This window comes from Embiotoca jacksoni, unplaced genomic scaffold (genome assembly GCF_022577435.1).
Source record: "Embiotoca jacksoni isolate LCO1_2020_lvr unplaced genomic scaffold, fEmbJac1.0.p SCAF_13, whole genome shotgun sequence".
Classification (NCBI taxonomy): domain Eukaryota; kingdom Metazoa; phylum Chordata; class Actinopteri; family Embiotocidae; genus Embiotoca; species Embiotoca jacksoni.
In genome coordinates, this window is record NW_027185263.1 from 11348990 (window position 1) to 11630487 (window position 281498).

The 281498-nt window shown below is 39.9% G+C and overlaps 25 protein-coding genes across 43 annotated transcripts in view; 9 read left to right on the forward strand and 16 right to left on the reverse strand.

Moving 5' to 3' along the window:
• Window positions 1-1257: 1257 nt before the first annotated feature.
• Window positions 1258-5902, reverse strand: LOC138196442 (calphotin-like). The gene has a single exon (XM_069146474.1). The coding sequence runs from the start codon at window positions 5698-5700 to the stop codon at window positions 2239-2241; it is 3462 nt and encodes a 1153-aa protein (XP_069002575.1). The 5' UTR covers window positions 5701-5902; the 3' UTR covers window positions 1258-2238.
• A 2256-nt stretch (window positions 5903-8158) lies between these two features.
• Window positions 8159-12260, reverse strand: LOC138195942 (organic solute transporter subunit alpha-like). The gene is made up of 8 exons (XM_069145594.1): window positions 12070-12260; window positions 11462-11613; window positions 11176-11249; window positions 9300-9458; window positions 9006-9117; window positions 8769-8915; window positions 8482-8587; window positions 8159-8383 (listed from the first exon to the last, which is right to left on the reverse strand). Exons 1-8 carry the CDS (start codon window positions 12143-12145, stop codon window positions 8223-8225), a joined length of 987 nt encoding a protein of 328 aa, XP_069001695.1. The 5' UTR covers window positions 12146-12260; the 3' UTR covers window positions 8159-8222.
• Window positions 12261-13456: 1196 nt separating this feature from the next.
• LOC138196443 (palmitoyltransferase ZDHHC20-A-like) lies at window positions 13457-21682 on the reverse strand. Its single transcript, XM_069146475.1, has 13 exons — window positions 21559-21682; window positions 19870-19896; window positions 19622-19716; window positions 19352-19472; window positions 18606-18675; window positions 18059-18091; window positions 17720-17840; window positions 16892-17024; window positions 16689-16815; window positions 16383-16469; window positions 16216-16295; window positions 16076-16122; window positions 13457-15995 (listed from the first exon to the last, which is right to left on the reverse strand). The coding sequence occupies exons 1-12, from the start codon at window positions 21674-21676 to the stop codon at window positions 16079-16081; spliced, it is 1056 nt and encodes a 351-aa protein (XP_069002576.1). The 5' UTR covers window positions 21677-21682; the 3' UTR covers window positions 13457-15995; window positions 16076-16078.
• A 1068-nt stretch (window positions 21683-22750) lies between these two features.
• LOC138196445 (choline-phosphate cytidylyltransferase B-like) lies at window positions 22751-32789 on the reverse strand. Its single transcript, XM_069146477.1, has 9 exons — window positions 32769-32789; window positions 26269-26417; window positions 25290-25389; window positions 24787-24903; window positions 24457-24608; window positions 24266-24344; window positions 24021-24163; window positions 23731-23919; window positions 22751-23250 (listed from the first exon to the last, which is right to left on the reverse strand). The coding sequence occupies exons 2-9, from the start codon at window positions 26347-26349 to the stop codon at window positions 22984-22986; spliced, it is 1128 nt and encodes a 375-aa protein (XP_069002578.1). The 5' UTR covers window positions 26350-26417; window positions 32769-32789; the 3' UTR covers window positions 22751-22983.
• On the forward strand, window positions 28382-35688 carry LOC138196444 (lipase member H-like). The gene is made up of 11 exons (XM_069146476.1): window positions 28382-28416; window positions 28951-29035; window positions 31353-31723; window positions 31817-31925; window positions 32796-32897; window positions 33001-33090; window positions 33175-33348; window positions 33725-33814; window positions 34671-34782; window positions 34897-35070; window positions 35208-35688. Exons 2-11 carry the CDS (start codon window positions 28978-28980, stop codon window positions 35290-35292), a joined length of 1365 nt encoding a protein of 454 aa, XP_069002577.1. The 5' UTR covers window positions 28382-28416; window positions 28951-28977; the 3' UTR covers window positions 35293-35688.
• LOC138196446 (SH3 domain-containing kinase-binding protein 1) lies at window positions 33694-39376 on the reverse strand. Of its 4 annotated transcripts, none has more exons than XM_069146478.1 (7): window positions 39161-39376; window positions 38416-38468; window positions 38101-38169; window positions 37519-37629; window positions 37203-37417; window positions 36812-36875; window positions 33694-36669 (listed from the first exon to the last, which is right to left on the reverse strand). In XM_069146478.1, exons 1-7 carry the CDS (start codon window positions 39216-39218, stop codon window positions 36631-36633), a joined length of 609 nt encoding a protein of 202 aa, XP_069002579.1. In that variant the 5' UTR covers window positions 39219-39376; the 3' UTR covers window positions 33694-36630. The 4 variants fall into 4 exon arrangements, with proteins under 4 accessions (XP_069002579.1, XP_069002580.1, XP_069002582.1 ...); XM_069146479.1 differs by lacking the exon at window positions 38101-38169 and adding an exon at window positions 38715-38737; XM_069146481.1 differs by lacking the exon at window positions 38101-38169 and adding an exon at window positions 38715-38814 and having other exon boundaries at window positions 39161-39177.
• Window positions 39377-40444: 1068 nt separating this feature from the next.
• On the reverse strand, window positions 40445-49821 carry LOC138196448 (spermatogenesis-associated protein 31H1). Of its 2 annotated transcripts, none has more exons than XM_069146483.1 (10): window positions 49724-49821; window positions 47050-47111; window positions 46193-46867; window positions 45202-45840; window positions 42308-42423; window positions 42081-42192; window positions 41810-41912; window positions 41425-41496; window positions 41174-41323; window positions 40445-40983 (listed from the first exon to the last, which is right to left on the reverse strand). In XM_069146483.1, the coding sequence occupies exons 2-9, from the start codon at window positions 47088-47090 to the stop codon at window positions 41183-41185; spliced, it is 1899 nt and encodes a 632-aa protein (XP_069002584.1). In that variant the 5' UTR covers window positions 47091-47111; window positions 49724-49821; the 3' UTR covers window positions 40445-40983; window positions 41174-41182. The 2 variants fall into 2 exon arrangements, with proteins under 2 accessions (XP_069002584.1, XP_069002583.1); XM_069146482.1 differs by having other exon boundaries at window positions 46163-46867.
• Window positions 49822-50763: 942 nt separating this feature from the next.
• map7d2a (MAP7 domain containing 2a) lies at window positions 50764-63039 on the reverse strand. 4 transcript variants are annotated; one of them, XM_069146485.1, is made up of 17 exons: window positions 62348-63039; window positions 60686-60778; window positions 60114-60209; window positions 59933-60010; window positions 59143-59306; window positions 58794-58890; window positions 58120-58209; window positions 56353-56459; window positions 56132-56247; window positions 55636-56027; window positions 55390-55537; window positions 55121-55295; window positions 54849-54950; window positions 54697-54747; window positions 54429-54465; window positions 53009-53666; window positions 50764-52824 (listed from the first exon to the last, which is right to left on the reverse strand). In XM_069146485.1, the coding sequence occupies exons 1-17, from the start codon at window positions 62382-62384 to the stop codon at window positions 52566-52568; spliced, it is 2700 nt and encodes an 899-aa protein (XP_069002586.1). In that variant the 5' UTR covers window positions 62385-63039; the 3' UTR covers window positions 50764-52565. The 4 variants fall into 4 exon arrangements, with proteins under 4 accessions (XP_069002586.1, XP_069002585.1, XP_069002588.1 ...); XM_069146484.1 differs by having other exon boundaries at window positions 54429-54468; XM_069146488.1 differs by having other exon boundaries at window positions 52738-52824; window positions 52997-53666; window positions 54429-54468.
• Window positions 63040-63142: 103 nt separating this feature from the next.
• pdha1a (pyruvate dehydrogenase E1 subunit alpha 1a) lies at window positions 63143-70267 on the forward strand. Its single transcript, XM_069146489.1, has 11 exons — window positions 63143-63288; window positions 64084-64152; window positions 64243-64416; window positions 64598-64724; window positions 65337-65428; window positions 65935-66027; window positions 66332-66487; window positions 66621-66692; window positions 66779-66846; window positions 67385-67493; window positions 68135-70267. Exons 1-11 carry the CDS (start codon window positions 63241-63243, stop codon window positions 68297-68299), a joined length of 1173 nt encoding a protein of 390 aa, XP_069002590.1. The 5' UTR covers window positions 63143-63240; the 3' UTR covers window positions 68300-70267.
• A 1445-nt stretch (window positions 70268-71712) lies between these two features.
• prdx4 (peroxiredoxin 4) lies at window positions 71713-74904 on the forward strand. Its single transcript, XM_069146490.1, has 7 exons — window positions 71713-72011; window positions 73079-73196; window positions 73280-73396; window positions 73640-73762; window positions 74081-74211; window positions 74375-74409; window positions 74783-74904. Exons 1-7 carry the CDS (start codon window positions 71801-71803, stop codon window positions 74831-74833), a joined length of 786 nt encoding a protein of 261 aa, XP_069002591.1. The 5' UTR covers window positions 71713-71800; the 3' UTR covers window positions 74834-74904.
• Window positions 74905-75837: 933 nt separating this feature from the next.
• Window positions 75838-77768, forward strand: LOC138195943 (diamine acetyltransferase 1-like). The gene is made up of 6 exons (XM_069145595.1): window positions 75838-76491; window positions 76623-76674; window positions 76800-76880; window positions 76976-77077; window positions 77226-77266; window positions 77372-77768. Exons 1-6 carry the CDS (start codon window positions 76426-76428, stop codon window positions 77537-77539), a joined length of 510 nt encoding a protein of 169 aa, XP_069001696.1. The 5' UTR covers window positions 75838-76425; the 3' UTR covers window positions 77540-77768.
• A 1142-nt stretch (window positions 77769-78910) lies between these two features.
• On the forward strand, window positions 78911-87630 carry LOC138196452 (zinc finger Y-chromosomal protein 1). 7 transcript variants are annotated; one of them, XM_069146494.1, is made up of 10 exons: window positions 79294-79582; window positions 79686-79753; window positions 80818-80893; window positions 82045-82141; window positions 82455-82769; window positions 84060-84209; window positions 84304-84432; window positions 84525-84659; window positions 84809-84952; window positions 85796-87630. In XM_069146494.1, the coding sequence occupies exons 3-10, from the start codon at window positions 80879-80881 to the stop codon at window positions 87094-87096; spliced, it is 2286 nt and encodes a 761-aa protein (XP_069002595.1). In that variant the 5' UTR covers window positions 79294-79582; window positions 79686-79753; window positions 80818-80878; the 3' UTR covers window positions 87097-87630. The 7 variants fall into 7 exon arrangements, with proteins under 7 accessions (XP_069002593.1, XP_069002597.1, XP_069002595.1 ...); XM_069146492.1 differs by lacking the exons at window positions 79294-79582; window positions 79686-79753 and adding an exon at window positions 78911-79266; XM_069146491.1 differs by having other exon boundaries at window positions 79294-79753.
• An 831-nt stretch (window positions 87631-88461) lies between these two features.
• On the reverse strand, window positions 88462-90757 carry LOC138196454 (lipocalin). Of its 2 annotated transcripts, none has more exons than XM_069146498.1 (6): window positions 90589-90757; window positions 89661-89800; window positions 89458-89531; window positions 89235-89348; window positions 89042-89143; window positions 88462-88937 (listed from the first exon to the last, which is right to left on the reverse strand). In XM_069146498.1, the coding sequence occupies exons 1-6, from the start codon at window positions 90679-90681 to the stop codon at window positions 88918-88920; spliced, it is 543 nt and encodes a 180-aa protein (XP_069002599.1). In that variant the 5' UTR covers window positions 90682-90757; the 3' UTR covers window positions 88462-88917. The 2 variants fall into 2 exon arrangements, with proteins under 2 accessions (XP_069002599.1, XP_069002600.1); XM_069146499.1 differs by having other exon boundaries at window positions 89452-89531; window positions 90589-90755.
• Window positions 90758-93098: 2341 nt separating this feature from the next.
• On the reverse strand, window positions 93099-100851 carry zdhhc23a (zinc finger DHHC-type palmitoyltransferase 23a). Of its 2 annotated transcripts, none has more exons than XM_069146502.1 (5): window positions 100256-100851; window positions 99134-99272; window positions 97154-97789; window positions 96207-96374; window positions 93099-95555 (listed from the first exon to the last, which is right to left on the reverse strand). In XM_069146502.1, the coding sequence occupies exons 2-5, from the start codon at window positions 99250-99252 to the stop codon at window positions 95282-95284; spliced, it is 1197 nt and encodes a 398-aa protein (XP_069002603.1). In that variant the 5' UTR covers window positions 99253-99272; window positions 100256-100851; the 3' UTR covers window positions 93099-95281. The 2 variants fall into 2 exon arrangements, with proteins under 2 accessions (XP_069002603.1, XP_069002602.1); XM_069146501.1 differs by having other exon boundaries at window positions 96207-96383.
• A 2600-nt stretch (window positions 100852-103451) lies between these two features.
• On the reverse strand, window positions 103452-110003 carry LOC138196456 (V-type proton ATPase catalytic subunit A-like). The gene is made up of 15 exons (XM_069146503.1): window positions 109864-110003; window positions 109191-109299; window positions 108362-108490; window positions 107944-108158; window positions 107719-107856; window positions 107488-107639; window positions 107087-107249; window positions 106799-106907; window positions 106506-106628; window positions 106303-106417; window positions 105893-105956; window positions 105551-105754; window positions 104923-105017; window positions 104386-104557; window positions 103452-104229 (listed from the first exon to the last, which is right to left on the reverse strand). The coding sequence occupies exons 2-15, from the start codon at window positions 109270-109272 to the stop codon at window positions 104137-104139; spliced, it is 1854 nt and encodes a 617-aa protein (XP_069002604.1). The 5' UTR covers window positions 109273-109299; window positions 109864-110003; the 3' UTR covers window positions 103452-104136.
• Window positions 110004-111887: 1884 nt separating this feature from the next.
• Window positions 111888-115851, reverse strand: wasf3a (WASP family member 3a). The gene is made up of 8 exons (XM_069145596.1): window positions 115719-115851; window positions 114573-114707; window positions 114318-114471; window positions 114112-114229; window positions 113319-113503; window positions 112593-112798; window positions 112197-112472; window positions 111888-112045 (listed from the first exon to the last, which is right to left on the reverse strand). Exons 1-8 carry the CDS (start codon window positions 115849-115851, stop codon window positions 111888-111890), a joined length of 1365 nt encoding a protein of 454 aa, XP_069001697.1.
• A 9311-nt stretch (window positions 115852-125162) lies between these two features.
• LOC138196009 (cilia- and flagella-associated protein 100-like) lies at window positions 125163-130066 on the forward strand. Its single transcript, XM_069145666.1, has 11 exons — window positions 125163-125219; window positions 125664-125812; window positions 125899-125979; window positions 126182-126318; window positions 127479-127557; window positions 128210-128252; window positions 128387-128535; window positions 128739-128865; window positions 129041-129243; window positions 129595-129688; window positions 129950-130066. The coding sequence occupies exons 1-11, from the start codon at window positions 125163-125165 to the stop codon at window positions 130064-130066; spliced, it is 1236 nt and encodes a 411-aa protein (XP_069001767.1).
• Window positions 130067-166168: 36102 nt separating this feature from the next.
• gsx1 (GS homeobox 1) lies at window positions 166169-167566 on the forward strand. Its single transcript, XM_069145597.1, has 2 exons — window positions 166169-166638; window positions 166740-167566. Exons 1-2 carry the CDS (start codon window positions 166260-166262, stop codon window positions 167090-167092), a joined length of 732 nt encoding a protein of 243 aa, XP_069001698.1. The 5' UTR covers window positions 166169-166259; the 3' UTR covers window positions 167093-167566.
• A 4863-nt stretch (window positions 167567-172429) lies between these two features.
• arhgap31 (Rho GTPase activating protein 31) lies at window positions 172430-186115 on the reverse strand. Its single transcript, XM_069146508.1, has 12 exons — window positions 185722-186115; window positions 182869-182971; window positions 182309-182453; window positions 180695-180777; window positions 180461-180568; window positions 180151-180293; window positions 179850-180057; window positions 179552-179673; window positions 178424-178480; window positions 177608-178255; window positions 177341-177489; window positions 172430-177075 (listed from the first exon to the last, which is right to left on the reverse strand). Exons 1-12 carry the CDS (start codon window positions 185819-185821, stop codon window positions 175024-175026), a joined length of 3918 nt encoding a protein of 1305 aa, XP_069002609.1. The 5' UTR covers window positions 185822-186115; the 3' UTR covers window positions 172430-175023.
• A 4866-nt stretch (window positions 186116-190981) lies between these two features.
• On the reverse strand, window positions 190982-198258 carry b4galt4 (UDP-Gal:betaGlcNAc beta 1,4- galactosyltransferase, polypeptide 4). 4 transcript variants are annotated; one of them, XM_069146504.1, is made up of 7 exons: window positions 198015-198258; window positions 196176-196679; window positions 195252-195484; window positions 193926-194113; window positions 193629-193751; window positions 193434-193538; window positions 190982-193316 (listed from the first exon to the last, which is right to left on the reverse strand). In XM_069146504.1, the coding sequence occupies exons 2-7, from the start codon at window positions 196435-196437 to the stop codon at window positions 193187-193189; spliced, it is 1041 nt and encodes a 346-aa protein (XP_069002605.1). In that variant the 5' UTR covers window positions 196438-196679; window positions 198015-198258; the 3' UTR covers window positions 190982-193186. The 4 variants fall into 4 exon arrangements, with proteins under 4 accessions (XP_069002605.1, XP_069002607.1, XP_069002606.1 ...); XM_069146506.1 differs by having other exon boundaries at window positions 197885-198258; XM_069146505.1 differs by having other exon boundaries at window positions 197765-198258.
• Window positions 198259-201447: 3189 nt separating this feature from the next.
• Window positions 201448-205385, reverse strand: casr (calcium-sensing receptor). The gene is made up of 6 exons (XM_069145599.1): window positions 205201-205385; window positions 204802-205108; window positions 203805-204644; window positions 203487-203717; window positions 202671-202794; window positions 201448-202583 (listed from the first exon to the last, which is right to left on the reverse strand). The coding sequence occupies exons 1-6, from the start codon at window positions 205383-205385 to the stop codon at window positions 201448-201450; spliced, it is 2823 nt and encodes a 940-aa protein (XP_069001700.1).
• Window positions 205386-209308: 3923 nt separating this feature from the next.
• Window positions 209309-216464, forward strand: LOC138196010 (cationic amino acid transporter 2). The gene is made up of 10 exons (XM_069145667.1): window positions 209309-209678; window positions 209919-210074; window positions 210298-210418; window positions 210573-210679; window positions 210951-211173; window positions 211407-211543; window positions 211828-211930; window positions 212802-212935; window positions 213645-213783; window positions 216242-216464. Exons 1-10 carry the CDS (start codon window positions 209309-209311, stop codon window positions 216462-216464), a joined length of 1713 nt encoding a protein of 570 aa, XP_069001768.1.
• On the forward strand, window positions 215733-225239 carry kif20a (kinesin family member 20A). Its single transcript, XM_069146509.1, has 19 exons — window positions 215733-215854; window positions 216630-216800; window positions 217043-217153; window positions 217279-217398; window positions 217691-217829; window positions 217998-218173; window positions 218253-218352; window positions 218688-218900; window positions 219303-219414; window positions 219530-219604; window positions 219711-219854; window positions 220162-220330; window positions 220430-220582; window positions 220812-220951; window positions 221228-221330; window positions 222869-223067; window positions 223157-223248; window positions 223328-223465; window positions 224579-225239. The coding sequence occupies exons 2-19, from the start codon at window positions 216636-216638 to the stop codon at window positions 224954-224956; spliced, it is 2727 nt and encodes a 908-aa protein (XP_069002610.1). The 5' UTR covers window positions 215733-215854; window positions 216630-216635; the 3' UTR covers window positions 224957-225239.
• Window positions 225240-225361: 122 nt separating this feature from the next.
• On the reverse strand, window positions 225362-231004 carry cdc23 (CDC23 (cell division cycle 23, yeast, homolog)). Its single transcript, XM_069146510.1, has 16 exons — window positions 230892-231004; window positions 230417-230489; window positions 229755-229892; window positions 229586-229628; window positions 229385-229490; window positions 229150-229282; window positions 228571-228748; window positions 228382-228479; window positions 228055-228136; window positions 227386-227539; window positions 227158-227277; window positions 226967-227042; window positions 226821-226882; window positions 226580-226658; window positions 226129-226248; window positions 225362-226042 (listed from the first exon to the last, which is right to left on the reverse strand). The coding sequence occupies exons 1-16, from the start codon at window positions 231002-231004 to the stop codon at window positions 225890-225892; spliced, it is 1728 nt and encodes a 575-aa protein (XP_069002611.1). The 3' UTR covers window positions 225362-225889.
• A 40630-nt stretch (window positions 231005-271634) lies between these two features.
• The window catches only part of LOC138196462 (GDNF family receptor alpha-4-like), a 20198-nt gene continuing 10334 nt past the window's right edge, over window positions 271635-281498 (reverse strand). Inside the window, exons 2-8 of the mRNA XM_069146511.1 lie at window positions 280824-281090; window positions 280577-280669; window positions 280103-280472; window positions 279318-279427; window positions 278684-278818; window positions 276103-276239; window positions 271635-274333 (exon numbers count right to left, since the gene is read on the reverse strand). Of these exons, the coding sequence (XP_069002612.1) occupies window positions 274133-274333; window positions 276103-276239; window positions 278684-278818; window positions 279318-279427; window positions 280103-280472; window positions 280577-280669; window positions 280824-281090 (1313 nt within the window). The 3' untranslated portion in view covers window positions 271635-274132. The remainder of the gene's footprint in view (window positions 274334-276102; window positions 276240-278683; window positions 278819-279317; window positions 279428-280102; window positions 280473-280576; window positions 280670-280823; window positions 281091-281498) is intronic.

Genomic DNA, 281498 nt, shown 5'->3' on the forward strand with positions numbered 1-281498 from the left:
GGGGTTCGGTGGTTGTGCTGCACTTAAGGCTGTTATCACTATCACTTATAAGCATGAAAGCCACATTGGTGGGAAATCATGTGAATGGAGGATGACAAAAGGCAGCATTGACTGAATATATGTTTCAGTTTATTTTTTAAAGTGCAGGAATCCTATTCACACCAGCATTTTCCTCTCATGGAGAACATTCTGTAATTTATCACCTTGTGGCACAATGAGTCCTTATAACCAGCCTGATCTCTGCTCTAACAGGCATGAGTACAAGCTCTTTCAGCCCATTTTTAAATGCTTTAATCCCAAATTGCAGGTGTTACTAAGAAGCAGACATGTGTCAGAGCCTTGGGGGGGAACTGTTCTTTTCTCAGGGAGATGGTGTAGCCCTGAGTGGTCTGTATCAGCACCTGATGTGAAATCCTCGTGTTTTTCTCTGGCAAATGAAGGTCCTCTCTTCTCAGCTTGCAGCCCGTGGCTTCGTAAAGCAGACAGAGGTCTTTTTGTGTCACCTCTGCAGACCTTTTTCGTGAAGCAAAAAAAAAGACAACATTCCTCCTTTGTCCTTTCCTCCTTATTCCTAACACCAGACTCCTCTTAACATAAACCCATGATTCAAATCAGCTTCCCATATTTAACCTGAGGTTTTATGCTCATCCCTGGTAGCTATTAGTTGCCTTTTTTTCCCCCCACATTAACGTTCTTTGTGTAATATTGTAGATCATCTGTGTAGTTCACTCCAGTCTTTTCTGTTGAAATAATGATCTACTTTATCTTTTCTGGAGTGATATCGTCCAAAGAAAATGATCCACTAAGTCTGAGGGGAATTATTCAGCAGATCCTTTAGGTGCATTTTACACTAAGAATAGCAATGACACATTCCCCAACCCTTTTCCTGATAATAAGGTACGCATGTTAAGCGTTTTCCCTTGCATCTGATTGGCCAGGCTCTGCTGACATTCATGTGCTCACTATTCAGGTCAGTGAGCTTGGAGTGTGGATGAGGCTGGAATGATGTTACAGGGAGGACAAGCTGAGCCCACGACGTAGTAAGATGGTGAGCCACTGCGAGAATTAGTCAGTGAAAATATAAAACGTTTGTCAGTCTCTTTTCTTTTCCCTGGAAGACAGAGTTACATCATTTTCCTCCATATAATGATGCATTCATACATAAGCAGTAGATTATTTATGTGCTCATATTTCTTATCTGTTTGCATGCTGGACCAGTATAAAAAGACAGGATGTAACCCACAGCTTAAACAGATCTCATCTTGCTAAGTACTCATATTGTTTTATTGATTAAATAGGAAACAGAACAACATATACCAATCTCTACACAGAGATACTGCTCTCATCTGAGTATAACTGGGATAAGGATAAAGATGTGCCAGTGTACGAGCTGGAGATCTCATCTCACCAACCTCTCTGTCTTGCTTCAATGTCCACAATGCCATTCATAATGGCTGCTGTCCATTTTCAATGGAAGGAGATCTTTCCATTTCCTCCCTCAAGAACCACAGTCCTTCCCATAGTTCACAGTGAGATCTAATAATGTTACATATGAGCAGGCAGACACACAGGCGCTGTACAGTTCAACATCTTGTGCAAAAATTAATGGCATGTTTTCTGCTACATACATCCAGAGATAGATGTGGAATGTAAATTTGGTTCTTGCATTTATTTATAGAGCTCTTGCAGTTCATCTCCTGGCATAAATAAAAAGTAAAGGGATTGGTTATTATCAAAAAGACTTGCTGGAAAAGAAAGACAAAAAGACTCAGCGGTTCCTACAAAAAGTGGGAGTAACAAAAGTTAAAAGTTACTGTAGAAAAGACTGAAGAAATCGTGAGAGTCTGTTGGAAAAGCACCTTTAAAAAGGCACTCACCCATTTAGTGTGTCATGTGTCTGTGTTCCCAGACAACCTTTTATGTCGCTCATCCTTAGTTTCTGATGCTGCTGCTGTGTGTTCAGGTGTGACCCCGAACCTTTCCTGAGTGCATGTCCAGTTGGCTCAGCACCACAGAGCCAGGCTTGTTGCTGCGGCTCCCCGTGGAGATGTTTTGTGCTCGAGTGCTGTCAGCCTCCTTGACTCTGTTTCTGTTGCTTGTGGTGTAGTGTAGCCAAGAGATGACAGAGAGACAAACCAAATATTACAGTATAGAAATACGAATTTAAAAAGGGTGGTATCGGAAAAAAGTTGCAGTCAGAGCCTTGATCGGTGTTGTGAAATAATTCAGTCCATTGTTTTATTTTCTCATCTGCATGCTGCCACCTGTAGCTCCAGGTTTATTACCAGCCCTGCGGACAGGAACCTTGGAGACGGGTATCTTGGTGCGAGTGGCTTCTTTAGACTGAGGGATTTGGGAGGCAGTGTGAGCCTGTGCTCCATGCTTCACAGGGATCTTTGAATCACGCGCTGAACTGGTGAGGACTTTTGGTTGTTGCAGCTGCTGACTCTCCTCCTGGGTGTGTTTTGAGGTGGGCGCATTCGCCTCAACAGCACTGATTTTGTCTTTCCTCCCGGCATCATGTGAGTTGAAATGAGGCCTCTCTTCTTGCAGCACAGGAGTAGGTGGGTCCCTGCTTGGTTCATCATCAACATGTTGGCTGTCTCGGACAGGTAGCTTGCCCACTCTGCCTCCTCCAACTACAGGTATTTTGCTCAGGCCCGATGCTTTTACTTGTGGTGTCTTTTTTTCTCTGGAGAGCCCCCGGAGGCTTGTCTGTGACTCATCGTGGAATTCCTCTGTTTTGGATGCCACGGTGTGAACTCTCTGCGCACCTGTGCTATTTGGACCTGCCAGTTGCTGATCCACTGATACCAGTCCACTTCCCCTCGTCTTAGCAGAGGCTGGAGCTTCACTCGGCCAAGGTGCAGGGGGAGAAAGAGGAGAAGTGACGGGGCAAGGGGCAGTGACGGGTGCAGGATGGGCTTTAGATTGAGAAACTGGGATCTGAGCAGAAGCAGAAAAGTCTTTAGATACAGAAACTGTAAAAGAAACAGGGGCAGGAGGATTCGTAGATACAGAAACTGGGATCTGAGCAGGGCCAGGAGAGGTTTTAGATACAGAAACTGTGAAAGAAACAGGAGCAGGAGCAGTTTTAGGTACAGAAACTTGGATCTCAACAGGGGCAGGAGCAGTTTTAGGTACAGAAACTGGGATCTCAACAGGGGCAGGAGCAGTTTTAGGTACAGAAACTGGGATCTCAACAGGGGCAGGAGCAGTTTTAGGTACAGAAACTGGGATCTCAACAGGGGCAGGAGCAGTTTTAGGTACAGAAACTGGGATCTCAACAGGGGCAGGAGGGGCTTTAGATACAGAAACTGGGATCTCAACAGGGGCAGGAGGGGCTTTAGATACAGAAACTGGGATCTCAACAGGGGCAGGAGGGGCTTCAGATACAGAAACTGGGATCTCAACAGGGGCAGGAGGGGCTTTAGATACAGAAACTGGGATCTCAACAGGGGCAGGAGGGGCTTTAGATACAGAAACTGGAATCTGAGCAGGAAAAGGGGGGACTTTAGGTTGAGTAATTTGCATTTGAGCTGGAACAGGTGGATCTTTAAATATGGAAACTGGGACTTGAGCAGGGGTGGGAGGGGCTTTAGACTGAGACACTTGCGTTAGAACAGGAGCAGGCAAATCTTTAAATACAGAAACTGTGATTTGACCAGGAGCAGGAGGTGTTGGGGATGCCACAGCGTGAGTGGCGGGGGCTGGGATTGTTGCGGGGGCAGGGGGCATCTTATCTAAAGAGATTGGTGCAGAAGTGGGTTTAGTTGTGGGAGGAATCTTATCTAAAGAAGTTGAAAATGGAGTTGGGACAGATGCAGGGCTGGGTTGGGCTTTAGTTGTGACTAAAGTGGTGGTAGAAGGAGAAAAATCTGGGACAGTTACAAGCAAGGGAGGGGTTTTCTTTAGGTCCACAGGGGCAGAGGTTACTGAAGGTTTGGAAAGGGCCACATACGCCGTTGATGTGGGAGCGGTTTTCATCTTGGACTGAATAACCGGTGCAGGAGAGGGGGGTTTGGTTGTAACTGTACAGGCTGGTAAAACTGTCACTGGGGCTTTAGATTCTCCTGCACCTGAGCTTAGGGAGGGTTTGTAGAAAGTTTGAAAGTTCAAACTACTCGCTGAATCCAATTTAGCTGGTGGAGGTTGGGTAATGGAAATATGGATGGGAGGGCTATGGGTTACTGGTGGAGGTTTAGCTGACACGCGAGGTGAAGTAGCTACAGGACTAGGTTTACTTACGGAAGCAATCATTTGAGGAGGCGCAATCTCTGATGCCAGTTTGCTGGCCGTTGAGGTAAGAGTTGGGCTTATTGAGGGAGCCTTCACTACAGTAGCCGGGGTGTTCGGTGGAGCTGTGGTAGTTGCAGCGGTGGAGCTCGGTGTGGATTTAATCGTCACTGAAGGGGAAGACACTGGAGCTGAAAGGTTTGTTACTGTTACAGGAGTAGTTGAGGGTTTTGTTGCAGTGGGCACCGGAGTTGATTTCATTTTAACACTGGTAGAAGGCTCAGAGGCCGGAGTAGAGTCTGAGCTCAGTTTGACTGCGTGAGTCGTCAAAGTGGAAGATTTGGTCAAAGTCGTGATGATGGTGCTCGGCCTGGAAATGGGAGAAAAGGTTGGAGTTGTCTTTGTCAGAGGAGTAAAGGATTGGGGAGAAGCTATTGTGGTGATGGTTACAGGAGAGGGTTTTGCTGTAGCAGCAGTGCCAACAGTTGTAGTAGTCAGCGGAGAGGAAATGGTGGGTTTGAAGAAGAGAAATGTGGATGATGGCGAGACTTCAGTTACCGCTGTACTAATAGCACTGCTGGCTTTTCCCCACTCTGCCTCCACATCAGCCATAACGTCTCCTCCCCCTGAGATTGAGTCAAAGGTCAGGAGAGAGGAGATGTCGGCCAGCAAGGTGCTGAGGCTCTTATCCCCGGGGACCAGTGGTGGTTCAGAAGTGGGCCAAGGCGGAACATGCTCATTAGCTCTCCTCACACTGCCTGCTGTCAACTGGGGACTCATGGTCTCTGACGGGGTCGTGGCTGCACTGTCCTGAGTTGTTATGCTCGTAAGGGGCTCACAACTATCGGAGACAGGGCTGTTCAGAGAGCGAGGCTGGGATTTGGGTGTGAGAGTGAGGTCCTCTTTGATGATTTCCACACTGTTGGCACGGGATGACATGAGAAGTGGGCTCGGAGGGGCTTCCTCCTTGTCCTCTTTATCTTTTGATCGGAACTTCACATTGCCAAAGAGACCCTTCAGCCCTCGACGTTGCCGAGTCACTGGCTGGGACACAGTGTGGACTTGGCGGTCCCCCACTCCTCTTCGACCACCCCTCAGTAGTGACAGGAAGCCGAGGGACTTGGCTGAGCTGACCGAAGAAATAGAGGCGCGAGGAGGGGCGGCAGCCAGAATGCCATCTTCGCTAAGTGGCTCCTCCTCTGCCTGCTCCTCATCTCCTTGACTCACCTCCTGGTTCTTTTCCTTGTCTTGCTCCAGCTCAGAATCTGGAGCAGGAGTCTCTGATAATCCATCGAGGTTTTTGCTCTTGTTAACAGGTGACTTGTTGTTTCCATCCCCTTTGCTTCGAATAGAGAAGATGTTACCTGGCTTGCGTTTGCCGAACAGCTTGAATCCTTTTCTGATTTTTCCACTCGGCTGCGATTCACCAGGCGGGGGGTCCATGTTGTCCGTTTGTACATCCATCTTCTCTCTTTCTTTCTTTTTTTTTATCCCCGTCACTTGCTGCAGTTATTATTCCCCAGCCAGTGGATGGAGCATTTATATCCAGACCTTTATCTCCGTTTTTCGCCTTGCTCTACCTCTGCTGCTCTCAGCGTGTTTCTCTATCAGTTGTCTGTATCCCGCCCTCTGTCTATCTTTCCCATCCAGTCCTTTCTCCTCTATTTCTCCCTGTAAAGCCCCTCCCCTTTGCCTCGTTTTTTTTTTTTGTTTTTTTTTGTCTGGCTCCGCTCCCTGGTTGCCGTAGCAACTGAGGAGCTAAGCAGCTTTCGTCAGCAATGCAGAGCCAGGGGCTGTCATCAACCCACCCTGAACGCAGCTTTCTCTTCTTCCCTGTCTGATGACTCTGTTTACATAAACAGCAAAGACAAATGCTCCATTAATAGGGCCAAATTCTGAATGATCAGGCTTTATAGAAACATCTGATCCCGATTAATACATGGTACGTCTATATGCAGCCTAATAATCTGTTAATGGAATGGATTTGCTTTTATTATAAATAAATTGATCTAACTCACATCTACTGTTGTGCAACAACATATTGTAACTCCCTCCAATTTGTTAAAAAAAAATGCATATAAAGTTTAAATTCATAAATAGTTATTACAGTAAATTGCTATAACTTAATATATTTAGGTTTGAGTGATTAATAGCATATTGACCCATATATCTATAGGTATGGTATTTTCTTCTTTCTCTATCTATCGATCTATTGTGCTGCACATTACTTCCGAAAGCTAAATTTTGTATATCTTACTTTTTTTTTTTTTAAACTAGTGTTATGCTTTATTGGAAGTTTAATGTTGATGTTTCTATTGTAAAATCAAATTTCAAGAGCTCAGTCTTCTGGGTGTGACCTTTTGAACATCCAAACAGAATCAACAACAGTCCTGAAGAAAGTCAAGTCATTAAGAACGATGACATAATTGTATATTAATGAATAGACTTCATGTTGAAAGTAGAGAGAAGAGGAACTAAATGCAGTAAATTGTATAAAGCAACTGCCAGTATGAATCCTATTTATTGTTTGAAATATCTGTATGGGCTCCTTGAATTAAATGAGGGTGTGTGTTTTTAAAAAATGTACCACGTAAACTGAGGAGAGGGACTGGTTGTGTTTTAATTACCGTGTGATTGAATGAGGTTTTGGGGTGGAACGAGAGCGGCCTACTGTGGTTGTTTAAGACACAGCATGTGGCGCAGCTTCTTAAAATGCACCCAACTCGTCTGAAAATAAAGCTGCCGTCTCATCCACACGCATTTCCTGGCCCAAATAAGTCTGTAAGTGGGTCAGCAGTCTTTGAACAAATCTGGCTATTATTCCAGGCTGTGTTGAGACAGCAGGAGGAGGAGGTTTAAGGATGGAGTGATAGTGACTCATATCGTAATGTCTTAAAAATGTTTATAAAAATCCTGGTCTATTTTTACACAGGAACATGAAAGATTGCAGTGATGGAGGTACTAATGTGTAATGTGCAGTAATAATGGACTAAAACTATATTAAAATTGTACATGATTACAAATCTCCTTTCTAATAGCGAAAATAGACACTTTTTATTATATTTTATCACTGAAATCTCCATTGTAGGTTAATAATCTATAAATGCTGCTGTAGCAAAAAAAAAAATTCCCTTAATAAAGTAACTACCTACCTACCTACCCGGTTACTGTAATGAATACATGCAATAATAACAAACTGAATACTGTGTAAGTATTTATTTCCCACTTTACTATAATATAAAATACACCAGGTCATTGTAGATCACACTTCATCATTGGCATCTTTGTGTGTGTATGTTTACCTCTCTCTTTCTGACACATTAACAAAAATAATAGGTGTCTTGTCTTTAGGCAAATATAAACTTCTGTATGTTTGTCCCAGTATGATATGCTTACAATATGATGTTACAATTCTTTGTTTAAACTAAGCTTATTTTCCTTTTTTTGAGATCAAATAATTACAGCCTGAAATTGGTGAGCTTTTGAGGAGCTGGTTGGCAGATTTTGTTACCTTTAGACAGAGACAGACTCGCTATTTTAAGTGTTTTTGCCCAGCTATGCTAAGTTGCAATGTTTTTATATTTACTGTACATCTAGCTGTCTGTAAGCACAAAAATAAGCATTAAAAAAAAAAAATCCTCTCACTCCTATATACTGACCATCATTTAATATATATGTCGCTCACACTTCTGCCTCCACTTTAGTACAATTGAAGGGAATAAAGATTTATTTGGTACTCAAAACACTAAAAACAAACATGTAAACAAGTCAATAACAAACATTCTTGTCCAGAAACAATGTTCAAAGTTCAATTTTCAGAGGAAAGACTACCTCTTTGACAGAAAGATGCCATTTTGATGTTCTTTCCCTTTATACTTAAATGAGGTAAAATGTTATGTCAAAGTAAAGTTTGAGTTGGTGATCTCCTGACTTAGGCTGATACAGTTAAAGAGGAGTGTTGAGTTTCGCTGCTTCATTGGTTTTTTTTAGACATCATGCTCGACGAGACCAGCCTGCAGGGCAGCTCTGATGTTCTGGTCGTTGTCATTTGTCTCAGAGGGAAGTGTGTCATATGTGCGACGGTATAAAAAGCGATTGACCACAGTGATGATGAACATCTCCATGATCATCATCTGCTGACTTAGCACTGCAGGACAGAGACAGAGAAAGAAAAACAAACAGGGTTGGACTATTTTCCTTCACGAAGCAGCAGTGGATGCTGAAAGACACGGAAATGTTTCTTACTGGATCCACGAGCTTGAGAAGAGAAGGGAGGGGCACAGGCGATGGTTCCATCCAAGGACAGGATGTTAATGATTGACGTCTGTAGCTGACTCAACACAAGAATTAACTAAGGAGAGAATCAATAATTGATCAATTACACGGGGAACATTGACTGTACGATGTCCAAGTGTAAGAAACTTGTTAAAAGTGAAAGAGGGAAGATTAATTAAATTGCGTAATACGACAATACAGATTTCCGCAGGACAAGTGAAGCCCTGTAGCATCTGGTATTAGAAGTGTTGACTCACTTGGTATAAGGCATACTTTGGTATAATTCTGAGGCTGCGTAGAAAACTGTTAGTGTTCATGAACATGATGGCAACAGGCCAAAGAGAGATGATAGTGAGGATGCCAATGAATGGGTTAATCCAAATGGCCGTACCAGTGATCTCCAGCTGAAAGAAGAAGACATACTCACATTTCATGTTACGTTCATTTCATTTGGAGTGCAAATAGATTTGCAGAGAAGCACTTCAAACACTTACATCAGAGAGATCAAAGTTGCCGTTTGTCCACAGTATTATGGCAACTACAGAGAGCACTGTTTTTAGGATTGCATATTGAAGAGCGCCTAACTTCAGCAGGAACAACATCCGTCTGAATAATTCCAACCCCAAAAAAGACAAATGTTAGAAATGTATACAGATAGGTGCAGTCAATATAGAAAAATATAGAGTGCACATTGAATAGGGTGGAATTAGGAACAGGCTTTAGTTTTAATTTTAGAGGAGCAGGACAGTCATATACACAGACTGTAATTGTATGAAAGGTATAAATACCGTGACATGGGCACGTGGGGTAAACAGGGGCAGCAGCAGCAGCAGGGTCCCGTGCTGATCTTAAAGGTTTTACCAGAAAACCGCTTCAGAAAAGCATCTTTGCCCCCGAACTCCTCGATTATCAGAACCAAGATCTTGTACACCACCACTGAAAAATAACTACAAAAGAAAGACAGGTCATTTATGTAGAAAGAAAAAATACATCATAATTCTCAAAGATCCCTCTCTATGAGTATTGAACCAGGTTGTGGTGCTCTCTTTGCTATTGAAGTATGTAGTGTCATCAGGCCAAGATATAAATAACTGTTGAAGGCTTTCAGAACTTTGGGGTTGTCTATTTGTCTGGCAAGGGATTTGAAAAGATCTCCAATTATTTGAAATTAGTTATTGCACTTTAAAGAAAATCATCTATAAATGGCATAGATTAAAAAAATAAAAAATAAAAAAAATAAAAAAAAAGTGTCCAGGACTGTCTGTCTCTGCAAATTCAGCCCAAGACAACGCAGACCGTTTCATACAAAAAGACAACTCTAAGAACAGACAAATTTCATCACAGGATCTGCAGATAACTCGTACAGCTGTTAGTGTCAAAGTGCATGTGTAGTACAAAAGGGACAAAATTGACCTGGGTGGAAGATGTTCCAGGAAAAAGGCTTTTGCTTTCCAAAAAGAACATTAAAGCAAAACTACTGTTTTATACTGAACATAAGGGCAAATGTCAGGTCTTTTATGATACTCTGTTATGGACAGATGGATCATAGACAGAGTTGTTTGGCCACAGGAGCAGTAGACATGTTTGGCTCTGACCAAAACCAGTTTGTCAGAAGAAGATCCTAATTACAGCTACAAAGCACGTTAGTGGGAATGTTATGGCTTGGGGTTACTTCACTGCCTCGGTGTAGCTCGGAGTCATTGATTCAACTATGAATTCTGTATCATATCATCAAGTGCTTGAAGAAAATATGAGGCCATCAGCCCAAAAGTTGAATTTGAACCCAAAGAGGACCTTTAAACAAGATAATGATCCCTGAGCCCACCAGCAATCCATTAAGTAATGTCTCAAAATGAGGAAATGGAGGGTTATAAATAACCTCGTCAAAGTCCACATTTAAATACAACGAACCATTGAAAAGTTGGGGGTGGTGGCTGTTGCTTAAACTATTCAAAACAGAGCAGTGAGGGAATTTTGAGTGGTCAAAAATGTCACAGATAGACAATTATGCAAAACTCCTGCCAGAAGTTATTTCGGCAAAAGGGGGCAATTCCAGCTTGTGAAGCCAAACCTGGAGGCAGCTCACTTTTTCCAATGAAGAATATTACATCTTTTAAATTTGGTGGAATAAGTGATTAAAAAGGCAAGTTCTTTTCGTGGTTGTGTTCACGTATACCACCCTTATCTGTAGGGGATCAAAGTGGATCAAGCGTTTGCTTGTTAAAATTTGTGCAAACAAAGCCAACACTTTACATTACCCATGTGGGATGATCTTTGATCTCTGTGTGTAATGATTCATCATAGTGAAATTACAAAGTGATCTTTATGTTTTCATGGAGTTTTTTTTACATTACAATCTAAAACCTGAATACCTGTGGAGTTTTTTTTAAGCTATTTAACAAGCTGCAAGGTGGATTTAGTTCAGGCTTGTTTACAGCGATAGCATAACAACATGCATCTGTAGATTACATTTATTTTGTAAGTGGTATCTGCCTAAAATGTGAAAATTACACAATTTATTTCATTATTATTTATCCTAAAATATGGACACAAACCTCACTATTGTAATCCAGTTTTTTAGAACTATCAGGGATTAGGGATTTACCGTATGAGAAAATATTTTGCTCCGTGTACTAATTCAAGTGTATTTGAGAGGAAACGCACCAGTTAGAGGTCATGTCTGTGATCATGACTGCCCTTGGGATCCACATCCCAAAGCAAGCCATTGTGGCAATGACCTGAAACAGAGAAATATGCAGTAAACAAAAGAAATATGATTGCAGTATCAGGAGTACTTAAAGACCAAATTTAATGAACTTTGCTTTTTATTTTCCATCTTCTCTGTTTCATTCAGATCTTTTCTATTTCAAAGGGCCTTGTGACCAAATTCTTGAGACCTAATATTGATTATATTCCTTTTGATTAATCATCAGAGTATTATAATGCTTACAGGTGCTGCACCAGTTATCCAAATGATTGTCGTCTTCTTGGGGTATGACAGTTTTTTATAAATGTAGACACACTGTTCCAGGTACAGCAGCAGGGAGACGCAGGACATGACGGTGAGCATGGAGTACAGGCACAACCCAAACACATCCATCTCTGATTTAAAAAAAAGAAAAGAAAAAGAGTGGAGACAGGAAGAGAGAGAGGGGTCTGGGTTATATTAAAGTGTATCTGAAACATTTTATGTGACAAAATCACACACAAACAGCCTAAAATTATGTTTGTCAGAGTAAAGATTTTGTAAAAATAAACTAAGTGTGCCGCTTTTTAAAAAGCTTCATAAGTTTCTTGTGATCAGGGAACAGTGTAAACACTGCACAACACTGTTTATATAACACTATAGAAGACTCGTGGTTGTGTGCTGTCAAGTACTGTTTGGTTACCTATTTACACTTTGTTGGACATGATGTTGTATTTTAGAAGAGAGCCACATACATTCATTACATTCAAGGCTTTCAGACTCTGAGACGTACACAATACATTGATGAGCGAACTGTTGTTGTCATTAGCTCTAACAGGTTGATAAGGAAACATGATCAGCGGGTCACTTACGCTTTATCACGTCGCTGGCCAGAGGGGGCTCCTGTAAACAAGCTGGATCAATAGTGTGGTTGAGGGCTTCCTCCATTGTCTTCTTGAAAAATCCACAATAGGTTGAAAAAAAATTGTCCGTACAATTCAAATTAAAACAATCTGCTTCCCCTCACATTGCAGTGTCTGGCAGTCGAAAGATTCGCCGGAGAGTGTTCTTCACACTTTGGGTGACTTTGTGGGAGTAAGGACGGATGACAGGTAAAGCTGGCAGGTTCATGAGAACACACAGGTAACTGCAGCTCATTCATTCACAGACTTGAGTCATAGCAACTACAAAAAAACACAGAGGTCAGAGTTTTAGTTGAAAGTTAGAAACCTACTGAGCTTGTCAGGAGTGGTGAACTTTGACAGGGTGTGTTGTTTCCTTCCCAGTAAATAAAAAAGGGTATAAAAACATAAAGGACTTTTCTTCCAGCTCACGCTATGAGATGTATTTTATAATTTGCTTTCATTGCATTACACTGGTTTGGCAGAGAATTTGACCAAAACAACTTATAATGAGTGCATTCAAACCATGCAGGCCTACACGGGCAAGAACTAGTTTTTGTCCCTTTTAAACAAATGACTTCAAAAATGTTTTGTTTGTCACAAGTCACATGGCGTACATTTCAGTCAAATTACATTACAATCTATTATTATTAATCATGTTGGAGATTATTTGTACATTAGCTTATCATTATTTGTGTCAATGTGTCTTGGTGTTTTTCTTCAGAATTTGACTACCGCATTATGAAAATGTATTTCTATAAAGGGGTCAGACGTATAAGGTGAAGAGCAGTATATTCATGTGACCTCAATGAATTGTCCTTTCAACACATTCTTTTTTTTTCACAGTCCAGGAGTCAAATTAATACTAGCAATCAAAGTAATCCCCAAATAAAGTCAGCATTGAATCAAATAAGGAGGGGGGAAAAAAAAAAAAAAAAAAAAAAAAAAAATATATATATATATATATATATATATATATATTCTTTTTAAAGTTTGAGATTGATAATATTAAAATCCCGGAAAATCATTTCTAAGAAATTTATACTACACCCATTTTATATCCACTGAACCACAACAGGTTCAAAGCAAAAATGAGGGTTGAGACTCTTATGACTTTAACTGTTGCAGTTATTGCGAGATCAATGACACCAAGGTTGTTCAACTTCCCCTGGCTAATGATCATCTAATCTAGTTCCTAGCACATCATGTTTCCTCTGCCAGAGAAAATTCAGCTAAACTTCAGAGTCTTGAAAAAGTGAAGAACAGTTTCCTCAGTGAACACTGTACTTTATCACAGCACGGTTCTTGAACTTTTTCTTGTTATGTCTCCTGAAATGCCAAGTTAATGACAAAATGGTTTTCCTTGAAAGGTTTATTTTCATGCAGCTGTTGCGTCATAATCTCCCACCGCATCTCATACAATCATTTAAGAATGGTAGTTTATATCCACTGTTGAATTTGATTAACCAGAGCAAAAGTCACATGTAAAGAGACATGTTTTTCTTGGTGGTCACCCAACTCCAGTAACAACATTAGTTGTAAAAAAGAGAAGAGTCTCCTGCCATGTTTGTGGCTCGGTGGACCTGCTCATGGGCCCAGCTGTGTTTGGAGGTGAATGCTAATGTCAGTTTAACAGGCATAACATTTACCCTACCCAGCATAATTTACATACAAAAAAATTGATAATTAACACTAAACACAAACTATAGCTGAGATGATGGTGTTGAGGGACCACAACTATTGCAGCTCCTCCGCAGTGCAACATGAAATGGCCAAATTGTACCACATTATATGGGAAAATAACAAGAAGATATATTTAACTAAAAGAAAGAAAATGTCAATCCACTGATGGCGCGACAAGAAAAATTCAGTAAGAGGAATGAAGGTCAGTACAAAACATCATGGCAATCCAATACTTCAAAATATTTCAATCTGTACCAAAGTGGTGGATCAACAAACCAACTGACAGGCCATTATTATCACTCAAACACAAAAACATGAAAATAAACAGATTTGGTCACAAATCCATCTTTTTTTCTGATTTGTTATACAGATGTGACATAAAACACAATGGGAAAAAAAGTCTATATAACTTAAATTCTCATGATTTTAAAAGAGCCTGCGCTGCTTAGGCAGAATCATACAACTTAAATCATATCAAACCCATTTCATTTGACTGGAGTCTGGTTAAATCTCATTAGATGGTTATGATATATATCTAAAGAGGTACAGCTGAAATCCACAAACTCTGACCTGTGCAGAGTTGTTCCATGTGAAGTGAGAGTTTTACCTTCCTCTCATTTGTTACACGTGTTTAAGATGCACAATCACACCCAGTAGTTTCTTACATTTATTGTTAGAAAACAATCAGGGTCACCCTGCATGAACAATTTTCACAACAAAACAAAAAAAGCAGTTTTTTATGACATTAGCAGCTCAAGCTGCCTGGTGGTCAATTAAGCCAAGTTTAGTCACCGAAGTTAGTTCTTAAACTACCGTGAGTACGTTCACATAGGCTACCAGTAACATCTGCACAACTGTTATCTACTGATCACCCAGACAAAGCCCCACACTGCGCTGTGCAGCATTTCCACTGAAAGGAAGGTAATATAATGAAACCAGTGCACAGAGGAGCGTGTACAGTATAACGACTCTTTCATCTCCGGTATATAAAATCCTCCTTATCTATCCTGGTTTAAGCTCAAGGACACAGTGGAACAAATGCCCCTGACCTTTCTGGCAAGATCCTAAAAAAAAAAAAGAAAATAAAAAAAGTGTATATTGTAGTTTGATTTTGTGTTATATGCTTATTAAACTTTCAGATAAATCTCACTATCAAATAACAAATGGAAGGAAGACATAAATCAAGACTCAGTGTTGATTCATTATTGTAGCAGAAGACTGATGAGAGTAAAAAATATGTAAACTAGAATCTTTTAAAAAATTTGATAAATATAATGAAAATTTGGTATTATAAATAAATTACCATGTATGAAAAGACATTTTATAAAAGCTTGGAAACAAATCACAAATGTTTGTAGTGCAATAAAAAAAAATTTTATATCACTGACCATGTCGCTGCATATCTCTTGCTTATGTGTCTTAAATAATTATTTGGAATGAGATGACACCATTTTAACAGGAGTTAAACTGGATTTGGTCCTCACGTTTTAAGCTGATATCATCTGTATGTTCACCTATTGTATAAAATTTGAAATGCAAAAAATAAATACCTGAAAAGTGTAAACAGAAAGTTTTCATATATTTTCAAACATGTAAACTGTAAACTCAATTTGAGACCATTTGATAGTTGACTACTGGTCTTAATAATTGCACTGCACTTGGGAGTTTATAACTAAAAAAAAAAAAAATATATATATATATATATACATATATATAATATATATTGGACACGCATATTGACACATCTCACCATTTCGTCCCTGTGCACTACAAACAGAACCACATTCAAGGTTTAGTCATTAAAGGTTTGATTAACACTGACAAAGGATGAATCTCTGGTTCGAATAAAGGGATTAATGTGTAAATAAACACAGACAACATAGACAAACATTGGCTCCCAGAGAATTTCAGATGGAGTAATAAACATATTTGAATGACGGCTGATAACGAAGACAAATTCTCCTCTCCTAAATCACTTCCACTTCAGTCTATGAGGTCGCTGTAGAGTCTCTGTTGACATGACAACAGTGTTGCTGTGCGAGTGTAAAGCACGCTACACGAAGAATGGTCCATTGGAATAAATACATACATTAAAAACATGGTCTGAGGCTGCACTGAAACTCAAAATGAGGGTGGAGGATGGCTCCTGTGGAGGTGCTGATGCTCCTGGTTTAAGGCATCATAGTTGAGCTCATTACAGATGTGCCGGCGACCTGCAGTGACAGCCAACAAAGCAAAGATAAAGATAAGAGATGGACAAACCTGCGAAACTCAAAAGCACATGTCCACATACCCTCTATGGGTCACTCTCCATTGTCACGGAAACTATCTGTGCTCCATCTGAAAAAGGAAATAGTGAGGGCAACTTTTAATAACCGTTTTTTGAACAGAAATTTATTTACCAAAAAATACAAAAGTACAAATATGACACACCGATTTTCTCTTTGCCGGCATCCTCGGTGTGTTGCACATTGTTACCAACCAAAGGAGCGTTTGTCTCTCCATCAACAGGGCTGTTATTAAAATCATAGAGATTAACACACAGAAAACTAAAAATGAGAGAATTAACATTCAATATTTCAAAAGAAAAAAATACTAGCCTTTTGCCGTTCTGTTGGAGGATGCTGTTTGCTTGTTCAGGATCTATATGTACCAATCTGGTGACAAAAGAATGTCCATCTCCCAGACTGAAATAATAAGAGACAAAGACAGCATTAATAAACATGTCAGCACTGGATGGATTCAGGGCTAATTCAACTTTCAGGACTAAGCTTTCTTTTCTTGTATACTAATCAGCCTGTCTGTGTAGACATGCAGTCACACAGTTTATTAATTTGTTGGTATCATTTATTGTGATTGCTAAGGTGACAGATAGCTGCAGTTATATCCCATCTGAGTAGACTCACCCAGAGAAAACGGGAATAATCCAGTACTTCCCTTCGTCTCCAAACACCTCCGCTACATTTCGGCTAAAGCCCAAAGAAAACCCGTTCTTGTCTGCACCGTTTGAGAAGACAGGAGCTCTGAAAGCCTCTGAAAAGAATGTAAAAATGCAGTTAGTCAGTGGTTATCTTCAAAGAAATTAAATTACACATGTATCTATAGTTACCTATAGTGGTCCTGTTCTTTCCCACGAGCCATAGATGGTAGCTGAGGAGTGACACGATGCTGATGAAGAACAGAGCCGCCACGAAAAACAGAAACAAGATGTGGAACTTGGCGTGCGTGTCGGGAAGCTGTTTCTGCAAAAGGGAAAAAACACCAAAAAAATGTTTAGCTTGTCAGTGTGTACAAATATTTTATGTCAGGTCATCTTTCCCAACAACTGAATCCATTTTAAGTGGAAAAACTTCATTTTCGTTTTACTTTGTTGCCTTAGTGCAACATCTCCATCCAAATATAGCCTTTGTATGTTTTGTTATAACACTTTGTACTTCACTGCTGGACTATGTGACAGCATCCATTGTATGCAGATGAGAATCCTCTGATAAGTGATCACATGACGCACTCGTCACCACAGGGACACTTTTTTTAAGTAATTATTTGATATTTGACAAGGCCATCAGTAGTGGCTGATCAGATGCCTCACCATTGGCTGATCAGATGTCTCACCACTGCCTGATCAGATGTCTCACCACTGCCTGATCAGATGTCTCACCACTGACTGACTGCACTTCATCTCTAAATTTAACTTAATAGTTAATAAAGCTGTCCTTCCAAAGATGCAAGTGGTTTGATTTTTTTTTGGGCTAAGGTGACACATTTTTAAAGTTTAAAAGAAAGCATGTTAATGGTTTTAAACCCCAAAAGCTTCTGCTGATAATATGAGTAAACAGACCCAACACCCACATTTATAAACTGCAGCCACAGCCAGTGTGGACATGCAAGAAATGGTTGATTTGAAAATAAATATATAAGAGGAAGTTTCTTCACTTACAGTCCAGAATTTGATGAAATACTGGATGACTGTTGCACAAATGACGACGCAGTACAGTGAAGCGTAGGCCAAGAATAAGACAAAGTATTTGTAGTTTGAGAATCCGACACAGTTATTCACCCTGAAAGAAAACGAGGCAGAAACATGAGGACAAGAAGTGACATACGCTGTTCTCTCTGCATTTTACTAGAAACAAAACTGATTATTTTACAATTAAATGCAATTGGCATTACAGTAGGACATAAGATGAATAAACCTGTCAAGCGGATCAGCAAACAAACCTGCATCATCATGAAAAAACAAGCAGCCTAAATGCATAGTTCAATGAGAAAATCTCACCAGGGGCAGTGATGGTCCATCTTCAGCACACACCTTAAAGAATGGGAATAAAGAAAACACACAGATGCAATGAGTACCATATACCAGGCGTCCACATGTTCACCATTTTACTCATCTAGTTAGTCGAGAAGCTTACAACACGAGCTGCTGAAGATATCAGTATTAAATGATATGCACAATTCCATATTTAAGAGAAACAAAACAGCTAAATATGCCTCCGTTTACTACATGCATCAAAAAAATAGGTGAAGGCACCACTTTAAAAATCTAAAAAAAATCTAAATGAAAATTTGGTTTAAACAAACCATTTGCAGCAAAAATGAACACTCTAAAACTGCAAGACATTTGCATTTCTTCCTCATTTTAGAAGCTGCAGTTAATGTTTTTTGCAGTTCGAAATAACAACTTTCATGTCTGTGTTTGAGAACATAAAATCAAAATCACTTCAAACCTATCTTCTCTTTTGGGGGAAACAAAGTTTAAGAAAAAAAGGAAAGAAAAACCAATGAGCCTTAATTTTATACATGTTAATTTAGAAAACACTCACATTTCACAGGTCGTGCAGTGATGGCAGCGGTCAGGTTTGATCACCTGGCAGAAGTCGCAGTATCGGATGGCTATTTAGAGAAAATAAAAGCAGGATTTTTAACTGTATAATTATTGTTTATTTGGCAGCACCATCACAGTGTTGGCGAGGTAGCTGATATTTAGGCAAAATAAAAGTTTTAGGTGCATTCTGTATTTTTTTTTTAACAGTCTTTATAGTATTTCCCTTGTTTAGAAAATATCCCGCTCTTTTCAATGTTTAAACCAAAAAAATGACCCTCTAAATCTAAGAGTCTCTTAAACTCTAGCAGTTGAATAAAGGTTATTATCATTTAGACGTGTCTTTTCCAATATCTCTGTGAAACTAAGTAAGTTACATGGTGATTGCTGATTGGTGGAGGAGCCAGGTGCAGCCCGTAGAGAAAACAAGGTGCACCTGAGTCCAATTAACGCTCCTCATGCATCCTGTTCCATAAACACAAGACGGACAAGCCTGACGTTCATTAACAACAGCTTACAGTCTGCGTTATTCACACACTTATTCAAAAAGGGAAGATGTGGCAACACATTTTTGCAATTTCATTTGTTTTGCTCATGTAATGCGACAAACAAGAAGTGAATGTTGAGGGAAGTGTCTCTGTCCTTCCTCTATTTACAGTCAGCAGTTGTTTTTTTTGTTCCCTTGCGCTCTGCTTTAAAGCAACGACAGCCAGTTAAAGATGTGAGCCGCTGCTGTGAACACCTCACCTCCTCCAGCCGTGCGCGTGTACACGGGTAAATTCCTCCCCACTTTCTTCAGAATCTCTTGCTGCGTCTCGGCTCGCTCCTCCTTCTCATACAGTTCCTTCTCTGCTCGGGGAAGACCGAACTGACAAGAGGGAGGGAAACGTAGAGTCAGAGGAAGCCTCACAAATACTGTAAACTTGTACGTGTGATTTTTCCATCTGGCCAACCAAAACATATGAATGGTACGTGTTCAAGGGATTTTCCTTGAGTGAAGACGTGCTGTTAACTTACTGCTTTTGAGGGGCTGGTTGGTCTGGAACAGATGGTTTTCCAGTATGCCCATATGAACATGGCGAGGGAAATATGAAAGATGACCAAATAGCTGACTGTTGAGGGAAAGGAAAAGGTTGATTTGCAGTTACTCTGGCATCTCTGACGTAATCCCTGCTCTGAATCACCAGCATGAGAAGAATAACAGCATCAAACATAAATAATAAGGAATATGAATGACGTAAACAGCGTGTAGGGGCGTCACTTACTTCGTTCTGCATTATTTGGGATTGTATCTGCATAAAGCAAAAGGGAAATATATATTAGAGAGCAGCAATGAATGTCCAATGAATGCAAGACTACACACACCCCACCACCACCACCACCACCCCCTTTCTCACACCATGTGGCAGCAGCCTGGCACGGCCAGCAGTGGCCCACCCATAACAGGGAGCTTTGTTTAAGCAGCAGGGATGTCCCTGTCCTGACCAGGGCAGCCCAGTTACAGGCAGAACTACAGTACGGCCGCATGCTGACGTCCCTATCATCAGTTCCAGCCTGAAATAAACTATAAAAACACTAACTGTGAGTGTTGGGGGCTGCGCACGTCACAGCACACACAACTTATCAATAACTGCTGAGAAATGTGAATGACATTCATCCATGCCTGTTAAAACTTGGAACACCGACTCAGCTGTATAGTACTGTAAATTAATAATAAAATCTTGTATGGGGAAAAAGTAAGAATAAAATATATACTGTAATATAAATAGTCACACGTTTCTTCTGAATCGCCAGTTTGTCTGAATGTTTGCCACTAATTGATCTTAATCGCTGAAAAACACATTTTTGTGTTGCACTTAGAGCTGCAATGAAAAGTCAATTAGTTGATGACAGAAGATTAATCACAAACTAAAAACTATTAGTTGAAAAAATGCTCAAATTGTCTGATACCAACTTCTTCAATATGAATATTTTATGCTCCCATTAGTCCTTGACGGTAATAAACTGAATATCTCTTGGTTGTAGACTGAAGGTCGGGACAAAATAAAACACTTTAGGCTGCACCTTAGGCTTACAGGAAACAGTGGTCAACTTTTTTTTCACGATTTTCTGACATTTTACAGCTACCTCAATTAATCGATTAATCAAGAAAAATAATCAACAGATCAATTGATAATTAAAATAATCGTTGTTTAATTACCCTACAAATAAATTCACTTTGACAGCAACAAAAAGGCAAAAAGCTTTTATTTAATTACCTATTTATGCATTAAATTGTAACAGTATCATGTTTCCTCAAAACGTTTGCCAAAACTTTTGAAACCATTTTCCAATATTCCCCTGCCCTCATTGGGCTATGAAAAACTGACGATACATCAAATGGTTAAAACATTGGAATTTTAAAGCAGGTTCAAACAATAGTTTTTTGTAAATTGTCAATTTTGGTCAATTGATATTATTTTCTCAAATTAAGTGCATGTTATGAGTCATAATTGAAGCTGCATATCATAGAAACACTGAGAGACATATAAAAGACTAAAGTCTCTTAAAGAACTTTTTCACTTGGACCATTTATAATATGACTACGTTTTAAAAATTAAAAAAAAAAGACTGAAAACGTCAAATTAACTCTTAAATTAATTATTGTATTCATTCATTTAAAAAAAAAAAAAAAAAACTGCACACAAACAAGTGAGAAAGTTTGACACCTTCATTCCGGTTAACTGTCTTTATAAATATACAGATATTATATACACTGCTGTCATGAACAAACGCACTTATGTGACTGGTTTCCCAGTCAGTTAGATTATCCTGACGTTCAAACGCATGTGTGCTGCCTAATTTCAAATCTCACTTCAACGGGTTTATCAAAGTTGACAGCCCTGAAACTGTCAACACAAGCTGACATCCGCCCGTCCGACGGCTAAAATACTTCTAAAAGTGAGCGTACTTACACACGCAGAGCTCCACCACATAAGCGTAATAAGACCAGCCGACAACCAGGTTAATAAACAGGACCGGCACCCAGTTCAGAGCCCGTTTACAGCACCTCAACGCATGAGATGGGGCCATCTTTAATCCGTGTGGGACAGTAGCTGGCGGTGACGTCATGAGCATGGTTTTATATGAGGCAGCCAAAGATACAACAAGGTCGAGATAGTTCACTGCAACGCACACTTCCGGGAGCATGTGCAGATATGTTTATGCTCTGAAACGTTCACATTTTCCTATAAGTATATAATTAACGAAAATTAGATCGATAATACACATCGTTCCGCTTTAGTTTGATCAATATATATAACTCAATATATATGTAACTCAATATGTCACTATACAATATAACTCAAATACATGCCCTGCTACGAGTATTTTTAAACATGCCACACTATTATTGCACGGGCGATCACGATCTTGCATGCTAAAATATTTGCCTGCATAAATTATTTCTTTGAATTTCATATCCCCTCAAACATTTGTATTTTATGATTTAGGATATATTGAAGAGACCAAACCACTCCGTTTAGACATATACAAAAATGTAATTCGCTGGATTGAAGCAGTTAAAAGACACAAAGTCGGAGTTTAATTTAAAACTGCATGAGTTTATTATTTTGTCCTGTTGGGGGCAAAGAAACACAACAAGCTAGAAAATCTCTATAAAGTTATGACAAACAGGCAGCTGTCTATACCAGGGGGGGAAATATCTGTCTTTTGCTGCTAAATCCTCTATGTTCACCAACAACTCATTCATTTTGCCTGGCTGTTTTTGTAATGTCAAGAGAGTGATGAGAATGAAAAACCAATTTGGACCAAACTACTGAAAAAGATTTGCTGAAACTTGTTATAAAGTAGCCTACCATAAAAACGGAGCTACAGATGTACATGATTATTTTCTGATAATTTGTCACCAAGAGCGATTCCTTTACATTGTTTTCAAATTTGTTTAGCTTACATTGTCATAGAAAGTAAGGATTGCTTTAACGACTTATCTGATTTACAGCGTACAGCACTGCAAAACATGTATGTCCTTATCATGATTCAGACTTTATCTGTTAGTTCTGAGGAACTTTAAAACATATATTGCTTCTAAATATTAAAAAAATGTACACATATTGCAGAGGTGCAAATGACAAAAGACACATTACATCCAAGCAAAAATTTTATGTAATTTCCCTTAGGTTTTCTGTCAAGACACATTATGTACATTTTGAATCTCACTTGCACTTAAATATCCCCATAATAAATTAATTATCTTTGTTGTATTATATTGTATATATTATATATGTTATATTTGTTGTTTCGAACTAATAGCCTCTCTATGTACCAGATGAATTAGCAGGAATGAAGACCAACAGAGATGGCCAAACTCCACGAGGAGCTCATTGTACATGTCCGCTGTATGTAGAGGTAGCTTTGAGAGAGGAACGTGACCCCTTTTTGGGTGAGGAGGGTTTGGGTGATGAGGGGGAGGAGGCGGAGGAGGCAGAGGAGGATGGAGAGGAAGGTGGGGAGGCAGAGGCGGAGTAGTGTAAGGGGTCAGGAGAAACTGAACGTCTTCTGGTGGGACTGCTGCTGGGGGAACCACGGGGTGAAGAGTAGGGCGACAGAGCCTGGAGCATGCGGCCACTTCGCTCCTGAATCGCATGCTGAATAAGGACAGAGACAGAACAGAGTTTTACTGTGGTGCTTTTTTGCAGTGGTAAAATTGTTTTGTGATTAAATGTCCTGTGACCTTTTTAGTGTACTATCCTCTCTCCAACTGCTGTATTTATCTAAGCTTGACTGATTTCTTACATTCCTTTCTTGCATAAAGTCTACCTTGAGCTAATTCCAGGAATACGTCTGAGCTCAGACCTGACTGAATGAGAAAATCATCATCTGCCACTGTAAGCTTAATGTTACATTAATCTTAAACTTAATGCTTGACCTTTATTGTCACATTTATTGTAATTTTGTATTCTTTAAATGGCAAATAAAACTCAATTTAAGAAAGCAATAACAGAGCACGGCTTTATCTTGTTGAGAGTCTTGAACGCAGATATTAAATCTTCTATAGCTCTTATGTTTAAGGGGGATTTTCCCCTTCTGTTAGTGTGTCCTGAGGTTTAGTGTAAAAATATACATGCCCAGGCTCCATCTGGTCCAAAAAGCTCCAGGAAGCTACAAATGAATTCTCGCGACTTCTCTTCCCATTTGTGGATGAGGTCCTGGCTCTTCTCCTCCACTCTGTAAACAAAGTGTTTTGACTTTTCCTCCACTGTCCGGACCGTCTCTTTCATTTTGTCCACCTGGTTCTGGAGCCGGTACTTATTCTCCTGTCAGGAGAGACAAAGCAAATGTGTTCATTTTTCTATTTAGATATTGTTTCCCTTCTTCTTTTTTTTTTTTTTTTTCACGTTATTAAATATTTTCTTACATTAATGAACCCAACATTTAGCTCCCGGGCTGTGTAGCCTCTCTGCAGGTTGCGTCGAACATAGATGTCATAGTCTCTGACGATCCGAGTGATCAGATCCGATGTTGAGATGCCCTCTGTTCTCTCAGTGGCCACAAACATTCCTGCCATGAAAACACAAACATTGAAGTCACATGTAATTAATTCCTGTGATATAAGAAATGTCATAAATAGAAATTATTCTAATGGGTCATATGAATCTTTACCTGCTTCCTTGATGTGCTTGTAAACATCCTCTGATCCAGCAGAGGTGTAGGGGATATCATCATGGGCCACAAAGTCAATCTGTGAGTGCAACAGGACAGCGTTCAGACTGATGAAACACCACGTATGTTTGTTGTTGTCACCATATGGCACTGCAAGAAACTGTGTGTCCAGTTACTGCGTGATCCTTGACCTTGTGTTTCTGGAGGAACTCTGGGGTAAGGGTCCAGGGAGCGTCCTGCACCACCTCGTCAACGTAGCGACAGTGCCTGAGGGCTTCGTAGCGTTCATCCTCTGTCATCACCGTGTAGCCCTTAAACTTGTGGGTGAGTTCGTCACTGCACACTACAGGGACACAGAGATTAAATCCAAGAGTGAGACTTAACCTGACATTTACATGGAAAATGAACTGAAATGAATTTTTAAGATTTTGACTCTTTGAAGGCCAAAAAGGGTTAAACAGTCAAACTTTTCTGATGTGGTTTTAAGGTAGGTTTGTAAAAGAGGGAGATCCATATTTTACCTCCTACTATCAGGTGAGTGTTGGGGAACAAATTTTTGGCCTGCATCAGAGCTCGAGCATGACCCGAATGGAAAAGATCAAAGATCCCATCAGCATAGACTCGAACCGGACGATGAGCTACAGGATAGGAAGAAATGAATGAATGTCTTCAAAAACATGACATTACAAAACCAGTACTTTCTATTTTCTAGAGGTATTTACTGATCAACCGATGGTGATACTAATACTTAATACTAATGCTAATCTCTCTCATATGAAGTCACACATTCCTGGAGAAAGACCCTCCACCAGCCAAAGCAGTAAAACAATATTGTACTGATACCTAGATTACTTTTTAAAGCTGATATCAGCTGATACCAACATACTGAAACATCTTGAATTAACTCTTCTGTTCCTAATTGTCTTTCCTTGTTCAGTTCTACCACTAGCTATGATGAGACTCTCAGAGGAAGGTCAGTAATAAGCAACAACAGCAAAAACAACAACATGTTGACAGATGTTACCTGGTGTGCCCCTCCGTGCTTGAGCAAAAGTCAATTTGTCGTGGGGAGTCTCTGACTCACAACCTGTAGACTTGGCAAAAGCTGCTGGTTCCCGCAGAGCCTGAACACAGAGACATGAAGGAGAAAATAAAAATGTCTTGGGTTTGATCAAGTGGTGTGATTTAACTCCACTTATCCTGTTCAGGGTCTCAGCAGTCATCAGCTGACAGGACGAGTACAAACTGAAATATCTGTTATCACATGGAGACAAGCATATTATTATGTGCTTCCTTAAGTGCAGTTGTAAAGTTTCCAGTTTACGTAACCTGCATGTGTTTGGACTGTGGGAAGAAGAAGGTGTTACTGGCTGTCGTGCTGCATGAACACTCGGATTCAAAAACAAAAGAGCGACAGATGACAATATATAAGTGTTAATTAACAATGTTATTATAGACTGATTTTAATAAATGATGAGGGTATGGCAAATTTGCAGGCTGTAACCTCTCCAGATTTGACATTATAAAAAAATTGGATATCATTAGATAGATAAGAATCTCTAATATCTTCTGAACTCTAAGGTAATGGGCATCTAACTATATCATGGACTTTGTGCTGTGTGCAGATACATAAATACACCTTTATCTGCTGTGTTGTAACATATACTTTGAACTCTTGTTCTGCTTGAATTGTCTGTTTTGTCTTGAGTCGTTTTAAACTCTAAGATTGTTTAGTTTTAGAGTTATCCTCTGTAGGACTTTGTTTGTAATTGAAGATACATTCAAATAGGAAGTCAATACATGTTTACTGAAAAGTTTACTTCTGTGATATCCAAAGCCTGTCAGATACAATTCATTCACTACTGTGTTCTTGTTTCCAGTGTCCTCTCAAAAACAAAGGCGCAAAAACAAAAGTAACAGCCAGGATTTCCTCTCTGGGTCTCATTATTATTTGAAGTGCAGTGATCGGTGTCCACGTTTCATAATGAAAGAGCAGGACTCACCCTGTGAGGGCCTCTCCGTTGGTTGTGTGGGGCCTGTTGTTGCTGGACGTCTCTGCCACGGCCTCGTCTCTTTCCAGCCATCCCGGATGTTCTGCTGCCTTGTCCACTAACAACAGCACTGCACCCACCTGCCGCTCCTCTCAGCCGACCTAACCAGTGCACAGGGGTGATCTCTGAGCATATGTGTCTTTTTAAGTATATGTCCCATCAGCCCGCCTGACCCTGATGACGGGAGGGGCAAGTGAGCAAAGTTCAAGCCACTCTGTTAACAGTTATGCAGACATGTAGATTGCATTTGCAATCAATACTGAGCTGGTGAAGACTTTCCCCTCTTTTTTTTTCTTTTTTTTATTGTGACAACAACAGGATGTTGTCTGTGATGTAACTTCAGCTATTTTACAATTTGGTTCTTGAATGTAAAAAAAATTGTATGTTTCCAAACATTTCTCATATTTCCTGCCTGACTTAGACACTGCAAATAGTTTAACGTTATCTGCTGAGGGAAGCTGAATAAGATCAATTGTAAGATTTAGTGGTCAGAGCTCTCACACTGGCAGCCTTTGGAACCAAACACAAAAGTACAATGTCTCCCAACATTTCACAAAGCTGGTTACCCACATTGCCATGATGCAGTTTAGGTACAACTTAAAGTCAAGAACATATTCTGTCCTGCATACTCATCACATTAAGTTTCTGACACCTCTGGCTAATTACAGTTTGTTTACATTGGTACTAGTTTTACCTTGTTGTAAAATAGTAGATGATTTATATACCCAATTACCGCTTATTACACAAATGCATGCACAAAAATAGCCTTTGTTATATGTAGAAAAGAGTTTTTAGCCAAGCTAACAGCTAAAACTACATTGGTTAATCTGTCCACAACTCTTGTTCAAATATATATTTAAAAAAAAAAAAAAAAAAAGGTTGTAACAGTGGCAATTTCTTAACTTTTGATTTAATTTAATCATCAGGTCAAAATTCTAACTTTTTCTATGTAACATTTCCATCAGCCGCAGCTGTACTCTTTCTTTACCGCCATTTACCAAACAAGCTAACATGCATGCATATTTATTATGAATACGTTGAAAGTCGTGTAAAAATGATGAACTAAAATTAAATCATTTTGTGTATATTACATTCTTTTAAACAATAAGTCTCGAGGAGGAAAACTGAAATAAAATAAAAATCCAGATGAGGAAAAGTTAAAAGCATTTAGTTCTGCTGTGCTATTAAGTTGTTATCATTCTGGGTTTGTTTAACATGAGATACTACAGACAAATTGTCATTAATATCGTTATAATGTTGATGTAAATATAAGATCATCCTTTGGCAGAATGCCCTGTAGTAGGAATGATTATTTTCATTAACACACTATTTTACAAAAACAGAATGTGTGATTAAGGAAATTCAAATTTTTAGGACGTGCATAAGTATTTTCAAAGATAAACAAGAACTTGACTTTTACTGTATCTTTTTCTCATTTTGAAGAAGAAAACTTACACACTAATCAAGTCCCTGTTGGGTGGAGGTTGTTACAAAATACAGGAATGATTCACCCTAAAACACCCACAGTAACTGAAACTCATTACAGGTTTCTATGGAACCGCATGTTAGATTATTAACTTCCACTTCAGTCGTCTTCATCAGCTCTGAAATATTCAGGATGAATATAAATAATAAATAATAAATTCAGTAAAGATTTTCAGATTAAATTAATTTCTTACAAATATGAGTTGAGTCAGGTAGAAGGGGGGGACTTTTCCTTTTTGTGGAAGTGACAAGTTTTTGGAAAGGCCCATACCATATTTCACTTTCATTCTTATTTTCTTTACATGATTAAGAACGGGATCCATATACAAAGATTAAAGTTTGTTTTTTATAGTTTTGAGTCAGGTAACGGTTGCATAACCGGTTTGAGCACAGTGGAAACAGGATTGACTTTGAAGGAATTTCTCACCTGAACACCACTGACTCGGAGTGAGGGGTGTGGTTATCCTTGTGAGAGCATACAGGGCGGGAGTATTGCTCTGCTGTTCTACCTCTCACTTCCTGAAGTGAACAGTGCCCAAATATGTGGAGTTACAAACACTGAAACATTGTGGACCTTTGACACACCAGGGCAGGACATATTATCCTCCATTAAAGGTAAGACTCCAATAACAATGAAGACATGTTATACTCTCTCGTTGTTCACGATTGAACGTAAGGAAGACACTGGAAATATTTACTCATTAAACATACTAAGATGTTTACTGTAGCCAGTTAGTGACAGATAAACCAGGCTGTCCAAGCAGCACACACTGTAGTTTTCAGTTTCACTTGCAATCACAGTGTCACTGGTTGTGATTATTTACAGTGGGTGGTGGGAACTAATTTTCCGTCTTCATGTTATCTCACCAGTACCAGCATTGTAAATACTTTCATTACAACAGAAGGTAAGAAACTAACCTATTTTCTTTACTTTGGTCCGGTGAGGGCAGCAACCTTCTGAGAATATAAAACTAAATTAAGTGGGATAAAAATCCAAAAAGTGTGTGAAAGTGTCAGAGAAACATCTAAAAGGAAAAGATTGTGCTCTTTGAGAAATGTCTGTTGCGATGTGTGATTTCCTGCTAAATATATTACAACCCAGATAATGTTTAACCGATATATTTTTTATGGTGAAAACTGTGTCCACAGATTAATTGCACGTTGCTGGTGAAAAGCATGTTCCGGTGGCTATATCTGACGTCCCTTCTGCTGCTCACTGTTCAGATATGCAAAGGTTGGATTCAAAACACAACACTAACTGCTGTCTAACTGTACTGCGTGTACAATATTTGCACACACACGCATTACATTACATTTAGCTGACGCTTTTATTCAAAGCGACTTACAATAAGTGCATTTCAACCTTGACCGTGAGGGTACAAAACCCAGAACACACAAACCAACATAGTTACTTGTGACACTAAATGTATCACAAGTGTAATTATATTACAGGCAAACACCATTTGAGGAACTGAAGTTTCTCAGGAAAACCAACACATTTGAGCAAAAGGCCTTCACTGTGGTTACATAGACATAAACACGGCTCTCAACTGATACACTGAATTCAAGGGGATTTACGTAAATAAAGGTCACAGCCATTTTGCAACAGTTACCCAGAACTGTTGATGTGATTTCTAAACCTACGATTGCCACATTTCTGTGTTGTTTTTAATTAGTACATCAACATTCCTATATTGATCAAATATATATATACACAATGGCAGCGAGAAAACTACAGTTCATCCGGAAAGTATTCACAGCGCTTCACTTTTTCCACATTTTGTTATGTTACAGCCTTATTCCAAAATGGATTAAATTCATTTTTTCCCTCAAAATTCTACACACAATACCCCATAATGACAAAGTGAAAATAGTTTGTTTGAAATTTTTGCAAATCTATTAAAAATAAAGAACGAAAATATAACACGTACATAAGTATTCACAGCCTTTGCTCAATACTTTGTTGAAGCACCTTTGGCAGAAATTACAGCCTCAAGTCTTTTTGAGTATGATGCTACAAGCTTGGCACACCTATTCTTGGGCAGTTTCTCCCATTCTTCTTTGCAGGACCTCTCAAGCTCCATCAGGTTGGATGGGGAGCGTCGGTGCACAGCCATTTTCAGATCTCTCCAGAGATGTTCAATCGGGTTCAAGTCTGGGCTCTGGCTGGGACACTCAAAGACATTCACAGAGTTGTCCTGAAGACACTCCTTTGTTATCTTGGCTGTGTGCTTCGGGTCGTTGTCCTGTTGGAAGATGAACCTTCGCCCCAGTCTGAGGTCCAGAGCGCTCTGGAGAAGGTTTTCATCAAGGATGTCTCTGTACATTGCTGCATTCATCTTTCCCTCCATCCTGACTAGTCTCCCAGTTCCTGCCACTGAAAAACATCCCCACAGCATGATGCTGCCACCACCATGCTTCACCGTAGAGATGGTATTGGCCAGGTGATGAGCGGTGCCTGGTTTCCTCCAAACATGACGCTTGGCATTCAGGCCAAAGAGTTCAATCTTTGTTTCATCAGACCAGAGAATTTAGTTTCTCATGGTCTGAGAGTCCTTCAGGTGCTTTTTATCAAACTCCAGGTGGGCTGTCATGAGACTTTTACTGAGGAGTGTCTTCCGTCTGGCCACTCTACCATACAGGCCTGCTTGGTGGAGTGCTGCAGAGATGGTTGTCCTTCTGGAAGCTTCTCCTCTCTTCACAGAGCAACGCTGGAGCTCTGTCAGAGTGACCATCGGGTTCTTGGTCACCTCCCTGGCTAAGGCTCTTCTCCCCCGATTGCTCAGTTTGGCCGGGCGGCCAACTCTAGGAAGAGTCCTGGTGGTTCCAAACTTCTTCCATTTACGGATGATGGAGGCCACTGTGCTCATTGGGACCTTCAATGCTGCAGACATTTTTCTGTACCCTTCCCCAGATCTGTGCCTCGATACAATCCTGTCTCGGAGGTCTACAGACAATTCTTTGGACTTCATGGCTTGGTTTGTGCTCTGACATGCACTGTCAACTGTGGGACCTTATATAGACGGTGTGTGTCTTTCCAAATCATGTCCAATCAACTGAATTGACCACAGGTGGACTCCAATCAAGTTGTAGAAACATCTCAAGGATGATCAGTGGAAACAGGATGCACCTGAACTCAATTTTGAGTGTAATGGCAAAGGCTGTGAATACTTAGGTACACGTGATTTTTTTTCGTTTTTGATTTTTAATAGATTTGCAAAAATTTCAAAAAAAATTATTTCACGTTGTCATTATGGGGTATTGTGTGTAGAATTTTGAGGGAAAAAAATGAATTTAATCCATTTTGGAATAAGGCTGTAATATAACAAAATGTGGAAAAAGTGAAGCGCTGTGAATACTTTCCAGATGCACTGTATATTGCTTATCTTGCTATAAACATTGCATTTCCCTAACAGTAGAAACTGAGGTGGGTGAATGTCTTACTTGTTTTTGGTTGTTGTTTTTTTTAGCAACACTTGTTAAGATCAAAGAGTCTCATTTACCCAAATACATCTTTCTCTGTTTTCTTTTTTTCTTTCCATCTCTTGCAGCTCAGAGATGTGAAGAATTTACAGATTTAAACCTCGGACACTCAATCATTGGCACCAGCCTCAAAATTAGGTTGTTGCTGTACACCAGGGAAAATCCCACATGTGCTACACTCGTGTCCCACTCCGACCTGTCTGTCCACCCCCAGTTCAACCTGTCCAAAACCACCACCTTCATCATTCACGGCTACCGGCCCACTGGGTCTCCGCCTGTGTGGTTAAACAAGATGACGGAGCTGCTGCTGTCCAGGAAAGACAATAATGTTATAGTGGTGGACTGGAACTACGGGGCCGCTAATGTGAATTATTTTAAGGCAGTGGAGAACACACACAAGGCCGCGGACAACCTGACAGATTTCATTGAAATGATGCAGGTATTTGACACTCTGTGACCATCTCTGTTGTGTCCAGATCTCAATGTTACACACTATTTTGTGTATAACAAAACTCCTGGCTGATGTTTTCAGGCTTCTGGTGCCTCTCTGAGCTCCATCCACATGGTCGGAGTGAGTCTGGGAGCTCACATATCCGGCTTCGTGGGTGCTAACTTGAAAGGGAGACTTGGAAGAATTACAGGTAAGAAGGACACATGTTGCCACATAAATTCACATCACTTTCACTTCTTGATTCACAATGATAACATCTGAACTGGCATTCACTCTCATTTTAATTCCCTGTCAAACAGCACAATCATGAGATAAGTCTGATGAACCCTTCAAACCTCAAGAAAAACACGTCAAAATCAAAGTCAAAAGAGAACAGAACTTAGACGTTTCGATTGCACAACTTTTGGACACTCTAGAAAGCTTACCAAGGACATTTTTCATGATAGTTGTGAAACTCGAGTAAGCTTTAATTCCTAGATTGCTAACATAACACAGAGCGGCAAAGTCCTTGCTGGCAAAGGGTTTAACAAAAGTTTGCAGAATGTATGAAGAAGAGCAACTTATTGCACTTTAGGTCTTGCCTGCTTGAGAAGGAGTCTGACTGAAAAAATCAGCTGAGTTTTGATGAGGAGAGATTGTAAGATGAAGGATGAGTACCGGCCAGAACAAAGGTCTGTTTAGCTGCAAAGCAGTGTCAGGTTTAAAAACACCAAGAAAAGAACTCTCGACATCTATTGTGCTTCTACTGTATATCAGCAGAGATCAGTCACAAAAAAGCCAAACAGAAATGATAGCAACAAAATGCTTCCGTGCGAGTATAATAACACATTTCTGGGGAAATACAGCGACAGTGCAGAGAAGTAGGAATAACTTGTAAATGGAAAAAGGCAATAGGAGACAAGCAATATAGGTGCTTTACCTTAGTGATATATCTAAATGTATACAATAAAGTGAAAATCTCAGAGCCGATATGTCTGTTATTTCTAGCTCTTGAAAGCTAATATTGGCTTTGGGACTGAACGTAAAGCCTTACTGAGGTTTGCTGATGTGGTGTTTGCAGCTCTGGATCCTGCAGGACCTCAGTTCACTGGCAGTCCTCCGGAGGGCAGACTGGACCCCACAGATGCCCAGTTTGTGGATGTCCTGCACACAGACATAGATGGTCAGTTAGTGTTTTAAGTTGTTCTCCGAAACAAAGGCAAACATGTTATGTGTGAGCATAAAATTATTATTGCTATATAAAAGTGTGAACTGTGTGTTTACAGCGCTGGGCTTCAGAGCGCCTCTGGGTCACATAGATTTCTACGCTAATGGAGGAACAGACCAACCTGGCTGCCCGAAAACCATCTTTTCTGGTATGAGGTCATTAAGTTTAGCTTTCTTGAGCTATAAGGAAATAAAATGTACGGTAACAATGTTATTCTCTTGCTCCTGAATAGGAGGAGCCTATTTCAAATGCGACCACCAGAGGTCAGTGTTGCTCTTCCTTGACTCTGTGAATGCGAAGGGGACGTGTGCCGTCAGAGCTTTCCCCTGTTCATCCTACAAAGACTTTCTGAATGGAAACTGCTTAAACTGTGAGCAGTTTGGTGCAGCTGGATGTCCACAATTTGGTTGGTGATGACACTAACACTGATTCACTGACCCACTGACTTGTCACCCCCCCCCCACACACACACACACACATACACCCATCCACACCCACACCCCCCCACACACACACACCCATCCACACCCACAACCCCCCCCCCCCCACACACACACACACACACACACACTTTTATGTTAAATGTCACCGCCAGTCAAAAATAATAGGAACACAATGCTGTGCAATGTCGAAGCTATTTCAGATATTGATAGAATCTATAAAGTATTGATAGGTTATTTATTTTTAAATAAAATAATAATTTGGGTTTTGTATGCTGTCTCTGTGTGAGCATCTCAGTATATTACCTTTACACCTGACACAGCTGTTTTCCTCAAATCCAGGTTATGACGTCACAGAGTGGAAAGATGCCCTGCTGAATGTAGGCCCAAAAAAATATTACTTCACAACAAATGCACAATCTCCATTCTGCAGTAAGTAACAGCACACGAGTGATCACTATATTCATGAAAATCAGAAACAGAAACATTTCGCAAAACTCTTGAATATCAATGTGGCAACCATCGCGTGGTGGCGCCATGCTTCTTCCAACAGTTTCACACTGTTATACAATATGACCGTGTTTGGAGAAACGCATCAAAGGGAATATCAACATTTATGAATGATGCAAAAAAATTTATCAACATGCAAAAAGATTCCAGCACCTAAGATGAGATGATAAATATAAGCAAGACAGAGCAAAGGCTTTCTGGGAAAAAATAACTAGTAAAATCCAGAACAAGATATATGTGTATTAACATGAGAGATTAAACAATCAGACAAAACTGCACACAATATGTCCTCAGATATGGTTTTCTATCAGTGAAGCAATTGTGATATGAAATGTCAACATTTGCGATCCCAGTTTGTAGTCACTACTCTACATTATTGTCATTGTCTTGTCCTTTTCTTTACACCATCGTAATTGCAATTCAGCGAAAACATTCATTTTAGTTTTTTTTTTGTTTTTTTTATAGTTATTAATAGATAAACATGTTTTTGATCTTTCTTAGTATCACAGGTTGCAATTTGACATATTATATTCCAGTTCATCTTGGCACAAAAAAACAACAGTGTCTTTTCTAAATAACTACTGATCTGACGGCTGCATTATGCTGAATGTGGATAATGTGGGTTTTTACCAAATTTTTACTCAATTAAAAGCAACGCCACATAAATTCAAACTCTTATTTGTAGTTATTGAAGAGTATAAAAACAAAGGATCGAAATTCAACGTTAATTTGTTGATGAACATATTGTTGAATTAAAAAATGTAATGCTTTCTCACAGTGACAAACTACAGGGTGGATGTGATGATATGGAACAAGGAAACACAGTGGGGATACATGGCCATTAAACTCCACAGCAATGATAATAAAGAAGCAGTGGCAAACATTTACCAGTAAGTCCTCTCTCTCCCTATAGCTCTGTTTGAAGTATGCTCCCCCGTGACTTCTCTTCATCCTTCTGTTACTGCTTTCTCTCAGTAATGTCTTCTCTTTTTTTTTCATATCAGTACGGCGACAAAGTTCAAGATGTACACAGAGACAACACTGTTTGCCCAGTTTCCCACAGACATTCAGTCTGTGGAAAAGGTGTCTCTAAAATTCTCCACTGGGAATGTTTTGCAGCCTAAACATAAACTCCGTATTCTCCGAATCCGTCTCACACACCTGGAAAGCAAACACAGGTGTGTAACATATTGATTTCTAAAATGTTGTAACACTGTAGGATATGACCTATTTGGCATTTCTTTCTATTGTCTGAGCAATTATTTCTATCTCCCAGCTCTAGATTTACAGTACTATCACTTTTTTTCCCTGGCAGGCCTCTGTGTCGATACGACATTGTCCTTGAGGAGAACAGAGAGGTCACCCTCAGGCCTTTTCCCTGTGAAATATCCAACTTCTGACACAAAATTGGACCCAGTGTCAAAAATTCCACTCAATTTCACTAAATTTCTGCTGACTCTGAAGCTCTTCCAGGATTGTACAGGAAGACAATAAGGATCTCAAACAGCAGCAACCTGTCAGCCATATATTTACTGTGATTGTTTCAGATCTGGAAATGAAATGTGATGATGTATATGAGTTTCTAAGAGAATATGCACTGTAAATATTTGTTTTTAAGAAAAATTAAAAAAGACCCGAAATGGGACTTTATTTGCATTTCACTTGTAAAGCAAATTAGACAAGAGGGAGGACATTTAGTTTGTGTATTTGAAATAGAATTAATCTCAGTTGGTTTGTGATGACAAGTTATCTCACTATTAGACAGCAACAACAAAATGTAGGTGTTTATTTTTGCTTTTATCTGCACTTAGTCTCCAGTTTGTCTCTGAAAATCATGTCAGTAATATCAGTTTTGGTTCAAGTAGCACCAAAGGACACAGATGAACTGCAGCTCAGGCAAACTTATTCCAGACCAAAGTTATTATTTTGTAGAATCACAAATTTCTCATTAAAACCGAAAGAGTACTCGTACTTTTCATACTCTCCTGTTTTCCCTTGAAGATATGTCCTCATTTTTTTAACAGTTGACATCATTAGTACCTCTACTGTATTTGTATATAAGATTCATATCTTAATTATTAATAAAAATGCACTAAATAAAGAACATTTTTAATAAATGTACAAAGTTCCTTCTCATCATTAACCAATAAATCACCCAACAGCTAATTTTGTTTGTACAATCAAAAGGCAAACTGTTACAGGTTTTTTTTTTGTTGGGTTTTTTTTTTACAAGATATAGGCACATATGATCAAATAAATAGATAAAATTTCCTCACTTCACATTATTATGAAAAGATTATAGCGCATCAGTCCTCATCTCTGCGGATAAGGGCTGATTTTCAGATTTGGATGACATTTTTCCCAAACAAGAAATGCGATTGAAGGTTATTAACAATCTACAGAAATAAATATAACATATTTAGTGTATAACAGAGCCATGCTCATCTCCAGTCAGAAATGACAGTTTTTGTAGCCTCTCACTTTCAATCTGCTCCCGCTGTGCCTCATTGCACTTTTAACAGTGACTCCGTAAAAACATTCAGTTGTCTTGGTCAGCTTACTCAGCAGTCCAACAAAAAAGTTAATCAGATCTGATTATTTTTCATCAAAAAGGAGCAAGAAGAATGATTTTTTTTTTTTGTGAATTTGTAAAATAATATTTGTCAGGTAAGTGTGCAAAACGACCTTTAAAATGTTTTGCCAAATCACAATCTTGTCTTTGATGGGGTCTTCTCTGCTCATTTAGACATGTGCTTCTTCATACGTTGGATGTCCATCTGAAAACAAAACAATACAAAATAAACTTTTAAAAATTTGACAATATATAATATTGCATATATTAAGTTTAATCTTCTTAGTGACTCTGAAAAAGTGAAGAATACTTCACTGAAATTCTTTGTTTTTCCTTTGTTCCTTTACCTGTAAAGTTAAGCGAATCCTTTTTTCCTCGTCAAGCTCATTCATGAGCAGTTTAATTTCTTTGCTGCAACACAAAATATTGTCAAATTAGAGCAGCAAAAAACTGATTAAAACTATGACCAAGGCACTGATGCAGGGACAGGAGGGTCAAAGGCACTCCCGACTAAGGCAGAGAAGGTAAATAAAAATCTAACCACCAGATGGAAATAAGACATCAGGACCTCAAACAAAACTAAGTTTTTGTCAAGAATTGGTAGGAACTAACGTTTGGATGCATGTTAAAGGCCGTGGAGTAGACAGCAGATGCAGGTCAGGTGGTACGACCTGCGCAGATGACCATGAGTCCTAGTTGGTACCCCTCTAAAACAAGGTAAAACAATCAAAGTCATACTTGTGCTGACTCTTCATCTGTTCAAACTGGTCCCTCAGGTCGTTCAGCTCTGTCTGCAGCTGTTCCAGGTTTGGTGGCGTGTGTTTCTCTGGCTTTCTGCTCGGCTGGGGGTCAGAGTTCAGGCCTGGCGGCAGATTTGGATGTAGCACAGCAGAGAGAGCCTTTGGCAGCAGAGAGGAGAAAGACTGTTGGGGCAGACTTTTGGGTGCTGCTGCCTGTGGACAGGAACACAAACAAAACAAACAAATTTACTGTCACTAGAAAATATAGTATCTTGTGAAGAGATTATAACCTCAAGTTTTACTTTTACACTTACAGGCAGGGTGGAGCCATTCTCACTTGATTCCTGAGGGCTTTCTTGAGCTGTTAAAGAATTCATTGCTTCACGCTGGTCCTTGTTTCCTTCCTCCTCCATCATGAGTGCTACCTGTAAATGAAGTCTAGTTTGAGACATCTGATGAGTAAAAGTTAACCGTTTCTTCATCTAGTAAGTACGAAATATTGCTCCACCTTTTAGTGGAATTAAAATCAAAATACCAAAAATAAAGAAGTAAATTACATACATTTGATGAACCATCTATTGTATTATTTATTTACTATTTGCATTTCGCCCACATTTATTTATTTATTTATTTCTGTATTTCCTTTTTACATTTGTTATGTTTCTGCCTTTCTGACTTTTTGCCTGTTAGTTGATCAACATTGAGAGGGCACAGATTGACTATTCATGCCTTGTATCCACACCGGTGGCTAGGCATACATAACATACACATAAACATACATAAATAAATACATAAATGTAAAAGTGAAATAAATAAATAAATAAAAGGGAAAATTTAATAGGGAAAAAAAGGGGGGAATTAAGGTAAATTGTGAAAATGTAGATCATATTTCTCACCCGGTGAGTACCTTTAAACCTTGTTTTAAGTAAGGAGCCAGATTGGATATCTTCGCCTGCTGTACGTGTCTGTGTGTGTATGAGGCAGCTCAGGACAGTTAAATTTATCCCAAGGACAGATGGGACACAAGCACACAAGACCACACACTCTTTTCAAAGTTATTCAAAGTTACTCTTTCCAAGTTATAACAGTAGTATTTAACTGAATATTATAATCATGGAATAACTTGACATGTAGATAACTAAGTATGAAAAATGTATACTTCCCAGAGTCTGAAGCTCTGACTGTAACCTCTCATCTGCAGTATGAGCTACCTGCTCATTCAGCCTCTCGGGGACAGACAAAATTGAGTCAAACTCTTCAGTGTCTTCGAGAGAAACGGAGAGCAAATGTTAAAACATATCTTAAAAAACCCAGAATTAATTTCAGCCCAAAAATACAAGGTATGCGGTCCATTTTCATGCTAATAAACCTCCATCTTGTTCCTTTTTTTTTTTCTTTTTTTTTTTTTTAAAGTGATTTCAAAGCCTGCATTAACATTCAGCCTTGAACGTGCAGCATTCAAGCGTGGCAGTATTTAAACAGATTTAACGACAATAGTTGCGAGGCTTACCGGGAATGAGGGCTGAGCTATAGCTGCCCATCGTGAGAGAGAGGAATACAAGCGCAGAGAGTAAAAGACAGAAAAACCTGCAGAACCTTTAAGTCTACATCTACAAATAACAGATAGGAGCAAGTCAGTGGAGCAGAGATCAACAGACACTTGTCAGCTCAGTGCAGACTCACATCAAGCCATTTCTTTAAAAATAAAAACAGGGTAACTTTATTTTGAAAAATATGCTGAAATAATTCTTTATCAAAGCGGGAGAAATGAAATGTGGGTGTTGCAGTAGAGGCAGCTGTTTCTCTCACGCCACAGCAGTGAAAAACATTTATAACATGCTGGAAGCAATGCACAGAAAGGAGCCCGGTGACAGAGAGGACAGTCATTAGTAAACACACTAAACCAATTACCAGATTATTGTCAGTTACAGTGGAGGATCCGGAGCGGACACTCACCTTGTTTTTCCAGCGTCACCGGTGAGATACAGCAGCATCTGTGGAAACCCGACACCATCCATTGTAATCCAGTGTGGTCTGCACAGTATGTTGTGATGAGGAGTGCTGCTGTCGGGGCTAAGTTTAGAGCAGGAGGGACTGCAGCTCCTACTCGGCTCGCAAATATCACTGGGGCAGAGCGAAGGGCGTCACACTGAAGGGGGGAGAGCTGTGTTCGACGGGACAAACTGGGTAGACGAAGAGACATAAAGGTTGATGATTTGCTTCTATTGTGAAACCTCGGGAACTGTTTTTGATTCATTTGCTTCCTAAATAGTACTTGAAGTGCATACTAATCAATTTTCAACAGACTTTCTGGCATTATAAAATGGAAAATATACTGTGCTCTTGTACTGTAGTGTAGTAAAATACAGGCTACTTCAAAATACACTGTACTTCGTTGTTTTAGTAAAAGCTGGTCACGCCTGTCCAATAGCAGCAGCTTGAGGAGATTGCAGAGCATTCTGGTTGTTGAAGGAGGTTCCCCTTTTGAGCAACAGGGACTAAACAAAGCAATCTTTTCTCCAGTCCACCAACAGACCAAAGACCACCCATTTTAATGCAATGTCCAGTTTTATGACATAACTTGCTTTAGACCGGCAACATTCCTCTGGTTTTACACGTTCTCGTTTACTCGTCACGGGGAATATTATACCGTTTGTGCAAACAGTATATATATATTTTTTAAAGAATGTTATAATACACCTGGGCTTAAACCAAAGAAAGACAGCTGCACTACAAACAAAGTGTGAGATTTGAAAGCAAAGGGTGTCTAATGAAACATGCTACTGGATTGTAGGAAACAGGGTTTCTGATAGTTGAACCATACTATGGAATAAAATTAACAAAATCTCAGCAGCTTCACATTTGACCACTTTTATGAAATGAATTCATGTGCAGTACTAAACTGCAGATGTTTTCAGGAAATTCTGCAACACTATGAAATAAATCTCAATTAAACTTAAGGACAATTATTACAGAAGTCAAAAATAAAATCATTGAAACAGATTTTCTTTAGGGAAGGCAGCTGTTCAAAGAATTATTGCCAAAAAAAAACAAGAATATTAGAGTCACATTAAAATCTTACTAGCTTGTCATTAAATTTGGAGATATAAGAAACAGTTTTCAGGAAACACGAGGTGAGTAATCCCTGTACGACAGCTTTTATGTTTTTTTACAAAGTACTACTGATGCAGTGATTGGGTCGTTTGTCAAACTCTACAAACAAAACAAAGACAATGCTCAGTTTGTTAAATCACATTTTATTTAAAGTGTCAAACTCCACATGTGAGTACATTACAAGTTTTACAAGTAGAAGCTATGTGTCAGTCGACAAGGTGTTTTCTCTAATCAAAACATCTACGACGAATCCAAGAGGGGAAAACTCATGTCACGAGTCTTCAGACGATAAAAGTCAGCTATTAAAGCAAATGTTTCTTGCACTTAAAACCAGAAACTGACAGCAACTAGTAAACACAAAAAAAATGCTTTTACTATCTAAGTTAGACTGCGGAGTCCCAAGATCACAAGCAGCATTTCCCCAGTCAAACATGAGAAGAAGCAGGGCAGTATCATAAAATGGCATTTGTTACAAATAGCCTAAAACCAAGTACTGCCCTGCCTCCAAGATGCAACTGAAACATTTGTACCAGAGAGAAAAATGGAGGCGAAAACACTTTCACAATACACGGGGCAGGTTGGGATTGCAGTGAGGGTTTGTGCAGTCCACCCAACAGAGAGATCTTGATGACAATTTTCAGCATCCTCCAGTTTCTATGTGCGACCTGTGTTAACATCACAAAAAAACTAATTTCAATACAACTCCTTTTTGAAGCTCTTCATAAGTATTTATAGTTTTTTCTTGATAATTCAAGATTTGTTTACGCAGCTGAGTCATACCGAACTGAACTGAAGATGAACATCACAATTAGTCACTTCTCGTATCACGTGGTAAATTGAAAGTGCCATGCTCACCGCAGGTTGTCACCAGCGTTGTTGGTTGGGTCCTCGGCTGTACGGTGGACGCTGACGCAGCACTCTCATGTTGCGGTATTTGGACATGATGGTGTAACTTTTTCTGAACACTGGCCTCTGATTGGGGAAAGGCCGTGGCACTAAGCTCTCCTTATAAGAACAAGACATTCAAATATCAGTTAAGAAACAGACTGAATGAGCCTTTTAACATTTGAAAAGTAAGTCGGTGATGTCTGCGGAGGTGTGCATACCATCAGTGGCCTTCTGACATTCCCGGACAGCTCAGGGCCCGGTTTCCTTGGACCACCAGGAAACTTTGGCCTCTGGGAAAACAAATTGGTGAAAGCTGACTATTACAGTAAGTAATCATCCCGTCTTATTCCTTATACACGTCATGGTGTAATGATCACAATACAAAACGGAAATAGCTATATGTTTGCCAAAATGTGTCCAAGAGGCTGAAAAGGTTGTTTACAATTACATTGTTGAGCTACAAATCTCTTTTAATTAAATCAAACATCTTAAAATTGCACATTAGCTCTCTCTTTAAAGTAGGTTTGCTTCCCAACTACAAATGCACAGCTATCATTCTTCATTAATTATCATGCTGTGTAATGCAGTAACTCTTTCCGTCACCTGCATGGGTCCGGGTCCGGGTCCGGGTCCTGGTCCGGGTCCTGGTCCTGGTCTCCTGAATGGTCTCCCAGGTCTGTGGCTCTCTGGCATCATATTAAACGGCCTGTAAACACATCAAGAAGATCAGGAAGCGAACACTCTCGGCAGCTTGAAATTCAACCTTTTTTTGTTGAAAGCCTGTAAAGAACGAGGTCAGCCTAAAAGACGCCTGAACTCCTCCAGAACGAGAAGGTTGTCTCGCACACCTGGATAACTCAAGTATATAGTTTACCTAAATATCCTCTTATCCAAAAATCCCCGTTTCCTGTCTTCAGGCGATGATCTGGAATCACTGGTCCTTGACAGTCGCCTGTCAGGACTGGTGTCTTCATCTGAATCGTCTTCTATAAAAAAAAGGGGGAAAAAATGATTGTAAATAGAACACGACAAACAACTGCAGAACGGATACCGACATCTCGATTGTACCAACGATACACAAGATCAAAAGAGGTGACTCGCCACTATTTGACTGTGGGCTGGTATCCTTTGAAGGCGAGCAGTTCTTGGAGGAGGAGCTTGGTCCGGGTGGCCAATGGGACAAAACAACCAGATCACGTTTCTCTATGGGAGAAGATCTGAGGAGAGTCACGGAGGTGGTGTTAAGAACGTTGCCTTTCCAATCTCGACAACATTACAGCGTTCAGGTTACAGGTGATTACAGAAACAAACTGCAAGCAAAACATAAAATTAACCTGTCAGCTCTTAGAAGTAAATCAATTTAAACCAGTAAAGAACAGCACTATCATAAAGCCACGCATCACTTTGGTACTTACAAAAACCATGGAATGTCCATGCTTCTTTACTCCTATATTTGTACCCTGAATCAATCTGAGCGCTCTTCATTTACTCAGTGATCGTTAGAGCGGCCAAATCTTGGAGGACTTTATGATATCGGCCTAGATCATGGCATCACCAAATCTTCTATCATCTCTCTCAGAAGCTCAGCAGGGCAATGCCTTGTTTTCACGGTCAGCTCACTGAACGTCAGAAGATGCATCATTAGGCCATTCGGAGTTGTTCCTTCAGTTGTCTTTCTCCTCCTCATCATCATCATCATCCAAAATGTTTCCCTAGATGCACATCGGAGTCTGAGACTTGAGTCTTTAAGACATCTGTAGTTCTGATGCAGTCGGGTGAACACATCCAGGCTTGTGATTGTCAGCTTCTTCTCCACAGAGGAGTCGATGTCCAGGTTTCACGGCAACTTACTGAAGGTTTTGCAAAACCAACAACAGAGACTTCATCCCATTAGGTCTCCTACTCTCCTGTAAATTTGGGGTGTTGGGTTGACTTAAGGGAAGGTCGGGATCTGCTGACTGCAGTCAAGAAGCAAGCACAGAGCTGCGTTTTCCTCTTCTGCAGTAGTTTGAAGTTACAGCGGTGCCAAGAATAGATCGAGGTGATCTTTTATCCGTCTCGTCTTTGCAGGTTGACATGAGCAGGTTTGGGTTAGAAAGCCTCGTCGTCACAGCTATCGGTTGCGGCAGCCTTGTAAAGGTGTTCATGAATTTTTCCATCCGGCTCGTGATGCGCACCTTTGATTATTAGATTTCGGTCAGATGTCATTATAAGAAATAGGAAATCACAGGACATGCTGACCTGTCGGTCCAGCCCAAATTCACACCGATAAGAATATGACGAGTTGACGTGGTGAAACCACAAAGACAAAGCTTCCGTCTCCTCGCGGTGTTATCAGGTAAGACTTCTTGCAACCGCGCTTCTTTTTCCTCACATTTGTTACGTCCATTCCTGAGGTCCAGCTTGTTTCACCATACGCGTCGTGCTTTTTAGAGCCGATATTGTGCTCGTTTGTGGTCTCGGCCGTTTAAAACGACAAACCAAGACACATTTCACCGCCGGCACTGTTGATCTCTTTAGAACAGATGTTTCCATCTGCTGCAGATTTGACTCCAGCAACAGTTGATGTGACCATCCGTGGCAGATTTCATCGAAACGCTTCCAAATTAATTCTCCAGCTTTGAATGCGTGGTCACGCCTGAAAGCATGGAAGCCACAGGAACGCCTCTTCAAGTTGTTGTGACTGCTCAGGAGCAGATTTCTCCGGTGCTTAGTTGCACTGTTTGAAGCGCCGTTGGCAGCAGCAGCTTGGCTCCTCTTCGTTGTGCTAACTCCGAACGGGAGTGATGCAGCCCCATCGAGCTTTCACACTTCAGTTGGGGCAGAATCATCTATTAAGATTCTGATATGCTGATCTGTCTGGTGTAAAGTAATTCACTTTACTTTGATTTCCACTTCTGTGTGACGCTTGAATTGGCTGCTAATCCAGGTTCATGATGTCGGCAGACGGTTAAATATTAATCTGATGAATGCAGGAAGAAATATCCCTGACAGTGGTGACCCAAGTGCTCTGCAAGTCAGAAGTTTTAAAATGTTTGCTGAATCCTTCGTCTCGGGTTTTAACCATTTTGCCGTTGAAAGACTTTTTTTTTTTTTTTTTTTTTAAGAATAATCACTTTGGCGGGATATAAAAAGAAATTATTGGGAATTCTAAGTGCACAAATGAGTTACGTTCCAATAAATCTGCCAGTGAAAGTGAATTCATGTGCACTCCGACAGGTAACTAATAGTGTCGGGCGATGTCCATCAGCAACAGAAATTCCTCTTCTTTCACTTGAGAACTTTTGTCGTCATGTCACCATCGCCGTCATCCATCTTGACGTTGTGATTTTCTTTGCAGCTAAGATTAATTGTATTGTTGGTCATCCTTCATCAATCATGCCGCTCATGTTGCAATTTCTCTGGTTTGTGTTCATCTCGTGCCGTGAGCAGTCGCTGTGTCCCAATGGATGTGCGATGTTGAAACATCTCTTTTCCCGAGGTCCGTTTACGGCACACATCTTTCCGGTAAAGTTTAAAGTAGCAGCAAGGCATCATCGGTTTTGGGACGTGTTCGGGCAATCCTCTTCACGTCCCTCATCGGTCTTTGTTTTGCATGCACAGATGTACCGTTTTACGCTACATGTTGCCACTTCAGCTGTGGTTTCTATGAACGACGAAGGGGTCAAACAGAAGAATCCTTCAACAGCTTCACAGCTCAACTAATTTTTCCACACTCCTCATCAAGGTTATTTAACTTTTTGTCAGGTTTTAAAACAGGTTGCCTTTAACGATGTGCTGTAAATGTGGAGCATTAACCTTCTCTTCATCCCACTTGATAGGTACTGGTACTTTGACACAGACAGGGAGGCATTTGAAAACGTTTGTGGCTTTTCATCAACTGAATCATTGATGCACATTTAGCTCATCACGATATCTCCATTTTCCACAGACGGCACCCCATTTCACATCATCATCAAGCCCCTGCGAACAGTGCTACAAGGAAAATACCGTACCTGTGCGTGTTCAATGACCGGCGAGACTCCACCTGTTCTTTTCCTGAATCAGAATCTCTTGAAGACTTGCTGGCATTGCCTTCTTCTCTTGGGGACGACTGTTGTGGTTTTGCTGCTCTTGGCTCCAGCTTTTTCAGAGGATCTGCATTTAACTGGAAACGTTTCTTCCTCATAGCAAAAACAGAGCTGGGGATTCTCTGTGGGGCAGAGTCGCCCAGGGGAGGCCTGGGTCTCACAGATGGAGGTATTCTGAGCCTCATGAGTGACTCTGCTCTGATTTGGCTGCCCTTAACTAGGAAACTTTTATCCCTAAGAGACAAAGGTTTGCCACCAAATGGCCTGGGAATACTGAGCAGCTGAGGTCTTGCTCTCCTGGGGTGTTTTGGATTGCCATGCTCCAGTGCAGGGTCTGAGGGGGGCATGCTGATGTCCGATATCCTCCTCTTGCGGGGTCCTGCCATTTGCCTCTCCTGAGGGCTCCTGTGGTAGGAGGATGACGGTGACGGACCTCCTTTCCATGAGGGGGGTCTGTAAGGGGGCAGGTGAGGGACATCTTGTGCCCTCTCTCTACTGTGGGATCGGCTGCCTTGCCTCTCCATCGGACCACGCTGCCGCCTGGAGTCTTGCTCAGATGACCACCTGCATATCCATCAAACAATAGAGAAATCATTACAATGACAGATCCATTGCCATTTCAAGTGGGAGGCGGAACTTTTAAACTTTTATCTTAATGCAGCCCCTTGACAATGCCATGACAGAATCAAACAGGTAGGAGAAGTAAATTTTCAAAGAGCATTTACAGATGTAACACTCCTCTTAATGGCAGGTGAAACCACATTTACATCAGACCCCCTTTAATCCCCTCTAATAAATATGAGCTGGGGTTGAGTAGAGGTAATGAATACACCCCCTGTGACTGGGAGGACTGGCCATCTTCAGGCCTCCTCTGTAATAATTTTACCCAGCTGGGGTTGCCGCTTCACTCCTGTACCTCTCTGTACACGAGCCTCTCCCATGCATCTCTCTGGGGCTCCTCTGTGACCCAGAGGGCCCGTGTTCTCCATTGTGTGGATGAGAAAACGATCCAGCCTCGTTCCAGCGCTTCATGCCATGACCTGAGTGTTCATAGGGCCTTTCTCTTGGACTGTGATTCCCTCGAGGGTCACGACCCCGCTGCTCCTGATGGGGAAATCCTGACTGCCTTTTGGAGCCTCTGAAAGATCCGCGGTAGGGTGGCCCAGAGCCTGGCCTCCTGTCAGCTGGGTGGCTACGGAAATGTCTTGGGGAGGTTGACCTGTGCCCTGAGGGGTGGCCATGGAAAGCTGGGCCCCTCTGGTGTCCTTGTGCAGGACCATGAGAGGATGACTGATGTTGGACTTGAGGGGAGCGATTTGGCCTGGATGGAGAAGGCCTCCTCTGGCCATGGTGTGGTTCCATTTTGGGGGGGTATGATCGAAAGGAATCCTGATTCTGGGACCTCCAATGATTGAAATGTGGCTCCCTTTGCTCTCCCATCAGAGGAGCTCTTCTGACAACTGGGGGTCGTCCTCGACCTCTGGATTCTCTCCAGTTAAAAGGACCCTTTGCTGGGTAGTCCTGGACATCTCTTCGGCTTTTGTTGTAATTTCCTTCACTTGGTCCAATACCATGACCATCTCCGTAAGGTCTGACAGGACACAAAAAAAAACAAAAAAACGGTTAACTACAACATATACGGACACTTTAAATATTTTTTTTAAGGGCCAACAGTATTTTAAATCAGTAACAGGTCTCAAAACTAAATATTTAACAATTACAAATGTAACACCAAAGAATGTGTATGCTCCCAGACATGACTGAAGACATTACCTGGGCTTTAAGCGAGGTGGTCCAAAATGTGTTCGCACCATCTTTGGAAGCGAGTGAAGAATCTATGGATAAAAAAAAAATAAAAGAACCCATATTGAATTTGACAGCCCTAAGCAGCTATAGAACCACGTTCTTAAAAGATAACCACAATATTTGACCTACAGTTGAAACATCTTAAGGCCAATTCATGCTCTGTTTCCGCACAGTCATGTGGGATATATTTTGTCATCTGCCTGTCAGTGAGTGTTCACGCAGACTCTTCTGCATCCAAATGCACAATAAAATTGATGTTTATTTGGAGGAGAGGTTTGAAGAGGAGATTCACCGTTCCACACCTTTATAATTCATCATTAAAAGAGTACAAGGACACACGGATTGCATCAAACTCCTTGAGAAACCGCTCCCCTTGAAGATGCCACCATTACACTCACAGCTGTGGGGCCCCATGTCCACCACCGTTAAGTGATAATGTACATCACGGGCAACCACGGGAACAACAGAGAAGGTGCGTTTGTAACTGTAGTAGTTGCTGTAGATTTTTCAGGTGCTCTGATGGGCTCATGGTTTCCATCGAGGGCCCCCAAACACAGAGCGCTTCCATCCCAAGCCTTTGGACGGAAGGCAACAAACTCCAGCTCACCGATTCAGATTTTCAGCTCGTAACATTAAAATAATGTTGAAAAAAATTGTGTTAAAACAAACTTAGTGCAATAAAAGTCAAATGCTGAGTACATTAGCTATGCAAGTGTTAATATTTCAAATTACTCGGTATACAAGCTGCATTGAGTTGTATTGAGAGGAATCCGTACAAGCAAACTCGAGCAATCGCCAAAGAAACAGAACAAATATTTCTTTTAAAAGTTAAGATTTAATACTAAAGCCAACACACCGCAATATATCAATTCGAGATCAAAGTTCATTCTTATCAATTGTGTCAATAATCCGTGGTCAGTCTAATCAGTAGGGTGAGTCTTGATTAGCTTACACTTTATCTCAGTTGCTTTCTTTCAAACGTTTCGCTGAACCATCTCAGACACATTTCCCTCCAATGGGAGACAATGCTTGTTGGAAAAATTACTCCGAGGCTCGGTTCAAAATCAAACACATCGGACATTTATTCTTGCAAGAAGGAGCAACTACATGCACCCTCAAAGAGAGGTGTCCAGCAGTGCTCCCAGATCTCCTCTGTAGGGCAGCTTTTATACAGTGTGACAAACAGTTGACAGTCACCCCCATTCCCTTTGTATCTGCTTTCGTATGGTAATACAGAGTTGGTTGTAGGTCACAAGATAAGGACACAAGATAAGGACACAGGGGAGTGGTCAATTGGATGCGGAAAGTAAAACAATAAAAGGAATCACTTGCAAATAAGACAGAAAACGAAAGAGACTTTCCGGAGCCACAATGCAAACAAGAGGAAAAGACAAATCTTTTTTTTTTTTTTCCCCATCAATACTAAAAGGAAAATATGTACCCATGTCATCTAGAAAGTTATAAAGCAGATACTTAAATGTAATTTTTTTTTTATTTAATTTCACTTTATTAATCCCCGAGGGGAAATTTCTTCACGACAGCAGGGGGGTCTCTCAGGGGGGAGCTGCTGCAGCAGGCTGCCACTAGCGCGGCGCCAGGTAACCTGACCTGAGCTGCATGTTTTTGGATGATGGGAGGAAGCCGGAGAACCCGGAGAGAACCCGGAGAGAACCCACGCAAGCACAGGGAGAACATGCAAACTCCGCACAGAAAGGCCCAGGACCGGATTTGAACGCGGAACCTTTTTGCTGTGAGGCGACAGTGCTAACCACTGCACCACCGTGTCGTTACATATAATGTCAATATTAAGAGTTCAACAAAGTCTTGAAGGTTGTTCTGGATGAACTTTGTTTTAACAACACCCGCCCACACAAGGGAGTGTTTCCGTCCTCGGTGTTGAGCAACTCTTACATCAAACCCGACTGACCAACATGTTGGCTTATCTTCGCCTTTATTCACGAAACAGACATCAGTCTAACTCGGCCACAAAAACAACAACAACACTTTTGTCAACATTGACTGCCACGTGGCAAAAAAAAATGTGGGTTAAAATAACAAAGTCTGCCCACCCATGTGATGTAAGATCTTACCAACCTCGTTGACGCAATGACGACCAAATTACTACCAAATATTCAGGGCCGGGGAGGAGGAGGAGGAGGAGGAGGGGGGTTCAGTAATGGTGGTTGCGGCTTCAGTTTCGGCCCCGACCATGAGAGTCCGGTCGGAGAGAGGAGCGCACCGCGCTTCCATTTTTAGCATTAGCTCCTGGCAGCTTGTTAGCGAACACAACAAAGGTCGAGTCATATTTTTGTACGGTGGGAAATCCGACCCTCGACCCCCGACCCCCCCGCAGCGCGACTGGCGGGCACGTGGTGGTGAAATATCGGCTCGGTTTACCTTCGTCGACGCAAGACGCGGGGAAGCACGGCCGAGCCAGCGACGTTACCTCGAAGCTAAGTTCGCTGGCGATCCCTGCTCGTCTTGATCTGCTTTCGACGCAGCTCGCACAAATTAGCGTTCACGTCGCTCACGCGAGTCGCGTGGACACCTTTGTAAACACGTTACACAAAACAAACCGAGACGCGTTCATGTTTAGCGAGCTACCGACAAGTATAATGCGATTATTTAGAGAGCTACTTACCAAAGTCCTGCCGATGTTTGACCAGAAAGCTTCGTGCGACACTGCTCGGCTCTAGTCTTCCTCGTTGCCCCGCCCCTCGCCCAGCAGCGCAGCAGCGCAGCCGCACTGAAGTGCCACCTACCGCCACGGAGTGGGAACTACATGTCAACGGAGGCAGCTGGAAAGGCGAGCAACAATAGCGTCGTTTCTCTGTTTCACAATTAAATTCTGCACAAATTCATCCTATTAGGTATACCTATACGATTGGGGGGGGGGGGGGGGGGGGGGGAATCATATTTGTCTCTTCCTCTTGTTTGCATTGTGGCTCCGGAAAGTCTCTTGTCAAGCAGGCTATGAAAAGTCTCTTTTGTTTTCTGTCTTATTTGCAAGTGATTCCTTTTATTGTTTTACTTTCGGCATCCAATTGACCACTCCCCTGTGTCCTTATCTTGTGACCTACAACCAACTCTGTATTACCATACGAAAGCAGATACAAAGGGAATGGGAGTGATTGTCAACTGTTTGTCACACTGTATAAAAGCTGCCCTACGGAGGAGATCTGGGAGCAATGCTGGACACCTCTCTTTGATGGTGCATGTAGTTGCTCCTTCTTGCAAGAATAAATGTCTGATATGTTTGATTTTGAACCAAGCCTCTGAGTAATTTTTCCAACATAATATGTGGGTGATTATAATGTCAATCTAAATTGTGAGTTTTTATTTTTCTAGGGTGTAGAAAATTTTGGATACTTTGGTTTCTAGGCCATATTCCATCAGAAAAGGTAGACTACCCATTTTAGGGTAACTCAATATGATTCAACAAAGCAACTGGTGCAAAAATGTCTATTAGATGGAATCACTTTCCACAAGATTGTAAATATCAAGGCGTACAGACATAATGTGTGGGACTGCATTAGTTTTATTAGCAAAATATAATTATATTTGAGTGTGATTTATTGTATGAAGTTATAAACTCCCTACATATTTTTGGTTGGAATTCCCTTCTAAGTTACCTGCTTAATAACAGAAAGCATATATTACCACAGAAACAAAAACACAGAATGCAGTTTTACACTTTATTGTTTCAGATAACATTGTTATGACCATGCAAACCATGCACAATGTCTACAGTACTTTCATAACTTAAAGCTTTAAGTTGACTGTGATACTGTTTTGATTTTGAATGAGCAGATTTGAATATTTTTTTGAAGTGGTTGTAAATATGATTTGAGTTAAAATCGTTATTTTATTTGCATGTGGAACCGTTTGTGCAAAATATGAAGCAAATCCTAACTTTAAAATACTGCATGTTTCTATATAGCTACTTGAGACAATTACAAAGCCTCAGACTTGTTAAGCTGTTGACAGAGAAACACAAATTTTTGTGACATGATTGTATGTATAAGCTGTTACCAAGGTTCAAGTATTACAGGTCACACACACAACTATCCCAGTGTCCAACCGGAAAGATAAATACAGGGATAATCACAGAAATAAAGTTACTGATCAGTCATAAGGCATCGCTACTGAAATTAGGCCTACATTTGGACACAACACAGGAAATGAATAACCGCAATTATTTGTCATTTTATGAATTGCTCAAGAAGTTGAAGGAGTCCGCTAGACCACATGAGTACGACATGACGGGAGGAGAAAAACCTTAACAGTAAATAGCATCTTTATAGCTACTGGGCACGCTTGCAATCTGAGTGCAAACATTTCTATTCTCGTACTCTTCAGTCTTATTGTTAGATATCTACTGAGTGGAATCTATTTCTACTAGATATATTGACACTGAGTCAAACACAGCAAGGCGCTCCTTCAGAAAACTTTTTAAATGCCATGAAGTTTCTCAGCAATTAGCATTTTCATCATTGGAAATCCATGTGAAGTCATTAAATAAAGGGTGCCTTGCTTGCTTGATTATTGTATAATTGCAATATAGTCCAAGAATTTGCTGGGGTCTGCAACAAACATGTACTCTTGTTTGCATTGATGCCATGATTGTTTTCAAAGTGCAGTAACATTCAAGTTGACAGCTAGGGCCTCATTTTTTCCTCAGTCACATGCAGTCAGGAAGTTCTGGTTAGAGACCAGAAAGAATACAAGGAATCATCTCATTAGCAAGAAATGAAAAAATGTGAAAAACCTCAGACGTAACTGAGTTAAAGAAGAATATAGGAATGCAATGGTTCTGACAGTCGGGTTGGATTTTAGTTTGCCATCAATTCCATCCAAATCAATCAGCAATACATGCATGAATAACATGAACTAGAAATGACATTTTAAGTACTAAGCCATGCCAGTCTCAGCAACACTCTGAATTTGATTTAAAGACTTTAAGAGGGCATGTGGAAAGGTAGAAGTACAAACCCAGCCACTGGTGCTATGATCAACTGTTATTATTCCAGTAATGACACTTAAATGGGACCCAGTGAGGAAACGGTAAATAACTGAGATTCTTAATCAGCTAATGTAAGTTAGTAATCATGTGTTTTCTAAATTGCTATAATATTTGAAACCCTGATATTTGTCTTTTTTAGTCATTATCTCACATCTACACACACCTTCTATCCAAGACTCTTTCATATGTGCTCATCTTGCACATTTGTCCCTATGATAAGAACTAAATAAAATATTTAACACATAATTTCAGCGGTCAGTTGCTACATGATAAGTATACAGGAGATGTTTTGTTTATATTGCAAGTCATACTGTAAATTCTTTTTAAGTCAATTTATATGGCTCTATTTCCATAACTGTGGTGACAGGGAGGCACAAAGTGTGACATCCTGCGAGTGTGTGAGACGGAGAGAGAGAGAGAAGGGAGGGAGAAGGCAAGCAAGAGGGGAAGAGAAAATGAACTACTGGACGCTGAGTTTATTTGAGGACGGAGGGGACATCCCAACGAGCTTTGAATCCGACATGGGACTGACAACGCCCTCGATGAGGTTCTTATTGCAGTCGCCTATGTTGTTTTCAGAGGACAGTTTGGGGTAGGTGACACTTCCTGTCAGGTCCATCAGATCTTCAAGAGCCCGATTGTTACTCATGCCACTGTTTGGGATTTCATTGATGGGTGAGAACTCTGGGATGGAAATTAGTTCTTCTTTCGAAGCTGGACTGAAATACAATAATAAAAAAACAGAGATTAAACATAATATCCAGGTTTTTCAGAATCAAAATAATTACTTGATGATTTGGTGTGTAATGTAATGAAGTAATGCAGCATTTTGTTCAAAATAAGGTCAGCATTTAAATTTTCTCAGACCATACTAGAGCAATAAAGGTTTACCTGATGACTCACCTGACCTCCATCGACTGCACCTCATCACAGGACCCCGTACGTTTCACATCCAGTGGCTCCAGCTTGATGACCGGTGGTGATAAGAGTCCCACCGGCAGCGGTGTCACATGGGGTCTTCCAACCTCCACTTGGGGCTTTCCTTTAGCCTTTCCCTCAGGTGAAGACCCATCCAGCCTTTTCTGTTTGCTCACTTCAGCAGTTAGACGACCACTCATCAAGGCACTGCCTTCTCCCTTCGCTGCTCCGTTCATATTACCGCACTCCTTTCGGTTAACTTTGACATCTGCTCTTGGCCTTGTTGGCTCTTTATTTATTTGGTCTGGGACTTTAACATTTACTCTCTGCTGCGTGTTTACATTCATTTCCACCTCTCTTCCCTGTGGCTTGAGAGCACAGGCTTTGGCGTCCTTGTTAAGATTGCTGACGTGCTCTTCACTGGCTTGCTTTGTGTCGGGTCTCTTCTCAGGAACACTGTGTGTTGGCGTCACAAGATGAGTGTTGTTTTTCTGACTGCCCATCTGTGCTGCGGCTCCGTTTTTCATGGAGACACATTCCTTTGTTTTGACCTGGACTGTGACCTGTTCTTTAACCTGAAACTCAACCTTTTTAATAGCCTGCTCATTTACCTGAGCATTAGTTTGAACAGTCTTTACATCCCCTGTGGAGAATGAAAAAAAGAAAACCATCATAGTGGGCTTCACTTTATTTGGACTGTCCAGTTAACAGAATTTTAATAGAATTTGAACAGAAGAAACTATTATTTTCTTCAGTGGTCACATACTACCAGAAGAATTAGCCCAACTAATGTTAAATTTTGAGCTCTACTGTGAAACACAGCTGAGATTATTTAGCATTGGGCAGCTCAAATAAAGTGTATAGCTCACAGTGAGCAGAGCAGTCCCCCAGAGAGAGCGCGGCACAAGTCTTCCAAGGGCATTTAGAGGAGCAGCTAATTTTACAGTCAGCTCCTATGGTGCTGCTCTACACTGAAAAGGTGCCGTATCAGCACCAAGAGGACAGTCCTTGGCTGCTGCTCCATATTCCACAAACCCCATCAAGGATTTAAATGCATGGCTCAAAGCACAAACAATATAACCGTATACAGCATTGCTTGGTCAACTCAAGCTGGTGTAGACAAGGAAAACTCTTCTCCAAAGCTTTGGAGTTATAACAAGACAAAAACAAAAACGCTGGGGAAATATTGGCATCTGTCTACCATTGAGATTTCAGACAAGCCAACTCATAAAAATTGTCATTGCCGTTGCACATGCTGAAAATTTGCTAATACATGAATGAAATCATAAACCACACATGCCCTGTTTGCATTTTTACAGCTGCAAGGCATACAGCGAGGGGTGTAGGAAGCATGGACAGCAAGCAAACGTAAAGCATCTGCAGGGTGGCTGAACAACACACTAACCTGGCGGTGAGACGGACTTTGTCTCCACCTGCTCCTCCTTCTGATTCAATGGAGAACAGAGACAGCCAAGTCAACGTTTGTGGTAATCAGGACACAAAACCAAAGTATCACCAACAATAGAATTTAATAAAGACTTAATACCAACAGAAAGCCAGAGTTTTAATAAATTAAATTTGAAAAGAAAAACAGAAATCTTGATCACACAATCAGCAGGCGCTTAAAGGCAGCAGGTCAACTGTATGAGAACAGACAGTGTCTCTTACAGTACCTTCAATTCAGCTTCAGCCTTCCTTGTTCTCTTCATGATCTCCTCAATTCTCTGCAAAAGTATATCAACATTTAATCAGTTTATGAACTTTCCAAATATTGAATTCAGATATTTCAATGGTTGCTTCGTCTCTTTTTTCTGCTTAAATTAACCTTTTTTCTTTGTTGCCTCTCCTCCTCTTGTTGTTTCTGCAACTCCCTGTCTTGCTGCTGACGCTCTGTATCCTCTTGAGCCTGGACTTTGACTTTTTCTTTCTGTTCATAGGAAGATGACATCTATTTGTGACCAGAAATTCTCATGATTTACTTCCAAAAGTTCAAATCATGTAAGCAAGACAAGAAATTACCAGAGATCTAACTCCAGTACACACAGTGTAGCAATAAGGTAAATACTATCTGTCGAGCACATTATAATGACCCCTGACCTCTCTGTCCATCTGCATCTCCCTCTCCTCCTGTTCCTTCTTTTGTTTGTCTTCTTCTTGTTTCAGCCTGTGAGGATCCTCTTCATTTTTCCCTCTCTCCTTCACCTGTTGAGCCTTCGCCTCCTGCTGTCGCAACTCCTGTGCAAGTTGCTTCCTTAGCTGCTCTTCCTTCAGTCTGGTCAGTAGGTGTACACACATTAAAAAACATACAGTAAATACCACGTTTTATTTAATACTGTATTTAATCTTGATGCATTTAAGGCACTTACCTTTCTTCTTCCTCTTGTTCCCGTTTTTTCTCCACAAGTTCTTTCTGAGCTCGAGCCTGACGCCTGCGCTCTGCCAGCAACCTGGTCGCCTCCTCTACATTCGTTGTGCCAGCTGCCACCTTCCCTGAGGACGTGCATGGTGCTGACTCTGTCAAACATAGAAAGATGGTCTAAAAGTCATCCAAATGTACTAAATCTGAATAAACAGTAACGTTTATATAAAATGATCCAGAGTAACTAGTCCACCTTTTTTCTTTTCTCCATCCTGAACGTTACTGTGCATCTTCTTCTCTGAGGGATCTATTCTGGGGGCTGCGTGGTTCTTTCTATCGGGGGACTGGTTTCTTTCAGTGGTGTCCCCTTTGAGGTGCTTATCAAAATGTTCACCTTTAGAGGATTTGGTTTTAGTGATTTCAGCGTTGACCACATTCTTCTCAGCTTGTGATGATGAATTCAGACTGTTGATGTCAGCATTCTCTTTAACTGCGGCCTCAGCTTTGGATTGGTCGCACTTTTTTTCCACCCTCTTGTCATCTGCTTTCCAATCGTCATTTGTCAGGTTGGGCCGATGTCTTGTAGGAGAGTAATGGTACTGGTGTGCATTGCTAGGAGACTGTGCACGCATCTTAGATGCAAGCCTGCACACAAATGGAGATGTCTGGGTTAAGAATGAAGTGTTTTGTGCTCTGCAAACAAGCTGACAACCACATTGGCCCCCTTTCAGTTCAATAAATAATCTTACTTGGAGGTAGTAGGAGAGGCCAAGTGTCTGGTGATACTGGCAGGGGATTCAGATCTTCTCACAGGGGATCCATAACCTGGGGATGCAGTTCTTCTTTCTCTGCGCAGCCGCTCTTTCTGTTAGCAGTGTTAGGGTGATTTAAAACATGGCTTTCATCCAGTAATGTTTGATTCCTGTCGTGTAAATATGTCAAAGAGAGTGTGATACATGCAGAGTCTGACCTTGGGGGTATTTGGAGTGGACTGAGAGCCTCCCTGAAGTCCAGCTCTGTTGTGATCTGCAGGGTTCAGTGAGCTGCAGAAAGGTAACCTGTGAGGGCTGCAGGGCGCTGCACGGTGACAAACATGATGCTTATCAAGTCAAATAATGGCGGACAACAACTGACGGGGGATATTAATAGTGTCAGGGGGAGGAGAGGAGGGTGTTTGCCTGGACAGTGTGTGCTGCACTGAAACAAAGCTTACAGACTCATTTTGGCAGCCACAGTTATTTGGCAGATATAATACTGCAGAACAAAAAATATGAGGGTATGCATTTAAAGCAATAACATATTAGGGATAGAGGTGTCCATGTTTGACTATGTGATAAATTTCTTCTCTGGTTAAAGATCAGCAACTATTGCTTTGTGCATAAAACCTGCAAAGTTACAACTTAAATGTAGAATATCTTTTCGCATCTTCATCGTAGTGATTAAACTACCAATGGGACTGATTCAGCCAGCTGTCAAATGTACCGGGGCGAGTCTGTAGGCTACTGTGCAGTAAGATGCAAGTCCAGAACCCAACGGTCCAGAAGACAACATTTCTGTCCTCGCCTCCCCTAAAACAATGACACCAAATGAAGACAGACACACAGACCTGGTGCAAACTCACAGTCACCATAGCAAAGGCCCTAAACATGGACCGCATTGTGCAACTCTAGAAACAGTCTTTTTGCCATCCTTTTTTGACTTTCCATCCATCTGTCACTCATCATAAAGAGCAATGTCTGAGGACTGCAGTCATCTCAGTGGGATGACTATATCTGTGTCTATTTTAGTGCACATATTTCTATTCTAGGTCATGAGCGATTTATTTCTAAAAACCGTCTGCTCCAGGGACCCGCAGTCAGCACCACTTAAGTGCTTTCATTTTCAAACCCTAATTCCAGGTTATCAAAATAAAATAAAAATGAAACAAACACTGTTAACCTTTCTAGAAACTGTGAAAATAAAACACCGTGTGTCTCAGATCATTGAGATTTCCGAGTCATCCTGATCCAGTGTTCTTTAGCCTGCTTGTAATTACTGAGAGGTTACTAATCTGGGGAAACTAATCCAGAGGTTGACTTCTGGTGTGAGTTTCAATCATAATGAAAGTAAAGCAAACATGTCATGTTTGCTGGACACTGGGCTGCAGGGTGATGAATTAACCAACAATATCCAGTCTAGGAAATTGCTGATGCTGGTAAATTTTCTTTTTGTCCTTTTTTTCCATTTAGTCCACTTGCAGTTGTACTGCAGAGCCTGCCTTCAAATGAAGGGGGAGATGGAAAGTCCCAACAAACAGAAATTTTTAAGCTTGATTTTGCATGAAAATTAGCTTAGATCACAGACAGTATTTTGGGATAAATGTGTGGATATATGTCAGTAAAAGCTGCTATAATCTGCCTGTTAATATTTGCATCCCAAAAGCCTGTGTCCACAGTATTGTGCTTCCACATTATCTTTTTCAACAATTACTCAAGGGTAAAACCCACTGCAGTGAAGCACAAACACAGTAAACATAATGAAGCCTGCAGTAGAGATCCAGTATGCTGTATACCACATTCGCGCAAAAAGAGAAGCATTAAAAGTTCAGCAACGCAGCAACTCAACAGGCGTGCATCGCAGGAAGAACACATTTGGTTGATGTTTCAGCCAAGACACAGACATGGCAACACAGACAGGGTAACTGTTGAATGAAAAGGAGGGGAGATGCATTTGGGAGGGCAAGGGGGCTTAACATTACCAGATTCGCTGACAGCAGGAAGGGGGGAGGCAATGCCATGGGAAAAGGCGGAGGCAGCAGAGAAAGGGTTTGGGGCATTCTCACAGTCACCTATAGGCAGCGGGCGGAGCAGAGCAGAGCAGATAGAGCATTATGAACAGTTTATCTGAGCAATTCCTCATCCGGCTGTGGCGACCTGGTGGGAGTTAACATTCCAGCAGGGATGTTGTGATGCAGTTTAACTAAAATTTTGGGTCTGATTTAAAGCGATTATATGTAGTTTTTGACTGTGGTGAGATGGTTTCAAAAGACAGTAATTCCTGGGATATTTTGACATTTTCAGTCATTCAGAGAAATTTCAAAGATGTAGTTTAGTACCACGTAGACACCCGTGCAGACATGTAACTCCATCCTGTCTCATTGGGGAAACAGGAACAGGCGCACATCTCTGTTCATATGTACTTTAGAAGCCAGGCTGTCGGCAATGATCTGGCCAAAAGATGGCTCTCTGTAACACACACTCACTCACACACTCTTTGTGTAATGATATCTCCCAGAAATACAGCAAAATGTAATGTTTCTTCAGAAAAAAACACTATTTCACTTTTATATCCTGCTGTTTCAGACCATTCAACCATCTTATCCCCAGTGTCTGCAATGCTTCTTTTATTTACATCCATAAGCTCGGTTCTTACCCGCTCCTGTCGGGCAGCCTCTGCTCCAGCGTTTGGTCCTCTGCTCCAGCTGAAGACTTCGCTCAAGAGACCGTTTCATCAGGGCCTCGAGCCGCTCCTGAAAGCAACACAGCAGAGTTGACTTTTATTAAATATGGTCACCTCAACACTGACTTTATTTCTTTGTAATTTTGAACTGTAACAAAGTCTGAGGCGGTGATATTCCAGTAGAGTGTATCAATCGAAGACACAGGAAATACAGCATGTAAGCATTTTATATTAAAAAAGATGAAATCCCCTTCATCTTCAAACCATCACTGATCACAACAACCTTGCACCTACAAGACCACAACATTTTCAATGAGCTGACCCTCTCCTCCTCGAGCTGCTGCCTCCTTTTCTCCTCCACTGCAGCTCGGCGGAGCTCCTCCTTCTGCCTTTGCTCGTCCAGCCGCCTCCAGCGCTCCTCCACCGTGCGTTCATACTGCAGCCGAGCTCTGCGATCCTTCTCCCTGATCAGCTGCTCCCTGGCCACTGAAAGAGACAGAGGTTGCTGCCGGTTGCTTTTTGCTGTTCATTTCCTTGTGTGGACTTAAAGATTAAAAGCATTAATCAACTTTAGAACAACAAGCTCATCAGTGCTTTTAATCTCTCTTCAAATGTCTTTAAAAAAAAAAAGTTTAATGATATAGTATTTTCTTCTTAAAACTAAACACTAACAAAATCTGCGATTATAACGTCAACTTGTGTGTGTTACAGTGAATTTGATTTCGTCTGTCAATCCACACCCAAGATTAAACCATGAAGATAGAAATCCTTGTCATCATGGGGCAACTGCTGGAGCTGCAGGATTATCTGTGCGTGGGAGACCTACTTTTATTGGACCATTCTATGTTACTGTTACTCTAAGTGACACAGCACATCACAATGAAAAACCCAGGGAACTCAAAATGAATCGAGCAAAGCCCTTCCCTAACCAATTAAACTGCAGAAAGAAACATGTCATCACAAAAAAAAAAACTTTTTAGGCTTACTGTAGGAGAAAAGGAACTCAGAGGCATTTCAGAGCTTCTCATTTCATAAAATCAGCCTCTGTATTTGAGCATTTGTGCAAAAAAAAAAAAAAAAAAAAAAAAAAAAAAATCCAGGACATCACTTACCCAGGCCTCTCTCCCTCTCCTCACGTCTCTCTTTGGCTAAACGCATCCTGTCATCTGTCTTCATGTAACCCTCCAAAGCTGAAAGATGAGTAAAGATGTCAAAGATATATATATATAAAGAAGTGTCACTGCAGTTTAAATTAAAGAAGAATATTCAGTGAAAGCAAACTTTAAAACTTACTTTGTTTCCCTCCATGGTTGTTGCTGATGTTGGCAGCTAAGTGTGAAGGGGACGCGTGTCCATTCATGTGTGGCTTCTTCTCTCCGTTAGATGGAGCTGGAATCACCATGAGGGGAGAGAAAGCACACTCAGCCTTGTCTGAAGGGGTATGACATCAGTGCCAGAGTGCCGACCTGCAGTGCTGTTTTCTTACCAGCAGAGGGAAACACTTGTTCGGCTACTGTCAAATGCTTTGTGTTTCAAAATGCTACATGCCAAGGGCAAACTGCAACAATATGCAGGCGAGGGAAGGAAACTGCCCTTGATCTGGCACTCACTCGACACATGCTGAATGTCAAGTTTGGTTATTGTTGCTGAGCTTTTGTTGATGCTCGAGCCAGCTCCTCCATCCACTGACAACAGAGAAGTCCTAAAACACATTGTTCTTACCATGCACAGGCCCACAGATGCAGTCTACGAGGACTCATTGTGCAAAAGGCCAAATCATTGTCCTGTAAGTGAATTTCATCCAGATGAAAGCACTTGGAGGGAAAGTGTGATTTATGTGACAGCAGCCAAAGAGGATTACTCACTCGTTTTCCCAGTTCGGGCCGGAGAGCTGTGACCATTCGTCTGAGATCTCTTGTCAGGCAGGAGAGTGATGGATGGTGGGGCCATCTTTTCACCTTAAAAAACAAAAAGAAGAATTTGCAGAGCATTAGAAATAAACAGTGAGCTCCTATTCTCACATTAACATAACATTTTAAGCCGTATGGATCAAGAACTTTACAGGTGTAGAGCAAAAAAACTGTGGTAACGTCACATTTTAACTCATATATTATAAGTCTATAATAAAAAGACAAATGAACACCCAAATCAGAATAATCATTAAAAATGTAAAACCTTTTTTAAACAAATATAAAGCAAATATAGTCAAACAAATGTTTGATATCAGTGTTATAGCCAGAATAAACCAGATAAATATGAGATAAATCTGTGATGTAAGATAGATATTGTGAGATGATAATGGTCCCAAAATAAATGCGTGTCAATTCCTATCTTCCATTCCTCTCAACAGCTGCGTAAACTTCAGAGGTAAAAAGTCCACAAATTCACTGAGTCGATATGCGCCTAGTAGGCTAAACTGTCAACTCACAGTGAGTTGCTTCACTTGATCAAGTGAATTACTCTCTTCTCAGTCAGGGCTTTTATTGTGTACTAAAACCTGGCAGACAAAACTGACTCTTGCTTAAATGTGGTTTGGCTACATCATGTCAGACAGGAGACGTTAACTTTAATACTGCACTCACTTCATTAAAAACATCACTGTGCTCATTCATCATGCTTAACTTGTAATGTTTGTCAGTGTCCATGGTTACAAATTTAATTGATCCTTTCAGTGGTCACAAGGGGAGTCAACCTCAGATCAACTTGCGTGTATTTACTGTAGCTTTTATGGCTTGAAGGGAAATATAGCTTATATTTAGGTTATCTATTTTATAGAGGTCTTCAGGCATTATTCTTTAACATCTCATTGACATTATATTGAATTTGAGTACTGGCTTGCAGGGAGATGTGCCTTATTTGAAGGCACAGAGGATACAAAGTAAAAATAAAGTATTATCATACTATATATAAAATGTACTATAATAGAAACAATGACCCAGTATTCAACCCACAAAATCATCACACAATGGTTTGATGCTCATACGAATTATACAGTAGCTATTATCGATGGGCCTGGCCTGTGTCAGAGGCATCAATCCAGCCCTTCCTCTCTCCACCCATTTGAACCCCTTTTGTCGGACTGAATCACGTCATCACCAAAAAAAAACAGCATTATAGCCAGAGCCCATTTAGCTTTGAACTGATCGGACAATTCCCAAAGCTCTAATGCTGATGACCTGTCCCCATATAATAAAACAGGGATCAAACAATAGCAGAAGAGGCGACACTTTTTTTCTTTTTTTTTGTGCTCACATTAACTCGTGAATAAAGCCATTATTTTTGCTTTATTTCAATAGAATTAGAAAGGTATTTTTCATTTTCGACCCTGCGCACAGACCCCCAACACAACACAGTTCGAATTGAGCGAATAAACAAGGCGGTGAAGCCGAATCATCACCGCACAGGCACAGCCGAGCACATAAAGCGGTGGAAATGTCAGTTGCGTCATCCACGAGTCTGCTTTAATTCCAGGCGTGAACACAACAACGCTGATAACATCAACCGAACAAACATTACATCAAGCTTACCTGTTATTGCGCTGGGTGATGTGACTAATTTCGCCATGGTAGCTGCAGAATACACCAAAATGTAAGGGACGCGCTGTCACCCAAAAACAGTCTGCAGTGATGGCAATGCAGCACAGGTATCCGTTTGGGTCCACAGCAGCAGCAGCAGCAGCATCAACACGCGCAGCCACAGCAGACGAAAACAACCAGACGCCATTCAACTAGATAGACTGAAGGTCATTATAAGGGCTGTGATGATGTGGATGGAGGAGAGAGAGAGAGAGAGAGAGAGATGATGATGATGATGATGATGATGATGATGCTGGGGCTGGGGCTGAAGCAGAGATGGTGAAGCGAACACAATTGAGTTTACTACCAACCGACCACACCGTGCGTCGCAGCGTAATGCGCCTTCAGCACATTACCGGCTGACGGAGGCTTCCTCTCCGCACGCAGTTCAGTCGGGTCCAAACCCATTTTTTTAGATGACTTTAATGTTGGTTTGGATGCAGTGACAGACAGAAAGACATTCCGCAGAATTAACGCATCTCCAAGTCCCCAACAATATTTGCACCATTTTGTATTGTTTTAATATAGCTATAAAAAAAAACATTTTTAAAACATAATATTTTTTTTACACGTAACATTTGTATTATTATTAATATTAATATTATTATTACCTTATTTAATCTAGAAGTGAGTTCACCTTTCATACACGTGTCGTTACACACAGGCCGTAGAAGAAGCGGTGGCAGCACCGTCTTTGCTGCCCTTATTTAAAACGGAGAAGAAGAAGAAGAAGAAGTGAGCGCAGCCGGAAGGACAGATCCCGGCAGAAGGACGGAGCCGCGCCGCGCCGTGCCGTGCCGTGCCGTGCCGTACAGGAACCGTAGCGGTCGGTTTGCTCAGGAAAGATGCTGACCAATATCTCTCACGTGTTGAGGGCTTGCGCTCAGAGATACGTAAGTACACGCGTATTTTGTATTCCGGTCTTAGCCAGGAAACACATCTGTATCTAAAACCTTTCACGCTCACTCAAAACGAGACCGTCAGCACCCCGCTGACCTTGCGGGGCCGGATGGTAGCTGGCCGGGCTAACGCAGCTAAAGTCTGCACACACACCTGAACTCTTCATCGCAGCCTCAGAGTTGAACTGAAAGCTGGAGTTAGTGACTCCCAAATCCAGACAGCTCATTCTGACCAGCTGTGGAAAGTAATATCAGCACAATAAAAAAAAAAAAATAGGCTCGTTTATACCACTGTACACCACTAGGAGTCCATTCTGATTCGTTTTACTGCCAAATAGAATCAGAAATCTTTCTCAATAAGGGCATTTTGAAAATGTTTAAGTGTTTATTCACTGTTTAGATAATTACCGATTTAAATCAATATTTTGTCATCTTAGTTTTATCTATATAAAGACTTAGTACAGCAGTGACTTGTAGTTGTTATATGAGGACTTTTGGTTATTTTGTTGAATTGATAAAGCCTCAAATATGCACCAATGTTGGCAGAACTGATTTGAGATTTGAGTGCATCTTCTAAAATCTTTTTTTTTTTTTGTTGTTTTTTTAAACAGTTTAGTGGAAAAAGTTGTTCTTATTTTTTTTAATGTAAGACAGAACGTATTGTTTTGGTATCAATACTAAAACTCCTGTGTTGTATTGATTGACACTGTAAATATTATTGACAATTTGAAAGCCTTTCTAGGTGTGAATGCTTTTATATCTCTAACTCTCTCTTCTCTCCCACAACAGGGAGCTGCAGCAGTTGTGTCAGCACGCACATATGCTGACTTCACAGCCCAGGCTTCCTTTGAAATAAAGGTAAGTTGTCACTAAGTTGTATTGTGTGCTAAAACTTAACAATGCACTTGGCATTTTGTGAGTTATTATGGGTATGCCTTTCCCATGTAGAAATGCGACGTCCACAGGCTGGATGAGGCCCCGGCCACTGAGGTGGTTATGACTCGGGAGGAGGGCCTGCAGTACTACCACACCATGCAGACCATGAGGCGTATGGAGCTCAAGGCAGATCAGCTGTACAAGCAGAAGATCATCAGAGGTTTCTGCCACCTGTATGACGGCCAGGTTGGAATTATCTATTTATGATTAATGATTTTCTCCAATCTATGCGGTGAAAATATATTTCAAATTGCACCCCAATGTTAGTGTAGTTTTGTTGGCTATGACAACTTTAACCTTTTAGAGAACATCTCCTCACATGTAGCCAGCAGACAGCCACTTCAGTCTGTTTGTTTTGTCCTTGTAGGAAGCCTGTGCTGTTGGTATTGAAGCCGCAATCAATCTATCAGACCATCTGATCACTGCGTACCGCGCCCACGGCTACACTTACACCAGGGGAGGCAAAGTGAAGGAGATCATGGCTGAGCTCACTGGTGAGTCTTTTCTCCGAAAACATTCAGGGTTTTACCTCTTTGAAGGGGGTTGGAGTTGCCCTGAAAAGCTGCGATCAGTCGAGACAACGCTGGCTTGCTGCAGTTTTGTTTTTTTTTACTCCGCTTACTGTGATAGAACCGCAATATTTCCTAAAACTTCGTCACAATATTAGAATCCCATCTGTTTGCCAGTAGAAAGCTTTTAGTGTGAAGCAGCAACAGTAGAAAGGGTTCACTTTACACTGCTCTGATACAATGATTAGTAAACACTGATGTCTGAATGTGCAAACAGAGGCACAGGAGAGAGACGAAACTACAAACATTGACCTGCAGGTAGATGCTTCAAAAGTACTCAGAGCTTCACACAAAGACACTTTATACACAGAGATTTCTCTCGAGTCTTTATCACAGTTTAGTCCTGGCTGACCCTGCTGTCCAGCAGGACCACAGCAGCGCAGCTATAGCCCGCTGTGAGATCGGTTTGACATGGCACGGCACGGCTAAGGTGTGTCAGCAGTTTTGAGCTTCGGTCATAATCTACTTTGAGATTTGAAACAGTTCTTCTGTCTTTGACATCAGCTCATCACCACATTCTTTATTTTCAATACACAGGCAGAAGAGGAGGTATTGCAAAGGGAAAAGGAGGCTCTATGCACATGTACTGTGATCACTTCTACGGAGGAAATGGAATCGTTGGAGCCCAGGTACACTATATCTTACAAGTCTATTATAATGAGATTGAAAAATACTGATTTACATTGCAATAATGTATAAACATAGAACTACAGTTACTACTAGTATGTTGTGAGTTTGTGATAAGTTTTAAGCACTGAACGCCGGTATAATTAGCAGTGAACTGAGGAAGGAGACGATTATTTGTCACAAGAAGTTTGCAAATTTAAGAGGGCAACCTAGAAATAGATAAATTCATAATGAATTAGTCATTGATTAAAAGAGAAACCGTGATTAGTGTCCGGTTTCCTTATAGAGGCAAGTCATGTCAAAAATAATGCAAAGAAGTGATGGATTTACACAAAACATAGCCACCCAGGTTCTTCTATGTGATGCTGTTGTCATATATAAATCTTATATTTATTACTTTGTTGGTTTTTTTTTGTTTATTTTTAAACTATTATGAAAGGATTACAACCTGTGGGCTGATGAACCCACTGAAAAATGAATGATGGCTATATGACTAAATTCTCCCTAGGTTCCTCTGGGTGCTGGTGTGGCGCTGGCCTGCAAGTATCAGGGCAACAACCAGCTGTGTGTCTGTCTCTATGGCGACGGTGCTGCCAACCAGGTATGACACAGAAATCACTTGCATCACTTGTCGAGCATTACACCACAACAGAATGGGCTCAAGAATTTAAATTAGACCAGCCACATATTGTAATCTGAGCTGCTCGCTGCACACATTAAAACTCGACACAGCTCGATAAGATTTGCTGTCAAGAGGGAAAGCTGTGAAATTTAAAAACACTTATTAAACTTTCCATATGAATAGACTTTACAATTATATTTACTTCGCTAGATACATCTAATGTGAGCTAACGTGGTCTTTCAAAAATGTGAAATTAATCCTTTGGGTTTTTTTTTTTTCACAGGGTCAGATTTTTGAAACCTACAACATGGCAGCTCTTTGGAAGCTGCCCCTCATCTTCATCTGTGAGAACAACAGGTACGGCATGGGCACGTCAGTGGAGCGAGCTGCAGCCAGCACAGACTACTTCAAGAGAGGAGAATTCGTTCCTGGTCTCAGGGTACGGTTCCCACTCACTGTCTTTAATCCCGTTTCCCCACTGATCAAACTGGCTCGAGGTTAATTAAATATGATGGCAGAGCTTTTTGAACAAGATATCTGTGAAGTTAACATCATGTGCTTTTTGTGTCCAGGTGGATGGGATGGATGTTCTGTGTGTTCGGGAAGCGAGCAGGTTCGCAGCTGATCACTGCCGGTCTGGGAAGGTGTGTTTAAAAACACTGAATTACAGTAAACGGGAGATGCGGCTTGTCCTTTTCTCTTCTAAATTATTTGTCCCACCTTCCATCAGGGTCCCATTCTCATGGAACTTCAGACGTACCGCTATCATGGACACAGCATGAGCGATCCTGGTGTCAGGTAAGTGATCACAGTTTTTCTTCTTTGTCAATTGGAATTTTTTGCAATTAAGCCTTTACTGCAACTGACTTCTTTAAGTTTGTCTGTAATATGTTTAAATGAATAATAATCTGACCTACACATGTTATCCTCACTGTGCCCCTTGCTTCTGCCACTCTTCCACAGTAGTGTTTCTCCTTCCCTCTGTAGTGGCCTTGCAATGCCCTGACAGCAGCCAAGGGATGAACTAAACACAAACTACTGATATTGGTATTGGCTTTAGCAGATAAACACCAGGCTAAAATTGATAATGGAGGAATTTCTCAAAGTTTTGACAAGAAATGTCAACACACCAGAAATCAAAGTGCTTTTGATTTACTTCAATACACTGAAATGCTAGATCACTCCAACAATATTGACAGGATGATTTTGGTTTTTCACAATGAGCTCAAATCAGTTTATTAATATCACTTGGTAAAAGTAATATAATGCTGTCAATCAAACATTATTATGTTAGTGCATCCCTACAACCTCCCTGCACCAATATCTGCCCTTCTAGCTACCGCACACGTGAGGAGATCCAGGAGGTCCGCAGTAAGAGTGACCCCATCTCCTTGCTGAAGGACCGCATGCTCAGCAACAACATGGCCAGCGTGGAGGAGCTCAAGGTAGCAAACACTTCCAGTTTGTACAATGAAAAGAATCCAATTTTTGTATCACCCTTAGCCTTTTGTTATATTTTATTCCAAGAGGCCCCACATAGATTCTCATAGATCTTTACTTTGAATAATTGAGAAGACAGATACGAAGGGAAAGAAGAATATTTTTACTGAGTCTCTTAATGACGGGACTTAATGAGTTTGGGATTATCGAACTGAAACTACATAATACCGAACAATTTAGCTAAACTTTCTAGGCCACTCATGGCTACAGATAGCAACATTACCAGATTTGAAATGCAAAACATCAACATATTATCAATCCAAGTAAAACAAAAACAAAAAAGATTTAAGTTTGTGTCTGAGATATGGTTCAGAAATAAACCCATTTATGTCTTTCTACAACTAAAGCACTGAGAGGAAAGGTAATTATTTTATATGTTGCGGTGACTGGTGGCTGTTTAAAGTTGTTCTTAATGTTGTGAAAGAGTCATCATCCATAATTCTACAAGTTCCTGAGTAATCAAAGTCATTAAGATATTAAAAAAAAACATGCTTTTAACTTCAATTTATGTATAACTGCATAGCCAACTGTCCTTGGTTGTACAGATGCATATATGAAACATGAAATGACTTCTCTGCCTCTGTAGGAGATTGATGTGGCGGTGAGGAAGGAAATTGAAGAGGCGTCTCAGTTTGCCACGACAGATCCTGAACCCCCTCTGGAGGAACTGTGCAACCACATCTTTTCCAACAACCCACCGTTGGAGGTGCGCGGCACAAACCCGTGGTCCAAGCTGAAGTCTGTCAGCTGAAGTCTCTTTCATCCCTTTGTTCTATCACCTCTGTTCTATTATAGGTCATCCGACCTATAATATATTAAACCCCTCTCCCTCTCGCATAAACGCACACATCATATAACGTACCATAAACCAGTGCCTCATACCCAGAGCTTTTAAGCATCAGCAAGTCATTTTACTGGCAGATCTGTACGTTTTGACAGCAGGGGTCATATTCACAAAGATGTTATGAGTTAAACGAACAAATGTAGACAAAAACACCGAATAATTAAATCCTGCTTTAAGTTTAGTCTTATTAAAGACTTTGGTTTAGTCCATTACTCTTGGTGGGGTTTACATACATTCAGGGTACATTCTTCTTCTGTCAGAAGAGCCATTTACTGCCATTAAGTTTTGTACTGTGAAAAGAAGCTAACAGTTTTGACAATGCTGCATTGCAGTGATACAGTGCTAATTATCACAGTCAACACAAAACCTTAGAGAGAAAAGGGAGTGAGTTGGATAATCTTCAAATGGTTTAGGTGTTCAAATCAACCTGAAGTGCATTACCTTTTTCACAATGTTGCCTCAGTTTAATGAAATTTAGACCCACTTTTATTTAATTTTTGAGAATATTTAACTATGAGCTTTCATTATATGTTTAGTGATTAAAATAGTCAGCCCTGATAGATTATTTAAAGTCTCATCCAGAAAGTGTATGCACCAGTAGTTACAAATGAATGCCCGTGACACTAAATCAATTTCTTAAGTAACTCATTAGAACATTTTTGTTCTAACTTTAAGTACTTAAAAAAAATTTTAACATCAGATGTTTTTTGTAACTCTGGCCCCACATGAATATATGTAGTAGATTCTACAGTTAATTAACTTGTTTGATGTTTATCTCTGGTCATTTTTGATTTGCAGTAAAGTAAACATCATCTGATACTGTTCATTTCAAAAACAAACTATCTAAACTGTAAGAATATCTTTGTACTCTTTATACATAAGTGTACATGATAAATAATTTGACTTCATCCTTTCTGGTCTTTTTTTGTTTAACTCCTTGGTACAAAGTTACCATAAATGGCAGCAGGGTAATGACTGTTGTTATTATCAAACAATATGTTTCTTTGAATATGCTGTATTTAAGAGGGTTCAACTGTTTAAATCTGGCCAAATCAAACTTGTGCCTGGCTGATCTCGTTTTGTTTGGAATGAGGATGTGTCATCTTATGTTTGTGTCACACCCCAGCATTGTGTGGTTATTGAAGGTTAGTTTCATGAAAAGTTTATTTATAATTTATTTGGAGCAGTTCTTATTCAATTCATTTTGTACAAATTCAATGATATTTATCATTCTGAATATTTAAGGTCAAAATTCCCACAAGCTGAACGATTGCCTGCAACAGTAGTGAATGCAAACATAATGACTTTGTCGTGAAACTGCATTCATCAGCTACGCTTCACTATACACTTTAATTTTCTAAATCTGAGAGATATGTTGGGTTAAACGTTGTTGGTTGTGCTAGCAGCATGTCAGTAGCTTTGTGCCACTTTCACTAAGTATTGTGACATTTTAGTGTACATTGAAAGCTCATATATACTGAGTAAATGGACATTTTGAATTTCAGTCTGCTTTTTTACGTGACTAGAACGGCAGACTAGTATGGTCGAAAAAATATTTGTAGGGATCCTTCCGGTATCAAAATGAAAAACAAGCTGCATATCAACATGCACTGCTACTAGCAAGCTACCATCTATATTTTCAGCTCTCTACAATGCCTGCAATCCTTTTTAAGGGATACCAGGAGGGTAATGTCTTTCCAAAATTAGGACTATTAAATCAAATGACTGACTAAAATTTGAAATGTCAATAGCCAACAATGTGAGTATTTGTGGTTTAAAACTTGTTACATGCAGGGTGGCAGATGATGCGAGGAAACGCTCAATGGAAACATTGGTTTTATGTGTTAGCAGTTGTAATAAAAGTTCTTAAAGGTACTGTACTTGTGTCCTCTTCTTTGTTGCTCTGAACAGCTGTTGGGTCAACTGCAACCAGTGGTAAAATGCATGTTCCGTTTTTATGAATTGTTGCTAAATACTTGTAAATTCAATTGGGGATGGCTTTAAACTTTTATTTTAACATTTTAGCAATTATCTGAATCCGACAGTTAATGGCACTTTAAAAAAAATTTAAAAAAAATATATATAGAAGACTTTTTGCATAAGGTCAAGTTTATAGCATAAAGGCCTGGACATTCGGTTTAATATTAAAGGAAGCTGAGGCTGAAGCAAAAAAAATTCTGATTCACTTTTTGGACAACATGCTACATAGTATGACTTTTTTAATATATATTTTGGAGTACAACCTTTTTCTGAATTGACATATATGTCTCAAGTGGGAATCGAACCCAGTTACTTCTCACTGTGAGGCAACTGCTCTAACCACTGCACGCACCACTGTGTCGTCCGATATATGATAAAAAAAAAAAAAAAAAATTTAAAAAGTCACTATAGCATTAAAATGTATTAATGGGACTTTGGGGGATAACGTTTGTGGTAGTTCAGACAGAAATCCAAGAAGATTTAAACACTTCTTTTTGTTAGTGATTTTCATTTTTGTTTGTTTTGTTTTGTATTGTATTGTTGTTGACCTTTGGATTGGAACCCAACTTTACCTTGAATAGGTAGCACTTTAGTAGCACTTAAAATGGCACTTACATATAGCACTTTGAAGTTTGGCTATCTTGAAGAAAATTGTACTTTCTTAATTGTTGTTCTGAATTTGTACCCTCATGGTTGAAATGCACCTATTGTAAGTTGCTTTGGATAAAAGCGTCAGCTAAATGAAATGTAATGTAACCCGCAATCGGAAACAACTAAGAAACTAAAATTTAAGGAATCTGGTGGTTATTTATGGTGCAGAAGTGGAGGCTGTATGATTTGCAGTCAGATGTTCCAAGTTAATATTGAAATGCAGTCTGAAGTTACAGTACAGATAAGAGAATGAACAAACTATGTAAACCAAAAATGAAAATTAGACATGAAGAAAATTCCTTACAAAAGCAGCAGTATTGTGACAGAGGAATTAAGTTATATCTTAAAGAAAGTAGGGAAAAGAACAGTAAAGTGAATATAATAATGACAAACATAAGACCTGAGGATCATGTAGTACCAATAACATGAAGGATGTGGTGGAGAAATTGGGAATGGAGTTAAGGAAGAAATGCTTTGAAAAAAAAAGATGGGTGAAGCAGGCTGGGCAAAATATGATATTCCTTCATCTATTTCAGTTACTTAGTTAGTTTTTCATTGCCGGAGGTTGAAACTTGTAAAATGGAAATATCCAGTAAAAGGCAGTGCGTATCATGAGCTAATTAGCTCCAGAAGATGGCAGTAATGCGACAATAAGGACGGCAGCTACTGGAAAACTTAAGTGAAGAAGAAGACAAGGAAGAAGGTTCCAATCCTGCCAAAAGTCTGAAACGCATTGCCAGTCAGTCAGCGGCTACGTGCGCACAAAGGTACGGCGCAATGGAGTCTCTTTTCCACACTAATGTACAGAAGGAGCTTTTCTGTGCGCTCTGCGCCTCTCTGCTCCTCCTCACCACGGGAACATCAGCAGAGGAAGGCGCCCATGTGAAAAACTCCCAGTGTCACAACTACGCGGGAGGACACGTCTATCCTGGAGAGGCTTTCCGTGTTCCCGTGTCTGACCATTCCCTGCACCTCAGCAAAGCAAAGAGTGAGTTTCTCTCGTGATTTCACGCAGTGGTGGCACAGTAGCATTTTGCATACTCAAAGTGCGCCGAGATTTTTTTTTTTTTTTTTTGCCCTGTCTTCCTCTTTCCTGCAGCTTCATGCCGACGCTGCTGTCAGGACAACACAAAACAAACAGACACTACCTGCAGCGTATCGTCTGATTGGCTGTGTTTTATGGGTTAATTTCATCTTTAACAGGTTGCTGTCTCTTTCACGTTAGGTCTAAGTTAAAAATCCATGGTTTTGGTACGACACGTCATTCTATGCAATCCGTTGGATTGTGTGCGTCTCTCCGCCCCTTTGACACATGACGGTGTTTTGCACAGCAGGTTTAAACCTGTTAACACACACAAATTAACACACTTAAACAATCAGAAACATCTATTAGAGTCATATGATCAGTTTTGAGGACTTTCAATGTGCACCAACTGTTTGAGTCAACCATCATGTTACTTATGGCATCTGCTGCAGTTAATTCTCTGCCATATGGTGTCATGACTTTTCAGACTTTACCCCTGTGCTTAATTTTGCAGTGTTTGCGCACCAGCAGCCACTGACACACTTATAGTAGGTTGTTACCGTTGTAGCTGAGACTGGAGCATTCAGGTGGGGTGAGGAAAACGTGTTGGACTCAGGAAACCTACACTGACACAGAGGAGCAGAAGTCTTATTATAATTTATAAATTATAAAGTGTGCTGCAGTGCAATGTCTTGTCTTCATCTCCATAAACTGTCCACAGTGTCTATATAATAAAGTAGAGACAATATAAACAATATGAGACATAAGAATGTAGAGCAAAATGTGAATCTGAACTTTGTAAAAAAAAAAATTAAGCTACTGGGGGGAGGTGAACAGTTTAAGGTGCCTTTGAGAAATATACTCTCCAATTTTCTTTAGATAAATACTACTTCCCCTGCACAACTCTCCTGAAATGTGACATTTAATCATTTGCAGCAACAAAATGCATGACCAAGATGTTTTTGAAGTATTGTTCCGGTAAAAAAAAAATCTGGTTTCACCTAACTATGTTTTTTTTCTTCCGACTTAAGTTTCAAAGCCTGCACCACACTGGGAAGGAACAGCTGTCATCAACGGCGAATTCAAGGAGCTGAAGCTGTCAGACTACAAAGGCAAATATCTCGTGTTTTTCTTCTATCCCCTGGACTTGTAAGTACCATCCGAGCCACACATGACATTATCACTTCATGCGGCGTAGCAGGGATTGAGTGTATTCTTCTGTTTTTTTGCAGCACATTTGTCTGCCCGACTGAGATCATTGCATTCGGCGACCGTGTGCACGAGTTTCGTGCCATCAATACGGAGGTGGTCGCCTGCTCAGTCGACTCACAGTTCACCCACCTGGCCTGGTAAGGTTCCTGTCTCAATTACACCCACTCAGTGCTGCTATTAGACTCCACTGGATATAGATCAAATAAAGTAATAACAAATGTTGTAGTTTGATTATTTTGTTCTGTAGAACTCTGCTGTAATTTTCCCATTTTGGGTGTGTTTTTGAGAGTGTGAATTATTTTGCTAAAGTGTGCACTCAGACAGAGTGTTGTTTTTCTCACCTTTTTTTTTTTTTTTTTTTTTTTTTTTTTTTTTAACAGGATCAATACCCCCAAGAAGCAGGGAGGACTGGGACCAATGAAAATCCCCCTGTTGTCTGACCTCACTCACCAGATTTCAAAGGACTATGGAGTGTTCCTGGAGGACCAGGGACACACACTGAGGTGAGGTCACATTTATATTTATGGCCATTATAAAAGTTTTACAGGCATCTCAACCTGAAAAAATGTGTCTCATTGTGTAACACTGTAATGGGACTTCGCTGAGAAGTTTTAGGAGCAGTTATGAAAGAAACAGGTTTGGGTCAGATCAGAGTGCCATCCTGAATATATTTATCTGAATAACATTTTATGTCTTTACGATGTGGACAAATGACTTCATGAGCCTTACCTAACTGTGAATTTAAACAGCCGTGTATACATTAACAGGAAACAACTCACAGTGTGCCATGCTCTGATCTCACTTGTCCGTGTCTCTCTCAGGGGTCTCTTCATCATCGATGACAAAGGCATCCTGAGGCAGATCACCATGAATGATCTTCCAGTGGGACGATCAGTAGATGAGACTCTGCGATTGGTTCAGGCCTTCCAGTACACAGACAAACACGGAGAAGGTACAAGAAGCAAATATCATTTTTGTCATGCACAAGGTCATTTTACACTAACAGCTGAAATTCATTCATGATTTCCATGACTATATTAGCTTTACAGCTGATTCTTGGTGCATTCTCTGAATTGCTTTTCTTGAAGTGTTGGATTTATCTCATATTTCCACAGTGTGTCCAGCAGGATGGAAGCCAGGCAGTGATACAGTAAGTACAACTATGACTGCCTGATTTGGATGCTTAGTCACTACAGTATTGTCCCTCAGCAGATAGAAGATCTCAGATAGGGCACCATGTATTTGCAAATCAGTCAACATTGGTTTAACTAAATAAAGTATTCTCAGTCTGTTCTTCCAAAAAAAAGGTTGACATTTCACATATTTTGGCCAAATCCTTTCCATTAAGAGATGGGAAACTAAAAAATATAATTGGGACACACATGATAGCTGACTTGTTTGTTGTCAGAATCTATAGTGACAGCCTGGTTTTTTAGCATAGAGTACATTTATATTGTCTCGTGTATTTATTACTACGAGAGGAATGAGCACTAATTTATTGTTGTTGTTTTTTTTCCCCACAGATCATTCCCGACCCTTCAGGCAAGCTGAAGTATTTTGATAAACTAAACTGATCTGTATTTCCGTTCTCCCAGTGAAATTCAACACTTGCTGAAAAATAAAAAATATGTTTTCCTAAACTGCTTTCTATCCGGTCTTTTAAATTCATCTATATGACATGGCAAATTTAGTCTAGCTTTGTTCATACCTTCTGTTTTCTTCAGTACAAAAAGTTTCAAAGCCTGCGTCACACCGAGAAGGAACAGCTTCCATCGGTGTGAACTCAGCCAGTGCAGACAGATGCTCGCTGGCAATAGCTGATTACGAATATCAAGAAAGAAATGTGGAATTATCGTCAGATGTGACAATGCTTGCTCTGTCTCTCACGTGTTTGATTTTAATTTGCAAGGATGTGAAGTGCACTGAACACAGAAAAACATATACAGATGGACCTGAAAACCAGCCCCAGGCCCTGCACATCAGAATGTAACTCTCCTGAAGCATTTACTCATAAGATGCAATAAGTTTGTGTTGGGCATGGTTTGAGTGCACTTTAAACAGTACATGTTGAACTTTGCTGTCTCCACAGATGAAACTGAGTCATTTGCACTCAATAATAAAATGTGAAAATGAAAGTGCTGTGATGAGTCAAACAACATTACCATGCAGATGTTTTAAGATAAGATTTTATTTATCCCTACAGAGAAAATTAATTGCATGTGCTGACGAATGACTCTGTCATGAGAAAAGAATTCTGCACTCTTAAATGTTGGCACACAAATTTGTGATTCAACAGTATCCAAACAAGGAATGTCATTAATTTTTTTAAAGAATGTGATGAATATTTACTCTGTGCAACAGGACCTTAAATTATTGTGCTTTACAGCCAAAAGCGAAATGTACGCAGGAGCATGACTGTCTTGTTTGTGCAAGGTTTGTAGTTTGTACACAGTAGATTAAAGTTTTCTCTTAAGCGAGTTAACCAAACTCAGATGCCTAAAACAAGCTAACCCATCAAAAATTAATCTAGCAGCTGCTCATTCCTGGAACTTATTCTCTTGTTTACTTGTTTTGGGAGGTACAAACTATTAACATAATATCTAACCGGTTCGGTCAACAGATCAGTGAACGTTTGTGTTTGACTGTCTGTGTGTCTGAATGTTTGCAGAGCAGCAACAAATGTTACGAACTGAAGAACAATTGGTTTCTTGTTGAAGGTTGCACTTGAGTAAAAAGTAAATCATTCACACTCATTTTCAAGTGTGAGTTATGTCTTAGGACCACTTAACAAATATTACCTGCACTGTTCATGTCGTTTCTTGTTTTTTTTCCAGGTCTGGTTAATATTTAGCTTTCAACCATTCGAAGAAAGAACAGTAAATGACAAAGATAATGAGTCAACGGAAAAGAAAAAGAAACAGGATGTACAGAACTGTCTGTCCATATATGGATTCTGCACACAGGTCTGCCTCCTCAAGGGGTATAAAAAAGGAACATTTCTCAAGCAGCTGTACCACTCTGCAACGCAGCCAATGTATTTCTGTATATGGCTTTCTGAATTTATTGTCGGGGGGTGAACTCCTGAGGAACGGATGAAGAAACAAATTTTGCTTTTGTTCACATTCAGAGGGCTAGTAAGAAAAGGGAAAAGAAGTAAAAAGAGAAAATGGCCAATTTCATATTACGGAGAGCTGAACCAAAGGATGTGTCCGATATCCTGCGACTCATAAAGGTAAACCGGATGTTTAACCTAATATTTCAACATGTATTTCAGCAAATAACAGCAAACTTTTTACCTCTGTTACTTGAGTGTACTTCAAATTATCAAGTTAATTTGTTGGCTTTCTTGTCTTTGCCTTTTAGGAACTTGCTAAATTTGAAGATATGGAAGAGAAGGTGCTGCTGACCGAGAAAGGTGCCGTTGTTTTTTTTCACTTTACACTGAACTTTAGTATTTAAACATGTATTTACCTGGATTTTGAACAGGAAAAAAAAGTTTTCAATCTTCAGAGTCTTATAAAGTTAATGTCCCACTTTTAGAACTACTTGAAGACGGCTTTGGGGACCATCCATTCTACCACTGCTTGGTTGCAGAAGTCCCAAAAGAGCAGAGCTCAGAAGGTTAACAAACATGTCTCTTACATAAAACTTTTACTTATTCATAGATGTTACTTACAATATAAATTAAACTCTTACCTCGTGTTGTGTTCTTCAAGGACACACTGTGATTGCCTTTGCCATGTATTACTTCACATATGACCCTTGGATCGGAAAGCTTCTCTACTTGGAAGATTTCTACGTCATGAAGGAGTTCCGTGGTAAGGTTTTTGACAAGTGCTGCATTATATCATGGTCTTAAAAGTTAATAAGCTACAGATAATAGGTTTTGCAACGTTGAGGGACATTTTTCACTCACTGTCAGGAAGTGTTTTATTTACTCTGTGCATTTAATCTTTCACCATGCAGGTTTGGGCATCGGCTCGCAAATCCTGAAGATTCTGAGTGAGGTACGATTGCCTTTGAGTAATTAAAGTTTATGGGCGACTGATTCCTTTTCGTTTCATATTCAGTGCTTTATATGACATTGTTCTTTTCTTTTTTTCTTCCACTAGACTGCAGTGAAGACTCGTTGTAGCAGCATGCATTTCATCGTAGCAGAAAACAACACAAAGTCTATCGAGTTCTACAAGAGAAGAGGTGCAGCTGATCTCTCTTCTGAGGAGGGCTGGCGTCTTTTTGAGATTGAGAAGGAGGGCCTGCTTAAAATGACTGCAAACTAGAGTTTACTGTTCTGTGACTTGTACAGACTTTTGATGATAGCAGTAATCCTGTTGTGTTTGGTCGGAGATTTGGCACATTCTTAATAAATATATTTACAAATGGGCTTTTACTTTTGATGATAAACTGTTTCTGATGCTTTCAACTGACTTGAATTTAGACTGACCTCTACTGTTTAATGAATGAACACTGAGATTTGGGAATAACATAGTAATAATATGCTATACTGCTGACAGATATTGTCTGATTTGGATATGTTTTAAAGGTCTGCAAAAGTAATGAAAAATCATGAAATAAAAAAATTACTGAAAGATTTGCAAAAACATGTATAATTTTGTATGTTAGACACTGTGCTCTTTATAGTTTAATAATCACTGTTTTGCTTGTGACACTTTATTGGGTCCTCATCTTGCGGCTGAGTAATTATTAGTTTTTCTTTAACATATTTTGCATTCTATTTTTAAGGTCATAGGTAATAAATCCAAACATTTTCAAAAGAGCTGAAAGGATACCCAAATGAACAATGTTAATCATCATGTGCCAATAGCTTAGAGTCAGTGGTGAAAGTTTCAGATCCTTTATTAGGTAAAAGTAGAGCTATTTTAAATGTAAAAGTAAAAGTCTTATATTGAAGAAGTTGCTGAAGTTAAAGAATGATCACATAAGCAAAATGAAAAAGTAGGTATCAAAAATAAAGATATTTCATATTATTGTTATAGCCTATTATCATTATTATATAATTAAATTACTACTAGGCTAATTAACATGTATGTTCTAATGTGGAGTCTAGAACTATTTTACATGCTGTTAATTTAATATATAACATATGAATTGTGTTATAGGCTGATAATTACAATGCAATATCACTGCTTAAAGTTGTAGCAAATTGATGGGTGAAAATAGCGTGTGCACCTCTGCCTGCCAGAGGGAACTTCCAGATTCATACTATCAACACTACTTCACTACCTGTAGCTGTGCTCGTTTTCTCTGTAATTTAATTGTGATTTCCAGGGCTTTTTTTTTTTTTTTTTCTTTTTTTTTTTTTTCTAATAGAAAGAGTTCAAAAGCTACTTCTTTTTGTCAAGCAGGTATTGGGATAACATAAACTGTTTAAGCAGTTGACTTGCGAAGAAACCTTGTGTTTATTCAGTTTCAGAGGATGAAACTACTGCGGTGATGGAGTGTTTCTTTGAAAACTAGTCGGCGCTTTGTTTAAATGTCGCTCTTCGTCTGGAGGTCATAGTTTCATCGCCATTTATTGTCCGCATCGCCGATGCAGTCCGCTGCTCGGGCGGCTGAAGCATCCCGTTACGAGCTGCACCAGCCTTGGGGCATAAACTAATTAAAATCAACACTACACTGCACGTTTTGACATAAGGCAGCCTGAACGCTGGTCTTGAGATTATGGCCTGTTTGGTGCCTGTCGCGGTGATTTCCACCACAACCCTTCCGCATTTTCCTGCTGCTCTCGGGCTGTGACGTGTCGTGCTGACGGCGGCCTCGGAGCTGGAGGAGCGGGGGGCTGTAGCAGGACCAGATCTGGCTCCAGACGTCCTGCTTCGCTTTCAGCGGTGCTCCAGAAACAACCCCCTAACCCCTCCTTCTCTGCTCCTCTCCGGCCCGCCCAAATAACACTAAATTCCCGACTGAATCCTGCCCGAGTCTGGGGGAACCAGGCGGCCTGGGAAGCCGAGGAGCGGACAGAGGCCATCCCTGCAGCATAAATCTGGTACGCGGCTCGACTTTGCTCCCGCGGCGCCCGGTTTCAGAGCTCCGGTTGCATTTGCGTGTGTCCGCGGCTGTTTGTTTTTGCATGCATGTGTTGTTTTTAATTTATTTCTTTATTCTCGCTGAGAGGCCGCAAAAGGGTTGGGCCTTTTCTTCTCGGGCCCGGGCCTCAACAGAGGCCGTAATTGGTAAAAAAAAAAAAAAAAAAAAAAAGGAAAAAAAAAAAGAAGAAGAAGCAGCAGCAGCAGGCCTATCCGGTTAGCTGGCCGTCCGGAGGCTTTCCGCAGCCGCGTGTCGTCGTCGACCGTCTATTATCGGTAATAACAGCTCGTGCGCGGTACGACCTTTCATTATGACGCGTTTCACAACTTCTCATCGCGAAGGAAAAACATTTTTTTTTAAATAATTGTTCAAATTTAGCATTCGTCCGGGACACGAAGCTAACAAAATGGCGGACGCTGGTGTGATGAAACTCGGTTGTAGAAAAGGTGTGTTGTGTTCAGCCCTCCTCCCGCTTCACCACAGACCCGCGTCGGAGCAGCCGTCGCCTTCTTCCTTTGGCGTTTTGTTTGTTGTTTTTGTGTGTGTGTGTGTGTGTGTGCCCTGCTGCATGTACACATGTGCAACCCTGCTTCTCCTAAACGTGTGTTTTCGGTCGTGACGGTCGGACTTCGCGTGTGTAATCGGTGCTAACGTCGCTCCGGTGGTTCGTTGAAGACTTGCCCGTGAACCGGGTCTTTGGCGCTGCGGGGTTTTTTTTTTTTTGTTTTGTTTTTTTTGGACATCGGCACGGATGAGCAGCTGAGTGAGAGCCCGACCGACCGACCGAGGAAGCTTCTTGTTTTTTTTCTTTCTTGTTTTTTTTTTTAAATGTGTTGTGTGGTGTATCTGTCGGGGCACGCTGGTTACACGGTTGTGCAGCACGTCTCCGCACACCGTTGTCGTGTTTTCCCACCTGGAGGTGGGGGATGGTACATCCAGGGGAAATTAAATGGCTGCATCGTTTTCTGTTTACATCTCAGCATCCCCCCCTCTCTCTCTCTCTCTCTCCCCCCCGCGTTTGTTTGAGGGAGAGATTCCTGTCGCGCATTATCTCACCTTCATATTCACGACGGAGGGAGGACCAGTGAGGCTCTGAGGATTATTATTTTATTTATTTATATTTTTTTTTTTTGGGGGGGTGGGTGGAGGTGGGGGGGGAAATGTATGCTTAATTTTTTTTTTTGGTAAATGAATCAATGATGCGGTCGTGGTAATTGTGCCACCGGTCATTTCCCTTGCTGTCCTTTGCCGCAGACACAAGCCCGACCCTGTGGACATCTATTTTCTTATTTGTGTTTGGTTCAATTTAGTCTCCCCCACCCTCCTCCCCTCACCCCCCACCCCCCACATATAACAACAGACGTTTTAAATTGCTTCTTCTACACCTGGGAATTTACTCTGAGACTTGACTTCATTTTAATGACATCAAATGGTGCGATTTGTGTGTAAATATATGTGAATAATATGTCAAAACAAACGAAGGTCTTACAGAGAAACTTGTTCCTTGTAGAAGCCAACACAGGATACACGTTTGGGAAGTTTCTACACCAGTGCTGATACACTGAATAAGTATGAATAAGAAGCAGGTATGAATAATAATAAACTATTTATCAAGCATCTTTCATATATACATGTTTGACTTGGGATAAGAGCATAAAGACTGTCATGAATGTAAAAAGATGTATTGAATGAAAACAGTATTGTTAAAAATTACTTAAAAGTAAGATAGAAAAAAAAACAATTCTCGTGCTGTTTCTTAAAATCATGAACAGAAGTTGTTTGTCTTAACTTGTGGTGGGAATATGTTCCAAACCTTTGGTGGATAAAAACTGAAAGCTGCCTCACCATATTTCTTTTATGTTTACTAACAATCAGGCCTTTGATGCCGGCTTTTGGTCCTTGACCGTTTTCAATACTGGATGCTCATTTTGTTTCGGACAAAACCAGGAATGTGTCTTTTTTTTTTTTTTTTTTACACCAAGCCCTGTTTCTAAAATAAAATGCTGAGTGTGCACTATATTTACATGATCAGGTCCACTGAAACCTACATCCTGTATTTCCTGCAGTGAGCCTTCTGAGGATGGATATGTAGTAGCTGTTGTGAAAAGCCGAGCCAGTGGTTTCGCTATCATGTGAATCACATCACAATGTTGGACAAACCGATTCGCTTCAAGGATCAGTTAACAAGCTCATTAAGGCTTTTCCAAGATACATCTCAAAAGAGATTTCTTGATATATTTTTTATAGTTTAACATACAATATTAGTCACGTTTACATCCGTCACATCTGTGACAGTGCCTTATGAAATTGAATTGGGTTTATAGCAGATTAATGACCATGAACACACATGATTTTGCTTGTGTGGGTGCAGAGTCATTTGCTTAAGACTCAGTTATATCACATGTGCACCAAAATGTAATAAACAATGTTTCCAATACAGCAGCTATCAATATATCATATCATCATATATTACCGCAATTTACGTAAATCGTATGAGAAGATTGACTTGGCTGACTTGCTGTGCATTGGTCCAGTCCGCTGTAATATGGAAGCGTCACATAGAAAATAATTACTATACGTGTATGAGGATGTAGTGATGTAAGTTACCATGATATGTAGCAGCATCATAATTGATGACTAACCTATGAAATTTTGCAGAGGTTTGCGTTGTCATTCTGTTTTTGCCTTCAACAGTTTTGGTCACCAATGATCTAAGCTTCTTATCATTTGGTTTCAGCTCTCCAGTAACAAATGCAGTGCGAGGACAATGGATGAGGATGTCACCAGGCTTGCAATACATTCGGAAGAGCCTAAAATAATATTACACGGATCGGGTAATTAGCCATGCTCATGTTAATGTGTGTTTTTATTTACACATAGGATGCTTGTCGGTGTGTGTGTGTGAGTTCTGATAAGTGTGATCATGTCGGGGTACTTCAAGAAGCAGGATTTGTCAGCTAGCCAGATAACTTTGAAATATTTAAATGACTTAAAGTATAGTGTTGTCGCTACAAGTTCACGTTGTAGTTGAATGATATCAGTTGTAAAGCAGTAACGACATTAAACCCACCATTTATATTACCCTCACACGATAAACGGTTGCTCCTGACTGTTATCTGGTTAACTGGGTAATCCTGCTTCTTCCAGATGAGGGTGGTACCGGCGGACAGGAGTTTGTCGTGGAGCTTCAAGAGACTGTGTTGGTGTCAGAAGGCGAGGGGGAAGGCATGGCGGTTCACAGGTTTGCCCCGGACGAGCTAGTCATCCAGGATGCTGTTGAGGATGTGGTCTCTGAGTATGTGCACTGCGATGAAGATGAAGATGTTGCTGTAGAAACCTGTGTGATGGCTCTGGAAGGCGAGGAGGAAGGTGTTGCCATGGGAGACATCCCCGAAGATGGGCTGGACCCAGAGCAGCAGGAGGACGATCAAGATGGCTGTGGAGATTATCTAATGATATCCTGTAAGTTTTTTTGCTCTGCGCTGCAATTAGACTGAAGTCAGTGTGTCTTGGATGGAGCGGGTTGTTATCCAATCCAAGATGAACTTGAAATGTGATTCCTTAAACTTTTTTTTTTCTGAGATGATTAAATGTTTTATAATGTTCTGTTCTGCTCTCATACAGGAGATATATATATATATATATTTATATATATATATATATTTCTTTTTTTTTTTCTTTTTTCTTTATAAGTTTACGAAGGGAAGGAAAGGGATGTGTCACGCTGTATCATTTTCAATTATATCGGTATAATTTTTGAGACGAATGGAAAAAAAAAAAAATCCTGATGTGATTATGGCAATATTCCAACTTGTTTATGTAATGACATCATGCTGTTTCACGACATAACATTTTTATTGAAGAAATACTCTAAAATATATCATTTTAAAACCATCTCGCCTACCCATAGGGCAGCACTCATTACATACCATGAATGTAATGTAAATGGGCTAAAATGACCTCTTTCTTCTGTTGTTCCTGGGCAGGTTGATATAACTTGCAGTGTCTAATTAGAACTGTGGAAGAAGTGTGGTTGATTTTTTTTTTTTTTTTTTTTTTTTTTTTTTTTAGACCAGATTAACTTGTGTCTCTGTGTGTATTGAGTATTGACTGTGAGTTAGTATGAGAATGGACTCTGGTTCCTGCAGACCCTTCTGAGCTGATAGTTTCAAACTATTTTACAGAATAATGCAAATATACAATTTTTAAAGTACATGGCAGCGTATCAAGCTCAAGCAGACCGTTTTATACGTCAGTAATTACTGCAACAATGCTGCACCGACGAGCCCACCATACAATTTCTTGGTCTTACAACATAAAGTGGTACGGCATGCTCTGAGACACACAGTACCACAGTGTTTGTATAAAACATTAAACTCTTGTGTTCGAATTGAATCTAAACTGAATTGTGGAAACGGAGAAAACAATGTTTGAGTGCTTTGAGATTAAGTTTAGCCACTGATGCGTTGGAAGAATACACTTTGAAAAGGGGAAATTGAAAGTCCATTTTGGTTTGCTGTATTATTGACCGACTAGAACTACTTGTAACCCGTGTATTCTGATAAACTATGGTACTCAATCTCAGGCTTGACAGGGTCAAATTTAGATGAGCTTCTAAAAAACATGTGGTACTGTTTGCGATCAGTTTCAATGAGGCATTTATAGCATGTCGGACTTTACAATGTCACCATCTCACGGCTGGTTGACCCCCCCTCTCGGCTTTAATGAAATGTACTGTCTCCCCCTTGCTAGTGGATGAAGCTGGTAAAATGGTGTCTGAGGATGGAACAGAAGTAACAGTGGAGGGAGCTGTGGAGGACCAAGAGGTGGAGAAGGATGAGGACGGACAGGAGGTGATAAAGGTCTACATCTTCAAGGCTGATTCTGGGGAGGATGACATGGGTGAGTAGGAGTTAACCTCGGCCCCTTTTGTCATTCATTTGTGGCCTGTTTTCCAAAAAGTCGGGAAATCTAAAAAGCCGTTTTTATTCTGCAGGAGAATCGGTCGACATCAGCGACGGAGACACGGAGAGCGTGGCGTTGACGGAGTCTTCAGGCCAAACACTCCGAGAGAAGATGGTTTACATGTCTGTCGGGGACTCTCATCACAATCAAGGAAACCACGGTGAGTCATCCCGATCCAACGAGCGGGGTTCGCTGCTATGAAACTAAACGTCACTAGTTTGTTGGTTTTGTACATCTCGGGCTCATCTACAGGTGGGTCCAAGGGGACTGATGAGGTTTATATGGAGGTGGTGGTAGGAGGTGAAGAGCCAGTAACTCACGACCGCTCGTATGACAGCGTGTCTCTAAGCAAGGACTTCATGCCTGTGGCCTGGGCAGCTGCTTATGGTCAGCACCCTTGTCTATTAAATTGCTTTTAAAAAAAACTACGCTGGAAGCCTGTGCATCAACCACGTCTCTGAGTGTCTTCGGCTTAAGCTTTACTCGTGCCGGTTTGGTTTATTTTTGCGTTAAAAGACACGCTGTTGTCCTCACAGGTGCAGAAGATAGCGAGAGCTGCGAAAACCGAAACGGTGCCGCCAGCGCCCTGCTGCACATCGATGAGTCGGACGGGGTTGATGAGATCAATCGACAGCGCAACAAGAGCAAGAGACGGTCAGAGCCTCGGCAGGTCCAAACAGGTAAGGGCAACACACACACAAAAAAAGAAAAGAAGCCTCTTTGGGACAGTTTTGAATGTAAATAGTAAATGTCCTTTGTCTTGTCAGCCTGTAAAAAAAAGGCTTTTAGGTCACAACCTCTGCAGTGGAGCTGCGCAGTGCTGAATAATACAGCAGGAAGGATGCATTAATATCCATAAATGAAAAGTTGATGATACTTTTAATTTGATTGATCAATAACCAATGCGGGCAAAACTCTCTATATATTCCATTTAAATGACTTGGAGGGAAAAAAAGAAAGAAAGCAACGGTTTACATTTGTTCCTAAACATTGTTGTGTTGGGTGTCAGGTTTCAACAAGAGTTTGTCCACTTCGTAACAAAACACCCTCAATAAGATGAAGAAAAAAGAAAATTCTGCTCTCGAGTCGTAGTTTTAACAATCACAAGGTTGGAACTCGTGGAGGAACCTTTATAAAGTGAACCATAAGGACAGGACATCATAAACCACGCTTTATTTACTGAAGCACAATGCATTTACTCTGCTTCTGATACTGGTCATCTCTAAATCTGGCCGATGGTTAGTGCTGCTGCACTGATAAATCTTTCTCGTAAATGTTTCTGGGCTTTGTGACTTATTAATTTGACACATTTCCTTATTGCAGATTGCATGTACACCGTCTAATCTAAACATGTCATTGGTATAAATAATTTCACCCATATCGTCATGTCAAAAGAATATATTCACCATTTCAGGGGGATTTCACCAGAATGGGAGCGAAGATGACAAAGTTGGTGTTTACTTTACAAACTGGACGACGACCACGTGGTCATTTCTTTCTCCCTTTTCTCATTGTCTCTCCAGCCATCATCATCGGCCCGTACGGTCAGCCGCTGACCGTTTACCCGTGCATGCTGTGCGGGAAAAAGTTCAAGTCACGAGGCTTCCTGAAACGCCACACAAAGAATCATCACCAGGATGTTCTGACCAGGAAAAAGTACCAATGCACAGACTGTGAATTCACCACCAACAAGAAAGCCAGCCTCCACAACCACATGGAGGTACACGCACTGAGCAGCAAGGCCCCATTCGAGTGTGAAATGTGTGGCAAGGAGTTCCACCAGCAGGCGGCGCTGTTCTCTCACCGACTGCAGCACCACCACCGGGAGCCCAAGAGCCAGCCGCCTCCACCGCCCACCAAGATGCATAAATGCAAGTTCTGTGACTATGAAACTGCTGAGCAAGGACTGCTCAACCGGCACTTGTTGGCTGTTCACAGTAAAAGCTTCCCCCACATCTGCGTGGAATGCGGAAAAGGCTTTCGACATCCTTCAGAGTTGAAGAAACACATGCGCACGCACACCGGCGAGAAGCCGTACTCCTGCCTGTACTGCGACTACAAGTCGGCCGACTCCTCCAATCTCAAAACACACATCAAGACGAAACATAGCAAAGAGATGCCGTACAAGTGCGAGCGCTGCTTCCAGACCTTCGCAGAGGAGGAGGAGTTAATGCAGCACGGACTAACGCACGAGGAGAATAAGACCCACCATTGTGCCCACTGTGATCACAAAAGCTCCAACTCCAGTGACCTGAAGCGCCACATCATATCTGTTCACACCAAGGACTACCCACACAAATGCGCCGTCTGCGGGAAAGGCTTTCACCGGCCGTCCGAACTGAAGAAGCACTCGGTCTCCCACCGCACCAAGAAACTCCACCAGTGCCGGCACTGCAACTTTAAAATCGCAGACCCTTTTGTTCTCAGTCGCCACATCTTGTCTGTCCACACGAAGGAGCAGCAGGCCTCACCCGAAAAGAGTGAGGCCAAGAGGACAGAGACGCACGCTCCCGTCGCGACGCCTAAAAAGTCCGCGCCGAGCGGGTCGGGCGCCTCGGGGCCGCCCGCCCGAGTCAGCGCAGCCAGCTTAGCCAGCAGCGTGACTGTAGTTATTGGGAAGGGACAAAAAGAAAGGAGAATTTACCAGTGCCAGTACTGCGACTACAGCACCGGGGACGCGTCGGGTTTCAAGCGGCACGTGATCTCCATTCACACGAAAGACTACCCGCACCGCTGCGAGATCTGTTCGAAAGGCTTCCGACGGCCCTCGGAGAAGAACCAGCACATCATGCGTCACCACAAGGACGTGGTGCAGGCAGAGTGACTCCGACCGAGCCAAATACTGTGCCACAACCGAGAACAATGTCGGCGCGTCCGTCACGCCCCGAACCACAGCACCCTCGGCCGCGTGCCGCACTCAGTCCATTCTGTTGTTTTTGATCCTCCGCCTGATGTTTGTCCAGAAATGTATACACGTGTACATAACGTTTAATGCTCCGTCAGAGTTAGCAACCGAGCCCCTCCGTAGACTTGCACTTTTAACTGCATGTCCCTTGCTGGTGACAGTGTGCATGGCAGATTGTGCAGACGTCTCTGTAGATACACGGTTTTTTTTTTTTGGGTTGTTTTTTTTTTGGTTTTTTATTTTTTTTAATTTTGCAGGTAGCAATCAGCTCTCAATCACAACGGTCTGAATTATTTGTCTTAAAAACTGAGGTGTGATTTTCAAAATGTTTGTCATTTTGTTGAAAATGTACTTAACACAGCGGTATGGATCAGCAACCTGTTCCCAGTAGCACTTGGTAAAATCCTGTGTATGTGTGCGAGAGTGCGTATGAGAGAGGGAAAGAGGGGAGGGGACGGGACGGGACGGGAGGGGACGGGATGGGGGGGAGGGAGGGAGTGTGCGAAGGGGGAGAGGGAGGGGGTGGGCGGGAGGCACAAAAAAAACAAAAAAACAGCAACTGTTGTGCTTCCCGGTGCTCCGACCCCACCACACTGTAACAATGCTCTTTGTTGTGTTGACAAAAAAAAAAAAACATAAGGCTGGCTGTGTGCAGAGAAAGGAAGCAATCACCCCGAGCTTTGTCGGCAGGGGTCCGTGGCCGCGGAGGTGACACAAAGTACGCCATAGAAGAGTCATGTGTGTCATTGTAGCGAATACAACTTCACGTATGCACATAGATCTCGACGCGATCGTTAACCCCATCGCTTGATTATCACGTCAGATTTTTTTTTTTTTTTTTTTTTTTTTTTTCCAAATCCGTCGGTGTATTGTTCAGAACGAGGGCCCAAAGCAGAAGCGACGAAGCCCCTGACTTGACAGTATTTTTTTTTTTTTTTTAACTCATCAACATTAACGGTAAAAAGCTGTTCACACAGATGCTTTATTTATCTATAAATTGACATATCTGTTAAACCACAGAAAATGCATACATGCATCACTAGGATACAAATATTAGACTGGGTTTAAAAAAAAAATTACAAAAATAAATAAAAAAAAAAGCTCACATCAGTGTCCCAATATAACTGTCTGTCGTACAGTATAGCCGGTGCTGCGGTTATGGAATTATGGAATGAATTGTTTTTCGCCAACACAGATGTACTTTTGCCAGTAGAAAGGGAAAACGTATATCTTTTTAGATGCAACGTCAGAAGACAGGTGCTGGTGGTGTACATGTACTATGGCTTTTTACATTTTTGTTATCACCTGTGATTATTTCTGTTTTTATATTTATTTCATTTACAAGTTGTTGTATAGTTAAGTGTAACTAGACTTCTATGGGACGTAAATTATTGTTTTGTATACAAAGCTGTACAAAGCGTGTAGATGTAAACACTTGATTAAAAAGGAAATCTGAACTGTGTTGTTATGGATGTACTTCAACGTATTTGTTAAAAAAAGATAATAAAGCAAAGTATTTTAGTCGTTTGTCTTTTTATTTGCCAGCGGTGGTGAAGAAGGCGTTCAGATACAACTGCAGGTTACAAGCGTTAAATGGAAACCAGGCTTTACACCGTGTTTTGCAGCATTGAGAGCTATTTTTTTTTTTTGGAACATTTTTAAGAGGGCAACAAAAACATTTCTCAGTTCATGACGGCGACTTCGATGGAAGTAGAATTTTCACAACAAACATAAAGGTCCTTAGGCAGCTGGGCACTCCGCTAGGGAAAGATAAATCAACAGAGGAAAGTGATTAGTTCTTAACGTCACCCTTAATCACAGGTTATTTTCACACAGACCTCTCCATTCATATATATATAAGTACCGTTTTTGGGAAGGAAAACAATATTTTCCGGATAAACATCCATCTCCAGGGAGAACTGCCTGAACCTCTCCATCAGCTCAGTGCTGAGGTCCGTCCCGCGTCCTGTGAAACCACATTGTGTTATTCTGCTGTGACTGTACTGAACTGGTCTGAACGGATTAAAGTGCAGAATCGTGGATAAATGTGCCTTTACCATACAGCTTGTTGACAACAGTGGATTCGTCCGCCTTGGTCTTGATGGTGTGAGCCAGAGCGTACTCGTCATACTTCACGTCAACCATGTTCAAGTCATTCACGTTCCCCCAGCCTGACGGAGAGAAAGAAGACGTGACGGGTGACGCAAGCAGAAACACCCAGTTTGCTCATGTTCGGTGTCTCTCCGTGTGCTCCATGTGTGCGGTTTCACTCACGCTCACTTGTGTACGTGAACTTCCCGGGCATGTCAGTCTTTTTGGCCAGGTTCGTCATTCTCCAACAAGAGCCGTCGGAGCTGCAGAGAAACCAGCGAAATAGGATGAGCTGCGTCACCATTAATCTCAGTTCTAAGTTTTTTTTTATCACACATATTTAAAAAAAAAAAAAAAAAATCCAGTCTTCCTGCCTGTCCTCTCACGCTCACCCGAGGCTGCTGTACAATATGTTCAGGTCCCCTTCAGCAGTTGGGGTGAAAATGGAGGTGCCCATCTTCATGGTTTCTCTGCGGTTGACAAACCAATCGGCGTTCGTGGCAAATCCAATCAGGTACCACTTCCCCGCCATCTGTGGACACACAGACAGGGAAAACATAGAAAATACACACAAATACAAGATGTATTCACTGGAACACCTGCATTTCAAAATAACTGAAAAAAATAAATCCTTTAACTTTATATATAAGTAACTGCAAAATAATGATTACACAAATGTATCCAGTGTATCCAGTTCAGGGCATGTACCTCCCAATTTGAATGTCTGGCCTATATCTTTGACTAAATGAAGTTTTATTTTGCTGTCACATGATAATATATATTTGAAATTCGAAGTAGCGCACATGTTTGTTTCGGTGTGGTGTGTTTTCTGAAGGGAGACGATTCCTAGTCACAATTGTAAGATATGAAACTATGTAGACCTCCTCTCAGTCCCAGATCCTAGCAGGGAGACTCCACTAAAATTCACATGATCTCACACCTTTAATTTCAGCTCTTATATATTCTGGAATGCGTTCATCTATCTAGTTTCCTGAGAAAGCAATTTCAGATATTATATTTCTTAGTCCATGCTGCAGGAAGCTGTGCAGCTTATTAAACATGCAATGAACAAATATATGTTTATCTATTATTAATAAAAGGTCAAATCATCCATAAATCATGAATTCCATACATTACCTAAACTTTAAAAAAAACAAAACTTGAAATGAATGACAAATGAGGCACGCTTTAAAATGTCCTCAAGTAGATTTAAATCTCTCTTTATGATCTGAGAAAGTAAATAAGAATGAATACAGCAAACATAAATCTGTTGTAAGAATAAAACTAAAATGACAAAGTTCAGCCAGGCCTGTCTCTTACCCCCTGTACATTGAAGTCTGCCTGAGGCATAACTTCAGAAGAAACCACCTTGGAGGCGAGCACCGCTCCCAGCAGGGTCAGCAGTAAAGTCATCGTTACTGAAGGTCGGTCCAAAAGCGATGATGGAGGAGAGCGTGGGTCAAAATCTAGAAGTCTGCTGTTGACGTTGTGCCTGATGACCCTTTATATAGTGGAGAGAGAGACTACCGTTTCCCTCCCAACACACACCCACCCACCCACCCACCCACACCCACCCACACACACCCACCCACACACACCCACACACACCCACACACACACACACACACACACACACACACACACCCGCACCAGAGATGGGATGGGTTCAAACACGCAAAGCTTCAGATTCAGACAAACACAACTGCAGTTTCAGAGCCACAAGGTTCATCCCTGCCAGGGCAGAATTTAATCAACCGTGTGAGGGATGAATGACAAACAGGAGGCAGGAAAAACGTGCAAAGAAACAGCCTGACCTGAATAACAAACGAGCAAAGATTAAAGCCTTCCCATCACATAGAGTTCCATTTTGCAGCTTTAAAAAAAAACATGGTAAACAAGGCAGTGGCCGCCCTCCAGTGCTTTCTGTGGCAGAGAGCACAGAATCAAATTCAACTGTCAGCAGTTGCGATAGAAACAACACAAATGCCCTTGCAGATTGGCTCGCTGATCATCCTTCATGGGGAGAATTGAAATGCTTTCCTGGGAGCTATAGTGTATTTGAAAGTCTGTAAATACTTTCATCATTTGTTGCAAAATTACATGAATTAGTCACCTAAATGTACACATTGAGTTTCCAAAATTATTCCAAACTTGGCCTGTCAACAGTCAACTGTGGTGTTTTTTTCTGGAGCATCTGATTGCATCATAGGATCTCCATCTACAAATTGATAATGCAGTAGGAGTTGATCCAATCAACTGGAAAAATGGGAGGGCAGTAAGTAGAGCAGAAGATCATGATCAAAGTACCGGAGCAGTAACTAAAAGGACCTTGAAAGGAGGATGTTTCACCAACTGCTGTTTCCAATGTTAAGAATGAACTCTGACCTCAACTGTTAGGCCAATATGGTCCTTGAAGTTAATGTGTAAACGACAAAACTAACTTTGTCCAAACCTCCTCTGCTGATGAAGACCATGCAATGTGATGTTAAGGTCAAGAACGGCTACTAAATGGACCTCAAGGTTGAGATTGTGAACTGCTTTCATGTTGTTTGGCATGGCACTAGTCAAATGTAACAAGAAAAGAAAAGCATTTTGTGTTTTTTTCCTTTGTGTCACTTGCCAGCTGCAACTGTGACTTCAACTAAAATACCTGCTGTGATTAACATTAAAACTGCTTCTATCCCAGATTAGTTGGATCCCTTCTGACAAATACATGGCTTTCTAAATCAGATAAGGAAGCTGCTCTGAGCCCCCCCCCCCCCCCCTTATACTGATAACAAAACATACATTCACATGACTTTGGACAGAAATCCCACTATTTTATCATAAGTAAGAGTTAAAACAGTTTATGTGATTGCAGATAATTTGCTTCAAGGTGTTCGTGCCCAACAGGTGCAGAGGTTAAGTGTGGTGTGTTGCAACGTTGGCACTGCAGTAGTTATGCAAGTTCAACATTTTGAATGCAGCATTTCTACTCAGTCTGAGTAGATCTGAGAACTTCACCCACCGCTGTAGAAAGATTACATGACTCCAGGATGATGGGAAGGAGGAGATTAAATATTGTGATGTGTTGGAAACAGTACTGTCGTGAAGTACAGGCAGACAACGTGCCACAGCACATTGATTCCTCCGCCCTACATACCTGGCCAGTTCAAACAGGTTGTGCTTTTCTGCTCGAAAAAACAAATATTTTATGTAACGTGTAAGAAAATTATTTTATAACCGCGTGTTAATGCCATGCCGTTACACAAAAGAAGTCTGTAGAAGAAATATACTTTATAAGTAATCTGCACGTGAATTATCACAGAGGCCAAAGCCAAACTAAACTGCAAAGATTCAGTTTCAGAAAGTTTATAGTTCTGATGGGCTGAAAATGAATTCATGCCAAATATTTTATGTAACGTTGCGTAAGAAAATTATTTTATAACTGCGTGTTAATGCCATGCCGTTACACAAAAGAAGTCTGTAGAAGAAATATACTTTACAAGTAATCTGCATGTGAATTATCACAGAGGCCCAAGCTAAAATAAACTGCAAAGATTCAGTTTCAGAAAGTTTATAGTTCTGATGGGCTGAAAATGAATTCATGCCAAATATTTTATGTAACGTTGCGTAAGAAAATTATTTTATAACTGCGTGTTAAGGCCATGCTGTTATACAAAAGAAGTCTGTAGAAGAAATATACTTTACAAGTAATCTGCATGTGAATTATCACAGAGGCCCAAGCTAAAATAAACTGCAAAGATTCAGTTTCAGAAAGTTTATAGTTCTGATGGGCTGAAAATGAATTCATGCCATGTTGGCAAAATGGTAAAACGAGGAACTCCTACTGTTATTCCACCTTGAGAGTGTTCGCACATTATTCCGAGAACCTCTAGTCACAAAAGAGCCGAAATCAAAAGAAATGTGTTACACATTTGTATCAGTTCATAAACAAGTGACTCTATATACTGACAAACAATGTGAGTTACTTTTCTCAACCAGTTTGTAGCGACTTCTGCAATTCTTTTCACCAACACTATATCAAACTTGGTGTGAACAATTTCTCTCTCTATGCTGTAGTAATTACAGTATGAATGATATTAACTCACAACTTTAGCTCAGCACCCTGAAAAAGAAATGTATGGCTTGCCCGTCTTATGACTGAATATTTTGTATACGGTGCATACTGTACAGTCAATGAATACACAGGAATCTTTTGGGGGAAATGACAGTAAAATACCAGAAATGCACTTTATAGGAAAGAAGGTTAAGGCTGAAAACAATATTATTATCTGCACACTGGTTTTTAATCTCAGTCAGAGAGCTTCATCACGTACCTCAATACAATGATGAAGAGCGGATGTCCAGTTTAAAAGACCGTTAGCCACAAACAATATTAAAAAGACAAATGTAATGACATACTGTATACAACTTCTATATTTCTACAGCCCTACCAGTCAGACTATACATTTATTTTGCCCCAAGGTGACACCAGTCAGGGAAAATTATAATCTTGTGAAATTAATTTGCTGAATGTGCTGATAAGATGATAACGTTGACGTCATGGTTTTGCCTGTGGGCCTCATTGAGCAAGCCTGAGTGTGAAAAAAATGTTCAGGGTGACACCAATATAAAGGTTGAACTAAATATTAACATTAGTGGCGGGAAAAGCACGCAGATCAACCTAAGGGTGGCGCCACAGTAAAGACTATTCATTCTGTGACTCTAAAGTTGCTGGCACTGAAGTTTGGGGCAGCGGAGACGCCAAATAAAGCTTTTGCAGAGTGTTTTAAAGGAACATAATTTATTGATTTAAACAGCCTGATTAATTTACTCCAGCCAAGATGTGCATTATGAGGACTGATAATGGTAAATAGTGGAAGATGGGAATGAAACTGGAATCTTGACATTAGAGGACAGTACATAGACAACACTGTTCAGTTTTCCATTTGCAATATGCTTTATGAGTGGGAATGGAGATTTAACTACTGTACATTGCAATGGCCTGGATTTTTGCCTTCAGGTTAACACAAATTTGTAGGTCTGAGCAGTGTGAAAGGGGGACCACTGGCACTGTGAAAAAACAATCAATAAACACCATTAAATTAATAATCAGTAATGCAATGTATAACAGAGAGAATACTAAGTTAAGACAGGGGGGGAAAGAGATTATAAAAACAACTGAAGCTGTTCCAGGAATTTCTGAATCACAGGGGTCAGATTTTGTCTGTGTCTGTTCTTCATGCCCGTTTTGTTGCATCCAGTGAACAGTCTAAAATGACATTTTATAAAAACGCTGGGATACGATAGATGCTCTTTCTAGCATGTGTCCGGGATGCTCTTGAAGTTCAATGAACTCAGAATACCTATGCAAACACAGTGCTTGATATTATATGCCACACATGAGAATATTAACAGGTTAAATTTGCAGTCGTGTTAACTGAAGGCATCTAAGGCAGGCTAAGCCTGAAAAGTTATGTATGAAAAGGCCTTAAAGTGACCCCAGTACAAAAGATAAACCATAGACTAAATATAAAAATGGATTAGAACTTTCTCTTAGGCTTTCCTCTGGCGCCACCTTAAGGCCATAATGGCTCTAAAAAAGGGCAAAGATGTCTCCAGTTCACCAATTTTGTTCTCCAGTGAATAATGAGCTTTATTGCCTCAAAACCCGGCTGATCTTCTTTGACTTTAACTCGTTGAACTGAAGTCGTTTTTATTTACCTTTTTAAAGAACATGCAGCTGAAATATTTTGAATTCAGTCACAGAATGAATTATGTTCCCTTTTGGTCAGTTCAGAAAATGTGTACAGTGCTTAAAGCCTTTTGTCTCAAGGTTAATTAATTCAAACTCCAAAACATGTATCAATGCACTGAGGACTTTTATCTTTGAATTCCCCCTGCAAATGCATCGTTAAATCGTCTGGAATGCCATAAACAAAAGGAAGTCATGATATATCCTAAGACATATGAGATGGACTTCTTCACACATGTGGGTAATCATTATGTAATTAGAAAGTATGAAGTGAAACTAGACCAAGTCAGTGAGGCTGGCGCGAAGAGAACCTGAAGCATCTGCCATGGTGAGGAACTCAACCCAGTTCTGATAGAAGCCACGTGAATAATGTCCCGTGTCGATGACGAGTCCCCACAGGCGCCTCTGGCCCGTTTTGTTCCTGAGAGCCAGCTGGGCCTCCCGCTCTGTCACATTGAAGCTGATGTTTAGGACTTGTGTCACCAACAGGTAAAGCAGCCCACCTGTAACAATGCTGCTGTACCAGGCGCAGGTGAAGCAAAGAGCTGTGCTGGAGACGTAAACACAGAACGAATAGAACATTACTGCACCATAATATCTTGTCTGAAATGCATCTGCAAGTGCAGCATTTTATTTTCTAATGTTGGCTGGACAGCTGACCTTCATATACAGTCAATATGGCACAATTTAAAGAAGAAAGGAGGGAATTGAAAAGGTTTCCTCCTTCTTTTCTGCTGTTGTCTAAGTAAAAATATAGAAGGGAAGTAAATATATGAATAAAAGGGATTTCATTGCAGCAATGTAGAGATGAAAGGGGTTTTTGTTTTGACAATCTGGCAACTGTTCCAAAAGCTCCGGCTTAAGTTTGAAATTACATTAACAGCTTATAAAAACAGGTCGCGAGTCAATCATTTAATTCAAAATAAAATCATCTTTCCGTTGTTTCACAAAAAGAAAAAGAAAAACAGGACTCCTAAAAGTGTGTGAAAGAAGAGACAGTAGAATTTGGTTTTTGCAAATGATATGCATGATTTGCACGAATGTAGAATAAAAAATGTTCATTGATCCACCTCAATAGCAAACTGGAGAGTTTAGATTTATACATATATATATATATTTAAACTCTTTTACCACTTTGACTTGTGATCTACTCTTACATGAAATTTGACATTCACATGCAGACATTTAAAGGGTGCTGTACCTCGACTGACTGTAGACGCCGGGGCAGTTGAAGAGAGCCGTCATCAGATACTCTCGAGGACAGAGGCTGCGAAGTACCAGACTGATCCCGTACAGAGACGTCAACAGGAACACAGAGAGGGTGAGCAGAAAACTGCGATGGTTGGCCTGTCCAACGCAGCTGTTTATCCTGCAACACCTCGACACACAAGACCATGTACCAGTCAGAGCAGGTTAAAGCAGCAACACATTACAACACATACCGCTGTCTGTAAAATGATGTTTTACTTTTACATTTTACGATTGCATAATTCCGATTACGTTATTTCCCAATCACACTTCAATCATCCTTCTCGTTTGATCGTGTGCTCTATTTAAACGATAATAGTTGGAACCCAGACTTTTTGACTGTTTTACTCCAAGACGCAAGCAGATCTTAGCTGTCTGCTCTGCAGAGTGGGAGAAGAGGGGGGGGGGGGGGGTATTTCTGCAAGCCCAAGCATACAAGTAAATTTATATAAAATATGCTGTTAAAGCGCTATTCACTGATGGTCCTGTCCTCCTTTTTGTTGCTCCGAGTTGTTAGCTGTTATGTCTGGTTTGAGGTGGGAAGTGTCCATCATTTCATGCTCAATTGTTGGACCATTTTGTGTGCATCATCTGGGTACTTCTAGTGCACTGCATGTTTCTGTACTTGACGGCGTGAACGCACTTATGCACTCGAAAGTAGTGAGTGTTAGTATGTAAGTGGAACACAGCCCTTGTTTCTCTGCAGTGGAAGAAAAACAGTTGGTAAGTGGCGTTTATGTTGGACATATATGACTGTTGGTGTGTAAGTTCAGTTACTGAATCCATCATAATTCAGGTTTCATTTTCATGTTGTCTTGTGAATGCACAGTACAGCTCACTTAGAAGTGGATCACAGGCCCCATATGAACTATATACATATGTACGTTGAGTCAGACCCACCAGATACAATGGTGGTCCAGACGCTGCACACATGATCCGCAGGTTCGACAGTGCCCTCCTCGGGGGGGTCGCATTATTTTGCACATGGGACAACTGCTCCATTTTGCTGTCGGGGCCTCCTTTGTTGTCTGCAGGTCTCCTGATGTCCCTGAGGAAGAGGCAGCTGACTGGACAGATCCATTAAGGTGTGTGGAGTCCTTCATAGCCTCCTGACTGTGAGTGTGTGCTTTATGTAGGGAGGCGGTCACAAATCCCGGGCCTCTCTTGGTGTGAATAAGAGAGACTATAGTGAGAATCATTCCAGTGGTGACAGCACACAGCTGGAGCTGGCTGACGTCCCCACGAGGTAAAATCTCTGTGATGAAGAGGTAATACATGTAGGCCAGAGAGTAGAGTGCAAGGGTGAGGAAGAAGAGGGTGCGCCTCTTCTTTCGGTGCGTGGCGTAGTAGTACCAGAGCACCAAGCCGGGCAGAGCTGTCAGGATGATGATGCCCAGCAGGTAGTGCAGCGCTGCAACCCTCAGCAGGAGAGGCAGCAGCAGCAGGGCTGGCATCATGGAGATCTCCAGTTTGTCGATCACGGCTCCAAACACAGGAGACTGACAGCCGCTTTTACATGGTTTGTCCTTCAGCCACCTACAGAGAAAAATGGCAGTTAAGTCATATTTTTACAAACGATTGTAATTCTAAAAGTGACTGATAGTTGCTCTTTTCATTGGGGGGAAATTCATACGTTGTTTTTTTTAAGTGCTTGTGCTGCATACATTTTTCAGTACGAGCTTAAATAAATGATTTTGATTTCACATTAGTAGATTTTTTTTATGAAATACTGTAGTCTTTTTCAAAGTCACACTTAGTGATTAGTATCATAGCAATAGTGACATTTATCAACTCAATACACAGCAGAGTTAGGTGACTGATATTTCAAGGCTGTGGTCGAGCTCATAGATTCTTACTTGCATAAACAGACATCAGTCAAGTGAAGGATCAGTGGCAGACTGGACTAACGTATTGAACTTAACAACAGCTCTGCCCCCACACTCTCTCTGCTGGATGGAAGGGGGGGTGGGGGGGCATGTTAACAAGGCAAATGCATTTTGGTCATTTTGCTGACTAGAGGAATGGCAACCCTCTCATCTCCATCACATTGACTACAGGCTGTATTGACATAATAGGGAAAATATGAGGTCTTGTGAAGTGTGTATATATATATAGTATAAATATATATAATATAATATTAGGAATTTCTTCGTCTTATAATCAAAACCAGACTAACCCTTTTGGGAGGGGCATTGTGTATACTTGATGCTACTCTGAGATCCATGGTTATGTAAATATACAAAAGTTTTATGCAAGTGTATATTTTATTGCACAGCCCCTGTAAAGAACAGGACCTCATGATCGCTGTATGTAGTAATTCAGGTGTCACATCAAAGCAAAAAGTTGACTTTTTGGGAATATAGAAGCTTTTGTTTCCTAAAGTTTTCATGTTGGTCAGTTTTATAAGAAACTGCAGCCAGGCAACTGCCAGTCAACATACTGTATGTAAGGCTCCTTCACACATCACATTTCTTTTATTTATTATTTGTGTGAAAAAGTAAAGGTAGAAATGACACATTTTCTGCACTATTTTTTGGCTTGGAGACAGTTCCAGGCAACCAGCCGAGATCTCAGGACTATTTCCGGTCTTTATGCTAAGCTGGCGAACTAGCTGCTGGCTGTAGCTTCATATTTCAGTCAGACAGACACGAGAGAGAAATCAATCGAATCTAACGCTCACCAGAAAGTCAATAATCTAATTTACAAAAATCTATTCTTATATATCATCTCTCTGGGACGTAATCCAGCCTTGGAATTTTTTTGGTGACTGTTACTGAGAGCAGTCTTTTAACTAAAATACTGCTTCTTCTGTATGTGAATGATTTTGCAATACTTGAGTATATTCTGAGTGCCAAACCTTTTTCTTCTCACCCTCCATACCTGTTAAAGGCTTCATCCAAATCTTCACAGTCACAGTAACATCCGTACTGGTAGCTATCACATTCACAGCAACACATAGGGTCATCTGGCTCTGGAGGCTTTAACTTCTCCCATTTCATAATGGCTTCAAGTTCACAAGCTGTCGTTTCAACACAAAAAGCCAAGAGTTACACGGCTGCATATTTGTACATTTTAAAATATTTTAACACAAAAAGGTAATCCTACCACAAACAATAAAAACCTGTCTGAACAAAAAGATTTGACTGATTCCTTTGTTTACAAAGCCCTGCAAGACTCCACAATTTACATGCACTCAATGATTTGATCCAAGCTCACTTAACTGTCCTTTAACTGTTTCTCCAGATATGATGAACGCTGACAAATTCAAAATTCAGATCATGGTGTAAATCTATCTCTAGGTGACAGTTTATAAAACCGCACATATGCACAAATATCATGGCTACAGGAGACTTATGTGACTGACAAAAATAACTACACATGAATGAATACAATGCTGTGTCCAAGATGCAAGAAACAAAAAAACCCCCAATATGTTACTGATACTTTTAACGCAAATAACGATGTAAAAAATATTTATATTGACAGACAATAATTATAAAGTAGTATAAAGGCTAAAGCAAGTTGTACTGGACTTAAACTGCGTTAGCAACTCTCTAAAAGATCATCTTTTTGTTACAAAAACTAATAATCTTCATAATTACACATCCCCAAGAGCTTTGAATGTAATTGGTTGAAACAAGGCCACTGTGTCCGCAAGGACGAACTATCTGGGCCAGCAAACCCAAGACCTAAACTCTCTGAGATGCACTTGAGTTATTGTCAGTGTGAGTTATTATTATAGACTGGTTGGTACGAGGGGTTACAGCCTAGTAATGCAGAGCCTGACACGCATCTATACACAAATGAACAAAAACAAATCTTAGTCAGGGTTTGTCTGTTAGTTTTGTTTTCTAATTTAACTGTTTGTGTGACACTGAGTCCGACTGCAACTAATAGTAAATCACCATTTTGCACAATCAGCCTAGCTAACACTATTTGGTTTTTCTAGGTTTTAATTGGCACATTTTGAAAAGTAGAAATAGATCTTTTCTGTTGACTTACCTTTTGTTTCCCAAAAAAAACAAAAAAACAATCACAAAAGCTGTTGGCTGAAGTGATCAGATTTACTGTTTCCAGGCAAAAGTTATGCGATCTTCAGCAGACAATGAAGAAGAAAGGGATTCAGAAGATGACCCTTGTCAACAAAAATCCTTCTGTGAGTGACTGAGGCAGAAGAAAAAATGAAAAGAGCAGCCTCGTTTCTCATTAGTCATTTGTGTTGAAAAAGGAAATTGGCATGTTTCTGCTGTGGTGGTGCTGCGGCGACACCGAATCAGTGCAGTGAGATGGTTTTCATTTCTTGGATTCCCATGGTGGAAGTGTCCCAACAGAACTTGAGTTCCTCCTGACAAGTGGTTTGATATTGTGTTGCATCTGCCAGCTCACTTTCCCAAAGACTCTCTCTCGCTCCCTCGTACCATCAAATAGTTCACAAGTCGTACTCTGACATTACTACTTCTACTTTAAAGCTTCAATCGGTTACCATTTTAGATTTGAATGGTACTGGCATGCTTGGTAAATATAGGCGCTACCTCAACTGGCTGAAAGAGTCAGAGAGCCTGTCATACCTCGCTCCACAGCTGAGGGGCTATGTTGAGGTGTTCAAAAGCTGCAACAGCAGCCCTGATAATCCACACTGACCTGGACGAGGGTGTATGTATTAGAAAAATGACAGGCACTCATAGATGAGGGAGTGAGGGATGATCCACGGGGCAGCCCCACCCTCTGGGATCATATTTCCTCCCACAGGCAACCTGACCTCGCTGCTCACGCACAGAAAACTCTAGAAGAGCGATGTGTGCGTGATCAGAGGAAACACTGGCAGGCTCCTGTGGTGATGTTAATACGACCCTGTGTTTTTCTGCATTACAGTCTTTGTGACAACACTGAATACCAGCAGTGACAATGTGGTAGGTGACCATCGCAGGGAAGTTTTCTCTCCCCCCCCCCCCCCCCCCCCTCACACACACCTCCCACCCCTGCAGGAGCTCGTAGGCTCAAATACACATCAGCCGCCCCACACGTGGTCTTGCTCATGAACACTTCAGCAGACAGCTGATTTTCCAACGCAGGAGCTTAAATCCAGCCTTTACTCTATATGCCGCTCTTTTCACTGTATCAGCGAATAGCGTTTAATAAAAGATCAGACGCAGCGAAATAGAAGCAGCAAGGAGTATTAGTGTTTGATTTGGGCCACATTGTGCCGAAAGACTTTTTAAAAACTGGGCATAAGAAGTGACAGCTCAGTGAAATGGGAAAGCACACTGGCACCTGGAGGATTGAGAGGCAGGGAACACCGTGAATTTCACGAGGAGTCCGTCTGAAATCCGATGCAGCATTTGAAGTCATGCTGGCTGATATTAGAGACAAGATCTCCATTAATGACTCCGTACTAAGTAAATTAATTTGCCATCCGATTTTCTTTGGGACCCAACAATACAAAGGCAGAAAGTATTCCCCATTTGAAGGAAGAAATAAAACATGGATTGACAGGAGATGGAACCCCCACTTTCACAAGCAAAGCCATTTATGGTTTTGTTAATGTCATCTTAACACACGCACACGCACACACACACACTGCCTATCAGTCATTACAAATTTAAGAGAAAAACAGAACGAGAAGCAGGTGCATTATAAACTAAAGGCTGGTATGTTTGGAAGCCTTAATGTCTGCACTCTGATTGGACTGAATCAATGCAGAGAAAAGATGCTGCTCTTGCTACTGCGTTTTTTTTTTTTTTGCTTCCATTAGTCTTAATGGAGGCCGGAACCTGAGATAGCGGCTCTAATCTAATTTGGAGGATTTAATGCTGGGGCAACACACTGAACCAGCAGCACATGCTGAAGATTACACATCAGCAAACTAAATGCAGAGATGCAGCATGCAGCAGAACAAAGCATGACGAGTCAACGGACTAAACAGGTTTGATGATGCAGCTGTCCAATCCATCTCGTTGTCATATGCACAACGCTGTGAACATTTTAGACACCAAACGTAAAGGGAGAAGGCTTTCAGAAATTTTAGAATTAATTTGGGACCAATCAGATGCCTTCCTCATTAAACTGCATTATGGATAAGAACCCATTTCCATGGTGGATTTACACTACTCTACACATTTGCACACATGTATACATCATATATTATGTTATATTTAAAGTGTATTCTAGTATATTCTTTATAATTTGGTATGTCATAGATACAGCTGAGCTACTTTAATTTATTTGGTGTTGTGTTACTTTCTACTGATCCATATTTCTGTTTAAAAGCGATCTGTCACTCTATTTGCTTTTGTATAGTACTGTATGTTTCTCATCAACCAGATGTAGGTGGGATTTGTTAGAAATAGGACATCTCACCTCCATGAACCAATCAAAATCTAGCAGCAGGTGAGGGGTTGTTTGCTCATTTTTACTGGCCACTGTCAATCAAATCAGCTCGAACCACATCCACACAGTGCTGGCAAAGCAGAGAAGCTGAGTGTCACATTCTTCATAAATAATGATTAACAATGCTGGTTGTTGCACCTATAGTAATATTAATTACAGTTTTCAGGTTTTTTTTTTTCAGAAAATGTAATGGTTACTAAAAAAAAGGATTTAATTAAACAATCTTGACTTTTGACTGTGATTGACTCAGGCTTGAATAGCTCAAATATGTTAAAACTAATTTTAGGGAGACTAAAATAATGCACATTTAGAATATTTGCATGTGGTGAACCGCGCAACCTCTGTGTTTTGGACTTAAATACATCACTCAGTCATGGTTGGTTTCAAAGAAATGTCACAACAAGCAGACACGTAATATGGCGTGACAGTGTTTGATACGGAGAGTATTATGTAGTTTCCTAATGTCTGTTAAGCTACTGGAAATGTAATTGTGGGGAAAATTAGATTTCAAGAGATCAGAAAATCTGAAAGCATTTTCATCCTGCAGCACTCAAGCTGCGCATGTGCGCCATCTAGAGTCGATGGTCCTTCATGTCACTGGGTTCATGAAGTCACGTCTCCTGAGAAGTTTCCTTATGAAATTCAGTTTGCGAATTTCTAGACTTAAAAAAAAAAAAATTGGGACATTTTGAACGAGATACTATGAATTATTTTATGCAGTGACACAAATATAAGCAACTTGCCACGAGTTAAAAAAGAAATATTAAATAATTCTTAGCAGTATGATCAATAAAATCTTAATGACACAATCAACTTTAGTCATTCTGTTACATTTATTTTTGGAGACAATAATGTACCATATATATATTTATAATAGTGACACATCTGTTACAACACAAACTAAGATTCATTCATTCACATTTTTGTACATAACATCAAGTATATAGTCCACAACATCACCATCACACTTAAGAGGCAAGAGGTGGAAGAAAGCCTTAAACCCTCCGATGTCACGGTGCCTCCGTCCCTTTATTTGTGTGCATGTTCCCATTTGATTAATAATCTGCGCTGACCACCGTCACATCTGGAGGAAAAGAAACACCCTTTTCCACTCCTGGTTGTAGCTAGTAGTTGAGTGCAAGTGCAGCACCTGATTGGGACCCATTGATTTTTGACCACAACATGATGGCGCAGTGATCTGTAAGCGCTACGTTAAGGGCTGAGACACGGTGTCACTGTACCTGCAGAGCGGACGATGGTTTGACGAGACCGAGATCATTCCAGTACCGTTTCTGACGAGGAAAGTTGTCCGAAATCAACTAACTAAGAGGCAAATTTGTGCACTGTGGAATGTTTCTGGGGACATAAACACCAGGGAAAACACGAAGTCACATGACTGAGGCAGACATTCAGAACACGGGCCAATTAATCTGCACTATGTTACACTGCACTGGGGTTTTTTGGATATTTTGGAGAAGAGCCGAGAGGTAGGAAACTCATTCCTCCAAGGTCCGGAAGGCGTTCTGCATGTCCTCCAGCAGCTGGGCGCAGTCTGCTTTGATTTTAGCTTCACCATCCTTCACAGGGTCCTGAAGAATCAATTGAACGTAAACGGGAAGCGGAAGTTATTTATGCTGACCGGTAAAAAAAAAAAAAAAAAAATACAACAAAACCGACGAACAAAAAAAGATCCACCCCCCCCCCCCCCCCCCCCCCCCCTCTAAAAACAAGCAACAATCTTGTACCTTGAACTTCATGGAGCTGATCTTGTACAGGATCTCCCCCAGGTGTTCCCTGATCATGGCCCAGGTGATTCTGTTGTCAGTCTGAGCTGTGGACTCGACTGCGTGTCGGGCCATGTCGTAAAAAGCTATCGTGTTTGAGAGGATGCCCACTGTTTTGTAGAAGGGGCAGAACCTGTGTGTTGAGCCAGAAGAATGGGTGAAGTTCACAGGTTACATAATCATCACGTAAAAGGAAAACTATTTACAGACATGTCCCTTCATATCCACAGGTGAATGATGTTGTATCCTTGCTTTATGTTAAACTAATAGACCACATACTTTTTCTATTGTTTCCCCAGGAAGCCCCTGATGTCTTAAAATCTATCCGTTTCTAAGACGTGTAGCTTCTGCACATTCAGGCTTTGCTGTAGCTCATGGCTGTATTTTCGAGACATGTTTTCTACCTTGTCATTCTTGTGTGGTCCTTCTTAAAAAAATTTAAAAAAAAAATAAAATAAATTGAAAATGGTTTCATATTCACTTGTGAGTTGTTTTCACCTGTCATAGGGAGTGTAACCATTCTGCTGCAGGAAGTCGTCCTTAAGGAGCTTAGCAACTTCTAGAGTAATTTTATCAGACTCAGCGAGGGAAGCCTGTGAAGAAAATAACAAGATCAGTCTAACAACGATTCATTCTACAGCTCTGACTGAAGCCACTTGAATAAAACACATCTCACGCATCAAATGTACCTCTTAACTAGCTATAAGAATGAGTCCATTCAGAACAAAAATACTAACAATATTAAATGTGAAATTATAAATTACATTTTGGCTGCTGTCACTCAGAGGCGTTTCGATATTCTGACTTTCATCAGGACAAACTTGTAATTGACAGATCATATACTGTATATACATATATAAACATAGCTCAGGAAAACAATCATTTTGAGGGCGGCAGCAGCCTGTCATCTATACAAAAACACTGTTTTCTGTCTATGTGAATTTTCAACAATAGAGCAATTAATAAGTGGAGTTTTTGGTCCAACGCAACTCTCATTAAAGTTCTTTAAGTTTTCATTAAGTTTTTCTTTATAGCCGCCGTAATCTGAGTCACTTCTCCGCATTTCCCAGGTCTTCAGATAGTTCTCCCACCACAAATCCTCCTACATTATCTTAACCTGCCTCACCTTTCCGACAAGCTGCACAATTTCAGCCAGGTCCTCCTCCTCCTGCAGAATCTCTTTCGCTTTTGTACGCAGAGGGACAAACTCAGGATAATGTTTGTCATAATATTCATCCAGAGCTCGTGTGTACTTGCTGTAGCTGATGAGCCAGTTTACAGAGGGGAAGTGCTTTCTCTGAGCCAGCTTCTTGTCCAATCCCCAGAACACCTGCGACGCAGAAGAAAACTAAAACACTCGCACACACTCAGGAAGGTGTGACAGGAAGAAAAAAAAATGACTGCAAGGTGAATTAAGTAAAATATATATACATATCCAAGGGTTGAGGAGTCGGCCCCCATTACTTACTTGCACAATTCCCAACGTGGCTGAGGTGACAGGATCTGAGAAGTCTCCACCAGGGGGCGACACACTAAGAGGAAGTCGGCAAATTAAATGAAAAATCCGCCTAATAACTGACAAATTACAGGCTGCAGACTTTTTTTTTTTTTTTTTTGACTATATCACATTGCTTCAAAAAGGAAAAAAAAAAAGTAAACCTAATCATTCGGTCTTGATGTTAAAAACCCTTTTAAGTGAGCAGTTATCATACAACATGCATCAGGAGGAGACTTGATGAAGAGACAAAATAAGGTTACCAAGATGAGCTTTCCATGTCAGTCTTAAATTTCTTTCGGACTAAAACATGAAAAGCGTAGACATTTTAATGCTGTTAAAAAAAAAATTGCTTGTATCTGCATATACAAAACTCAACTCACGCTCCTACGATGCTGACGCTGCCTTCTCTCTCTGGGTTTCCCAGGCACTTCACACGTCCAGCGCGCTCATAGAAAGAGGCGAGTCGGGCGCCCAGGTAAGCAGGATAGCCGCTGTCTGCAGCCGACGACATTCACAACATCTTATCGGCCGTCTGACGGCGTTTTACAAGCTCACGTAAACAACACGCGCCCCGTGCACTCACCGGCGGGCATTTCAGCCAGTCTTCCGGAGATTTCTCTCAGAGCTTCGGCCCATCGAGACGTCGAGTCGGCCATCATGCTCACATTGTACCCCATGTCTCGGAAGTATTCAGACAGTGTGATCCCTGCAGAGGTGAATTGTTCAATTTGATGGGTTCCAATCAGAACAAAATGCATTTTCAGTGCCGACTATAGTTTTACACTACTTGTAAAAAAAAATACATTGCTGTTTTTAAAATATATATGTTTATAAAAAATTTACGTAGCCGCAGTTAAAACACAATTCGGCTGTTACCTGTATAAATTGAAGCCTCTCTCGCAGCTACAGGCATGTTGGAAGTATTAGCAACCAGTGCCGTTCTCTTCATGATGCTCTCGACTTTGCCGTCGACTTCCATCGTAAGCTGTGGAGCAAGAGCGGCGTGAACATTATGCAAAGTGAACACTGGTGCTGTTTGGAACAGTTTCTGCTTAAACAAATATTTCAAGAATTGTTGAATTTATTTCTCTTCAAATGGTTTTTTTTGGTGGTTTTTTTGTAAAGCATAAAGAGATTCAAAAGTAATTGTGTTCCTCCACCAACCTCGGGGAAATCCCGAAGCACTTCAGACATTTCATTTCCACGCTCTCCGCAGCCGACGTAGATGATGACGTCACTGTTGGAGTACTTGGACAAAGACTGCGAGATCACCGTCTTTCCACATCCGAAGGCTCCTGGGATGGCAGTGGTGCCACCCTGCACACATCTACGCAGCACAGAGGTCGAACAGCTTAGTTTGCAGCTTACAGATTTTAGCACACAGCAGAAAATAAGTTGCTCCACACGCGTGAACGGTCACCAGTTGAACACTCACTTGATAAATATATTATGATGCCACAAGGACATAAGTACTTCCTGCCTCCACAAGTAACAGTCAGTTGTTTAACAGTGGTAGTTTTGAGGACAAGTGAATGCCTCTTTTTTTTCTTGAGACGAATACTCACGGGAAAAGTGCGTCCAGAACCCTCTGACCAGTCAGCAGCGGATGATTGGCAGGTAGTTTCTCCGTTACCGGGCGGATTTGTCGTACTGGCCACACCTGCACCATCGTGAACTTCTCTTTTACACCTTCAAATTCGAGCTCCAGAACCACATCCTGAACACAAACAAGATCAGAAAATCCGCTGAAGTTTTTATCAAACAGAAGAGCCTTTTGCTTTAAGAGCAACACTCACAGAAATGTCATAGTTTCCAGGTGGGGCCACGTAGGTGACGGTGCCTCTGTTGCGAGGTGGAATCATCAGCTTGTGCTTGATTAAGGAGTTTTCATACACCATGCCGTAGATGTCTCCGCCTGTCATGTGGCTGCCAACCTGGAGACGGGATCCCATGAAATTAAGTCAGACCAGTTGAAGAGGAGAGACATTCAAGACCACAGAACTGAAAATGAATCGTCTTACCCGAAGGCTCTGGCCAGGGGTAAATTCCCATTTGAGGTCTCGGTTAAGCGCACCAATGTTCACTCCTCTTGGGATGTAGATGCTTTGAGTGAGATCATTGATGTCTTTCAGTGGACGCTGGATACCGTCAAAGATGGAGCCCATGATACCCGGTCCCAGCTCCACAGAGAGGGGTTTCCCTGTTCGAAGGACAGGGTCACCGACAGACACACCAGCTGTGGCATGAAGTTAAAGGAAATAAAACAAATCACGAGATCTCTGACATCATTTACAATGTGAAGCAGCTCCAAAATCAAAACTTTTGCAACATTTAATATGTTAACTATTTTTTTTTATTAAAAAAAACAAAAAAAAAACATGACGGGGTTTGTTATGTGTTTAACTAAAAAGGGAAGTAACGCGGCAGCAGAAAGGATACACGTCTCCTCGTAGACCTGGATAGTTGCCATGTCTCCCTCTAAACGGATGATTTCTCCCACCAGCTCACTGTGACCGACACGAACCAGCTCATACATGGCTGCTCCCGCCATCGCGGTAGCCGTCACCACTGTCGATGAAACGGGTTTGTAAGACCGAGAGAGAAAACTGCAGAAGTCTGCTGCACAAGTTACATAGAGAATTTGCAAATATGTTGCCACAATAATCAACCAGCTTTGAGAAATGTTGCATTAAAACCATGGTAAGACATGTAATCGCTTACAAAGCGTATAAACCACCAAGTGTACACTTATATACAAATCCTTTGCTGTACACTTATAGTAAAGTGACTTTATTTACATATTGCCTGACGCGGAGGCAAATCACTGGATGAACATGTGAATCATTTTATTTAAAACATTGTGTGATTTTAATATTTGCTCTATGCTTTTGTCTTTACCAGCATGACCTGGACTTACACAGAGAGTGACTTAAACCTGGATATAAACATGCCGTTTCTAAAAAAAAACAAAAACACTTAAGGTTGGGTGAAAAGACAATATACACACAGGAGACGAAACACATTTTTCTACTGAGATTTTTTTTTTTTTTTTTTTTTTTTTTTTTTTTTATCATGTGAGGAAGTTGCTCAACTTGTCAGCTGGCGAAAACTTCCCCATCTGGTAGTTTCACTTTGAAGCAGTTTCTAAACTGACTTTCCGGAGAATCTACAATATCACATGATATAACAGTATCACAATATAAAACACAACAACACTGATGCTTAACACGTAATCCAGCCATGCAAAGATAAGGATTATAAACCAGACCTGGTCCAGAAACTCCATGTACGAATCCAAACTGGCTTTCTCGCTCCTCGTCCTGGATCTTGGGAAGTTTTGAGGTATTCATCTCGATGGTTTCTGTCCTTCAAAGTCCCTTGATGAATAATTAAAGAAGCGCACGTGCTTTTCAAGTCATATAAACGCGATAGATTCAGCATAAACATGCCTTTAACACCCTTCAACATTTACAGAATAAACCCTCTTTAACTCCCCACGGTACAATGACAGAGAATCAGGTGAACTACGTGGTTGTGTGGTTTCTCTGATGAATGAATGAATGAATGACCGAGTCCAGCAGTGTCAGCTCACAGGCCAACTCGAGCTTAAAGCTGCGAAACCTTTCATGTTTTCCTTTTCAATCGAGGAGGCAAAGCAAAGCAAAACAACAACAACAACAACACCGCCGAGGAAATGTTCGTCAGACAGATGGTCGCATCATGTTTGTTACTACACGCGTACGTGGAGAGGAAAGCTGATTTGTGCGTGTGCGCGTACAAGTCAGGTGACTAGCTACCAAGCATGAGCTGTCCTAATCGTCATTGTACACAGGTTAAGATAAATAAACGATTATTAAATAAAACGAAAAGATTTGGCCCAAGACCGGAAGGGAAACCGTCGTGAATCTACAACCTCTCGGCACTAACGTAGATATATTTACCTTGTACCGAGATGGGAGTCGTGAGGTCTTGTCGTAGCAGGCTTTGAGGAGGAGCTTCACTGTATTAATCAACCTGCCGAGCACCGGACCGTCACAGGGGGGGGACAAAAAAACCAAAACAGACCCATTGTGGCTCAACTGGCTTCCTCCGTGGTTACGTAGTCAGCTGTCTGGAGAGCCAAAATGGCGTCTGACACGCGACAGTTTCGTAGTCGACGATAGGTTCCGTTTGTCCAAACACTTCTACCAGGCGCGTTACTGACCTCTGCTGGACAGAAGGGAAAAGTTCACCCACTTCTACCAAGTACCATCACCCATCTTTAAAACTTTGATATTTTAAGCTTTTTGGCTGCAGCTTTTCACCATTTTAGCCGAAAAATAACCACCTTTTATTCAATTTTTATATTAACTATTGACAGTGTAACAGGAAAATTAAGTGTTTATAATTTTCATAATGGAAATTATGAACACTTATTCCAATAGAAGAGAATGGCATCTCCCTATAGGATAATCAGCTCCAATTGTGATACAAATAATCTAAAAATAACTTAATGCTGTCAGAGGATGATTGATATGTCTGAACAACGCATTGCCGATGCCATTTTCATGTAGATTAAAATACATTTTTAATTTGTCATAGAGTACAGGCTACTGGATAAATATAACTTCAAGAGAATCATTACTTCAAGTACCTATTACAGTTTAAAGGAAAAAGACAAGGAGGAAGAAAGATGGTTGTAAAGGCAGAAACAGTCACAGCCTGTTTTTCAGGTTCATTTGGAAGAGTTTAATGCCAATGTTCAACATTTTCGAACAAATAATAATATGATGGCAGAACAAGATTGTATTCGGACCGTTTATAATACCCTACTACACATACCATGGGACAATGAAATGGTCATAAATTGAGGTCGCAATTACAAAATGTCAAACGGAATAAATCGTCAAACAGGAAGTTGACGACGAGAGGAAATTGTACATTTGGTCCAAAATATTATCAGGAATGTGAAATTCTAGACATAAACACTTAAAAATTTGCCCCAGTGCGGCACTTGTTCATATTTAACAGGTCTTTATCACGTCACACATTTTACATTGTCAAAAGGAGAAAAAGCACAGGTGTTACTAATTGACTTGTTCTGTTCAAGTGTTCCAGTTAGTCACGACGGTGTGACAGTGAGCGAGCACGCACAATACAAAGCAGCTACATGGAATTCAGCCAAGCATTATTATCATACCTGTGCTTTTTCTATAGTGACATGTATGCCATCTGTGAAAAAGACCAGGCGGTGAGACGACTACTGCATATGGGTAAAGTGTGTTCAAGGTGTCAGTTTGTCATTACAAGAGGACATTTTACTAGAACATGCAGTTTGGACTGACAGAAAATTGATGGTTCACATTTCAACGGAAGTAGAAAACTGAACATCTATACGTCATAAAATGAATCTGATTTTTAAAACTGTCTCCAGAAGGTCCTAATAAACACGTGGTTCGGCGCATTAGTTCAAACTGTGTGGTCATGCAATTTCCTCATGAAATATTATTGTGGCACAAGAGAAGTGATTTCACTGGGCAACAAAGATTTTGTCCCTTCCTCCAAAAATACTGGTTTCTGATGTATTTTTGCACCACTGAATCTAGATATGTTTTAAGAATTTCACTATCATTCATAGCTTGTTTGTTCTGTTATACTCACATGGACATGGGAAAGCAGGACCAAGGAAAGTGGAGCCCCTCTGTGTTGGTAGACACTGAAGAGGCCAAATATAACTTAAAATCATACTTGTCCATTTCAGAATTAAATCTCTAATTTTTAAGTGTAATAAGAAGAATAAGTTATATGCACCATGTCGAAAATTCTAAAAACAGATTGAAATCAAGTGTAAAAAATATACTGCAAGATCCACGTTTTTCAGAGTCTGGGACAAGAAAAACAAAAAAAATGTTGTTGCCCCGTGTAAAGCCAGACGCTGCAGCGGCTCAGAATATTGCGTCCACTAGATGGATCCATGGGGGGGTCGTCAGTCAGACCACTCATTTTCATCGAGCTCAGAGTCATCTTCAGAGTCACTGTACTCAACCGCAATGCGTCGGGAAAGGATGGTGGCCACGTCATTTCCCACCGGCTCCCGCTTGTTCTGCTGTTCCTGTTGCTCCTGCACTTTCTTCAGCTGGATGCCTAATAAGGGCACATTTATCAAAATAAGATCAAGTATTGTACACCAGACTTAAAAAGGGTTGTGCACAGAGCAGCAGTTCAGTTTTATTTATGTGACCAGCAGAAAACAATGACAAACAACATGTATCTGACTGCAGATACCCTGACTCACCCATGCGGATGGCGGACAGCAGGTCACTTCTCCCGTCTCTCACAGGTTTAGTCTCACTGTGCCCTGTGAGGTGAGAGGGTGCAGCTGGGGGAGGCAGAGGAGGAGGCGGGGGACCTGCGGGAGGAAGGGCCATGCAAGGCCCTGGAGGAGGTATTGGTGGGAGTGGGTAGCCTGGGCCTACATGTAAAACTCCATTATGTGGCGTCGGAGGTAGTGCACCCAGAGGAAAACCAAAGGCCGTCTGGGCTGATGGGATGGGTGGGCCTGGGGCAGTTGGTGGGGGGGCAGAGCTGTTTAACAGAAAAATAAAGAGGATTATGTTGCGGATGGTGGAAAGTAATTTCATATGTGAATCTATCTCCGATATGCAAACAAACAAACAAACATACTTGTAATCTGTAGGTGAACGAACCGAGCCGTTCATTCGGTCTGTAGCACGAGGTTCTGCTGTTGCGTAGGTTACTCTCTTGTAATTGACATCGATGCTGTAGTATTCGTGCTCCACAGGTGGTGACGGGTGTGTTTTCCCGGGAACGTAGTCATGAGACTTGGCATAGTTACAAACAGGCACAGGAGGGATCGGGTAGTCCAGCAGGTCAGGCCTGGATAAACAGTGAAAGACGGAGAGACTCATGCAGATGCAGATATACCATCTGTGCAGATGGTAGATTTGTTGTGACAAAATCAAACATGAACTTTTACTAAGCTATAGATACAAGATATAACTAACTGGGTCAAAAGGTCCAATTCAAAATGTATCCCCACCCCAACACAGGTAAGGTTTTAAGATATACTCTCTAAAAGCACCAGGAATGTGTATCTTGATTAAAGATTTCTGCATTAAATACAGTCATACAATCTTTTTAAGGATGAATTTTCAAGATAAATGTTCCCTTTCTTTAAACTAGTACCAGAAAGCACAGAAAACATTAATAAACAAACTGGTCTTGTGCATGAGTTTCCAGTGACAATAAAACATTTCAAACAGAATTAGAAGGAATCAATGAAACAATAAATTATCATTGCAAAATGTATGCAAAGCACAATCTTGGTTGCATCTCTACTTTCAATCCAAAAAAAAAAAAAAAAAAAAAAAGTATAAAAAGTATAAATAGCACTCACCTGCCATCTGGAGAGAGTGAACCCTCAGACGATGCTCCTCTTCGAAGAGTCTGTGGGTGGCGGTGATCTGGACGTAGCTCTTTATCGAATGACATCATGTTCCACTGTTGCCTGCGGTTTCGAGCCTTTCTCACTTTCTTCACCTCACGCTGAAGGGTGCTGCTCTCCACACATCGCTTCTGTTCCTGGAAAACGTGGACACAGAAACAAGGAATTGACAAGAACTCGAATTTGAAAATGAGTCAAATGCGGCCAAGAAACTCGTGCGTTTTCAATGCGCTGAGCGGGCACGTTGTCATGTTAGAGAACAGAGGTGCCATTGCACAGGTCGTTTGAGTCAAATGTTTTCCTTCAGAACTTCACCGTCTAACTTGGTTTTGACAGTCTGACCCTGGGGGATGAAATCACCAAGAATGTCAAAGAAAACACACTTGGTTGACCTCCTGACCTGACCTGAGGTCTTTAGACGTCCCTCTTGAAACGTGAATGACACTCGGAACACCTCTCCAGACTCACCTCTTAATTGCTGTAGTCTATCTGAAGCATTTCAAAAGGTCTCTACTTCACATTTCTCAAGTTTGACACTCAAAGTATGATGTGTTCTCTCCATCTCAACAGTGGTCATAAAAACACCTGTAACTCAGGTGCTGATGTTGATCGAGTGACATAACTTTGAATACTTTCTCATGCCATAAATGTCAGTGCTGCACTCTGTTCGCCCGCAAAAGGATCAGTCTCGGAACTTTTTGATTGCCTCTCGCACATAAATAAGTTGAGTACAACATGCTCTCACCCTTTGCTTCCGCCTCGCTCTCCTCTTGTCCTCCGTGTCCTGAAGCATCTTCTCCTTCCACAAGTCAAAAAAGTAGGACGGATCAGAGTAGAATTTCATTGCGTCCGTAGAATCATCTCTGTATTTAAACAAATCATTTTAAACCTGATGCAATAACTGACATAGAAAAACGATCAGATGTTTCACTTTTTCCTCGGATGCGGTACCTGTATTTACTCAGGGTGCTGAGGGGAGGAGGCCTGTCGCTGCCTTTGTGCATGTCAGCCACAGAGCTGGGAGTGCTGCCTTTGGACAAAACCTGCTGGTCCTGGGCCGTTGAGCTTTTAAACGCCTTCCTCATGTTAATGTCCTGAAGAGAGACTGCAAAACGGCAAGAAAGAGGATTAATATGAAGCATGTGAGAATTAGCAACAGAGTACACAGTAACAAATTAACAGACAGATGACTTCCAGTGAACGAACCCTCCTCCACGCTGGAGTCCAGCTGGGTGACTTTAACAGCCAGGCGGTCGATTCGGTCCTGGAGGGAGTTTGCGCGAACATAAAAGGTGTTGGCTTCATTAAAAAGCTCCCCAAAAACATTCTCTGCATGTTTACCTGCAACCAGAGCAAGAAACCAGAGGAAAAAGGATCCGTTTATGAATACAAAGGTGCGTCAAATCTCAAAGTTAGGAAAGAAGAGCAGCTTATTGCATGACAGAGGAAGAAAATAAAGGAAATGGACAATACAAAAAAAAGGTATTGTACCCTTCAATACACCTATTTTTGACATCAACTATCTCTCGTTTTGTCCATTTGTGGATCCAGGATATTGCTTTGGATTTGAAGTGTTTGGTTGCTGCGCATTCCACCATGACTAGTACGTGTCAAACAGCTCGGATCCACTTAATGTGGAGGCCATCATTCGACTGCCTGTATTAGTGTCTCCCCCCACCTACTCTCCATCTTATCTGCCTGTGATATAAAGCTCTACGGTAAGCTCTAAGCTCATGTAACTTCACTAAAGCCACATACACACTAATCAGAGCAGCCACGTGCCAGATGTCCAGGAGTAAATTTGCTTCCTAAAATAGTCTTTCCCCTGTTGCCGCTACATTTTTTCTTTCCGTCTCACATGTTTCAGAGCAGCAATTGTAAGCCAGACTACACCGCGACCACCAGAATGGCTGTGAATTCTCTCAGCAGGTAGAACGGTCTGCATTTTACGAACAGAAACTTTGCGAGCGGTGAGCAGCGTCTGCAAACAACCACAGCATCCCGACACCTCTTCGCTTCCTTTCACGGCGCCTCCACCTAACTTGTGAGGCCCCAAAAACACAGGAAGTTTTGTCTAGTGTTTGTCCAAACGGAGCTGAAATATTACATCCAATGACACGGCAAGTTATGAAACGTACATTTCCCGATTGCCCACTCCATGACTTTAAATAAACTTTGATCTGAATTCGACACGATTTAGTCATTTCATATTTAGTAGAAACACTTTCTAGATCATTTGTGCGATAGCCACAGAGAAAAGAGGCCAAACAGACTCCCTCATTTAATAATCTTGGGTGAAATAAGCATGTGAATGTTTTATGACACAAACACTGCAGAATTAAAGCAACTTACTCAGGGTACCGAGTTGTCGGATAATGGCGGACAGCGTGTTGTTGGTTACACATTCCAGCTCATTGCCGATTCCTTCAGGCACGGCACCGTGGCACAGGTGCCGAGGCTCAATGTTTCTCTTGACCAGAGGCATGACCCCTTCTCACATCTCGGCCAGCGCACCTGCACACGAGACGGCGGACAGAGCTGACAGCTCAACGCATACAACAACCTGCAGAGCAGAGCAATCAACACATTACTCCATATTCATAAAGCAACGCAGTGGTAATTACACATGGTGTCTATATGCATAGGGTGCGCTGACCTGTGCATTAAGCATGCAATCCAGGTGAACTGCTGCTGCATTGTTTATGTAGGGCCTCAGTAAGAACTACAGTCATGATATCCAGTATTCTCTAAATTGGTCATTTTGGTGACATTTACAAAAGAAAATATCTTAAAATAACAGCTGAGATTGTTTATTTTATACATTAAAGTCCACCAAAACTAGTATATCTGTTATCCTTTTCCTTTGATTAATTTGAAATAAGTGATAATAAAAGTCAGACCAAATGATAGTGAAACCTTTGAGGTTTGTTATATTTTCTAATGTTGTGCAGCAGTCCACTCGCTGTTGAATCTATCACCACCTGTCAAAGTGGTACACCTATTGTACGTTATTGGGCCATTCAGAAACATGCTCTGCAGCAGCTTTTTTTTTATGCGGCAAGCTAATTGTGATGAAAGTGGGGTGAAGACAACAGACGTGATGACGTTTAAACAAATTTGAATTGAAGCAATTCACTTTACACACCTTTGTTAAATGAACTTGAAACAAGGGATTGAGTGAGTGGTTAGGATTGCAGGTGGGGGCGAGCCAGCACATCAGTAAAAAGAACAATTTACAACAACTATTCAATTTTTATACGTAAACACAATAGCAAATGAGGGAAAAAGGGAATATATGGGGCTGCTATACTGACGGAATAAGAGTTTGGAGATTTAACACCAAAGTGAAGTTCACATTGTTCTAGGAAAGCACTGGTTTGTTAACCCTGCTCACACTTTCACCTGCCTGAGGCGCTATCTATTAATTATAGCATAGCAAGCATATTTTTGCTCATTTACGATAACTTTCTTTTTGTACATGTTACTATCGTGCTATTCTCTACAAACAAATCAAATGCTTGCACGCTACACAGGTAGAACCTTCTTCCACTCAACATATTGAATTATTTTTGAATTGTTAAAAAATGATTAATTAGGAATCATGGCTTTTTATGGAATTTTTTGTGAATTTTTATATTTCTTATAAAGACAAATAAAAAAAAATTGTTTTCAGGGTAAGTTTAAAGAGACGTTTCTCTTCATTTTAATAATTCATTGCAAGTCAAAACCCACAACAAAGCACGTCAGTATCCTTATAAGCAGCAATGCTAATCACTTTTCAATGTTTTCACTTGTCAGTAAGTTTAAACATCAAAGTTACATTTTTTTTTTTTTTTTCATAATTCGTACACAAAACATTAGACGTACAACTAAATCTCTCCAGAAGATGAGTAGGTACACAACAGTGTCCATCTTACCATAGAGTTGCAGTGGACTTAGCTCGTCAGTGGCTCCGACATACGTCTGTTGTTCACGTCAGCACGCAGGGAAGGAGCGGTCAAAGTCGAACCCAAGCGGTCTCATTCAAATTACACCGACTAATTGCTGGTCTGCGACAGTCTGCAGTGTGTTGGACGGTGACAGTCATCTCTGCAGGGAGGAGTTCACTCTGAAAACAAATCTCTGGTCCAAATCACAGCTTGAGCCACGAGGGGATTTGGCCAGCGGATTTACTCCTGCCATCCAATCGGTCGTCGTTAGGCCAGCCGTTTGACATCAAGTCATTTATTTCAGCATGTGTATTTTTATGGACTCAAAGTCATTAGCTGCCTTCTATGAATTTGATAATATAGAAGGCACTCATTTTGGATGGTAACCACTAATCAAATCAAGACTGCACCTATTGAACACTTTATATTTTAAAATTAGCCGTTTTATTTTTTTTGCTTTTTTTCCCCCCAATGAATGCATTGATCTCAGTCAGAAAATAGCAAAAATGCTCATAACATGCCAAATACTTAATTATCACTTTGTATGAAGCCCTGAACAGTCTGAAGTATTTGCAGATTGGCTTATTAATCAATCGCCTTGCATTTACATTACATTTAAAAGCATTTAAATATTTGCAAAACAATCTTGGTTCTAAAACTGCAGATTATGCAACCTTTGAATTTCTGCTAGTACTGCAGCAATTAGTAAGTAGAATTTTTTTTTGCCAACTATTCTGATCACAAATTTATTGTTTTCAGTTCATTCTTTAAAAAAAACAAAAAAAAAACAAGTTACAATTCTTTGATTCCAGCTCTTTAAATGTAATTATTTAGGTTATTTTTAATAAATCAAATATATTTTGGCTGTGGACTGGTGGTCCAGACAAAACGAGACATTTTACCATTTCTGACTCCTAAGTACTCCTCGTGCAGCAGATCATGTGCGCACGTGTTGTTTTTTTAGATCACCCTCTTGGGATAAACAGCAGCATCTCAGTCCCAGCCGTTCTATTAACATCTCAGTGGGTACGACCTGGATTAATAGTGAAAGGAGACATTCAGAATTTGATTTGAAAGCTAGACACACAGACATGCGCACACACCCATACATATACTCTTCTTTTCTCACAGATGGCATAATCTGGCTGGTGGGAGGGAGCAGTGTAACCCAGATATGGGGGCTTAAATCTTTATAAGTGGCACACCATGAAACTACAACACTGTTATTACAGGACAAGTGCTTGTTCTACAGAGACATTGCTTAATCCAACTAATTTGATGTACTCTGCATTGGTGATGGGTGTAAAGTCAACTCTCCATATATATATATTTTTTAAAGAATGCCCAATGGCAATTGCAAGCAAGCAGAATAAAAACATTTAATATTACGGAGCACTTTACAGGTAATATGCATGATAAACATGTGCATGTACATACAAATACATATGCACAAAGCATATATACATGTATGGAAAAACTCAAAGAATTAAAAGTCAACAGTTTATGACCAGAGGTGTCATCTGTAGGAGAAAGGCATTCTATAAATAATGAAGACAGACAGGACAATAGCATCATGCTTTCACAGCCCTCATCTCACTCTACCACCCAATCCCCTTACACTTTCAACCTCTGGTCTGCAGCACTCGCCGTCTACAAGTATGCCAAACCGTTTTAACATGCAATAACTAAGCTGGACATGCATTGCAGACATCAGTTAAAAAGGAAAACTTCAAAACTTTATAAACAATGTCTTTCTTCCTAAGGACAAATTAAAAAAAAAAAAAATTCCCCATCAATGTGTAAGGGGTTTGTCATCAGTTTCAAATTTGGAAGTCCTGTGGAATCAAATATTTTTTCCCCCCCAATTTCATTTAACTATACAAGTTCTTGCTTGAACTTCAGGTTTTAAACTTTCACAACTCAGCCCATACATGTTTTTTTTTTTATTATTATTTATTTTTAAAGCATTTAAAATGACATACTGATGAGTTCTTAACTCATTAGATGAAGTTGCTAAAGGAAACATCAAAATATTGCAGACTTTGCAGCATTTCATTGTTTCCCTGAGATTTCTCCTTTGTGAAGCTGATCATCGTCATGGAAACTTGCCGCGTGTCTTTCCAGACACTAAATTAGGCCATGGCTGTTTCTACTCATGGTAATGTGAACAATATGAACCCTATTAAAATGCAAGTTTTTCTATATTAAAATAAACCAATGCATGAAACACAGAAGATGCAACTTGGTTGACAAAAAAAACAAACAAAAAACACAGCAAAAGAACCAACTCAAAGAGTTGACACTTTCCCTGGATGTAAACATTAGGGGTATGCATGTAATTCAGTTACCAGATTTTCAAAGCCTGCACAGTACGTCTGAGAAATCAGGGACAATGTATCATGAATGCTTTGAGTGCCAACATCCCAATCACAGCTACAGCAAAGCAACTTTAAATTAGGTGTAGTTTGCAATTAAGGCCATCCTTAATAATTTCAAGTTTATTTGTGTACAGACTATATAGAATTTAAGGAAACATAGACTAGAGGCAACTGTTATTTGACAGTATTGCCATAAAAATGGAAATCTGAAAGTCACAAATAATCATGGCTCCACTTTGTTTTCCAACTTAAAAAACAAAAAGCTCCAAGCTCATCCAAGAAGCAATCAGCTACTCAAAGTAAAGTGCAATGTTTGTTTGTTCCTGTAAAGACAGACTAGAAAGGACGATATTTACAACTGTACAAGGTACATTTATCCATTAAACAAAACTTAAAGCTGTTGTGGACATCACAAAAACATTTATTTTGTGGAGGAGATAATGATTAGTAATTTTCAAATTCACAGCATGAAAAACTTCAGTGCAATGGATGCTGAAATATCTAAATGAAAGATTACAAATTCAGCCATAAAGGACCTTAAGGCAGCCAATATACAGTTGGCCAAATTATGTTTTTTGGTTGCTATATTTGCAGAGCAGTTATCATAAGCATGTTTAGCAGTAGTTTGCTTTTTAACAGTTACATGTGATAACGCCAAAGTCACATGAGCGACAGCCAACTGCAGCTTGGCTAAAAACAACAAAACAAGCTCACCTGACTCTGCATTCAGCATGACCCATACTATGCAGCCAAAGTGATGTCTGCTATAGCTTAATGACAGCATGTGGACATTAAATAGAAAAGAAAAGACTGCCTTTGTTGCAGAGTACCATTTCCCATTCTTTTGTTCCAACAATCATTGTGGTGATATGCACCCTGGCAATTCTGGCAGCATGCCAAGTAATAAAAGCAACATTTGCCTTATAAATTCATATCGGTAACAGAAAGTTAGCAACATCACGTCTACTCTAGCCAAATTAAAATTAAAATAGACGTGTCAAATTCTGCACCCGTGAAGTTACTTACAGAAGACATTTCTGAGTCCAGTTGGGAGGGACAAGGGACTCCAACATACAAGTTCAGCTGGACTGTGTACCAAAACAAAAGAACAGAGAAGCTTGGGCGTAAACACGGACACATTCTCTGCTCAGGATGTTATTACTGGACTACTTTTAAAAGAAAACGGTGTTTAACCTTTAAGAAATCCCTGGGTCAGAGAGCCATCGCCATCAACAAAGGTTACGGGACAGCTTGGCCTTCTTTTTCACAACAATCCAGAACTTCTCAGTGGAGGCCTCGTTTCCTCTGGTGGCACGGGAAACCGTTCCATCTACTGCAGTCACCGTCTTCTTCCATGACTCCACCCCCAGATTAAGTCTTCTGTGATAATATGGCGCGTGTGTGCACCTCAACTAAAGGGTAAAATGACGTGCTTCTCCCCCCCCCTTGGTTTCAATAGCATAGGAGTAGCAAAGTTAGCATAGTGTCATCCTGATAGGTTTATCAATTAGCCTTCTATAGTCATTATCACCATTAAATGGAAAATAAAGCAAATATACCCAAACTGGATATCCAACATCAGGGTCATTTGAGCCATCCGTCTCCCTCTGCTAAGCTTACTCCCTCCTAAGAACCTATTTGTACTCCTGCCTAGTATCTGCTTTACAGAGTAATAAGCACTCAACCCCCCCCCCCCCCCCCCACCCTCGGCCCCCCACACCATTCAACATACTATGAGAATGCACAAAATATCTTTGCGTCAAGGATATAGTCGTGTCAAATCGCTGACATTTCACTGGGATATAAAGTTTTGCAGGGGTGGGCTAAAATAGTTTAATAAAGCACATCTTACTTTGGAGGATCACAAATAATCTGTCATCAAGCATGCCCAAGACGGCAGAGGCATCGGCGGGGTGGACGGCGTTTTGCAAGCCATAAGAAGGAAAAGGAAACACATGGTCATGGCAAGACAGACATTTTGGATAGAAAAAGGGATAGAAACGGTCACCGGGCACCAACGCAAGGCAGAAGTCACAGCACGGCGGCCATGCACAAACAAAACCCATTAAAAGAATTAAAAAAAAATTAAAAAATAAATAAAATTTATGGCCCCAAATCTGTTCCAGCCTGATTACACATAAATAGTCATAGCCAGGCAGACACATTAGAGAAAGAGATAGATGAGCACGGCAGCGAAGTGAAGACTTTTTTTTTTAAGGAATAAATATGACACTTAACTGTTCGTAGATCTGACTGCTGCCTGAGAGAGAAGAAAAAAGTAAAACCTTAGTCAGGTCTCAATACACTTTCCAGGTTAATAGACTGCAGGAAAAAAACAAGCCAGTGAATTGTCACAAATAAAAGGTTAATTCAAATTTTTTTAAGCGTGCTTCTTAACTTTGAGGCTTTAGCTAAAATGTTAAACATGCTTTCACAGCATTAAGAGGCACAACAAAGGGAGAATTAGTCACTCGGCACTACACATTGTTCTTGAGAGCAAATTAGACAGCGAGAACACGAATGTTACAATGACTCATGGCACTGATTTACAGGCTGTTACTGACCTGTCTGGGTGAGTTTATGAAGCTGGACAGGTCCACGCCGTGATTTCAAATTCCACTGCACCATGAAGACACTCAGCACAACTTGCTGTACATCGTTTGGGTGTCACGTCACACAGCTGGAGTGGACAGAAGCACTGTGAGGTGCTAAAGAATGACAGCAGAGCAGTATATTTGACCAACAAAAGGCAAACTACATGAGAAACGGGATTAGCAACATGAGACATGATTCATCCTTAAGGCAGCACAGCTGGCAATAAAGAGCCTAAATAAATATAAACTGAATATACAAGCTGAAAGGCTTCTAACGTCACTGCCCGGTCAATAAGAAATATCAAATGGTCGGAGAAACACAGTATACAAATGAAATTTAACAGTATGTCTACAACCAATATAAGGGTTTAATGCTTATCAGTTACTGTGGGAGATTGGTGCAGGCCTCAGCTCCACCCCCACCTGGTGCACCTGGTGCAGGCCTCAGCTCCACCCCACCTGGTGCACCTGGTGCAGGCCTCACCTCCACCCCCACCTGGTGCACCTGGTGCAGGCCTCAGCTCCACCCCCACCTGGTGCACCTGGTGCAGGCCTCAGCTCCACCCTCTGCTCCACCAGGTCCAAGCCCTAGGATAAACCAGGAGCCCATTAAGTTTAAGAACCACCACAGGATGGGCTAAACACAGCACACCCATTTGAACTAGATGCAGTAGCGTCCTCTCATTAGGAAGAACTGCAAGTTAAGGGCAAAACAAACCTCTAACAAGCGCTACAATCCACAACTTTCACCAGCTTCAGTGAAACCATGAACTCACCTGCCACATCCTCACCTGCGCTCTATGCCAAAGCTACAAACCAGGGGCTTTTAACTGCAGTCACACAAAACACTCTTATAAAACTGCGAACTTAACCCACCTGGTCGGGGAGACGTGAAAGTAAGTCCGAGTTTAACACAAACACAACGTCGCGTCTGCCCTCTTTGCACTGGCTTTTATTTCTTTGGTGTTTGGCGCCAGCTTCCGTCTTCAGGTGAATTCAAATCAACCAACGCAGCCAATCAGTGAGTCCATGCTGCACTACGTCACTGATATTGCTGATTAATTAGCCCCTCAGTCAATAAACAATATATATATATAACATGTGAAGATTCTTAGATTTATAAACACTACAAAATATAACAAAACTGTTCTGTCGCCATAATTTTACATTAATTGTAATATATGTATCTCAATCCTTTTACCTGCATTTTTAAAAAATATTTTTTTTAATGTAATTTATTATTTTACTTCACACATTCTTGTTTTTCAGTACATTATTATATTTAACACGTGTCTTCATTGCTCGCATATTTAAATTGTGTTGAATAAAGTTTGTTTGTTGAATAAAGGTTGTTTGTTGAATAAAGTTTGTTTGTTGAATAAAGTTTGTTTGTTGAATAAAGTTTGTTTGTTGAATAAAGTTTGTTTGTTGAATAAAGTTTGTTTGTTGAATAAAGTTCAGCATCATTCAAACGCGGAGACATTTGTGTCACACTCGGTTTGAAGAACAGTTTTCTTGGACGCGACAGATGAACAGAGACCAAGAGTAAACTCAGGAGGGAAAGTAGGTCGAGGTTTTTTTTTTTTTTTTAATCTTTTCTTTTATTATTATCAAATAAAAAAACCCAGTTTGCTTTAAGTTGTTGTATGCTGTCAGTTAGGTAGAGTGGCGAACCATAGCCATGTTAATGTAAGTCTTTGCTGCAATGACGAAGATTTAAGCAATAATACTGCGATTATACAACAAGTAACCGTCTAAATATAACATGTGATCGAAGTGTATTCATATTGTGGGGCAATTCAGTCTCAAAATACAATTTTGTTTGTTTGTTTGTATGAGCTCCGTTACAGTGGCACTACATGGGGTGTGACTACTACCTGGGAAACGAGCAGTCACGTCAGTTGAAGCGAACGTGACGTATTGGTGGTTACCACTCCAGGAAGTAGTCCGACCCTTAGTAACGCCCTAGCAACGGAGATCTAGTCTTTTTTTTTTTTTTTTTTTTTATTTTATTTTATTTTTTTTATTTATTGGTTTCTAGAAATCGTTTCTCAAACTGAATAAATACAGCACATAGAAACACTAAACTGCTTAGCTCGCTCTATCTTGTTTTAAGTAAGATATCCGCTGGAAAAAAAGATATCGATGGACTCATTTTTAACAACAGTATGCTGCATATTATATGAAATTCAAATGCAATTATACAACAAGTAGTTCAGAAGCAGTGATCTGATTGGTCAACTGTACATTTGAAATGTGCTCAAATCACCACAAAGCCTGCTCATCATTAGAAATATCACTGGGCCTTCTCAATAGGAATATATAATTAAATTATATTATATGTATATTTCCAATTGTACAGTCGACCCATCAAACCGCCGGGTCGGGACTATTTGTTGTATAAATGTAATTACTACACCAGCATGTGACCCAGAAATAGAAAAGACAAGACTAGATTGGTGCAAAGCGGTCAGTAACTGTGGAGGATACAGAGAAACTGTGCAGCTTTTTGTCAAACTCAGTTTGTGTTCTTTCAAGCTCCTGCAGGCCATTTAAATACAGAGCCAGTACAGCACCTAATGCCACAAACAATCTTGTCATGTGTTGTGATAGTGATTACAGACTACAGTCATTTTCACTGAAGTTCAGCAGTATTCATGTTGTCGTTTTGATCGAAGAAACACATTTTTTGGGGGGGGGGTGGGGGGGGGGGGGGGGTGGGGGGGGAGATACTGAAAATGCCTTTTTTAGTAACTGTATTTTGTCATGTTTGCCTGCATTTGATAGCAGGGCCATGTGTGGGTGTGTGTATTTAACTGTTTAAGAGACTGACATACTTTGGACAATTAAAGGATAACATTGGGCCTAATCTGTCCTCCGTCCTTAGACAGAATCATGGGAGACAGCAGACAGAAAAGCAAGGCCCTTGAAATGAAGCCTGCAATGAACAAGGTACATGAATTGAAGGGTCTTATTTCAGTATTGCAAGAGCAATGAATAGTGTTGCACAGATCGGTAACATCTCCAAGTGCACATGCTGTTTTGATAATGAAGATACAGCAGTGCTCAGTCTTGAAGATCAGCAGGTGCCCTCAGTTGGCTGCAGGGATTTAGATTCCCAAAGAGCAATTTCAAAAAGCTGTTGTCCCCATAAGTCGTTTCCACCCAAAATGATGGAAAAATAGGGTCCAGGTTTAAAAATACCACACTTTCCCTTTAAATATGCTTTCTATTATTACAAAAGGCCAACATCAGTCTAATAGTCTGCTACGCTTTAAGTTAACGATGACAAGCGCATGAAATGTTGATTAACTATCTTCTTTTTTCAAATACCAGTTCATTGTTTGTTTATTTCTTAATTATCCGTAATGCTCCGTTTACTGTCATCCCTCTAAGTTAAAGTCAGCGATTCAGAAGGCTGAAAAGACTATTGCTACAAATATTTGCAAAATAGATCTGATGGAAAAATCCCACGAGGAAACCAAACAAAACTTGAAAGAGTTACAGAAAAGGACTGAGAATAAATTGGTGGATGCCAAAGCTTTGTAAGTACTGGATTCCCTGATATTACATCATAAGACTGAATTCAATATCTGTTTTCCACTGTTGTAATAATTGTCTCTGTTGTCAGTTTGGATCAAGTGAGCAAGTCCAAACATGAGAGAAATGGTGTGATTGAGAAGTGGACTGAAAAACTAGTGACATTAAAATGGTAGTACTATGTTCGTTTCTTAATTGTATCATTGAACAATATGTGCACATTTTCCATGTTTTATGTACATAACGGGTTAAAGCAATTAACCAGGTACACTGTTAATTAAAGGGAGACATTTTACAGTTATTGAAGTGCAATGATTATTTTGCAGTGGCATGTAATGATGTGTCACACTGATCTAAATCTTTCTTCTTCATAGTGAAATTGTCAACGTTGAGGAAGTCTTGACTCAACAGAAGAGGTGCCAGAAGATTCTGTTGAACCTGATGCCTCCAGAGGGGCATGGCACCCAGAAAACAGAGACTGGGAAAGATAAAGTCTTGACTAACACAAATGGTCAGACTGAGCAGAAGTCTGATCCTCAGGAACAGGAAGTTAAGTGTTAAAACCCATTGAATTAACTGGAAACCGATAAGGGCCACAGCGGTGTTGGTTTATCCACTGATATCAGCCTTTTATTGGACACCAGGTCTGAGCTAAATCATCTTTTTTTTTTTTTTTTTTTTTTTTAAAAGATTGCACTGACTAAAGCGAAATTTATAAATACTACTCATTGTGGGAGAGATTTGGGAATCCCATAAAAGATAGTGATGTGCAAAGAGGTTCTTTTCAGTGTCCCAAATCACTAGAATTAGTGCTTTCAAAGGATTCGTTCACTGAATCGTTCAGTGCTGACCAGAGCTCCGAGTAGTTCCCCTCACTGAAGTGTAACAACTGAATGGCGGATATTCCTTATGATCTCCAGCTTCCAGAATTGCTGTCATTTTGACATAACCACCGAACTCTGTTTATATTTCTTAATATTTTAAAGGTTTCCTCGCTGAGTACCTGAGATGGACACTGGCTCTTCATTACTTTTAAGTGTTTTTAACTGCGCTACAGTTCAGCATTACTCTTGAACTTGATGAACCTGATCCCGGCAGCTTGAGCTCACGTTCACTGAGTAGTATGTTCAGTGGATGAATCACCGAACATGCACTTCTCCCTCGCAGTACAAGGATCTAAGACAGTCTGATGTGCTGCAGCACACTCCTCCTGCCTAACAGTTCAAGTTTCTGTTTATTGTAGTCTACTAAAACTAAGGGGAACTTGAAGGTGTGTGCATTTGTGTTCATGTTGCTTTGTAAGTGTAACCACATGAGGAAAGAGGCTATTGATTTGGCCATTGATTATCTTGTGCTAACTCCAGGCTACACTAGCTTGTAGCTCACTGACTGAGACAGTATATTGTGGCACATTCGCTCACAACTGACTAACAGCTCAACTCAAATGAGAAATGAATGAATTGCTTCAGGAAGTGATTCAGTTGAATGTGCTCCCACAAATGACACAACGCTATTACCGGACTACTTTATTAACAGTACTTTATTAAAAATCATACTAAGAGACCAGTTAAAAAATAATGGTCAAAATTGGTGCGGCAGAAACTTGCATAGTTTTTTTCTTTATATATGAATGGTGTGACTGGTGTAATGGGAACGATAATTTGCACACAGGTTTGAAAACGGGTGTGGAGTTGGGTCTGGATACAGTGCTGCCTTCGACAACGCCATCCTCAGGCCACAGCCACACTCTGTAAGGAAGCACAATCAACCATCCAGTCCTCAAATTATTAAAAATGTATTGAAAGGACTAAATTAATTCAAAGGAAAAGCAGCAAATGCTCTATCAACTGAATGATCAAAATGTTGCTAATCCATTTAGTCTCATCAGTTAATCAAAAAAAAAAAATCTGTTTAGCTTAACTTGTTTATAATGTTGGGTAGTTTAATTTATAACAATGTGTTAAAATGTGTTTAACATGTCAGTCTGATTTTTATGCAAAGTTTTATTAACTAAAGGTGTCAGATAGTTATAATTGTGTAAAAACTACACTATTTCCCTCTTAAATGCAGTAGAGCAGAAAGTTGTATGAAATAAAAAATACTCAAGTAAAAGTAGCTCAAATTTATACTTGAATAATTCTACTTATTAACATTTCAGCACTGCTCTGATGCAGCGGGATATCATCCTTTCATATGTATACCTGTTTACATTTTGATTTAAGTTTCATTTCACATTTTCACTTCATTTTATTTCTCTTGATATCTTTTATTATGATATTTGAACATTTTGTTGGTCCTAATTAAGAAAGCTACACAAAGAACACTCTGCCAAATAAAAATCGGTACACATATTATTCATTACATTTTAATTTCCCCTAAGCTCAAACTCTTTGGCATTTCAGGGTCACAAATTCTAACCTGGATAGCGTAAGCACTGAGAACGAGGTCAGATTTCCTGAATTTAAAATCAAAGATTCCTTATAAAACATAATTTTCTTTAATCTTGTATAATTGCAGTGCTCACAATGTGGTGTCTTCCCCCCCCCCCCTTTTTTTTTTCTTTTTTTTTTTATCTCCAGAACAAGTTGGAGCTGTACTTGTCTGATCCCCAGCGGCTAGCGGTTCTCATGTCAGAGCTGACAGACCAGATCCTTTATCTGATGATGCAGAACTTCAGCATAAGGGACAGGACACTGGAACAGACCATTGAGACCACCTTAAAAAAAATGTAAGAGGTTCTATCCAGAGGTTCATTTTAACCTGCAGTCCTGGACAGATTGATGTCAAAAGTTAGAAATAACAAGCAGGCATGTAACATAAAGCACAGCTTGAGGAAAAAAAAACAGCATACAAGGCAAGTAATTTACAAGAATGGCACAAAATACTGGATGAAAACATTTCCACCTCATGCTAATTTCTGTCTGTCTGAAGGACCGATGATGAGGAGATGCTAACTTTGCAGCTGAATGAAACGAAGGAAAAAATTGACAAAGAAACTGAGAGAATTGACGTTCTCAAAAAGAAGGTTAGGCTCCACGACTCAGGACCACAGGACCAGGTAAGGAAGCACAATGCACTACATGTTGGACGACATGTTTTCCCCATGGCATAACAAAACTATACAAATCATATAAGGCGGCATCAGTAAAGTGCACACAGCGAGCTCATTTTGATCCCAGCTTTAAGATGATTCCTTGTTTTTTTTCCTCTTTCAACAATTTTCCTACTTACAGAATATCATGTTGGAGGAGCTGGATAAGAAGATAACTGATATATATTGCCACATGATGGAAGAAAGCCCTCTCTTCCTCGATCCCTTAGAGAAGCTGTCCAGTATTGAGTATAGAATGTCTTTGTTGTTCGAGCAACTTGATAACCTGCCTGAAGAAATCTTGAGGAAAGTTAGGCATCTCAAGGAAAATGAGAAGATGCAAAGGTTTGTCTCATTGGCTGTAGAACTTCACATTAAGTATAAGTTTTATTGTTTATTACAGCCTACATGGTATATAAGAATGCAAAGGATATATTTTGTCCACTAGTATGAAGCTCAAAGATTATAAAATCATCATAAAAATATTTTTGAAATATTGTAGTCGGCTTACAATTACTGCACTTCACAGTAAACATGACCCCCTTTTTCAGACTTTTCAGATTGGCTTTTCTGTCTTCACTGCAGTGTTAAAAATAGAATACACATTATACAACTATGGTAACTTAAGAAAAGACACATGTTTCCTTAAAAGATCAAGTTACATGATGTCTTCCTGAATGTCATTTCTTGATTCAGGCTCCAAGATGAACAGCAGAAAATTGAGATGGAAAAACAAGGAGAGAGGCTTAAGAAGTGCATTCTAAGATCCCACGGTGAATCCAAGAAAATCGTAAGCCATTTAAAAAAAAGGATACAGTTTGATACCACTTGTGAATTTGTATGAAGTACTCTGTCAGTATATATTGTAATTTAGAGAAACATATTTGTGACATAAAGGCACTAAGCTTCACAAAATTCAAACCCAAAAAATGAATGTTAGTTTGAAAGAAAAAAAGAAACTTAGATTTCCACAGTTTATGTCCTTTAATCCCTAAACGTTCTTCTCAGCGATTGAATTGATGATTAAAACGTCTCCCTTCTGTTCTGTTAGACTGGAAGAAAACTGATGCCGAGATGCACCCCTCTCAAGTCAACCCTCAGGGGGGATGAGATCCATATCAGCACCCAGGAGGACCTCTATCCCGATCTCTTCATTGACTCTGACTAAGCCTGAAATACTCACACATTATGTTTACCATGCCATGTGATTATATAATAAAAGAGACCTGCAAAAGAAACTGTTCAGATGAAATATTCCAAATTCTGATAAAAAGTGATTTGAATGCGTAAACAGTCATCAGTAAAGTAACTTACTGTAACTTACCGGTATGAAGGAGATTACTGGGTTCAAGGGGAGAGAGAGACAACCAGGGGGCTCCCTGGAGAGGAACAATGAGCTAAACTGTTTCTTCAACAGGTTTAGTTCACCACCCTCATCTGTCTCCTCCACACCTTACACAGACTGAACTAGAAGACCAACATCAACGCTGTCTACAAGAAGGGGATGAGTCGACCCTTTTTCTTGAGGAAACTTCGATCCTTCAATGTGTGCAGCAAGATGTTGGAGATGTTCTACCAGTCTGTTGTGGCCAGTGCATTGTACTTCGCTGGGGTCTGCTGGGGGAGAGGAGGGGGAGGAGGGGGAGGGAGGGAGAGAGGGAGAGAGGGGGAGCAGCACTGGAGCCGGAGACACCAACAGACTTAACAAACTGGTTAAGAAGGCCGGCTCCATCATCGACTACAATCTGGATAGCCTGGAAAAGGTGGTGGAGAGGAGGACGCTGAACAAACTATTATCCATATTGGATAATCCTGACCACCCTCTCCACCACCTGCTGCAGGGACAGAGGAGCACTTTCTCCAAAAGACTCCTCCAGCTCCACTGTCACAAGGACAGATACAGGAGATCATTCCTGCCGACCGCAATAAGACTGTACAATAACTCACCTCTGGCAAAATCCATCACACAACAAAAACACTGTTGACTGTGTGTCTTGGTTTGTTTGTATATAATATATATAGATATATATTGTACTGTATATACTGTGCATTTTATATTTTTTACTGCTATTTTATTGCTTTTCTATTATTCTATTCTATTGTTTTATTCTATTATTTCTATTATTATCTCATTGCTTCTGTATGCTGCTGTAGCGAAAAAAATTTCCCCTCGGGGATTAATAAAGTAACTACCTATCTACCTACCTACCTAACGCCTGTATTTATTCAATTGATAAGTTGTACTTGATGAATTAGTAATGTATAAGAATTGTAACATTTGGTGTCCAGATACTTTACTTAAGTAAAAGTAAATATAGTAAACATAAAAATACTCCATTACAAGGAAAAGTCCTGGTTGAAAAATGCTAACAAGGCATTGGTAGAAACATTTCATTTTATCATTACATCTGCCATAGTTACATAATCACTACTGGAACATCAGTGTGGAGACACACCACTTTAGTTCCATTTTTATAAAGAGGGATAGCAGATAAATCTGAGGGTTCGTCGGATTATTACCGGGAGAGGAAAGAAGAAAAAAACAAAGATTTGATCCACGACTCTATTTTCCGTTTTTCTCAAATCTTTGATTAGAGGCCAAACGGGTTGTAAAGTACTTGTTTAATCTGTAATAATGTGTATTTATAAAGTTTGTTGTATTTACCATTGTGTCAAATCTTCATCTCAAAAGTAAATAAAGCTTTCAAATATATGTAGTGTAGAATGTACAACACAATATACAATAATAAACAAGAGAAAATAACCTCAAATAGAAATAAATACCCAAGTTATAAAAGTACCTCAAAATAGTACTTAAGTACCGTACTTGAGAAAATGTTCTGAGTTACTTTCCACTACTGATTATATCAACAGATTATCTGATCTCTCAGTGTTGCCATCTAAAATCAATATATTAAAAATGTTTACATCACGTCTCGAAGAAAGTCGTTTATGAACACGAGTATCCATTGGACGTTTACCATAAAACATCCTGGTCATGATCCAGCCAAGTCAGGTGTGGTTTTAAGGGCTTGTGGCACAAAATAATTTTATGACTGCTTTGAAGAACCAGACAGTCCAGACTGATGTAAAATCATCAATCTTCTCATCTGAAACTGGATAAATTGGTTATTCAAGAGCGCATCCGGAATTAATGTATAATTTTTCATGCTTTCATTTCAATAAGTGCCAGAACTTTGCTTATTCACAAGTTAGCGTATGTTTGTCGGCAATATAACCAAATCATGAATATATTGTGAATGTCTACAGTGAATAAAAATACTAGGAAATATTAATAATATTTACAAAATTATTTGATTTAATCAATGGGACAACCATTTCAATTATCACAATAAAAATACTCGGTCATAACCGAGAATGTGGGAGGATTGTGTGTGAAACACTAGGGGGCGTTTACTTTGAAAGGATTGCTTTTAATTTGGAAGTTATAGGACGTTGCAGCAGAATCGAGCCAAAAGAGGAATGAACCGGAAATGACGTGGAGAAGTGACGGATCAGGAAGTGAGTTACGAAAAATGGCGGGAGTTATGAATAGTGAAAGAAAAATAATAAATTGGATAATTGTTATTTCAACAGAGGAGCAATTTAATGGAAAGAAGGAGAGGGGATTACGAGGTAATAAACTTGTGCAAGAAGGAGCCTCTGTCGGGAAACTAACACAACTTGCAAAATCTTCAAAGAACGAAATCAGAGAGGTAAGTAGTGCTTAATTACTGAGAAATGGATCCGTGTTGATCATTTGTAAGGACTGTGGACAACAAAGAAAAGCAAGCAGAATTAATCCGAATGATTCTGGTAAATTTAGGCTATCAGTTGATGATGTACAAGGAAATTTAACAAATGCAAAAGTAAGTGAGGTCAAAAGTCTGGAAAAAAAAAAAAATGTTATGAAATGTGGTGGTCTAGGTTTTGGTTCGGAATACAGTGGACTGTTTGTTGTGCTTAATAATGTGATATCAGGAAAGCACAGATCAGCAGGGAACTAATGAAGGATTTCACTGTCATTGTCATGTGGAAAACGCAGATAACATCCGACTGACGTCGCTGTATGCCAAATGACAGAGCTGGTGCTGGAGCCAGAGACAGTTTACTGAAGAATGTATTACTTTAATTTAGTTTATTTACCATCAACACTGATTGGACATGCTCATAAAAAAAAGTACCACATCTTTCTTGTAATGGATATATGGCCTATATCTATGCTGAATATTGTAAATCTTACCTGATGTTTATATATTGCAATCATTCTGTTGTAACGTTGTGTACCAGAGAAATAACTCTGCACATAGCTCTTGAAAAAGTAAATATATAAACTACTACCACAACAAACTGACCTGACCACATGTTCGCTCGTGATCGATATTATTTTATTTAAAAAAAAATAACCTATCAATACTTCATAGATTCTATCAATATCTGAAATAGCTTCGACATTGCACAGCATTGTGTTCCTATTATTTTTGACTGTAGGTGACATTTAACCTAAAAGTGTGTGTGTGTGTGTGTGTGTGTGTGTGTGTGTGTGTGTGTGTGTGTGTGTGTGTGTGTGTGTGTGTCTGTGTCTCTGTGTGGGTTCCATTTTTTAAACATGCCACGTTTCCTTTAGCAAGTGGCTGCTCGACTTATGTATGTGGTGACGCATGTACAAAGTACAGTGGGGTAAGTGGGAGGAGAAACAAGAATTGGTACCGAGGTACGCATGATGTTTGATGTTTGGTCCAGTTACAGGATGACCAGTCAAATCATCACACCGAGGATGTTTGATTAAGTCAAAACATCCAGAATCCATTAGATATAATGTTAAGATCTGCCAGAGGCACTATCCTCATTGAGAGCACTTTTAGAATATTCATGAATAAGGTTTCATGTTGAAGAAGCCATTGTGCATAATTTCCCAGCTCATTTTTTAGATTCAAATCCATGATTTATTTTCAATTGGGCCCTTTAATATGTGCTTCAAAAGATGTTCTCTGTTTCCGACTGTCTTGGTACTGTTGAGCCTGGGAGCAAGGCATTTCACTGAGGGGCCTTCCATATTTTAGACAGTACCATAATCTCTTTGCCAGCTCAGAAGTATTAACCCCAATACAGTACTTACCCTCCCCCCCCTCCCCCCCCCTTCCCCACCCCATTATCACCATCATTGACCCTGCTGCTCTCACACAATGAAGCCAGCTTCACCCACTTACTGCTCACTGGCCCAAACACTAACACCTCTATCATCCATTACACGCAGACGGCCTCTCCTCTGATATTTGTCCTCCTATTATGGCTTTCTAGTCCTACTCTATACTGATCACTGCCAATGCCTTGCCAGTTATTACCCACTGAGAGGGATCTCTCTCTCTCACACACACACACACACACACACACACACACACACACACACACACACACACACACACACACACACACACACACACACACACACACACACAGTTGTGTCCTGAGCGTCAGAATAATTAAAAATGTGGTTTACTGAGTGTATAAAAAAAAAGTGTGTCGTGTTTCTGTTGAAATGGAGAGGCTCTGAAGACGTCATTATTATAGTTGCTGGTTTCAGAGCTTTTTGGCCACATGGTCATCTCTACGGCTTTCAAGCAGATGTACCCAGTGCTCATTAAGTGCTAAGTGATGTAGTGGAATGCAAACAGTCTGAAAACTGAATATGAAGCAGCAAACATTAAATGATAAACAAAGAACCCACCGGTAAATAAATGATTCAGGATCCCTTTACTCTTTGTTCACTTGTCTGGCAGAACCATGAAACATTTAAATGATTCATTTAGTGTGTTTGAAAGATTCCTTTCTCCATAGCAGCCCCTGTACATGTACCAGCATTTTATGATAAAGTCACTTCATTAGTTTAACACAGAGTTTACAATTGTATGAATTCTGTGGCTCTGAATGGATCTCTCCAAAGGTGGAAAAATAACCTGGTGATGTCATATAACCTAACTTAAATATGCTTTTATATGCATTTTCAGTGCATTTTTAAAGCTCATAGGTTAAGCTTGCGCTATATGGAGGGGAAACACATAATTGCCAGAGTTCCCCTTTTAAGTTAAGTAAGTTTAATGCCGGTTTGATTAAAAAAAGAAAAAAATTAGTTTGGTGGTATATTTTGATTTATGGCATGACATAATCCCCTCTGTAAAAACAGGCATGGCTTTAACAAATAATTTATGTTGTGGGCATAAATGTTTTCAAATTTTAATTAATTATTTAATTAGATAATGACTCATTTGCATATTTTAACACACAATTTCAGAAAACCTTTAATACCAAAAAAATTATTGACTTCATATATTGTCATGAAATACATTTTATCAATCAATTGAAATGTTTACCCTATTCACACAGTTATTTAACTTATCAATTAATTTCTAACTTGTTTTAGTTTTGACAGTGTCAGTACGTTTATTAAAAGTAATAAATTATCTTTTTTGTCAATTTTAGTCAAACATAATAAGAGTATATGATTTACAGTAATCCTCTGATGCTCAAAGGTTCCCTTTTTTACTTTTCACTTGGTGCCACCTGCTGGTTTTTATCCGTAGCACAAGTGAATAAAAAGTAAATTTGTGAGTGAGACCATCTGACCTTTCAGATGACTTTTTCAGATGAGTTTTCTCAATAAATTATTTAAAACAGTTATTACCAGTCTTGAACTACAAGATAATTACGTGAATTTTATAGTAATAGGTTTTGGTAGGAGATGCTTTGTCTTACTGTGTCACGAGTGTATTTCATTGACTAATTCTTAGTATTTAGGGAAAAGTGAAATGAGGTTTGCACAAAGACAGACATGTTTAAATTAATATATGTCTTCACTGAATAGATCCTGCTGCTGATCAGATGTGCAAGCAATGAATATGAAGTTAAGGAGCAGAGCTGGAGTTAACTATGGACATAATCCTGAGGTACTCATCAGACAACCAGCAACCCCAGGTGAGAGATCAGTTTTTGAAAGAACTAAATAGTCAGATGAATCTGATGACATGGAGAGTCAATAGCTGTTAAAGTGTCTTCCATAGCACTCTCAGGAAATATTAACCACGTGGGCTTAAAGCTAAGCTTCAAAGTTCACTCTTGTAGTTTCAATATATTTCAACCCAGCTCAAGGTCCACTTACTATGTTTTTGGGAGCTTTCAACCATAGAATGTCAGATATGTGACTAAGTTGAGGGTTTGTTTAGTTGTATCTGGAGTTGATTAAATGAAATAACAACCTACAGCTGTAAAAATAGTTAGTAATTTTCAAATAATTTAGCACGATGATTGTTAAATTTAACAGACCTCCTTCTATTCTGCATTAACAAATCATCCAAATTCACCATACCTTATCATTATAAAGCTATCATCAAATTATCCAACTGTTTTCTTCTCATCCTATTTACAATGGGCCTTTACAAAACACAAAACCTTAAATTTTCCCATAGCAGAGCGCAGCACATCACATGGCAGTGGGAAAAATAATCAGCCAGAGCTTAAGGCAGTATCAAAAGCCTCACAGTTCCTGAGCAGCCGCCTTTAGAGGGGGTGACTCTTCGAATGCCTCGGCTTGTTTGTCTCATGGTTTAAGTGGTGCACATAGCCATGGAAAGATCATTAAATCACTGTTTTACCACTTGGCTTAATCCCTACAACAAAAGGAGAAGATACAAAAAAAGAAGAGAAAACGTAGAGAGAAAAAAATGGTGGGCGAGATTAAGTAGAAACTTGATGGATCTAAACTGACGGCTCTGTTTCCCAGCGTTGCTAAGGGGTGTTAAGAATCTTGATTCCACATCTCCCAGGCTGAAGAGTGGCTGCCTGATCGGACGTTCCCTGTTATCCCTGCAGTGGCCAGCCTCGCTTGTAGTGTCCGCTGCTGTGGCCATCTGCCGGATTACCCAGCAGGATATATTTTTATAGAGAGCATCCTATTCATATCCTGCCTGCAAAGGTTTACATTAAGGTTGAACTCGGGTGCACTTACAATGGCAGATGAAATAAGCTCTGTCCTTCTTACAGCACCCCTCCCCATCTTCTCACTGTTTGGGAGACTGATAGCCCTGGGTTGAAAGGGGCTGCTTCACCGTGGCATGAAAGAGGATCTCATGCAATGCCACTGTCTGCGGCTGATTTTTTTTCAGGCACTGACAATAAAGTGGTGCCCAGCATGAAAACAAACATTTGTATGTGCCAAGTGCGATTGTTTCTTCTAATAGGCATCAACAGGCCAACTTCTCTGTGTTACCATACAGGTGAACTCATTCCTGGGAAAATGTTTTTTTCTTTCTCAGCCGCGTAGGCGCGATGGCGTCCCCCTTTTTCCTCGGCCTAACGGGATTAGTCGTGCCAGTGCTACCCCGGCTGTCACGGTACTGTCTACTTCCCATCTCTCTTCTGGGCCTCTAATGTGATTAACCCATTCCCTGTGGTCCAAATGGTTCTGGAGGGTGGGTAGAGGGACGGGGGGGAGGTGGAGGGGAGGCATCTCCTTGGCATGTTCCTCTCCAAGCCTGACTCACCAGCTCTGGTACTTTTGTCGGGCAGGAAGGACTGAGGTCGAAGGTCTGTCAGGTTGTGAAGATGAGTACAAGTGTCGGAGGAAAGAATTCTGTCTGATTCTTGCCATATACATTTTTAAAGTTATTATTGTAAGCATTTTAGATGAACACTTGTCTCAAAATCTTTAATATGGACCCACTGGCTTTTTGGCCATTAAAAAAAAAATCTGGGTCTGTTTTTACCAGCCGGGTTTGAGTCTGATCACAATCTATTTGAAACTACCTCAATCAGTGATGAAAATCTGGTTAAGCTGATTTGTATTATGGCGTTTGCTTTCATCAGACATCAGCCCTGAATATTTACTGCTCGCTTAAGTGGAGACAATAATGATTGCCTGCGCCCCATCATCTTGTCAAATGTCAGTGTCGCGGAGGCTCCGCCTGTTTAACACATGTCACGCTCATTTTCGACTCATCTGTCGCGAGTCTTCTTCGGGGCACCTGCTGCACGCAGAGGACCTCGTGCCCTTTGCCACCGCTCAGAGGGAGAAGCCTCGACGCCTTTAAGGGCCTGCATACAAAACGCAGAGCTGACATCACCTTTGCAGCGGCAAGCTCATGTCACTTCATATTTTTGTATCTGCGTGATGACGCAGCATACAGTAGCTTCTCTGTATAATGTGGAACAGTCATTAACATGCGCATGCACGCAGTTGTGTTAACCAAATCAGGTTCCTGTCGGCAAGGCGAGACTCTAGAAGAGAACGATTTGAAAGGTTCGTTGTGTACAGAAATATAAAACATGAAAACCAATCTATTATTATTATTATTATTATTATTATTATTATTATGTTCAATTAGTTTACACATGGCCTTGATGGAAAAATAGCTTTAGCTTCTCAGAAGGAGGTTTTTAGATGTGAAGTTTTGCACAATATTTATTCATCTTGGTTGTTCATAACTCCAGTAGCAAAACTGCATTTAAAGCCAAGTGTCTGCCGGCAGCTGAGTTGGTTTAAACTTTTGTTTTTGAGGACTAATTGAGATCAAATGTCCCCTCTCCCATCTTGCTCATGTGGAAGCCGAGAGAGAAAGTGCGGTCCTTGTCCAACGACGTCTACCCCTCACGCCGTGTTCCGCGGCGCTTCACGTGAGCCCACAGCCGCGGTCAGGCGACGGCACGGAGAATTAGGAGTCTTAATTAAGATTTTTTTTTTTTTTTTTTTTTTTTTTTTTTTTTTTTTTTTACAACTCTGCATGTGCTGTTCATATGCAAGACAACAGGCTTGAATAGGGTGGGGAGGGGGTTGGAGGGGGTACGGTGGATTCTTTAAACAGCTGCCGGCTCCGAAACAAACCCCAGAGTTAAGTGAAGATCCACATGATGGAGGAATGTGTGTCACTTTAGTTTACCACACTCAAAGACTGGTCTGCAAGATGGTTTGTATTTCGTAGGGAGGGCCCACTCATTTATCTGAGAAGTGTTTGTGTTTGTATTTTAGACATTCGAGAGACAAAAGAGAAAAGAGAAAACAATTCAACATTGTGACTGAAAGACAATACCGTGCATGAGGGGGTAGCGCCTCTTGTGTGGAGATTTGGTGGGTTTCCAATCCTGATATCCAACCCAGCACCATGTAATGGAAGGTGACACTTATTGTATTAGTAGGGGCTAATGAGTGTCTAAAAGCCTGTGTGACTGTGTGCGCTGAGGAATCTCATCGTGTGTGTTGGGTGGTAGGAAGAAAGGACAATATCTCTGCAAAGTGGAGGAGGCCATGAAGTGCAGCCTAAAAGAGGAAAGAAACGTCCACCACCATCACTGCAGATCTCAGGAGGCACGTGAGGCCTCGCAGAGTTTCGTACACTTGAATTCTAATGGAGATATAAAAAGGAGAAAATGAGGAGCCAGGCTTTATTTGATGCCAAGTCTGGATGAGTGTAGGCAGGTAAGCTTTAGCTGTAGTCATCAAACAAACATAGTTTCAGGTTAAAACTTTGTTGGACGTTGGAAATGTAAAACAGATGCACCCTCAAATCAGACCAAGTGTGAAATCATGGTTTCCCTAAGCTCTGCAGCACATTTTTTTAAGGAGCATTAACAAATTAACTGCTTTAACCTAAGAAGCCGAGGACTTTTGCAGCCAAAGATAATTATAAATTCCACATTTACGGGTTTGTTTTATCTCACTAATTCTTATCAGTTAGAAGCAGCACAAAAACTTATAATTAACTAAATTCCTCCTCCTTAGATTCCTTTTCTTAGTTTTCAATACTGCATGTCTTACATTTAGCATTGTGTTACCCAAATCACCTCACAATAAAAAACAGGAAACAACATGTGTGCTTCATTAGCATTTGTTATTTATTGTGTGACATCAGTGACTTTCGATAAAATCAAGCCATGTGGTAGAGAAGCAGCAGCAGAGATCAAGGTTGTAACATAACTCAGAATAAAGATATGATGTTAATATAATGTAATATTTGCTATTTATATCCACAGAGATTACAATATATTACAAATTGACAGCCAGATTTTATATAAGGTATTGGTGCCATGTTGAATGAACTGTGTAAAACTGACCAAACAGTGCAGTACCACCTACTGACCACAAGGTGGATATCTAACTAAATGAATGGACCATCACTGGTGGAGATTTATCCTTTCTATACAATCACATTTCAGCTTCTTGTAATGACCATTTATTCAACTATAGTTCTCTCTGCAGTAAGATTCAATGAAGTTCTTTTTATGAGGCTTTTATAAGACATCCCTATGATTGTATATACATTTATCAGAGTAACTTTCTGAAACTATTTCTCTCCTTCCAGGTGATGGTTTGTTAACAGCGTAGGAAGAAATTCTCATACATTAAAGACAATTAAAGCTCTTAAGGCTGAAAGCACTTGTGAACCATGATAAGTTATCACCTGCATTGCTTCTAAAGCAATGGTGGGATATCTGTTGCACATTAAGGGAAAAAGGTTCATCTTGCTCATAGAAAGAACATGGATATTACACCTCTGTTTCAGTACAGGTTCTTTACGTGGCCTCTGTTCTTTAATGTGGCATTTAGTGGGTGATCGTGACACTGAATGTCAGAATATGTGCTGTGAATGTGAGCTACATGCAGGTCATGTGTGCTTCAAGGCCTCTGCTTTTCACACAGGATCCTCTGCTGTCTCCGTCTAATCTTTGGTCAAACCCTCATAAGTATAGTAACTGCTGTGGGTAAAGCCTAAATGCTGGAGAAACAGTTAACAAGTTAAACTGTTTTTAAGTGTGCTGAAGAATCCACATTTATTATTTCTTGAACTAAAACATCACATTTTGTAGACTTAATGTCAAATTGTAGCTCAACTTATAAACTGTTTAATAATGTGGTTGAAAGGAATGTGAAGCACTGTCCTAAAAATCTGCTGAGTTAGGTGACGGTCAGGACTCACTAGTTTGCAAGGAATGTTGAATGGGTTGCTGAGGCATCGTTAGAGAAAAGATGTTAGCCCACATTAGATTTACCTAATCAGTCTCTTTTTTTTAAAGTATGGTCCACATCAGGGGATGCTTTTTGTGTTGTTTTGTTGTGTTTTTAAAAGTCGAAGTACCTCTAATCTACATGCACCTCCCATATTGGTTCTCTCAGGTTTGCTCACTGCTGACTCGATTCGCTTTTGTTGAGGTCATGGTCCGAGAGGTTGACTTGCAGCCTACACTGTGAAAATCTTTGAATGATGCCTTCAGTGTGGACAAGAGCTATAACAACTTATATGTGATAAGTTGAAGCTAGAGTGCAGGATTTTTACATTTACAATGAGTTCACATGGGCTGATTGAGCCCTTCAGACGAGTCTCTCTGTAGTTCACAGAAGACTGAGTTTTTAAATCTGGTGTCTGATGGGACATTCCCGAACTGCCAGATGAATGGAAACTGGCCGTGCTCTCTGGGCAGAAGATGCGAATCAGACTTCCCCCAGCCGAGCCAGCTAACTTTAGCCTATATGCTAAGTTGAATGAGGATGAAAAAAATCTTCTTACGTTTTCTCATTATTGGACTGCATGTTTAAAATTCTGATAGCGAAGGTTTACTATAGCTGTTGACAGGACATCAATATTCTCTTAATTGAATGCCGGCATGTGTCGGTGGTACCAGTGATGCTTGTTTTAGTACTCGCGTGCATAAAAATGCATCTGTTGCCCAGAAAGGGTTTTAATTTAACTTTGCTGATTTCCTGATTGGCACGGTTTGTGTTGCAAGAATTGCAGAACTCTTTTCACTGCTGAGGAGATTCATTACACTTTTAGGAAACATCTATATGCAAAGTTATTTTTTCGATCGAATCAAGAAATGTTAGTGAAAGGCAATTTGAAATGCCACCTATACGTAGAGGACTCTGTCATTTCTGCTTGTGATCCTTCAGTTAAACAGACGCGTCTGAACACTGCAATTCTTGTCATTGTTCTGAATTTATGAATAGCCTAATTTGTCGCCACATCACAAACGTGCCTTTGCACAAACGCTGCCGATTTTGGGACGCTTTCACTGACGGACGGCTGTGAAAAAATAATGTCGTCAAACCAGGAGGCTGTCGACTGCAGGCACACGGCCCACTGGAGATATAATGACATCAAGGAGTTGAGACGAAAGCGGCCTTTTTAAACAGGCCGGTGCAGGCTTACACTTGGTACACAGGTCAACCTCAGTGCACTCATCTGAATGTAACTCAGGTTGACACAATTTGACCTCAGCCGATACCCCCTCTCTGCCAGCCTTTGTTTTCACCTTCTCCCCTGGGAATTGTATTTAATACTATCCTTACACATTCTATAAAAAATTTCTCGTCTTCTAAGCTCTCATTTCTCAACATTTGCTTTTCTATTATTTGTCAGAACTCCTCGTCCTTTCAAAAATGGCCCTTTGTAGGCCCTCGGACAGAATAGGTTCTCTTGGCCTGACCTTCAAAGGAAAAGCCTCTTTAGTGGCTTGAATGAAGAGGCTATTGTTGTTAGCTTAACTTGGATGTTTCAAAATATAGAAAATTTTACCTTACTTAAAAATTTAAACAAATCTCTAAAACATTGGGTTGCAATTTGTGCAATACGTATAGAACTCTGAATGTTGGTAAGTTTTCCATGAGGAGAGTTGAGTGATGATCTTTTACTTATTGGTCTTAGAAACCAGTGATTCCAAAGATTTCACAGTCAAATGAGCAGCAAAAGAGTAATATGTTTAATGCTGCTGCAGCACAAAAAGAATCTAATCTTTGCTTTCTTCTGTGGCTTTAAGCTTAGCGTCAGGCAGTGCAGTGGAGTGTCTTAAACAGCTCTTTAAAATACGGCACCGTCACCTGGTCAACATGCAGGTGTCTTCTCACTTAGTTTCTCCTCATAGTTTTGCTTCATAGTTTGTCGAAAGAAAAAGCAGGTTGCAGTGAAGTTTAGTTTTAGGCTCGGATCAGACTTTTCATTTGCTGTCAGTGCAGCCAAAAATCAACTCAAAAATCCCCATTATGATGCAGTGGAGCTGTTTTTTAAGTTTATTTCCCCTTTTAATTAGAGTTTTTGATCATTCAGTAGCAGAGGAAAAGGAGTTTTTCCCCTGTGAGACTTAAAGCCTAATTATGCTTTTATTTTGGTCAGTAAAATAACTTTATGATGAAAAAAAAACCCTCACTTTGTTGGCTGCCAAACACAGTCCAGCCCCCCAGTGGCCTGGCAGGGCTTTCTATGTTGTTGGGCACAAAGTGCGAATGTTTGAAAACCCCCATTTAAGTTCTTTTAGTGGGAATGTGAACAAAAAAGCGTCCATCATTTAGAGGTAGCAGGTGGATGATTGTGCATGGTCGAGCTATCAGAAATTTAAAAAAAAAGGTGCCCCGAAAGAGCATTCAAGATGAGTAAGGCGATGTTCCTCATTTCCCAATTAGTGTTTGGATTCTGCTTCCTTGCGCAGCATCCCGCATTGTTGCAACAAACCAACAACAAAAAAAAAAAGAGTTAAGACACAAAACCTTCTGTATCTTTTCAGAGGAGAAGGTTCCTTTTCAGGGGCCAGCGCAGCCGTGTTTATTTGCTAACAGTGAATGGGGTGTGAGGTGTGAAGCTATGAATACTGTGAGGTCAACCCACCATGATGCTGTAAATACTAACGGGGCCAGTGGGTAATGAGTGAGGCCACGGACGGCCGAGCTCTCTTTTAAAGCCTTTCACCAAAGAAACATTGAACAGTGTTTGTTTCCTTAACAGAGATGCACATAAATAGAGATACATTTACAACACACCAAAAGGAGAAACTAATAGTCATTGATCGCGCGTTAATCTTGGCTGTAACTTCAGCTTGTTGGATTTTAGGGTTTGAGATAGACATGCAGATCCCCCCCTTAGAAAGAATATAACAAAATAAAAACCTGTAGTTGAAACTGATGGGCTTTCATCGAACCAAGAATCATATCATCACATTTTGTGGTGAGAAACGTGCTGTTTACATTCAGTAAATATATTTGAAGAAATGAAAAGTTAAAAACACAAATTCATGATTGGGGTTAGAAGGTCAGACTGAAAGCAGTTATTTTATACTTATTTTACTATATTATTAGGAATACTAATATACTATTTAGGAATAATGGAAATTAATATCAAAACTGACAGTCAGCCAATGTAAAAACATTGTAAAGACTCTCCTCTTCTATTATTAGTGGGCTGGATACCATGATGACTGTGTGTGAAAGAAAGAACACAACGTGAGCGTGGAATCAATGCGGGAACTGAGGACCTTGGCCTTGTCATTTGTTTTTATTATTTCATGTCAACTATTCATCAAGACAAAACAAAAAAATATATATACATGTATATATATATTTTTTTTTTTAAATATTAGACAACTTTGTGAGATAGTTTTGACTGGAGGAAGAGGATTTCCACCTCCGCTTGCAGCCTGTGAAGCTCCGCGGTGCTGACGTTAAATGAAGCGTGACAATCCTTACATACAAATACCTTCATATGATAATAAAGCATTTGTCTTGATTTTAATCCGGGTTAAATACACAGCTGCATGTATATAGCCACAGGTACGTTTTATAAGTATTTTAAAGAAAATGTAACTTAAAGTCAGTAGTGATGTCCCAGCTGAAGCTCGCAGAGAGTTTATAGATGGTCATGCAGACAACAGGATTTAACCAGCAGGACATGCAGCTTAGTGTAGCTTAATGCAGCTACATATTGGAAGAGGACATTTCTACCACACTGGGTTTATAAAACGAGACTCATAGATGACCGACATCCCCGTCTGAGAAGTTTAACTGAGTTCATCTTTTTGAAATGGCAAAGTGCAGTAAGTTGGACAAAACTCTGCTGACTTTTTATTTTTTTATTTTTACTAAGTTTGTTATTACTGATTTGAAGTGTGCAGTCAGAAGTTAATCTGCTGAGTGAAATGTTTCAAAGTCAATCAACGAGCAGGTATTAGGTGAACAAGCCTGCAGTTGCACAATTTGGCCATAGGGTGTCACTATTATCTTAAAACATCTCTTGGCAGAGATGATCTGTGTCTGGTAAATTAATGCAGCGCTAATGAATCTCACTCAGTCTTTCCTGCACAGTTCAGCCTAATACAACTTGTGTTCCTTTGACAATAAGGAAATGATAGTCCAATGTAAAAACTGTATAAGGATCTAGTAATTATTATTGTAAATATATTGATGCAGACTAAATTTAAAAAGGAATAAACTGAAATCATCAAAATGCACCATATTGTCACTTTATATAACAAACCGTTTGGCTGTGAAACTGATGGATAGTTACATCATTCCATGATAATACACGTTGCTTTGTACACAGGACATATCACTTACCCCAAGTGCACTTCTTATTACCATTCAAGACCTCTTTGGTGATTTAAAGAAAAAAGGCAAGAAAATCAACAATTTCCCGAGTGTCGGAAAACCAATACATACTGAACCTGTTTTCATAGACATGAGTGAACATTACGTTCATTCCACAATGTGGCACTGAGGGTCTGTAAAGGATACGATCACAAGAGGAAGTAGTCTCTGTAAAAAGTGAGTTGATGATGTTTTGTGGTGAATGTTGACTCCAACCCAGGAAAATGGAAATATTGAAAGCGACACTTTGTTGATAAAATCCTGCCAGGTCTCTTCCCCTTTTGGACTTTCCAGTGCAGGAATTATACCCCCCCCCCCCCCCCCCCCCCCATCATCCCAAACCAGCATCCACCTCTTCTTCCTCCTATGACTGCACCTCCTGCAGTCTCCCCCCCTGACAGACAGTTTGAAGCTGTGTTGAGAGAAGCAACAGTTTGTAGCTTATGTCAAAATATTTGCTTTAAGATTTCACATTTGAAAAGGATAAGATAATTGTGTGTCTACTCTCCTCCTGTTGTGGTTGTGTGTGATGCCTAATTCAGTATGAAAGAGGACGCAGCAGGTTTCAGTGAAAACATGTCACTCGTGTCAGCTTTCACATGTAACAATACCAACATGTTAGAGTTGTGTGTGAACCTGGAACATTTGTACTGAAATAGTCTGCTCCTTAGTCAAAGAGGGATTTGATGAAAAGACACACACAAAAAAAGAGACAACTTTCTCTTCTGATATTGTTTTAGCAGACACTGTAACCTTTAAATACCTATAGCTGTTTTTAATCCAAATAAAATCAAGGCTAATGCTTCATTACCGGGTATTTTTACATAATGATCCTCGTGCTGCTGCTGTTAATTTTTTTATTAACGCAATTACCCGGCTCTTAGTGGACGGGGTCGGAGAGGTCTAATTACCCTGCGTCATGCTGATAAATAGTCGGAGGTGTCTCTGAGCAGGTGGCCCCGGAGGTAAGAGGGAGACATGGGGCATACCGAGGCGGGCAATTACTGGATGAATTTCACTTTAATAAATGTTGAGCTACATTTGGAAATTCAGATAACAGAGCTTTCTGCCTAATGGGTGCTGCACTGAGGCCACTTGAGCAAGAAAATGATCTGAAAGAGGGTTTAATTAACACAAGCTACATGATCCAGGGAGCGCGTGACAGAATGTGAAAGTGAGGGGGAGGGCGCACAGCACTGGGATAGTATGAAAATTAGTGAGGGGGAGGAGGAGGGGTGGGGAGGCGGGGGTCGCCGTGCCAACTTTTATTTCACAGGTTGAAAGTCTCGAATGTGCTGCTCCTGGTTTTGTACATTACTATAGACCGTGTGCCACAAAGATCAACAACATATACACGTTTATAAGACGCAAGTGCAGGACCACCCATATTTAGTACTCAAGATCATTTTATTTCTCTTCATTTAGCTCAGTGGATGTGAAAAAAAAACAAAACTTGGGTGTTATATTGGTAAGGAAAACCCTGCAACTGCATAGCAGTTTCTAAAAAAAGAAATATGCATATTGACAGTAGCTGTTCAGTTGTTATGTCTGTAAACGTATTATGTATTATTGCATTGCCATTTTTCTGTTACAGATCTCCATTCTTAGTCCTGCCTACACTGCTTTGAGGAATGATGGAAACAATCACAGAACTACTGGAATGACTGAAGAAATTGGAGATGTGAGCAGTAATCGAGAGATCTGGAATTTGGCGGGAATCTTCTTTCTGGTCCCAAATATCTTACTGTCAGTAAAGAGGTCTAACATCCATACTGATTAAAGGAATCCTATCCACAGGAGGAATGAACTCTGTTCTTCCAGAAGATATTCCCTCAGTTGATGTTTTGATAATGTGACTGGAGAGTGATAGCACACATCTTACATTGGGCATAAATATTCCACAGGTGATTCATATCATTTTCATGCTCCTCAAGCCATTTAGTGACCCCTCGTTCTCTGTATGGAAGTCTATTGATGTTTCTTCACTACATACAGTGTTTTTGTTTTGTTTTACTTCATCCCCTGTTGTGTAGGATTGTTGTGGTGACAGAGAAATACATCACAAACTTTTTTGACTTTTTACCTCTAGCTGAAATGACCACAAATAGCTATAGCATTGCTGCAGCCTGGTTGTTAAGCGCTGAAATGAATCTCCTAGTTTCCAGCTTTTCTGATGATGCACAACAGTTTTAAGTGGTGCCTACTGTTGACCCTGGACTTACTATACAACAACTGCAACCCTGCCGCCTCTCCCCCAAAACTCAGCAATGTTATACAGTAAGTGCTCTCAGCTATTTATAGTCGGTGGTTGCTTAGATGTTTTTTCGGTTTTAAGGCAGACGTGGAAGAATGCATATGCACATGAGGTAGCTTAGCATGCAGTGTCATAATCACATGTCTGAAAAGTTACCCATAATTCAGCGTTGCACCTGCATTATGTGTCACTGAAAGGACTGTGTGTTGGCCTGTCGCTCCTGCCACTTTTTATGTTTTTAGTGTTCTCTGTGCGAGCCGCACTAAAGCTGCACCATATAGGTCCGTGTGTTGTGTGCGTGTGCATAGAGCACGCAGGGTTTTGTTTTTGTTTAAACAGTGTATATGTGTGGTTTTGTGCATGTAAGGTCCTCATGGTTTTACACACCGCGGTCTCCCTCCACTCTCCTCTGGAGCTAAAAGCCCCGAAACAGAACGGTAATTGCCCAATTAGGGCCCTCGCTCTGTGGGCCGCAGAGCACTATGCGCCTCCACATGCTCACAGAGTCAGATAATTGAGCTGAAAGCAAATGAACGGATGGCAGACAAACAAGCTACTAGAAAATAATTACTTGGAGTGTTTCTTTTCAGTACCTGTACAGCGAATTTCATTATTGTCAATAGCCTCTAAAGCTGCTCGAAACGGTGGTATTTGTCATTTTCATAGAGACTTGATAATGACATTAATTTGTCTTAATGGGTTGGTTCTATTGTTAAAAATAGTAAAATGAGCAGAAATTGTCTTTCCTCAGCAGGTAGAGAGGACTTCACCACACTCCCGTCAGGCATGAGGAGATAATTTGGTGTGCTTGTCAAATTTCCAATAATTTGTTATATGGAACATGAGTAATGCTAATACCATTAATGTCCATTTTCCTCTAAATTCATTACTGCCCTTTTTCCCTTTTATGTTTTTAATGCCTCTGCCATTTTTCCGTGCTTCAAGAGGTTATACCAGGACTGATTAAAAACATGCACATTTAGTCTTCACAGCCTCATACACACACACACACACACACACACACACACACACACACACACACACACACACACACACACACACATGCACGCACGCACACACACACACACATAAACATAATTTAAAACATCTGTAAGATATGCCCGTCATCAATCCTCCTCCTAAACAACTGAAGGGTCTGTTAGACCTGAAACATCATCTCAGTTTGTCAGAGAAACGCAAAAAAAAACCCAAAAAAACCCAATAATACCAGCTTTACATTAATAAAATGGTAAATAATCAGTGAATATTAGCTTCTTGTTTTAATTGAACATCACTATGATTGCCACCAAAGGATGAATTTTAGAGGATTGTTTCTGTAATTCACAAATAGGCATTTGTTTTGACTGTTACAGTATACTGTGTAAGCCTGTGTATTCATAATCCTGTACAACCATATCTGATGTTTCCAAATAATTCAGATTTATTGAATTCTTTACTGTGTTTATTTGATTTTGAAAGATTTGGAAATTTCTAACCTCATAGATTTGAGTGTTGTCAAATCTCTGCAGATTTAAAATAGAAGATGAAACGTGTTGGTAAAAATATGAATATAATATCGCTATTATATTTAATTTTCAAGGATGTTAGGTATATTTTACATTTTAAATATGAACTTAAAGATTACAATGACTGAATAGCAGCCCAATAATTAATCATCCACTGTACTTCCAGTAATCAGAAACAGCAAAAACATTTAATCTTTATTTATTATTATTTTATTTGATTGATTTTTAAAATTGAATTCTTGTTAATCTTTTAAAAAAAAAGAAAAAAAAAAGACAAGTAAAAATATATTTACAAGTGTTGTTTTCAATAAAACAGTTTACTGAGACAATTTGCTAAAATTCACGAATGGAAAGTCATCACAATAATTCCAGTGAAGACTGTAAAACAAATTTCAGAAATAGTGAAGGAAGAAAACAATCCAAAATAAGGATTTGGGAAGGAAATATTAAATTAAATTGGCAAATGTTTTATTTTAAAAATTTGAATAGAAAAGAATATGTAATGAGGTCATATATATTCCAATCTATCCACAGAATCATTAAAATCCCACCAAAATTGAAATAAAACATTAAAGAAAAAGAGTTTAAAGTTTGAGGAGTGAGGTCTCTTACAGCTGGAGGCAACAGAGGCAGCTGCTGGGAGGCAAAGCCAAGTTTCCTCTTTTGTTGGCCCCCTGCATGCCTACCTGTGACCCTCCAACATCACAGTGAAACAACAACACAGAATATCCTGAAACTTGTGCATACAGTTAGTCTCTCAGTGCAGACGTAAAGAAAAAAGATCACTTCGCCTCCTTTTTCTCCTCCATCATGCCTTGGACAGTCAGCAAGGTGGGAAGTAGGACGAAGAAGAGAATGACACCATAATAAACACGAAACTAACACAAATCTATAATCCTGCCGAGTGCTTTCAATAACAAAAACTCAAAAAGCATTAAAAAGTTAAACGGCTAAACTGTAATTGAGCTCCTGTTGACACCAGGACAAGATGCAACATGACACAGCTTTATTCTTAGAAATGTTATTTTAGGAAATAAAATAACAACTGTAAGTTCATTAGTGATGAAAATGTACAGAAGTGGATTGTGTCCCCATTTGATAAAAAAATCAGATCTGGAAACCATTGTGTAAATCTGAGAATTTCATTAAAAGAATTTTGGTGTCAGAGTTCAAATATAACTTTTTTTTCTCCAAATTAATGCACTCAACCAAAGACTTAAATACATTTTATTGTTGCTGCAAACCTCCAAAAATTATTAATGTGATCCTCTGTTTAACTGCCCCTTCCCTTACTGATCCTATACACATTTGCATTTCTGGACAGGATTAAAAATATTTTTCTAAATGTTAACTACAAAAAAAAACATTCTATAGATGTCCAGTCAATAGTGAGGAACTTGCATTTAATTTTAAACCAAATTTATAGGTGACACTGCCCTGTGTGTTTGTGGTCCTCTCATTGGTATCTGTCCCCTCTGTGAATTTAGCAGCCTGCAGAGGGCGCTATGCAAAAATATAATGAGATACTATTGAGAGTTAAATAGTCATGGTAATGAACTAAAGTGAATTCAATGTGCAGTAAATATGTCAAGCTGTCTTATAAGAAAACTATTTAGGTTTGATGCTATAATGGGTTTTTACCACTTTTCTCTCCATTCACACTCGCAGGTTTTAATCTTACTTTTTTAGATAACTAAACACAAACATAAACATCAGTATAATACGAAATTAAATTAAATTAAATGATAAGAAAATAGAGGCCTGATTCGTAACTACATTAACTGGACTTTTCCTCATCACATCGCATTATCCCAACAAACACTATTTTCTACCTTCTCAACGTAGTAAGAGAGCCTATGACTCTATGGTTGTATTTCATAACATTGAAAAGATTTTATGTTTTAAATGAAAAAATGTTGAAGTGATGAGATCTGAAGGACACAATGAAGACTTTAATTTGGCCATTGTTTCCTTTAAAGTACAGGGTCAAGTTTACTAAGCAAGACAGAGGTGATGAAAAATGATTTGACAGCACACCACCAGGTTATCCTTTTTTCCATTTCAGTTCCGCATGTCTGCATTTTCTCTTCATTTCATCACTGATGTTTAGTCAAAGCTTGCTGAAAATTAATTTGACTTTGTGGATTTTTCCAGGTGCTCTGTAGTGATCTGACATTCAATAATCCAAACAGAATTGAGCTGGGAGATGGAGCTGTAACAGGACTGGCCAAGTAGGCATGAGGTGATGCAGCATGGTCGAAAGAGACCAAATTATTATCATTCAATGTATGTCTGCGTGTCTGCGGACATGAAACACCAAGAATAGCCTGAACTGATAATATTGGATGATATCACAATAAATGGAGAACTTTTCAAACCAGTAACTTCAAAAATAATTAAGAAAACACGAGTTGATTTGTTTTCTAAGAAACTTTGCCAACAAACACTGAACATTTATAAACTTAAGTGGCAGGATTTGTTTATATGACTGTATTGGATTGCACTAGATCAGCAGGGTGTGCCTAATAAATTGGTCAGTCACTGCTGTGATTTCATTGCTGGGATGATGCTGGCAGGTCCCATCAACTTGTTTAGATGTAAGTAAATGGCAGTAATATATGGAGTGACCAACCAGCTTGCTGGATGTGCAGGTCAAGAGGCTGAGACACTGATAGGAAGCTCGGTTGTCAAATACTGTTCAGAAACCAGAAAACAATACCTGCAAATCTGTCTGATGTTATCTTTCCATATCAGCTACCTTTCAAAATAAAATAATAATATGATGAAACGTGTATTGTCTGGATTTAAGATGATATGCTAGTGTTTCCATATGCTATTCCAACTAACAGTGAGTCATTTAAAAATAATCATATTGTCCATGATACATTGCATGGTTATAATATTTAGTTTTCCAGTGACATCAGCATCTACTGTAAGGCAAGGCAAGGTACGTTTATTTGTATAGCACATTTCAACAACAAGCCAATTCAAAGTGCTTAAAACCATTAAAAGCATCAAAACACAAGGCAAAAGAAAAGGACATTTAAAAACAATTAAGAACAGTGATTAAAACATTAAGAAAGCTAAAAAAAAAAAATAGGATAAAAGTTGCAGTGCAGTTTGAGACATCCTCAAATCTGGTTCAGTGAAAGGCAGCAGCAAACGGTCAGTCTTGATTTAAAAGAGCTGAGGGTTGCAGAAGACCTGAAGGTTTATGGGACTTGGTTCCAGATATGTGAAGCATAAAAACTGAACGCTGCTTCTCCATGTTTAGTTCTGACTCTGGGAACAGAAGACCCGTCCCAGACGACCTGATGGGTCTGGATGGTTCATAAGGTAGCAGCAGATCAGAAATGTATTTTGCCCCTAAACCATGCAGTGCTTTATAGACTAACAGCAGTATTTTAAAGTTGATTCTTTGTTGGACAAGAAGTCAGTGTAAAGACTTCAGAACTGAAGTGATGTGATCCGGTTTCTTGGTCTTAGCGAGGACTCGAGCTGCAGCGTTCTGATTGACTTTTCAGAGAGACCTGTGAACACACTGTTACAGTAGTCGAGTCGACTGAAGATAAATGCGTGGCAAATTTTTCAAAATCCTGTTGAAACATAAGTCCTCTAATCCCCGATGTATTCTTCTTCTACTGTAGATCATTCACGCTTTGATATGTGTACTATATGAACTACTTAAGTGAATAATCATGATCAATATGTAGTGCTGTAACTTAATGATGAAACTTGAGAAATTCTCTTTTAAAATGACTGCAAAGAGTTGCATACAATTACTTCTATCAATGTTGGGATTTCTGTGCGTCCACCCATACTACTGAAATTGAAAAAGTGTTAATGTGCATCTAAGTGATACTTCTGGCTGTATTTAGTTGTGTATGAGCCTTTTTATATTGTGCTGAATGTCATGAAGTGCTCTAAGTGCCAGAGGATCATTGTTTGACATGATGACTGAGCTGATGATTCATTTGCGAGGCCTGACTTCTGTTTGGAGCTTCTTATGTAACACTGTTGAATAATGCTTTTTAAATAGAGACACTCTTACTTTGCACAAAGCCACTGATGGGAAATTACGTCTGCGTGCGAGGTATCTTGGAAGATTGGTCCCTTAAACATTTTTCAGTGAATAATTTTACTGTAATAAAACATCAAGTGCTGCCTTGAGTTGTAGTGCAAAAACCTGCATGCAATGCAGTTATGAAACTGTCACCTGGTCTTCAGCATATGCAGTATTTATGGTATTTCCTTCGCAGGTAATTATTCTGATGTGTTTTACACTGTGCAGTCCGGGTCATGTGATATTTTCACTTCATGCTAATGGTTCCCTTTATAAAGTTACTGCTTTGGGCACTAATAGAAACTCAAAGCTTTCTTCATCACTTTGATTTTAAAAACTCCCAAACATTTCAGTCGACAGAAACATTTCTTAACCTGGCTTTTATTGTGAAACATTTGTTGTCACTGAAATCGTACAAAAACACTTCAGATGAATAAGTTAGTACAAGCGTTGCAAATAGCAGGATTATATTGTTGACTTTATTAAATGAAAGTGATGGAAATGTACAATGTTGATTATTGCACGTAAACTGTAGGAATGCAATCTCGGAAACCCGCAAAAACAAAATCATGTATATCCCTGTGTGTGTCGGGCCGCCCACACATGAGCACAAGCATGATTGTTATAAATAAATGATGTCGCAGGTGTGCTCCAGTACTTAAAAATAGCACTAAACCCCTGCATATAGGAAGACATTTAAAAAAGATGTCCACACTGAATAAGGATTTTATCACTAGGTGCAATATCAGTGCCATTTTAATCAACTTGTTGTCCGAAATTATTGTTATTGTTAAAGAATATTGGGTCCGTTTCATACATTTATCAAAAAGCCAAAACTAGACCAAGAACATTGCGATTCATGGTTTGTTTTAGAAAGCGATGTGATCTGCATGTTCCCCGCCCATTTAGATTCATTGAAACCATTTAGAATTTTGTTATTTTCATTCCAAAATGTCAGAATTTTTTTTTAAAGTTTTGCTTAGAAATCAATGTTTTTATGTCCTGATCTGATTTTATTTAAAATTGCATGCCTTAATAATATTTTTTGGTATTTACTTATTAAATTGTATTTGTTTTTCATTCTTTAAATATTTATTACTATTGTTAGAAGTAGTAGTGGTAGTTTTAGTGGTAGGTTTTTTTTTTTTTCAACATCGTAACTCGTTCAAGCTACAACAGTATATCACCCCAGTGCATAAATGGCAATAGAGAGCCACTATACAACATTAACCAAGTATTTAAATTAAATTTAAAGGATATGCCCAGTGTCTCATTTGAATAATTCATTGATGGTGTATCTCCACCTGCTTCTGCCTCTGTGCCAGTGTCTGAATTTGTGTGACGGAGGGCCTGAATGGTGATGTGTGACACACTCCTGATGAAAAATAACAGCGGCCCTCAGATCTGCACAACAGCTGATGAAGAATCACTGACTTTTATTGGTGCCAAATAAAAGGATGCGATGAAAGAGTCAAAGGCTGAGGGAGAGAAAGAGGGATTCAGAGGGAGGGGCGGAGGAGTGCAAAACAAGGCCCCATCCATCACACGAGTTGAGAAGACACATTCCAGTGCCCTTAGCAAGAGGATACATTCACTCAAAGTCACAATAGAGTGGGAATCTGGGAGAAGCTGGGAGGGGCACCCATCAATACACAACCTCGCCCTTCGGCTCTCTCGGCGCACAAACTCAATGCCCCTTCCAATCCAATTCAGTTCCCTCTATAAGCATGACAAATGTACATTTTGCTGCCAATGAATGTGTTCATACTCAAAACAACAATCACGGCACGGTAACAGCTGAGATTTTTTTTTTTTTTTTTTTTTTTTTTTTAGCTGCTCTGCTCTTCCTCAATCCCCTCGCCCTCGCCCTCCCCGCCCATCTCTCTGTCTCATTAATCGGAGCTGCGGAAATTTGTGCTGGGGTTGTAGGATATCTCTGTCTGGCGGTTAGTGGGGATTTTAGGGGTGCAGGGAGCAGGTGATGGCTTTCTGGAGTGCACTCATTTACACTCCTCCCTTTCTCTCGCTGAGCAGCGTGAAGAGGTGGGAGAGATGAGGGGCCTGCCTCCTCTCACTCCTGTGAGCTGCACCTGCCAGGGGTGAGGGGATCAATTGTGAACTCTGACCTTGTACCTTCTACAATGCCCAATTATTACCCATGCCACGTGATATATACATTATACATTAAGAATACTTCCATTAAATAAGTGGAAAGCAAATCATATGTAAACAGGGAAATAATTGTGTACAATATAGCTTATAAAATGGTAGAAAAACTTGTATTTGATCCATATGAAAACACAATTAGTGAAGCTCTAAACACGGTTTTTTTTGTTTTTTTTCTGCAAAAATTAATAATTCAGATTGCCACTTGAGAAAGCTTGAACATTAACGAACTGTAAATGGACACAAAACAAGTACTCACGTTTACAGAAATGGCCGAGGCCACGGAAATCCATGTTTTTCAGGAGATTTTAAGCTAACATATTGTAATTTTAGGCGTGCAGTGTTTGTCTTTATAACTTGGATAATAAGCCTACTAAGAAAAAATGTTGATCTTACCGAAGGCCTCGTCTTTTCCTTTGTATTTCCCGCGTTACGTTACGCTCCCGTTAGCTCGCTAACTTGTTAGCCTCTGGTGGCGGTCTAAGCGGCGTCCACGTTGCCTAGCAATGTTTATTTATTTATTTAATTAATTTATTTTTTATTTTTGTTTACAACTTCACCGATAACGGTGCTCGTGAATTCCTGTATCGTAACGACGAGCATCATTTAAAAAAATAAAAAAATAAAAATAAAAATAAAAAGCACAGTCCTAACCGACGGCGGAACATTCACAACACCTCGTTGACGTGGTGACGTCACTTGTGGTTGCTGTGCGCGGCGCATCTGCGTCATCTTTAAGGTGATTGATTTTATTCATCGATAGTAAATAACCTCAGAACCCGGTTTGGAGCCAACTGCGAAACAGGTGAAGTGAGCTCAGGAAAAAAAAAAATAGGTCAAGTATCGCTTTGTTTGTCCGTGAAGACGTATAAAAAAAACAACAACAACAAAACAACAATCTTTCGTTCTTTACAGGAGGGATTCCTGTCACCGTTCAAAACCCTGAGGACCGGGGAGGAGGCAGGGAGACTCGGGAAGACCGGCAACTCAGGACAGCTTAACTGTGAGTTCATTTGTTTGTTTTCAGATTAAATTAATATGTGATGATTAAAAAAAAGTTAGTGTGGTTTACGGTGGGGTTAGCGCCAAAATTGAGGGGCTGTAGGTGAACTCCACCCAAAGTCTTTGAATGGCCCTCAACTGACCCGATTCATCCCTATTTTTTTTTTTTTACCCATATCATATATATACTGCACCGATGTATAAAGGACAGTAAAAAAAAAAAAAAAAAAAGTAAAAATTTTTTTCTGGCATTATATAGTTCTGGAGCTGCAGAAACAGTTTGCAGAAGTAGAGTGAGGGTGAAACCATGTGAACATATCAGAGTTTGTTGATGTTTGAAAAAAAAAAATGAAAAAGAAAAAAATAGCACAGAATATAGAAGTTCATATTTTGTTCGATGTTAAATGATGCGATTTCAGTTGTAGAAGTTTTAATTCATACTACGCTGAGCGAAAAATGATTACCTTCCCAACATCCTTATCTCCTCCCTCTGTCGTTGCCTTTGCGTTTCTTACGTCGTTACCCACCGCCGTCCTTATTGACGTTGCCTAGCAGCAGTGGTGCGTTCACGACCTAAACGCAAAGCATAGCTACACACACACACGACTTCCGGCGTAATCTCGACCTCACAAGATTTATTTGAAGGCAGCATTAATCCGTTTTTTTTTTTTTTTTTTAAGTGAAAAGCTCGAAGCCAGTTATCTTACCATAGCACAGACTGGAAACAGAAATAGAAAATGTAATACAGAACAAAACACAATATTTAATATAACCTGCTTATTTAGAGGTTTGTTAGTGGATTTTTTTTTTTTTTTTTTCCCCCTTTGAACTGAGCTAGCCTTGCTGCTTTCCCAGCTCGGCTAAACTCACCGACTGTAACTTTATATTCAACATACAAACATAAGAGTGTTAGCCTACTAGTCCCTTATCAGTAGGCAAATTAGTATGCATAATTCCCCCACAAATTTTATTAAATTAATGTAAAATTGTTCCTGTAAGGTTGGACAATATTTTACATTTTCTGACATTCCAAAAACACTTTTTTACAACAGCACACTCGAGTCTTGCATAAGATAACATCACAATAACCTAAATCCAAAAACTTGTTGCTTGCTTTTCCAGTCATAATATGTAAAGTGCTGCAGCTTTCACTCGACGGCTTCACTCCACATCAGTGTTGTCCCATCTTGTGTTCTTTCAAAAAGGAGGCCTCTTTATTTTTTGTGTCATAGCATTTTGCTGGCAGCTCACTTTGTCAGTGAACTGGGTACAAATGGGTATTATTCAGACTGATGAGATCCATTTGGGGTTTTGTCAGGACTTGGAGTAGTGTGAAAGTTGGTTTCAGTGGACCCCTGGCCTAGACCAGCTGAAAGCCAGTGTGTTAGTTTCTATGGTAATGGCGAAATAGTAACTACCTCCCAGCAGCGTCCCGCCGCGTGTCGCCTCATCAATAGAGCGCATCTGCAGAAAACTGGGGGACCCTGTAAGATGGGCAGTGACCCGTCATCACACCGGCTCTCACATATAAGGTCATATATAGACGTTGAATTAGGCCAAGCCTCTTTTTCTCACTGCTTACGTCATAACTCTTGAGAGAAAGTTGAGACTGGGCCATATATTCCCCGTTTTTGTCAAACGCATAGTGAGACAGAGTAAAAAGCCGTCCCGGAGGTCATTAGGATGAGGGGGGGAGAAGTAAAATGCAACAACCACGAAGTAGGGGGTGAAAAAAAATCAAACAAAAGCTGACTCCAAATCACAATGTCTGCAATAGAAATTTAAGAAGAAAAGGGGATATTGAGTTATGAAAATCATACAGGGGGTTGCCTTTTACTGATGCAAATGTCCCGAAATTTCTCATTCATTGCCCTGAAAGTGTTGCTCTCACCCTGGAAACGGACTGAACTCGATCCTTTTAAAGTGTAGGTACAGTTTAATACGTGGGAAATTCACTCTTTAAGATTTAAAACCAAACTGTTTTTTCTCGCCAAAATGTGTCTTCTGATTTCTCTACAGCATGGGATTAAGAAATCGCAGTTTCTTTTAAAAATGTCAACATTTAAAGTGGCAGAGTTTGTGTTGACAGTGAAACCTTTTGTATCCTGAAATAAATGAAAACAATTCCAAAACAATAGTGACTCCTGAAAGGAGGCTAATGTGAGCTGAATGGGGAGGAAATGGGCCAAACCACAGGAGGTCATTAATGAGAAAAACCATAAACTTTAAGGAATCACACGGTTTTAGTCTCTGGTTCCTTCAAGGCTTCAAACTGTTTGTTCCTGAAGCTCATCCTGTTCTTTAGAGGAACACACTGATAGACTAATCATGAACTGCTGAGCTGAAAATGAGTAAGTAATGGTTACACGAGTAGTTTTTGTGGAGGGGTGTTTATCTGCCCCCACCGCCTCCCTCCTGCTCTAACTCTCTGACCTCCCTCCTCCCTCATGCTTACCCCCCTCTGTGATTTCCCATGGGCCTCCAATTGATTCAATTAAGTGAACACACAAATACCATATGCTTAAAGATGTTTTTTTCTCAACCGACCACAAGACAACTTGGCAGCCGCATCGTGGCAAAACTCATTGATGCACATACTTTTCCAAAATAAAACTTGACATTGTTGGAACTTTTGCTGTTTTATGGCAGTTCCTTATCATTTGGTATTTGAATTAGCTGTTGAAGAAATCCCACTGGAAACATCAGAGCATCAAAGATGAAACCGCAGAGAGAAACGGTGAAAGAGGGGAGGATCAGAAAAGTGAAGCTGTGAAAAGGAGGGAGGAGTAGCGACTCGCCATCAGAAATTGTTCTGCGCCGTAATTTCGGCTTTGTTTTCCCCACAATAAAGTCTCCTACACGTTGGCCCTACAGCATAACGTTAGGCGAGGAGAAATGAGGCAAACACAACATGGCCAAAAGACGCTTCGCATTCTTTCGCTTTTGTAGTTGTGGGACTCATGAAAGAGCAACAGACACAAAATGGGGAACAAAGGGGGCAGTGTGGATGAAGGCACTATCACTGACATCCCCAGCACTTTGAACAACTTGTCAGCACAGACACAGAAGCAACCGCATTCTGTCACATTTGTGTACAAACCCCATGAAAGGGCTTGCTGACCTGCCCATATCCCTTTATTGGGGTTCAAATGGCAAGAGGCATTCATTGTGTCTGGGAGAGTTCATTAAATTCATTGGTTTGACCTGTTATTTCAGGCCAAAAGTCTGCTGATTTGGAAAAATGTGAGTCAGCCATACGTAATAGCCTACTGACCTCCTCAGGGTAACAAACCCTTTTGAAGAGAATTTCAAGGCCTTTTTATGAATAGGGTCAAAGGGGAAGTTTGAGACATATCTATAGCAGAACCAATGGATTCACATCAAAAGGAAATTTGGAATCATCCAAAGATATTTAGACCTCCTAATGGTTTTTCTCATAATATTTCTGAGCACAACACAATATCTAATTATTTTGCATTTATGAGGAAAGTGTGATGATTGATGAAACTCTGACAACAAACAACACAGCTGGAACATTTAACAAATGCTTTGTGTCTTAGTTTGAAGGACAAGGTGGGTAGAAGTCCGGGAAAGTTGAGGGAAAAAATATACTTGACCATTTTAGTTCCCATAACATCATCACATTTAGATGTAAATAGGATCATTAGTGAGGCCCGACTGTCAAGTTTGCATCTATTTCTCATTTATTCTTGTCAAAAGCAGCCCAGAGCCTGTAGCAGGGATTTTACAAATCGGATAAATTCTGCCTCAGGGGTAATTTACAAAATGAATCACGAGCAGTTAAAAAAAAAAAAAGGAGAATCCTACTGTACTATTATCAGATTAGTGATGATTAGAGTCAACCGTATTAAAATTTGCAACAATAAGAAAAGTGGATAGAAGGTAATTTGGTGTTGAGCTACTTTGAGGTAGAGGTTTGGCTCTGCAAAAAAAAATTGTCAAGGAGGACAGTCATCAAATCTGAAAAAAAAAAAAAAAAATCGGAACATTCAAAAACAATTATTGATTTTTTTTTACCTCATTAAAAGCATGTTCTAAATATATCATAAACATATACAATTATTGTTGGCAGGAAAGTCAAGCATATTACTATCTTGGTCTCACGGGTGTTTTTTTTATCACTTAAATATATTTCATACTTGACCGTTGGAGGTCTCCATATGTTTTCAGGGTGGAGACTAAGTTCAGTGTTGTTGTTTTGTTTGTATATAATTATTATTTAGAAGAAACTCTGCAAACTCAATGTGGTTTTGTTTGATAAGAACCAGCATGCAACAAGCTTGGCAGCTTACTTTGCCTTTATTTTGAAAGGCAAACATCCCTCTCAGACTGCTCTTTTTTAACATGTCTGACTGATCCTCCATGCACAACATAGATCCTCTCCAGTATGGGTTTTTTCTGTGATTAGTAGTCTTTCATTAACTGTGCTCGGTCTCTGACAATAACACTGAGACTGTCTGTGCAGAGACTGGCATAGCTGTGAGGACGCACCTAGCAACAGCACTTGACCTGGACTCAACCACATCAGAGAGGCTCTACACGGCAGACTGACGCATAAATTCAGATTTACCATCAGGGAACAGAGTATAATGCTAATCAAAGAGGAACCAAACTTTTTTTTTATCATGTCAGTCACAACAACACAACTATTTTCACTGGTTTCTTGATTGTTGTCTCTCCTGATTTGTGTATAATGTGCAGCTTTCTGCATTTAGGCCCACGTATTCATGCTGTTTGTATATTTGTTTGCGCCAGCTGATGCACGTCCAGGCCACTTGTTGATGCGTCATTTGTCATATTCACGCACAACTGAGATGTTTCAATGTGCAGTTTGTGCCTTTCACTGTAAGGCTTATTAAGTTGAAGTAGTCTGAATGTTTATCAAATGTAACTTAACATTTCCAGCTGATTTAATCCTACTAATTAAAATATACCGAAGCCTATATGGGAATATTTAAACACAGAGCAGCTCAGCCTCATTGGCTTAGTGTTCGTGTTTGAATCCTAGGTCTGTATCGTGCAGTATATTCAGATACTGGATTGTAATATCAAACTAATTATGATGGCAGTGATAGTGGTGGCAGCTCAGGTCACTGATGATTAGAGGGTTTTTTATTGGAAAGCTGTATTTTGTATTGTGAACAGGGATCCATTTGCAGCATTGTATGTTGGTCACGGTTCAAATGATCAGAACGCAAATTGATTTGAATTTAAATATTTTATTGTAACGTATCCAAAATTGTTGACACTCCTTCGACTTCTAAACCTTTGTTTTGAATTTCATCTTTATTTATCTGACTTGCGGGGGAACATGATGAATCCAAGAATACAATGAATACAACAAAACCTGTGTTATCTGGAATTCAAAAAGAAGAAAAAAAAAAAGTGAAGTATTGAAGCATTGATGAAGCATTTTGTGGTCTCCATCAGCCATAATGAGTTCACAGATGCCTCAACCTTCTGCATGAATTTTCACCACTTTCATACGCTGATGTCATCACTGTAGTTGGTTCTCATTCGTTTGGTGCTCTCAAATTGATCATCACCCTTCCTGGACTGGACTGAAATAAACAAACTGAGTAAAAGTGAAAAAAAGGCTTCTAAAAATAGCTTCTAAAACACTTGGGATCTGAAGTGGCTGATACCTGCAATGTTATTTAGCGGTAGCAACTAGCACGATCTATGCAGCTGTAAACTTTAAATCCTGCTGAAAATATTATCTGTACTTCCACGAAAAAGTATTTACTATGATAACTATAAAAGCCATCATTCTGGCATAGCGGTGATTTAATCTCTACAATTTCAGGAAAATCTGAATTCATCTCGCTTCAACAGAGATTCTGTTGTGAATGTCAAAAAACATAAAGAAATTTTGGCCCCAGGTTTTACATCTCAGTGATGTGCAAGAGGCTCCAGGTTCATTTGAGGAAGTTAGCCCCTTAACAACACCCTCCACACACACACACACACACACACACACACACACACACACACACACACACACACACACACACACACACACACACACACACAAAAGACAGAAACAGGTGTCAAACTCAAGATTAAAACTTTTGAATACAGGTCTGGTCCTGGTCCGTGCTGATTTAACTGTCAAATTAGTCTGAATTAATCAAAGGAATAGTGAACCTGTTTTACGGCAGTACTATACATAGTGTATTTGTTTTAGGGTTTCTCTGATCTGCTTTTTAAAATTTGACTGTTCTGTCTTGTTTGTACTCCTCCATCTGTGGCATTGAAATTGATGGAGTAAAAACTTTCTAACAATAGTTTGTCAAATTTAAGAGAAGATTCACCCAACTGACACAGTAACAAACCCCACACAAGAACACAGCAGTCGTGTCTTGAGACAATGAGAAATCTATTTTGAATACAATACAAGATATATTAAAAAAAATCTGAACATCTCTGTTTTCAAAAATGTCCATATTTAGTGGATATACTGGATGCCACGTGTTTCTTGTAACTTTCAGTAAAAATGCTTTTTGATCTGTTTAATTGTGAGGCCAGGCTGAGTTAAGCTGTACTTGAACATAATTATCATCTTCAAACGGTCACTTAAACATGTCCTCAAATCATAATAATGACTGAAAGGCCTCCACTTTCTAGATATTATCAGTCATCATTTAGCTTGATAAAAAACTCAAGTGCCCAGATCTTAAGATTTCTTATATTAGCAACATAAAAGATGTAACGCCTCCGATTCACTCAAGTCCAAATTCACCTGTGGAGCCTTATATCTGTCACATTGTGGCACCTAAACTGACAGCATCTCTTTGTCCGTCTCCCTCGCTCTTAAGGATTCATTAGTCCCTATAGACTCCAACAGCCTCAACATATTGCACCATTCAGCTGGTACTTACGTGTCATCTGTTATCTATTGGACTAGTGTTTCTGGTGAGCATATGAATGATAATCAGGCCTTTGTGTGTCCATAGAGGTGCAGCGGGATCTGTAGTCTGTGATGTTGCCTCAGGGGGAGATTAGGAGGGGCAGTCGGCCCTCTGTGTCACGTCGACAGTCACAGCGCCCATCCACGGCTGGGCCAAACCCCACTGGGACCTTAAATCCTGTTACACTGTCAGCTAAAACCATCATTTGTATTAGAGATGTGTGGGTGTTTAAGTGTGTGTACATATTAAGTGAGGGGGGATAGTGTCTTAAACTATGAATTATTCATACCAAAAAGAAAAGGAGATATTGACTACATCTCCATAAACAGACTGCTCTCTTTTTGTCATCAGGCACGAGATCTTTGGGTATAATTGCATAAAAGCCCCTGAAAATGTGCTTCTCCAACGGCACAGCAGGCACTGGTCAGTGTTATCATCAGGGATGAATTTGAGTGATGGCAATTGTTCCAATTTAATATCTTATAAATAATTTACTATTTCAGGGGCATCGATCCCCCCCTACCAAACATTAATGTTAAGAAGCTTTACCAACCCACAGCTGTATGCTAGTTACTGAACACATGAAGCTATGCTGAATTAGTCTGCCTCATTGGTTTGTGACGAAAAACACAGATATGGATGTGATGATGCATCATAAGTGGCTATAGATGTATTTTTTTTTCCCGCTTGGAACTGGTGCAAAAAAATGCACCAGAGTTGTTATAATGTGAGTGGGCTATTTTCCTCGATTATTTATCTCAGTAACAAGTGATTATGGAGAATGAGATTCTTTGCACTTCTGGCCCGCGCCTCCAGAGGGAGGTCAAAACTATTTGTCAGTCTCCAGTTGGGATTGCAAATTAGGATGAGCCTCCCCTGCGTGACGACCCATGAAACCTCTATTCCTATCCACGGGATGACTGCTGTACATAATTTGAAAATGAGGGCCTTTGATAACATATTTATGTTGAGCAATACATCAAGCTGCCACCGCAGCGTTGTACAGCAGGCTGGAAAAAAAGAGCTGGATTTGAGGCCTAATTCTGTTTTATATCTGAAGCGTTTAGGCCCGCATTGGAAAGAAAATAAACATTTTGACTCTTTTATTTTGGTACAATATCTGGCAACCCCTTAATAAAAGCGCTTTAGATGAAAACATGTCATTAACCTATTACCTAATTAAGGCTCCGAATAAAAGATTTGTATTTACAGGTTTCAGAGATTGCAGCAAGATTGACAGACTATAGTTAATGGCTGATTCCTGGCAGGAAATGAAAGAATAAAAAAAATTAAAAAAAAATGTAAATGCCTCTCGCGGATGTAACAGATTTTTTTCTGTCCTAATGACTGGATCACGTTTAAGGGTTTAACTGCTCCCTAATTTGTGGCTACTTTAATGGCGCAACCTAATTCCAGGTCTAGTTTTTTGTGAAAGATTAGTGGTGTGAAGCTGCAACACATTAAGCCTCTTTCATGTGGAGAGAGCAGATAGATAGCATCACACTGTTTTGGCGCTGAAGGGCTCGTTTGCTGACAGTTAATGGGAAATGATGCTTGAAGCAGAGGTAAACAGTGCGACAACAAGGGACGTGTCTCTCCGTCATTAATAAATAAGCCCAAATAATAACAGGAAATAAAAAAAAAAAACAGGTGTGGAAAAACTTTATTTGAATTTACATACCGTCCCGAGGCTTTGGGTATGGCACAACTGGGTCTTTTTTGTTAAAATGTCATATTTCTAGTTTAACAAACAATGTTTTGTTTGGCTTTCTAAGAGAGAAGCTCCGAAGAAGAGAACTCGCATTCCACTATTTACTCACACATTACGGCTCCGGTCCCTTTGAAGGTCTTGTTCAGAAAGCCTTAAAGTGAAAGAAAATGTTTTCCTATTACTTAATTCAATCAGAGCGCGAGGCGGGGGCTTGACGCGCAGCGCACTGGGCTCCTCTATGACAGAGTCGCCTTTGTTGCGTCTATCCGCCGCTGTCACACACTTTAATTCGACTCTCTTTCTCCCTCATTGAAAACCCTCCACAATGACATTCAATAAGGGCCGCAGAGTGAAAACCTGGTTATTTTTTACATATTCTTTCCCCCCGGCTCGGCAGGGGCCCGAGCAAAGGAATTAATCACCGCTCTTTAACAGCACTGCCTCCAGGCAATGACTTGTCCCTTTTTTTGTGCCCAGAAATGACACATTAACCCTAAAATGGATATGCATAAACTTTACATTCAGCTGTTGCGTTTATGTTTGCGCTCAACGCTGTCGGTAAAGTAGCCTCACAAGTGCGTCAGACCTGACAGGATGCACACAGGTTAAAATATTTAAAATAGTGGAAGAATGATAGGTGTTTGCTGGTGTTAATTCAGAAAAATGGAACAATATATTGAACAGACTTTAACTTTTCTTAAGATCATTAAATACAGATATGATGAACTTATGATTTTAAAAGAATTACTGGAAAATTAGTCTGTAATTTACCTGCTTGTATTAGAATATATTGGATACATGTATAACAGTAGCACTCCTTCTCCTTGCCATGGATATACACACACGTTTAAGACTCTAACTTCTAGACATCCAGACTGCTTCAGGTTTAAGACAAAACTTGAATACACGCTGGCTTTCCAAATGTGACAGAAACGTTTTCTCTCACAAATTTAAGCTCTTCTCTATGATAAAATGAGAGTGATGATAAAAGGGAGAATGGGCAGTGCCGCCTCTTGCGGCGTGGGTGGGGCTGACAAGAATAGACTACATTATGCAGTTCATTTAGTTAACAAGTGAAATAATGGGGAAGCGTGCAGTGGGAATGCCGAGAGAAAGGCACAAAACCCTATTGAGAGCTCTTGGCCGCTTACAGCGTAACCGTCACATGGCCGAACCGAGTCCACGGGCGGCTATTTAAGGAGAGGCTGTGCGCCTTCAGCACCACTTCGCTGTCCACCGTCCCAAGGAGAGCAGACCGACACGAACGACGCACCGGCTTAAACTTCAACCGCGCTGAGCAACAAGTTTGCAAACATGCCGAGGTCTTTTCTCGTGGATTCCTTGATTTTAAGGGAGGCCAGCGACAAAGGGACCGAGAATAACCCACCTTTATTCCCGTACGCTGTGCACTCGCCGCACCACCCACACGGGCTGGCGGGCTCCTGCCACTCGAGGAAAGCCGGGCTGCTGTGCTTCTGTCCGCTGTGCATGACCGCGTCCCATCTCCACCCGTCTCCACCGACGCTGCCGCTGCTCAAAGCATCGTTTCCTCCCTTCAGCTCACAGTACTGCCACTCAGCTTTGTCCAGGCAACACTCTTCATCCAACAGCGTGAACCTCAGCCACGGACCGGGGATTTACCAAGCTGCGTACTCGGTCCCAGACCCGCGCCAGTTCCACTGCATCTCAATCGGTGAGTAGAGGCTGATTTAACATTAGATTGAGTCGAGCAGAGCCACGTTTAATGTGTTTCCATTGTATGTCTGTGTCTGACAATCTCTCTTATTTTCACAGAAAACAGTAATGGAAAACTTCAGAGCAGCAAGCGCATGCGCACCGCCTTCACCAGCACACAACTTTTGGAGCTGGAGCGAGAGTTCACCTCCAACATGTATCTCTCCAGACTGAGGCGCATCGAGATCGCCACGTACCTGAACTTGTCCGAGAAACAGGTGAAAATCTGGTTCCAGAACCGCAGAGTGAAGCACAAAAAGGAGGGCAAAAGTAGCGGCCAAAGGACTGGATCACATAACTGCAAATGTTCCTCCCTGTCAACCGCGAGATGCTCGGAGGAAGAGGACGATGACATTCCCATATCTCCCTCCTCGTCCGAAAAGGAGGACGTGGACCTGTCCGTCTCCCCCTGAACTCCCTCGCTGCCTCTCTTCTGAAAGATTTTGAATACAGCCAAAAAAACAAGACTGTTCCACTTGTGTTCAGTCATCTGTACATACAGAGAATATTTAATCAGGGAACTGTCCTGAATTATTGTATAGCTGTATACATGTTGTACGTTTTGTATGTAGTTTTTTTCTGAAAACAGTCCATTGTTGTTGCCAATCCGATGATATGGTAGGCATATTTGTAAAGACAAGCCCAAAAAACAATAGCAACATTGTTTATTAGTATTTTGGGGAAGACAGTATTTTGTACTATACTTGGTGAATACTGGTTACATTCATTCTGTGATGGAACTGTGACTTCAACTATGGAAAGCTGGAGAGAAATCCCCCTTCTGTCACATCGCTGAGACCTCTCTGAAATTATATCTTCAGTGTAATTGAAAAATATTTATTTATTTAAAAATGTTGATACTTAAATAAAAATATTTCTGAGCGGTAGACTACGCTGTCTCGTGAGTTAAATATTTTGTTTTTTGCGCACCACTGAGTGCGCACTGTGGCGCACATCAGGTTGATGTTATTAGTTTGGGTATTAAATTTAAAAAAAAAAATGATGTGGGAAGACTATTAGACAATTCCAAATATTGTGGTATAGTCTTTGGTCAAAATAATAACATGAATAATATTCCCATGTAGTCAGACTTGCTGGCTGCGCACATTTGGAAACGCGCGAAATGTGCAGTGGCTTGCTGCTCTTTTCAGACGTAAGACTCGGTTTCTGTGCAAATTAAAACAATATATATCCTAATATTCTATAAAATGAAGCTAAAGCTACAGTGCGCAGGATGTGCTCAGGCTGTGAGAGGGTTTAAAAGAATAACTTTCCCGCAAAAAGCCTAAAACAAATTGGCTGTGACATAATTTTGTTCCTACATTCTGACTGCATCCACGCAGATAAACAAACTGTTCTTGTGTATCCAGAGAACACATTAGGATAAATGACCTGGACGAGTAAATCAAATGCTTAATAATCTTTATCTCCCAGAAATGATAAAGACATTATTATGGGGTCCTCTTATGTGCTTTCCCTGGGGGACACTCAAGCCATATCACTGCCTGGCCCCTTTGGAGCTCCTTTCAAGCTTCATCCCAGCTGAAACGATCCGTCTCGTGTGACCGAGTTAATAATCGCTGTGGTGGTGCATCAGGAGTGGATATCTTAAGATATCGATCTAACATGAAAATAAATGAGGGAAAGACTCAGTCTGGTGTCCATGACCCACATTGTTCTTATTGTTAAGGCAGCACTGTGGTCAAGTTTATTGCCGGTTTTATGAGCTGCAGGTGCGTTCAATCTCTCGTACAAACTCTTCAAAAACAGACAATTACTGTTTAAATAACAAAAAACACAAATATTAATTAGCATGTAATTTTATTTTTTATTGACAATCATTTAAACCACAAAAATAAAATATTGCACGAAGTCTAAAAATACGCATCATCCTCCATCACAATTTCAGTATTTTAGACTTACTCTGGATAAAATGAGTCTACAAAGAGTGTATATGTATTTTCTAAATTCAGTAAAAAAAAATATTATCTGATCAATAAAATCAGAGAGACCAAGCCAGGAGTTTGGCGTGGAGTTCCAGGTTTGTTCGTCTACTTTACGCACCGTTACAGCTGCACTCTGACGGAAGCTTTGGTCGTCAAAACTATATTTATTATGTTGAATAGGCTTTAAATTATATTTTCCTTCATATAAAAGTACAGACTTTTGCCAAAGAGAGGAAAAACTGCTCTTAAATTGTACAGCACATTATCTGCATCGGTGTGCCTTTTTTGGATGTGAAGTTTCACTTGTAAACTTTCATTTAATTGTTCACTTAACCATTTTAACAAAACTCTAATATTTGCATTTGTTAAGATATGGGATTAGACTATTTTGTTAATTGCACCATAGAGCCCCATTTTGCTCCCAACGTCCTCTGCAAAGCGCCCTTTATCCATTCAATAGCCCGGGGGTATGCGCCCTGGGGGAGCTTATACGCTCGGTGCTCCAAATGCTCAATTTATTTATTCTTAATTTTGTGCCGATCAATTCATTGAAGCAAAAAGGACTACGGTGTCTTTTTAAAAAGAAGAAAAGGGAATTGTGGACGTAACCTTGACGGAGCTGAGGAGAGGGCTCCCCTGACGCTGGAGAGCCGCTTGAGTCAACAGGCGCCCATCTAGCAGACTCGCCCTTGTCTTTATTCTGGCTAATTTTTTATTTACGGCTTTTCTTTGACATGTCTCTTATCTATCAGATTAAAAGAACAGCTTGTAACAAATCAGTCTGCACGATTTACAACAGCATTAAAAGGGGACAAAGGGAGCAGGCAGTCAGTACCTGAGAGTCTGGTAGACGGCGCGGCGCTGCAGCTGATTCGATGGTTTGAAAATACGCACGAAACAAAATACTTGAATCCTGAAAAAGAGCCTTTGTACGTTTCTTTAGAAATCAAGCAATTCTGCATGACAAAGGACAATTAATAAGCCGTCTTTTCACGACCAGCAGCTGGTTTCCCCGTCAAGGAAAGTTGGAAAAAATTCAGACTGAATGCGCGCAAAAGCCCTTTGCGCGCAGACAGCAACCCAAGGTGACCCATTTGGCACAGTTAAAATAACCAAGCCGAGGTAAAAGCGAGGGAACTGTCAAAAACATTTAAGCTGAAATATCTTGAAATTGCAAATCCCTTTATGTGGAGGGACGCTGCCGATGTGGGTTAGTCGTACAAAGGAGGTGGTTAAGTTGGAGAGGCTTTGGAAACGGACACGTGGCTTCTCAATGAGAGCTCTTTTGGACCCGCGTGGCTTGCTGTGGCACTGCACATTCAACTATTTTAAACTTATCCTGCTTTATAAAAGTGTGGAATAAACCTTAACCAGTTAGCCTGCAAACTTTAACAAAACAGTTTATAAACTTTTAAACACTTTAATGCATTTATAACCAGTTTGTTTACTCATTTCTAAATAACAAATGCCACCTGCTCTACAGTCCCAACCTCGCCTGTAAACGTAGAGTACTGAGTTATTATTGAAACAGGGGGAATTGTTTTCAACAGGATACTTTTAAAACAAGGATTTAAAGGTTAAAATGCACTTTTATCTTCACATTTAATAACTTTATCCTGTGTGTGGCGTTTTTATTTTGCGTTTATCTATACATCTATAAGAAGGAACGAGTTTACAAAAATCTGAGCAGGTTTGTGTGGTTTTAAAATGGCACAATGTTTAATTTTGCACTACAGTTCGTATTTTATAACAGATATATTATTTTATATTTTAAAATACAGCTTCATCTAAACACCTTAACCTGCATCCATGTACTGGAAACGGATTCTGTTGCTCTCGATGTCTGATTTAATCTGTAACTAAACGGAACAGCAACATGTCTCATTCTGGAGCTGTTGTTGGTGAGAGTGTGTGCAGCCGGCTGAAGTGGCAGGGAAGGAAACCGCTCGTCATTGCCTTGAACTCCGTCTGTTTTCTTCTGCAACATTTGAACTCATTCAGCTGCACATAATCTGTTTAACAGCTAATCAGTAATGTAAGATGAAGGACTGGCACGCAGCTTCACTCTTCCTCAGTTCCCCCTCCTGGCTAATTGAATATTCAACGCGCGCACAGTGCTCTGCTTGCCTTTTTCAGTGTGCCCCGAATACGTCTTTTTAATTCTCGGCCCATACACAAGCAGTGTCAAAGGTCGAGAAATAATGAACTGCGCAGACATGGAAGAGACCTCTGCAAGCGCCTCCGCTATATACGCTACAAAGTGAACATCTCTGAATGGGAATGTGTGGTCCAAATATTAGATGTGACATTTGGAGAAAACTACAGTGTGTCACCTGCAGCCAGTCCATATGTGACCATTAATATTAGATTATAAAGGGCTACCTGCGCACTGAGATGTCTCCAGGTGGAGATCGCTTATATTTAATGTGCAGGTAAAAATATCTGTAAATATTTTTCAAGTATTAGTGGGCTTTTATATGTTTTAAACAAACACTGGTGTATCATAATGCATTATGTTGTTGTACAAACACTTTACAACAACAGAATGCTGTAAAGTGTCCGTAGGGAATAGCAGTAATGCGAGTTATACAGCTGGATTGCACTGTAATGGACCTCGTTGTAGTTTTATAATGAACTTGCAGGCTAAAATAGAAAAAAAAAAAAAAAAAAAAAAAAAAAAAATTTGAAAAGGATTGCAAGGTCTTTGGCTTCACCAAAGGATGCACAGCGACGCGCACGCGCACGCGCACACTCACAACATCATGGAAGCTGATTCACAGAGATTGTGTTTTCGTCTACAGATAGAGACAGTTGGAAACACGTCGCCCGTCACTTCTTTTCCGTGTGTGTGCGGTAGTTAGAGCTCCTCGTACCTGAAGCGCAGACTGTTTCCAGCAGGTTTGCTCTGCAGTTCAGTGGCTTGCTCTGTGGTGCAGTGTGGAGCAGGAGCCCCATCTGGTGGCAAAGACCAGACGTAGTTGATGAACGTGGAAGTGTACAAACAGGTTGTAGAGGTTTTTCAGGAAAAAAAAAAAAGTTGAAACAACATTTTAAGTGTAGCTTACTGTTCTATTTTTGTAAAGTAAAATATCACTGATAGGAGCAAACACCACACCACATGCAACCTGGGTCAGGAATCTCCATCTTTGGGGGGCCCCTTAAATACTCTTCATTCAGGCAGCAGCGCCACAGTCTCTGTCATCAGTCCTCTTTCAAAGAGTTGCTTTGTGGAGGAAAGGAAAGAAAGTTGTGACATTTTCAGGACTCAAGAAAAATAGAGGCATTTCCATCCGATGGGACGGTGTGAAATTTAGCAGATGATATCATTAATACTACAGTTAATGCAGTTTTTAACAGGTGGATAAGCAAAACAGGCATTTATTTAGGAAACATGTATAACTTGTGTGACCAGGTTTCCATGCGTTAGCAACAATACTTCTGGGGGAAAGAAGCAACACAGGGTTTTTTTTTTTAAGTGCCTAAGAAAGAAAGAAAAATGTCCAGGAGAAAATTATTAACCTGAATCCTTTATAAAGACCCGTAAACATTTTCCAGAATTGTACTTCTGGCAAAAACACAGCAAACAACAAGACTCCTGTTTGATAGGATAACCTCAGTATTTTTCTCATCCCTCGGAGTATGTTTAGACTTCCAATTAGTTATTAGTGTAATTTGAACAAATTACTGTAAATCATACAGATGCTGTTGCACTTTAAAAAACTGCAGTATGAGTGGAAACCTCACTAAACAATTTACAAAATAAAATCTTATTTTAAACTGGTGAGTCCGGACACGGCATTTTTTTTTAATGTTTTATTCTCATAGGTTTTTTGTTGTAATAAAACTCATCAAATATCTTATGTACATTACTTTGGGAGCCTTCATCAGATAATTAGGGAAAAACTGTCATCTTAGAAGTCTCAGTTCTGGTGTTTTTCATATGAATACACTCAGTTCAGTCAGTCATTTTCAGTATCAACAAGTATACAGGAGTTACAAAACACTAAAATAATAATACAAAAAACATTAAAATGTCCATCTACGGCACATGTTTTTTCTTTAACATTGTAATCATTCACTCAGTCCATACAAACTACAGTATAAAACCACTGTAACCTCAATAAGGTTTCTTAAATACAATATAACTTCCAAACTGTTGTGTCTTTGGGCGCTCACCCAAAGAGAGCATAAAAGGTAATTACACAAAATCAGAATGAGAAGAGAAAAAGAGAAAAATCAGGAAAAGACTAAATCAGACGTAAAGCACCATAAAAGTCCAAACACATTGAATACAGTCAGCAGGCATAAAGTCCAACCTCCAGTTTACTGTCTGACGAGCAGCTTCACAATTTTACTTTTGGTAACATCAAAATCATCAAATGAAGCTTTTTCTACAATTCTGTTTTATCTGTCTAAAAAACTCCAAACAACAAATGAAAACCTGTCATAAAATCCAAAGTAATACATATGAATTACATATGTATATGTGGCTAAATATGAATTAAGCTTCTGATATATTTAAATCAGAAACAGGAATTTACTTTTAAATATTAGTTTCAAAGTAAAATCACATTGACATCAGCTTATCACAGAGCCAGTCGCTACATACAGTATATAGTATACAGTAAGTTATATCACGTGTAAGTTCATAAGGGAATGAATAAATCTGTGACTGTTTAATTGTCAGTTCTTTAGTTTGATGTTTTATTTTTTGCGAAACTTTACCGTACAATTCCTGTATTTAGAGCGTTCGAGCATGAATTCAGTTCTGACATGAATATTTGATGAGCTCATAATTTTGCCATTGCATCACTGACGTATATACGTTGGGTTGGACTGTAATTTTATTCTTCTGAAAGTGAGTGTGCCGCTGCAAAATCCTGTGTATCGAAATGTTGTAGAAACATACAGAATATGAAGCGTCTCAATTGACACAAGCAATATTTTGTTCAAATTTCAGGCAAGCATCAAATATTCTCTGAAAACCTTTTTGGGTAAAAAAAAAGTTCATTTTTACAGGCTCTGTAAAATAACACAAAATTGGTCTTTATGAAAGCAACTCATTTTGTATTTATATATCTTAAATTTCCATGGTTTTCTGGAGATTTCTACTACACCTTCCAGTCTACCTCAGCTGTCTCCATGACAACTGAGTAACCGCATCCTCTGAGAAAAAAAAACAATGAGATATCACTGAAACAATTGAAGTAACTAAGTCCATTTACTCAAGAGCTTAATTTAAAGTTCAAATTAACAAATATTTGGACAGATGCATCGACTAGTTATTTTACAGGTTATGCCCAAAATATAATTCATAATTTGTGTAGAAGAACTTTGTTTTTTCTCCTTTCCTAAACCATTAATTATGTCACGACCCCACAGATTTACATGTTGACCCTTTGGAGGGGCTTTGACTGAGAAGCACTTCACCAAACGTTGTGTAGATAACTCCACCTGGACCTGCTGCAGCACTGCTTCCACATTGTTGCACCAAGTATTGTCAAACACAGTAATTTATCACTCACGGGGACATTTTACTGCAGAATTAGTACATTTGATTCTAAATATATTTAGCTGATAACACTTCTGTACTTTTAAGTAGGATTTTAATGCAGGGTGTACTTATGATGGAATATTTTTACATTGTATTATTGATACTTCACTCTCATTTGGGAAAGGGATGAAGGTGATTTTTTTTTTTTCTCCTCTTGTTGAGACCTCTGCGAAAAGTTATTTAATAAACCTTTTGCTTTTGTCCAGCTACTGTTTTGAAGGTCAAAAATTACGTTTCAAGCTCCATTTTTATGAGGAATACCTCTAGCAGCGTTTCTTCCGTGACATATGCTGCTCACCAGCTAATTTCTTAGTTGTGATTTTTAACAGTTAAAACGCTGTGCAGCACACAGTGTTTGGCAGAATGTACTCTGAAGATACACAGTGACTTTGTTTGGACTACACACACTCTGAGATCTCCCATCTCAGATATACTGCAACTTGTATGATACTTAATGTCATTTATTGTTGGGCCACATTTTAAAAACATTTTCCTTCAGCAAAGCTAAAATGATTCGTCGATTGGCAGCTAATTAACTGTATTTTCTGATAATTTATGGATTAAACATTTAAGTGACTAAATAGAAAACAATAGGCGCACTAATGGATAAAGAAACAATATTTAGTTGCAGCCTCAGTCAAGCTTCAATAGCTCTCACACACATCATGGCTTCTTCTTCCTCAGATACTTCTTGTTTTTTTAAATTATTTGAACCAATACATCAACCTTCAAGAAAGGTATGAGTCACACACATGTAATGCGGTTATGATCTTCTTTTCATTCCTTATGTGCTGGATCTATTTACATGCGCCCACAGTGTCACAGCCAGTGAGTGCACCTCCACTCACTCGATCTGTCGGTGGCTCCTGCTGTCAAATATCATCGACCTCCTCTGCGGCTGGTAGAAGCAGCTGGTCGACGTCTCCAGTCTCTGTCCGCTCTTTGGAATAGTCATTTTATTTTGAAGAGCGATCCCTTCTGGCGTCCTGAAATTCTCCGCCATCTCTTTAGAGAAGGCGTTAACTGCTGATGTGTCATTCAGGCTCTTGATGGATGAGAGGAGCTTGCCGTCGTCCCCTGACGACGGATAGTCCATGATGGGGAAAGGAGGGCTGAGCAGGATGAGGCTCTGAGGTCTCTGTCTGTTCCTAAAGGAGGGTCTTTGTAAGAGGTTCCCTCTGTTGGGTCTGGGACAATCTACAAACACCTCCAGAGTGGGTGGGTGTCTCCTGGTTATAACCGGCACTTCTGGGGTGGATGCGGTCTTTCCAGACTCGGCACATTTCTCAACATGAAGGTGTTTTTGGTGTTTGGGGCCCGGCTCTTTATTCTCCAGCTCCTCCTTTAAGTCTGACATCATCGGAGGAGGTACGGCGCTGCTTTTCTCTGCACTCATTTTAGGATAGTCCTTTTCTTGTTCCTTTGCTGTGTTGAATTCATTCTCATGTCTGGAGTGAGGTATCTGACTGTACTGCACCTTCGGAGGGACGACGGGAACGGCTATGGCCTGGCATGTTTTTATCATGAAGGCTGTCCGAACAGACGACACACTGACTGGCGCTGAGTTTCTGCGAAGAGGTGCCTGCCGATCATTGAGAAACAGTTCCAGCTCTGATGGTAGCACGTTGTTTACAGTTCCAGATGAGGCCGAACCTCTCTGACAAGAGGAAAACTCTGATGAATTCCTGTTTTGTTGATTAGAAATGTCTCTGATGTATCGATGCCCCATGTCTAAATTAAGAGAATAGGGCCTGTGTTTAGAGAAGCAGTTCTCCTCTCTTTTCTCCGAGGCTGCTGCCTCGCAAGACATTTGTCTGTTAAACCTCTGAGATGACACTGTATTCTTCTGTTTTGCCGTGCTGCACTTTCCTGTTTGAGGATTTGTTGCATTATTGCTGTTCAGACTCATTCGTGTAGGCGCTGATGGCAGATATGTCCATTTATTTTCTGGTTTGCTGCTGGCAGTTGGAGGAGCGTTTCCTGAGAGGCGTTCCGCGCTTTTAATGACGGATTGTTTGGTGGCATCAACTGGAGGGGATGAAATCTTTCCCGCCTCTAAGCTCAGGGTTTCCCCCAGTGAGCCGAAGGGTGCCAGCTGGTTAAACAGCTCGTCCACGTCAGGTGAGTGTAGAGGACTGGTGACCCACTGCTTCGTGGAGCTGAAATCCTCCCAGGGCTCCACCAAGTCCAGCTCCTCTGGGTGTCCTCCACAGCTTTCATTGTCGTCAAGGTTTGGCAGCTCCAAGGTTTTACGCCTCTCCTCCACACGCACAGAAAGCCTCTTGATAACCTCCACCTCAGGAATCACACTTTTCTTTGCTCCGTCACAGGAGATTTTTAGGTTCTCTTGAGGACTTTCATGTTTCAGAGATTTCCTGGTTGCTCCTGAGAAGCTTGCGATCATTGGAACATCCTTTATTGCAACTTGATCTAAACTGGTTTCCTTTAAAGGAAGTTGGCTCTGCTTGGTGTAAACTGGATCATCTTTGCTTAAGGGTGAGACTTTTTGATGCAGCTGCTTCTGTTTCTCATGTTCCGTGTCCGCAGGCCGAACATTTTTTGACTTTCCTCCTGAAATTGCATCAAAGCTTTTGCGCAGAGAAAATGAGATGTCTGACTGGGAGGGCTGTTTCTTTGCCAAGGCAGATCCGGCAGCAATTACATGATCGCTCAGAGAGGTAGTCAAAGACTGCTCCCTACATAGCAAAGACAGAGACGGAGAGCTGCGGCTTCGCTTCGACTTCACATCCATTGTTAACTTGGGGTTCTCACAAGAGCTCGTCGTGACGAAAACTGGTTTGAAGGTCTCATCCAGCAGGTCAATTTCAGGTTCAGTTATCTTCAGTTCCTGGTGGAGGTCGGGCCACAGATCTCTTCCAGTTGAAGATCCTTTGCCCTGAGAAAATAGCAAGAATAATCTCAGTTTTAAGCAGTATACTTTTTGTCACTCGACTTGGTTATTCTTGAGAGTTGCAGGGACCATTAATAAATCTGAAGGCACTACAAGAAGCCTAAAACTGGTAGCACTGACTTATACCATTTTTAACCAATAAAAGCTTTAGTTTGAGCCTTTAAAGACTTAATTTGACAGTGTACTTTAAACCAGCTGTGCATACAACTTGAGCCCCAATCAAAGAAAACATCTGTAGCAAATTATTTACCAGTTGTGCATCTATGGGCTGCTTGTGCAGTTCTTTCCCAGAAGATGGCGGTGTGTCTTTTCCTTGTCTTGCATTTGAGAAGGTCAGCGGTTCCAGTTCAGAAACATTCCTCCCTCCTTGAACTTCTTGCATCACTTCTTTGCTCGTATCTGAACAAAACACACACACACACACACACACACACACACACATATATAAATATGTATGAATTTAACATGTAATGAAACAAGCCTTTTCAAAATGTGATCAAAAGGAAGATGTCTGCACCTTGTGGCGACATTCTAAAGGTCAGCTCCTCTGTGCTTTTCCTCTCTGCTCCTTCCTGCCTCTTCGGTTCCAGTTGGGGGAAAGTGTTGCTCTTTCCATTGTTGTTGCTCAGCTCTCGAGATCCTGAGGTCTCTTTGCAGGGTTTCAGAGTAGCTGCTTTTTCCTTGGCGTGCCCCCTGCATGGTGTGCTGTTAGAGCTGATAACGGCTGAAACACGCAAGGGTACAGACACCGCGAAAGGCTCAGATATGTTGACGGCTCTGCGCTGATGCCTCGGCGAGGACTCCAGCGGGAAAAAGCTTCCCGGAAACGAGGGTCGGGAGGAGCTGTTGTGGGAGGAGCCCGAGTACAACATCCTCCTGTTTTTTGGGGAGGTGGGTTTGTAGCCGCTGACGTCGTCACCTTTGAACACCTTAAGCTGCTCGGGCAGTGTTTTCTGAGAGGGCGCAGAGGCACCTGGTGACACCTTTTGGTTCATACTTGGGCTCCAGCCACCTGTTGCCCCGGCAGCTTTCTTCCCTTTAAACTCCCAGTTAGGGTCCTGTTCACTCAGGTCGTAGAGTGAGTCAGATCCCAGCGTTCTGGATTTTACATCCGGAATGAAAATACTGCCACCTGCTGGACTACCGCTTCCTGTTCGGTCATCATCTGTGCAAAAAAAAAAAAAATGACATCAGTGATACATTTTTAAAAAGTCATGCATTTTTGCATCTTTTAGATTTCTTGCAAAATTACTGCCTCCCAATAATTGTAATCTTTTTTTTTTTTTTTTTTTAATTATCTGCTAAGTAATAGAACAAAGTTTTTTCGTCCCACCTGTTGGTAAGGAACACAAAGATTCCATGCTCCTGGATGGACGAAGAGCTGTCTTTTCTGTGGAAAAAACTGTACTATTAACTTTAACATTTCAACAAAACAGGAACAGAACATCACTTTTATAGCTTTTACAATTTAAAAATAGATCCTAGTATTTGAATTGTGATACAGAACAATAATCTTTCATTTCTTCCATGTTTAACCCAGTGTCACGCAAAGCATGTAATACACCCAGCAGTGCACTTCAGGATAATGTGTCAGTGTCACGTTTAGCCTCACCTAGTTGTGAATAGTAAGGCTGCTGAGGTTTAGTCACCACAAAATACGTAGTTAGGGTAAGGAAAAGATCATGTAAGATCCTTAATTGTACATTACGTAACTTAAAAATATTATGTTGTGTAAGGAACTTACCTACGTTACTTAAAAGAAATCCATGTCACTTTCTCGTGGACTCGAACCCTAGTCTCCTGGTTGGAAGTCCAAGAACCATCCAACCACCTCCAACCTACTTTCCTGCTCAGACTTCATCACTCTTTACACAGTACTCTTTCACATGGCTTGCGACACATGACCTCAGTCTTCGACGCTGGTCATACGTGTCTGTACTTTTCACGCCGTAGCCGAGGCAAAACGTGACACTAACACTTCGTCCTCTAGTGGTCTGTTTGGGTGTGTTACACACTCTGTCCATGATACTGGGTTAAAATTTTATAGGCCAGTACTTCTGAACTTTTTTGGCCTCTGACCCCTGAGTAGTTAATATTTGTAGGCCTAAAAAGGTGACACAAGATAGTGTAGTAAAAATAAACCTAATTTTTTGAGAAAGAATTTATTTTTTGACTTTATTGTTTTTAACCCCTGGAATCAATTCACCGGGACCTGCTGGGGTCCAATGAGGAGCTCCGAATTGAAACATGCAGGCCTTTTGTATTCCTGTAAGGGCACTTTGATGCTCTGCGAGTTATTATTCATCTTTGTCCTTTCTTTGTCTTTACCCTTTATTTCTTTTTTTATACATGATAATGTTGCAAGTACATATTTGTGCAGCTCATGTTCACAATGGACTATCTTAGAGTGGAGGAACAATCCAGTCATTTAGTGTTATTTCCTTTAAAAGCGTATAGTTACCCGTTATCCCCTGAGCTCTTATGAAGACACTCCCGTTGCGGCTCAGTTTTCCCTTTGATTCCACAGATCTTCCAAGGTTGAAGATAGACTTCCACTTTTTCGATTTCCCAGAAAACTTTCTCCTAACAGAAAAAGAGAGATCATGAAACCCAGAGCTATCGGACAGCTTGTTCTTGGTTTCAGTGATCTGCATTGTTTAGATACACATGCACACATCTGGTGCCAGATAAGCCTCAAACGCAGGCGCATTTAAACACATATAATCATAGTGACTGAAACAACCTGACGCAAATCTTACTTGCTGTCTGATATGTCTATGACGGTGTGATAGAGCGTGGCAGTGCTGGTATCAGGCAGACTGTTCTCTCGCTGACGTTCTCTATGAACGGGATGGTTTGGACTTAAGGAGCGGGCCTGAGCTTCTTCCAGGCTCATCAGCTTCATCGGCCCACACTGGCCACTGATCGGGAGCGTGGCATACTTCTCCCCACACATCAGACTTGGCCCTGGAGGAGTATAGTAAGTTGGTTTTTCAATGGTATATTAGCAAATCCTTTTCAGCATGTGAAGAATGTGTTGACACTTTTTGAATTTCATACCTTCTTTGGGTTTAATTTGTGCAAAGTCCCCATTGAAGATCTGCTCTGTGTGGTTTAAAATAAACTCAACCACTGACTGCTGTATCCGCACCTCCTGGAAAGCCATGTCTCCGTTACCAGATGAAGCTTCAATGTCTTTGGATCTAAGAAAAGAAGAAACGTTGAAACCGCTCCAATTTAAGATTAAAAACAGGTGACAAATTCATGACAGCTTTCAATACGAATACTAGACCAAAGGTACCAAACTGTCAAAGTTTGTTTCTTGTGTGTGTATAAAGTGTTTCAGGCACATCTGTGAAGTTAAACTCACCTTAACAGATTTGGAGCCCACACCAGGGCCAGGTTTCGTGTATGCATGTTTGTCTGGGTGCTTAAGGTGGCGAGGTGAGCCAAGTGTTTTGTAAGGTACTCCAGAGTCCTGGGGGCAGTTGATAAAAACTTCTTAGTGCATTTATTACAACAACATGAGTCAAAAACAGGACTCAGAGGCTTCAGAAGCTGGAAAATTGCCTTCACTTTAGAGTGAAGAGGGGCTGAGATTCACCTGAAATGAGGGTTCGGCAGCTCTTTGATGACCCTCTGAATATGTAAAAGTCTCTCATGATCCCCGTGCACTGTGACCACTTCCTGAATGTAAAACAGAGAAAAGTGTTATTAATTTCTTAAAATTCTATGGTTATGGTTTAGATAAGACTCTAAATTCTCAAATGAACTTAATTTCCAAAAGCCACTTCTCCTCAAATATGAAGTGATTTTCTAAGCTTGTGGTCTCTGCAGCTCTCTTGCATAGAAACCTGCACACTAGAATAACATCTAAGATTGTGCCTGTAGGTTCAATGGATCAATGCACTGATAAACTGTGCGATAAATGGATCCCATCTGCATGGTCCTAACTGTTTCTACCTACAGCTTCCTAAGTCTAATATCCCTGCTAAACACATGTGAACAGACAAGGAGTGTGTGCAGGCCAACTAATGTGATTGAGGTCCAAACAGCTGAGCACATTAGCTGCATTTTTTATGAGGTCGTAAACATAGTAAACATACGTGCTTAAACTTGTGCTGTTTTGTGTCAGTCAAAGAACACAATTTATTTTAAAATGTTACATCTAAAAAGGCCACAATCTATCGCGTGGTTTCAAACAAATAGATGTGAAAACAGCCCGGCTAAAAACTTTAGACCGACTTCATTCTTTCTTCTTTGAGAACACAAGAAAGCTCTTGTGGTCTTTGTTATGGTTTTTTTTGAGTACACCATGTGAGATGCAGATTTTTCCCCAAAACACTGAAGTCCTGGAGTTCTCAGGAACGAGCTGCACGAAGATGTATGAATGCCAAAGTATGCAAATGGTCTGTCAAAGTACACAGAACACTAAACAGAAAACACTAAATCAGGCCTTTCAGTTCGGTATTCCTGTTCCCTTCTGCTTGCTCCTGCCTCTTTCATGTTTGTATTTAATCCAGAAAATGCAGCCGTGAAGCTTCTTCAAAAATAGAGATGGTGTAACCCCAATTTCATCCACACAGTTACATTTTGAATCTATTTTAGGATCTGTTTATACTTTTTGGCATTTTTCTCTTGTGCCATCATAAACCTTAAACTAGAAACAAAATGTTCTCATCTTTAAGTCAAACTCTTCAATAAAAGTAAGTTGAATCAGAACAAACTGTAATTTGCCAAAACAACCTAACAACAGGGTGTCCCACAAAGAAACACAAATATACATACACAGATAAAACAGACCATAAACACGCAGTGTCTGACAAGTATACTCAATTAAAATAGTTTTGCTCTTGCACATTGGGTGCAAGCACAACTAATTAATCCTGAATGTCTTTGTGTAATTATGTAAATCAGTATGTTCTTTGCTCACAGCTAAGTTGAGATCTGCTAATTGCACAGTTTTCTACATGGAAGTGGTGAAAACAGCTGATCAACGCTGATCCAAAAAGCTGAGGTCATGGAACATGGTGAAATGAATACGTTTTATATCATGTTGACACAAATATAGAGAAGTAATTGCTGCTTACTAATGTCTGGTGTTGGTGTTGCCATTTTGTCTGTCTCTAATTACAGTTTGTAAAGCATGAATTTAGAAACAAATCTGCTGTCAAACCACTTTGAAGTCACGCTGCAGATGTGGTTTGAATGTACTCACGGTGAATTTGCTGTATAGCTCGTATGTGAGCAGAGGATTGGGTAGCTCCCTGAAGTACAGCTTACATAAGGAACCCACACAGTGGATGTCCTGGAGGTACACTTCCTTTGTAAGGTCAGGGCACGCCTCAGAGCAGAATTCCTGCCTACACACAAACACAGACACACAGTTAGCTGAATGCTTGGATTGTTTAACACCTCTGCTAAGTATTGTTGCATCATGTGGCTTGTTAGACTGAAGTTGACTCATGTTGTTGTGGGGGGAAACAAACAGCAACAAAGATGAGAAACAAGCTCAATATTAATCAGAGAAAACAATATATCCTCGCCTAATTTTATGTGGATGATTTGCTCCAAACAGCATATGAACACCAATAATTATAGAGTTGATACTTACAGTCCATGCCCAGACATTTTAAATCATAACTTTTATCAACTTATATTTATGACTCGAGGTCTTTCATGTCTCATGTCAAATAAACAGCGTCATTTGAGGGACATTTTTAATCTTGCAAATATAAAGAAAAGAATAGCTGTACAGGAAAAACACTGCATAAGTACCTGAGACGCTGGATGTTTGAGGTGACCCCCGACAGTCTGTAGATCCCGTCCACAATCCCATGCTTCTCAATGAACTCTGCACATTTCTTCAGAACCTGAGGAACTTGTGTGAGAATTTGTGTTAATCACACACTGTTCGAGACACTTGAACACTTATTTTTACATGATGACTTGATGGTCACATTATCCTTAAAAAAGGAAGGAAACAGCTGCAAATATAACGTCTCAATGTTAACAATGCACATAAGGTTGACTTCACGGTGTGCGGTTTGTTCCACCATGGCTGTTTTCGGTTCCTTGGGGCCGGTGATTGTAGGTGGACTTTGACAGGAAGTTAAAAATGGTTTGTTTGTTTCAGAGGAAAGTTGACACACCCAGTCCTTGTAGCTGGTATTACTTACGACATTTCCTCTAATAGAAAACGGCTTTTAAAATGTTACCTCTGACCTGCGCAGCTTTCCAAACTACAGTACATCACCTTCTGTACACAACTGTGTTCCACTTTAAAAAAAAAAAAAACAATGAGTAGATATAACAGTGTCAGAGTGAATCACATGCTCTGATTCACTCTGACCACAGCTTCCCTTTAGCTAATACTCAAAGTTACAACTCGGTGCAAATCAATATATGTGGAAAAAAAAGTTTCCTCTTACTTTGAATCATATTCTGCTGGATTTGATTCACATGCCGACGTGGACACACAAACATCCCACTGAGCTTCATAAAATGTAGAGTGAACAAAAAATTGGACTGCTGTATTTGTGATTCATTGTGATTTGTACAAACACAGCATCAGTGGGCTTTTGACTGTAGTCCTTTAAGGGTGCGCATGAAGGATGAGACTTACAAAATAAATACAAAATAAGGATGTATCTTAAGACGATATAAAGTATGGCTCTCTTTAGATATAAAGACTAAATTTCCCCACTGTGGGATTAATAAAGTCTAATCAAAATCTAAAGTCTAACAACATTAAATAGGATGTCACATTTTCAGTCTCACATGAGCCAACAAATAGACTTTTTACTTCTTAGTAGAGCATGATATAAAGTATTATTGAGTAATTAATTATGTCTCAATGCAGGTTTAAATAAAATACATGAATATGTATATATGTGGAAATCAATAGTTAATATGACTTATCTTTCAGTAGGCCCAAAAAAGGCCCATATGGTTACTTATATGTATATTTGTTCCAGTACTGATATTTCCGTTGGGAGATACTTTGAATACTTTTCTGTTTTATTCCCACGTATTTTAGCATTTAGTTGGAAAGTTGCAAACAAAAAGTATAATCCATCCTCCGCAAAATGACTGTCTGAATATTTCTGGCAACGGTTAATTTCCTAGTCATTACCACAGACACCAGCAATCTGCCATTTACATTCTCATCTTTTTTTACTTAATTGGATTTTCAGTTGCGTGCCTGCGGTCGAATTCTGGATGATGAACAACTCAAGAGTTGTCATTTCGTGCCTCTCCGTTTCTGCACTTCTGAGAAGATTTCAGCTTCTTGTAGACTGCCAACAAAACACAGTTTGACTTTGACTGGGCATATTTTTTAAAGATACATTATGACAACACATGAAATCATGAATGAGTCTCGATACCGAGTTGATAGATGCAAGTTGTTGGTTAAAATGCTGAAACTGCAGCTGCTACCTTTTCAAAAACCTCTTCACAGCCCTGCAGTCTCTCTCTTTGTGAGGTTTTGTAAACATATTTTACAGACTTTGACTTCAGCTCCTTTAAAGGTTGTGGGCGAGATTTTTAAAACCTTGTTAGAAAACCTGTCAAGTAAAACGTTTGTGTACTGCCAGAGGACAGATGTTACGGTGTCTGCTGATTTAGTGTTGCTTTCTTGAATTACTGCAATTTTACACCACATGATACACATGCTCTAAACAAAACAACAATTAACACTTATGCAGGGAACATGTGCGCATCACTCAGACACAGGAAAATAAATAGGTTTTTCGATGGTCCACTTTGTGTTGTTCTTAGTTAGTGAGATACTTTCATTAAAACACACAACAGTTTAAAGTTTAAAAGCACAATACGTCAGATGCGTCCATGATGGAGGGGTACGACCCGTACCTCCTCCCTCACTTCCTGCTCTGTATGCCCCGCCTTGCAGTGTGTCCACTCTAACAGGTCTTCCTTAAAGTTATCCTCAATGCAGCTTTTCATACGTCTCAGCACGTGGAGGATTTCTGTTCCATCTTTTCTATTTTTGACACAACATGCCAAAAAAACCTCTCAGATGATGGTTGTAAGAAAAGAACAAGGCATGAGAACAAAAATAAGAAAAGAACAGAAACCCCTCATGAAATCCTGACCACTTGGATATTTTACAATGCAGTTTGTTTGTTCTATTTTTTCTTTTTTTGGCTCATTATTTTCTCGCATGTATAAGTAGAAGCAGCAGCAGCACCGCCCAGTCTTTTGTCAGACACCAAACTAGTCATATAGTCACCATAGGAAATAGACACAAAAAATGTGAGAGCCACACCCAAAGTCACAAATTACCATTAAATATAGCCAATGGGTGATTGAATGGCATAACTAAATGTAAAACATGTGTAGTATACTGAAAATGCACATATGTAACCTTTGAACAAAGACTGTATCTGTTACATAAAGACACTTTTTGTCTTTTCTATTTTTGACCAGATAATGTGTGTAGATAGTTACAAAAGCTCTAATCATCTAGGAAATGACTCATAAAGTTTAATCTTACTTATAAATGTTACCCCCTGTGTCCGAGCCAAGTAGTCAATGAAGGCAGTAATCTGTAGTTTGCTGCTTGTAAAGGAGTATTTCATTTCAAAAGAATCATAAAAATTGTTTTACCATCTTGTCCTGAATTCTGGAGATGTTCTATCAGGTCACAGCCGAACGCATTCTCACTTCCTTTCTTTTTGGACTTCTGCTTAGTCCCTTTATTCTTCATGTGGCTCCAGTTAGTAGTCCAGATGATTAAAACAAAACGTTCTTTGAAAGTGCAGCGACTGATCCATATGACCTCGACGAAGGTTGAGTTTGTGGGTCAAAAAGCAGCCACATAGAAATCCCAGCAAACAGCTCCCCAAAAAGTCTGCATCCGCTCACATTCTGACTGACCGCACAGTTGGAGGCTGAGAGCAGAAGTGACGTCACTTTTTCACCTTAAAGTCCTTTTAGATTCTTGTTGCTTCAAGACATGACCAAAGAAAAGTCATGGTGTGAGTGCCGGTTAGCTGGGACGTGGCGGTCGGCTGCTTTATCTCTGAAGGATTTGCAGAAACAGCATTAGAATCGGTTGGTTTCCTGTTGTTTTTTTACCCCCGGCCAGACTCTCTCTCCCTCTGCTACTTTTTATCTCCTCCTCTTTTCCTTCATTCCACACAGTCTCCCCTTTACACTGGCTTCTCTGTAGCTGACACATACATGCATCCAGAGAGGCAAATCCCCTCAGGAACATCAGTTTTTCAAAATTTTTAAATCTAATTTCCCTTTGAGATTTTCCAAATATTTTGTGTTTAGAGATGGACTCGTGGCAGTGGGGTGGCATGGATTTTTGGTAATGTTCAGACTATGTAAGGGGAGGGTTACGGGAGGAGGAGGAGAACAGCTGACTTCTGTTTCTCTCCTGGTTTAGGAATTACTGAGCTCTTTTATTCATTTTTTTTTTTTTTCCATGTGCCCAAACTTGGAGCTAACGGGAAAGCTGCTCTCTGCCTTCCTGAATGCTCCCAATGTATACAGTTTCCTGTGCAAAGAGCCCGGGCTCGAAAACAAAAACAGACGGGTTCTGAAGGAAGAGGGAAGTGGGAGGTGACTGAAGTGAGGGCCTGAAGGGCACAGATGGGAAATGGGGGGAGATAAGAGGGGGGTGGCGTGGCGAGATGGACAACACATGGTTCTTGTTACTGCTATGCATTTCATCTTTTGCCCTTTAAGCTTGACTGCAACTTTAATGCAAACACATAACTAATGCATGCATTAAATAGTACCGATGCTAATTTAGAAGAGTAAATGTTTTCCTCTAGTACTCTGTCCCTGTGTTGAGTAACTGTAGACCATTTACATAATCCTGTACAATAAGTAGCGAGGAAATATTTCTCACATTTTTAGCCTTCTAACAGTTTTGCATGGAAAATTACAGATGCTGCAAGCCAAAATGAGGTTTGAAATTTTACAGCTGTAAAATACTTTCTGTGAATTGATAAGATCTAATCACTATTTGCAGCACATTTAATCCTGCTGGACTCCACTCAAACCACCACTGACTGCAGTGATTTATTAGATTGGAGACATTTATCGAATTAGAATTTAACACAACAACTAAAGTCAGAAAATCTGCTGTCTGCACGCATCAAACCACATTTCTATTGCGAAACTTATCTGGGTTTTGGAATGAACCACAACGTTCAATATGAAGACTGTCGAAACACAGAAACCACTTACAGATTCTCACCCACATGGGTTACAGTATATTAGATTATACAGGGCACTCTGGGGCAGCAGAAACAAGCTGCAATCACCACACTAACATGCACATATTATATATTTTTTTTTAAGTTGATATGATAAAATTGTTGGGAAACAGTTGTCTGTTTACACATCCAGCAGATATGGATCCATTAATTTGGGGCTGTGTTTTGGCCACTTGAAAAATGTAGGTTCAATTTTCACTACTCGTTTTGGTCTCCACCAACTCCCCAAGGAAATATCTATCTCTTAACCCTCAGTAAATGCTTTGTTTTGTCCACCAGCTAATCACTAACATTGTCTGTCTTCCGTTTAATGCTGCTGAGGTACAGTGTAGAGATTTTGTTTTGTTTTTCTACAGCTTAAGCCCAAACGCTGTCAAAAGCAGTGTGACAAAGTAAAGTAACAGGCCGGAAAACCAAAACAATGAGCTGACAGAAGCTGAAACTCTCAGTAGAGCCGACAGAAACCTGCAGAGCTGTGTGATCATTTTATGCGGATTTTTTAGAAGTAGTGGCTCCTTTAAAATATAAATAGTCATGTGATGCTTCGTTTCTATAATATTCATTTTCACAGCTTTAAGGATGCTAGTTTTCTTTTTCAAATTTTCTTTGGTACATTTTTTTCCATTTGCTGATTAAGTACTTTATCCATCTATCTGCTCTACTCATTTACTCTTAAGGAAATAGGGGAGCCTACCCAGCATGCAATGGCTCAAAGGAAATCTGACTGAAAACACACACAATGCACATAGAGTTTTCACCTCACCTGACCAGTGTAACTCTGAACTGTGAGAAAATTGGAGCATTGAGAGGAAACTTGCACAAACTCCCACCATTGACCTGTTGGGCTGGTCTGATAGACTGCAATGAAATAATATGACATGATTAAGAATGTGGCAACTCAACCAAGTCAGGCTCGGACATGTGGGAGGCACACCCCTCTTTATTTTTCTCATGTATTATTTTGCTCTATTTTTATTGTGTTGGATTATTATTTTGTCTATTCGCTCCCTGATGTATGTTCACTTGCAATAACAACTCATATTCCAGTAGGTGAATTAGTGGTTACAGTGAGTGAGGCTCACACAGGCACTTAGGGCAGTTTGGAGGTCCTTTTGAGCAAGGCAGGTGGGCGTGTCAGTTGAGCAGACAGACAGCATGAAGCCACGTTGAGCTGATGCTCTTTGTGTTTCTGTATTTCCAGGAAAGGAATGTTCCAAACTTATGCACACCTGGAAGTCCCCTTTGTGTCTCCAAGTGTGCAACAGATGTATAGAATGAGTCGGGAGTTTGTGTTTACTCTCAAGCAAAGCGTACTGCTTTGCCATACATCTATTACTATTGCAAATAGAGATATAAACATCCAATGAGTGAAGTCCTACTTGTACGAGGGTTACAATATTTATGAAAATACAGTACACATTGTAGACACCACTGGCCTTCTTCTAAGTTTCTGAATGAAGTGGTTTGTAGAGTAGATCGTAGCGTACAGACTTGAAGAGTTGATATTTTTGTGTTGTGAATGTCACGTGAGCTAGATGACCAGGCCTGACCTTGGCAAGACAAAGCCTTCTTTCTGCACCATAGGAAGAGGAGATGACATCATGCTGTTCATACAAAGCCTCAGACATCCCGCTCTTTCTTTGCAATGGTTAATAAAAAAAAAAAAGTGTCTATGCAAAGAAGACATGTCATTGTGTGTGTGAATAATAAGGGGCTATTCTTGTCCTTACTTTTAGTCTTGTAGTACATGTCCTCCATTTCCTCAGATGTTTATGTAATTTATTTTGTAGATCTGCAGCATAGTCTAGCTTCAGCTAAATGTGAGAAAGTGGAAATGATGCAATGATGGGTAAAAGAATATTTCTTGTATATTTACATATATAAAAACACTGTTGGTCTGAGGCAATAATATATTTTAAAGCTCATGTTACTCACTGATAAGACAATAATCAATATTTGTCAACAGAAACAATGCTACCCCAATATGGAAATCAGTCAGAATAAATTCAAATAGCAAATTATTAGGTTCCAAAAAAATACTTAATTGATGGATTTTACACAACATTGTAGCCTACACACCCGTAATAAGGTCAGGTGCAAAAACAATCACGACAACAAACAAAAAGCAAAAAACATCAAATTGTAGCCTAAGGATCTACCATTTCATATAGTTCACAATAATATCTGTAGAAGTTTTGATAAGATAAAAATATTCATATCGTGATAATGTTAATATTACGACTATTTGACGTAATGACGTCCCACAGCTACATTTTGTACGTATACGTACCCACAGTAAGTTTGCATGGCTGAAAGCGGCTCGTCGGTAGAGAAGACAGTTTCTAAAAGGGGAGCGTTAACCTCATATAAGTCCTCTTAGAATTGCATCACTTTTGAAACGAGCAACATGAGCACACTGTGTGCATTCACATTCAAATCCAGCAGAGTAAAATTGTAGAAACTCACCATTTATTCAACTTTTTTGTTGTTGGTCCATCAGGAAAAATCTAAGAACTGTTTCCTTTAGCTCACATTGGCTGTTTTCTCTACAGATGGTCCATGCTGATGCTGAGTGTGACATCTTTCCACAAACAGACAAGACTTAATCAGTTTGTTTTCATTATACAGTAAGACCACTGCTGGTCAAACAGCCTGGAAATGAAAGAATTCTCTCTTTAATAACAAGAACAACAGACCTATCTCAAGATGTTTTTCCAAAAGTGATAGTTGTGCTTTCACCGCCCCCCACTGGTCAGATTTATGAACTGTAGCCTGGTGGGACTGAGCTTATTGTACAATATACTACTACCATCATCCACATTAATTTCCTAACTGTAATAGAGCAGGCTATTTATGCTGGGAGAAACTCTTTAGAGGGACTTCATTTTATTGTAGAACTATCTGATGCATTACAGGAAATCATCTAACAACTATATCAAACTGTAGTGCAAGCACCTGTGAATATCATAAGAATAATATATATACCTTTTTGCACTCATTAGTACCATCAATATATCCCAAACACTACAGGTACAGTACAAATTGCCACAACTAAGAAATCTTAACTCCTTTAAAGATCATCAGGATTTAATTGTCTCATTTACAGTATTTGTTGCACACCAGCAACCCCGTCAGTATTTTTGATCAGTTCGTCAGGTCCTTTTGCATTCATGACGGACACAGATGGAAGAAAACACTGTTACATTCAGGTGAATATCTCGATAAACCAAAACCGTCATGCCAAAACTGAAACCCCCTGCTCTGAAACACATAAAGACTAGAAGACAGTTCTTAAGTTGTTCTAAAGTGAAATAATCCCATGAGAACTTAAATGCATAATTTCCTTCTCTGCCATGATCAATCTGCTACCATCAACAACAACAAAACCTGCCAAATCATCACAGATCAACAAAAACATTCAAGTATAAATTGAAGGGAAAACAATGTCTGAACTTCCTAATGCTACAATATTACCACATGGTTTTCTTGGTTGTGATCGTTTTACAAAATCTTGCAGAGAAATTGTAATTTAATTAACGCACTTTGAATATATTTGACATATAAAAGTTTCAAACCCAGAGTAGAAAAGAAAACATTCATTCAAGAGTGGCCACCAACAACATAGAACACTTGAATTCATCATGGCTACAGCACTCTGCAGATTTATAGTCCAGTTAATCAACAGAGCAACAATTCACACACATACAACTCTGTCATTTAGAGCAGTTTGTATCTGTTTTGAAACTATAGTATAACAGTGACTAATTTGAATATATATATAGTGGAGTGAAGTAAACAAAGTTTGTCAGTTTAGTTAGTAATATTGCTCCATCTTGAAAGAAGTAGCATTTGCTGGTCAGATAAATGAAAACATGTATTTGTAACACAGCAACAGATATGTCACCTTTAAGGTAAAATCAAATCATTTAATAAATTCGATGTGTATCAGACACATGTTTCTAAGCAGCATGTAATGATCAATACAAGTATGCAGATTTTTCTACACTGAAACTGCTTCACATAATATAATAGTAAGAAAAAGCTTGATTGGTCTGAAAAGAATACAAGTATAATAATAATAATAATAATAATAATAATAATAATAATAATAATAAGGGAATAATAAATAATCCTACACCCATTAATCCCCACTTAAGGCCTTAAAAAACATGCAGTAGCAGAAATCATAACTTATTATGGCTCACAAAACTACTTCCCAGGTAAATAACATCCAAGTCAGGTCAAAGTTCTTAACTTCTGTAAACAAAGTACAGCCCACAGCTTTTTTAAAAAGCCTACTTAGTCCCTAGACCAGGCATAAAAACCCTGTTTAAACCCTCAAACAGGTTATTTTCACAGCCAACATATTAATATATCACAGCAGAAAATGCACAAGTGTCATCAATAACATTAATGAGGCAAGCGAGCCACTTCCTGGGTCACGTTACACTTAATGGACCCGAGCCATCAATAAGATCATTAATTACACCTGTGCTTTTCTCACTATAAAGTGTAAAAATGTCTGCAGTGGCAGCCTACAGTTCAGTGTACATTATGTCCTTTTTCAAAATAACATATTTGGATTGAGTTAGTATGAACAACATTCCATACATAGTTCTTCTTATTATTGCTTGAGTTTTTCTTCCTCTGCCCAAAAGGCTCATCTGCTGTTTGCTACAGGACAGATGCAAACTCTATACCTAAAGTAATTTTGTTTAACTTTTTCAATCACTCATTTTATGAAACAGAGCGGTGATGTTACTGGCAAGTTTAAGATGGGAAAGACCTCTGATATCTAGCATTACATTCTATTCATTAATATGATGCACTTTATGTCTGTCGTTCACTTGGTCAATGTTTTTCCCCACAGATGGGTAGGTGTAGGTATTTCAGTAGGTTATAGTTTAAGTATATAGTATGTTACATTTTGATTAACTCGTATTTATTTTTATTTTGGTTTACCAATTCTGGTTAGTTTGGTTTGTATTTCTAATATTTGCCAAAGTCATGTAATGTAGCTTTAATGCACATGAACTGATTCAGTGTTCCCTTTACACCAGATTAGCTCTTCCCTACAGTTTGTGCTTAACATATTTAGATCGATAAAACATCGAATCAAACATGTCATTGTCTTAAAGAGTCCTAGCAGCCTGGAATCAAACCTAAACATGTATTTCATCTTTGGGCTCTGCACACTGAAACGGGTGTTTCTAGGTAAGTGGCTGATTAGACCTTTGCTCCAGTTAAACTTGGCAAGTGCTACGCTGAAAAATATGCAATATGCTAATGGAGATATGAATAAACAGGAACAACAAATCTAACATGAGTGTGATGGACATATCTGTCAGTTAATCAATCACAGTCTGATCAGGTCTAATTAGGGCAAATAAGTGACAGCACCTGTATATCTGTAGGAACATGAGGACGTCAATGCATCCACAAAATACATACAAAATACACGTCCATGCGTGCACATCATGCAGGCAAATAATAAGGCATATATGTAAATTAAACTTTGTCAGTTGGATATTTTAGCAAAACACTTTAACCACCAGAACAGGCAGTTTAAGGGCCAGTTAAAAAAAGAGACAAGGCTGCTCATAATATGAGGAAATGAGCGCAGCATGATATGCAAAACTGTGTCGGCTAACACCAAATGTAGTTTCTAGCTTACTTTAATTTAGATATGTAAACTAATGAAAACAATGTGCATTTTGTGTGAGTAATATGTCATCATATATAGGAGTGTTTCTGCCTGCAGTGGCCTGGACTTTACAAAATATATTAGATTTTTTTCTTCTTCTTTTTTTGGTCACAGCTTCCTGTTTGAGATCTCAACTCTATGGCTTACCGATGTCCACAGTAATATTCACGTAGAGAGGCAGCCTGTCTACCGACAAAGTCTTATATGAGCAACTGTTGAGTCCGTCCTTCCTCCACACCTTTGGAGTTCGTCCTAACAACCTCATCCTGGAAAGAAAAAGAAAAAATTTCACACAAAAAAAGTGAAATTTGCAGCATAAATCTGAGGGCATACATTCAGCTAGAATATTCGGAAAGAAGCACAGCACATTTATATTGACTGACCTGTCTTTGTTTATTTCATTGCCGCTGTCCCGTTTGTGAAACACCATGGTATAGCGGGCGACAGCAGCAGCCGGCCGTATAATCTTCATTTTCTGCAGCTCAACCCTGTGTGAGACAGCAGCATGTAGCCAGGGATTCATGAAGGAACATTTGCTTCAGATTCTACAGAGGTGTTTTCACTTGTTTTTGTCTCACCTGATGCGAAGGTCGTCATCTTCTCCGCCCCAACCCCAGTAAGTGTTTGAGAATCCGTTCACCTGAAAGAACTGGTCTTTGGTCATGGCAGTGACTCCTCCAAAGTAGCCTTTGTAATGCAGCCTAAGAGTACAACATCATCAGGAAATATTACAGTTCTGAGCTTAAAAAGGATATCAGACCTAAAAAAGACAGTCATCCGTCATGCTTAGACAGCACTTTTTATTCACAAGGGTAGAATCAAGTTTTATGACTCATGGCTGACAGAAATGTACTCTTAGTCATAGTCATACTTACTTGTATCCTGTTGCGTTCCGCCCAACCACCAAGTGTTTGGGGTGCTGGTCACAGACATATAAATTGTGATCGTTTTCAGGAATCAGATCCACGTCATGGAAGATGAAACACTCCCAGCTGTAGTCCTTTAGTGCCTCCAAATAGCCAACATTCAGTAACTTGGCACGGTTAAAGGTTGCATCACCAGACTTGAAAAAAACAACAACAATACAATTACAATACGCTGTAAACTTGTATGTGTACATTTCAAAGCTCAATGTATCTCACTGCTTATTTTCTCCTGTTGTGTTTTTATAAGTAGAATCAAGTTCAACCAGTGACTCATGGCATGTCAGAGAATACAATTAACTTGGATCCTTGTTCTTAAATAACTTTGTTTCTAAAGACCTGAAGAAGATTCTGAAGAGGATATCCAGGATATCAGAGACAAAAGGCGATGCGTTGGAAATGTATTCGAAGGAGATTTATGTGCTTATTTCTGATGGACTTCTACCAGAAACCAGATGTCCACACAGGAACTAAAACTTAAAAAATAACTTTTCTTATTTCATAGAAATTAAAGAAACCAACTAACACACGTGTGTTTACCGTGCATTGTTATGATAAGTACATAATTCAAACCTGAGCTGACACAATGTAAATTTGCTTGTCAGTCAGCTTTTTAAACACACACGCAAACAATTCAGGAATCGTATTAACGTGTTCTGCGGTTTGCCTTGCAGTTACTGACATTAATCATTCTGTCTTTAAGTCTTAAGAACTTGATTTAGTTTCAGGGTATTTGACTTTGGCATGGGATAATCCTTTACTTCATTTGTCTCTATGTTTCCAGCAGAAATGTCAGCATTGTTGTGTCACTGTACACGACATGTTACATGTCTCTGGTTGGGATTCAGTGAAACAGCTGGCCAACATGATTTACGGTTGGAGAAAAACACTCCTCCAACCCAGTGTTTGATTTTATCCACAAGTAATTGATTTGACTTTTACATAATGTAACTAAGTTATACAATTATTTCACATAGTACATCTTCACTGAAAGTTGCTCATTTTTCCACGACTGAACTCTTTAGGTGTCATGACATGACATTTGGTCATAACTGTATTATATATTTTTTCCTTTTTGATTGTCACAACTAGGACCAACAATAACAGTTTTCAAATACAGTAATTAGATGATATACAGTGGTCCTAATTGATTGATAAACTGTATCTGAAAGTTGTTATAAGTGGAAAAACAAAAGCTAAAAAACTCGTAAATTACTGCATATTCCTCTAAACAGGAACTGATTTCATAAGAAAACTGTGCATGCTGTATAGAAGTACCTGCTGGATGACGTATATGGCGTAGCGCAGTTGCTGCCTCTGCAAAAAGGGGTGCAGGTGATGCAGGAAGTAGAGGAGGTGTCTCTCCCGGCTGCGGTGTGGGATGAGGATCGCTACGCTCTGCCTCGCTATGCAGTCTGAGGGCTCGTACACGCCTTCAGTCACTGCTTTGTTCTCAGTCTCCACATCCTTCAGTTTCAGAGAGGATTCAAAGGACAGCTTCCTGGCTCCCTCTGTACAAACAGAAATTACAAACTGTGGCAGAACTCCAAATCTAACACTGTTGTGCAACTGTAAGCAGTCATCAGCAAAGTATCACAATTAAATGAGGCTTTGCTGAATAAACAACGCAAAACATTTTCCCAGCCGAGTCCATTTCATACTATTTCTTTTGCTCCCTAAGTTGTTGAACCTTCACAGGACAGACAACACGGAGCACCTTAAAATGTAATTCACAAGTATTTCAAGATTATAATGCTGATAACACTGGAAATAAACAATCCCAAACTTTTAAGGCTTTCAGTCTTATTTTATAGTCTTCTAACTTTTGTTTTCTATCAATTTGAATCTCGTATTGTGCAATCAACTATCATTTTACTTTTCAGACACTGACCACTCTGCTGGAAATGGCTACATTCAAGATGACATGTAAAATGACATGTGCATGACATGAAATTTGCTTCCTGTATGCTGCTGTAGCGAAAAAATTTCCCCTCGGGGATTAATAAAGTAACTACCTTACCTAACCTAACCTAAAAACCTGTGTTTTTCCACAAATCAGTTAACTTGTCTCCCGTCATTTAGTCAGGGTAAAGATACATAACTTAAAGCTGCAATCGTAAAACAAAGTACAAACAAACCTTATTTCACAATAAACATAGTATGTTTATCACCTCCTTAACCAACACTTTGGAGTTCACTTACGTAGCAATGGGGACTCTTGAGGGCATTTGACTTTTTGTGGTGTGGGATTCACGCGATTTGGCGCTGCTGTCCAAGAGTTGAATTTATCCCGCAGGCCGTCTCCTTTGGGAATAATTTGTGTTGAGGCGGAGTAAGTTGAAACAAACTTCACAGTTTCGCCTGAAAAAGTTGTGATCCATGCCAGCACCGAGAGCGAGAGAACGAGCAGTACAAAATACTTCCCCCTGCGCAAAGTCTTGCACACAGGTGAACAGAAGCCCATGGCTGTGAGACTCCGCTGATGTGAAGACGTGTGTAGATGCTGTTAATTATAGTTTAAGAGATTTCCTCCGTGCAGAACATTTCAGCCACAGATTCACTGACCCGTCATCCCATAGCGATGAAACATGTTGCTGCATTAATTAGTCAATCAATCAGCAGATCACTGTCAGGTAAGAACTTATTGGTGAAAATCCATTGTCGAGTCCTCAAAAATCCATTTTGAGGGAGCGAAATCTCCAACAACTGTAAATAGATTTGAGAAAAAGGAGTTACTACCAAGAAATGGTGTCATTGCATCATAAACTCATACACATCAAAATTAATAAAAAAATAAAAAAACACACACCATTCACAGGCAAGTTTTAGTTTAAAAGATATATATATATATATCCATTACTACCAACTACTTTTCATTCTACAGTAACATACACCCTAGAAGAAATCGAGATCCTGCTTAAGTGTCTTCCAGTTCTGTTTCTTTACTTTTGTGTTTAGAGCCATTTATCCTGTTGCATGTTACCAAGATGGTTTTCTGAATGGTATTATTTTCCATTATGCAAATGTATACAGTTACACCTCACATTTCCCCTCTCTTGGTCACCATTAAACTCAACCTTGACATGCAAATGCTGCGATCTCATACAGCAAATTACTTCAAATGACTTTGTCTTGGATGAAATTCAATTAACAAACAAGGAGAAGAGCATAAATCCTCTCATTTCTGAAGCTGGAAACAGAATATTGTTCTTTGTCTAATTGTTTAGGTAAATTACTTAATGTTAGGGCTTGGTGATGTATCAATATTTATGGTATAATGATATGAGACTAGATATCATCTCAGATTTTGGATATCGTGATACGGCAAAATTGTTGCCTTTTCCTAGTTTTTAGGGCTGCATTTACAGTAAAGTGATGTTTTTTTTTTCTTGAACTTCCCAGTGTTTCTAGCTGTTCTATTATTTGCCTTTTCCCACTTAATTATTTAATGCACATTACTAATGATTAATATTCAAACATCTCCATGCAAATATTTTTGTGAGAGCACCAATAGTCGTCCCTACAATACCACTGCGATATTGTTTTTTTTCCACCCAAATACCGTGACATTTAAGTTGTCCATATCACCGAGCTCTATAATTACTACTCGTATACATAAACAACACAGATCCTGTTCTCGTTGTCAGCTAAGCTCCGTGCACATGTTTGTGTGGAGCAGCCAGCAGCGAACACATGGCAGCTGTAACTACGAAGCTAACTAGCAGTCATCACTGTCAAGTCTCGGATGCTGCAGCAAGCAGACAAACGTATTAAAAGAGCAACGCGCTGACATTTTAGACAACATCAACGAGCGTTGAGGCAGCTCCTCCATGTGTTGACGTTCATTTCAGGACGGCGCTAACGTCGGCTAGCTGATCGCAGCAACTCCATCACAAATGTGAGGAGGCTACCTTCACATCTCCGGCTGCTGCTCCTGCAGCTGCTGCAGCTGCCCGTCCGTGTTTTAGGGTGATCAAAGTTCACGTTTGCTCCTCTATCTGACAGCAGCTGCGTGCAGACGCACCTGCAGAGCTAACCTACCCGCTAGCCCGCTGACGAACGCGGATGTGAGAGTCCGGAGTTACTTTAAAAGTGTCTCCAAGTGTTAAATATCAGCATTAAAGCTGACGCGCGTCGCAGTTTTTTTTTTTTTTTTTTTTTTCAGGAAAACCCGTCAACCGTGCGCCATCCTTTGCTGGTAAAGAGATAAACGTTACTGGTGTGGTTGGCACATCTCGGCAGACGTCAGCGTCGCTTCGTGTAATCAACGCGGCAGCAGACCAAACAGTAAAGTCAACACAAACACGCACTCTGCAAGCTGCAAACTTTCACCGCGACCAGAGTTTGGAAAATAGAGCATTTTACTCTGTGATTAATTTGGGCTAACATCTGTGATGGGTGACGTGTTATTTGTCCTTGAAATTGTTTTTCGAAAAATATCCACACCATTCAATAAAAAACAAACAAACAAACAAACAAAACAACAACGTATATTAGCGTACCTTCTTCTTTATTTTCCTACGGACACGGTAGGATTCAGTCATCGTTTTTATTGTGAAGGCAGCATTTACAACCGGAAGTCGTTGTTAGGCCTGTCGATAGATACTTCCGGTGTATAGTTTTAAAAATACACGTTGCCAAAGTTGGCTTCATTTTGGAACACATTTACTCCACTGTGGGGCAAAACTCAATACTATTGTTGAATTAAAAAAAAAAAAAAAACTTTTACACGTGGTTGCGGCACCAATACGCGTTTGAAATGTATGTAAGTTGTATGTATTGAGTAGTTAAAAAAAAAGTAGTACAAAAAATAGTACAAAAATGGTAACTTCGATCTCATAATTTCAAGGTCTTTGTGCAAATCCTAAGTGTCTGAACAATTATTGAAAAGCAACTGAATTAAGGAGAGGCACACTGCAGCCTTTACAAGTTTTTCCTCCATCTTGGTGTCTATTTAGCTGTCACTTTTAATTTTTCAGCACAGAAATAAAACATGAAAGCATGCTTATATTCATCAATGGGGCTAAGGGTTTGAGGGAATTTGAAATTGAGTTGTGGAACAAATGCTTCAAATCTCCATCCCCATTTGAATAACTGCAGGGTTTTGTCAGAGCCCTCTTCCTCTTTTCTTTTTTTTTAGCAAGGATACCAGATGTTCCCAGCATGCAATGCATCCTGGTCATTTTCTCCAATATCTGTCTCATCCCACCCTTGAGATCAGAGATGGACACCATGCTGATCTTGTTACTAAGCTGTATATGTGCCTCTAGGGATAAAGGTTGTTTCCTCCAGTTAACAGAGGAGGTGGTTGTCCAGCTGCTCCTTAGCCTGCTTTGGGTTAGCCATGATCCAAATGTGAGCATGTCACCCTCTTATTCAGTGATGTGGGAGGTCTTCACATCCTCAAATGCCCTTTTACCTAGTTTAGAAGTACTTGTAGAAACCTTCAACCGTTTCCCTGAGCTGCTTACAGCATCCTATTTTCACACAAAAATATATCTTCAAATAGAAAACAGTGGGATGAATATAACTTACATTATAACATGTTTCTGTTTCTCATATCATATCACTCTTTAATGAGTTGATTCATTATTAGTATATTTTCTTGAATGACTAATGTAATGACTAGGTTTTTCTTTTGTTTGTTTTATTGTAGTTCTATCATATTTTGAGACTTAACTGTGGATATAGTTATCTTACAGATTTTTTCTGAGGCATATATAGTCCCATGTGTTCAATATCCAAATCTTGGCTTTACTGTCCACACAGTATATAAACACTTTATACTTGTGAATTATATAAATTGTATTACCAATTAATAGACAACCCCGTTGTACTGAGACTATTAATAAAAAATGTCCATGTCTTTCTTAAACACAGCCATTAAACATTCACAGTACCGGCGGAAAAGTTAAGTGAATTTGCAACAATAGCCAACCTCAAACAAGCGCTTAGTTGCAGATCAAACCTGACATAAAAGTCAAGAGGAATTTTGGACATTTGTCCTTACAGAGCTGCTTCAGATCAGCTCCACCATATTAGGATATCTTGTGTTTAGGGTCTCTTCAAGTCATTCCACATATCCCTGATGGGTAAGACCGAGCCACTCCAAAAAGCAAACTGTCTTTCTTTCTCAACAGTGAAGCCTTAATTTTATTAGTCCTCAAAGATTTTCCCTGAAGAATTGTGAAGAGTCAATGTGCTCTGTGGCAAACATCAGGCGAGCAGTAATGGGGCAGCAGCTCTATGCTCTATGCAACCATGCACGTGCTCGGTACACCCATGAACAGAGATGCTAACCAGCTCCAAGGATTCCTTGAAGACTTTAGCCATTACTCTGGGCTGTATTCAACATTTTAATTTAATTTCAGCACAGTTCTGTCAGCAAAATACATGCATTTGCATACTTACATATAGTCGAATGGCTCTTTCATACTGCCATAACAAATATGTAATCTCTTGGTTTATTATTACATCATCAAAGAATCGTCTCAACTCAGAAAATAGTTACAGCTGTCATCTTAGTTTCTTCTCACTTTAAAACCAGATATGTGCTCCTCCTTCCTCTCTATACTGTCTGTAAAAACATGACTGTGTATTTAAGGCCTACTGCAAGACTTACTTACACATGTGAGAGAGGCCTGCACTGTTTGCAGTTGTCAGAGACTTGTGATAAGTAAGCTGCAAGCAGAGAATGTTCTCTGAAAGATCTGCACCAAAATGCCCTGTTGAACTCTTTCTGTATGTTCACTGCTTTTTTGAGTATTCATATCTATTTCTAAGAGAATTCTGGTAATTTTTTTTACTGGCATGTTTTTTCATGTTTATCATAGTTAATCATGGTTCAAATATTTATATATTCCACAATTTGGGATTTTATGATTCTATTACAATACTTGTTATTTTTAAACATTAGACAAATGAACCGATTAGACTTTTTCTCGACTGGATCATAAATATACGGAATATCCTAACAAAAACCAAACAAAACAAATATTTAATATTACAAAAGAGATACTATACATCTGAGGAGAGAATGCTTTTCCCTGACAATAAATATTAGTTAAACCTGAAAAACTACAAGTCAGAAATTGATTATTTCTGGCTTCCAGAAGTTTTTTCTCTAATCGATAGATTAGAGTGAATAACTCTTCCAAAATCAAACAACAAACTTCAGGACAGGATTTTTTTGTTTTTAATTGTACAAAATATTTTACCATCATTAGCAGAGTTAATGTACATCAGGTTGATGCTAACAAAAACAAAACAAAAAAAACAAAAAGACAGAATTCAGGTAAAGTATGTAAGTTAAACTGATTTTGTTTTTCTGCCAAAATATGAAGAAGAAAATGGAGAAATGAAAAAAATCTAGATGTAAATAAATCTAAAATGAAGTCCAAAATCCCCCCTATTAAATGCCGAATTGATTAACTGGGATTGAAGAAAATGAAGTTTGACACTCCCACTCCTGCTGTCACATCAGAGAACTCCTCCTCGACTCCTCAAAGCTCAAAGACAGAGTAACTGTTCCACTGCCAAAGCTCACTCTTGGCCTGTGCTTCCCTGAAGTCTGGTCGCAGTCATTACCGTTGGTCTTGAGGCTGATGGATGAGGACGGAGTTGAGGCAGAAGATCCATCGATGCTCCTGGACTTTTTTCTCGAAGCTGTGTTATGTTTTAGAGTAGCTTTGGCAGCCACTTTGAAAGCGTGGGCCGCGGTGCTGCATCGGACTTCCTCAATGGTGTTCCTGGAGGGTTTGAAGAGGATGATGTAGACCTTGTTGAAGAAGATACAAGCCAGCATCCCAAAGCTGGATGCCAGTATAGCAATGACCTCCACGGCTGAAACAAACTTGCCATATGTACTAAAGTAAGCAGGGATAAAAGAGATCCAAACAATGAAGAATATAAGCATGCTAAACGTGATGAACTTGGCCTCTGTGAAGTTTTCCGGCAGCTTCCGTGATTTAAATGCAAAGAAGAAACATATAGCTGCCAAGAGGCATGTGTAGCCAATAAGAAACCCAAGAGCCATCACAGATCCCTCATTGCATGTGATAAAAATGATCTCATCAATGTCATGATTCTTATAGCTTGAAGGAGGGGCGTTGTAAAGCCAGACCACACATATCATGACTTGGACAAATGTGCACAGAAACACCAAAAGGAACTGCAAGTTTAATCCCCACCATTTACGTTGGAGGCTTGTTGGGATCTTTGCCTCAAACACCAAAAGCACTCTGTTAGTTTTCACGAGGATGCAGGAAATACAGAGGACAAAACTTATCCCAAAGGCAGGTTGACGCAAACGGCATGTCCAGTCCTGCGGTTCCCCAATAAAGATTAGAGAGCTGGAGAAGCAACAGATTAGTGAGAACAGGAGGACGTAGGACAGTTCTCGGTTTGTGGCCTTCACTATTGGGGTGTTGCGAAATCTAACAAAGACTCCCATCACAAACGCTGTCAAGACGACACCGAACACTGCACATATAGCCAAAGCTATCCCAAAAGGTTCGGTCCAGGAGAGAAACTCGATTTCCTTCAGGAAACAGAATGTGTGGTTCCCATTTGACCAGGAGTTATTCGGGCACTTGGCGCAAACACTGGCATCTGCATAAATAAGAGAAAATCATCTGTGGTAAAACTGCAACATTAATAAAGTGTAACAATATTAAATATTGTGTGGAATCTCCATACCTTTATGATTGCTGTACTCTCCATCTGAACACTCAGTGCATTCAAAGCAGCATGTGGGCATACTGTCTATGATCCCCTTTCTCGTGCCAGGTTCACAGTCCTCACTGCAGTTAGAGAATGGCACCTGCATAGAATGTAAAACAGACTGAAAAGTTGCATAAGAGGGGCAGAAAGTATAAAACGACAGATGTAAACATGTGTCTAAATTTAAGCAGCGTAGGATTTTAAGTAAAATTAATGATTATGTAAAGCTTTATTAATGGGTTTTTACAATGAGGCCTATGTCAAACACCTTTCTTTGATTCCATGGTCCCTTGAATTTATGGTTTGGTTTGGTTTGGTCTCCCTGCTCTTGATAACCTTATTTCATGCTCTTAAAACTCAGTAAATGCTACTTTCCCAACACAATATGGAGCCTTGAGTCAGCCATTTGGACGTTGCCATCTTGTTTTTCTGATGCCAGAAGAGACCATATTTGGACGAGTTTGGGAGAAGCGAAGGGCGAATGTCACTTGGAACCCAAAGATACTATGCCCACCCATATATACCGGAACAGGAAGGGCCTCAGGAATGTCAATCAAACCCAGCACGCCCCCAAACATTCCTCTCTTTGAGGCCTAATATCTAATCAATTACGGAATTACTGTCAGAAGGACCACCACAACACTGACCAGAAGGAGTGAATATAGCTAATGACACCATAATGATTTGTGTTACCTCCTAGCCAAAAGAGTTTGTGTCTACAAAATGAAACAAATGACAAGAGTCACCAGAGTGCATTAATGGGAACATCCTTTCCAAAACAGCTTGACTTACCTCTGAACTGTATCCGTTCCAAAGAATCTTTGTCTTGTCAATGAAGAGTTTGGCTCCTCTCTTGATGTGCATATTGTAATACCCAACCTCCTCAAACAGCACAGAGCCATCTTCAGTTGACCTGTGCCAGTTTATGATGGTGTAGTTTGCTGCCAGGTCTGCGTTCTCATCAAAGTGCATCTTTTCTCCCATACTGTTGGTGTAGTTCAAATGTCTGAGCTGCTTCAGGACCTTTGATGTAAAACAACAAATTTGCATGATTCACACAGGTCTATCAGTAAATGAAGTATTCATTTTCTTTAATCCGCACAATATTACCTGCCATGCTTCCATTTTCTTGATATCTGCACAGGAATTGTTTGCAAAAAGTCCATGTCCAGGCGTGCAGGTGAGAATGTCCTGCAAGGCCTGTGCAATGGAATAAACTGCAACATAAACATTGTAGGAGATACGGAGGTGTGTGTAGTCCAGGTATGGGGTCTCAACACTTGCAATGTCCTCCTCACCGGTACACAAAGGCCTGAAACTAGTGCTGCCATTATCACTTTCTTGGAGTCTTGGGCTGTCTTCTAGATAACAGTTGAATGTTTCCTCCCAAAACTCTTTGAAAAATTCATTATGACTGTCTTTCTTTGGTTGGACTTGTTGCAAGAACTCTCTAAAGCCAGGTATATGCCCCGCCTTGAGAGCAAAGCCAATCGTTCCAGCCACAACATCTAGATATTCTGGTTTAGCAATCAGCGAGGAGCTTGCCCAAGCTTCACTGGCCAGCCAGGTGCGATCTGTGATGTTCCTCCTGACCATCTCTTTGATTAGAGGCTCGATGTCCGGGCCACTGGCAAACACAACAATCACTTTAGCTGTGGAGTTCTCAATCCTGTCAGCCAGAGCTTTAATTTCATGATCCTCAAAGTACTGAGAGATAAGTTCATTTAGATGAATGCAGATGTCTCTCTCTTCCATTTCCTTCTCAAACTTTTCAATCCCTGGGCGTCCATAGTCGTCATCTGAGGCAACAGCAATGACCCAGTTCCATTGGAAATACTCAATGATGTCTGCAATGGCTGTGGCCTGGTACTCATCTGTAGGAATGGTTCTCATGAAGGACTTGTACTGATTCTTGTTGCTCAGTAGGCGACTAGAAGAGGCATAGCTGATCTGAAACAAGAAAGAAATCAGCTTTTCAACATCCTGCTAAAGGTTTTGTCATTCTGTTGATTAAGCATAATTCAGCTGTCACACTTCCTGTAAAAGTAATTGTATGTGGACATAATTTTTTGGATACAGGGTTGAAGTGGTGCTCATAGTTACTCACCTGAGGAATATAAAAAAGACCGAGTAGGTTTGCGACTGCCGTGGAAACTGCAGATCCAGCGGCTCCTACTACTGCAATGGTTGATGGGATGTGATCAGTACAGTTACAAAACTCATCTAAATTCAGAGAGTCAATCTTATTTTGGGCCACAAAACTGAGGGTAGCTTCCAGTGCTTTGGACACTGTGTTGCATGTGTCAAAGATCCTGTATCCCAAGGTGATGTTGGGCAGGAGAGTGCTGCTGTTGTTAATTTCATCAATCGCAAAGATCATGGCCTGGAGCCAACGGAAACCACGGAAATTGAATCTGTAAAAGCAAACCAGGCAAAGTTAGATTAGCTCACACACTCGGTTTCAGAAACACTTTGCGTCAACTCGTAAAACAGACATAAATTTTACCTGACACACTGTGTGGATTCTGGGCGAGCTGCGAGGTCTTGGTCTTTGGATGCAACACCAAAGTGTATGGGGAAAAGACCTCCAAGTAAAATATCACCGGTCATCTGTGCTCTTTGATGGGGCCCATAGGTTGAGATCACGTAACTGGACCCCAACAGTATCAAATAATACAGAAGCAGCCTCATCTTCTTTTCTTTCCAATGGGTGTGATTGTCCACTATAACTTCCCAGGATGAAGAAACTTTTCAGTTTTATCTTCTCCCATCAATCTGCAGACTGCGCTGCTTTGTGTTTTTCATGTTTGCACAGATGAGAGTGTCATTCTGTTGGAAAAATTGAGGAAATCATGTTTGTTTGACAGTAGATATGTAAGATAAGAATAATCAACACTGGGGAAATGCTTGTCATTTTCCCAATAGCTCAACAAGATATACGACTGTGCTGAGGCCGTTTGTGATACCATCTAATAAACAATCACTGAGCTCACTTTCCTGTTTAAACAGGGCCCGAAAGGTGTTAGAAGCCAACATGACCTGAGGCTGTTATTTACAGCTCTAGTAGGACCACTCAGTTATGTACGTTTTTAACAGTTTTAGTTGCTTTAATGAGTTGACTTCTTTTGTAATATTTCTTAGAATAGATTAATTTTAAGATTTAACACCTCACTAAACAGGGTCATCGTGCTGCCTGACAAATCCATTTGAACCGAAATAGACGCAGGATTTACATGAGCCGAGAGCGAAGTCACACTCTAATGACCCTCCTTCCTGCAAACGCTCAGTCCCATGCTGTGGCCAGTGAACCCAGTCGCCATGGAGAAAAGCCATAGCAGCCCTGCTGCATCTGGGTAATACTGCTGGAAAAATGCTGGGGCAGAGTTGTGATAATGAAGTGACTAACACCCCTAAGAGCCACTGCGTGCCACGAGAAGTATGGGATTTTCATTACATTTAGGAAAATAGTCTTAAAATTGTCATATTATTATCTATTGTTCACAGTCAGTATTTTTCTCATCTTTGTAAATCTAAAATAAAAGCACAAAAAATGAAGTTAATGCTTTCCTGTCAGATAAATAGATGGCTATACTTTATTGATCCCGCAAGGGGACTTTTTTTTGTGTTTAAAAGATTAAAGATACAAATGTTTTCTAGTAAAGTGAAATCAGCAAAATAACTGAGTATTGTGTTTTCCTCTGGTTTAAATTACAGATCATCTTAATCACAAAGTAATTACGGCTACATTACATACAATTATTACATGCTTTTTAAATTTTCTAATTAAAACATCAAATGTGTAACATACCACAAAATTAAAACTTACCGCCTGGACTCCTGAGTGAACACTTAAATCCAGCAGAAACAGTTCATCCGCAGCTACACTTTTTCCAAAATATCCTGGGTGCCGAATGAATTCACTGGACAATGCTGCTAGCTCAACCACTTTCTGTAGATGAATCATTAACAGAGAGAGGGATTGTCCATTTCCTTCAGCCTAATGAAGTCTACTCACAGTTCGTTCCTCCTCAACTAAAGTAATCACAACCTAAAGCAGCAGAGAAAGAGTTGGGAAGGTTACTTTAATGAGCAATTCTATAGTATTTTGCCACAGCACAACAGATGTACAATCATGTGAAGTACTTTCAGTCAACAACTAAAATGAGATAACAGAGGCAGATTGTGAGGGTTATCATTGCCTTTACAACCATTCATGAATTTGTATTTTAAGTTGTATATCTGGATTTTGTTGATGTAATTTTTCAAATGAAAGTCATTTCTTCTCCATAGCACATTCTCCACACTGTAGGTATAGAAAAGGTACTTCAATAAGTTTTTTCAAAGAAAGGGAAAAAAAATGTTTCAAATGCATCTAACATTTTATTCCACAGTGCAACATAACTATGTTGAACAAATAATAGCATGAACATTCTGTTCTATTGGTGCCCACAAATCTTAATTAGAGAAATCCTGTTGTCCTTGGTACTTCTGCATGTGATCAGATTTCTGGGCAGGTTTCTGTTTTACTTTTAATTTAGCTGCAGCGTGATGCCAGGAACACCTAGAATCAGAGGATTGCACCATTATGTTGCTCAAATAATTAGCTGACTCTTTATGCTCTGATGACCAAGTCTTCAATTTGTTGCTGAGCAGGTGTATCCAGTGAAAACAATTTCAGTTTACAACATGTTGACTCACCTTTGCATGTCCCAACACTGTGTCCACCAGACATCAGGCCCAAAGACAGAAGTTCAGGAAAACAAGTCTGCTCAAAAATTCTTTTAAAGTTTCTTCCAGTCAATTCTTGATGGCTACAGAAGGTTTTTCCAACCAAAAGAAAAAAAACACAAAGAAAATGTGGAGTGTAACATGGTAACATGCAGACCTCAGTTTGCTGTTTAATCAGCAGGAGATTCAGAGTCACATTTTATGGCAACGCTGCACAACTTTTTTGTATCATTTCGTGACAGTGATCTTTTACTCAGGTCTCAATAGGTTTCTGAGTGTTCAGTGTAAATTAAGTAACAGTGAATGTGCACCGTTCAGTTTTGTTGTTTTAAAAAAATATATTAGTTACAAATAAGAACGTGTTCATTGAATACATTATGAAAATTCATAGAGATGTTAGAGATGACCAATAATTTCAGGAAAACTTCCAAAATGCTGGAAAAACAATAAAAGATGAACTTGATGCATACAACAACATCTCTTGTGCCATCTATCCATGTAAATGAAGAAACAGCTAAATTGAGTGTTTAATCAACGTCTTTCTGCTTTATGAACTGAATTTTATCACTTGACACGTCAATCGTGTCCTCAGACAAATCATTCTGATCCTGCCTTTTTCAGAAATGGCACATGAGTCTGAAATGTAACATAATGTGTAAAAAATGTCAGGCTGTGAAGAGTTCACAGTGAATGGATTTGTCCACACACTGTGGACTTGGATAGATCAAAACACAGACACATATTCTGCCATATTCAACTGAAAAGGTAATGATGTCTTTCTTAAAATAATACCTAAACACTATACTGATGTGATCTCAGTTTATTTAGTTTGTGTAGTAAGTTTGTTCAGCTCATATTTAACCTTGATATTGATGGAAAAAAAGATTTGTCTCTTCCTCTTGTTTGCATTGTGGCTCCGGAAAGTCTCTTGTCAACAGGCTCTGAAAAGTCTCTTTCGTTTTCTGTCTTATTTGCAAGTGATTCCTTTTATTGTTTTACTTTCCGCATCCAATTGACGACTCCCCTGTGTCCTTATCTTGTGACCTACAACCAACTCTGTATTACCATACGAAAGCAGATACAAAGGGAATGGGGGTGACTGTCAACTGTTTGTCACACTGTATAAAAGCTGGGAGATCTGGGAGCAATGCTGGACACCTCTCTTTGAGGGTGCATGTATTTGCTCCTTCTTGCAAGAATAAATGTCTGATATGTTTGATTTTGAACCAAGCCTCTGAGTAATTTTTTCAACAGATATCCGTCGTTTTAAAGTAAAATATAAATAAATAAATATAATTATCGGACTAATGACAAACAATACAGTAAAATAATAAATGTATTGTAATACAGCTCCAATCAGTTTTAATTTCTTTCTGATCATTCACAAGGGTCCATTACAGTAAATAGCCTATGACATATGAAATTATCACAAGAATAAAAAATTTAAAAAAAGCCTGACAAATATAACGAAAAATTGTTGCTTACATTCTTCAACAGTATTTTTTGTTTAAAATTATGTGGGAATATGTGCGGCAACAAAACTTTGTAACAGGAATAATTTATGATGAATAATGATATTAATGAAATAAACTCATAAGTAAATTAAAAAAGATTAAGATAATAAACTATTGATTTGGGTTTAATGTTTCAAATGGGGACATTGGACTCTTGGAACTATTATCAACATTATAGACTTTGTATTAAGAATTTTTCTTCCTTTGATTTGAAAAGGTTTTTGTCTCTAGTTATTTTTATCGTGAAACTTGATGTGAAAAGGTTTATACACTGTACCTCATTTTTGTGTCAACTTGTTTTCAACTTTGCATTTTTGTGTGGCTTTGCCTTAAACAATCCTCTGATTTAACACAAAATGTCTTGATCGATAGATGTCTGGAGCAAAGATGCTGCAGTACCTGCAGACCCTGACGCGTAGGAAGCCTCTGGAGCCTGAATGCGAGGTGTCCACCTTTCGGCGGTGCCTGACCACCATCGACCTGGTGGCTCTTGGGGTTGGCAGCACGCTGGGAGCTGGCGTGTACGTGCTGTCAGGAGAAGTGGCCAAGGCTGTGGCCGGGCCGAGTATCGTAATCTGCTTCCTGATAGCAGCCACGGCCTCCGTCTTTGCAGGACTCTGTTATGCTGAATTTGGAGCTCGTGTTCCCAAAACTGGCTCTGCCTATCTCTACACCTATGTGACTGTGGGGGAGATATGGGCTTTTATCACTGGCTGGAACCTGTTGCTGTCTTATGTCATAGGTAACAATAATTCTCCACTGAATGCATGCACTGGATGTGATGGGTGATGTAATCTTGGAAGGTCTTTGTAAATACGTCAGGTTTCTGTGTAAACTGTGTAAGCCTAGAATAAAGAGACTGGTTGGGAAATATTATCATTTGTCATTTTGTTTACAGTTTTTATGTTTGCTTGTAACATCACTGACCTCACTGTTTACCTAAAATGTAGGTAAACCTGTTGTATCCCTTTGTGTTTTTAAGGGGCTTCAAGTGTTGCCAAAGCATGGAGTGGCACCTTTGATGATCTCATTGGAAATGGCATTGCCACCTTTCTGGGCAAACTGGCTCCGATGACTTTACCTGGATTGGCTTCCTACCCAGACTTCTTTGCAGCTGGCCTCATAATGCTCTTGGCAGGCAAGTTTTACAATCTAAATCTAAACCTCTATTACCTTTTACAAAATGTAAGCGATTGTATTAGTATAATTTATGTTTTAAAAATGAAGGAATGAAACATAATAAGTGATGATCTTTCAAACTTTTGAATATATTTTCCATGAATACTGAATATTTTTCCATACTTGATGTGATTTTCCATAGCCATGCTTAACTTTATGTTTTCTGTGTATTTTTTTTCTAGGGGTTCTTGCATTTGGTGCTAAAGAGTCGGCCATTATAAATAAGGTTTTCACAGTACTTAACGTCATGGTGTTGCTGTTTGTTATCTCCACTGGCTTCATAAAGGGGGACATTAACAACTGGTACATCGATGAAGCTACTTTTCTAAATGGGTATGAGTATGGACTATTTATTTTCTTTTTTTTGGTTGTATTTATATTATTCAAGCTGCTTGACTGACCAAAACAACAACATGTGTTATTTGTACAGAAACTTTACATCTTTGAATGAAACCAGCAAATATGGCAAAGGGGGATTTTTTCCTTTTGGCTTTGAGGGAACATTAGCCGGAGCAGCCACTTGCTTTTATGCGTTTGTTGGATTTGACTGCATTGCGACAACAGGTGAGCAAGACAATTTTCTTGTTGCATGAGTCAGAGCCAGTGATAATGACCCTTTGCAGAAGGTGAGTGAAAAAAAAAGATCAGATTCACTTCTGATTGTGTTCATACCAATAATAAATATCAAGACAAACTTATCTCCACATAGACAAAGACCTTTTAAACATTCATTAATGATTTACAGTGTCCTGTACAATGAAAGACTAAAAGATTACCCATGGGAGCAGTAAACTATGAAACACACTGCACTACAATAAAATGTTTTTTTCTTTAGGAGAAGAAGTACAGAATCCTCAGAAGTCGATCCCTATCGGGATAGTGGCGTCCCTCCTCATCTGCTTCATGGCTTATTTTGGTGTGTCTGCTGCCCTGACTCTTATGATGCCGTACTATTTGCTCAACGTTCAGAGCCCGCTTCCTATGGCCTTCATGTACATCGGTTGGGACGCTGTAAAGTATGTAGTGGCTATGGGATCCCTCTGTGCGCTGTCAACAAGGTATGAAACATAGTGTGCCATGTACAAACCCAATTCAAGTCTGCCAATCAGAACAGAATTAGTTCATTGTACTTTGATTTACTTTAATTTTAAATTTCTGGAATGGCTCATTTGTATTTTAATCTGATTAGTACCATCCATAAAATCATTGGAATCACTGCTACAGATTAAAACAGATGTAAATATGTATAACTAAATGGTTATTGATTAGTTATTCACGCTTTTCCCTGCAGCCTACTGGGATGCATGTTCCCGATGCCCCGTGTTCTCTTTGCCATGGCCAGGGATGGACTGCTCTTCAGCCCTCTCAGTAAAATGAGCGACAGACAAAATCCTGTCATAGCTACAATGGTTGCAGGGGCTGTAGCAGGTAAAACTATGACTAAAAGTGATAATAATGTCTTTAAACTGAATTTTGTAAGCATGATTTATTTGGTTCCTATTTTGGTTCTGTTTTATGTCACTCCATATCAGAATTAAGGCTGCCAACACGCACTATATTGAAATGATAATTGATGCAGAATTACTGGAGAGCATACTATTTTTTACTTGGGACTTTAACAACAGTGTCAACATCCCCACTGAATAAATGTTATTCATTGAAATGATTGGTAGAGAAAGTAATGAAAGTTTATGTAAATTATGTTTTCGCAGCTATCATGGCATTATTTTTAGACCTGAAGGCGCTGGTTGACATGATGTCCATTGGAACTCTCTTTGCCTACACACTAGTTGCCATATGTATTCTAATATTAAGGTATGAATCATCATAAATTATGTACCTATGACATTACCAATCCATTCTCAATAGTTGTTATGTATTGTTTGTGAAAAAGCTAATCTTTTTGAATGGTGCTAGTGTTATAGAAAACCCCACCTTCACACAAAGTCAGCTGGGGCAGGCTGTGACCTTGTTCAGGATAAAACAAACATAGATGATGGCTATAGAAAAATCTGGCAGGGCTATGAAGCACCTGTGTGTAAAATTGTGAACAAAAAGGAAAATGCTGTTGTTTATGTGTATCTCAGCACTTATTCCCCCATCTGTTACCTTAGCTTTAGATTCTAGTATGTCTGGTAATATTTTCCATTAAAAAGGCATGTATTACTTGTCTTATGAAGCACATCAAAATAGTGCCCGATAGTATTTGTACGTTATCATAAACTGTCTGTGTTGTGTACAGTTCCAAATGGACCTTGGTGTATGAAATTGAATAGTGGCTGGACAGTTTTAAGAACCCCGGACTGGTTTTTACATGAGCAACAATGCCTGAAAGAACAATTAGGACATGATTTAAAGTTGTGGAGATTATATAGCAAAAGGGAAATTTTCTTTGTGCGATCATCCAAATGTTGGTTAATGAGCTAGTCATACACTTTGATAAATTCATATTAGAACAGCTTGCTGAAAAAGAGCAGTTTCCACATTAAGAAGCCATGTTTTTTTCACTTTAATATATGGTGGATAATTACAAAAGATCACGAAATCAGATAACATTGGCCTAATGTGTGTTGGAATTGAATATAAACCGGGAAACACGCTATTTAAGTCACAGCTCTATCAATAGGAATAAATATTATATGAATCCAGTGCTTGGATATATTTATTTATGTCCACACTTTTACAGGTACGAACCTGGCCCCGGTGAGGGCTCAAGTTTAAGCAAAGCAGAACCCTTTACAGTTAGTGGAATGTTAAGTCCTCCGTCCCGAGCCACCATGCGGACATCAAACAATGTTACTCTTTTAACTGTTTCCATGGGTAAGTTATCTTCTTCACATCATCCTTCAATATTAGGATGTATACAGATGTCATTCTTAATGATTATTGGAACTTACATTATTAATTCTTCACAGTCTTTACGATTGCCATCCTAAGCGCCTTCATAACTGGGACTATGGAATTCCTAAAGGCCCTTCAGTGGTGGAGTATACTTTGTGCCTTTGTGATCACACTGACGCTGGTCTTTGTTACCATGGTCATATGGCGACAACCGCAGAGCACAATCGAAGCTGCTTTCATGGTATGATACATGCATCTTAAGTGCATTGTACATAATATTAACAAATTATTCACTATATATATATATATATATATATATATATATACATTTACTTTTACTTTTATTTTATGTATACATATATATATTATCCAGTATTGTGCAGCTATAAAGTCCTTAACATGGAAGTTAAATATTTTTTCTATGCTTTGATTTTGATTGTCGTGAGGTGTCTACTCTTTCATGTCCACAGGTTCCTTTTGTGCCATTGCTTCCTGTTTTTAGCACCTTTGTCAATATCTATCTTATGGTTCAACTCGGATCAGACACCTGGGTCCGCTATGCATTGTGGATGATAGTAGGTATGGGAAGAATATCACTGCAAAATTCAAATTTCTATTAAATGTGCAAAAGCATCTAATAATATGACCATATCCATATGACCATGGGTAACTTTTTTATTTCAAACAGGTCTAGCCATCTACTTTGGTTATGGTGTTCGGCACAGTGTGCAGAAGCAAAGGCTTGGGAATTCACCCGATCAAGTCAGTGTTCAAAACATCACCACCACTATGGAGCCAAACATTGAACCTGGACATGATTTTAATGGGTAAATAATGTGACATGGTGGATTTAGTGAAAAAATGTTCAAAGCCCAATGTTTTAATTTCAATAAACTTTGATCAATGTGCATGACTCACAAAAGTATTTGTTTTATGAATTCACAAAGATAAAAAAAAGCTCTTAATCACAACCTCTGACTTTTTCAATCAAAATGTTGCAGTGGACTGTAATTGTACAGATAAATCATGCTAACAGCACCCATGAGGCTTCATGCAATTTTCTGCTGTCATTTAACTGTTTAGTTTGAGATGCCGACACATCCCAGTCCAGGCTGTTTAAGATTTTTCAAAGAGCAATGTTTGGTGGTAAATAACTTTTTAAGTAGCTCATATAGTCAGGACTTGGTCTGAGTTCCAAAAGACATAATTCAACATCTTGAGTTAAATAAATATGGATGTTGTAATTAAATATTCCATAATCAATATATGACAATTGGTCAAAAAATTACACACTGCTCAAAAAAAATAAAGGGAACACTTAAACAACACAACCTAGATCTCAATGAATGAAATATTCCAGTTGAAAATCTTTATTCATTACACAGTGGAATGTGTTGAGAACAAAATAACATAAGAATGATCAATGGGAATCAAAATGATTATCCCATGGAGGTCTGGATTCAGAATCATACTCAAAATAAAAGTAGAAAAATCAGATCACAGGCTGATCCAACTTCTGTGGAAATTCCTCAAGACAAGTCAAAATGAGGCTCAGTAGTGTGTGTGGCCTCCACATGCCTGTATCACTCCCTGCAACGCCTGGGCATGCTCCTGATGAGACGACGGATGTTCTCCTGAGGGATCTCCTCCCAGACCTGGATCAAAGCATCAGTCCACTCCTGGACAGTCTGTGGTGCGACGTGGCGTTGGTGGACGGAATGAGACACGATGTCCCAGATGTGCTGGATTGGATTCTGGATGGAGTCTGTTTATGACAGTTTGAGCAGAAACATGCACATTAGTGGCCTGCTGGAGGTCATTTTGTAGGGCTCTGGCAGTGCTCCTCCTGTTCCTCCTTGCACAAAGGAGCAGATAGCGGTCCTGCTGCTGGGTTGTTGTCCTCCTACGGCCCCCTCCACGTCTCCCGGCCTGTCTCCTGGCATCTCCTTCGTGCTCTTGACACTGTGCTGACAGACAGTAAACCTTCTTTCCACAGCGTGCGTTGATGTGCCATCCTGGATGAGCTGCACTACCTGAGCAACTTCTGTGGGTTGTAGACACCTCATGCTACCTCTAATGGTGAGGACACTGGCAAAATGCAAAAGTGACCAAAAATCAGCCCGAAAGGATGAAGACAGAGAAATGGTCTGTGGTCACCACCTGCAGAACTGTTCCTTTATAAGGGTTGTCTTGATAATTGTCTCTCATTTCCACCTGTTGTCTGTTCCATTTGCACAACAGCAGGTGAAATTGATTCACAATCAGTGTTGCGTCCTAACTGGACAGGTTGATTTCCCAGAAGTGTGATTGACTTGGAGTTACATTGTGTTGTTTAAGTGTTCCCTTTATTTTTTGGAGCAGTGTATATGTTTAAGTTCCCTGCTTTTCCTGTAGGCGTACATGGGACACAGTTAAAATAGTTATTTTACATTTTCTTTCTTTCTTTCTTTCTGTCTGTCTGTCTTTCTTTCTTTCTGTCTGTCTGTCTGTCTGTCTGTCTGTGGTTCTATACTCTGATACTTTTATGAAGAAAATATTTACAACACGTGACGTGACGGAACGCATGAAAGCCGTCCTTGTTAAAGTAGGCACAGTTTACACAGCGCACCCTGTGAGACCGTGTTAGCCAATCAGAGGGCAGACAGCTGTGAACCTTAACCAATCGGCGACTCGCTCTCGGGGAAAAGCGCATTGTTCAAAAACTGAACGCAGCGTTTCAAAACCGAGACGCATTGGTTCAGTTACAGGTAACTGGGATTGTTCCGGGACATACACGGTCGCACCGGTCTAGTTTAGTGAAGGACTTTGGTTTCGGTGATCTACCGACAACACTTAGCGGAAACCAGGCGCGCATCGCACTTTGACACTCGAGGCGAGTTGAATTCACCTTTGTTTGAGGTAGGTCATCAGATATTTCAATGATACAAACCTGTAACACATGTTCACTAAACGAATATAAATGTTGTTGTTTTTTTATCCACTGTGAAGCACTTTGCACAAACTGCCAGCGTCGCGTTTCAGGTTTAACGTCCCTCAACTTAACACAAGTCATTATTTAATACTGAAAAATCAATAGGATAATAAAATTGTGACGGCGTACTGTCTACTCATTTATAAAAGTGTCATTTCTGCAACAGAAACTAAACACCGGAGAAGCGTAGTGCAAATAGAAACGTGTGTATAGTTCCCTCGTGTTATTGATCTCGATAAAATAGTTCCTCTGCACCAATGCGCCTGTTGCAGCAGGTCCAATCAATATCTTGTATTTTCCGTGTTTTCTTATAGTTTTGTCTTTCGCAAGACTTTGTATGGTAAAACCTTTAATGGGGAGGTGGATTATGTGTGGCTGAACCGGTTTCTACTTGTCTTCCTGGCACCTTTAACTCTTGTTGTGTCGGATCACCATTCAAACGGGAGTGGCGCTATTATGTACCTGTGCGATCAGCTGGGCAACTCCCCAAACCTGCACTGCTGCCAAGTGTCAGACCCCAAAACTCTGACTCTCTAAAATGTAATGTCTTTATACTTTCCCATTTTGAGTTCATTATGCAAAGTGACATTTAAAGGTCTCTACATGCATTTTCTCTGTCTCAGTCACGTTTGAAATATGTTTGTGAATACTACGTACTTATAGTCACCGCATACTCATGAGGACTTGTCTTCTCTCTAACAGGTAAGCATGGCGCTGTCTTTGTTATCTCCTGGATGCCCCTCCGATGAGGATGAGGAAATGGGTGTATTTGAGTCTACTGCAGCAGAACACGGAGGTCCGTCCAGACCACGTCTACCAGAGATCTCCGTTATTTCCCCCGGCCTGGACACCCGGCCATCCGTTTCTGCCCCGGTGAGAGTCAAAGGGAGTGTGCACTTTTTGTGTTGCAATGTATCCTGTGCCGTTTTCATTATACACAGTGAGGTTCCTCATAACACATCGGTAAGGTGTAACAAAACATGTTCAATGCAAACCAGTGTTGTGTTGTCTTCTACCTCCCATTTATTGGCTGGCGAGTGGTTTGATAGATCTCTAAATTCTTCCATGTCAGCATCAGCAGATTACTTTTTTTTTTTTTTTCCGAATGCTTGTAGAAAGCATTGGTGAAACCTGGAAGCTGTGAGGAAGGGACCACTGAGCGAGTGAAGGTGTTTCTGCGCATCCGGCAACTTACTGACCTGGAGAGAGGCAGGGGAGAAGAACAGGTAAGACAGTGAAGCCAACATTAAAACCATCAGCCTTTCCAGTGGGTGTTTTCTTTTCTAGATGTGAGCATTTATTGCGTTTACTACACCGGTACTCTGGTGCTGAAGGTTCACTTTCCTTTTAGGATTGCGTGGCTGTGCAAGATGACGGAACTCTACTGCTCAAAGCTCCAAAGGACTCTCAGAACATGAGGACAGCAGAGAGGGGCATCACCCAGAGCATTCACAAGTTCAGTTTCTCCAAGGTATGAAGGTCATTTGTTCACCTGCTGTACTTAAACATAAGTACCTGCCAGCCTGAAAACATGTTGGACTTTAAGATTAAAAAAAACAAATTCTGGTGTTGGCAGAATGAGGTAAATAACACCTCAAAAAAGTAGTTTTTTTTAATGGCACTGGAAATATTGCTGGTATATATGGGAGGATGTGTGTTTATAGAATCAGTGACAATAAGAAATGAAGATAACGTTGCAGCAATTTCTAATTTCAAAACATGGAGCCTCGTAAAAATGTTTTTTCGTTACTCATCTTTTATAGATTTTTGGTCCGGAGACGACACAGCAGCAGTTTTATGAGAACACAATGAAGATGATGGTTAAAGATGTGCTTCGAGGAGAAAACAGGCTCCTCTACACTTATGGTGTCACCAATTCTGGAAAGACTTACACCATTCAGGGTAAGATTTTTCTCTTATACATGATGACACTTTGACACATCAGCAAGGATTTGATTGACGTGTTTGTTTGCAGCTTTGTGAAGTGTGTGTGTTGATCAAGTATTTAATGTTACAGAGGCCGTTCGAAGCCTAAAATGTAAACCATAAATGTGAAACTCTGACCCGCAGGCAGTGGTCGAGATGCAGGCCTACTGCCCCGAGCTTTAGTGTCTATGTTCAGCAAACTGCAGGGCCGTCTCTATGGCAGCTTGGACCTGAAGCCCGTCATGTATCAGGATGTGAGGCAACTGGACCCCAGCGAGGTCAGGGTGGAGGAAATTCGCAGAAGTTCTCTACTCAAAGAGGTAAACAGAAAAACTAGTTTTGAAGGTCTTAAAGGAATTACAAATATCTGGACTGACAAACTCTTCTTGTGTGTTACAGGATGAGAATCTGGCTTCTGGTCGAAGTGGTACCACAACGATCTGGGACAGTGGCGTTGGAGGTCTGTCCTCTACAAGTAACATTGCCACCCAGCTTGAAGGTGAGAAGTGAAGCGTATATTCTAAATGGAGACACCCAACTATTTAATAAGCTCCTGGCTAAACACACCACATGTTGTTAGGAAGAATGCTAGATGCAGTATGATGAGTGAATGGTGCATTACCATGCAAAATGACTACATGGTTGCTTTTTTTTACTAGTGCAAACACAACAAATTAAATTCTATTTGTAGTATCCATACAGCCGTGTTCATACTCTTGTGTAACTTTTAATGTGATGATAGCAGGGTTCAGTTTAGATTCCTGCTTTTATTCCATTAAAATCATTACTGGCTTTAAAGAAAACGTCCTTCATTGATTTCCCCTCTCTCTGCAGACACTGACAGCGTTTGTCTGGAGCCAGACAGCCTTTCTCGCAGTGGAGGGGACGACCTGGAGGAAGGGGTGCAGTTTTCCATCTGGGTGTCCTTCTACGAGATCTACAATGAGTTCCTGTACGACCTGCTGGATGCTTCTCCTTCCCTGCGGCCCCAAAAAAGAGTCACGCTGCGGCTTAGTGACGACAAGCTGGGCAACCCCTATGTGAAAGGTAATTCTCAGGCATTCACACTCACAATGTTTCTACTACATTTAACTGTTCAATTGCTGTGTTTCACATCAGTTTGAACCCCATGCAGCTCCATTATACAGCCTCTCATCTGAGGTGTGTTACACTTCACTGAGCAGGAAATGATGTTCAAAAATGAGAAACTGCTTTTTTGTATTTTTTTATCTGAACTTCTGCAGTCTTTTTACAATCTGTTTAAGTGTGAGTGCAACATCACAACCATATTAGAAGAACCATTGCAACATGATGGTTTAACACTGTTTGCTTTGGTTAGATTTGTTATTATATTCACATGGATCCTTCAAAATCCACACAGTTGAACATAAAACACATTTTCTTGTTGCAAGATTATCATTCTTTGAAACTTCCTGCTTGGTCCATCAGACCTCACCTGGATCCAGGTACGCAGTGCTGAGGAAGCCTGGAGGATTCTGCGGGCTGGACGTCGTAACCAAAGCTTCGCCAGCACTCATCTCAACCAGAACTCCAGCCGCAGGTAGGAGCTCCTTGAACTATTGCCTTTAAAGAAACCCTGGTTTGATTTGTTTTGACACATTTGTTTGAAGCGCACTTACTAAGTCTCTACTCATTCATTTCGCACCTTCTTTTAGCCACAGCATCTTCTCCATCCGAGTCCTGCACGTCCACCCAGAGGCAGTTTCAGGCCAGGCCACGCACATCAGCGAGTAAGTCTTCTGATTGTTACCTACTCTGAATGTCAACTTTGGTTTTGTTTAATTGAATTAAGTTTGTAAAAATACCAACACAAGGCTTTGACTGTCTCCTTTGCAGACTGACTGTGTGTGACCTGGCTGGCTCTGAACGCTGTAAAGAGCAGCAGAACGGAGAGAGGATGAAGGAGGCCAGCAACATCAACACCTCCCTTTTGACACTGGGCCGCTGTATTACTGCACTGAGGCTCAACCAGAACAACAAGTACATCTTCAAATTTGGATGTGATGATGTAGTCAAATAGAAAAAAACGAAATAGATCCTCTGGTTTTTTGTTTTACAAAGTCAAGAATGACCTTTTTATGCTCAGTTCCTCTCTAAATTATTTTAATGCTAACTTCTGCAATAATTACAATATTGTTTCATATCCAAGCAAGTTTAGTGATAGCACTTTCTATAAACTAGCAACTATATGTGTTAAACAGCCAAAAAATATCATTTGTTTATTCTAAGATGAGTACCAAGCTCTGTCAAGAAGAGAATTCATGTAAGTTTTCTAATAAATCCTCAGGTCACGACCTCCTCAAGTGGTGCCCTTCAGGGACAGTAAACTGACTCGGGTCCTTCAGGGCTTCTTCTGTGGGCGAGGAACCTCCAGCATGGTGGTCAACATCAATCCATGTGCCTCCATCTATGACGAGAACCTCCAGGCCCTCAAATTCTCTGCCATTGCTACCCAAGTAGGAGACACTCTTCTACATCTAACTACATTTAAAAGTGGCTAGTTTAGTTCCACATCGAGGGAAAAGAGAAATAAAATATGCCGTCTACCATTTCAGCTGGTCCATGGCCCATCCACAAAGACCAGAGTGGCCTACATCCTGTCTCTGCTCCGTGAGCCGACAGCGAATGGAAATGAAAGCACCGTGTTGGAGGAGGAAGAGGATGAAAGTGATGTCGAAGATGGAGATATCACCATGTTAGATACAGTGGTAAAGTTCCCCGTCTCGTATTTGAAAGCTAAATATTTGCTGTTGACATCCCCAGAAACACTTTTATAACTATTTTACAAAACATATATACTATATAACAAAATATTAAAAAAACAAACACTTAAAGGTAAAAAGTTTGAAAGCACTTTTTTTTCTTACAAGAATTTGAAAGTGAATTCAAAAGGTGGCATGAGTTCATTGTTCTAACAACAGACTGTGCTTTATTTAGTCTTTGCTGCAGGCCATCGATGTCTTGAAGAGAGAGTTGCAGCGGCAGAGGGAAGAGAAAGAAGTTCTTGAGGCAAACGTGAGAGAGCAGGTCGTCTCTGAGATGATGCAGATCATCTCTGGGATGCAAGATGATTTCAGGTGGGTGAGCTTAGTTCAAATCAAACTGCTAGTTTCGAGTTTTTAAGATACCTTTTGAAACAAAACTGCAGTAGTGCCCTCATAATTGAACTTACTAGCACTGGTCTATTAATAGTAACTTGAGACGATCATATTATTCTTATTCATTTGGCTGTTCTTTATGAAAACAAAGGAGAAAGAAAAGGTCCCCTTTCACTAAAATAACAAAATGCTGGATTATGCTGAAATAAAATGCTGAATATAGATGCTAAATTGTGACGTCTTCTCACCCTGTAGCCAGACCTTGGAGACTGAGAGGGCTCTGATCGAAGAGAGGTACGAAGACAAGATCACTAACCTGCAGAAAAATCTGAAGAAGTTCTACATGCAGGAGCTGAAGGTCAGTCAGTGATCAGCAGAGTGTGATACTTTAGGCACTGTCTGTCCCAGAGGTCTAGAGTTAAGTTTAAAAAAAAAAAAAAGAAGACCTATCCCAAATGCTGTCAGTATCCACATTGTAATTGGAGCCCGAGCAGCGAGTGGTGCGAAGGCCCAATTATAATGCAAGGAATTCTTATTCTTTTTCTGCTTTTTCTCTTGCAACAGTTGCCTTTTTGGCAGCTTTAACGTACTAAAAAACTCATGAATCTTGGCACACTGGCGAAAAATTACGTATTTTAGTGGTTTCGCGCATGGTGTAGCCAAATGACCTGCTAGCGCCCCCGAAAGTCCAGCCCCGTAGGTACTTTCATCTACATGCACGAAACTCAGTGGACATGTGTATCATACCCAAGTCTACAAAACAGTCTCCTGCCACGATGACCTCAACTCAACAGGAAGTCAACCATTTTGAATTAAGTGGTGAATTTCGGCATGTTACACTTTATCGAACTCCGACTACAGAATTTGACAGACTGTCCTGAAATTTTGTGTAATCTTAACACCTTTAGAATGAGAAGTTATTAATGATATAAAACGCAGCGAAATGAAAATCAACCAGTTGTTCGACCATCAAAAGCAATGTGTTTAATTGAAAGACAAGAACAGAGAGCTAGACATGACCAGGCGGGCAGAGGGAAGAGTTAACGAAGAAAATACTTGTGCTAGAACAGGAGTTGGAGAAATGTAAAAAAGAAAAAGACCTTGAGGAATCCAAGGCAAAAAATTACAAGGCCAAACATGATGATATGCTTAAAGAAAAGGAAAAATGTGACAACGTTAAGGTTGAGCTGGAAGAGGCAATGAAACAGGAAGTGCTTGTCAAGGACCCTCCACCAAAAGTTGAGTACATTTATGGAACAGGTAACCTGAAGTTAGAAAGGCTGAAAAAAAAAAAAAAATTATAGTTAAGAAACAACAACTACAAACACAAATCAGAGAAGGTCCCAAAGTGTCATTGCAACTGTAACATCAAAAAAACAGAAACAAAGGATCCAGTCATTAATGGCAGAGCTGAAAATGTTCGAAAGAATTGCTGAAGAGGCCAAAAGTGTAAATGAGGAACTTGTCTATAAGGCAGAAAGTGTGAAAAAGGTGTACCTGAAAGAGAAAAGGGAATTGAGGATGGCCTTGAAAGTGGAGAGTGAAGTCAAACCCGTGTCCTTCTGTGAAGTGGTTGATCACATCGACATCACATCGTGTCAGAATAGCCTTAAAACATTGATGATGATATATTAAGAAGCCCTTGTGTTTTTGTCAAAGGGCGTTGCCATGGCAATGCAGCAAAGTTTGATGTTTTGCAGTGACACCAAGAAGTGGATGTTTAGGGTCAAGGGGTGATCCAAACCTCACATAACTTTGCACATGTAACAGGCGTGGTAAACTCCGCGGCCGCATGTGGCTCCCCAACGGGCGCACACGCGAGGGCCCGCTTGCAGTTTTAATAGAATTTATATTCTATGAATTTTCACCAAGTATCTTTTGATCCTTTTTTCTTAGGAGCGCGATGAGGATATTGAAGCTTTGTCTGCTGCCCTTGAGGGAAAAAAGAAGCAAGGTGAAGCGGCCCCCATGACGGCTCCGCCGGGAGACACCAAGGCGCCTCGACGTTCTCAGCGCCTCACTTCTCAGAATGAACTCGGCAGAGTGCGCGTTGAACTCGACCAGTGCCGCGCTGAGCTGCTCACCAAAACTCAAGGTAGTCTGACTGGACGTTTGCTCTGGTTATGTGTTACCATGAGGATTTTTTAACAGTAGTTGACTGCCTTGTTCTGCTTTTCTGTGCAGAGCTGATGAAGTTGAAGATGCAGGTAGATGTGCGGGGTACTAACGGCTCCCTCACCAGTGCTGCTGATCACAAGCTGGAGGAAGGTCAACGGGTCAGTAACTGTTTCACCATAACTGCATGTGAGCCTCTTCACCCTGGGGGAGACTAAAATTCGCACTCTTTTTCTACAGAACCTGCGTCAGCTGCGCCTGGATTTGCAGCATTTAGGTATGGGCTTGAAGTCTGGTGAAAGAGCCTGCTGTCGCAACACGGGAGCGGAACGGCTGCGCCACACAGTAACAGATGCATACAAGACACTAGCCAAACAGGTACAACCTCATATATGCATTGTATGATAGTATGGAATTTATAGTCATTTGTAAACCGAGCCTTTCTCTAAAATCACTCAAAAGGGTGCTTGCACTGCTGTTCTGAAATTTGACATCTACAAACATTCAAATAAAGGCTGGATTCCACTGGAGCCGGCTGTGTCACCTTCCAGTTTCCACGCTGATCGTGGCTGTTCAAGACAAAGCTTGTAATTTCACCAGAGGTGCTGCAGCTCTGCTCTGCTAATAATAGGCATGTAGTCTATTTTTGGCAGAAGCTGCACAAAGTAGATCATCTGAGCAGGACGCCACAAACAAGAACAGCATAGAGAACCCTGTCAATCTACCCCAGGTCCTTTAGGTCGGACCAGAAATGTGTTCTTCTTTTGTTAACAGGAACTGTATGTGAAATATAGTTATGAAATAATTATGAAGATGAATTTTCTTTTTAGCTGAAACACGGCAAACTTTGCCTGTAAGTTACCGAGCAACAAAGTAGGAAAATCCAGACAAAATAGACCAAAAAAAAGAAACTTAAGAGCGTAGCCTAGTTTCCTACATTAGAGCCACAACGATCAAGGAAAAATGACTAAATCAGGAAGTCGACAAAATGCTTTGCTTCTGAAGCACTCCTGATGGAGTATGAAGCCTCACGGAGGCCGGAACAAACCGGTGTCGCAGGTGCGACGTGACAGATGTGCTCGGTGGAATCCATGATTTAAAGCAATCGTTTCCACACATAAAGTAACAGCAGCTCAGATGAAAAGTAATTATATCTCTTTTTGTTTTGATGCTGATTGTGGTGCTATGTTGAGAAGCTGTAATTATTTGTATTTTTAAAGAATCATCTGTTATACGTGCAATTCTCATTTTTTAAAAATACTCTTTTTCTCTCCCTTTACTCTCTTTCTAACATTCTCGATGCACAGCCAGCTTTTAAACTAAATCTAGTCCTAACCTCTGCACCAGGTGATGACTGCATGTTCAGCAGTTGAATTTTGCCTCACTTTCTGTGACGTAACCCCGCCCCTCTCCTCTTTATCCATCCCCCCACACCCACCCACCCCCTCTCGCTGTGGTCTTGTCTAACCCTCTCGACTGACTTCTTCTCAGGAACACATCCTGACGGAGCTCCAGAATGGCCTGATGCTGGTCAAAGCTGACTTGAGGCACAAAACGGAGACCGTGACCCAGATGCAGGCCGCCCACTCCCAGCTGCTCCCCTCAGGCTTCGCCGCCTCCACCACACCGGGGTCCTGCAATAAGCGGGGCTGTGGGGCCACCACACCGAGTGACACTGAAAACCGTCCCCCTCAAAAACGGCCCTTTTTCCAGTCTCTGTTCCCGACATGCACCCCGACACGTAAATACAACATGGGGGCTGCCGAGGAAGCAAAGCTCACCCCCTACTCCAGGATCCTGCGGTCTCGCCAGCAGTCTCCACCTCCCAGCCCTGTGCTCACCCCTCGTCATCTCAGGGGGAAGTTCTGAGCCCTTTAGGAGGTACCTTCTGATATTATGCAAAAACAACAATTATATATGCCGGTAACTTTATAGTATTTTTTTTTATACTGTTTTATACAGTTAACCCACTGCTATGCCAAATACAGTTGTTATCCATGCCAGTAAAACAGTTCATGCTTTAAGAGTTGCAGTAAAGCTTCGAACAGCTTAAAGACTACAATAGTGCATGTGTGTGTAAAAAAAAAATCAACCTTCTGTGCCTCTGCTGTTCATAAAATCTCTGAAAACATTTCTTAGAGTAGTTGAAGTACACTTTTTAAAACTACTGTCAAATATATTTTATTTACTGTAGTTTGTTCGTGTCCTGTACGTGGGATAAAAAAAAAAAAATGCAAAGACACTCTTCGCAAGGCTAATATGCTTTATTTCAACTATTTACATATATTCAGCCTTGTCTTGATGAGGCACGGCTTGTGACTGCAAGTCAAAACGTGTTTGTGTTCTATATGTTGTGGGTGGGTGTGTGTGTGTGGTCAAGGTGTCCCCTCTTTGAGTTTAAGCATGTTTATTAGTGCTTTTTTTTTTTTACACTATTGATCGAGGATTGAGCTATACAAAAACTGCATGTGTATTAAAAACTTTATTTAAAAAAAAATTGTTGGTTCACTGAAATTTGTCAAATCTAATGCTGGACTGCAGCATGCAAATTAGACTGACTGCTACCAACATTTATTGCAAGAGCTTTGATAGCTTTCACATTTTCAATGGAACTTGTCCTATTGTGGACGTAAATGATCCAGATTGCAAACTTTACAAACAAATGCAATTTATTTTCATGTAAATCCTTTCAAACACTGTCTTTAGGCGATGTCCGCCTGTCCCCTCCCTCCTCCAGAGCGGTCTCATGTCACTGGATACATAAATTGTCCATCTTAAGGCCAGTGAAATGGAGAATGAACGTCAGGGTGTGAAGGAGATGAGGTTCAGAGGAGACACCCTCCTCACTGGAGTGTTGTTGTTCGAGAGCGGAGCGAACAGATCAGCTGATGGCGTTTCGATCTGATCTCTGACCTGCGAGATCTGCCGCAACAGAGCCTTTCCTTCTTCGCGCGCCTACAGAGTGAACATCAGTTAGTACTACTGCCGACTCTCCTGCGGTAATGAGAACAGGGTGCTCGGATCACGCAGGGAACACTTACATCATTGTAGTCGCAACAGCGCTGAGCGCAGAGTGACGCCTCATCGTAGAGCTTGTTCTTGAAATAGTACTGACCCAGGTACCGAAGGGCTGTGCTCACCTCGGCGTGCTCCAGTTGTTCCTGACAGGACGAGGTCGCAGTAAAAATTAAAATAAAAATAGATTTCTTCCATTCAAATGCAATTGATGGCATACAGTATGTGAGCAGGACACCTATTTATGATTGATAATATGTTGCGTCGACATTCATGTGATCAGCCCAGTTGGGCTCGGTCACACCAAGCATAACAAATTTAGTCTGCAACAAAGTTGAAAGGGTGAAGTATAATAGTATAGAGTTAAGATTTCACTTAATTAATATGACTAAAGGCCAAATCAGGAAATACAGCTTTTCACTGCGAGGACAGAGATGTAAAAAAAAAAAAAAAATCTGTTCCCTTTAAATTGCTTACCCCACAAGAGAAAATGTCTTGAATGTAAAGCATGTAGCACTGTGCCGCATCATCCGACTCATTCAGCTGCTCATGGAGCCTGTCAAAGGCAAACAATTCACTTTAAGCCTTTCTTGGTGGATATTCTTTGTGAGCTTCATTCATTCAGAGCATCAACTGGAAACATCCCATGTGTTTTTTTTGTTTTTTTTTTAGGTTTTCTTCAGTTGTTCAACTTAAGGATGAAGTGATAAACACTTACTTTGCCAGTTTAAGTAGAGCCATCTTTTCTACATCCCCGACAGAGTACGCCCTCCAGTAACACTGCACACAAAAAAAGATGTCATGATATAATACAAAATGGAGCTGGAAACCTCAATGAATTTAGGACAGAAACCAGGCGTGTACCTTCTTGGCTTCGACTTGCTGTGACAGTTTTTCGTAGCTTTCACCCAGTGCAACCAACATGCGTGAGTCATTGGGTCTAGAAAGAAATTAATATAAATAACCATGACATATTTTAACACATTTAGTTTCCAAATCATTTTCATTCTCTAAAACGCCGACATAAAATGTCTTTTATAGGTCAAAGTCCAAACCTGAGCTGGTGAGCCTTTCGATAATAGTACAAACAGTAAAAGGGCATCTTGAGGATCTCGTATGTCTGACCCAGACCGTACCAGGCACGGTAGTCACGCTTGTTCACTTCAATGGCGTGCCTGATTGAAAAACAGGAAAGCAATGTTCACAATACCATTACAGCTGGTTTGAATCTCTGCAAATAAAAATAAAAAAAAACATGTTATTCAGTATTCATGCGGTCTGACCTGTAGGCCTGGATGGCGGCGGAAGTGTTCTTCATTTCCATGTACTCGTGGCCCATGAGGGTCCAGGCACCGAGACAGCGAGGGTTCAGTTTGAGGGCTCGTTGGAAGTAGAGAGCTGCTTTCTCATGCTGAGAGCGTAAGCTGTAATAGTTACCTGTGGATGAGACAAATTACTAATTGGCAAATATGCAAGAAAGATTGGGTTTTGCCGGGACATCTCAAGACTCTGGCCCTCAGTAAAGAGGACAACAAGCTGATAGAAGACACGGATGACAGGTTTAATTTAAATTCAACGTCCGTTTTGTTTTGAATTAATCATTTAGATTTACATGTGGATTAATAAAAAAAAAATATATATATATATAAATGAGCATCAGGTATTTCCAGATTTCAAACTCATTAGCAGGACAACAAAAGCACAATGATGAAATTGTATTTATTCATTCATTTTCTTTTAAAATAGAGAAAATATGAACAGTCTAATGTAGAAGCAGTGGTGAAGCTCTAAATATTCTATATTTTAACAGTTAAAACAATCAATTATTGAAATAATATTACCGCTTCTGCATGAAATGTTTTCAACTAATCACTGACCTCCGATTTAAAAACGGCAGGAAACACTGTGTTGTTATAAACAGTGGCGTTTGATCTGATTGGCTCAATGCTTACCGATAACACAGCACGTCTCCACTCGGTACTTGTCGATCTCCACCAGGTTGTGAGCCAAGTAGCTCAACTCAGGTTTCATGCTCTGTAGCAGAAAGTGTTTCCATCAGCAACACAATCAAAAATACATTCAGTACTGGCTTTTGCAATGTTATTTCCATAAAATGTCAACTCTTTTCTACATTAGTTTTTACTTCAGTCCTCTGCTGTGAACTCTTCACGTAATTCAGAAATCGGTCTACGAAAAATAACCCCGTCTTCATCCCTGTTGTGTGTCGGCTCGTATGCTTTAGATCTTCGGCGGTGTCATATTACAGGTGGTGAACTTACTTTGACATATAGGAGATTAGAAAATGTATCCATGTTGTCGATGCGATACGGATCCTGGTCCCTCAACTCATTGAACAGAGCCAAAGCTTGGTCAATATCTGAAATAAATGAGTGCCGTGAGACTTTAATCTGCTCACTTAACATTTTTCAGACATTCAGAAGCCCATTTGAAAAAAGTAGAAAATGAACCTCTTATGTTGTGGTAGGCCACAGCAATTTGTGAGATGATGTAGGTGCTCTTAGAGAAGCCGGCTTCAATGAGGTTCTGGTATTTTTGCAGCGCTTCTTTGATCATCTGCATCTCTGTGTACATGTGGGCCATGAAGAAGTCTTTAATCCAGCAGTCTGGCAGGGACAGTGACTTTAGCTGAGGGGACAGAGGAAGAGATGGATCGAATCACTTCAGGCTCGACAGTGACCAAATATGAAGATGTTTATTTCTACCTTCACCAAGAAGGTTATGTTTTCAGTGCAGTTTGTTTGTCCGCTAAATTACGGAAAAAGGATTGACCCAATTTTCATGACACTTGTTAGAAAGATGTAGCGTGGGCCAAAGGAGGATGTATTTCACTTTCATTCACGTCTAGAGATCGGGCATTTGACCAACTAAATGACAAACATCTTAAAATCCCGTAGAGTTACGTTTAAAAGTGATAAAACATAAGCCTTTCCAGAAATACAATAACTATCATAATTCGCATTCATGAGCACCAATAATCCTCTGGGATACACATGCATGCGAGATACATGTAAGTACAGGGTTTTTACCATTTCAATATTGGTGACAAGGTTACTGAGCTCCAGCCACGCTCCCCAGTGAAGAGGAAGTGCATGAATTGCCTCCACAAACACGTCCACGGCCTCCTTCAACAGATCCAGCTTCCGTAGAACCACACCGTACCTGTGTTTTCACACACAAATAAGACGCAGTGGATGAGAGATCCACCCTACTCCGCTGCATAATGTCACAAAGGATTATATATTTTGGAGGGAAAGCTTTTACAGATAGAGGGTGAAGCCGTCCAACTCTCCTGCCGTGTGCTTCTTACTGAGTTCAACCCTTAGTTCTCGCAAAGCTTCATTGCGCACCTGACCCTTCTCCAGAGGACCTGAAGCCACACAGAAAAATACAAAACGTTCAGCGATAAAGGCTGAAAACATCCTCTCGGTTCTCTTTTATTGCTCCAAACAGACAAGTCCTCACCCAGGCTGTCCACGGTCTCGTCATCCTTCTTCTTCTCGCCTGACTAAAGATGAACAAGGACACTTTTCAAAATGTTTCACTCATAAAAATAATCGTGAATGAATAGCGTCATGAATTAAATGAAAGGATCAAATGATGTTGGCCAAGCCCAACATCTACAGAATCTTACCAGATAACGAGAATACATATAGAGGAAATAAGCCTTTTGACTGCGGCAGCCTTTCAGAAAGTAAGCAGCGCGGTCATACTCTTTCAAGTCAAAGTATGATTTGGCCAGTGTGAGTGCATCCAGATCTTGTGCATCTTCCTGTATTTGGGACAGACAATGAAAAATAAGTCATCTGAATCATCTTTATTGAGTCATGGGATCACTGGAAAAAAAAAAATTAAAAAAAAGATAATTATAAAGCCACTTTCATTGTATTAACTGACTAGTTACTACATCACAATGAACGTGGGCGTTGTAGTTTATTTTTTAGGAGATAATACAACATCCTGTAAAGATTTGCTCGCGCACCAATTTTCTGACTGAAAAAAGTAGGTCCCCAACAAAAACTCATTCATTTCTATTTGAGTAACTTTGACTAAAAACGACAGTTACCAGCTTTTTCAGGAAATGATTGTCCTTTTGACAGATAAACCTGATTAAAGTTAGAGTCAGTGGGACCCGCTGGAGCCCGTTGGTATGATGTATAACATACTTTCACATGACACAGCCATAAAAAAAATAAAAAAAACAACAACATAAATTAATAGGTGTCACTATTTCACTCAATTCAAAACATCATACAGCTTCAATGAAGAGCTGGAAGAAGCTGACAGCGTACAAACCTCTGTAAAAGGAGCTGATGGGGGTAATTCATCTTTGGGAAGAGGGTCCAAAGCAAATGCCAATTCAGAAGCCCTAAAATGTAAACACAGGAATCACGTGACATAACTGTGACACTGACACTTATTACAGTAAAGTGGGATTTTTGTTTTTCTTCTTCTTTCATCAAACAAACAGCACAGAAATATTGTCCAGTTTATATTTGCTGATCGACAGCAATTAACAATATTACACACCTTACGAACTGCGTATTAATGTAATGAATACGTTCAGGATGAATATAACCTGTCATAGAAGTAATGCATTGAGTTAACAGATATCCAAGGTTTTAATTTGGAGTCAAAATGAGACTTGTAATGAGCAGAGCTAACGTGGCTAACAGGTAACTTGGCGTTAATGCTTGACTTTAGTTCATTATTGAGCCAACACAGATAAAAGACGGGCATTCAGAGGAACATGAATCCCTGTCGGTCTCACCACTTCGCGCTGTGTAAAAGTCCTCGTTCTTTACAAAGCGATATCACCGATATTAGTTGTTTCTTTATTTGTGCCAGGTCCCCAAACTCACTACAGAGAGCCGCCATTTTCATATTTTACCAAGCAGGTACGCTATTGGTGGAGGTTTTACAGAGCCAGTCCCGCTTCCGCTTCCTCTTTCCTTCCAAAATAAAAGACTCAGTGTTTTTGGCTTGTCATGAAAACGGCGTTTGCAGCCCTAACCGTGCCAGATCTGCTTGTAGCTCCACACGAATTGAACAAAAACAAACAAACAAACAGGTAAATTCAACTGTAGGGTTGTTTGTGGCAGTTTTCATTACAGCCGAGGTCAAAGAGAAAAGGACAGATACCAGAAACACTAGAACACGTTACTGCAGGAACATTTTACATAAGGGGAAAAAAGGACAGGATGGAAAAATGAAAAAGATCAGAGTCAACATGAGCTGGGAAAATCTGACACTGTAGGAGTATACTCACTCCTGCAGATGTCAGTAATGCACCACCATGGATGAGAGCTGCCCAACTCTAAACAAGAACAGGAAGAAGAGGTCAAAGGGTGAAAAACTGGGAAAGAAGAAATGCAGTTTGGTAAGCATGCTTGTTACAGTTATAAGATAAAATTGTTTTTACTACTTAATTGTTCATGTTAAAGTTATTCAAGACAGCGGTACAGAGTTTTGGTATTTCATATTCACAAAAGGATTACGGAGGATCACTGTTTGATATCTTTTGATGATAATCCTTCCATGTGAATATTTTTGTGGTTGCTTAAAATAAACAGAGATGGTGTTTATTTTCATGACAATGAAAAAAACAAAACATTTTGTCAAGTAACAAATAAAACAAGTTTTATCGCTTCAGAAATGTTTGTGGTGTTTTATTTTATTTGTCACTGACAATCTGCATATTTTAGAAAAAAAATGGCATTAATTGAAATTTTCTGTTCGATATGCCTGCAGGTTGGTCTTTTTATATGGCCGATTTCTGAAAGAGGACGAGGAGGAATGACGCTCCGTGGATTTGGACACACTGGATACTCCACTTGGATTACAGGTAAGTAAAACAAAAGTACAGTGGGGCTCTAACTGAACTGAAACTACGTAGCCCGGTTGACTGCAAAAAAAACCCACTGACTTCACTTAACTAACACAACACATCTACCACTGATTTTGTAAAGCTTTTCTACCATGTTGCATTTGTTCTTTTTAGAATTTTTCTGTCGCTATTTTTTGTGGCTGGAATTATTTCTGCAATATCAAGAGTTTAAAAATTGTGCTGCTTGAATTATATTTGCCTTCCAAAATATGTGTTTTGTAACAATCGGTACATTAGTTTGTATATATCTAATTGTTTTTCATAACAATACTATTCAGCATATTTATTTGAAAACAGCTGCTTTATTTTTTTCATGTGCAATCCTACGCTGGATAAAGACATCACAGCATGAGGAAGACTTTTCGGTCTATATTTAGCCTTTGGCTGAGACCTCCGTTAGCACAGGGCTTACAGCTCTGTTAGCCTACAGCTTACAGTTATTTCACACTCAAAACTTCAAATGTGGGATATCCTCACCATCAGCCGGGGTTTAACCCTGCTGCAGATTAGAGTTATCCCTGATGGTTTTTAAGGGTTGTATACCCAAAGGATCAGGGTTAAAATAATTGATGGGAACTGAAATTAGAGTAAAGCAATGGGATGTTCATTGTCCAATTAAATCATTGTGATGAGACTTCAGCATGACCAAGTCGAGTGCTTTGGATGCTCTGAAGACGTTTACTCTGAGCTCTGATTATTTAATGAGGATACACAACCCCTTGCTTTGCTCTAGGCTGTCTGCACACCTTTGTTCAGGTTATTGTGAGAATTTATTGCTTCAGTGTATTTTTTTTAGCAGGTACAAATCTTCCTTTTCCTCCTTCTTCCACTATTTCCATCATGTCACCATACAGGCCTATATACCATCTGCACAGCAATAGCATGACATCCAGTGTTTAAGTGCTTGCTACTGACCCCTAATATATCCCTGCTACTATTCACAGTAACAAAACCACGAAACGGCAGTCTGTTTAAAACCTTCCTTTGTTGATCTTTTGCTGTTGACTAGTGAGACCACAAACCTGCCTGCGTGGCTCTGTGAAAGACAGCCTGAGGTTGATCTCACTTTGTTCTACTCTACAGATAGCCACACTTTCATGAACAAACAAAGCCTTGATGGAAATCCTGAGTTCAGTCTGAGATTATATACTGTACATCAATTGGTACAATCTGTATCGTAGGCTTTGATAGTGTTATTAATTCAAAGTGTAATTTCTTTCTGCTCTGCTAAACCCTGCCACTGTTCTGTTTGTAATATCTGCAATTAATTGCGCAGAAACCATAGTTGCTTCTAACATCAATATGTATCTGAGCAATGACTTTTGAAAGAACAGGAACATTATGGCTTCTCTGTCTCTGGCTTCTGTGTTCGGCCGTGCTTCACTGGTGCAGAGTTGACATAGCTCATTATCTCCTTGTCTGTAAAAATCAGCGGCATCGATGGCTTTGGGATTTCCACCACACTGCACAGAAGTACGAGCACAGCGTCTTTAATGTGTATAATAATAAAATCACTTTCTTCCTTCAGTATAGCATAATGATTCATGTCACATTTTAGCTTTCACATAGACACTCATTAAATTAAAATGTAACTTTGAAGTTTTTAACTGTAAGTTCAGTGACACTGAGGCAGATCAGACAAACCTTTGCCTTGTGCAAAAGTCCGTAAGTTGGAAATGAAAGGGAATCTAAATCCAGCCCTTCCAAACACTCAAATGTATGTAATGACAAAGTGTCGAGCACAAACAGTAAATCCAGGACCAGCATGCGCCTTTGAAACAGTAGACTAACAGGTGTTCACAGTCTGAGCTGCCACTAAAACAACGGGATAACTGCCAAATGCACTTTGATCGCGTTGAAGCCTCATTCTTCATGTACTTGATTGTATAGCCAAAATGTCTTCTTGTAAAGTTCGGACCAGAAACGCACCATCGTTTTCACACACGGGGACCACAGATGGAAAAAGTGTTATATGGTCACAGACCTTTTCAGGTTGATGCCCACGGTTGTCTTGTGCATTAATAGAGCAGAGGAATGCAAGTGTGCAATGCAAAATCACAAAACTCAGACATAAATGGCTTCTTTCAATCTCGCTTAACACTTAGGTACACCATGACCTGGATGATAGAGAATCTTCACAGACGTAGATGAGTATAGAGCGTAATCTTATTTAGTATCCCAGTTACTAAATATATAAATCCTCTTATCACAAACGTATTGTACAGGAGTTATTCTTTACACATTAAACAGCAGGTGTCATGGATGATTATGTGAAGCAGCATTATTTGCCTCTACATTATGTACTTCACAAATTAACTGAGTTCAACGTTTTATTGAGCAGAAATCCTGTACAGTGAGCAGAAGTTTGGCCGTTTGCTGGAGTGCATTAAGAACTGAGTACCTCATTTTGTCCAACAGGTGGCACTGTTTAACTGGATTCACCACTTCCAAATTTTTGTGTTTCTCTAAAACAGATTTTTGTTTATTTCTAATCAGTGTGGAGATCAAATTATGAGATGAAAATAAGTTCCTTTTTGATAATGTGTTATTTTCAAAGCGCTGGACTAAAATTATCTGCTAATTTCATCTTAATTCCTGCACAAACCAGACAACGACATCCTCCTTTCCCTATCCTTGAGAGGTACCTGTGTTTGAAATGTCCTCTTAATTGCTTGAATTTTATTCAAAGAACTGAAGTGGGATTTGGTATGAGAACTAAATTGTCTGTGGTCCCCCAGGACTCCTTAAGGGAATGGCAGGATGACACAGAAGAGTTTTAACTACGTACACAGCAGTGAGAACAAGTCCTCCACAGAAGTGCTGCATTGTAGTCTCTGGTTGTTGAGTTTGATACAACACTTCCAGTATGTAAAAAAAAAATAGAACTTGGCTTGACTGATGATACTTTACTCAATTATTCACTCACAAGACAGCAAAATATAATTTGCCTTCATTTGGATGCGGTGTCTTCAGTCATTCTCCCCCTCCCCCCGCAATCCCTGCTCTCTGTTGGACATCCTCTGTCAGACATGTCTCCCTATTTTCTCCACAGAGCAAAAGCCACTTAAGGAGACTGACAAAGTAATCAAGTAGCTGTGCGGTTTACAAGGCCGAGCACATGGCTCACTGAGCAGGTTGAAAAAGGTGCAGAGACAGGCCATATAGTCCATCCCTTCCTCTCAGCCCTTCCCCACTTACACATACACAGTTATGCACACGCACACGCACACACACCCACACACACACACACACACACACACACACACACACACACACACACACACACACACACACACACACACACACACTTCTGAAGTCTTTTCTTTCTTTCCTCCTTGCCTCTATAGCATTTCACTTAAACATCCGACACACCCCACCTGCAGGTATGGGGCAGTGAAGTGCAAGATGGAGCTGCTGAGACAGAACTTTGAGACAGCTGTGTAATTGAAAGGGAAAATATGCCAACAATGTGCTTGATTGGATTGTGTGTGTGTGTACACACTCTCAATTTAAGGCTAGCTGTTCACTAAAATCCACATAATGCATCCTTGTTGAACCTAGTGTATGCATAGTATTATGTTTAGGTTTTTTTGTAATTACAAAGTCACTTTTTAGACCAAAGTACTGAGATTATGTTTGTACTTGTGAAGCAGGCGATAAGTACAGATTCTCTATGTGTATAAATAATAAAAGAAAAAGCTGCTCCAATTTATTTCTTCAAAGGTAGAGATCAAAGGTTTAAATAACTTAATGTGGATGAGTTTGTATGTGTTCCTAATCAGAAGATATGTGCTCATCCTTAGAAAAAAATTCCTGGATACTGTTACTCTCATTTTTCTCTTTGCAGCAGTGTATCAAAGCAGCATTAGATGGTGGAGTAGATCTGTCTCCAGTGGTATGGCGAGGGGAGACACGAACAAAGAACTTGAAAATATCCGCCAAAATGTCTGAGGCAAAAGAAAACATATTTCCGTGCAAAAAAAGAAAGGAAAAAAAAAAAGCTATATTTTCTCCTTAAAGCAGAACATTTCTGTACATCTGTTTAGTTTGTGCAAGTAAGCGTGGAAAGCAGCTTTACAGACATGCCCCCCCCTCCTCCCCCGATCCCTGTGGTTTTGATCTTCAGGGCCCTGTGCGGGACCTTCTGATTGGCCGCTGATGATGTTGTTTAGTTGGACTCAGAACAGCCAACAGCCATGTCTCATTAGGGCAGCCACCACCTGAGCACTGGGCACTGCACCACATTGGCTTCGCAGGGACGTAGTCACGCACTGGTTTGCACTGTGCCATCGTGAAATGATGAAGTACATACATACCAGAGAAAGAAAAGCACCCTGTACAGTTGAGGAAATGTACCCCCTTTACACCCCAAAGTGCAACTGACAGGGTAATGTGACTTTTTCTTTTCTTCTTTACCATGAAGAAAGTGTTCTGATCGAGGTTATGTGAGGAGATAGGGGAGGAAGAGTGGTGTGTGTGGGGGGGGGGGGGGGGGGGGGGAGAAGAGAAGAAGCATCACAAATTAGTTGTTCTCTCCATCAGCGAGGCCAAATGCTGCAGTAACTGCATCCTCCATGTCAAAGTGCCATGTGATGTGTCCCAGAAACATGTCAGGCCATGGATAATGGTTGAGACAGATGTGTCATGTCTGTGCACACAAGGGGGAAGGGATGTGTTTTTCTTACGGGATTAATTTGCCTTTTGGGACAGGTGCTGAGAGGAGCGGGAACAGACACAATAACTCTAATGTTACATGCAAACCAACCCCCACCCTGACCCATACAACTCCCAAGGACACTGGGAACATGTAACTGACTAATTCATATGGAAAGTCTCTGTCAGCAGTGTGCTTTTACCCCACTGTTATTGCATCCTGTAATGTGATACCATTCATACTCTTGGTTTCTGAGTAGAGTTTGGCTGGTGGCACTAATGCAGTCAGCTGGTCATAACAAATTATACCAATGCTGTGTGAGCCACCTTTGATTTAAACCAGATGCTACGTCATATTTTGACTGACAAAGAATAAGCACCATTTCTCAGGTTTCACTCAGTGCAGGTTTTATATATTCAGGTTTTAATCATTTCATATCACTGGGTCCCTGGTCAACTGCAGGAGTTATGTTGCACAGCTCAATCTAGACATGTAATAAGCCACTCAAATATAATTATCAGCAGATGTAATTCAGGTCAGAAATGGCAGCCCAGAATGGGGATGGGGATGATGGGTTGCTGCACCCAAGGCTATGTAAATACATTATTTAATATTTTATGATTCATGACTTCATACATTAATTCTGGTATCAGTTCTCTCTCCTCCATGAAACCTAGAAGAAATATTACTGATTTATAACAGGACCACATGCTCTCCGTTCCCTCCACCACATGGTGTAATGCTTCAAGGTAAAAATAAAAAGACAATGTGTAAAGGTGTTACACGTTTTTCAGCAGGTTTATTACTGCAAATTAACTTTTTTTTTTTTTAAATTTATTTTTAATAAAAATGAACTAGCTCCAAAAAAATGACTGATACAAGTGTTTGATCAGGATTAGAAAGCAAAGTGTTCCTTCAGCCACTGCTGAACCAGAGACTGATGATGACCACATCCAAGTTTAATTTAGATGTAATGTGCCAACAAACATGTCCTGTGAGTTTACTTGAGACTTCTAAATTTCAGTGATGAAGGGCAGAAATATTTTTGGTGCCCAGAATGCTTCCATTAAATATTTGATGTTTCTAGCCTCTGCAGCTGGCTCTGCTTCTTTGACTCCTTCAGCATCATTGACCTGCTGGGGTGCCAGTTATTACAAAGTCTTGCTGTGGAGCTAAACATTGCCCAAATGCACAAAATGTAATTTTAAATTCTGCTGGAGATCCCAGAGTTTCTAAAAATACAAAGTAATGTATGTCAGGCTGATGAGAATTGGACATAAATGGATACACAAGGCTTTTAAGGTAATTGTCCTTATGCCACAAAAATTCAGGGCAAATATAATACAGCTGACACATATATGTCAGACAATAAGATTATTTTACCATCTTAAACTTGCAATAACTGAGTTTCTTGGCCAATTTGGGACAGCTGAAAAAAATTCGGAACACAACATTGACATGCCATGAGGATCTTTAAGCAAACATTTGCTGATTTACATACCCATCAGCCACGGAGGAACATTATCGTTTATTATGCTTCTGCCCACCTGGTCCAGCAACAATTCTTTTAGCTCTGTTTTTGGTCTCCTCCTCCTTTCTCCAGGTAACACCAGCTATGTATCTGTCTGCTGTTTGGTGCTCAGCATGTACAGTTTATGGAGCTTTTTCACTAAAAACAGCTGCCTGCTGCGGACTAAAACAACATTATGGGAGCTGTAAAAGTGAACCAAAAAACTTTATGTGCAGCTCCTTAAAGGCGAGGGTGCAGCTGCAGATTGAGGTGATAATTCTCTGTTGATTCATCATTACGAGTGACTCCTTTCACATTGTCATTTTATACAGTATATTATTATAATACAATTTAAACTATATGACGAATAAAAGTGAGTAAACGGCATGTTAGGAGGTTTTAAATGTCCAACTACTCAGGTTTAAAATGAGCTCTTGCAAGCTATTTAGACTGAAAACACCTGTGCCAGAGCTAGAAATGACCTCTCCAGTCCACACTATTTTTCACTCTGACAGGTGAACTGAAGTACCCTTGAATTTTAAAAGTGCTGTGTGGTTATGCACTGCTGCTGCCATATCTTCACATAGCGTTTTTTTTCCGCCTCACACAAAGTCCGTTCTTCTTGTGTGAAGGGTTCATTTCCATTGTCGCAACCCGTGTTTACATCCCGCTGGAAGCCACTGCCTTCTTTTGTCAATGGCCTCACCTCGTGTCCTCAATGGAGGGTTCCCACGCCGAGCACTGTTATCATGTTTGGTAACATTAAGCGCACCGATCTGCCTTTTTGAGTTCGTTAATGACAAGCAACAGATGGCACATCCCTGCGGACAAAACACTCGAGCAAAGATTCATGTCAAAACGCTGATGCTCAGCGCCTGCTTCATGGAGACTCAGCTGGGACTGTCTGACCATGTCACGCTACTTCTCTCAGGGAGTGTTTCAAGAGTACAAACTGGGTTATGTTCACACGGCTTGCTCGGGACACTTCGTATGAAGGCATCGCTCAGTACATCGCTGTCTGCGCGCCATCGCTGTCAGTGAACTGCTCTTTTTGGAGATGAAGGTTGAGAAGAAGCAGCATGTTGTAGACCTCATCAAGGCTTGAAGAGAGCAGAAACATCAGAGTCCCCATTATTCCACTGTTCGATCCCTCTCATTCAGACCGCTTTTGGCGTTTCTAATGCGGGGACATGGTAAAACACTTTGAGCTTTTAAAAGCTGAGGAAGCTATATTCTTTTAGAAACCAAAAAAAAAAGCCATCCTCCCCTCTTTTTCTTTGCCTGTCCATCTCTTTTTCTCTGCTTCTCACGCTTCATGTTTCATGCTCTTAAATACACGCAGTGGCCTTGAAACAAATTAATTAAAAACTTAGTAGAATAATTAAAAACTGATGTGAATGCAGACAAAAGAATCATTAAGATGACAAGGCAGCTGATTTCTCCCCTTTGGGTTTTTTTGATTTTCAGAAAGCATTTGATCTCGTAGTTATATTTAAATTTTGAGTGACATCTTTTATGTATTAGGTAAGCTAAAACTAACTGCAGCTATTCTTCATAATTATGGAGTTTTATGGGTTATTAACAGATGCCCGTGCTTTACCATCAAAGACAGAAAACTTCTATTCTCCTGTTTCTATTTTCTGTGGTTAGACTGTTATTGAAGCTAAATCGAAAGCACGTGACTGAGCTTTTATTTGAAATTTGAATTCAATTATTGTAGATTAATGACTTCCAGGGTCTTTTGGTGGGTAGAAAGACAGAGGTGTTTAATTTAATTCAACATTATTCATATAGCACCTGTCATTCAAATGAGATATTCTTGTACATCACCACAGACCACAAAAGGAAAACAATTTAAGCAGTTAAATATTTCAGCAAACTTTTAGTGACCAATCACTGATGAAGCCAATAACATTGACAACTGTGTTGTTGTGGGCTTGTTGTGCTGGAGAACCCAAGTGCCATTGCGCCACAGATCAGATCGTTTGCACCAAATGTTTTTCCTCAGACAATTCAGAACGTCGAGTAGTACTCGATGCTGACAGGCTGACCCTGGGGGACGAATTTGCAGTGCACAACCCCACAAATGTCAAGAGAGCTCACTTGGTTGCACTCCTGACCCAACTTGCCTTCTTCTTCTTCTTCTTTCACAGTGATATTCTGCCCCTCAGAAAACCTCGCCCGGCTCATTTGTCATTGGCTTTCTGGGGCACTTCAAGGGTCTCTGTTGACAATGTATGGCATTTGACACAGAAATTGTATGTGGGTTCTTAGCTCATTTCCGTGGAAAAATGGCAAATGTGCACATACCAGTGGTCACAAAGACGTGTGTAACTCACGTGCTGATGTTGATCAAGCGACGTAAGTTGGAGTACTTAATCACCAGGGTTGCTGCTCCCTTCCTGCTCCATGCATATTACTGTGCTGCACTCCATTCGTGCGCAGCAGGAACTTTCTTTGAACCTTTTGATCGCACCTCGTAAGTCATTTTCTGATGCACCTGTGTGATAACATTGTCTTTTTGATGTGTCAGATCACCAGAGAAACATACAACCCGGGGCAATAAATTCATTAATCTTCTTAAAAGCCTTGAACTTTACTCACTATAATAGCTTTATAAAGCTTTTATCATGTAGTGCAATTAATATTTAATTATGGTTCAAGATTTAGGATCACTATAAGTGTGATATTGCAAATAATTGAAGCGGATTCATCTTGTATTCCTGAAAAGGGCAAAAGAAAGAAAAATGAAATACTCAGCTCAGGTCTCTGATGGCTTTCAGATGCAGCGTTTGGGCTGCTCATGAGACAATGATCCCGAATCCTTCGACACCCACGGTGAAAAGCAGAGGCCTCTGATATGGTCAATTAATGTGACACTGCTCTGAATGTCACAAATGTAAAATCTAAAACGTACAGTCCCATTTTTTTTTTTTTTTTATCTAAGTCTTATCTGCAAGCAAAGGTGCTCTAAAGGACATCTCTTGAGTCAGCTCTTGATTAAATAGATCTATGGATCAATTTTTCATCCTCAAAACCCTTTTTTAAATGACTCGAGGCAATTACTGCCGAGTTTGCCAAAGGTCTCCTCTGTCTTCGCTCCCCCTGCCTCTCGTTCCTTTGCTTTCCCTTTGCTTGCATCACTCACATCTGCCTTTGTAGGGTGAATTAGTAAAAAAGCGCGCTAATAAAAGAGCAGCCAGCCAGAGCTGACTGATGGAATTAATAAGCAACGTAATCATAGCTGATCTGTAAAGTTATCTTCAAGCCAAAGCATTAGGAGCATTGAGTGTAGCACTGGAGAGCGTCTGGCTGCCTGTCACATCTCTGCATCTGCTCTCTGCTGCTGTCAATCCTATCTTCACTTAATTGCTTGAGATAGAGGGTTGCAAATTGTCTTAAAGAGCTCCCTCTCTGTTTAATTTGCCTCAAATAAAAAGTTAGAGATGCTTGGTTTGTTTATGGCTGCCTCCTTTGAATGTTTACTGCTGCAGAATAAAAATAAACAGTGGGTTTAGAGCCCCTCCAGTTTCTTACTCAAAGATACACTTGAAGTTATTGTGTCAGAAGAATATGATTTTACGATCATCATGTCAGAAAACAGTATTTCACTACTGTTACTGTTCCAGAGACAATTCCTGTGTCAACATGAGGATCAATGTAGGATTCACAAATATGCCATGTGGCTTTTATTCCTCAACTCTGTACAAGATCACACATTGTTCTTGTGTTTGTTGTGTGGCATCTGAAATATTCAAGCACAAAGAATGGTATATTTCATCAGTGATTTGAATTGAAGTTCATGGCTCAAGGGCTTTGGGTTAAAAGTGCCTTAAAGGACAGAGGAGCAACCAGCTAGTCTTCATCGTAATGTCATAGGAATGTATCACAATAAATCATACTCATTGTGGATGGAGACAAGCAATGAATCATGGGAAATTTGTGGGAAACAACTATTCAGTGTGACTCAAACAAACAAATGATTTCTCAATGAGTACATTTGGAGTTACCATCATCTAAAAAACAGGGAGTCAGGATATATATTTAATATATTTGATATGATGGCTTCTTTGACTGCCGTGTCACTCTATTGGTCCTTCACTTTGTGGTCCCCATGCATACAGAAATATCTCAAGAACTATTGGCTGGATTGCTATGACATTTTGCGCAGACATCAATGCTCCCACAGGATTACACAGACTCTAGTGATCCCCTGATGCATGGTCATGAGGGTGACATTTGTGGTTTGGAGTAAAATGTCTTGACAACTGCTGAATGAATTGCCATGAGAACCGATATGTCCCCCTCATGATTACCTTTAATAACCCCAGTGATTCCCTGACTCTCTATAAAGCACCACTGTCAGGTCAAGAAAATGACTTTGACAGTCATTTTTAATTTGTGACCAAATATATCCAATTATTAATTACATTCCAGTCTGCCTCAATTGAACTTTGTATTTGGTGCATATTAGCAAAATGTGCTAACACACTTACAAACTTGCAGAGGAGAACTTTTATCTCAGTCAAAATTTTAAAAACACTGGTCAACACACGCTCATGTCACAGGCTTCACTATAGCCTATGTTGCTCCTGTAAAATGGTGGATAAAATGTTTAGAGCATCATAATGCTCGTGAAATGATTCGTATCACTATAAGATTTGGGTCCACTTGTCTCTGAACATTTGGAAAGTCCAGAACAGTTCAATTATTTTATATGAAGTCAATTTAGCATAGCACTAAACATAGTACTCGGTCAGTGCAAGTCTCTTGTCTGAATAATCTGCACACAGAGAATTGGCCAGTTCTCGTTCATCCAGCCAACAATGGGCATTCATTTGCATGTAAATGTCCCACACTATAGCTTTAACTAAGATGTTGAACACGATCAACATAAACATCAACATATATCAGGGTTGTCATTGGGAACATGTTAGCATGTTAGCGTTAAAATCAAAGTGCCGCTGTCCCTTAGTGTCATTCTTTGACTCTATAAAGGTATAGATAGTCTATGGAGCAATGCATGGCTGCCTGCAGGCTGTTGTTTTGTAGAAAATGAAGAAAGAAACCCAATTGTTGCAGTATTATTGAGGGTGAATGAGGTCATTACACTAAAGGAAAGAGCCACATACGTTTTCAAATGAAAACCAAAATGAATACAGCACTTGGCAATTTTACATTCACAAAGAAAACAAGCCTTTTGTGGTGTATGGTGTTTTGCATGTGTTTGATGTCACCGCCTTACAGTTTATTGCACAGCACTCTGAATCAAATGGAACATTATAGTTAAAAATCAATCATGCAGATCGTGCCTCAGATATTGGAAAAATTACTTTTTCACCATATTTTTTTAAAATTTTGTTTGCTCTTTTTACATAAAAACTAAATTGTATATCCATTTCTTTTTTCAGTCAAAATCATTATTTTTTTTTCAGTTTAAACTATGTACTTTAGATCAGAGCTCATGCTGCAGAAGCCACCAACCAGACAGATTTTTGATAGTTGTGACATTTCACACTTTCTCATAAAACAAAATCAAGTACTCCAACTTAAATGACTCATACAACAAATTGTACCCACTCAAGGATACAACTCGTTAGAACATAAGGATGGCAGTAAAATGGCTGCAGATAAACTGCTAAGAATCACAGATGGAAATTCAATAACTAACTCTTTAATGATGTGACAGTACTAAAGGTAAAGGTTTGGTTAAGCTGGTTTAGGCAAAGATCACGGGTGAAAATAAGCACTTTATTAGCATTTGAGGATCTTTGTCATCCAGGGTACAATAAGAAATGTGCAGTTAATGTTATGGAAAGATCGTTGTTAAAAGAAACAAAGCTGACTATGTGTCAGTGAGAAATGAACAGCAGTATTTTGTTGACCCATTAATCCACCCAAACATCTTCCAATGTGTATTTAATGGTTGTGTAACGGCGTCACTTGACTCCCTCCTTCGCTCCCAGAGCCACAAAAGGACACTATCATGTTAACATAAACATGTTGTTTACCTCAATGGCTTTGTTTTTGAGTAATAACATTATGTCCTACCTCAACAGCTTCAGTGAAATTAATCATGAATTAACATGAAAATTAATGCACGAGATAACAAATGCGCTCCATGCTGCGGCTTAACTATATGGTCCAATGTTTTAATTTCCTTTGTCGATGAAAAAAGATCAGAGAAGACCTCGTGTCTCTATTTTTGTGTCATCTACAGAGAAATATCATTAAACACCCACAGCGTCACGCCAGTGGCCACACATTCGTCATAGTAAACAATTCTCCATGCTCATTAATGCTTCCACCCAGGGCTGTTCCTCAAACTGACCATGTTATTAATTTTCATGTAGAGGTATCTATGTTTATTTAGCCACAAAATTCCTGTAAATAATTGGAGTTTGTGGTGGAGAGCAGCAGTGTGAAAGAGTCACTGATACCCAGTCTATTAACTTGTTGACACTTTGGGGTCGGTCTGACTCTGGGCTAATGTGGAGTGTGACCGAGCAGAACCATCTTCATTATCCTGCCGTAATGTTTCATCGCTTCGGGCTTGTGCACTGATGGCCACCCACCCACTTCTGTGCCTCTACCTCTCTTCTTCTATTGCTCCGTGTCTCAATCTTCTGTAAATGCGCGGTTATGAACGGCTGCTTGCCATCCAGCATTTTTTCCAAAACATTTTTTCCACTGATTTCTAGTTTATTTCACCCCCTCCATCCATCCATCTCCTTCTTCCACTTCCATCTTTCTCTGTTGTGTCGAAGCTTTATTGCATCATCTTTCTTTGCACTTGCACTCATATTTCTTTCTTTCATTTTGCCTTTGCCTTGAGATGCTGCCATCTGTCTGCATGTGTCGGCCTGGTTGCTTTTGTGTTTTCTTTGTACATCTCCACAATTATGTCGGGCTAAATCGCAACTACTCTCCGTAGTTTTCTCTTTCCTCTGACTTATTTCGTCGCTGTTGAGATCTTTCAACTGCTTTTAAGTAACAGACCCACAACTAGGAGGGAGTCCCTTGATCGAGGAAAGAATTTGTGTATGACTGCCACTTGAAAATATTATATTTCCATGTTAATAGAGACAATTCTGCATTGCTGCCATGTGAAAAAAGCAGTGCCATAAGACCCAAAATTGCATGCTATGCTTTTAGGAATAATTAAATTTCAGCATTCGTAAAGCTGTGATAGAGTCAGGGGAACACAGTGGCTTTTGCAACATGTCCCCATTTTACTCTATTTCCATTCTTGATCCTTATTGTAAATCATTGCACATCTACACAAGCTGTGCCAATTAAAGTCCAAGAAGTAAACAGCTTCAGAATCATTATGCATTAGAGGAATAACAAGTAATATGAAGCTGTCCGGGAGAATCTCTCGCTGCCTTTCCACTCCTTCCACAGACTGTCATCTTGTCACTCGCTCTGTCAGGAGCTCTTAAGTCAAGCTTACTTTTTCTTGAATAAGATTAATTGACACAGTTGTGAGGAGGGGGAGGAGGAGGAGGAGGAGGAGGAAGGCGAGGAAGAAAATCAACCAGGTGCAAACTATCGATGTAAATATAAAACATGACCTTTATAACACATCCTCCCCAATTCTCCCCCAAATTTCCATACACCGTCTTTCCCACACATCTGCCTTGCTAGAACTTGTTTTTTCAGTTGGATTTGATAAAGTAACTGTTGGAGAACAAAATTATGGATGTGTAAAACCTATTTTCTTTTGGTAGCAAAAATGTATTACTAAGGAACTATTTAGAACCTAAAAATTAACGAATTGCTAATAAGTACCAAAAAGTGAATGAGGAAGAGGCCCAATCACTGGTATTATATGACTTATAGCCAATTACCAAATTATGCTTTTGTTGTTTAGAAATTCGAAATCCATAAACCAAGACATATACACTGTGTAGAGGATTCGATAGGGCTGCGTCTTACGTAACAAGTTGAATGTTCCAGGCCAACTGGATGGGCTCTGCTCATAACAGACGTGTGTAACCTGTGTCGTTTTGCAGATGTTTACAGGTTCAAAGTCTTGAAAATCTGGTTTCAAATGCCGAGTATTTCTCTGTTAAATATTCTTGTTCAATAAAAATTTAAGTTTAATAAAATTATTCAATTGCTTAATACTCTAACTCTTGCGAACTCAAGAAGCTTATCATAAGAACTACAAGATTATAAAAATGTAGTTGAGATTTGATTGTCATTGAATGGTTCAAATGTTGCTAAATCCTGATTGGTCCATGATTATGTGACAATTCTCCACCCATTTCAGTCTGCACTGAATTAACAAAATAAATAAATAAACAGGAGAAAACAAAATGTTGTATTCAAATAAAACGTCATCACTCATTCTAAGTAGTTGATTGAAAAAAAACCAACAAAACAGTTTCACATCACTATGGCATGCAGTCACCTTCTGACCTCAAGTATGAAACGGGTCTAAAAACAGCTGGAGAGCCTGTGTCAACACATCCTCCCTGTAGGCCACACACTCCCCGAGCTCACAGCCAGATAGTGTGACATGATGCTTTGCTGTGGTCCAGGGAGGCTGAAGATGTTCAGCTGGATGACAAGGAGGCCAAGAGCTCTGTCTGAGGTATTGCCATACATTTTAGATCCAACTATTTAAGCATAAACACTCAACATGAGATCATTGACATGATCTGTATGTTAAATAGGATCCCCTCCCCCCCCTTCAATTCACAACTTGCAACAAACATTAAAAACATTTGCCTCTGTATAGATGATTCTGAACCAGCAGTTATCACAAAGCTAGCAATAATTCAATACAGGAACTTGCAATGAGGACAAAAAGAAGGAAATTGACAAAAATCTAACTATTCTAATAAAAAACTAATTTTCATGTTCAGGAAGACACAAAAACAGAATTTTCTTACATCAAACTAATGATGGCATAATGACTAAGTTTTCCATTACTTTCACTGGTCTATTGGATTCTACATGAAGATTAAAGCTTTCTAAGTTTATTCATTGTTGTGCTAGTGGCATCAAATATTTTAAAGATTATGTGTACACACAGAGAGTCTGCAATGGAGACTTGAAGTTAGCACTAATAAGCTTAGAGTGCAAACAGAGGTAACCTCGATCAATAATAAATCTGACGGTCTACGGGTCTGAAAGGATGCTGATCGATTGAATTGCAGCCCTGAATTGCTGTTGTTGCTGTTGCTGTTTTGACTTTTTTTTTTTATTTTTTTTTTTTTATTTACCAAAGTGGTCACAGCATAATTTTTGCAGCTCTCAATCTGAAATGAATCGACATCTTGATGAGTTCCTCTTGGTGTGAAATAGACTGAAAATAACACATCTGACGAGAATGGGAGATTCCCTGTTTTCTGATTATTTGCTGTCAAGCCTCACATGTTAAGGTCGTTTCGTGCGTGAGCACGTTCTCCTCTGTGTGTTTCCAGGTAGAAGTACAAGCTGATCCTATGTCACCCTGACAATAACAATCACTCGCACTTTGCTCTCCACCACAATCCAGTTTGACATCTGTAATCGATTTCACGTGGTGGTATTGGCTGAAATGCCACAAAGGTCTCTAGTGTTTGACATGACTGCACTGCTGATGAGAAGGATTTGTAGTCGACTGAAATGTTTCTCTTTTTTGTTTGTCGTTGTTTTCTTCCTTTTTTTTTTCTTTTTTTTTTTAAATTTTTAACCATAAAGTATTAGTTGATTTAACTTTAAAATGCTCCGAGTTACATCAGATGCCATTTGGTTTGTTTGCTCTGATGTCTTTAAACCATCTTGAACTTCTGTGGTATTTGAATGTTTTTCCTTCCACTTCAGGTTCATGACTGGTCTCTGTGCAGTGATTCCCTTTGCACAGGCCCCGTAGCTAATCAAAGTCTCTCTTTCTGCTTAGCTGTCATGCACACAAATTCCCAACAGCACACCCTTATTAGCCCTGAGTTTAAAGCGCACCAAAGTCAACTGACAGGCCCTGCAGGCCCTGCAAGAGCAATTCTTAAGAAGTGTTTTATTCTGTCTGTCAGACACATACGAATCTGAGTTGATGACTTTGCATCTTATTTCTGAGTGTTTCTCCTCCCACCTCAGCGCCTGTGCTCAGCGTGTAATGATTTTATTGGAGGTGGGAGTGCGCTCCGTGTATGCCAGATGTAATAATTTGGACCTAAGCGAGGCCAAATTTGATCTGAAGATAAAGCAAATATGTTCCCTGAGCCTCTTTGATAACATCATCAGTAGTGTCCTACCTCACTCCCAAAACTAGAACCAGGTTTCAGTGTTTTGGTGGCAGGTGATAAGTCACTAAGGTGCCTCAATTTTTTTCATACCTCAGGGTTTAAGTGAACCGACATCGCTGCAAATGGATAATCTCGTAAAGAATGAAATGGCTCTCTCAAGACCTGAAACCCCAGACTTTGAAACTCCTGCTTTTTGTTGCCAACTCAAGCTGTTAGAAGAAACTCAAAAGATGAAGTGGTCCCAAAATCTGTAGAGTTGTGGTGGAAGTTTGCCGGGAGGATATGTCCCTGGAGATGTACCATCACATCTTTTGAGTGGTAGACAGAAAGGTACTAAAGAGCTATTAATGTGTTGATATTTTGAAGGTATTGGTATGATAGGTATTGTCATCCATTCTAACCAAACAAGCCAATCAACATTTAATTTCAGTAAACAGACTTCAAACTCAAAAAATATGATGGTTTTCATGTTTCCACTTTCCATGCATAACTTTACGATAGGAAATAAATAGCTTCCACATATAAAGACTCTTTACAGCTTTCAGAAACCCAAGAGACTTCCAGTTTAAACTTGTGCCTTGACTTGCCCTCAAGAACCTGAAACTGGAGACTTGAGACTTTGCTCTGACAGTCTTGACACTCAGACTCGCTCCTGTGGACACATTGATATGTTCTTAGACTCATGTGAATCTTCTGTGTAATCAAAGGAAATATAAAGCGCTCCGAAGGTCTTCCTCCTGCTGTGAGCGCCTGCAGATGTGCTCGCACCAGAGCTTATTCCATTCCTCTGTGGTGGTGACAAGCCGATGGATTATTCAATAGTGTAATGAATGAGGTGCCAGAAACATTCAGCTCCGCTGTTGGGCAGAATGATTTCTCTCTGTCTACCTCTGCCTAGCTATACATTGCTCTTATTGATTATGATGAGACTTTCTTCTCTCCAGTTATTACAATATTGATCTGAGACAGATGCAGAAGAACAGAGTGAATAGAGGAGTGAAGTTTCTGCGGCTGAGAAACTAAGAGCAGAGGCAGCAAGAGGAATTGATGGGCTGGGACCATATAAGAGCTCACTAAGCTAAATTTGGTATTTCGATGAACGGTCAAGACAGTTAAAGTATCCTATGCTCTTTTTTGTTTGGTTGGTTTATTTTGTTTTGAGGTCTTTATTATAGGAGGTGACACCGCAGGGAGGGTTACTGCAGAGTTTGGCTTTCTCTAGAGAAGGGTATAATAATTTAATTTTTGCAGCCTCTTTAAGTCAGACTTTCACTCAAGACCAGCTGTTACCAGTCTCATGCGTGTAAGTTCTGGTGTGTGCTAAAATTACATGTTTTAAACCTTTTTGTTATGGGAAATAATGATACTTCAGCCACTGTGCACATTCCTTTTTTTCACTTTTTGTTTGATTGACAGGCCAGGTGTGCTGTCAGGTTTCTGCTATAGATGGTCAGGCGTAGTGTCCTCAAGTTCTTTGTGACAGCGAGGCAGATTCACCGCTCGCTTCTCCTCAGCCCGTCATAATATCATCAGCATTTCTGTATTTGTGTTCTCACCTTGCAGCATTTTTTTTCTAAATGGACTGCATGTGTTGTCAAAATTGATATTTTCTGACATTTGTTTTGTCTATTGTCTGTTTGTATCTATTTTCTTAAGCTGAGCATTGAGCTCTCAGGGTCACCAACAAAAATCCTGTACATGAGTGGAACCGTGTTTGAGTTTGGTTCTGGTTTGGCATAACTAACATTTGAGTTTCTAAGAGAGCTATGAACATTGATACAAGACAATTTTACCCTTTCTCAACAAGCACACAAACTGTAGCACTGGTTATGTACAGCCCAGTTTCACATAAACATGTAGCCACATTGTTCCATGGCACAAAACATGTTAGTTTCAACAACCATGGCTCTAAAATTGTGAGATGCCCACATTTGAGATTGAGTTGTCAAAGAAGGAAGTCATGTGATGGAGTACACAAAGAGTGACACACAAGTACAGGACTTTCACAGAGGACAGCAATGTTGGACTCCATGAGAAAATAAAAAACATGGGGTTAACTTAAGTTATGCACATGACATTACTTACGTGAGTAACATTTATTTTAACCCAAAACATGATCTTTTGATCTTTTCCTAAACCTAACCTAGTAGCTCTGATGCCTAAACCCAAGTCACCTTGCGTATGTGTCTGAATTGCCAGTTGCCTTTGTTGGTCAGTCTTCTGATGTGGACAGAGTCCAATAGAAAAGAACCTGGGAAATGTAGGTATGACTCAAATTGTGAGACATTATTGTGAAACTAAGGTGTGGACAAAGGTAGCTATGACACATTTTGATGTTCCACTAGAGAGGTAAGACTATTTGTTGTCTTTTTATAACATTCAACATTTGAGAGGAGTCATTGTGCTATGAAGTCCAGCCCTTGTTAACTGTCTTTATAGGTTCAGTTTTGGCAATAGCAGTAGAGTATATTATATTGGAAATGCTGATGAGTTTCATGACCATCCCATTTCCAAGATAAGTTGGTCTCAAGTAAGACTGTCCAGACCTCTCTTTAGGCTTGTGTTTAATTTTCAAGGATTTGAGTTGTCTGTAGGATTTTAAGGTTGTCCTCTGTTTTAAGGTGTGTCCCCTACTGCCTCATTGCACTTTGTCTCCAGACACAAACGCTACAGTCCTAAGGTCTGGGGAGGATTGCATCCCCTTAGTTCCTCTCTGTATCTGTTTGCTCCCTTTGCAGAGCTTAGTATAGCAGTCTCTCTCTAAACTCAGCCTCCCCTGGTGAGCGACCTCAATTACAGAAGCAGAGAGATTATGGGTCAGAATTAATACCACTCTTAATCTGTACACACTCCTCTCCAACTCCTTCTATTTGCTTTTGCCCACCATCTTCAGTGTCTTGATTTAATGCCAGTTTCATTTAACAAACAGAAGATCGGTTGAACATTCCTTCTTCCATCACTTCTCTACTGTTTTGTAGCTTATCTCCTATTAAATGAGAACAGACATTTACTTTCCTCACCCCACCTGCTCTATTGGTTTATATTTTCAAACACATCACTGATGTTTGGTTGACATTTCGCCCTGTATTTTGTCTTCACAAACTTAGTGTATTCAGTCTCTCAAACAACGTTATCAGATGTTCTTGTCAGAAATATTACCTTCTGCCCATATATAAAATCATTATCCTGCAACTTTTTCAGCTTCTGATTTTGACTTGTTTTTATTACTAATTTAATAAAAAAAATTTGAAAACTTGCATCTCACTTTTGTTGACATATTTGCAATTTCCAACTCTGCAAAGGTGTTTTTATTGTACTGCAACTAAAGTGAATATCATATCAGAAACCCCACACACTGAATTTAAAAAAAAAAAAATTATCGTACATGTACACAAAGCAAGCTGCAAAGTCAGAATATTGTAAAGTTTGTTGTGTTTTGTTTATTTTAGAACCTTTTTTTCTTTTACATAATTTATTATCACGTAACAGCTATCATCGAAAGATGTAAGCTACCGGCTGTTTAGTTCACAACATGTATACAATGTGGTCCAAGTTACAAAAAATATGTCACAGTTACTAATTCTAAAAGTAACAGAATTATTTTACAAATTACTTTTATATGAAGCAATTTGTCAAATAATTCAAGTTACTAGTGAACATACCCTTTGTGTCACTTTAATATTTCTGCTTCAATTATCTTATTAATGTACAAATAGTTTTATTATTAATTATGTTATTTTAGTGTCATGATCGGCCTATAAAATACTAAAGTAAATTACAACCCTGATTCCAAAAAAGTTGGGACACTGTAAAATGTAAATAAAAACATAATACAATGATTTGCAAATCACGTAAATCCATATTTAATTGCAAATAGACCAAATAATACATATCAAATGTATAAACGTAGAATAAGGTTTGCACAAAAACACAAGCAGACTGAGATTTATCTTCTGGAAACTTAGCCTAATTTGAGATATTTTGCAGACAGGACGCCATCAACTGCAAACCTGGTCTTGTTACTGTTGGATTAAGTTTGTAGTATTCTCCAAGAGCCCTAGAAAAGCCTATTTTCTTTTTTTTTTTTTTTTGCGTGGCGTCATCCCAATGTCTGTTAGGTGTGCGGGAATCTACAAGTGGAACCAGCAGGGAAAACACTTAATGTGCATGTGCAGCGGGCCAAACAATGTGGAAGCAAACCTGCAAAATAGAAGCCTTTATTTAAGCAATATTACACAAGAGGGTGTTCTTTAATGTGATTATTGGCACAACAGTGATGCAGTCAAGACCAAGGCGCTTGTACAGTTGACCAATCAGATCACTGAGTCGGAACTACTTGTTGTATAATTGGGCTCATGCACCAGGCAAGAAATTTACATTCAAATAACGGGGACCATCTTTATGTCCAGTATCCAGTTCTATTTAATACATTCTGTGAGAGACTCATACACACACTCTTTCCTGACATATTTTATTGTATTGCATACTTTTTTTTAAATCCTTAGTTTATTCAGCGGTAGATTATTCAGCAAGAACATTGTGTAAATGTGACTATTTTTATTTTAATTGTGTGAAATCTTAACATCTCTGGGAATAAATAACATGACAAATTAACAGCTAACTAATATTTTTATCATGTAAAAATAGGAATGGAGTAATAAGACATTAGATAAATGAAATATACAGCAGAGAAATCATACAATATGGAGAATCTATTGCCACACTGACTAGTGTAGACATTGAGGATGCTTATCAAATTGATTATCAAACTGATTATACAAAATCAGTGCCGGAGTCCAAAGTCCAAAACTTTGCTTTTAGTTGTCTGGTAAAATTGCTAAATATTATTTGCAAGGTTTTTGAAACTGTTTGTACCTACACTCTCACACATACTGTTTGATTTCAGACTAAAGATAAAGGTATTTATGAAAAAACCCACAAGTGAGTAGGTTATAGAATTTCAAAACTGCATAGACAGCTGAAAAGTCTGTAAACCATGGCTTGTAAATATTAAGAAAATTGCAACATAACAAAATATAAATGGGTAAATATCAAGTAAGTTGTGAAATCAAGTGTTGGTGCAGAGTAGCCTAAAGGCTGTGAACATGTTTGTGCAAGTTGAGATGAATGTTACTTTCTCTGAGAGGCAGGTATAGTTTGAATTAGCAAACATTAGTGTCCATTATGGCAAGTCATCACTATAGGAGCTCAATAAAGTGGAAAGTGAATGTAGAGGCTGAAAGGCATTCATTCACAGGTAATTTAAATGAACATTTTGTGATATTAAAGAGTTCCCTGTACTCTGCTCTCTTGTCATCAGTGTGAGAGCATATTTTCCTTCTGTTCTTATACTTCAGGCTATTCCATATAAATGTCTGGATTTTATTGATTGTGCCGCCGAGAGTCTATCGGAGTGTGTTTCTGCATTTATGTTAGTGTCTGTGTTTATGTGTGTGTGATGAAGGGGGTTGGAGGGTGGTGGAGGTGGAGAAGGAAGAGAGCAAAAAGAAGAAAAAAAAAACCACATCTCTTCAAGAAAGGAGGATTCACAGCTTTAAAGCCTGTGGCTATATCTTTACCTCTGTGATATCCCATCTCCCCCTCTCCATCCTCTCTTCCGCTCCCATTCATATATCCCTTCATCCCCCATAATTCTCCACATTCCCAGACATTTCTCCGTGTTCCCTCCATCCCATCTATCTCAACAGAGAGGACCAGAGATGAATCCATTAAGTTGCATAATTTACCCGCAAAGCAAAAGTCTCAAAAAGGGCCTCTGCCATTGTGTGCGTTTCAATAGAGAGGAAGTGCTTTTGTGTAAACCTCACCCTACCAGACTGTAGGCTTTTAATGCCTGACCACTGGCCATGCTGTACTCAAAGGGATGTAAAAGCCTTTGAGGAGGCAGCTGACATTTGCCCTGAGATGACTTTTACTGATGTTAAATGAGAAAATCACAAACTACACACATGAAAATCCATTTCAGCTCCAAAATATATCTTATTTCTAGTTTTCATGGTGTAAGTTTCTTGGTCGTGCGTACGGAGTACATTGTTGTGAATCTATGAGTGAGTGTGCCGATATATCTGGGGGAACAAAGGACTGTCATTACTCGGCAGAAGTAAGTGCAGTGACATCATCAGAGACACACTGTGGCTGGCATTTATAATGTAATAACAGTCAAATTTTGCAAGGGTAATTGTTGCAGTGTGTTTATTTCTTTCCGTGTGTGTGTGTGTGTGTGTGTGTGTGTGTGTGTGTGTGTGTGTGTGTGTGTGGACATAGGCACTTTAAATCTCAAGGTGGATTTTAAAATAGAGGTGAATTTCAACCAAGTCGACTGTTTTAAAAGACAGAGTTTACAGCCATGTTAGCCATATTTTTACCATGTTCAAATTTTTTGTTTAGTATTTTAGATAATGTTTTCTAATTCACACTTAAAGGTTCAGTGTGTAGGATTTAAGGAGATTTTTTTTTTTAGAAGAAATTGAATATAATATTTATCATAATATTTGTATGTGTATAATCACCTGAAACTGAGAATTATTGTGTTTTCAACTGCTTAGATTGAACCCTAAATATCTATTGAGAGCAGGTCCACTTCTATGGAGAGCACCATGTTGCACCGCCATGTTTCTACAGTAGCCCAGAATGGACAAACCTAACTTCAGAAATTTATAAAAGTAGAAAATGTAAAATTATAACATTTTTATCAATCCATCCAATTGTTGTCTGGACGTTTCACTAAAAAGCATACATGTCAACCTCATGATGGCATGAGAGGAAAAGTCATGTGATCACCAAAGTTTGGTGGTGCTAGCTTAAAATTCAGGGGGTTTAACAAAGATCAGAATTTAGACTCTGGGAAACATGAATATCTGTGAAAAAGTTCAAATAGTTGTTGAGACATTTCAGTAGGGATCAAAGTGGTGGACAAACCGAGCAACCGATTTATAGGCCCACAGCCAACATGGTAGCACTACTACAGACACAATAAAATGAGACACTAGATATAATAAGTTATATCAAATATCATCTCTTCCCTGAGCTCATTTTATAGCGGTGTCACTGGCATTATTGTATTAATATATCAGAACGCTGTGTAATCCCTCGAGTAGTAAATGAAAGTATGGTGAACCAGAATGGAGCAGCTAAAGTACAAAGTGGACAAATACATTTTTCCTAAACATATTTTCTAATCAAACTTTTGGTGACTGATTTTGTTCTTTTTGTTAAAATGGTGTTTATGATAAGCAAATTTTCATGTCTGATAAAAATGGCTGTTGGCCAAAATGATCATTTGTTTTGATAAATTGCAGATAGGTGAAAACCTTTGCAGACTAAAAGCCATTTGAGTGTGAAATATTCCGTTGATCCACAAAATTACTGGATAAAGCTCCTTAAAAATCTGCAGAGGTTCAGCTTTTGATTTTGGTCACTATGGCTTCAAGCAATATTCAGAGGGGCTAATCTTAAATGACAGATTACTGAAGCCAAACACTTTTATCAATTGAGAGGAAAGTAAATTGATTTTCATTCCTACCCTGAAGGTTTATCCAACCCGAGCCTTAACTGCTACTTGGTTACTTGCTAAGAATTTATAAATAGACTCATGTAACACTGTCAAACTCACTGATGGAGAGTGTATTAAAAAATTATCAATGATAAATCAACACAACCATTGATAGATATGTCAGTGTTCGTGGAGGAATTGGTTGGTACCCTTACATTGAGAAAGAGAAAAAAAATTTAAAAAATTTAAATGGACAAAAGTAATCAGCCTTCATCATTGTTTATTCCATATCTAATATAAATCTGACTTTTCTTTTGATTTTGAAGTACAGAATATTGTAGATAACAAAATAAATGAAGATGGCAATGACAAAATTGATGGCACCCTTAAACTAATATTTTGTTGCGCAACCTTCAGATGCAATCGCTGCCAACAAATTACTTCTGTAGCTCTCAGTAAGACTTTTGCACGTCAGCACGTAGTTTGGTCCACTCCTCCAGAGCCAGCTGTCTCAGATTTGAAGTGTCTTCTCCAGATTGCACGTTTCAGTTGTTTCCACTGACGTTTGATATGATTCAGATCACGACTCATAGAAGGCCACATCAGAACAGTCCAGTGGTTTTGTTCTGAGCCATTCTGTGGTGATTTTAGCTGTATGTTTTGGGTCATTATCCTGTTTGAAGACTAAAGAATGCCTTGATAGTCTTTAGATGTAACCGTGTCCTGCACAAATTTTAAGGCACCCTCTGTCTGACTCTGCAAAGCAGCCCTAAAACAAAACCAAACATCCATTTCACAAGTGTGGTGTTCTTTCCTCTGATAACTTAATGTCATTGTCTGTGAACTTAGAGATAATCGGACTTACCAAAAGGCTCCAGTTTTGTCTCATCTGTTCAGAGGACGTTCTCCCAAAAGCTCTGTGGCTTGTAAATATTGGATTTTTTGCAATTTCAGTCTTTCTTTTTTAGTTGTTCTTTCAACAGTAGAGTCCTCTGGGTTGCCTTCCATTGCTTCCATGGCCACTGCGCTCAAAAAGCAGTGCATGCTGCAATCAGACACTGATACCTTGGAATTTAGCTTATATCAAAGTTTTCCTTGGTTCTTTGTCGACCATCACCGCCATCCTTCTGTTAAATCTGCAGTTGATTTTCCTCTTGCAGCCATATCTAGGCAGGTTGACCACAGTCCCATGGACCTTGAACTTGTTAATATTATTTGCAACAGTAGTCACAGGAGCATCAAGTTGCATGGAGGTGGTCTCATAGCCTTTACCTTTAACATGCTTGTCTACAATTTTCTGTCTGATATTCTCAGACAACTCTCTGCTTTGCTGTCTCTGGTCCAGGTTCAGTGTGGTGAACATGGTGGTACCAAACAGCAGAGTGTCCATTTTGTCCACACGAGATTAAATAAATGATGTGTCATACTGATTCAAGAAAACAGTTAATTTAAAATATCACTAACCAAATTATTTCTCTTTTTTTCCAGGGGTAACAACAAATCTGCCAAGGCCATTTTGAATAATCTTTGTTTAAGAAGCAATAATATATATTTTTCACACTTTCTTAACTTTATGACATATCAAAGGCATGCAGATATGTATGAGACAATTGCTTTTAATTTAATCACTTTTCAGGAGGAATGAAGCTGTTCAGGGTACCAACGAATTCATGCATGACTATAAGTGTATTATGGGAGTTGTGACTAATATAGCCTTAAACTGCTAGCCTCAGGTAGAGATGATGTGCAGACTAGTTTCTTCTTACTTACTCCACACTTGTTGCAATTTATCATATTTCACATATTTCCCTCTGGAGCAACAAACGGCTTTACACAACTGTTTTAGATGCAGTGTTACTCCTAAAAATACTTATAAACAGATTAATGTTTAATTAGTGCAGTTCCTCAGGGAACAATGTGAAAGTAGGAAGAGGATTCTGTAATCAAGTCATTACATGAAACCCACAAACATCAAATCAGACAGCTTAAAGTTTAACATACAATGTTGTTGACGGAGGAGGTGTTGGAAAAAGACAGAATGAAATGCATGAAAATTTCAACCTGAATTTGGTTTTCCCACCTTCATCCCATCTTACCTCACATTTTCCATTATATTGAAAAGATTAAAAACACTGACGGAAATTGTAAAACAAGTCTTTGATTCTGGTCACATTCTGAAAACAATTTCCTGAAATTGTGGTTTCTGATTCAGAAGGAAATCATGTTTTTTGGTTGTTGTTTTTCTAGTGTCGCTGAACAGAGTGCCACTTTCATACCACCGCTTAATTACAACTGTTTTCTATTCTCAGGCCCTCCTATTGTGCCTTCAACACTGTGCATCCTGGAGCATGAAGGTTTAACAGTGCAAAGCTCTCACTCATCACCTTTTATGCTTACGCTGACAGGCCTGCCCTGTCCACTGGCAGACTTATTCATTGGCAGTGTTTTATCATTAAGGCCACTCTTGTTCTCCAGACATACATCAAACACTTCATCTTCATTTCCCTCCTCCGCTGCTCTCTCGCCTCTCCTCCAGCAGGCGCATTATGGCTTTACGTTGTTGTAGAATATGCAGTTTGGTATAAAGACATACACTCTCTTGGCAATAAATACAAAAAAATACTCAGTGTTTAACTATTAAATCAAATTTGTCATTAATTTTGCAGCAGCACATATTTAAAAATCACTATCTCAAGTTTAAAAGTCTCATACACAGTATTGCTTCTCCTGACAAAGTTCTGGTGGGTGTTCGGCAGACGCAGAGCCCGTCACCCCCCCCCCCCCCCGTCACCCCCCCCGCTAACTCCCCTCTCTGGAGTATCATTGCTGCCTCTCAGGGCCTCTTCCCTCCATCTGTTGCCTTGTGTCTCTCACTATGTGCTCTCTCGCAGAAACATTTCCTCCGCCCCCCAACGCCATCAACCAACACTCCCTCCCCTCCAAAAGCCAACACTCTGCTGGCCTCTCAATCATTCCCCTTCCAGCTTCTAAAAAACATGATCTGCAATATAGCTGGTCTGTAATTGTCAGAAAAGAAACTGTAGCATTGTAGTTTCTCAATGTCCCTTTCCCTTCTCTTCAAACAGAGTCTCTTTTATTTAATAGGTCTGTATGCATTGGGTTCTCAATCTTGATGTCTGTCTGTGATGTAGTATTGTGGGGGGAGAGACGAGAAAGTCTCTGCTGCAGCTCTCACACCTTCTCCCATGCGCCTGTTTTTTTGCTCTTTGTATTTATGATAGAGTCGGTGGGAATTGCTCCCCCGTCTTGCTTCCTCTCATCATTCTGTTCCTCCTAGATGGTTTTACTTATTCAGCCAGCAGCTGTGTTTTGGCGGAGGCTCATCTCCCCCTCGCTGTCTTTCTCTCTCTGCCTTTATTGTATCCTGGGCTTTTCTATACTCTTATCTGGTGAATGCAACAGGTCAACATCCAAAGCTTAGGTTACATTTAAAATCAAAGAGCATTTGTTTTCAAGGCTGGCTCCGCGTTGGAAGACAAGTATCTTTAATTTTCCTTGAATATTGTCTAAATGATCTTTTTTTTGTCCTCTTTATCGAAGTAACCCTAATTGAAAAAGCAAAAGCTCTTCCCATCTATTGACATGTGTCTTGTACTTGTCTGACATTGCTTCATGTGAATAATAACCCACTGTGCCGTAATACAATGGGTTTAAATCATTACATTTTTAAATCAGTACAGTAAAATAACCACCACCATCATTTACCAGCACATAAATCAACAGTGACTGCAGTCTGCATGTCCTGTACAGACTTCATACAATACTTGCAGCCATATTTTAAGTTAGGTCCTGATCAGTGCAGTGGAGAAGTCAGGCTCATCCCTACTGTTGCTCACAGCCTTTCACTGTGATTACAGTCTGGACACCCTGTTCACCATTTTCACAGCCACCGTGAAGGGCGGACTAATCAGTGATCAGTGTGGGTGGCCAATGCGACAATGGTGAAGTCAAGCATTTTTTCCTGTATGTGCAGCGGTTTTAGAGTTTTGGTTTCAACTGGTAGTCCAACCTGATAAGGTAAAGGCTTCTCCAATAGTTTCAAAATTCATGCGCAGTCTACGTTCAGTAGGATGCAACGACTGGAAACAATTCCTCCGGACCCACATATATTTACACAGTAAATTTGGGTCAGGTAACACAAAGCTACCTTTAGGGCAGTACCAAAACATATGTAATAATTGTTGAATGTCATTGTTACAAAACATTTGCAGAGATTACAGTTAAAATAAATGAATATGAAGTCACTGTTTTTTTGGCTAAAATATTGTCCAAATTTATTTGTTTTGCAATCTGCATATTGTAATTGAGCAATTATGTTTGCTACACACGTTCTTTTTTCTAAAATGTTATTATTCCAGCAACTGAAAGTGCGATGGGAATTGGTTATGACATGGAATTGCTTCAACCAATTAAAACTTGACCGGAAATTTCTGTAGTCTTTCTGCGTGTTGCAGTTTGACCACATAGAATTTTAAGATTTATTTGATGCAGCGGACAAAGAATTTTAACGCCACTTGAAGAACAGAAAAAAAACAACAACAAACGGTTTAATATTGTCCATGAATTTTTTAAACTAGGAACGGTGTCACATTTTCAGTCCCTCATAACAATTTCAACCTGCAGCCTCCTCTCAAACATGCTGACTTTACTGCTGTTTAAGAACTGGTTAAGAAGGCCGGCTCCATCATTGGCTGCAAACTGGACAGTCTGGAAAAGGTGGTGGAGAAGAGGACACTGAAGAAATTATTATCCATATTGGATAATCCTGACCACCCTCTCCACCACTTGCTGCAGGGACAGCGGAGCACTTTCTCCAATAGACTCCTCCAGCTCATTATATTCAATATTTTTGCCCTGTACATGCTGCTGGAATGTAAAAATGTCCCTCTGAGGGATTAATATAGTATCTATCTATCTATCTATCTATCTATCTATCTATCTATCTATCTATCTATCTATCTATCTATCTATCTATCTATCTATCTATCTATCTATCTGTCTGTCTGTCTGTCTGTCTGTCTGTCTGTCTGTCTGTCTGTCTGTCTGTCTATCCATCTATCTATCGACCAACAATCTGAACTATCATTTTTACATTGGCATAATTTAAATGTTGTTTCCAGCATAATTCCTTTTCTATAGTCACGTCTCAAAATATGATTTCAAACGGTCTTTCAGTTGCAAAATCACTTTAACATCAAACCATCTCCTTTAGTTTAGGTCAGATTCATACAAAGCTGTTTATTCAACTTTGGCAGGAAAAAGAGATTTCATTTTACAGAGGAAATGTAATAATAATATTGTGTATTTGTTGTAAAACCTTTGTGTTAAAGCAGCTGAATGGTTGAGTGAAAAGCCTCTTACACTTTATAATCTGTTTTATGTTCAGACACAAAGAAAACAACAAAGTAGAATAAAGGCTCTGAATGAACAGGTTATTTAGAGGTGAGTGTGTGTGTGTGTGTGTGTGTGTGTGTGTGTGTGTGTGTGTGTGTGTGTGTGTGTGTGTGTGTGTGTGTGTGTGTATGTACTTGTAATAGCCATGTTGTGGGGACATAAATTCATTTACACAGTCACATTTGGGGACCTGCTTTTCTTTTGGGGACAAAATACAAGTCTCCATAATAATTAAATTCTAATACAAAGACTTGGTTTAGGATTAGCGTTAGGAATAAGGTTATGGTTAGGGTAGAAATAATAATGTAATGTGAAGAGATGGGAACATGAATGTGTGTGTGTCAAGGGTCTCCTTAATTATCGTGGTCTGACAAGGACACAACAAAACATAATGATGCTTCATCCTTCATCAAAATCAGAGCTGTGGTGTCTCAAATGTCACCTGAGTTTCAGGTTTGATAGATGATGAGGACAGATTCAATCCATATATAGTCAAATTCTCATTAAAGGAATATTTCACTAGTTTTCAACAAAATCTTTTGTTTTATTAGTAGGAGTGTAAGGTCTGTCAAATGTCCCTTATTGCTAAGCTGTTCCAATCCAGAGCCTGTTATAGCATGTTTATGATTATATTAGATATATAGATATTAGAATGTGTTATATTACCGACATTATTCAAAGGGTGCAACTTTAAAGATAAACACACTCATGGAGGGGAAAAAACTAGAAATCTCCAGTATTTCTAAACCCAGTGCGCTGACTGTGATAAAGATGAACACATTCAGCTGAAAGAAAACCTATTATAAATTCAAATTCGATCAAATGTAAGTTTTCTTGCATGTTTATAATTTAGGATGCCCAAATAGATTTAGATCACTTCTATCAGGCGTTTGGATTTCTTCGCTGCAAAAGCCGAGCAAGATTTGAGGGAGATTACAAAGTGCAATCTTCACTACCAAACAGCCTTCCTAGCTCGGCTTTGTATTGGCAGGGGAAATAAACCTATCCAAACTAATTGCAAAGTTTAAGTGCGTGAGGGTCAAATGTAAAATGAAGTCTAAAAATTTAACAGCCAAATTTGCAGGACTGTTTCAGCAGGATGCAAATGAAACCGAGAAGCAGGCACAGTCAGAGCTCACACATGATGGAATATCGTAGGGCAGGTGCAACATGGGCCACGGGGCCATTAGGGAAAAGATACGGTTCGGTTTTGGAGCATATACAGGATGAGGCAGCAAGGCTTGTCAATAAAAAAAGAAAGAAGGATCAGAGACTGAACTGAAAGGATGTGAAGGTGTAAATTGTTACAACCTGTTCTCAGGTCACTGACAGGTTTGAATCTAATCAGAAGTCAAGATCTAAAACACTGCAACTCTGTTTTGATATAGAGGTTTCAAAACATCTTAGCCAAACCCTCCACGCACACTTTATGCTGACGTCACTGAAAGCTATCCATTACACCACAGATTCAATGACCCGTGACATTGCAGTTGTAGCCTATACGGTCAATAAAATCAGATTGGCCCTTAGCATATGAATGTACTATTATCACAAAGTCCAATTTATTGGCATCTTCACGTAATCCTTTTTCAAGGTAGATGAACACAATATTCACATAAATTTGTAGGAAAATCTGCATTTCCAAGTTCTCAGGAAAAACTAATTTCCCAAAATGTTTGTGACTTTAGCAGCAGCGTATTGCAGCCTGGCAGGCCTGGAGTTGCTGCATTGTCATATTGGATATTTGGCAGCGGATGTATATCACTTTAGGGCAGTGTTTATATGCATAGTCACTACAATGATGGTTACAACTGTCTGAATTTTAGAAACTGTGTAATCTGTCACTTTTTTAGGGTTTTACCCCAACAGCAGTTTGAGGTGCGTCGAATAAGGGATTGTTTGTCAGCATTCACATATGTTAATGTTCACGGAGAGAACTGTTTGCCAGCTTTTATATATGCGCCAAATAGAGCGTTTGTCAAATAAAACTCATTGCAGAGTCGGAGGGTCTCGGACATAAATGACAGCTCTGCACCAAGCTAATGAAGCAATTATCTGATATAGACTGTGTGGTGCATTGTCAAATGCACATGCATACAATGTTTTTGCCAATGTCACTAAAATATAAATGAAAACCAGCATAAAAATAAACATTATTTTGCCTAGAATCACACACAAACCCTGGCAAAACCACAAGTTGTTTTTGCATCTTGGTTTATGTACAAAAAGACAAACTGTGTTCAAAAGTGAGCTTTAAAGGTGATCAAAGCCAGCTATAGCTTTCTTTAGGCAGAGTCAGTACAATGAAAGTAATAATCATAAAAGCTAAGCGCACCTGCTGCTGGCTCCAGCTTCATATTTACTGCACAAACATGAGAGTGGTATTGATCTTCTCAACCAAATCACAGCAAGATATACATAAATGTGCTTTCTAAAATTTGAAATGATTTAATGTACTTTTCAATGTTGTAGGTTTATGTGATGTGAAGTTATTTTATATTAAAAAAAAAAAAATCTATCTACACAACAAGTGAAACGTGCCAGCTCAGGACATGAACTAATCGTGCTTTCAGGCAGCTGGGAACTGGGAAAGTTCCCACTTGGGAACGTCCCACTTCTGCAAGGAGAGCATTCACATAAGGGCTCACGTAAGTGTTGCTCTATTTCTGCTGTCAGAATTCAGGAAAGTGACAAACAACCTCATCATCATCCAAATAAACCAACACAGTGAGCTCAGGAGGACAAAATGTATTTCTACATATTTTGATGTATTGCCATTTTTTATACTTAACATTTAACACAGTTCTAGACTAGGAAGGCCAGGCGAGCCAAGTCTATTTCACCATTTATTCGCATGTAGCAAGAACATTTCTTACCTTTCACCACAAATGTTGCCATATCAAGTGATGCCAAATCTACTTCTCAGAGTTCTCAAAAATCTCCCACTAGAGATACTCTATTGCCCCCACTCAAGGGGCAGAACTTTCCCACTTCCCAGTTGCTCATGAACACACCATTAATTATGCAAAGGAGGGGACTGATGTCCAAAATGTCTGTCCAAAAATTAAGACAAAATACCAACCTTTTATAATAAGAAATGGTCGACAAACATCTTCAATCTGTCTGATTTTTCAAACTAAATGGAAAAAGGAAGACAAAAACAAGTTTGGCTTTCGAAAATTGTATTCATCCATTATGTCAATTAGGGGAAATGGGAAGAGAGAAAATGTCATGACATGTGGAAAACAAGCTCAGTGACATTTGAGCTCTGAAACAAACACGTGTTGATTTTTACTGAGCTTGTGAGGACATTGTATTGAATAATTTGTATTCTCACACTGCTTACTAATTGTAAATTCTTCTGACGTCAACCCTTTAAATCTTCATCATCACTGTAACCTAAAACCAAGTCTGAGCCCTTGAATGATTCATTATGTTCTTCAGTGGTAGTATGGTCCCAATATGTCACCATGTCAACATACAGTATTTGAATCCAAACACTGTAGTGAACACCCCAAACACACAGACATCAGACATGCAACTGAAAAGTGAAACGTGGATAACTGAACAACTTCTGTTCAATCTGTCGCACCAGGCACACTACAAATGGAGGATTGATGAGTCAATACCAAACAACAAACAGTAGGTCTATTTAACTGAGCGCATCAGCTTAAAATCACCAAACAAGAAAAGCCATTGATAAATAATTTCGGCATTACACGGCTGTCACAATAGCCCTGTTTCACCACAGCCTCTGTGGGTTTATTCACTGGTGTAATAAGATAACAGGCTCTGTAATGATTCAGTCAGATTTGCTGTGTGGATAATGAAAAGCACAGATCAGATGAACACATTTTATTGGCAGAGATGACGACCTAATAGAAAATATGGCTGTTAAGTAGCTGAAGCATTTGATTGGTGGAACTGTAAACTAAAGGTATTTTCTTGTTCATTTGAGGTAAAACTTAAATGGTACCATAAGAGCTTCTTTATAAAACACAAAATTGAAACTGTACAAAGATGTTTTGCTTTTTTTCTCCAGATAGTCGTTTTTGGATTTATTGCCCTTTTTCCTAAGCTTTATTGAACAATGTAGTTTTGAACCATAAGGAAGCAGAAATCATTGTCATAGACTGTATCCAAGGAGAACAATTAAAGTCTACAAAAAAAAAAGAATTAAGAATAAAAGCTGCAGACAATTGAAATTGACCTCTTTAGCTCTTTTCAAGATTTTACAGCAGATTGAAGGCCAAGACTTTTATTGTTGAAATAGAATGATTTGATTGACAAGAAAATATTTTTAAAATGTTATTTATTCATTCACTTTATTTCCCTGCATGCATGCCATTGACCCAGAACCAGACTATTATTCTTCATGAGCTACTTTTTGTTTGCTTCAGTTACATTTAGACTTTTTAATGTATCAATTTGTCCAAACATGAAAGAGTAAATGCACTGAAGGAAAATATATCTCAAAACACACACAAAAGAGCGCACTCTCCCATGCTTAACATGTGATGTGAGAATTGAAATATTGGTAATTAAACATGAAACTGCCCATTATAATGCTATTATGTGACCACAGAGTGTACAGTCTACTCATAATTTAAAAACATAGAAAAATCTAAAATACAATTTTAATCTGAGCTCAGAGCATCAAAGAAACTGCAGAAAGCCATTATGGCGCCTGCAGTTTCTTCGTGTTAACACTTTTCCTCAACGTGATGAGTGATGTTTATTTCTCACTTCACACATCAGCTCCTCTTACAGACTCACATCAGGGGAACCGTCCCTCTTTCGCACATGCAATCACCATAAAACTGTAAGTGGGCCTTTTTTCTTTGTAAAATGTCAGAGAACATTACAATCAAGTGTCGTCATTCTTTATTTTCCTGGCAGAAATGTTCTCCACAAGTACTCTATGTACAGGTGTAGTCACTATTTCTGCAGGAAGTTTTAAGGCCAAAAATAGAAATTGTAGTTTTTTTTCTTTGATTATTGCTTTTTTTCTTTCAAGAAATGATTGAGCATTTAATGGTGCAGTTGTGAATAATTCAAATCCAACATCATAATAGAGCACAGTAATATGAATATGACTGTACATTATCGAGTAGGTGGCAAAAACAAAACACTTTTTGAAGTTTGGGATTTTTTTTTTTAATTGTAATTTTCCTGATTTACATTAAAAAAAAACTTGGACTGCATTGAGGGCTTTGCACATGTGCATCAGCAGCTACTGTATGTTGCTGTCTGCATGTGGCAGCCTGGAATCAGCAGGTGAACCAGCTCATTGAACCGGTAGGAGGTAAAGTGTCAGGTGAGACGTTCCGGTTCAGAAAATTGCCTCAATAACAACTCACGATCCAATTTTGCAGGGAAAATCATTATGAGCAACAGCACAAAAGCATGCAGGCAAAGCTGATCTAATTGTTCACCTTCACTGCACTGTAAAGATTCCTAATTTAGTGCCCTCAAGAAACTTTTGTGGTCTGGGAAGTTTTAAGAAAACAGAGAGTAAAACAGAATAGGAGCAAACAGACTTATGGTGCATTCATGACAAACTGGGAAGTGGGAAACTTCCACCCTCTGAGTGGAAAAATACACAGAATGTCTCTCAAACTAGGAATATCACTGGGAAAGTGGGAAGAGGTTTTGGGAGCTCAGAGAAATGGATTTGACGTCACTTGACATGGCAGTGTTTATGGTGAAAGGAAGAAATGTACAAGCTCTGCAAATAAGGTCAAATAGCCAGACTTGGTTAGCCTCGCCTACAAATTAAGCTGACTGTGTTCAGTGTTGAAAACGGCAGAACATCAAAACGTGTAAAAATTACAGTGAACATAAAATAACAACCTTCTGAGCTCCATTTCATCCCTCTGCTGGTTTATATATATAATGACCAGGTTGTTATTCACGTTTCTGTATCTGACACATGGACTGTATATAAGAGTGGACGTAGCTTCTGGGTCTTTAAAATGAGGCCGATGCGGAAGTGCCTTAAAGTGCAATACCAACAACAGCCACCAGGGATTGGCTCCAAATAGCCTCTTGTTCCATGGAGTCCCATTCAACTTCTCTCATGAAATACAAAGTCAATACAGTTTTTCCACAAGTTGTCATGGTGTTGTTTACTAAAGTCGCTCCTTCTTATTAGTTTTCTGGTGGTCCATCTGAAAATAATCCCATTGATTAGAATATAAGTCTCAAAAAATCTGTTTGATTGAGAGGCCTGTGTTGCTGTCGGGTTTCTGATATCAGTGGGCGGGACGTAGTGTCCTGGAGTTTCTAATGACATTTATCAGATCTACCACTCACTCCTTCCATGATTGTCCAAATATGGTCACTTCTGGCTTCCAGCACTCCGAGCTAGCAAGACAGTAAAGGCTAAAATTCAAACTCTGAGACCTCATAACAGCAGTTCACAAACGAATGGATGTTGTCACTGTTGTTTGCCGCTCAATCTGACAGCAGAAATAGAGCTTGTTTTCCCATTTGCCACCCTGCTGCCTGTTTGTGAACACTCTTCACTCAAAAGTGGGATGTTTCCAAGTGGGTACTTTCCCAATTACAAGCTGCCTAAATGCACGATTAGATGTCGGCCATTCCAGTCTCTTCCCATTTGTGCTGAGCTAACCAGCAGCTGGCACTAGCTTCATATTCAGCATACGATCATATTGATATCAAACTTCTCACCTAACTCTCAGCAAGAAAACTAAAACCCATATTTCCCATAATGTCAAACTATTCCTTTAAATAACCTAAGTTTGGAGAGACAATGAAAAAAAAAGTTTCAAAAATCAAAACAACATTCAGCTCTTGCCCTCAGACCACTATCATAAAATGCACCTCTGCGTGAAAGTGCGGTTCCCCTGTAGCAAACCCCACATCTCTCAGTCCATTTGTAGCACATCATAACACAAAATGTCCAACTTCCATAGAAAAGAAATAAAAAGCAGTCTGTTCTATTGCCGCTAAAAAAAAGATCCTAAAATATGAGCATGGCTGCATAGAAAGCAGAGCTGAAATTAGGTTCTTTTTGACAACAATTCCAGCGCTGCTCTGGCTTTTACTGATTAGTTTACCCTTTCTCATCCAAGGTGTGCTAATCAGTGAAATCATTCACTGCTCTATTTTATGGCGATAAAAGCTTGCAGACATTTGACCCGCCAGTCATCCACCTTTGTATAATTAGTTCCTCTTTTACTTTAAAGACCATGCTTGGAGTCTGTTCATTATGTTACACAAGCAACTTTTTTGTTATTACAATGATGTCTGTTGTTAAGGGGACTTTTCTCCCTTCTTTTTTTAGCAGTGCTTTGAAAATCTCACAAAGTTTTTTTTGGCAGAAAGCTGGAAAGCTTGTATGGTAATACTTTTAAAGACCACTTTCATAACCTGTTAACCTGTAAGACCTGTAATTATTTGCAGCATAGTGTCATTTTAAGAGAGCACCACCTCCTGGTTGCTGAAATGCTAAACCAAAGGATAAACAAAACATTTTTGGTTACAGTAACATTGATACATAAATATAACTTAGATGTTGGTGTGAGGTTTCAGGAAACCTATGAATGAGATCTCATGCAGACACGAGGCTCAGGAACAAAACTGTCTTTAGTTGTAGGCATGTGAAAACTTCATCATTACCAAAAAAAACTGTCAGAAAGAAAGACAGACAAAACCAAAGAGGCTGCAAGAAGATTTAAAACAAAATGGAATTGAAAGTGAGGAAAACCCAGAGCTGGCAAAGATGTGAATGCTGACTGGGAGATAATTATACTGGGGCCAACAGCAAGCAAGTGTTTAAACAGGATTAGACAGGTAATGGGCTAGAATGGTGTTCAGCACAGATTCATCAGCATTAACAATCATTATGTAACAGATGATAATATATCAGTCAACAGGGACATTTTACTGCATAATTTTACTCTGATACTTCAGTCCATTTTTATCATAATACTGTGCATTTATAATGTTTGCTTGCATTGGACTGTTTTTTACATTGTGGTACTTTGACTTGCTGATTTCAGAGGACACGTAAAGATGTCTTCTGAGAAATATACAAATACTCCATTTTGAAGAATAATTTGTGTCTGATAAAAGTTCAGTTAAAAATTCTTCAAATGAAATCTACATCTCCTCCCCCATTGAAAAAAAAAAAAAAAAAATCACAATCTATAAATATGTAGGCTTCAAGCTTCAGGTCTGCACATCACAGTTGTGTAAGTTGCCTATTGGACCGGGACTGGCTTCCAAACTTGTCATCTCATATGCCTCAAACTCTGATTTTAAGTTGAACTGAGAAAAACTTTCCATTTCAGCAGATGTCAAACTCAGTACATACATGAATATGTACAGTGAAACTCAAACACTCAGGAGAAGTAACATTGATCAAAGCCCATATTTGAGTGGAGGGAAACTTTTAGTAAAGGCTCTTCCATTACTGCTCACCAGGCAATTAAGCTGGCCGTGTACAATTGTGAACTTGCAGTCTCAATCAATGATTTGTAGAATTACAGATTAGTGTCAACTATATATATATTCCTTCAGCCTTTACCCGAGCTATTACTTGACTATTAATAATTTTCATGTATTGAAATGAATAAGCTTCACTTATTTTAAAACAAGGTCAATCTTGATTACATGTTGACTGTACACACTGGTATCTGACTGTGTATCTATGTGGAGAAACAGTCCTGACGACACAAGAACTGCACACTATATTCGAAACAGGAGAGAAACTAAGTGGGTGATCTGATTATACTGTGAGTTTCTTGCTGCACAAATTATCATATTAATAAGAAAACCTAATTTTCCTTAGTGCTATAAGATTCTGAGTTCATGCCTGAGTTCATATGAATACATTCTGAGTAATATATGAAGACAAGGACTTTATGTTGACATAGGGCTATACCTGCAAATGAATGCACGGATTTACTTAATTAATAACCAAATTAACATATCTGCTTATCTTTTATATATTTTATGAGCACAGTGCTGGGTTATTAGGCAGTTCAAGTGTCTCCTGGGGCCTCACAGTGGCTGGGTTGTGATTACTGTCGCCTCACAGTAAGAGGGTCCAGAGTTTGAACCCAAATAGAGCTGTAATTTGGCCATGTTGGCTTCTGTTTTCTGAAGAATTGTGACTTAGAAACGCTGCTACTGCTGCCCTTGAATGATCATGTGTTTGTAGATTTTAGCTCCACATAATCTAGAGTAAATGGGAAATGGTCTGCACGTGGATGCGGCTTCATCACCTTTGCTGTCTCACAGCACTTCACACTGTTTCCCATTCGCCCATTCACACAAGAGCTACACTTTAACACTTAAAAATGTTTAGATTTGCAAATGCATGTCATATAGTTTACATGTCATGATGTACTTCTCTAAATGCTTTGAATATCAATACAAATAAACAACTGACAAATGAGGTGTGTATTTTATAATTAAATCTGTTACTTGAGCCCAAATATTATTACAGCAGGATAAACACTATCCATAATTAAGCAACAAGCTCAGCATCTTTCATCATTAAGTGCTCATATCAGATTTACATGGTGTTGCACAATGTGTTGCAGCCCTTCTTCACCCTCTTCCTTTGTGCCAGAGACTGTAAAAAAAAGAGTATTTTCTGGCAGCAGTAATACTTGCATTGTTTATAAAATGTGTAGCAGTGATTGAAAGTGGAAATGAATTGTATTAGATGGGTTAAACTGTTTAAAACCACTCAGAACTTGAGAGTTTAATGGCTGCTCACTGCTCATTAACAGGATGGGTAAAATGTAGAAAATATTTCTTTTCCTCAGGGGGATTAATAAAGTATAAGTTGAACATAAAAAAAACAAAGACCGAGAGCCCTCGTCCTATACTTTTTATAGTTAAAGCACAGATTGATGCCAGTTTCCGAGGCACTTTTTATTTATTTATTTTTTTCTAAAAATAATTTCACTGTAGCTTGTTCATACCACGGCGGCATCATTTTGGATGTAGAAGCCTTAAGACCCTGTAATAACCTCTGTCACTCCAAAGTGAAATCTAAATATGAGAGTCCCGGCTCAGTTTGTCTAAAGTCAATATATAAGCCACAGAAAAACCAGTGACGCATCTGTCTAAACCTCTCCGTTTTAATTAAAGTAAATTAAGGTTCAAATGCTACTGTATATTTTAGCATGTGTTTAAAATTTGGACTAATTCACTCACCAATTTGCAATGAAATTAACATTAAATTTCCAGCATCACTCCCAGTCCCACCAGGATCCTTTTCAGTACCACTTGTAAAAAGAAGATTGAAGGGGAAGAAAATGTTGATATATTCATACACAGCAAACATTTCTTGGTCATTCAAAAGCAATTTTTTCAGTTGGACATGGGAATTTCTAATGTGACTTTTATTATTTTAATAAATTGGCACACTTTCTGCTATGTCACAAAATTACACAGTTATTACACATTATAGTCAGAATCATTTGGCATGTTTGATATGTTTTTACAAGACAGATATCATGTGAAACAGTACTGTACATAACTTTCATGATATAACCTACAAACTGTCTAATTTGGCAAGTATTCACACTTTTTCTTAAAGATTTTGACTTATAGATGGAGAGTAAGCTTTGTTTTTTTGAAGCTCCTCAAAAAGCCATGTTTGATGTAAATGTTTACTTTACATAGTTTACAAATATAAACAAAATGAAACATGAAAATACATGTAAACGCACATTAAGTCATTAAGGCCAGAGCGCACTGGATGCAGTTACTGACACTGTTCATTTGATGCTTTATAACTCACTGCAGCTGAAAGATTTGAATCCGCAGCACCGCTGCAACTTCACTGTGACACTTGTGATGTTTCTTTAGCATGGTCTGGTTTCTACATTTGAATACCAGCTGGCTGTCCAGCCAGACTTTTTACATCAGGTAGTCTGTCCAAATATTTTTTTTTCTTTGCACCTACTAAGCTTGCAGTCACACTTCAGAGCTTTCCAAATGGACCTTTTTCCTCATCCACTTCTTGGCTTCTCACAACAAGAATGTGGGCAAAAACCTGCATGATGTCATTTCGCCCTGAAGTGGGTAACAGTCACTGCAGGTCTCCGAACCTTAAAACATCCAGTCAAAGTACAACTTTGACTTCCATAAACTTTGAAATAGGATAGACCTGTACTCAGGGAAACAGGGCTTATGCGCTTCCATTGCATTACTGCCTTTATACCGCCGTATTTAAGATTCAGCCTTCATGTTAATCATCATGTAAACGAGTCCAGTAGTGAGGACAAAGAAAGGTTGAGGGATCTTATAGCCTCCCAAAATTATATTCAAATATTTAAGAGTGACACATGATTGGATTTTTTCAGCTGTTTGAAGTCACCCATCACTGCACCTCATTACATACAATGTTTTTTTGTTTTTTTTAAGTAAACATGAACATATAGCTACAATGAATTGATAGTATAGTAGTTTGCGTCATCTAAGACAACATGAAGCCATATAATACATTTTTCTTTACAGAGCTCAGGCTGGTTCTTTCTTGCCAACTCATCATCAAATAAGTGAAGTTTATCCCTCTAAAACAACTTCACTATACTTCTCTTTACCTACACCCCTGCAGCTGCATAATTTCACAGGAAAATGAGCCATAAGAGGAAAAATCATTAACATCAGCAAAAGATATTTCAGGCAGAGAGAATGGCTCAATGTGCTGCTCAATGATCAGAGCAGCCGGCAGGCTTTATGGCCTCCTGTGTCCGTCCCTATCGCCGCATCTCGTTCTCACAACATCTAAAGTACATGATGGGGAAGGAACACTAAAAACACATCTCCTAGGGATAGAAAAAAAAAAGTGAGAGGGTATGACAGCAGTAAATTGGCTTCTTCCTCCCCTGAGCCTTACTCCAGACTTTCCCTGCATGCTGAGCTATTTGAATTGTGCTGTAATTGCTTATGTTGCTTTTCTCGTCATTTCTACAATAGAATTTGATCTCAATACTTTTGCCCATGGTTGAATTCTCAGCCACTTATTGTGGAAGCAATAATACTAAGTGGTGTGTAAGGCGAGCAGTGTGACTGTTGCTCTCTGCTCTTTGGTGCACAAAGTAAGCAGAACCATATATTATGGGAAAACACATTGGTTTGTATCTTATCACTTTTTAAATGAAGCAATTTCAAAAAGTGTTTATTTTTTAATGGAACAAAGCAGTTTAAGTGCAGTACAGTTTCTTATTAGCTTGTAGTGAAGTGGATTATCTTACTCAGCCACAGTATGAAGGAGGGAGAGGAAGAGCCAAAGGGGCAGCAGAGAAACGGATGTGACATGAGTCATGAAATAGAAATCAAAAGCCATGCTCATGCCTGGTTGCAGTGGAGTAGACTGGTTATGGTTTTTGGGAGCACGAATAGTGTATGTGGCCCAAGGCGATGTGCTTCCTGTTAAAAGAGGGGATGTACTTTGAGTGTGAAGCAGGCTCAAGATAGAGGATTTGCCCAGACAGCACTTCTCAATTCACCCATGCACTCATGTATCTGGTCACGTTGTTCCCTTCCTTTCATGGGAGACAACTTGAGCAAAGACATGGCAGACAGTGGAGGACTACTGATATCTTTTAACTCTTGCGGAGACCCAAGAGGAAAAAACTGAATTATAAAATAAAGCCAGGATATTTAAAAAAAAATAAAACACTGAAAGAAAAAGATGTTAGGAGCATTTATATTTCTGCTTCGCAACTGTCCTCTGTGGTTCACTCTGAGTGCTGAGAGGACAGCAGTAGCAAGTGTAAAATGTATGTGGCGAATGAGATGGAGGCCTCAGTAGCTCCAACACTCCCAGTCTACGATGAGAGCAGGGAGCAGCAGTAATGGTAACACAGGTAGCGCCTGGCTTGCTGCTCCCCGCTGACTCCCTCTCGCACCCGATTCAATGTTAGAGTCCTTCTCAGAGTACGGCGGGATGACGTTGAATTCCTCGCTTGCTTCCTCCTCCTGCTCCTCTTCCTCACTCTCCTCCATCTGTAAAAGCACAGAAAGAGTGATTCTTCCAATTAACGGGAGTGGTGTAGCGTGGAGGAGAGGTCAGGAAGTGAAAGTCTACATTAACACAGAATTTAAAGCTATAAATACAAATATCTGAAAGCTACAAGAAGCTAGGACATGGACCAAATGACAAAAGAAACCTTTGGATCACATGTGTGGTCCAGCTCTGTGGTGCTTTTGAAAATTTGCTGTGAATGATATTGTTCAGGTGTTGCCTTTACAGTCCAATCTCTTTATTTTCTGTGTGTTCATAAATGAACACTAGGCTGACAATGAGACACTAACAGACTTCGGGCTCTATATCTTACACCTGGCGTAAAGCGGCATCAAGCGCAACTGAAGTGTCTTCGCTAGCTTCCGACATACACAGAGGCCCTTTTCCTGTCCAGCACCCGTATTGTGTAAATAGAGGAAATTAGCTATAAAGACCAAAGCCATTTGTATACCAGGTTGTTAAGATGTTCATTTCTGCTGTAAAGTTGGGCATTTTAACATGTGGGTCTATGAGGACTGACTCGGTTTTGGATCCAGTCTCAAGGAACTGTCGTTTTTTTTTGCCACTTTCGCAGTGGCTTCCTTTTTTAGTCCCGGAGGTTTCTACTGGGGTGTCTCATGCGAATTGTTGGTGGACTGCTATCTTGAGGCAGCGGAGAGCGATTGTGCAAGTGACCAACAAAAACCTGGTCTTGTGGTCAGTTGTGCGACGGAATTAAAACCTTAAACCAAACAGAACAGTGACTGTTCAGAAGGGTATTAGGTTTTTCCTTAACTTCAACATTCAGTGTTTTTGTCCAAAGCTATTTGTGCGAATAAGAAAAAAAAGGGGGAAAAAATTATGTTAATGATCAAAAGAGTATTTTACATTTATATAGTTTTTGTTCCTTTCTTCTCCTTTTTACCCATCATTATCCAACTACCTCTCACTGTTGAAAGGCTTTGTACTCTATGTATGTAACAGCTTTGAGATCGCCTTCAATAAGGCAATACCTCCACTCAAACACAGACATGGATGGCGTGAGGGCGCACTGACTGGAAAAAGACTCAGCCTTTATCTCATATCTTTGCTTGAGCCTAAGTTTCACTTTCTGTACTTGATTTAAAATGGCCTCGTCATGCCACTGGCATCAAAATTAGAGGAGAGAACTTGTTGTTCCTGAAGCAATGCAAATCCATTTTTCCGTATCCGTTTTAATTTGCTTCAAGGTTTCATGGACAATGTAGTTGGAGATTTTTCTCAAATCAAATTTAAAGCATAATAATAGGAAATTCTGTTTTACTGCAGTAGCTGTTTACTTTATTGCAGCCGCTGGAAGTCGTTGTCTGGTGTCCATTTCAGTTTTGGTGTATATCACAAATAGGAAACTCATCATCATCAATACTGTAAAGGTTTATGGGATGGGAGAGGAAGAAGTGGAAATGCAGAATGAGGAGGATTAAAATGGTGAGAGAATGGGGAATATGGAGCAGATGGGTGTGCATACATGAATATTAACAGTAAGGGTAGAGCTTAATGCTGCAGACACCTACGGCTAATCCTCAGCCACAATGAGAGGTAGGGATATATGAAAGGGAGGGGGAGAGACATAATCTGAAGTTATACAAGGAGCTAGTGGGCCCAACTCACTGCTACAGTCCCTGGAGATACTTAGGTGTTACCACCTGATATACAGTCAACCACTTCCTCACTTCAACTGGTGCCTAACATCAACATATGGTGAGATGGTGAAGAAGTGTGGCGTACTCACACTGTTGAATTCAGGGAGAGTGTTAACGCTGACGTGGACCCTCTCCTGGTAGATGCGTGGGGAGGGCTGAGAAGCTGGCATGGGAGTGATTTCCACAGGAGGAGGTGCGAAGATTCCCATGGAGCTAATGGCATTGCCTGAAACAAAATCAGCAGGGGCCAACTTCATTAGGTTCACATCATTATTCATCTTTGAAGCCTCACTAAAACACTATCAGTGACTTTGCTAAGCATAGTTAGAGCTACCAACTCTGTTAAAATATTCGTATCTTGTCCAATCATGCACATCATTTACACAGAAAAACACTTGTACTTTTAAGTCCACCACTTTGATCCAGACTGATTTATCTCCACAACTACTGGACAGATTGCTATGAAATTGGTAGATAAATCCATGTCCCATGCAGTGTGAATTTCAATAACTTAAGTCTTCGTACTTTTCTCCCCATACCACCATCAGTTCAAAACGTTTATATGGCCAATTTTGTTGTTTTTGACAAAGTTTAAACCTCCTGTTGGTTCCATGTCCACACACATAAATAGGAAAATAAAAATATGTATCCTTTCTAAAGTTTCCAAATGTTTCCTGGGCTGTAGTGTGGAATAAAATGGATAAAATTTACCACAGCTGTGGCAGACAGCTGTCAAGTTAAAGATTGGCAAACTAAATACTAAAATATTAACAAACAGTAAGTTTTAGTGAAGCCAATATTGGGTATACAAATATCATTTTATCCTAATTTTGAACCATATAGCTACAGTTTTATCAGTTTAAACTTATTTCTTAATGCTATAACCTTCTGCTATCTTTAAAATAAATTACATTTGTTTTAAAAAGTTTTAATCTAATGCAGGGCAATTCATACATTTTTAGGTCTAGCCCAAGATTCCAAAAACTTTTTGGGGCCACTGTACATCCACTGCAGTTTCAGCTCAATCAATTAAACTTTATTTATACAGGTTAGTGTAATTCAAAGTGCTTCACAGATGATTGACAGGCTGATAATAAGAACAACTGCAGGCTTTGAAGCAACATGAACAGAGAAAAACAATTTAAAATTTTTTAAACCAATGCGCAGACAAAAGGAAGGGATACATATGTAAAAGGCAAAAAAACGCTCCATTATTTATCTATCTTTAGTTTGCACTGGTGTTTCATTATGACTCATTTTACCTTCAACAAAATTTGAGGATTGAAGACAAGTAATGTGATGTAGAAAAAGTGAAAATGCATAAAGTAAAATTGACATCTTGTGGTTGTTGTTTGTTGGGTCACACTCAATGTGGATTCTTATTTCAAGTAAAACAACCTCTCTGGCCTCCAACTCATTCTTTAAGTGGGCATTACACACAAATTAATGTTATGTGAATGCATCTTACAATAACTAATTTATCTTTATACTGAAACAGTGCTTCCTGAGTAGGATATTTTCATGCTCTTTCACCCATTCTTTGGCAACAATTCAACAAGAAGACATACTATGTTTATAAGATTTGCTGAAAGGATTCATTGACTCCACAGAGCTTAGAAATGACATTCATATTTGGCAGACAGCCACACACCGGGAAGAATGTCTCTTGGCATTCATTTATTTATAAGAAAACATTACGGTTCAATGGTTCGCCCCCTCAATCATCAATTATGAGCCAACTCATTTGAATTCTGTTAATGCACATTATAAAATGCTCAGTTAGATCAGCATCTCAACAGTAATTTAGATTATACTCACATTTGATAGCTAAAAGGTAACATTTCCTCTGTCATTATGCTGACAAGGGAGAAACATCAGCTTAGCATGAAGATGAGCTGAGTGAAGTTTGGAAACATTCCGTCACTCAAACTTCTGGATTGACTTGTTGGAATAATCAATTGTTTGTCTTCCACAAGACACCCTCTGGACATTGTTTTAATACCACAAAGCATTGTAATAATCTCACTTATTATTGAAATAAAATAAATAATAGGAACATTGAATGTCAATAAGCACACAGTAAATAAACAAAAAGGTTCCAAGTGAAGTTATGATAGGAGCTAACATAGACACACTCCTAATTTGGTTGTCTGTTTAAGCTACAAAAATTCCTCATCTCACCCTTCTGCTTTTTAAAGACACCGCTGGCCTATGTCAGGACTACTGTTTGTACTTTCAGCCTCACCACCACCCGAGCATCCACCTGCAGGCTCTGGGAGTTTAAGATATTTGCTCATCATTCCCCAATTATCTCTGTTATCAAATCTGCGGGCAGTTATGAGGGTGGAGCCTACACGCCAAACTCTAACTATGTTCTGCTAATGTAATAAACATTTAAAATGTGATTTATCTCACTGAACTTTATATCATCTTTAGCGAAGCATCGTGATCAGGATTTTATTTTGATCACATATACGTTTTCTTTTGTAGAAGTTGCACATTTTTCAGGAAACTCCTGGAGCTTAAACTCTATTTGTGTTGAAATATTTAGCTCTTATTACCATCATGATCACTGCATTGATTTGTGCATTTGTAGTATTAATTGTTTGCTATGGATTAGTAGCCCGGAGGCTGCACTTTGCTGCCTAACCTTGTGACCATTTTACTCACGTAGACAGATATTGTTGCTGAACATATGTAGGATGCGCTGACAGTCTTGCCATTCATTCCCACTGCCTTCACATGTGCACCACTGGGACACCTCTGTGCTGCTGTTGCTCACATAGTTGGGCGTCATGATGGTTCCTGGTTAGAAAAAAGAAGATAAAAGTCATATTGCAGGTGCAACTTCAAAAAACTTTTAAAATCATATTTCCCTTAGACTAGAGGGAAGATTAATATTTTCTGCACACCTCTATAGTAGGTAAGACAGTCTGCCAACAATGTTAGATGCCCTGCGGACCCTGTGTCTCACTATTTATAATTGCAGGTACACAAAATTACTTTTTTGAGTGTGGGAAACGGAAGGAAATATCATTACCTGCATCATTTTGTTGAGCTGCTGAAAAGGCAATTTTTGAATCAAGTTTTAAAGTGATGCTGACTAGATCCCGGAGCAGCAGCTTTTGGCATGTGACCATTATTATTTTGTGCAAAAAAATGAAAATTATACAGGCCAAATATCACTGTTAGACTCCCACTGATAACAAGTTCTGAGTGGCTTTCTATGATTTTTTTTTTTTTTTAATAACTATTCACTCTTTCAGCCTCTTCTACCTCTTTGATTTGTTTTCCTCCATCTCACCTATGAGTCCAGCGTAGGCCTTCAGGCACATGGCTCTGCTTTCTCGCATACACCCAGAGGCAGAGACAGAGGAGGGCTGGCAATTGTGTTGGAAATCTGCAAACCGAGATCTGAGACATACACACACACACACACACACACACACACACACACACACACAGTCGTAGAAACACGAAGAGAAAACAGTTTTTTTATGTGCCAGCACACAGACTCAGATTGTGCATTTTAAAGAGTTTTGACAATTTCCTTTTGGGAAACAACACATGCAACAGAAACAGCAACATAGAAACCCGGGTGTTATTCCCATCAGCACCAGCCACTGGAAAACGAATCTAAAAGTGAATTTAATCCTTTTATTTTTTTGTTCACTTGTAGTCACACATACAACAGTTTTGTTCAAGCAGTTTTGCTCATTTTTGTGGATTGGAAATCAGGCGGTGAAAACCATCTTCGGTGCTGACAGTGACAGCTAATCTTAGAAATTTATAAGCCACAGTTTTTACACTAATCAACGATGCAACTAGTGGTCAAAATCTCCTCATTGTGCCTTTAATGTTGCCATTTTGTGGACTGAGTTGAATACTGTGTTAATGTTCTGATCGAGTTATTCTTTGTGGTTAAATTTGTAGTATCTGTGTCACATTTTCAGATACTTTATACCTTGGTGCTTTGTAGCATGCAGTGGGAAACTCATTGCATATCCTGCGTTCTGTGTTTCTCTATGCGGAAACCCTTACAAACTACACTTAATGCACTGTATCAATACACTCAGGCAGCCATCTTACCTACACAGCTCGTCTCTGGAGCAGTAGTTCTGTAGGCTTAGGCAGTTGGGTTTTCCCACTCTCTCCTCCCCTCTCACATTCTCCTCATAGGAGCACGACGGGACGATGGTTTTCCTCCGGCGCTCCCCACACAGAGTGTCGGAGCAGGGACAGAAGAGCAAAGCAAAGCTGTACTCCTCTGGCACGCGCTCCAGGAAGCGCCGCAGGGCTTTGTGGCATTTCTGCCGGTTACAGCTGTTGTCAGACACTGTTGATCGCTTGGTGCAGGCTACAACATATTCTGACCGCAGGGAGCCACATTTCTCGTACAGGCCACAGTCCTGCGCTGCTTTCAGACACTGGTTTTGGCCATCCACAGCAATAGAGGAAGCTTTAGGGTTTCAGGAGGAAAACAGAGTAATGTATAACAGGAAATAAAAAAATCATGACCTATATTTCATTTGAGTGCTAAACAAAGTAAAAGTTGTGCTCTACCTGCCATGATGGAGGCCATACGTGACATCTCTATGTTTCTCACCAGATTTAACTCCAGTTCTTCATATGGAGACACTTCATACTCATCGTATGCTACAAGCACAATGAAGAACACATGTATTATGCAGCTGTGAATTCAAAGAGGCTCCACACACACACACACACACACACACACACACACACACAGACACACACACACACACACACACACACACACACACACACATATCCCAGTGCCTTAACCCACCTGCAAACCTCACAGTCCAGTAGACCCTGAGGCAGTGTTCCTCCCTGCGAGAGCCACGCTGACACTTGCAAACTTGAAGGGGCCGATAGTGCTGCAAGGAGTTCTGGGCCTCCAGGCACTCCAAGCGGGCGTCCGGGCCCAGGGGCGACACGGCCTCCTCGGCTGCGCAGTACTCCAGCAGTCGATAGACGACCATGCAGGACTGCTCCTGGATGCAGCCCTGCTCCGCCAGCAGACAGTCTAAGGAGGCAGATACCGGCACACTACCTAGAGGAGAGGATGATGCTGTGAGCAGACAAAGCTGTTGGCTGCCAACATTACTGGGTTTACAGTCCTCAAAAAGTATTTAATTAACAACAACAGAGTAAAGTGAGTGCACTCCACAGACCCTTCACTGCACTACAGGTTACTATAATATCTAGCAAGGTGGATTAAATTGAAAGCACACAGGTGTAATAGAGAAGCAACATGGGCGAAACCTCATTGCTCTTCATAAAAACACAGGAGTCTGGAGGATAATTTAATGACACCACAGGGTTATGTTGTGGTTATAATCATCTCGTAATTATTTCTTCATCCTCTCAATGGGAGTCCGAGTTGCCCATTTTTGTGTTACAGTACAAGGTTTTATTTTTTTCAGCACAGTTAGAAAAATGTCCATCCCAGCATTTGGAA

Bases quoted from the DNA above. Each gene is read 5' to 3' on its own strand.
- LOC138196442 (XM_069146474.1), bottom strand. From the start codon at position 5,700: ATGGATGTACAAACGGACAACATGGACCCCCCGCCTGGTGAATCGCAG.
- LOC138195942 (XM_069145594.1), bottom strand. From the start codon at position 12,145: ATGGAGGAAGCCCTCAACCACACTATTGATCCAGCTTGTTTACAGGAG. The intron at 11,614-12,069 runs GTAAGTGACCCG...TTTTTAAATCAG, and splicing joins GGCCAGCGACGTGATAAAGC to AGATGGATGTGTTTGGGTTG. The intron at 8,588-8,768 runs GTGAGTCAACAC...TTCTCTCCTTAG, and splicing joins CAAAGTATGCCTTATACCAA to TTAATTCTTGTGTTGAGTCA.
- LOC138196443 (XM_069146475.1), bottom strand. From the start codon at position 21,676: ATGGCCCCATCTCATGCGTTGAGGTGCTGTAAACGGGCTCTGAACTGG. The intron at 19,473-19,621 runs GTAAGTTAACAG...CCCTCTTGTCAG, and splicing joins CAACCAGCCCCTCAAAAGCA to TTCGGTCTTCCCCGAGCAGA. The intron at 16,816-16,891 runs GTAACTATAGAT...CATTCTTTTCAG, and splicing joins AAAGAACAGGACCACTATAG to AGGCTTTCAGAGCTCCTGTC.
- LOC138196445 (XM_069146477.1), bottom strand. From the start codon at position 26,349: ATGGCTGGAAAGAGACGAGGCCGTGGCAGAGACGTCCAGCAACAACAG. The intron at 25,390-26,268 runs GTGAGTCCTGCT...CTCTGTGTTCAG, and splicing joins AACGGAGAGGCCCTCACAGG to GCTCTGCGGGAACCAGCAGC. The intron at 24,609-24,786 runs GTAAAATATGGA...GTGTCCCTGTAG, and splicing joins CACTCACCTGATAGTAGGAG to TGTGCAGTGACGAACTCACC.
- LOC138196444 (XM_069146476.1), top strand. From the start codon at position 28,978: ATGTTCCGGTGGCTATATCTGACGTCCCTTCTGCTGCTCACTGTTCAG. The intron at 31,724-31,816 runs GTATTTGACACT...TGATGTTTTCAG, and splicing joins ATTTCATTGAAATGATGCAG to GCTTCTGGTGCCTCTCTGAG. The intron at 33,815-34,670 runs GTAAGTAACAGC...GCTTTCTCACAG, and splicing joins TGCACAATCTCCATTCTGCA to TGACAAACTACAGGGTGGAT.
- LOC138196446 (XM_069146478.1), bottom strand. From the start codon at position 39,218: ATGGTGTCGGGTTTCCACAGATGCTGCTGTATCTCACCGGTGACGCTG. The intron at 38,469-39,160 runs GTGAGTGTCCGC...TTTCTCTCGAAG, and splicing joins GGTGACGCTGGAAAAACAAG to ACACTGAAGAGTTTGACTCA. The intron at 36,876-37,202 runs GTATGACTTTGA...TTTGTGTTGCAG, and splicing joins CAGATGAAGAGTCAGCACAA to CAAAGAAATTAAACTGCTCA.
- LOC138196448 (XM_069146482.1), bottom strand. From the start codon at position 47,090: ATGGTGCGAACACATTTTGGACCACCTCGCTTAAAGCCCAG. The intron at 45,841-46,162 runs GTAAAATTATTA...ATGGATATGCAG, and splicing joins GAAGCGGCAACCCCAGCTGG to GTGGTCATCTGAGCAAGACT. The intron at 41,497-41,809 runs GTGACGGAAAGA...TTGTTTTCCCAG, and splicing joins CCGGACCCGGACCCATGCAG to AGGCCAAAGTTTCCTGGTGG.
- map7d2a (XM_069146484.1), bottom strand. From the start codon at position 62,384: ATGGCGAAATTAGTCACATCACCCAGCGCAATAACAG. The intron at 55,538-55,635 runs GTGGACTAGTTA...TATGTTTGACAG, and splicing joins GGATGGAGAAAAGAAAAAAG to AGTCAGCACCATGCACGTCC. The intron at 54,951-55,120 runs GTCAGGGGTCAT...TCCTATGAACAG, and splicing joins AGATGCAGATGGACAGAGAG to AAAGAAAAAGTCAAAGTCCA.
- pdha1a (XM_069146489.1), top strand. From the start codon at position 63,241: ATGCTGACCAATATCTCTCACGTGTTGAGGGCTTGCGCTCAGAGATAC. The intron at 63,289-64,083 runs GTAAGTACACGC...CTCCCACAACAG, and splicing joins GGGCTTGCGCTCAGAGATAC to GGAGCTGCAGCAGTTGTGTC. The intron at 65,429-65,934 runs GTACACTATATC...AATTCTCCCTAG, and splicing joins ATGGAATCGTTGGAGCCCAG to GTTCCTCTGGGTGCTGGTGT.
- prdx4 (XM_069146490.1), top strand. From the start codon at position 71,801: ATGGAGTCTCTTTTCCACACTAATGTACAGAAGGAGCTTTTCTGTGCG. The intron at 73,197-73,279 runs GTAAGTACCATC...GTTTTTTTGCAG, and splicing joins TTCTTCTATCCCCTGGACTT to CACATTTGTCTGCCCGACTG. The intron at 74,410-74,782 runs GTAAGTACAACT...TTTTCCCCACAG, and splicing joins GGAAGCCAGGCAGTGATACA to ATCATTCCCGACCCTTCAGG.
- LOC138195943 (XM_069145595.1), top strand. From the start codon at position 76,426: ATGGCCAATTTCATATTACGGAGAGCTGAACCAAAGGATGTGTCCGAT. The intron at 76,675-76,799 runs GTGCCGTTGTTT...TCCCACTTTTAG, and splicing joins GGTGCTGCTGACCGAGAAAG to AACTACTTGAAGACGGCTTT. The intron at 76,881-76,975 runs GTTAACAAACAT...GTGTTCTTCAAG, and splicing joins AAAAGAGCAGAGCTCAGAAG to GACACACTGTGATTGCCTTT.
- LOC138196452 (XM_069146492.1), top strand. The intron at 82,770-84,059 runs GTAAGTTTTTTT...CCCCCTTGCTAG, and splicing joins AGATTATCTAATGATATCCT to TGGATGAAGCTGGTAAAATG. The intron at 84,953-85,795 runs GTAAGGGCAACA...TTGTCTCTCCAG, and splicing joins GCCTCGGCAGGTCCAAACAG to CCATCATCATCGGCCCGTAC.
- LOC138196454 (XM_069146499.1), bottom strand. From the start codon at position 90,681: ATGACTTTACTGCTGACCCTGCTGGGAGCGGTGCTCGCCTCCAAGGTG. The intron at 89,801-90,588 runs GTAAGAGACAGG...GTGTGTCCACAG, and splicing joins CAGACTTCAATGTACAGGGG to ATGGCGGGGAAGTGGTACCT. The intron at 88,938-89,041 runs GTACTTATATAT...ATCTTTCCCTAG, and splicing joins TGTTTTCCTTCCCAAAAACG to CGGAGTGCCCAGCTGCCTAA.
- zdhhc23a (XM_069146501.1), bottom strand. From the start codon at position 99,252: ATGAAATGGGAGAAGTTAAAGCCTCCAGAGCCAGATGACCCTATGTGT. The intron at 97,790-99,133 runs GTATGGAGGGTG...TTTTCTCTGTAG, and splicing joins TTGGATGAAGCCTTTAACAG to GTGGCTGAAGGACAAACCAT. The intron at 96,384-97,153 runs GTGGGTCTGACT...TTGTGTGTCGAG, and splicing joins CTGGACCACCATTGTATCTG to GTGTTGCAGGATAAACAGCT.
- LOC138196456 (XM_069146503.1), bottom strand. From the start codon at position 109,272: ATGAATACCTCAAAACTTCCCAAGATCCAGGACGAGGAGCGAGAAAGC. The intron at 108,159-108,361 runs GTATCCTTTCTG...TTCATGCCACAG, and splicing joins CCAGGTCTACGAGGAGACGT to CTGGTGTGTCTGTCGGTGAC. The intron at 105,755-105,892 runs GTAAGTAATGGG...TCTGCGTCGCAG, and splicing joins CCACGTTGGGAATTGTGCAA to GTGTTCTGGGGATTGGACAA.
- wasf3a (XM_069145596.1), bottom strand. From the start codon at position 115,851: ATGCCTCTGGTCAAGAGAAACATTGAGCCTCGGCACCTGTGCCACGGT. The intron at 112,473-112,592 runs ATTACAAGTATG...CTGCCCCCCCAC, and splicing joins CTCGGTTCGTTCACCTACAG to CAACTGCCCCAGGCCCACCC. The intron at 112,046-112,196 runs GTGAGTCAGGGT...TGCCCTTATTAG, and splicing joins GCTGTCCGCCATCCGCATGG to GCATCCAGCTGAAGAAAGTG.
- LOC138196009 (XM_069145666.1), top strand. From the start codon at position 125,163: ATGGGAGACAGCAGACAGAAAAGCAAGGCCCTTGAAATGAAGCCTGCA. The intron at 125,220-125,663 runs GTACATGAATTG...CATCCCTCTAAG, and splicing joins TGAAGCCTGCAATGAACAAG to TTAAAGTCAGCGATTCAGAA. The intron at 128,866-129,040 runs GTAAGGAAGCAC...TCCTACTTACAG, and splicing joins ACTCAGGACCACAGGACCAG to AATATCATGTTGGAGGAGCT.
- gsx1 (XM_069145597.1), top strand. From the start codon at position 166,260: ATGCCGAGGTCTTTTCTCGTGGATTCCTTGATTTTAAGGGAGGCCAGC. The intron at 166,639-166,739 runs GTGAGTAGAGGC...TTATTTTCACAG, and splicing joins GTTCCACTGCATCTCAATCG to AAAACAGTAATGGAAAACTT.
- arhgap31 (XM_069146508.1), bottom strand. From the start codon at position 185,821: ATGAAGAATAAAGGGACTAAGCAGAAGTCCAAAAAGAAAGGAAGTGAG. The intron at 180,294-180,460 runs GTGAGTTTAACT...TTCTTTTCTTAG, and splicing joins TGGGCTCCAAATCTGTTAAG to ATCCAAAGACATTGAAGCTT. The intron at 178,256-178,423 runs GTGGGACGAAAA...TTTTTTGCACAG, and splicing joins TTTGTGTTCCTTACCAACAG to ATGATGACCGAACAGGAAGC.
- b4galt4 (XM_069146504.1), bottom strand. From the start codon at position 196,437: ATGGGCTTCTGTTCACCTGTGTGCAAGACTTTGCGCAGGGGGAAGTAT. The intron at 193,752-193,925 runs GTAAGTATGACT...TTGTACTCTTAG, and splicing joins CGGAACGCAACAGGATACAA to GCTGCATTACAAAGGCTACT. The intron at 193,539-193,628 runs GTGAGACAAAAA...TGTCTCACACAG, and splicing joins GATGACGACCTTCGCATCAG to GGTTGAGCTGCAGAAAATGA.
- casr (XM_069145599.1), bottom strand. From the start codon at position 205,385: ATGAGGCTGCTTCTGTATTATTTGATACTGTTGGGGTCCAGTTACGTG. The intron at 205,109-205,200 runs GTAAAATTTATG...TTGCTTTTACAG, and splicing joins GAATCCACACAGTGTGTCAG to ATTCAATTTCCGTGGTTTCC. The intron at 202,795-203,486 runs GTAAGTCAAGCT...CATTCTATGCAG, and splicing joins GGAACGGATACAGTTCAGAG to GTGCCATTCTCTAACTGCAG.
- LOC138196010 (XM_069145667.1), top strand. From the start codon at position 209,309: ATGTCTGGAGCAAAGATGCTGCAGTACCTGCAGACCCTGACGCGTAGG. The intron at 211,174-211,406 runs GTATGAAACATA...TTTTCCCTGCAG, and splicing joins CTCTGTGCGCTGTCAACAAG to CCTACTGGGATGCATGTTCC. The intron at 212,936-213,644 runs GTAAGTTATCTT...TATTTCAAACAG, and splicing joins TCTTTTAACTGTTTCCATGG to GTCTAGCCATCTACTTTGGT.
- kif20a (XM_069146509.1), top strand. From the start codon at position 216,636: ATGGCGCTGTCTTTGTTATCTCCTGGATGCCCCTCCGATGAGGATGAG. The intron at 217,399-217,690 runs GTATGAAGGTCA...CATCTTTTATAG, and splicing joins ACAAGTTCAGTTTCTCCAAG to ATTTTTGGTCCGGAGACGAC. The intron at 217,830-217,997 runs GTAAGATTTTTC...TCTGACCCGCAG, and splicing joins AAAGACTTACACCATTCAGG to GCAGTGGTCGAGATGCAGGC.
- cdc23 (XM_069146510.1), bottom strand. From the start codon at position 231,004: ATGAAAATGGCGGCTCTCTGTAGTGAGTTTGGGGACCTGGCACAAATA. The intron at 229,629-229,754 runs GTAAGATTCTGT...GTTCATCTTTAG, and splicing joins ATATGTATTCTCGTTATCTG to TCAGGCGAGAAGAAGAAGGA. The intron at 228,480-228,570 runs GTTCATTTTCTA...CATTTATTTCAG, and splicing joins GGCCTACCACAACATAAGAG to ATATTGACCAAGCTTTGGCT.